Here is a 219,654-nt window from a genome sequence, read left to right as displayed (position 1 = left end):
ATGTTTTTATCAATTAACATCATTCAAAGTTGAGTAAACAGCAGAAACTGAAATCAGTGTTTATTGTGAGCAGCAGCAGTTTCCTCGGTTCTCCTGCCGTCAGTGTTTCAGCTTCTCGGTACGTCGGTTGTTCCTGCATCTCAGAGAAGTTTCCACACTTCTTCTGTTGATTTCTGCTGATGTTTGATGATCCCAGACTGACTCCATGATGTTGAGATCGGGGCTCTGTGGGTAGATAGTTCTCTATGAGTCTGGCTGGATGTTCGTGATGCTGCATGATGGATATGAATGTAAACACAACTAGTGACTGTAGCACTTGAAAATGGACAAAATATTTAAAGAAATATTGGTTGACAAGGTTGCAAATTGTAGGATGGTTTTGGGTTTTTTAAGTGCACCTGCAATTTATTTATTTGTTTTTATAAAGGCTGATCTCTCTTCCCCTGTTTCTCTCTCTCTGGTTGAGAGACACCAGCTACATTAAGAAGAACATGAATGAACAGCTCTCTCTCCTCCTGCAGGTCATCTCTCCTTCACTTCTCACCTCTCTTCCTCCCTCACATCATGATCAACAGACAGCAGGTGGAATAATTATGGGAAGGAGATGAATTGCGTCAACTAAAAAGGAAAAAGCACTGAATGTCCTGAGTGTGGGATGATGATGGTAATATGGACGTGAATGTTGTTGTCACAATCAGCAGAGGAACAGGCTCAGTTGTTTGGAGGCTTTGTATCATCATCACTTGTTGTAAAGAGCAGATGTTTTGAGCTCACATACAATTTCCAGGATTCTTGGAAAATTGCTGAAATTACACCGAGCAGTCATTGCAGCAGCACATCCTGTCAACAACATACAGCCGTGTGCTGGTGAACAGCAGAGCCACACACGGGCTCAATAATGTTGTTTTTGATTCTCATTTTTCCCATCATCGTCATCCTCACTACTAGTGCTACTGAGATGAAACTGTGAGTTCATTAATGCTGAGATATGTCTGCATCTCTGCCACTGACCACCAAAACCTTACAGTCCCAAACAAACATGTTTTTCTTCTTCTTCTTTCAATTGAATGTTTGAGCTTGTCTGTGCAGTGTGTGTGTATATGTGTAGAGTTTGCTGACATGTTTACCTACAAGCAGGATTTGGAAGCTACTCGTGGTTCAGCAGGAGCAGGAGACATCTGGTGTCCAGCAGGAAAACTTTGAAATGTTTGCATATAAACTGATTATTTCATGATGGAGATGGAGAAGATATCATTTTAAGAATTTTTAATTTTTAATTTAACTTTTTTTTGTGGAAAACCCCATGCTACAAATTATGATTATATTTTATTTGATAATACATATCTAAGTATTTTCATGTCTCAGGACATGTGGAGGAGATCTTTAAGTAAAAGTAACAATTTATTACCAGAAAAATGTGCTAAATGTATTAATGGTAAAATGCATCAGAACGGTCATTTAATAGATATATTATTGTAATTGTAATTCTGTAATCTGTGTGTAATTATTAAAACTGCTTCATATCCTGTTGAATAGTTCAACATATAACAACACATTATAGTTTATAAACCAATTATATATGTTGTATGTAGCTTGTAGTGAAAATGGCAGAAAATTGAAATAACAAAGTAAAGTACAAGTGATTCAAAATGCTATTAAAGTGAAGTACTTGAGTAAATGTTGTTGCTACGTGAACGCTGCAGTGACTCTTCATGGCTGCTAGAGGTCAGACTGATGGTGAAGAACACATGCAGTCAGTTAATGAAGGCTGTCAGATACTCACACATTAGAGGTTTGAAACATTTCTCTAATTTCAGTTGTTGTTTCCCTCAAGATATCAAGTTTTTTAACAACTGTTGTTTGTTTTTTTTAGGGTAAAGAACATATTAATGACTGAGGTAACTCCAATTCTCGCTCTTTACATTTTGTAGGACAGACAAGACAAGTGTCCACGGCCGTGAGCATCTTTGATTGAATTACCTTCGTATCTGACTTCAGTTTCAGGAGAAGCTTGACTGAGGACCTGCAGTCAGTTTCACACTAAACGCTGCAGGGCTGCAGGGCTGCGGGCTGCAGGGCTGCAGGGTTGCAGGGCTGCAGGGCTGCAGGGCTGCGGGCTGCAGGGCTGCAGGGCTGTGGGCTAACAGACATATTTAATACTTTTATCAAGGCTGCACATATCTTGCACAGGATGACTCTCATCATATGTTTCCCCGTTGTCTCATCCTCCTGCTTAACCTCCTCATAGATTCACCACTCTTTAAATCTGCACCTCTTCATATCTAAAGTCTCGCTCCATTAGGTTTTAACAGACCTGCTTTAATAACTCATCTCTGGTCGTCTCCGCTCTGTGACTTTCTACAATGTGAGGAGAAGCGGGAGGATTATCATGGACACAGTTAACTCATATAAGCGTTGATTGATTTATTGTTAAGAGACGTTGAGTTTTTGGAAACAGAGTGTGGATGTCATTTATCATTGAGAACTTAAAGGGACCCAACTCTCAGATAGTCACTGTGAATCATCAGTCTTCTGTGTTCAGTTACTTTGTGATGAACTGCTGTTAATTACTTTCCGTCAGCGTGCCCTGCACACCTCCATCTCCGTTACTGACAACAACCTGCAGAGGAGGCTGGGAGTTATCAGTTAAAGATGAGTGTGAGACCATGAGAATATATCTAAAACTATTAGAATATTTGTGATTGTGGAACTAACCAGAATCAGAACACATCATCATTAATTCTGCAATGAAATTTATGGATGATTGCAATAATAAAGGCATCATCCTCCTTTATTAAGAATCTCAAAGCCCCGAGCCCACCAAGAACCAAGATTGCCCAAGTTCCCGTGAGCAAGGCAGTTAAACCCAGAATATGCAGAATCACTACTTCCACTCTTAATAAATTTAGAGATAAATTGATCTTTTCTCATATTCCTTGTGTTTCTACAATAGGGGACACAAAGCATGAGGGTTGAGAGTTGATGAATGGCTGCTCATTTAACAGTCATTAAGGACTCTGTGTGGATGAGATCAGAGACACAATTTAATCCTCGCTGGAGAAATCATCTCAGAGTGCAGCTGAAAAACCCGTTTCCACCACGTCATACATCTTTTAAGCATCTTTAAGCAACAGAACATCAGAGTTCTTCTAATCTGTTAAAAACCAAGACTGATCAAGGGACTGGTGATCCTTTCAATCTGCTGTGTGTTGTTTTACAAGCATGATTTCCTTATTTAGAGCCGTGATGAGTTTGTTGCCTAAGTGCAGGACGTCACCATGTGGCCTTCAGGGTGCTCATTGATGAGGAAGATCAATAATGGTATTTTACCTCCCTGATACTTAGCCATGCAGCTAGTTTGGGTTTTATCTGCTAAAATCTCAAGACATGAACATCACAAGAGTAAATCTACCGGTTACCTTCAGACTGTTTGAAATATTCTGGGAAATATTGTTTGCTTGGTAGTGGACCTCATTCATTGAGAAATGAAGGGTGATAGGAGAGTAAGTGCAAGAGGAGGGAATGCTTATATTCCTTGGCCATTATGGTTCTTATGAATAACAATCATCAGACTTGGTGGCTCCCAGTAGAAGGCTACAGTACCATTATTGATCCACCTCTATGTTCAACCCTCTAGAAATCCTTTTTTCAATAAAAAGAACCTGGAACATGTGTAGTAGCACTCACATGTCTGATGGTGGTATTTATCCTGACAATAAGAATATATGACATGCTTAATGATAATTCCTTAAACCTTGAAATAAAGGCAGTGAAAGATCCAGAGGATGGCAGACTTGGTGGACTGAAAGCTTCGTGTCTTTCTCTGTATATAAACTTTAATGTAGACTGTGAATGCAGACATGAAGGGGATTTGTCTACACCCAGTATACACCAACATCACCAAGCCAGGAAGGTCATCATATACTTTTTAGTCATGCTAGTGATGTGGCTCCATAGATGACAATGTTGGTGTGTACGGTATAAGATGGTTAGATTAGTGATCCCCTGACTTTTCCTGTAGCACCATGACGCCTACAGTGCTCACAAGCAGGTTACTCACCTACCTTCTTGTTCACTACGACCTGCAAATGAACAACGAGGAGTCCTGCTGTCACTAGAAGACATGAAATCTTAATCCAAATTGTTCTCTTATGTGGTCCATCGATGGAACAAATTACCAAACTCAATTTGCTCAATCAACCTTCCTCTTCTGAAAGTACTTACTCACCTAATATGCTTTTTCTCCATCTCTCAATCCTTCTGCTGCACACTTCCATATTATTTCATGCACCTGTAAGCCTTGTGGCACTTGTGTGAGGTGGAACATGGAACTGAATGTTGATTATTCTTGAGGGCTTCTCCTTGATCTGCTCTGGCTTGGATTGTACCTCATTTGTACATCGCTCTGGACAAAATAAATGTCCAAACAATTGTTAAAACAATGTTAAAACAATGTAAATGTAAAACAATGTAAATGTAAATGTCATGTGCTCCTCAGGATGAATTGTAATAACTTTTCACCAGGTCAACATTTAAATTTGTCCACTTCTTTGTTTTAAGACCAAATATCTACAAGGCTAACGACGTTATCATCAGCCTCAGCTGTACTTTGTGTTTAGTGCTGATTAGCAAATGTTAGCATGCTAACACACTAATCTAAGATGGTGAACATGGTAAACATTATGCTGCTAGCATGGCTGTAGACTCTTGGTCTTGTTAGGATATCACAAATAATATCTAAACTATCATTGCTTAGTCTAATCAGATAAAGTCTCTTCTCTCCACCTCCAAATCCATTTTAACCCGCAGAATGTTTTCACAAGCAGCATCCTGTAGCTTCCTATCCTTTATCAATTTTTCCACAATGCTATATATTGACCTGCTGGTTCAGTATATTGCGAGACTTTCTATTGGTGGTTGGTGTCAAGCATATTTTGAAACAACTTCCTGCCTGGAGCTCTGTGCCCAGTCCTAGTTTGCCCGTTATTGAACCAGTCATGAGAGAGAGAGAGACAGAGCGAGCTCCAGTCAGACAGACAGTCAGAGACGAATAGAAAGAAGCTTTTTCCTCTTTGCTGCGTTTGTCCCATTCGATAGTTTGTTAGAGCTTGACTGGCATGTTTTCATTGATGCGACCCTACAAGCAGCAAAGGCCTTTTCTCCTTCCACTCGTTCCAGCTGACAACTAATCCAGGTGAGTTTGACTTTCTGTCTTCTGCTGTTGTTTTGTTTTTGTTTTCCTCTCTGCATCATTGGTTCCTCGCTCCGTATCTCTGTGCTCTCCGGTCTGAACTTTAAACGCTGCCATTTCATTTTCTCAGCTTGTTGAGTCATAGATAACATTTAGTTTTTCAGTTTTACCTCCTTAGCTTAAGGCCTAGCATATGTAAATGACAGCAACACAGTGATGGGTGTGAAAACACTCAGAGACATGCAGCCAATTAGGAGAGTTGTGGATTCTCAAATATCAGCAGCAGACGTACGTTCCACTGATGAAAACCAGTATCGACAAAAACTGTTGCATCTGATATTTTGTGTCAAGTGTTTAAAACTGTTCAAAGTGTGTTTTCATCTGTCAATATTTAATATCTTCAGAAGCTGCAGTATTGAGTCATATTAAGGATGGTGAGCTAGTTTTGAGTTTAAAGTCTGTGGATTGAGTGGAAGGCAGAGAGTTTAACATGTCACACAGTAACATGTGATCATTGACCTGTAAAACATTTTATTACTTGGTTTCAGAAAAACACTCAACCAAGTTCACAGATTCATACGACACCATCGTCTTTATGGAGCAAAAAAAATTATCTTACAAGCATTTAAAAACTTTCAGAGGAATTGATGAGACGTACAGTATTTTCTTTAAACTTACTGAAGCGCTAATGAGCTCCACTTATCCTAACAGCTCTAATCTCCCTCTATCACACACACACACACACACACACACACACACACACACACACACACACACACACACACACACACACACACCAGTCCCTCAAAAGTTTGAGGCTTCGTGCAGCTAGTTAAAACTTGAAGTGCTATTTCTGATGTATATGTAGATATTAAATGTTGTTTATACTTTTCTCACCAGACAGAATGACCTGTTTTGCTTTTTTGCATATCTGTACTATATGCTGCACATTGCTGCCTGTTAGTGTTTGCCAGAGGCTTGTATACATTTGCATGCATACTGGCAGAGCACATGAACACATTATCCCATGTGCACGTGAGCATGTTTATGTGTGTGTGTGTGTGTGTGTGTGTGTGTGTGTGTGTGTGTGTGTGTGTGTGTGTGTGTGTGTGTGTGTTAGTGTGGGGGGTTTGGAGGCAGGGCAAACCCATCGATCAGCTCGTGAGGGGGGCAGTCTGTAGCTCTCGCTCCATCTGCCCACTGGGTGTGAAGGACACTGATGTGACAGCACTAATTACAGAGGCAGGAAGCCAGAACTACAAACATTCACAGCAGCAGCTCAACCGGGCTCTGCTGGGCTAAACTCATCCTCCACCAGCCAATTTACACCTCTCATCCCTCCGGGGTGGATTGTATTTCAGGAGTGACATGCCAAAATGAGATATTATACACAAAGAGTCAAGTTAAAAGAAACACTGCTTTGACTTACGGTATGTAGAAACCAGACATGCTCAGAGAGAAATTAACCTTGCAACATCTAAAACAGTATTTTAATATTAATATAACAGTATTAGAAACAAATACACAATTGATTTTGAATGATTTTGTGCTTCTATCACTTTTATCTATAAACTAGTTAAAATTTGTCTTGAATTTACATCCAAAGTTCAGTTTTGCAGGAGTTGATGCCCTAAACGATGAGACTGAAGGCCTCAGGTATGACAGTAAATCAGTACTGACTGATGTTTGAATTAAAACTTCACTTTCTTCTATGTTGCACAATTAAACATATAGATTTGTGTAAAACCAACCACACTTCTTCATGGGTTGCTTAACATTTTTGTTATTGTCAACAAGAATTTATTTATTATTTATTGCCATTTCATTCTTTTAAACCTGCATTCATTGATTTTTAGTGCAACAAGTTGTAAACGCAACACAGATACATTTTACATGTTAGCAATTAAATTCCTATTCACACATCCAGCAGACAAAGAGTCATGTTTCTTTCTACATGACAAACATTAAGTTCAATATTCACTCAGCTTTCCTCTCTGCACTGGTCTCCACTAACTGCTTCAGGGCCATAAAACCAAAACAATGAGCTGAAAGAAGCTTAAAAGCACCGCAGAGCTGATACATCTGTGTGGGTTTGTCACAATAAATGACACCTTTCACATTAAAAATAGTCATTTGATTAGTCTATCTTCCATTTTGCACAATCCTTTATTGTCAGCAGGAGGCAAACCATTAGTCAATGCCAGGTGGCAGAGGTCTGACATCAAGAGTCTGGGAGATGTAATCAGTGATAGTAAAACAGTCTCATGTAGTGATCTAAAGGAACAGTAAAACCTAAATGATGTCTCCTTCTTGCCTTATCAGCAAATATACTATAATTACATTTAAAATGCATAAAAGGGTGCCAATGGCAAAGAATATGGAATACTTCAATAATAGTGAAATATATCTGATACAGAATCATTCAAAAAACATTTTGCAAAGAGCGTGCAGTATATCACCCCAGTAAAATATAATAAAATGAGATGTTGGCATAGCTGCAGTAAAAGAGGCACTGATACACAAACACCCTCACAGACATCCTCCAGGTTGATGCACCTAAATGTCCTATAATCTGTTTACTAGGAGACTAAATAGATGGGTGATCTGTAAGGATTGTTATGAATTGGAAGATAAGAACTGCAACCTGTTGGTTGGAGGAGTTTATAGACTTAATCGGGGTGGAAGGAGCTGCTTCCACAAGGAGGCATCTTGATCTGAGCCCAGAGGGATTGTGGGATATTATGTGTAATGGTGTATAATATGATGAGCTACAACAAGAAGATTTTCATGGATCTTTTGTTTAAAAAAACAAAAAAACAGCTACATTAATTATTTATTGATGCTTCCACTTTTCCCTCATATTCCTTTGTTTGCTTTTGTGCACATATGTTGTTCTGTGGGTTGTTTTTGACATTTGTGTATTGTGTATGTCCAATCTGTAAAATAAATAAAAAAAGTAATTTGATGCGTTGCTACGATAAAAACATTGATTAGTGCAGCTTTAAGTTTGTCCTTCAGTGTACTTATGGAAATAATACTTTCATAATGTACTGCAGTTTGGTGGTTTGCTGTGTAGAGTCTCAGCTACACAGAAAAGCTCAACATTAATAACTACTGCATTCTGCAGTAAACACATGTCACTTGAATAGAAAGCGGGAGCACTTATACAGTGTAGACTCAGTTCCAGGGTCCAGGTGTTGTGCACCCGCCAAACCCGACCCATACTCTTTAATTTTATCTGTTGCTTCATTTGATCCAACATTACAAACCAACACATTTAACTCACTATGATAATGCAACACTCTGGCTCCACTGTCTCTTTCCCTCCTCTCACTGGGAATTACTGCGTCTACATTCATGGATGCAGATGATTCGCACAGTCGGAGGGAACGAGAAGTTTCTTAATGAAGGCTGTTCCATGTCTGAAGCTGCTTCACTGAGACATCAGTTATAGAAGTTACACCTGTACTTTTCCTGCTATGACACGTCAAAAAGTCTGTAATGCAGAAGTGATGATAGTGGGTTTGTTTCTGGACTACTACAGTAAATATGCAGCACTAAAAAGAAAACTGAGCGCAACCTGAACGGCAGACAAAATAAGCACCTAGTTGGTCAGGAAGTCGACGTTAGCAAGCGAAACAAAACTTACAACGAGACTAAAGGAGCAACAGAATACTGGACTTACATTTATCACCAGAAACACAACGTTCTCTGAATGAATGCTAATGCTGCTCAGTGTTTGCTGGACGTGTGATGCTAACATGTTAGCCATGAATGGCAAAATTCCTCCGGCAGCCAAAAATTGATTGATGCAGCTTTAAATATGTTAGGCTACCAATGCTAACTTAAGGCCAACCTGTTTTCATTTGTTTTTTCTAACATGCATCTTAATGCTGAAATGAACAATATGATCCAGTGTCATGGCAGCTTGATTTTGTGCTGATCTGTGCTTTGTCCACCTCTTATCTATATTTTTGTGTGAATCAATGATGGAACTGAATGTAAAAAATGCTGCTGATGGCTGATGCTTCCCCTGCTGTGCTGTATCTGATCCTGCTGGTGAATCCTGAATGTGACCTCAGTACAGAAGTCAGTTCAGAGTTTGAACATACATATCAGAGCCAGTGATACCGGTTTTTACACAGTCTGACCAGTGATGTCTACATTTTTACCACATGTTGCAATGATTATGTTAATTTGGATAAAACATAAAAATGTAGCCAAGTCTTACATCATGTCACAGGCCTTGTTTGCTTCATCGCCTGTTTTATAATAATTGAGCAAATTTCCTTTTCAAAAACATTGAGGCAAATTCAAATTGAAAGTTGCATCCAGCTTGCAATGACCGTACATGTTACTGCGAGTGTATATACTCTAACTTCTCCCCAGCGGAAACAGGGTGGCCTTAAACTTTGCTGGTGGCGTTCAATGTGTGAATTGGTGCCACGTGCAGTACTTTACCCTCACATTTGTTTTAATTATGCACGTTTCCATCGACTTGGCCTCCCTTTTAATTATTTTCCCATTGATCTGCACTGTAACCCAACATGCAGGTCAGTGAACAAAACCTTCTGCCGCTGCTGCTGAAGTCACATAGTGTATATATATATATATGTGTGTGTGTGTGTGTGTGTGTGTGTGTGTGTGTGTGTGTGTGTGTGTGCAATGACACAAACACACACACACACACATACATACATAAATTAATCACTGAATCACATATGCACATGTGTGTACACAAATGACAACACTAATAAAAATATAAAATTACATATAAACGGACACAACAAGGACATAAGACGACACACACACTCTGCTACATATTCCTGAACTGCCTCTTTTCCTCTTTACCAGGATGGACCATGGAGACAGAGGGATGGGCGTCTCTCACCTTCGCTATGAGGAGGAGGAGGGTGAGTGTGTTAGTGTGCCTATTGTTGTATAGACTGGCTTTCTGCTAAGAGAAACAGGAAATTAAGTCATCACACTCGCTTTGTCTCTTTCTATGCGACAGTAGATTCATCAGACTAATTTATAGTTTCTAATTTGTGATGAGAGTTTGTGTGGGTGAATCTCATTAAAGGGCTGCAAGTGAGGAGCGAAGAGTGACGAGAGAGTTTTTGTGCTTGTGTATTTTACAGTGTGTGTGTCTTAGTGAACGTGTGTGTGTATCTTGGTGAACGTGTGTGTATATCTTAGTGAACGTGTGTGTGTGTGTATATTTTAGTGAACGTGTGTGTGTGTATCTTAGTGAACGCGTGTGTGTATATCTTAGTGAACGTGTGTGTGTATCTTAGTGAATGTGTGTGTGTGTATATTTTAGTGAACGTGTGTGTGTATATCTTAGTGAACGTGTGTGTGTGTGTATATTTTAGTGAACGTGTGTGTGTATATCTTAGTGAACGTGTGTGTGTGTATATTTTAGTGAACGTGTGTGTGTGTGTGAGTATATCTTAGTGAACGTGTGTGTGTATATCTTAGTGAACGTGTGTGTGTGTATATCTTAGTGAACGTGTGTGTACATCTTAGTGAACGCGTGTGTGTGTGTGTATATCTTAGTGAACGTGTGTGTGTATATCTTAGTGAACATGTGTGTGCGTGTATATCTTAGTGAATGTGTGTGTGTGTGTATATCTTAGTGAACGTGTGTGTGTGTGTGTGTATCTTGGTGAACGTGTGTGTGTGTGTATCTTAGTGAACGTGTGTGTGTGTATCTTAGTGAACGTGTGTGTGTGTGTGTATATCTTAGTGAACGTGTGTGTGTGTGTATCTTAGTGAACGTGTGTGTGTGTATATCTTAGTGAACGTGTGTGTGTGTATATCTTAGTGAACGTGTGTGTGTATATCTTAGTGAACGTGTGTGTGTGTGTGTATCTTAGTGAATGTGTGTGTGTGTGAGTATATCTGAGTGAACGTGTGTGTGTATATACCTTAGTGAACGTGTGTGTGTGTATATCTTAGTGAACGTGTGTGTGTGTATATCTTAGTGAACGTGTGTGTGTGTGTATCTTAGTGAACATGTGTGTACATCTTAGTGAACGTGTGTGTGTGTATATCTTAGTGAACGTGTGTGTGTATCTTAGTGAACGTGTGTGTGTGTGTGTATATCTTAGTGAACGTGTGTGTGTGTATCTTGGTGAACGTGTGTGTGTGTGTATATCTTAGTGAACGTGTGTGTGTGTATATCTTAGTGAACGTGTGTGTGTATATCTTAGTGAACATGTGTGTGTGTATATCTTAGTGAACGTGTGTGTGTGTATATCTTAGTGAACGTGTGTGTGTGTGTATATCTTAGTGAACGTGTGTGTGTGTATATCTTAGTGAACGTGTGTGTGTGTGTATATCTTAGTGAACGTGTGTGTGTGTATATCTTAGTGAACGTGTGTGTGTATATCTTAGTGAACATGTGTGTGTGTATATCTTAGTGAACGTGTGTGTGTGTATATCTTACTGAACGTGTGTGTGTGTGTGTGTATCTTAGTGAACGTGTGTGTGTGTATATCTTAGTGAACGTGTGTGTGTGTATATCTTGGTGAACGTGTGTGTGTGTGTATCTTAGTGAACGTGTGTGTGTGTATATCTTAGTGAACGTGTGTGTGTGTGTGTATCTTAGTGAACGTGTGTGTGTGAGTATATATTAGTGAACGTGTGTGTGTGTGTGTGTATATCTTAGTGAACGTGTGTGTGTGTGTGTGTGTGTGTGTATATCTTAGTGAACGTGTGTGTGTGTGTATCTTAGTGAACGTGTGTTTGTGTATATCTTAGTGAACATGTGTGTGTGTGTATCTTAGTGAACGTGTGTGTGTGAGTATATATTAGTGAACGTGTGTGTGTGTGTGTGTATCTTAGTGAACGTGTGTGTGAGTATATATTAGTGAACATGTGTGTGTGTGTATCTTAGTGAACGTGTGTGTGTGAGTATATATTAGTGAACGTGTGTGTGTGTGTATCTTAGTGAACGTGTGTGTGTGTGTGTGTGTGTGTGAGTGTATATTAGTGAACGTGTGTGTGTATATCTTAGTGAACGTGTGTGTGTGTGTGTGTGTGTGTGTATCTTAGTGAACGTGTGTTTGTGAGTATATCTTAGTGAACGTGTGTGTGTGTGTGTATCCTAGTGAACGTGTGTGTGTATATCTTAGTGAACGTGTGTGTGTGTGTGTGTATCTTAGTGAATGTGTGTGTGTGTATATCTTAGTGAACGCGCGTGTGTGTGAGTATATATTAGTGAACGTGTGTGTGAGTATATCTTAGTGAACGTGTGTGTGTGTATCTTAGTGAACGTGTGTGTGTGTGTGTATCTTAGTGAACGTGTGTGTGTATATCTTAGTGAACATGTTTGTGTGTGTATCTTAGTGAACGTGTGTGTGTGTATATCTTAATGAACGTGTGTGTGTGTATCTTAGTGAACGTGTGTGTGTGTGTATCTTAGTGAACGTGTGTGTGTGTGTATATCTTAGTGAACGTGTGTGTGTGTGTGTATCTTAGTGAACGTGTGTGTGGGGGGGTGCATGTGAGTGTGTTCTAGCTTCACAGTGTGCAGCAGGTTAGCAGGTTTTGTTCTGTTCCCAAACATCTAATATTGCTTTCTGTTTCCCTTTTGTTTAGTTATTCCACATGGACTTTTGTGTGCAATTAGTTTTACAGCGACGCCTTAATTGCCAGCAGATGATGAAACTCACATCATCTAGGTTTTTGTTGTAAAATAGGGATTACACACGCCAAACATTAAATCACAGGAAAGCTACAGGACTGAATGATTCTGAATAGACTTGATTTGCTTTTATTCGCGACTGTGCCAACAGAGAACCCTGCTGTTGTCAAAAAGCAGACATGAGCTGTGAAATATAATTTATTCAGAGTTTGTGTAGTAAGTGCTTTAACATTCATGAAAACACTCCTCTGTATGAGGGATTAATGAAAGATCTCATTTAACAATCTGCCAATGTTATTGGTTGTCAGTCATCGAACATTCATTAAACACATTAAGTCACTTGTTTTGGAAAAACTGCGATCTTATTTAAACTTGTTCCTCAAGTAAATTGCCAGAGTTTTCTTCCACAGAAACCAACACTTGAGTGTCAGTTTTGCATTTAAATGAGCCACCGTTTATAAAGTGGGATACATGAATATATACTCATGTTACGATTCAGGAACCGTCCAAATGTTTCCACAGACCATCAGTCCATCTACATCGGCGTTCCAGTGCCTCGAGGATATCGACGCAAACGCAGGCGAAGGCGTTCTAGTCGTGAGGCCACCGACGTGGACAGAGATAGACGCTATAGCCACCACAGACACCCTGAGCACGACCAGTACAGAGACATAGACATGGAGGAAGGACTCATGGATTCAAATGACCAGAGTCTACAAGACATCAACCGTACAAGTAAGTCAGTGGCCAGAAGAACTGTGAACTTCCTTAAACCACTTTGACGGCAGCCTCACAAGGTCCAACCAGTATCAGCATCTCCCTTCCTGTTTCCTTTGTGTTGGATTTCTGGGCTGACATGTTGATTGGCTGCTGGCTCTCTCTCAGTTACTGACCTCTACCGAGGTGTCTGAGTCGAGAGTGGTATTGATCTTCTCATCTAACTCTTTGTAAGAAAGTGAATAAGTGTATTTCCCAGAATGTTGAACTATTTATGAAGAGACCATGGTAGAGGTTGGTCATACATCTGGTTTGTGTCCAACATTACTTCTGTAATACATGTTGTGCTAACTGTATGGAGGAATTTACTCCATTTATACACAGTTTTATGACTGTAAAATAAAGGAAAAACTAGGAACAAGGGTTAGAAAATAAATAATGATATAGACAATAAAGAATATTTTCTTTGTCAATTCTAAAAAAAAAAATTCTTTTCTCAGCTTGCTTTATGTCTGTTGAGGAAAAACACTGTGAACAGCCTCTAACACACTTCTGCCTCTCATTCTAATTAGTGTGCAATGACTGCAGGGAAGTAAGACTGCAAAGGGAAATAACTAGAGAAAGCTCAAGTGAAGTGCGCTTTATAGGAAATGTCTGCTGTGCACAGCTGCCAGGGTGGCTCTTGTTTCAAATACTTAAAAAAAATACAATAAAAATAAAAATCCAAAAAACTGACCCAGACATGAGTCAGACTGTGTCATGTATTACAGTTTTTGCATTTAATTTTGCTTCCCTCCAGCAGTTTTAACAGTGAACAGCAGGAGCCTGAGACACAGGCTGAGAGTGTTTCTGTTTCAGGTCGGAGTAATGAGAAGACCGACACAACACTGCTGCTTTGACTCTCACAGACTTTGGCTGAGAAGGTTGTCCACCTTGATGAATTAGTGTAGTGCAATCAGTAGTAAGGCAGCAGAGGAATGAACCATGTCTGGACTATCTGCACATACACATACGTGAATATCAATAATGCATATGTTGCCAGTGCCAGCAGGAGGATTACAGCAGGAGAAAATGGTGCCCAGCAACTCAGAGAGTACAGGGAGGAAAATAGACTCTGATGATCATCATTCTTTTGGGTTCTTGTCTGTTTAGCAACCACAGTAATTAATAAATATCCACAGGGCTGGGAGGAGTTTGTAAACTACAAGATGTAAATGGTCACAAATGTTTTATTTTAATGGGAACTCTGATTTTGCATGGCTGATTTCAACTTTGCTTTCCCATTCAGAAAAAAACAACACATAAGTGGAATCCACTCTGGGTTTCTGTCAATACAGCCCTTCAATATCATTGATCACTGGTGGCATTAAAAGACACACCCTGTTTACAGTAATTAGCATACAGCTCAGTCCATAGGTCTGCAGCAATGTGGCCAGCTGACAAGTCATTACCCTGCAGCACATCTATGAAGCCCGAGTCCATGTTAGCCTCCATACAGATAATACAACACTGAAATGGATTGTACGTACAGAAGGCACATGATTGAATACCTATAATCAGGTAGTAATCTGGATGTAGGCTTCAATACTGCAATCATTACTGCTGGTACAGCAGAGGAAATACAGCACATGGAACGATACACAACAGCCTACAGCTGGTTAAACAAGATGTCAGTTAAAGGATTTATAATTACAAATTCCACGTCTGTTGATGAGTATCAGTGATGGCTTTCTACATTCATAAATGATAAATGTTGTTTAGGTAAAAGGTCAGTTTGATTTTAACGCCCAGCGCAGGAAAGGGGACATCCTGTTTGTATGGTGGAGATGCTGTAGGCTACAGCGCTGAGCCCCAGGTCACTAATTATTATAATTATTATTAAAGCAGTGAAGCCAAGCTGTTACTGTGACAAACAGATAAAAATGTATTAAAGCTCAGCATTTAGCTTCAGCATACATCTCTGCTCTGTAATTTATTCTGAAACCAAAGGAGAAAAAAAATATTTTATATTTCATGGTTTCATGATGGCGCCCCCTAGTTTTGTATTAATTCATCAGAATACAGATAGTTATCCCCCAACATACGGTAGCTAGAGACCTCGTTCCCATACAGCCGTAAAGCAGTAACGTGGTAGAATCCTGTTACACAACACAAGAGCCATGGACCCTGATCAACCCACATTAGCTTCCCTGCTAATGTCTCCTTCTTATCTAACTTACAAACATGAACACATCTCGTCCTGCGCCATAGTTTGTTGAATGAACCACAAAGGAAAAGTGCACCGCTAACGTCAGTTAGCAGGATAGGTAGCTAATTAGCTGCTCTGCTGCAGCAGCATGTAAACATATCTGCAAATGTCACTTCAGACCCGTTAGATGCTGGTGTGGTTCTTACTCTTCAATACCATTCCTATCAACACACTGTCTGTCCAGGACATGTAGCTACAGCAGCACTCTGCCCGCTACTGTCAATCAAACACAGATACCGACACGCCCCTCCAGCTGGCTGCGGCAAAAGGAGCCTTTCTTTATTTTCCCCAAAGACCCTTTTTCTTCCTTTTAATCATAAAAAACTATTAATTCATTTAAAAACACATGCACATTATTTCTGACTGCAAAAAGAGTAAATATTATTTCAGTTGGACTTTAAAACATCTTCTTTATAACATTATGTTGCAAGTTTTATAATCCTGGAAGCCTGTTAAAACCAAATCATGTAATTTGAAAGTTGTAAAAATATAAACAATATTCTTTCATTTCATCAAGTGTCTCCAGCAGCAGAGAGGCTACGTTACATCCTGAGTGAAGATGATGACATGCCCACGCCAACACTTTTCACTGAGATGGACACTCTGCAGCGAGAAGGGGACGAGCTGGAGTGGAAGGAGTCTGCCAGGTGCACGACTACACTCACAAACTCACACACATCAATTCAGGCACAATCAGTCACACTCCTAGTCCTCAGAAATAGAGTTGCTATTATTTATTATGTTGTTTTGCTTTTGTTTCAAAATTTAAATTTGGAAAATATCCACATGAGAATTGATCAGCCTGGTTAAACCAGTATACCAGTATACCATTTAGGTGTTGTGCATGGTGACTCTGGCATGGATTAATAAGATGATTAAATGCAATGGAGCTTAGTTCCAACTGCGCTTTTCCTGCTATGACAAATCAAAATGTCTACTGTGAAGCGGGTCGATTGCAGATATAAAATGATGCGTGATTCTTCAACTGCATGGCTAATATCTCATTCCAAAAGTATTCACAAACTCATCTTGTTTGATAGATTAGAAGAAATGTGATGTTTCCAGAAGAGATGCCATTTTTTTCTGTGTGAAAACTGGAAGTAAAGACCAAAAACACCAAAAACACCAGAAAACGATGCGTTTGTAAATTCAGGTGTAGGAATAATTTTTAATCCTCTGTTGTATAACCGTTTGAAATTAAATCTGGCTCAAGCAAATTCACCCCTAGATTACAGCTATGTAGTGTAGGAGAGATCACAATGAGTTCAGAACAGTAGAGTTCACACACTATTTGGTGCTGGAAAAAGTCATAAAAGAGATTCACACTGAACAGCACGGGTTTCCTCTGTGGGTGAACTCAACTGACATCTCTGCATCTTTTCACAAACACCTGCTTCACATTCAGATGGCGTCATGCCTGGGAGCTTCCAGGTCCAACCACAGACATTTAATGAGCAGTGGGCATCACCAGCAGAGTTGAGTGGTTTGCTCAAAGAAAGCTTGACATTTGTGTATTCACCACCTGTTCTTTCTCTCTGGGTTCTTCCTGCCTTCAGGTGGGTGAAGTTCGAGGAGAAGGTGGAGGAGGGAGGAGAGAGGTGGAGTAAACCACACGTGTCCACGCTGTCCCTGCACAGTCTTTTCGAGCTCAGGACGTGTCTCCAGACAGGAACGGTTCTGCTGGACCTGGAAGGCTACTCACTGCCTCAGATCGTCGGTGAGATGTTCAGGACTGATTGTATTTCTAATAGTGTGAGTCAGGAATCAAAATTCAGTTGCAATTCTCTGGATTTTTTGGAGGATTTGGCTTGAAGTACTTCCATGTATATATAATGTTAACTTGTAGGTAGCATCTTGTTAGCTAACCGAACCAGTGGTGAACTGCACAGGAAATCATTTGTTTTCTAGCTTTCCCCAAAGTCAAGGAGCACTGGAGCTCCCTACAAAACCCTGAGAATGCAGCATGATATCAGTTAAACACCTGTACCTCATAAAATTAATTACAAGTTTGATTTAGCTTTACCAATTAGCAAGAATGTGCAGTGCCCCCTAACTGACACACCTGCACTGATTAATTTTATTAGCTGCAACTGCATCTACGCAGACACTTTCTATTAATATTTTATTGAGCACAAATTTGAAAGATGACACAACACTTTAGTTACAAATGAAAGTATTGAAGCATTGTTAAAAAATTAAATAGTTAAATAGTTTTACTTTCGAGAGATTTTACACCACAGCCTGATAGATATGTTGCTAATGTGCGCTGTCGTTGTCATGGCTGTCATGGAGTTGTGTGTCATCGGTTAGCATTGCAGTGTCAATTGAACCAATAATCTAATTTGTACCCAAAAAGTAATTTAAAATAGTATTAACTTATGACCATTTTGAGACACATTGTTGAAACACATTGTTGAGAGCTGCATTTAGCCAGCTAGCATGGACGTTAAGATTTCATGGCTCCTTTTACAGCCAGCTGACAAACTAGCTGACTTTAGTAAAAGCAGTTTAGGCTACTGGGTCACTATAGTTAACCTCCATTTTTGAACATTCACTATTTACACGATTGCCATTGCAGGCCTTCACCACTCTCCCCGTACTACTCACCTCACGCCAGAACGGAAGCTGCAGATGCATTAGTATGGAGTAGTCAATAAATCAATTAGACAATCAATTGAAAAAGAATCAATGACAGCATTTACAGTTTCAGCTGCTAAACTACTGCTGGTAGTTTTAAGTGTTGCTCCACACAGTGCAGTATACAGCATATATACATACCAGAATATTATTGATTAACAGCGTAAACCACAATTTCCCACCAGTTGCTCCAGTGATTGGTTAGTTAGTCACTATGGTTAAGATCCTTTCAGACTAAAATCACTAAATTATTTATGCTGGAATTTAAGAATTGCCACAGTGGTCCCAGATGTTTATGAGCATTTTACACAGTATCAACAGTTGGGTTTGTTTGGCTCAGATGCTGATTTTCATGGAAAAAATAACAGCTGACAGCTCTGGTCAGACAAATTAAGACATTCTAGTTACAGAATTGTGTTTTTTTTAAAGTAAGTGCAAAGTTAGTTGGTTCACCAGTCATCTGTTTACACTGCATCACATTATTACGTTTTCACCTTAAAATATGGAGCAAAATATGTTAACTGCACATAATTGATAAATTTGGCTTATAAATATCAAATTAGAATGTAGTGTTTCTTTCAACTGATCATAATTGAAAACACAGGAGACAGAACAGTTTGCATCCAGTCAGCCATGCTCCTGTAGAGCAAAATCTAATTTAGTTGTTTGTTTGTTAAATTGAGCTGTTATCACTATGTAGAGGAATACTTGGCTATTCACTGTTCCTGCAGGGAGTTCTCTAAATTCTCTAAATGAAGTAAGTTTGGCTTATAAATATCAAATTAGCATGTAGTGTGTCTGTCAACTGATCAGAGAGAACAGTTTCCATTGCAGTAGCCAGCACAGTCATTCTTTACACTGAACACCAAACAGTGCTTTACTGCTGCTCACTATAATCTCTTGTTGACTTTAACTTGTAGTCTGGCAACATCACAGGATGTTGTACATACATAGTTAAAGCGCAAACACAATTTAAAAGTTTTCCAAAGAGTGCTCACTATCTCGACGTGACTCTGCATCATATTTAGTTTCTGAACTGGGAAACTGGGAGTGGGAGCTCTGACCCTGCTGTGTGCTCTAAACTGGACTGAACACATCTTTACAAATAAAACTGTGTATTTTTCTAGACGACATCATTGAGAAACAGATCGAGGAAGGCATGATCTCTCCTGAGCTCAGGGAAAAGATCAGCTTCGTCCTGCTGAGGAAACATCGACACCAGACCAAGAAGCCGATCCACCGCTCGCTCGCCGACATGGGCAAGTCCAGCTCCTCTACCAGTGAGTGTTCATATCTGTAGCCACTGAAAATCATCATCTAATTCTATCTAAAAGAAAAAGGTAGTGCGACCTTCTGTACTGATGATAATAATAATCATAATGTGAATCAGTCATCAGACAGAGCTTGAAAGTTATATGTAAAATTAGAGGCATTTGCAACTGGCCACACATGATTAATAATACAACATGCAAGGTTGGACAGCATATATTATAACATACCATCACGTGAAATGACACTGTAATATTGAGATGGAGCCATTTTTCTTTACGATTGGTCCTTTATGTCGTCATGTATAATTTTGCAGCCTCTGATATATTTATTATGCATATATTTGACTCACTTGGTAAATGACTGAATGCACTCCTGGAGTCAACAAGGCTCATATCCTCCACAGGGGATACATTAATGTTTGATGAGCTAATTACCGCTGTAGCATTTCCTCATTTCATTCGTGCACAGCACATACTGCTAGATGAGTCATCAAGCACCACCTCTGACCACTTCGCTGCTGTTTGTGTCTGTTTTCTGCTTCGTCTGCTCGCCAGATCGGACTGCGGGGCCTCGATGTGGACCAGGTCCGGGGCCAGGACCGGGGCAGATGGCCAACTTCAACCGATCCACAGAAGACCTCCGAATGAAACAGCAGCCTACCAGCTACGGCCGCCTGCGTAAGTGACGGTCGATGAGTTCACAGTGTTACAACTCCCAGCCGTAGTTGTAGATTATATTAAACATGTCTCTCTCTCACACTGTTTTCTTAATAAAATATGTTTTCATGAGTATTTTTAGGGAGGTAAAGTGTCTGAAACAGGCTCAGACATCACTTTACACATCCAGACTAAATACATATTTTGTTTTTAGCTTTTATCGACATTCTGGACTTCTACACAATGACTCACAATGAGACCAATATGTAAACTTTCTCTGTGAGATATAACAGATAGAGATATAAAAATCATAAAGACATATTGACTGTCACCACATCCATCCCAACACACACAAGGTATTTTAAGAATGATGGTTGTTGAAGTTTGAGAAGTCACTGCAGTAATCTGTTAGATAAGAGCTCATGAAAATGAAACGTCTTCAGTAAAACACATCTGTGGAGGTCTCTCAATCATTCATTCAATCTCCACAAATTAAACTGTTACCTTCTGATTTTCCCTCTTTCTCATCTTCAACTAGCATCTTGATACTGAGCGAGTGATTCGTGCAGTAACCTGTGTTTCACATTACAAAGACCAATTTCACTCCTATTGCTTTTTTGATGGGTTTTCAAATTTTCATCTGGAAGAATCACTCCCTAACTGATAATTCATACAATCTGTTAAACATCACTGCCAACGTTGTAAAGATGAAAAAAGGGAGAAGTAGTAAAAAAACAACTTTCTATCTTTTTTGCTTTATTGCTTTACCTCACTCTTTATTTGTCATACATGTATTTATTGTTACACATTTGAACATAACACCATAATGTATGAACTGATCTGCAAATAGTTGCTTATTTTACACTTTCATTAAACTCTACATAACGATATCAGAGTAGAAATATCTGGCATGTAATGAACTGTTATTGTTGCTGTTTTCTGGCCTGCAGGTCACGCTCAGAGCAGGAGTATGAATGATATTGCAGATACTCCCAGTTCAGACCAGGTAACTCACTCTGATCTTCTTCACATACTTTTACATAATTACATACTGATACTGAATGAGGATAAAGCTGACATTTCATAATAGCATATATATATATATATATATATATATATATATATATATATATTTATTTGTATGGAAGCATATCTCTGGAGTGTATTCTCATTTTCCACTTTGTTGCTTTCCATCATTGGTGAGATTACCAGCTCATGTCTCAGTAAGACGTTGTGTTGTGTTGAATTGATGTTTCACCAGAGTGGTGAGAGCCAGCTCTGTCTCAAGTGTCATCAATCTCTCATTGCGGTTGCTAGTGAAGGTGACAGCTAGTGATAAAGGAAGCGTGCAAATACATAACTCACTCATTTGTTGGGCTGATGCAATAATGTGGTTTAAACCCGGAGACACATGATTGCACCGATGCAAGGGCGTGCGCTCGTCGCTTGGATTAGGCTACTGGGCTTTCAAACGGACAGGTCAGGATTAAGTGTCATTCACTTTGATGAATACTGTGTAAAAATAAATGAATGACAATTTATGTGGGACTTTGGGATGTGGACTATGACCTTTATTTGTTAGTGCGGCTATGAGGACGAGTACTGGTTGTCCAGTTCTAAGTACCCTAGTTATGAGAGGCTGCCTCAGTGTTCAGATTGTATTTACAGGCCTACAGTAGGTCACATGTGACAATGAACAAGTGATAGTTTGTTACTGTGTGTGTGTTTGTGTGTGTGTGCCACATTGTCTGTCAATATTGAGCTGGCACCGGGGAAACATGGATCTCATTGTGCGGTCCGCGTGCTAGGCTCTCACATGTAGCCGCACACTCGGGCTGTGGGTTATTGGCAAGGCTCTCTATTATTGAGTGTTATTGTGCTGCCGTCCAGTTTCCTGCCACACCTTTACATGCAATCAGACAGGTCAGGTTAGCTTGCTATCCCTCTTTTAGTTACAGCTGTGTCAGCCTACATTTGTTTTGCCTCCCTGGTTGGTGTTTCTTGAGGTTTAATGCTAATAGAACAACACAGTCTTGTTATCTTGCAAATGTCTTCGGACTGAATGACGTCCTTCCAGACTATCCTGCCACGTTTAGGGAGGCTGTTAGTAGCAAATGATGAGAAGAAGAATCTTTAATGACTCCTGTAGGGAGATCAAGTCATCGCAGCAGCAAAGATAATAGATATATATATATATATATAGATATATATATAGATATAGGCTAACACATGAATTAACCAAAACAATGAAATATTTATAGGAATGGGATAAACTCTGCTGTGTCTCTTTCTGATCCTCCACTTTCTGCAGCTGAAAAATAAATTCATGAAGAAGATCCCGAGAGACGCAGAGGCGTCCAATGTGTTGGTGGGTGAAGTGGATTTCCTCAACAAACCCTTCGTAGCGTTTGTCCGCCTGGCCCAAGCTACAACACTAGGAGGTCTGACTGAAGTCCCCGTACCCACCAGGTGAAATGATCTGCAGTGTCTGATGCTTTGTCAGCCTCACCTGCCATCCCTGCACATACCTCACATTTGTCTAATCATTTTACAGATTCCTGTTTATTCTCTTGGGACCTCAAGGAAAGGCCAAGTCGTATAATGAGATCGGGCGAGCCATAGCAACGCTAATGGTGGATGATGTAAGTGCCCGTCCTTGTGTTTTAAAAATCATTTTTATTAGACAGGGCGCAGTGACACTGACTCAGGAAACCCATGGGAAGAGAAAGACTGGAGTTGAAGCTAAAATTGATCTGGCATGTGCTTTATCCCGCTGATCCACTGAGATACCCTGCTATTGTGTTTTAATTACATCTGGAAGTGATGCTGATTGTTAAGCATCAGTTAGGAGCAGGCTTTCTATTGGGATAATTGGTCACCCATTGCTTGCTAATGGGAGTGTTATTCTTGCTCCTGAATACCATTTCAGTTGTTATTGCTTCCTATATCACCGAGCCCAAAGCCAAATGTGCTATTTAGTAGCAGATGCATGTAGCAAAGAAATAATAGGCTGTTATTTTAAATTGAACTTGCTTAAGTTCAAGCAAGCACCAGAAACAGGATGTTCACCAGCCACGATCAAACACTGACAGTAATGTTGGTGGTTAGTAACCTTTAGTTCACCTCCATTATATTCTGGCGGTTTAATAATTAAATAAAAAAATAAAAAACATCACGAATATGTTTTGGTCTGGCAGTGCAGGTAGCACCTGATCAGCCGCGCTCATGGCTCTATGGACGTCAGTCAGTTAACTGTTTTGCTCCAGACTGAAACATCTCAACACTGATTGGATGGAACAGACATTCATAGTAAATAAATCCTAAAGACCTCCGTGATCCTCTGACTTTCCCTGTAGCGCCACCATGAGGTTGATATTTGTGGTTAAGGGTCAAATGTCACCTATTAGATGGATTACTCATGATCTCCGCAGGATAAATTGTAATAAATTTTCATCCAGTGCCATCATTAGGTGAACATTTTAATTTTTCAGTAACCAAATACCTGCAGGAATAACGGCATTCCCATCAGTCTCAGTTGTATTTTTATATTTAGTGCTACTCAGTATGCTAAACTAAGATGGCAAACATTATACCTGCTAAACCTCAGCATGTTAGCATTGTGATTGTGCATATTAGCATGTGGACATTAGCATTTAGCTCTCTGTGCCTAAGCGCCTGACAGAGCTAGCCTGCTAGCAGGGTTGTAGACTTCAATCTTGTTTTAGCACAGCTTCATGCCAATGTTTTCTCATCTATTTTATGACAAAAGGCTCACTCTTATTCTTCTTGTGCTTACTTTGTTATTATTATAATATAATATAATATTATTATTATTCAGTTGGATCTGCAACCTCACTGCTAGATGCCACTAAATCCTTCACCCTGGTCCTTTAAGTGTTCACTATTAAACAGTCAGGCAGCCTGTAACATCCAATTATAAGATAGATTTAAATGAATCTACAAGCTTGGCAGCATATGAGAAAAGCCTCCAATAGTTTCCATTCAGTGATTGTTCTACAGACCAAAACTGAGTTAAGCTGTTTGTGTTGGAGAAAATCAATGATGGTTCTACATACTACTCTTATATCCTCTGCAGGCTGCAGATTCCTGCTGCTTTAAACTTTTAGAAGTTTCACTGTGATGTTCAGTCTGTGTTGTGTTTTACTGGTCCAAGGACCTGAGGTCTGTGCAGCCAACAGCAAACATTTACAAAACCAGACTGGACCAAAGCCCAAGTCACTGCCAGTTACAAATAACCCTTTGTGTTTTTCTGAATTATGCTCCTGTGCACTTGACTCTCAGTGTTTCTAGAGCATGATTAGTTACTGACTGGCAGTTGTTTTTGAATGTAATCCAACTGAGGTCAAAGTGTTGATATATCTTCCACAATTTATGTTTAACAAGTCTCCAGAAGTCATCAGAGAGGAGAGGAAAGAGCCGAATCCTTCTTATCAGACGCAGAACAGTACATACTGATCAATATCACCACGATACGAGCCGAGTTTACTCTCTCTCCCTCTCCTAGCTCTTCAGCGATGTCGCCTACAAGGCCAGAGATCGAGAGGACCTTATCGCAGGCATAGATGAGTTTTTGGACGAGGTGATTGTGCTTCCACCTGGGGAATGGGATCCCAAAATCCGCATTGAGCCACCCAAGAAAGTCCCCTCGGCTGACAAAAGGTTGGAGTTTTACCATCCACCTCATGTGTGATGCACATTAAGCCCTCAGCTGTGGCACAATGAGCAATATGTTTAGTCTCAACCACCCGATGAAGTTAAACCTTCACCAAAAACAACTTCTTTTGTCAAAGATTTAGCTGTACAGCTAAATAATTCTGTCCTGCATGAAACTCAGAGGTAAGAGCTTAACGTCAGCGAGCATCAGCCAGAGCTTGCAGCTCTCACACTTTAATGGATTATTCCTTTAACACACACAAATGAATGAATTGATATTCCCCATATTGACTCCCATCTGTGCTGTATGTATCCTTTCTACAGGAAGTCAGTGTTTTCTTTAAATGAACTCGGGCAGATGAACGGTACAGCTGGAGGAGGAGGAGGCCTGGCTGAGGATGAAGAGATGCCAGCGCAACACGAGCTCGGAGAGGAGCTGGCATTCACTGGACGGTAGGTAGTCACGAGCCACATGGCAGACCGCAGAGAGCTTTGGATCAAACTTAACCCGCATATTGAAAGGAAATTTGAATATGAGTTAATCAATATTTGGCAGAGTAGGAAAATTATTTGTGCAATTATTCAACTCCCCAAAAGATGCAGATTCTCCTTAATGAGCTCTTCAGCTGAGGATCCTGATCAGACGCAGGAACTGAGAGTTGATTTATAGAAAGGAATAATCTATCTTTAAATTGTCAAAAGAACCTTTTTCATGATGTAGAAAAGAAACTTGTCAAATGTCAAACAGTCTCCTGCTCACAGACGTGTTTGGATGGCACTTGAAATCATTGTTAAAGTATCACATCCAGTCAAGGGAAACTCTCCACTCTGCTGCTTTAGAGAAAGTAATATGTATCATGCTGAGAAGTGGAATAGGTGACACATCCTAACCTGTGTGTCCATGTACAACAGCTTCTGTGGTGGTCTGTACCTGGACATAAAGAGGAAATTGCCGTGGGTGCCTAGTGATTTCTACGAGGGTTTCCACATTCAGTCCATCTCTGCTGTGCTTTTCATCTACTTGGGCTGCATCACCAACGCCATCACCTTCGGAGGCCTGCTGGGAGACGCCACGGACAACTACCAGGTAAAACAATGAGCCAAACTCAGGAAGCAGCACAAGTTGGTTATTTTAGTCCATTTACTGCATGTAACCGAGGTTTATTTACTACTGTAGTGTTTCCAGAAGATGTTACAGCTAAAAGTATGAGTGAGTTCTTCATCACTGCATTGCATTTTTATGTACAGTATGTATTTATTTGTTTATTTAGTTAGAAGGTTCTATAGTTATCGAGTATGCAAATATAAAGAATATTTGATTTAAAAAGCTTTAAAGGTTTGTTTTGGATTCAAACATCTTGTGACAGATTTTGCCCAGAATAAATTATTTTTTTGCGAAAATGCACTTTAAAGAAATACAGATCTGGTAATTTATGCTTAATCTAAAACAAAGAAATACATCTACAACAGCTGTTTGAGATGTCACAACAGTGGTTTTAATTCACCTGAAATTTCCAATACATGTATATTTCTCCTCCGATAGGGAGGGCTGGGAACCTGCCTGTCATTCTCTGTCTCTTTCTCAACTCATCTTTCTACTTTTCAAGTATCAAAGGCATAAAAAATGTCATTCGATCAATACGGTTGCCAAGTCACATTTGCTTTAACATGTGTTAAAAACAGAGCACTATAAGCCAAATATAAATGCAGCACTAGATTAAAATCAGCTGGTGTCAGCGCAGGAAGCTGCTGTAATCTGTGTGTCATGTTGATCAGGTTAGATGAGATGTATCGTCAGTCTTTACCTTTGCACAGATAGTTTGTCACATAAGTGACACTGCTTTCCTGTTTTTAATTTCATTTGTCCTCAATCAATAATCTTGAATCAATAATATCTACTTCAGCATGTCAGTCTGTTGTTTGCATATTCAGTCATAAAACAGTGAAGTCTCTTTGATGTGAATTGGTTCCAGTGAGCAAAGTGTCTGGAAGTGACTCTGCAAGTCTGCTTCACCGTGACGTCGCACTATTTTAGGTCATCAGGGTTTTACATCAGATCACGTCTTTCTCTATTATCAGAACCTTTGCACTAACACATGCATGAGTATGTACACACTCGTACACTCGTGCACATAAACACACATCACACACACACTCACACACACTCACACACACACTCACACACACACACACACACTCACACACACACACACACACAAACACACACACACACACACACACACACAAACACTCACACACTCACACAAACACACACACACACACACACACATCACACACACACACACACACACACACACATCACACACACACACACAAACACACTCACACACACTCACACACACACACACACAAACACTCACACACACACTCACACACACACACACAAACACACTCACATACACTCACACAAACACACACACACACACACACATCACACACACACACACACACACACACACACACACTCACACACACACACACACACACACTCACACACACACACACAAACACACTCACACACACAAACACACACACACAAACACACACACACACACATATTTCTGCTGTATATTCGTTGTTTCTCTTTGGTTTGATTTACAGACGTGATCGACGCTGCAGCATCATTTCCTGTCTTTAATCCTTTATTTTCTGGGAAACTGTGAACTCTGAGTGTGTATTAAGTGTCGTCCTCTCCCACCAGGGTGTGATGGAGAGCTTCCTGGGTACGGCTCTGGCTGGCTCTGTGTTCTGTCTCTTCAGCGGCCAGCCCCTCATCATCCTCAGCTCCACTGGACCCATCCTCATCTTTGAAAAGCTCCTGTTTGAATTCAGCAAGTGAGCCTCTTCAGAGCCAAATGACACTGCAGTAGGCAGACATCATGAGAGGACACCCTCGTTAATACCAATTAGAGGATTATTAGATAATCCCATCATGAAGTGAATATCCTGGTCTACAGACTTGATTCTGTTATTGACTCTGGTCACACTCAGAGGTTTAAAGTGCTTTATATGTAGCCATCAAAAATCAGTTTTATTTATTTTTATTTTATTTTATTTATTTTCAAGGTTTAACTAAAACATACACACCAATTAACAGCAGCAACAACAACAATAACAGAAAATCCCCCCCCATCTACATGTGTTATTTATTTACACATTTACATGTGTAAATAAATAACACATGTAGATGAAACAGTCAGCTTTGTCTTCTAGGAACAAGCAAACAGGAAAGAATACAAAGGTTTCCAGACTTTGATTCATGACTGAGGTCAAAGGTCAGTTTCTCCAGATATCTGCATGTCGATCGCAGGAACAACAGACAGAAATGTGGTTTAACAGATAAAAGGAAGAAGACTTTGTAAACTGTATCAGTAACATCTTGGATCACAAAATATCTGAATGTGATCACATGACCAGAACAGAAACGTACCTTTATTTCCTGGAAGCAGACAGATGGAAGAGAAGTCCTGTGAGAACATTTTAAAATGTGTTCATCAGGAAAAATCGTTGCAAATCTTCAGAAGTAAATGTTACCTCCAGGTCCTGCGATGGCATCAAAGAATCATGAGCTGAAGAATCACAGTAGATCTCTGAGAGTCAGTGACCAGTAAAATCTGATCAGTCCACTCCATCAGACCAGTGCTCCCAGTATGTGCCGGAAGAGGAGAACAAACAGAAATAATAGAAGGAATATTTAAATATTTGCTCCAAACCAGCAGTGTGTTATAAATTATTTATTGTGAGAATTTATGTGATCAATATTGTTAATAAAGAGATTTAAGCCAGCGAGGATAACATGCAAGAGATTTAGACTAATCTATAAAGAAACCTTTCTATTCAGAACGTCATATAGTCAGGAACTGTATCTGGTTCAGATCTTTGATCTCAAGGCAGAAACTTTGAGGTTTAAAGACACGACTGAATCTAACGACCTGTCAAACTGCTGAGTAATTCATCTTCCTCGCTGCTGCATAGAGCGCCACCTGCTGGAGGAACGTTTCTTATCGTAACCCCCCCCCCCCAAATGAATCCAGACATTCTGATTAATACTCATTATTTACCGCTGTGCTCCTAATTAAAACAGTCACCACACAGTGAACTGCAGTAAAAACAGAGTCAGTAGTTTCAGTTAATTAGCAGAAATACTAAACGGCACTAATAGAAAATATTACAAGTATGTTATATTTTCTTAATGCAGAGCTACTCAGCTTTAAAACATAAATAAAGTGCTTCACTAATGCTGCCATAAAGATTGGATGATTAAATGTGATCAGGACACTGATAGTGATAAAACCTGCAGCTCAGTGCAGAACCAGAAACCTGCAGAGATATTTATATATACTGTGTATAAACTAACTGACAGATGATGTTGATGACATGACACAGACCATAAGATGAGTGTAGTTGAATAAGTTACATTTACAATAATAAAATATCATAAAATCACTGAAATTGTCATAAAATATTACAATGAAAGATGAATCTCCTCAGGAGTGGATGTCTGGCTCAGAGCACCACAGTCCTGCATATGTTCTTCTTATGAATACAGATAACATATGAAAACATACTGGATATGACCTTTGACCTCTCCCTCCCAAAGGAACAACGGCATCGACTACATGGAGCTGCGTCTGTGGATCGGCATCCACTCCTGCCTGCAGTGTTTCCTCCTGGTGGCCACCGACGCCAGTTACATCATCAAATACATGACACGCTTCACGGAGGAGGGCTTCTCCAGCCTCATCTCCTTCATCTTCATCTCTGACGCCATCAAGAAGATGGTGGGCTCCTTCAAATACTACCCAATCAACACCAACTTCAAGCCCGACTACGTCACTGCGTACAAGTGCGAGTGCCTGGCGCCAGACCCGAGTGAGTTCACGCCTTGGCTCAGGGAGATACGGGAGGATTCTCCACATGGAGGCGGCTCGTTTAGAGTTCAGTAGACTGACGTGACGAGCAGTTTGTGGAGGGCAGTAAACCAACTGCTCTCACTAATGCTGATGGCAATTAAATAGTGATCACATTCACATCACCACCAATCATTTTCTGAAGCATACCATAGTTTTAATGATTGATTTCCTGCTATTGGTTTCAGCTCATTTCACTATACGACTAATCCGTAACATCAGCTGCATTGTTTTCTTTAAACTGTGGACGAGCAGCTGCAAGCAGAAGAAGATGCAGTAAACATGATAACATTGACAAAATAAATGAATTTATGAATTACATAAAGTTAGTGTTAAAAGCCCTGAAAACATATTTTCTCAGTCAGCTTCTCATTATGAGTGATGGCGTCTTACATGAACACCAGTCAGGATTCAGCCACATCTGATTAAAAGTCTGATTACAGTTGAAGTGTTCAAAGTCCTGATGATCAGAATTATTTTAGATTTTTTTAATGTTCATTACAAATAATATTTAAAGATATTTCTGTTTATATTTGACTTTGCAGCTGTTTTAGACATGAAGTTTTCAGGGACTTTAAGATTAATCATCTCAACAAGTAAGTTAATGTTCATAGTGAAATGAATGGAAACCAATAAACACCTGCAGGTGTGTTCATAAACGGTGGTTCATAATGTTTTAGTTGATTGGCTGAACATGTGAAACTGCAGGTTTGTCCTTTAGACGTGAAGTAAAACTATCTCATGTGTAACAGTCGGGATTCAGACCAGATGAATTTGGAGCTCTCGATGTTAAATGTTTTGTCTTTCTTATTCTTTTGGTGTGTTTTATTATAAACCATCGATAACTGCCAAACTGTTAATGTGACTTGTTAGAGTCGTGTATGTGGAACGAGTTTCTCTTGCTGCCATTTCAGGGTGTCAACATGTAATGTTACTCAGTTAAAGATGATCTGTGGAGATTTCCTGTAAACAAACAAAAGTTATATTAAGTGTTAAATGCAGTATGTTCCTTGAGTATCAAGTGCATTTCCTTTTCAAAAAACATGTACAAAGTGGATTTTTTAAACTATGTTAACTCCTGCATAGTTTACATCCTTGTTTGCTAGCTTGCAGTCTTCTTCTTCTTCACTGCACGTTACTGCATACAAACAAGAGCATGATGTGAATCGTTTCAGCACACGCGTGTTCTCAGCAATGCTACCAATAAAACAGAGACCACTGGTCCATAACGCCAACAGTAGTCACATATTTCATAGGGTACCTTTAAGTTGAAAGGAAAACAACATCAATTCATTGTGAAAGTATCATTGTTCTTTGGTTTTATTGGTGTCTGATGATTACCTGCTTGAAGTAGTTTCTGGTTTAATAAAATCCAATTTAAATTCCCTTCCATCATCACACTAATTCTCAAATGTTCACTAATGTGTTTACTACTTTTGAAAATTGCAGTAATTTGTGTTGACATTGATTTCTGTAACTGATTTGTCTCTTGTTTGTTTTCGCCATGCACAAACTATTTGGCTGCCGTCTCTCGGTGAGTACCTCTTTGTTCGTCTGCAGAGTGCTTTCTGCAATGTCCAGGAGCTGGATTCTCATAATGTTTTATGTTTCTTTTTCGTTCCCTTCTGTTTTCCTCCCAACCCCCCTCTTCATTTTCTGTCTCATTAACCTCCCTGTCTGTCTGTCCCTCTCCCGTCTATAAACAGTGGCTGCAATGATCTTCAATGGTTTAGTTCCAATGCCAGATAACAGCTCTAGTGTCTCTGGGGTAAGTGCTTGTTTTAATTCAATTTTCTTTTTTTTTTTGACTCTATTTTGGTGCATTGTATTTTAAGCTGAAAGTTTAAAGGGTTGGTGACATTTCAGCTTTTCCCCAGAATGAATTACAACAGGGGCTGTTTGAAGCCCAAACGGCAGCACTGGTTTGTTTACAGCTAACCCATGTTTCAACTCTGTCTGACGATGAAGTCGCTTCGCTCTCCTCTTTCTGTCCTTTGTTTGTTTCTCACCATCTGTCCCATCATCCTCGCTCACTCTCCTCCGTGGATCATAACTTCACATCTGTGCCGAATATTTTCACTGTCTCTGTTCACTTTTACCTCCATGTCTTTGTCAACATACTTCACTCTTCTTCATCCTCTCCTGTCTCTCCACCACTGCCACCCACCATCCCAGTTGAATGTGACAGCTCTGGACTGGAGCCAGCTGAGTAAGAAGGAGTGTCTGAAGTACGGAGGATCTCTGGTGGGAAACTCCTGCAAGTACGTCCCCGATCTGGCCCTTATGTCCTTCATCCTCTTCTTCGGCACCTACTCTATGACTGTCTCCCTCAAGAAGTTCAAGTTCAGCCGCTACTTCCCCACCAAGGTGACAAAACTACCTATTGATCGATCTGTCTATGTGTCTTATCTTTTAAAATACTCAGAGAGCAGGGTCCAATCGAAGCGTGATGACTAAAAGGGAAATTAAAGGCGGCCTGTTGAGTTTCCTTTAGTTAGTTTACATTCACTGGTTCATCTGAAATCTCTGTTACTTTTTCTGTGAGGCTTGTTCATGTGAGTGTTCCTGATTTACCAAACTCTCTTAACTGCATCAAATTGCTTGTTTCAACTTGATAAATGACACCTGTTCATGAGATTAGATCATTAGAATAATTGGCTACCTGCTCCGCTCCGTTTGTGGGCGCGTTTCATTTCATAAAATATCACCCAAGAGTAAGAAGAACCACGAAGCTTTGAGTTCTGCTTTTGGAAATTAGCACACAGAAACAGAACTAGCAGTCTCAGAGGGTTCAGGGCCTCCCAAAACAATTAGAAAATATGAATACAGCTGCCAACGATATGTAATCAGAGAAATGTTGTATTGTGGCAGAAATAAGAAGGGAGGAGACGTTCCACTGTCAGCTGTTATAACGGCTGCATTAAGACCCTGAGGCAGCTGAACTAGTGAACTGTCTATGTCACCATGCTGAAGGATGTATCAGTAAATATAATGATGATAATGATGATATGATGAACGGATCATTAATGCATTAAGTTTATTTTAGCTACTTATTTTTAGTGAAATTGGTTTCCTTTAGATTAAGTTATAATATAATATTATGTTTTAATATTATAATAAAATATATTATAAGTCAAACAGGTTTGTGTTTTACTGTACATGATTCTTATGACAGGCTTTATAAACTGGTGACTGTGAGGAGTTTTCTAACTTACTGCATTACTTGTTTTTTTGCCATCACTGCCACAGACTGTTGATCAGTGAAACCATACAAGCATAACAGGGACGCACTCTAAAAAACATTGTTCCATATCAGTGGTCATAACCTCCTTATGATACCTTTAAGATTCATTTAAATGCAAATAGTGAACAAAATGCATGAATTCTGATATAAGAAGGGACAGATTATAACATGTGGTGCAATATTCTTTTTCCTTTGAGAAACTGAAACCAAAACAAGATGTAACAAGCAGAAATTAGCTGCAGACGTCTGGTTTATTGATAATTCATGTGGTTTTATCAGCACAGCGACCTGCTGTTGATTGTATAGCTGTGTTGTTACAGCCCCTTGGGCCCAACACCACCGTGCTGCTCACATCTGTCTAGTGTCTGATCTCTAACAGGATCTGGATAGTCAAACATACAAAAAACTGATCCCTTCTTTTTCCAGACACAAGGATTATTGTTGACTCAAGCGAAGCCGGGCACAGCGCAGCTTTTTCAATATTTATGATTTGCCTCCTATCAGACCTCGTCTCTGCTTTCAGTTCTGCAAAGAAATGTCTGTTTCTCATCTGAGCTGTTCTGACACTTTGTCTCTCTGTCTCCACCAGCTGAGGAAACTCATCAGTGACTTCTCCATCTTCATGTCCATCATGACGTTCGTGGGGCTTGACATGCTGATAGGCCTCAAAACACCAAAGTTAATCGTCCCAACAGAGTTTAAGGTAGAGCGAGTAACTCTCAAACTACAGTTTCATTCAGAAATAAGATAGCTATTTGAAACAGAGTTATTGACAGGATGAATTAATGCAAATAGTTATAGTCCCTGACACATCAGTCCTCATGGCTGCTGGTTTAATACGAAAGTAAACGGTCCATGAAAAACAACGCAGCCACCAAACTAACATTTAATAAAGTCCTTTTCACATCATGCCATTAGCAAACACGCTGCACCGCGTTGGGCACAATTAAAGAAGTCGGTTCCCTTCCTGAGAAGATGGAGGTGTGCAGCCGCCTGCAGCTCGCTGCAGTTGATCATTGTTCTGTTTCTCTCTTCAATATTTAAAAGCGATCAGCTGTCAAAATGTCTGGCATCCTCCTGTGACTGCTTTACAATGAAAGATGTGTTTCACCAGTTGAATGCTTTTAAAATGAAGCCGCAGCAGTGGGAAATGTTTAGTTTGCATTAGCAGTAATTGTATCAGTAATTTAATACAGCTGTGATGCGGCTGCAGCAGAGTGAACAGTAAATGCTGAGGCTGATATCAGTGAGATCATATTACAAACAGGAACGTTGGATAACACGCTTAATTGTTTGCTGTGAGTCCTTTGAGAATGTGAAGTTCATTTGAATCCAGTGCAGTGGTCGACCCTGCTACTCACTATGTAAACCACTGAATAAAGAGGTCATTACAGAAGGTAAATGCAGTGACTGGTTACTGATGAGGACCACAACGGGGTTTGGCTTCATGAGAATCTTCAGGAGTATAACTTTAAAGTACTGCTGGTCTTTCCTTTATGTTCTTGGTTTCTCAGACTAGATGAGCTGTGTTTTAAATAAAATGTCCTGTCATTTCCCACCAGCCGACTCGGCCGGGTCGCGGCTGGCTGGTGATGCCGTTCGGTAAGAATCCGTGGTGGGTTTATGTGGCCAGCTTCGTCCCCGCCCTCCTCGTCACCATCCTCATCTTCATGGACCAGCAGATTAGCGCCGTCATTGTCAACCGCAAGGAGAACAAACTGAAAGTAGGTGTGCTGTTGGTGGAAATGGATTGATTATAGCAAAAAAAGTCAAATCCTCTTCAATTTTCACCATATATATGTGGTGGTACATATATATATATATATATATTGATGGCTAGTGTTCATCTCTCCTGATTGTTTTTATTAAATGTTGCTGCTGCTCATATGTTGCACTTTGACAAATGTATTTTGTTGTTATTTTGTTGTTTATTCTTGGTTTACGAGCTGATATTGTTCTTGTATAAATGATTCTGTGTGTCTGTCGTCCCGGACAGAAAGGTTGCGGCTACCATCTGGATCTGTTCTGGGTGGGCGTCCTGATGGCCGCCTGCTCCTTCTTGGGCCTGCCGTGGTACGTCGCCGCCACCGTCATCTCCATCGCCCACATCGACTCTCTGAAGATGGAGAGTGAGTCGAGCGCTCCCGGAGAGCAGCCGCAGTTCCTCGGGGTCAGGTTGGTCCAAGGATAAATTAAATCACAAGACACAGAAATAAAAAGAAAACTGCAACTTGGGAAAAGAATCCCTTCAGGCTGCCAGCGGCAGTATGACAGTATGAGAGAAACACTTTGCTAAGTCCTTTGTTCTGTAGCTGAAGTAGAAAGAGAGCTCGTGAAATTGACTTGACAGTCTCTTGTGTACATTTCATCATTGTCCAATATACAGAGAACAAAGAGTGACCGGTATTTTGGTGTTTGTTCTCACCGGAGTCTCCATCTTCCTCGCTCCAATACTTAAGGTATGAAGGACACTGTGGATGATTGACATGAGTCACATGAATAATTCATGGCTTTGAGCAGGCTGTGAACTCTTTCCTGTTGCTTGTAATCAGGGTTGTAATGGAGGGCAAAGCCATCTGAGTTCAGGTTACTTTACCACTTTAGACTGACACGATTACAACATGAACACATGCTTTCCTGACAATATAATATATATAATTATATAATAATTATAAATATAATATAACTTGTCCATATTAGGTGGTTTTTCTCCTTCTAGTGCTCAAAGTTCTCTGTCTGTTATTATTTTCCACCATATCACTGCCTATAGTTTAGGCAATTTAGCAACTTAAACACATTGCATTGTTGCAATATTAATAATAATATGAATAACAACAATAATAATAATAATAATATGAGTTTCTGTCCTTTCTGTCACGTGCAGTTCATCCCCATGCCTGTGCTGTATGGTGTCTTCCTCTACATGGGCGTAGCTTCCCTCAGTGGGATCCAGGTACGATGTCGCCAGATGGCGATCTTATTTATCATAATAAATTGAGTTATAGGGGCTGGACATCTTTCTTATTACAGTTTGACAGCAAGCAGGAATCAGCTTATTTAAATCTGCCAAGTAAACTAACAAGCAGGCAGGCAGACATGGTTGGTAGTGAAACCCTGGGTTGAATATATAAAGTGTACCTGTGGGTGCCTGGACTGTGTTTCTGATGGCGAGATGTCTCATTATAAGCGATATCTACAGTAACAGAGTGGCATTTTGATGATTTTAACAACCTAAAGCTCAGGGCTGGGTGAGCAGGTGCTCCTACAGAGCATACAAATCCCCCTCCAAATAATTTAGGATTAATCATTCATAGCACTGGTCTGCATGGAATTAACCTGCGCCTTTCAAACCTTTTCCTCCACTTCTGCCACCTGCTTCCATCCACAGTTCTGGGACAGGATTAAGTTGTACATGATGCCGTCCAAGCACCAGCCCGACTTCTCCTTCCTCCGCCATGTTCCTCTGAGGCGGGTACACCTGTTCACGCTGATCCAGATCATATGTCTGGCTGTTCTCTGGGTCCTCAAATCCACCTTCTTGGCTATCATCTTCCCTGTTATGGTACATGATAGAGTAGACTGTTATTTATATGATGCTAAGGGGATTGTAGTGGAATTGCTACTAAAACACAGAAATAAAAGCACAGACACCGGTTGATATGAAGATTAATGAAGTTATTATTAATCAACAAGGAGACAGAACTCATTCCTCCGTCTCGCTATACAAAGTCAAACTGACCTTTTTATAGTCTTCAGAGACAAAGAAATGATCATCGATTGGTCAAATCATACAAACTTATGATAAACATTTACATGCACATGTATGTTAGATAAGAGCCACATATAAGACCCCCAAACTATATGTGGCCTTTGACCCCTTAACATGTTCTGTTTACTCCAAGGTACCTTATTTGGGCCTAAAAGAGAGGAGTTGGCCTCCAAAGACACATTCCTTCTCTCAGAAACATGCACACATGCAAAGCTCTGCACATTAAAATGATAATTCAATCCTTTGATTTCCTTCACAGGCGCTAAAACTTTACTGCCCCGTCCAAAGAGTATCTATGTATATTTATAGATAGATCTATAGATATAGTATCTGTTGTTGAGGGATCCTGTGTTGTTGTGTCTGTGTGGAGGAAGAGAAGCAGCTGTTTTTGCTTTAACATGCATGATGGATGTTAAGAAAGTTGGATATAATTTGATAATAAGAATAAAATCCAGGCTTCATCCAAGGATCAAACAGAGATGTGCTGCTGCTAAACTCTGCATCTCCACTATAGAGCCAGAAATCATCTTTCTTATATTGAACAAACCAACATTTTCAAATGAAACATTCTTATCAAAAGTGATGCTAGTGCATGGCAAGAAATATGACATGAATGAAGGTTTAATGTCAATTTTAAATAGTGTAAATATGAGAGGAGAGGAAGTGATCTGATTTCACTGTGTATATCTACCAGTGATTCATGTTAATGTCATCTGTAAATGCCATGCAGCTAAATCATGTGCAGATCATAACCTGGTTATGACATGAATGTTAATAAGACGTATAAACAAGGCCTGTGTGTCGGTGTATCTCTAACCCTCAGATCCTGGGTCTGATGGTGGTCCGCAAGATGCTGGACATGGTCTTCTCCCAGCATGACCTGGCCTGGCTGGACGACCTGCTGCCGGAGAAAGAGAAGAAGAAGAAGGATGACGACAAGAAGAAGGGGAAGGATAAGGAGAAGAAGAGGCCCAAACCAGACAACAGCGAGGAAGAGGTGAGAAACTTGAGCTTCTGCTGCCCCCTGCAGGAAAAATGAATCATAATGAATCATAAGGGGGATCTGAGTCTTTAATGTGTGTGTGCGTGTGTGCGCGCGTGTGCGTGTGTGCGTGCGTGTGTGTGTGTGTGTGTGTGTGTGTGTGTGTGTGTGTGTGTGTGTTTGTGTGTGTGTGTGTGTGTGTGTGTGTGTGTGTGTGTGTGTGTGTGTGTGTGTGCGTGTGTGTGTGTGTGTGTGTGTGTGTGTGTGTGCGTGTGTGTGTGTGTGTGTGTGTGTGTTTGCTTGCAGGAGAAGTTCCACTCCTACTCAAACCATTCTCCCAGCTCAGAGTCGGACTTGGATCGCAGGTACTGTGTCCTCAAACTGCACATCCCCTACAAAGATCTCATCTATCCTGATGTTGCACAGTCTCACTGGGGAGCTTACTGCCAGCCTGCCGCCACACACGCTGCTCTCTAACACACACACACACCATCCATCACGCAGCCATAAACAAGCACCTGTTGTAAGTGAGTGCATGTGAACATTTACATGCACAGTAAATAAAATCATTTAAAGGGTTGGTTCACCCAAACTACAAACAAAAAAAAAGAAAACAACAAGTCATGTTTGACGAGGACTCACTACGGCAATACAACGGATGTATAATAGAATTTCATTTGTGGTGCTCACAGCATTTAAAACTTATTTATTATACATTATATAAACATATATATATTATTTATTTTTCAATATGTCACTCTGTCATTCTGAAATAGAAAGCAGTTCCAATGAAAACAGTATTTATTCAGAGTGAACGGAAACCCTGTGAGGTCAAAACAAATGTTTTAACCAATATGTCTGACTAAATAAAGGCTTTTAATATAACTCTTCTCTTTGCTCTGTCTGAAAGAGTGCCGGCTTTGCTTTTTTATTTGTTAAATGGTTTGAGCACCACAGACTAAATTCCACTGGTCAGCAGTGTGTATAGACAGGATGCAGAGTCATTTTTACTGTATATACTGTATATAAAGATGGACAACACATCACCACTTCCTCCCACCAACAGCCAGGTGAGTCCAGTAGCTGCAATAGAAAGATAAACCAGTCAAAACCAGTCAGTAACCAGCTAGTTAGAGCCTTAACCATTTTCACATTTTCTTTTGGATTGTGGGCTCTTAAAATGAAGCAGTGTCACAAGAAATGTGAGCTTTTTTTCTTCTATGACTATTAATTGTAAGGATTTTTAGAGCCCTAAACAGCTTAAATATGTATTTCACAAGAAAAAAGCAAATAAATAGAGTTTAATTTAAAGGACCAGTGTGTAAGATTTGGTGGCTTCTAGCAGAAATGGAATATAATATTCATGTTTTAATTAGTGTATAATCACCTGCAAATAAGAATCATGTTTTCATTACCTTAGAATGAGACTTTATATCTGTTTAGGTAGCGGGTCCTCTTTCACGGAGCCGCCATGTTGCACCGCCGTGTTTCTACAGTAGGTTCTCCTCTACACTTGGAAGGGGGGGGTGAGGGGTCGTCAGATGCCACTGAATCTTACATACTGCTCCTTTAAGTGAGAACAAAATAAATATCTTATTCTTTATTTTCCTTTAAATATCCGGGGACCTTCGGGGGGGTTAGAATATATGTTCTGTGTGATTTGGATGAATCAACCCTTTAAAGATCAATAATGTCTCCTCCAATATTTAAATGATGGCTACAAACACTAACTTTATTCTGGTTTGACTATTTGATTTTAAACTTAGCTCTTATTTTGTTGCATGTGTTGCATTATATTTAGTTTCCTCTAATATTTTCCCCCATGAAGAAGAAACTACTAGTTGTGAATGTTGTGTACTGTTTTAGTTTTATGACATGCCCTCTAACGAAGCAGTGCCCTTCAGAACTCTTTTATTCCTTCCTTCACTGTCAGATTTTCAGATTAAATGTAACAACCGATGAACATTTAACTGTGTTTTCATCGTCCCTCGTGTTTGGGCTCAGGTGTTTTTACATTCAGTCTCCTCTCCATGCACTTTAAGGCAATGCAGAACTTTGTAATGCTGTTAACTGTATAATCCTTGCTGCTACTCTTCCTGTGTCATGTGCTAAATGTCTCACAGTATGTGCACTGCGCTGCCCTTTGTACACACAACTGGACATGTTGTAACTCTTCCTTGATGTGTATTAGTTTATTCTGAAAGGCAGTGACTGTGAGCTGAAGGGTGATGAATGAAAATGCATGCTGTATAGTTTGCTCTTTGTTTAGATTAACATACAGTGTGTGGACTTTAAATAGAGAAATAAAAGCTGAGGTGTGTTATGTTAAGTCTCTGGTGCATCTGGTCCATTTGGGAGCAGTAGAATTAGAGGATTTATTGTAGGCCAGTTCAAACACAACTGTATCATCATCCACATGCAACAAGCATCATTGTTTTGGTTGTTTCTTTTTCCTCCATGTGCTGAATCTCTTTAGCAAATCAGCCACACCTGCATGTGAAACGTAGCTTGATCCTGCTGTAGCTTCTCTGAACTCTCCTCCCCCGAACAGCTGATGAAGCCATAATTTATTCAGCACATGCTAAACATTTATCTTCATGGCCTCTGTGTTTTTTTTCTTCCTTTGTGGGAAATTGGGGAATTACTTATCATGTCTGCATTGCTTTGAAAGAGGCATGGTTTGGAATTGATTTAAGTGATTAAAATATTTATGAATTTGTTTTGCTGTCAAAAAAATATACAATGTACTTTTCTTTCTGCCTGCATTGATCATGATGCCTCACAAACTTATTTGTTTGGCAAAGTACAAGAAACTTAACTTAAACTTAACTGAGCTTCCAAATAGAGTTCTGCATGTTTAAGCACAAAGTACCAGAGTAAAAATACAATATTTACCTCTGAAATGTAAATATAAAGTACCTCAAAGTTGTAGTGAAGTAAAGTACTTGAGTTAAAGTACTTTCCTCCATTGTTACTCTTTACAAATTTAACCTGATTCTAAATTTCCAGTGTGATAAAAACAAGCCCAGTCTCTTCCATTATTGTTCAAATAAGACAAACATTTGACAAATTCCAGTCTAAATGATCAAAACCTCATTTTCCAGTTTGGAAAAACTTCATAAATTTCAGACAAGTGATGAAATTGATCATCAGTGTTCTGTTTGTGCAACAAACATGTTCCTTCTTCCCAGCTTCTCCCATCCATCACTGCTTTACTCTGAATCCTTGAGTTACTCTCAGCCATAAGACGAGTTTTCCTTCCAGTCAATCAATGCAGCAGCTTTTCTAACACGTTAGTTAGTTAATTAGTCGTCTCTCATCAGCTGTCATGAGCTGCTAGTTTCTGGCTGTTGTCATCATGCCATGTGGCTGAGCTCCTTTGCCCTCCCCGGCCTCCACCCTCAAACCCTCAGTGTTTTTGGCTGTGGGTGTGTATGGTAATTGGAGCTTGCCCTTCCTCAGCATCACCCTCCACCTGAAGATCTCCTGCCCGTCGTCTCCGGCCGTGCCTATGGGCCGAGGGATAGCCTGCCCCGTGCCCCAGGTCAAGATCGAGATGGAGTCAGACTACGACTCGGACATCGACCACCACCGGCCCCGGGACATGAGCAGCGAGACCACGTTATAAAGCAGAGACTCGATGTCTTGCTGACAGAGCAGCACACAGTGAGGTGTGGGCAGACTACAGGACGCTGCACAGAGCCGCCGCCGCTGAGCCGCAGACGGTACGAGCTGGCACAGACCGCCAGCTGTGTGCAGACTGACACCTGAACAGACTGAAATAGGACTGAACCAGAACATTTAAGCTGCATCTGCTTTGAAACTGGTGCTGTTATGAGAAATCTTTCTTGGAATACAATATTAAATACTGAATTTATTTATTTATTTATGTCTATGATGTAAATGGCCATAACGAGAAAGGAAATATTTATCTGTATGTGTTGTATAGGATCATATTTATACATAATAGGCATCTATTAATATTGTACTGTTGTTGTAATTACTATAAATCCAAACTAAACTTGAAATCAGTACATAAAATCATTTCACATCAGCCTCTGTGTACAGAGTTTGATTTTAAGGCTTTTGATTTAATAACAGAACTAATTTACATGAAACTGTAAAATCAAGTGTACAAAGCCATGACTTTTCATTATGTTATTGTTTGCTGCATATTTGTCTTATGGTGTGTTTGAATATGCTGTAGTGTGCCTCTGATCCCAGAGATCCAGCTCTCCTTTTACAAAAAGAAACAACCAAAAGTCCTGATGTTTATGTTGCAGGTTTATCTTTGTGTTTTTCCTCTCATGGACTCTGTATGAGAATATAATTAACTTCCAGCACAACAATTAAGAAATGCACACACACACATATAGGATATTCTTGAATTGACAGATATAATTTATGTAATTAAAAATATTCTAAATTATGTGTGTTATGTTATATGTGTTGTTTTGTGTTGAACATTGTGATTTTTATGCTGCGACAGTGACAGTAGTAGCAGTAATGACAGTATTACAGCATACGATCACCTGTCTCATATCACCAAAGTAAAGGTTGCCCTCAGTGAAGTCGTTGCCCAGGGAAACATTGAGGGTGACCTCTGCGTTGTCATAGTGGTAGCTCAGATCCACGTCTTCATTTATGTCATATTTGACCACAAAGGCCTTGTGGCTGTCCAGACAGTGCCCCCCACAGTCCGGGTAGAGCAGGGAGGTGAGCGGATGCAGGTACTGCTGGCGAAGAGGCGTGATGAAGCCCTCGTCAAAGCCCAGTTCATTCAGGAGGATCTGGACCGAGAGAGAAAATGAGACGTAGATCATGAATAAAATGATTTATAGATGATGCGGCCCTCATGTTTCATTCTCTGACCTTCTCATGATTATACATATTTCAGTCAGAGCTTTAACATTTTATAGCCTCCTAATTTAAGGTTTTTACTGAAGCTCGGCTTAAAATCACAGAACGCAATGAATGTTTTAAAGAATGCTGTGAAATAACCCGACATTCCCTGACTTTCCTGGAAAAATCATCAAAGTCCCTGCATGTACCTGCCTGGAATACACCTCTCATATTTCATGGACTTCCAGATACTTTATGACTGATGGGACCACAGCAAGCCAAACATTCAAATGTCACGGCACAATGAAGATAAAATCTGAATGACTGAGCAGTGATTAAATGGTGTTTTAAGGGTGTTTCAGCCAGTAGAAATGGAAACTTTACCCCGTAGTGGTTCATGGTGTTGGGTCTTCCTTTAGGGGCTGAAGACTGCTCAAAGTGCTCCAGCTCCTCCACCAGCTCCTTGCAGAAGCTCTTCTCAAACACAGGGAAGCGATACACCCTCGGAGCTTAAAGACGGTGCAATAAATCAAAGATGCAATGCATCATTTTAAGTAACTATGATGTCAATATAAACACACCAGATCCACGACTTCCGTCCTTGCACGATGAAATAATGCATGAAATTACCAACTAAACTCACAACTCAATTGTTTAAGTACATTTTCTGAAATACAGTTGACAGTATTCCAGCTTTCATAACTGAGCTTCAACAAGCAAAGCTCTGAACACAAAACTCGTAATACTCGACTTCACATCTCATATAGCACACAAAATGAAAACTGCTCTCTCAAATGGAAAACTAATTTCATCAAAAGAGAGTCTGCGTTGGTGATTTCATGAGCAAAACTGTGCAATTCATTTTGAAAACTTTCATTTTATAAGTTAAATATGCTGCACTGTAAGATAATAATCAGCGTTTTGACAGCAATCAAAGAGAAAGAAAGATTTTTTCTGCCTTACATATTTAATGTCTGGCGGTGAAGTCATCATGTAGCAGAGCTGCCCACAAGAAAACTGTTGTGAAAACTGATTCAAAGCAGTCAGAAAATTGTGTAATATGCTGAATTTATTTCCATATCAAACAGTGATACTGAGGTTCTAACTCAGCCTTGCGTGGCATAATGGATCCTGTTTGTTGTCAACAAAACTATGAAAAGCAGCTCTTATAACGGCCACTGTGTATTCACAGTGATCTACTTCTCATTGGAACTTCACCCACTGAGAGGATATCAAAGCACTTTGCAGCTCACCTACTTCTTCCTTCAACAAGTCAAAGAGACCTTCTTCACTGGCGTCGCTGCTGCGACACAACTCAACAATCTGCTTGAACTTTGGAGCGAGGTCGGACTCCTGAGGAGAGTCAGAGAGCAGATCTGTCTCAGCGAGGTGTTACTCATACATTATTATTATTTTCAGTCATAAATATGTTTTTACAATGCCAGATGTTCATATTAATCAGATAAGGTATGTAGAAGTAGATGGTTTCCAGTGTTTTTTTCTACTTTCAGCCCGAGCCGATGTCGGCTCGTGACAGATTTCTTTATATGGTCATCTGCTCCACGCACAGTGCACGAGTTCACTGCTCCGCTCCAATAACATTATGGTATTTCTCCATTGTTTTAGGGGTAGTCATGCCAAGCCATGACTCAAGTTGAGCTGACATGCTGTGAATGTTTTTCAAATAACAAATCACTGACTCCTGTCATTAAGTCATTTAAAAGCTTTTAATTTGAAGCAATAAATCAGGTGTGTTGGGTTTGCATCGGCGTTAACTTAACATCAAGCCTCCAGGAACAGCGCAGGGTTTTTGACATGGTGGCCAAACCGTGTAATTACGTGTGATGCTTTTGGGCCCAAAATGACTTTTTCCCGTAGACTTTCATGTTAAAGACATGTCTGTAAATCAGCAGATGCATTTTTTTGAGGGTCACAACCAACATGAAATGGTTCATTTCACATTTTGAAAGTCTAGAAGAGAAACACGATTTAATTTTTTATCCCCATTCAAGTTAGTCAGAAGGCGAAACCGGCGGTTACCCGTCTCGGCCGGCGGAAGTCTAGTGAGCATGCTCCATAGAGTGAGCGCAATATGTTTTCATCCGGGTCATTTTTACAGCAGGAAGTGGCATTTTTGGCTTTGGCCAATCGGAGCAGAGCGGGCTCATCAGGAGGCGGGCCTTAAAGAGACAGGAACTAAGGCTGCCTGTTAGAGACAGAGGCTGAACTGAAGGCCAGTATAAGTTTTTTGAACTATGAATCATGCAAAACTACTGTAGTGGAGTCCCAGAATAAAACTATAGAACTGGAAATGAGCATAATTGGTCCCCTTAAATGAAAGCATCAGTGGTGGCTGCTGCAGTAAAGACCTGCAGACGGTGGACATGAGGATGGAGCGGCTGGTACGTCTTATATAATAGCGGCTCTCTCTGCAGACGTCACAGCACAGTCTGAACAACGACGAGCCAAAGACTGTTACAGTATAACAGCATGTTTATGTTGTGGTTGCATAGAGTCACAAGGCATCATATTTAAACTTCTCTCTGAAAACCAAGCTTGAAAAAACTAAATATGGATTTGGTTTTAAAAGAAGATCCCCTCCAGGCATGTTTTATGATATGTAAATACTCTGCCACAGGAGGGAATATTGTAAACAAACACAACTGAACCATAGCAATTAAATACGGAAAATTATTCATCTTGTTTTCTATGAATGTCCTGAGAATTAATCTTTTGTGTGTTTGTCGGGAAATAAGCAGCAAGGCTCAACAACACCAGGTGTGTAAAACAAAATATAGTCCTATTTTATCTATTTTATTTATTTACAACTTAACAACGTAACAAATTATTTTTTCAAAATACAAAAATAGGAAAACTAGAAAAAAGTACTTTCAAAAACGAGCCTTTAACTCAAACTGAGGTTCACTAAACAAACAGCAACTGAACTCAATAAAACTGACATGAAGGGAGGTTTATATACACAATAAACAATTAACGCTATATCACACATTAACCTTCATCTCAACAAAGATTTAAATCAAGAAACTATTTACAGCTCAACTAACTGTCAAAGCAAGAAAAGTAAAGCAATTAAAGTTAACTGGATCCTGAGAGGCAGACTCCCGTCTGGTGCTTCCTGTTGGCCTCGTCCACTTCCTGTCTGCCGCAGTATCAGAGGCCATCTTCACCGGTAGTAAAGTATGATTTAATGCAAGCAAGACATATTAATGACAGAATGTTAACCAGAATGCGTGCACTCAAATTAGCAAACAAACTGTCAATAATAAAAATAAATCTCTGATTCCTGTTGATCGGGGTCGGGGTTATTGATCTTGGGCGTCAGGGAACAGTAATAGAGATTTTTCACCATGTTCTGACATTTTATAGTCCAAACAACTTCTCTGGTAATTGAGAAAATCAATAATAAAAATCATTATTGCAGATGAAAAACTAGGAAAACTGAGGATAAGAATAAACGGCGGAACAAGAGGAGATGAAGGAGGACGAGAGAAAATACAATACAAGAAAGGAGAAGCTGAGCGAATAGGACGAGACATGGAAAAAGAGATGGGAGGAAGAAAAAACCAGAAAGAGAAGACTGGGAGAAGAGAAAGCAGGAGGAGGAGATGCAGGGAACAGCAGGAAAGGTCGAGAAAGACAAGTAAGATGGAGAAGATGAGGGAAAGAGGGATGAAAAGATGGAAGTGCAAAAGGAATATTCAGGTGAAGAAGGAGGAGAAGAAGAGGAAGAAGTTTGTTGGAGGAAAAAGAGGAAGGAGTAGAAGGAACACGGATAAGGAGTGTAGGACTCCACCTGGTGGCCATGAAGCAAACTGCATGTATATTTAACCTCACTGACTCTAGTTGTACTGAGACTGAGACAGGGGTCAGACTGACCTCTGACCCCTGACTTCTTTTCTGCTGTTTGCATTTGCATTCATAAATCTTAAAACTTAAAAATCCTGTAAATAGATCTGATATAGACAAACATGACAAGTTTACGAAGTTAGGTCTCAACAAATCCAGGGGATTTATGCTCGAAGTTCTGCTGTAGATATAGAGATGATTTATAGTTCATCATCAGATCTGACTCTTGATGGCATCCCTGCAACACTTTACAGATATATCAAGTGATCAGGCCATCGTGTGCTTTAATTATATTCTCTACCAGTGGTGGAAAGTAACTCAGTACATTTACTCAAATACTGCACTTAAGCACAGTTTAGAGGTACTTGTACTTTACTTGAGTATTTCCATGTGATGCTACTTTCTACATTTCAGAGGGAAATATTGTACTTTCTACTCCACTACATTTATTTGACAGCTTTAGTTACTTTTCAGATGAAGATTTGACACAATGGATAATATAACAAGCTTTTAAAATACAACACATTGTTAAAGATGAAACCAGTGGTTTCCAACCTTTTTGGCTTTTGACGTCTTATAAAAAGCAGTGTGTAGTCGGGGTCATATTTCACATGTCTATGAGTTGTTAACAGCTCCACCAAATAGTGATTTTTCCCTCTAAACTTCTCACATGCTTTCATTTCAATAAATGTTCAAATGATCCAATATTTCAGCAAAAATCAAAGATGTTTTTTCTTCTTTCCTCTCCCATTAATCATCTCACCACCCCTCAGATTTATCTGCTGACCCTTTGGAGGGGCCCGACCCCTAGGTTGGGAACCACTGGACTAAACTAGCTAACTGTATATAAAGTAGTGTAAACTAGCTCCACCTCCAGCAGCTACAACAGTAACATGCTGCTCTAACACTGATGCTTCACTATTAATAATCTAATGATGTCATATATAATAATATATCAGTCAGAGGGACCAAACCACTACTTTTACTGCAATACTTTAACTACATCAAGCTCATAATACTTATGTACTTTTACTGCAATACTTTAACTACATCAAGCTCATAATACTTATGTACTTTTACTGCAATACTTTAACTACATCAAGCTCATAATACTTATGTACTTTTACATAAGTAGGACTTTTCATGCAGTACTTTTACTTGTAATGGAGTATTTGTACATTGCTGTATTGGTATTTTTACTGCGGTAAAGGATCTGAATACTTCTTCCACCATTGTTCCACTGTTGTTTACGTTCTCCATTGTTATTTGTGATACAGAGTGATGGTGAGCTACACAAGCACTTCTACAACTGGAGTTACATCCAGGTAACAGTTTCTCCTGAATATGAGTCAACTGTTGTTTGTTGACATGTATTCATTCCCTGTGATAGAGAGCACAAGGTTTGCAGTAAAACTTAACTATAAACAATCTTCTCTGACATCAGAAACTGAAATCCAGCTTTAACGGGTCTCCAGGTCATGAATCTTCAGTCAAAATATAACAACAGCAACAACAGCAACAACAACAACAACAACAACAACAACAACAGGGTACCTGACTGGCTTACTATCACCACGTCCATCATTCTTTGTTTTTATTTAACTAGTTAATCAATATTTAACACACAGAAAATATAAACTTTCAGTAAAGTTGACATGACAGGAAAATGAAATAAATCATAAGACAAACTTTGCTTATGATTCAACCATAAAACACAACATCCACACATTACTGTTGTAGAAGCACCTTTCACAGACTGTAATGATTAACTGCCAGCTATTCAATTAATCACCAACTGTTTGGATAAACGATAAATCATTTAGTCATTTTTTTAAGAAAAAAATCTCCAAATTCTGTGATTCCAGCTTCTCATATGTGAACATGTTCTGGTTTCTTTAGTCTCTGTGACAGTAAACTGAAGATCTTTGAGTTGTGGATAAAACAAGACATCTGAGGACGTCGTCTTGGCTTCAATTTATAGACCAAACAATCAATTAATTGAGAAAATAATCAACAGATTAATCAATAATGAAAATAATCAGTAGGTGCAGTGTTATGTGCCGCACATTAAAATATGTGCAAGACGTCACAGATTTTTCTGATCTCTACATTTAACAGTGAACTAACACCTCGACTCATTTTAATTTAACACATGAAGAATCAGTGACTGTGAGAAGATGAAGCTGCAGCCTGTATGAACCTTCTCTCATGAAACTCGACGGAGCGGTGAAAATAAATCATGAACATACGGCGCTGAAGCTCAGCTGCTGCTTCTGCTGTGTGAGTCGAGCCATGAAAGAGGCCATTAAACCTTTATTGACACCTTGGTATGACTGCAGGGCTGCAGCCTGGAGGAGCAGGAGGGGAAAAGGTGGAGAAGATAGAGCTCAACAAGGTTACAAAGGAGAGCCTCAACTGCCAGAAGGTGTTAAAACATTAAAATTCCTTGTTTATTATACAGTCTGTGGGCTAGAAGACATCTGTTACTGCTACCAACTAACATCGGTGATGAAATATTGACAATGTCTGCAGAGAAACGGTGTAAATCTCACTGAGGAGGCATCTGGACATGAACCAGAGACCAGAGACCAGAGATCTGCAGTGAAATGCTTTACCACCGAACTGTACTGACTGACAGGACCTGACCTCAGTGTGTTTGAGAGAAAATAGCTGAAAAGTATCCTGTTATTGCTTCATGTGGCCACAGCGGCCGCTGTTGAGCAGCTGTTACGTTACGTACTCTCGTTTTACGTAAAGATGACATCAAAGTGTCTGATTCCTGCTGGATTACTCATCAGATCCAGTGGATGTTGAACTTCCTCTCCATCTGCTGTTCCTCGAGCTTCTGAATCTCTGTTACAATTATTTAACATTTTCTAAATTGATTTAATGTCCTCATCCACTCAAAAATGTCTTTTTTCTTCATTCAGACATCATTCAGATCACTGGAGGTAAACGGACAAACTACGTCACTGAAGAGTGAAAATGTTTCACCTTTTATAAACAACATATGACTTCCTTTAGGGGGCATCTGGATTTGAACCAGAGACCTCTTGATCTGCAGTCAAATGCTCTACCACTGAGCTACACCCCCACCTCCTCATAGGAGACAACAGAGTTTCCAGTTTGCTCCAGTTCCCATCATCCTGTCTGTCCTCCACAGAGCAGAGACCCTGTCCCTGACCTCAGCTTCATACCCCGTCCAGGTGGAAACCAACCAAACAGCAGCTGTCCGTCCAGAGCAGCGTCTCAAGTGTGATATGACGTATAATCTCCAGGATTTAGTCCACAGGGGACAGTGTTGAGTCCATTCACTGTTTGACTTATGAATCATAACTCAAACTTCATCCCCTTGTTCATGTGTTCATGTGTTCATTTGATCAAACACTTGATTCACTTACAAGATAAACTGCAAACAAACAAACCTGCCTTCCCTCGTCTTTGTTACAGCGTCAAGTGCTTTGATTATTTTAGGTGACAAGAACACTTTTAATTTGGTAGGTGATGAAATATTGATTTTAAATTGACTAATGTGTCACATACATTTCCTCTTTTTAGCTCAGAGCTCAAAACAAATACTAATAAATAGCTCCTGCAGTTAGCATGCTAACATACTGAACATTATACCTGCTGAACATCAACATGTTAGCTTTGTCACTGTTAGCATGTTAGCATGTTGGCCTCATTCATTTAAACACAGCTGAGTCTGAGCAGAGCCTCTCAGAGTTTATATTCACATATATTAATGCTGTCCGTCCCTCAGAGAACATGAAGCTCTGCAGCTCTCAGCAGGAAGAGACGCCTCCACCTCTGACTGCTCAACTAAATCCACTGATGGAAGTTTTTCTTCTGGCTGCAGAATAGAAGCTCAAACTAGTGTGATCCTGCTGGCTGCTTCTATCCTGACTGATGACCTGTTAGTATTTATTTATACATTTACTGACTGCAAAGTTATTTTACTGTTAGGATTCATCTGTGGAATGATTGCTTTAATTAAGTGATTAATAGTTCAGTCTGTGAAATGTCAGAGGTATTTTAGTTTACAGTAATATAAAACAGAGGAAAACAACACATGCTCACATTAGATGAGCTGGAACCAGAGAAACCAGTAAACCAGTAAAAACCACACAGAGTCGCTGCCCCCGGCCGGCTGCCAGCTGGATATAGCATGGATCTGCACGGGCCCGGCCATGAACCAGTGGCTGCATCTTTAAATGACTTAAACGATAATGTAGTCTAATGTAATACTAATGTGGCCTCAAGTCGATACACTTCGAGCAGAGGTGAGGAGCCACAGAGGTCTAACCTCAATCCTTCCTAACTTCACACCCCAGAGTCATAAAAGGATTTATACTACTCGAGGTTCCATCACCAGAGTTGACAATTCCTCCTGAAGAGGACATGGATGTGAGTATCAAACTCCATGGTGATCCATCCAGTAGTTGTTGAGACATTTCACCGAGTTATTAGGATTCATCCTCTGGCAACCATGAATGTTTGTACCAAAGTTCATGGCGATCCATCCCATAGTTGTAGAGATATTTCAGTCTGGATCAGAAAGGTGGCTGCTGGTTTGGGTCAACAGGAAAACACTAGATTACAGCCCGACATCTGAGAATATGACAGTTTAATATCAGTATTACTGACTTCTGGGTTTATGAACAAAAGAGAGAAAGATGACATCCTGTAAGTATTTTAATTACTCTCTAAATCATCTTTGGCATGATGTGGGCTTTGGGATATTTTTGAATTAAGGCGGATATATTCTGCAAAATATGTGACAGTGGAGTCACAAATATTCACTCACAGTGCAGACTGAAACTAACATTGACAGTTGGAAACCCAGAATTATAATACTGTTACTGTTATTGGTGGTTTAAATAACAACGATAGATTGATCATTCCAAAGTGGAACACAGTCAAAATGCATCATTAAAATAAATTAAATTAAATAAATTTATTCTTACAATCTAAGTGGGAATTGCTTCAGTGTCTGTTTTGATACTACCACTAGAGGGTGCCAACATCACACACATGGTGACTTTAATAAAAGGCTGACAGCTGCAGGATCTGTCACGTCAACGCACACGAAGTGTTCAGCAGGGACGCAGAGTGTTTGGTGAATCCGTCAGCGAAGCCCTCTCCTTCCACCAGCATGGGCCTCCTGTTGCACATGGGGCAGAGACTGTTGCGTTCCTGCGAGGCTCTCATCCAGATAATGAGGTTCCAGCGCTGGCCGGAGGAGATGGGCAGGGCGCCGTGCATGTGTTGGCCCCGGTGGAGGAGACCCTCTGTCACCCTGTGTTCAACCTCGGAGCACTCGGTCTCACTCAAAGGCACCTGCAGGGGAACAAAACTCATCTTTGTTACATAATGTACTAGAGCAGCAGTGACAGTAGTAGCAGTAATGACAGTATTACAGCATATGATCACCTGTCTCATATCACCAAAGTAAAGGTTGCCCTCAGTGAAGTCGTTGCCCAGGGAAACATTGAGGGTGACCTCTGCGTTGTCATAGTGGTAGCTCAGGTCCACGTCTTCATTTATGTCATATTTGACCACAAAGGCCTTGTGGCTGTCCAGACAGCGCCCCCCACAGTCCGGGTAGAGCAGGGAGGTGAGCGGATGCAGGTACTGCTGGCGAAGAGGCGTGATGAAGCCCTCGTCAAAGCCCAGTTCATTCAGGAGGATCTGGACCGAGAGAGAAAATGAGACGTAGATCATGAATAAAATGATTTATAGATGATGCGGCCCTCATGTTTCATTCTCTGACCTTCTCATGATTATACATATTTCAGTCAGAGCTTTAACATTTTATAGCCTCCTAATTTAAGGTTTTTACTGAAGCTCGGCTTAAAATCACAGAACGCAATGAATGTTTTAAAGAATGCTGTGAAATAACCCGACATTCCCTGACTTTCCTGGAAAAATCATCAAAGTCCCTGCATGTACCTGCCTGGAATACACCTCTCATATTTCATGGACTTCCAGATACTTTATGACTGATGGGACCACAGCAAGCCAAACATTCAAATGTCACGGCACAATGAAGATAAAATCTGAATGACTGAGCAGTGATTAAATGGTGTTTTAAGGGTGTTTCAGCCAGTAGAAATGGAAACTTTACCCCGTAGTGGTTCATGGTGTTGGGTCTTCCTTTAGGGGCTGAAGACTGCTCAAAGTGCTCCAGCTCCTCCACCAGCTCCTTGCAGAAGCTCTTCTCAAACACAGGGAAGCGATACACCCTCGGAGCTTAAAGACGGTGCAATAAATCAAAGATGCAATGCATCATTTTAAGTAACTATGATGTCAATATAAACACACCAGATCCACGACTTCCGTCCTTGCACGATGAAATAATGCATGAAATTACCAACTAGACTCACAACTCAATTGTTTAAGCACATTTTCTGAAACACTTCTAAATAATTGTACAGTTGACAGTATTCCAGCTTTGCAGCTCACCTGCTTCTTCCTTCAACAAGTCAAAGAGACCTTCTTCACTGGCGTCGCTGCTGCGACACAACTCAACAATCTGCTTGAACTTTGGAGCGAGGTCGGACTCCTGAGGAGAGTCAGAGAGCAGATCTGTCTCAGCGAGGTGTCACTCATACATTATTAATGAAAGCATTAGTGGTGGCTGCTGCAGTAAAGACCTGCAGATGGTAGACATGAGGATGGAGCGGCTGGTACACGTCTTTTATAACAGCGGCTCTCTCTGCAGACGTCACCGCTAGACGCCTTCGCCTGTCCACTTCCTGGGAAATCTAAACAGAGCAGTTAGACACTTGATGCAGACCCTGTAAACTGAGGATGGTCTGCATAATGAAACTGAGTGAACAATGACGAGCCAAAGACTGTTACAGTATAACAGCATGTTTATGTTGTGATTGCATTGAATCACAATGCATTATATTTACACTTATCTCCAAAAACCAAGCTTAAAAAACTAAATATGGACCCTCGAGGCATGTTTCAGACATGTAAATACTCCAACAAGGTTTTTCCACAAAAGAAGTTCAGCTGCCTCATTAAAAATTCTTTAAATTACATCGACCTCATTGAAATATGTATTGTATGTATTGTATTAATACAGAAATATTTTTCATTTTATAAGTTGGACACAAGATAACTCCTACTTCACTGAGAAGTCCGTTCTCAATATATGTTCACTGAAAGCTTCAAGTTCCCACATCAAACTTTTGTAAACGGCGTACTGGACTAGGATTGGCTCCAGACCAGCTGTGATGTCACAGATCATGCTCGTATAGGTACATGCTGTAAACTCACTTTCAGCTGTGAGAATATGATGTGTGCAGAAATGTATGTATGCATGTTTCAAATGTATGTGTGTGGGTGTCGTATCACTGGAATATTACTTAATGGAGATGATGTTTAATAATATAATAATAACCTCACAGCAGGTCAGTGGTGGAAGAAGAGTTCAGATCCTTTACTACTAATACAGCAATATAAAAATACTCCATTACAAGTAAAAATACTGCATGAAAAATCCTACTTAAGTAAAAGTACATAAGTATTATGAGTTTGATGTAGTTAAAGTATTGCAGTAAAAGTACATAAGTATTATGAGCTTGATGTAGTTAAAGTATTGCAGTAAAAGTACATAAGTATTATGAGTTTGATGTAGTTAAAGTATTGCAGTAAAAGTACATAAGTATTATGAGTTTGATGTAGTTAAAGTATTGCAGTAAAAGTACATAAGTATTATGAGCTTGGTGTAGTTAAAGTATTGCAGTAAAAGTACATAAGTATTATGAGCTTGATGTAGTTAAAGTATTGCAGTAAAAGTACATAAGTATTATGAGTTTGATGTAGTTAAAGTATTGCAGTAAAAGTACATAAGTATTATGAGCTTGGTGTAGTTAAAGTATTGCAGTAAAAGTACATAAGTATTATGAGCTTGATGTAGTTAAAGTATTGCAGTAAAAGTACATAAGTATTATGAGCTTGATGTAGTTAAAGTATTGCAGTAAAAGTACATAAGTATTATGAGCTTGATGTAGTTAAAGTATTGCAGTAAAAGTAGTGGTTTGGTCCCTCTGACTGATATATTATTATATATGACATCGTTAGATTATTAATAGTGAAGCATCAGTGTTAGAGCAGCATGTTACTGTTGTAGCTGCTGGAGGTGGAGCTAGTTTACACTACTTTATATACAATTAGCTAGTTTAGTCCAGTGGTTCCCAACCTAGGGGTCGGGCCCCTCCAAAGGGTCAGCAGATAAATCTGAGGGGTGGTGAGATGATTAATGGGAGAGGAAAGAAGAAAAAACAAAGTTCTGATACACAAATCTGTTTTCAGTTTTTGGACTTTTTCTCTAATCTTTGATTTTTGCTGAAATATTGGATCATTTGAACATTTATTGAAATGAAAGCATGTGAGAAGTTTAGAGGGAAAAATCACTATTTGGTGGAGCTGTTAACAACTCATAGACATGTGAAATGTGACCCCGACTACACACTGCTTTTTATAAGACGTCAAAAGCCAAAAAGGTTGGAAACCACTGGTTTCATCTTTAACAATGTGTTGTATTTTAAAAGCTTGTTATATTATCCATTGTGTCAAATCTTCATCTGAAAAGTAACTAAAGCTGTCAAATAAATGTAGTGGAGTAGAAAGTACAATATTTCCCTCTGAAATGTAGAAAGTAGCATCACATGGAAATACTCAAGTAAAGTACAAGTAGGCCTACCTCTAAACTGTGCTTAAGTGCAGTATTTGAGTAAATGTAACTAAATAAACTTAGTTACTTTCCACCACTGTTTACACACACACACACACACACACACACACACACACACACACACACACACACACACACACACACACAGACTTTCTTGCCTTGTTGAGGACATCCTCAAACTGTCGGTCTGTCACGCAGCCGAGCTTCTCAAGAAGCTGAAACATGAACAGTTTATTCAGGTCAGTAAAGCTCACAGGTCGCTCAGCAGAGTTGAAACACTACAAAACAAAAGAAAGAGTGAAACTGACGGTGTGATATTCCAGTCTGAACTGCTGCTCTGTTACGAAGCGAACATGGAGCTTGTAGTCCTCCAGGAAAATGTTGTCAGTTGTGAAACAGGTACAGAAATAAAACGGTGACTTTCCGTCCTCTTCGTTTTCCATGACTGCCCGCAGGAGGATGATTATACTTTAAATGAGACAGAAAAACAGAATTACGCCACTCAGACTGATGACTGACAAGCTAAACGGCTGCTTCTGTTAGCAGCCATAGCATGAACACTTCCGCCTCACTCTTTACAAAGTAAAAGCTTCGTCTTTACAATTTCAAATAGGCTATGACTCATTCTAAACAAATACAATTAAAAACATCAGTTGTGGAAAGTAACTAAGTACATTTATTCAGGTGCTGTACTTAAGTACAATTTTGAGGGACTTGTGCTTTCCATGTGATGCTACTTTCTACATCTCAGAGGGAAATATTGTACTTTCTACTCCACTACATTTATTTGACAGCTTTAGTTACTTTTCAGATGAAGATTTGACACAATGGATAATATAACAAGCTTTTAAAATACAAAACATTGTTAAAGATGAAACCAGTGGTTTCCAACCTTTTTGGCTTTTGACGTCTTACAAAAAGCAGTGTGTAGTCGGGGTCACATTTCACATGTCTATGAGTTGTTAACAGCTCCACCAAATAGTGATTTTTCCCTCTAAACTTCTCACATGCTTTCATTTCAATAAATGTTCAAGTTTGTCTTATATAATAATACTTTATTTGTGATTTCGACACTTTGTTTGTTTGAAAGACCAACACTGTTTCAACTATTTGACCCAACATCACTCGTAATGTTGGGCGAATTTGATACAAGGGGTGGTGCCATGCATACCGGAAGTGTGTGTATGCTCTTGCGTCTTCCTTGACGCTAGCTAGAGTGACGTCATCACTGTACACTGCCCTCCAGTGGTCATACTGTGTAAGCACACTCCTCTGTTTTAAACAATGTGCCGTTAAGCTACTGATTTGTTTGTACAAATAACATAATTGACAGATGTGACACATTATTATTAATAGTCATAACAATTGTTGAGTCTATAAACATCAAAGCAGAAACAATAGCAAAGTAAAAAATCCAGTGAAAACTTTTGAAGTTTAAGTCCTTATACACGCACTGTGACGACAAATATTCTGTCGACTTTCATGAATGTAGGTGGACAAAACTTCCCCAAATGTTGCATTTATTTCAGAGCTGTTGTGTTTCATTATGTGGTAGAATTATGACATCTATTATGACATTATATTATTCTTAGAGATGTAATACCAACACTGTGACCACTAGAAGACATTAAACATCAAACGTCGAAGGCAAACATGGTAGCATGCAAACCAACGTTCGGAGTAGAAGTTTCAAAACAGAGGTCCCATAGATCTACACAAATGACCTTTACATTTATTTAAAGGTGCAGTGTGTAAAATTTAGTGGCATCTAGCAGAACAGACTTGGCATAAATGGAATATAATATTCATAAGTATGTTTTAATTAGTGTATAATCACCTGAAAATAAGAATTGTTGACATAGAAGCCAAACCATGTAATTACAACGTCACGTGACGCTATTGGGCCCAAAAAGACTTTTCCCCATAGACTTACATTGTGAAAGTCTACATTGTCCATCAATCAGTAGACACATTTTTTTGAGCATCACAACCCACAAAATGACCCGTCTCATTATCAGAATTAAATCTGTTCGGTCTGATCACATTTCAAAAGCCTAGAAGAGCCGCATGATTGAATTGTTTTATCCCCATTCAAGTTAGCCGGAGGGCTAAACCGGAAGTAGCATACTTGGCCAGCGAAAGTCACTAGTGCGCATGCTCTATGGGCCGCACAATGCGGAAGATCCGGGTACTTTATACCCGGAAGTCGATTCTTTTTTTTGCTTCATGCGCCACTGAGGAACTTTCATAGGAATGAACGGGGTCCCGCCTCCGACGCCGTATCCAGTTCTCTTTAAACATCCATGGGAGCGGGACCTCGTCCACAGAGCCCGCCATGTTTCTACAGTAGCCCAGAACGGACAAACCAAACGCTGGGTCTGGAGAGGGCCTTTCACGATTTTGGCGAGTTTCGCGGCCACCATAGGTCCTCCTACACATTCGGAGGGGGGGGGGGGGGGCATTATTTTTTCCCCACCCATATTCTGTGAAGACCCGCCCCGCTCTGCCTCTGATTGGCTCTTATCCTGATGTTCTTACCTTAACCATCTCACTTCTCATGCCTAAACTAACCAACCTAAAGGCAATGAGTACTAGACAATCAGAGACGGGGGGGTTTATTTATATCTATATATGGTTTCAATCTGCAACCTCACGGCTAGATGCCACTAAATCTTACACAGTGTGGTGGAGGGCTGGTGTGGTAGGAGGTGTCATACGTTGGTAAGAAGGGGGCGCTAATGCAAAAACTTGGATGTCAAGTCTAAGTGCAAATACAGAAGAAGAAGAAGGAGCAGCCAGGCGCACGGTTTGCAGCTTCATTTTGTTGTGATTGTGTTGTTTGTGTCTGTGTCAGCTGTAGCAGCTGCTTTATGTTCACTGTCCGGTTGAACTGGTTGTTAAAACCTTGCGGATATGTTAAGTGTGGAGTCGTTGCAAGTGGCGGAGGAGGAGGTGGTTGAATCCAGCACCAATAAACTCGGTGACATTTACACTTTTGTGACCAAAGGCTGCTTTCCTCAGACAATGCACCCTATAAGAAAGAAGAATCTCAAAAGATACGCCCGGAAGTTTATCATTGACGGTAAGACTTATTTTAAAACCTTTAATAAGCTACTGGAAACACGCTGAACATGCCTTTCTTTCCTCTAGCTAACCCTCTGTTGGCATCACGAACTTCATTACAAAACCTGCCAATTTAAAACCAGCTTCCTCTCTTGTAGGACATAACGAGTCAATGATGAATCTGTAGGAGTCTAACTTAGTTCAATATAACCAGCACTGTATATCAGGTACATTTCAACCTCTGACACTGTCTGATAGTGGCCTGAACGTTAAATCATGCTTTTGAAAGTGGATCATTGACAATATGTTATAAAAGTAAAGGTTTTCTGTAAGTAATTGGTGTTTTGTAAATGGATAGTGATGCCAAATTGAAGCATGGAGCTAAAGTGTCTTCAGCAGGTCGGAAGTGATCATTCATCAGCTGTCTGACAACATTAAATGTTTTCAGTGCAGTATGGTGTGATGTTCTCTCCTGAAGTATTCATCGATCTGTTGTGATCTTCTGTTTGGGAGAATGTAAGAACCTTGCTCATGTGAATCCATCTCTGCATTCAAGAGGGGAAGCTGTACTATGTGGGACCCAAGAAAGAAGAGAAGAGGGAGGTGGTGATCGATGCCGAGAGGAAGAGGCAGATCTTCCTCGACTGTCACTTCAATGACATCGGTCATCATTTGGGCCAAAAGAAGACAGTCCACAGGATCCAGAGCAAGTACTACTGGCTGGGTATCATCAAGGATGTAGTGGATTGGGTACAGACAGTTTTATGTGTAGAATATTCAGTTAACATCACTGAGACATAATGATAGAAAAATAATGTCTAACTGATATTCTGATAAGTGTTTGCTGTTGTAGATAAAAGTGTGTGAGACCTGTCAGCACACAGAGAGGAATAAAAACCTGGCGAGGACTGTTCGGCCCATCAAAGTGGACGCACCGTGGGATATAGTCGGGATCGACATCATCGGTTTTTACTTCTCTTCATTTCAACAAATTGTATATTTTACTGCTTTACTGCTTTTTTCCCCAGTTTGAGACTTGTTGTGTGTTTTCTCTTCACCAGGGCCTTTCCCAGAGACGCAGCAAGGCAACACTAATGTTACAGTCCTCATTGATTACTACAGTAAATGGCCTGAAGCGTTTCCAGTGCAGAAGACAGATGCTCTCTCCATTGCCAGATGCATTTCCAAATGTGTATACAGGTAGAAACATTTCACAAGGGTTGAAGGAAGAGTTTGACCAAAATAACCTACTGATATATTTTAATGTTAGTTTTTGTCCTCATTACCATATCCCCCAAACCAATTCTTTAATGTTTTTGATTTAATTCATGGTATGGTTGCCTCTAAATCATAAATAAGAGGCCACTATCGGTTGCTGGCATTTTAGTCTAATTCTGTGGTTCCCTGGTGGTCCTCGGGATCCCACGAGATGATTAAAAGGAATTAGAAAGAAAAATAAACTGTTATACTTTGCTTTAACTTCCTGATCCGTGTGCCTCTTCAGGCTTCTAAAAACCATTCAAATAAAATAATCTAAATCTTAAACCACTGACAACTCTCTCCAAAAGTAAGGCCATAACCCGTGATAGAGACATTTGTTCACTTTAACCACTGGTATTATAACATTGTTAACGTTGCACATTAGATTTTTTTTCTCATTCTGTTCTCCGTTCGATCAGGTTCGGTGCCCCTAAAACAGTCGTGTGCACGCAGAATGGTGACTTCTGTGATGAGGTGAGATGTGAGTCACAGAGTTAATGAAATAAACAAACAGTTAATAGATGAGAGTCAGTTTTGTTAGTACTCATCCAGATGTTTTCCAGGTGACCAAGCTGCTGTGCGACAGGTGGAGCATCGTGCTGAAGGTTTCTCCTCTGGATCAACCTCAGCTCAACCCGCTACACGACTGCACCGGTCCTTTACTGAAGGAAGCCGTGGTGCAGATGGTAACGGAGAAGCAGGCCGAATGGGACGACTTTCTAGACCCTGTGCTGTTTCTGTTCAGAACATCCACCAACCCCACGACCAAGTTCACCCCCTACTCTCTCATGTTTAACAGGAAAGCTAATTTACCCAACGAGGTAAGACGGCAGGAATAAGCCTTTTCTAACAGACTGGTCTGGTTTCTTCTTACTACATTCTTCTTTTCATCCAGACTACACTCAGCCTGCTGAATTATGACGATCAAGAGCAGGATATGTATTCCACCAAGGAGAAGGCCTCTACGTATGTGACCATAATGCAGGAGCAGCAGAACTCTGTTAAACAGCTGGTAATTCATATTATTTTTCCTTCCACAATGAAAACGGATGCTGCAGATCAAACACTGCTGAGGAGATTTTCACCTGGTATCATTTCTTTCTTAAAGGGATGAATAGTGTACAGATAAATGTAACCTGGTACCATCCAACTGTAACAAAATCTGCCTACCAATCAATGATGTCACCTTGAGGTTGCCAGGCAACCAGCGGACACTACTGGAAATTACTAGCCTCAGCTAAGAAACAGTCCCACTGATAAGCTCATGTAAACACAGAGCTAGCTGTTTTCTGCTTTTCCAGTCTTAATGCTAAGCTAAGCTAAGCAGCTGCTGGCTGTAGCTTTAAATGTTTAGAGTGGTATCAATCTTATCATCTAACTCACAGCGTCTCTCCCAAAATGTTGAAATACTACTTGAACTAATTCCTTTAAATTTGTTTTGCCTTCTTTAGTGCAGGATGAGGTCACCGCTGATGATGCAGGTTTCTAGTTATACGGTATCTTAGTTGTTACTATAAAAAGAATTCTAATTTATGGGCAGGAAAACCAAAACAATCAACTCTGTTGTACTAAACAGCAGAGATGCCTTTTACATCACACACAGTTCTTTGATCCATTGTTAATATATGAATATTGATCACTAAGTCTTTGTGTTCATTGCTGATTGGTTGAGTGCATCATTTGGGAAATGACCTTATATGGAGTCCCATTTGGCTCATTCATGAGAGCACATGTTGCTGTGCGTTTTTGTGTCCCTCATACATGGTATGACGGCGTGTAAGACATGATGTCATCAGTGTGATGTTTGTGTTGAGCTCCATGTGACAAAAACTTGATTCTGTCACAGCGAATCTTTAATCAGTGAGTTCACATGATTAATACCCATGTGTTATGTGACAGTAAACATGTTGACAGAAATATTTACAAATGCATTCATTTATGGTCTTAATTGGTTCGTTAGCATGCGTGACACATGGTAGTTATTGGGGAGAAATGATTCAGCTCAGATGGATTTGTTTTGTTCTCCAGACGTCTGTTCATTTTGGTCTCTGAATGTGTGTGTGTGTCATTTCCAGGTGCTAGCCAATATGAACGCAGCCTACAAACAAGAGAAGAAAAAGAACGCCAAACGCAGGGCACATAACATGCCCTCCATGACCTTTAAAATCGCAGATCCCCTGTTTGGTGCGGGAGACTCTCCCTCCCCGAAAAAACTGAAAGAGAGTTTATATTTGTCTTTCCCTGTTGAGACGGTGCTGGCCACCGAGCAAAGCAGCTCAGAAGACATAAAGACTGAGTTAGAATATCACTTGGCCGAGTCTGACGTCCACTGAGGATTCAGAACCGTCTGAAATGAATTTAGTCGTCACGTCAGAGGAGCACTACCACATGTCGTCATGAGCTGCCCGCGGTCTCAGACAGAAGACAGAGATCCAGATGTTGGTGAAACGAGTGTGATGATGATTAGTGCTGCCGTCGTCAGTCAGTTGAACACAATGCAGGCTTGTCATCCAGACATCTGATGTTTCATTTGTAGATGAATCTTACGCTAAGAATCCTCTGGCCAAAGAAACTGCAGATGAATTGTTGTTGTTTTTTCACGATTTCTTCACCAAAAAGCACTGTTTCCCATGAAAATGATGTTAAGTTATTTGTGTCTACTTTGTCACACAATAGAGTTTTAATCTACAGTACTAATAAAGGTATTGTTTGATTTGTGTTGCCTTGCTGTATACTATAGTCATTACAAGATGCTCCAGTTGTTATTCTCTACTAGTTTAGCCTTTATAGTATCTACTCATTTAAAAATGTATAATGACCTCAGTCTTCCTGTCGGCATTGCAAGAGTAGAAACTAAAAGTGAAAGACTGAATGAGTTTATAAACATATAATAAGTGGGTCAGAGCCATTTGCAATAATGGAGTAGAATTGCAACTTCACTTTTTTCCCACATTTTATCTCTTATAGAAAGCAAATTTATCCAGAATGAAAGTTAAAAAGCAGACAGGACTTTCATCAATAGAGTTCTTTTTTCTTTTGTCCACTGGGGGGCAGCAGATGGTTGTAAACAACATCAGACATATTAACACCTGAGAGGGTCGGCAAAATGTTTATATTAACTCCTGCAGACACAGAGTCACATAATTATTATTATTATTAAGGCCTGAACTCCAAAAATCAGGTGTTTCTTTCTTATTATTACTACTGAAACCCTAAACATGTTAAACTCACCAAATTTGGCACGCACATCAGGTCTGGTGAAAATTTGATCAAATGTAAAAATTAAACCCCAAAGTGCCAAAATGTGCTCTCTAGCGCCACCTATGTATGTAAAACGGCCGCCATGGCCCGTAGTAATGTCGTAGAGAGATCGAACCAAAACTCAATTATTTGTCTCATCGAGACCTACAAATCATACACTGACACCCCTGACCCCCTAAATCCAACAGGAAGTCCACAGTAAGCCCATCAAAGTACGACTTTTCTCCAATTTTGGACCCCGAGCAAACGGCTCTCTTCAGAGGGCGTTTATGGTATCAGCTTCAAACTTTTATACATGACTTATGACACTGTGCTGAACAAAAGTTATTAAAAACTTTGTAATAACTCGAACAGTTAAGATTTTATAAGCCCTGAGAGTTGCAGTGCCACATCACCCTTACAATGTAAATCAATCTCTGGGTATGAACTTTGTATCAAACTGATGCTTCTGACGTCTGAACTGTAAGTCTGACCGCTTTCAAACCTGTATCAATGGATTCGCGACAAAATTTCCTTCTATCAGATGTGACTTTTAATATAATATTTGACTAAAGTTATGGGATTTATGAGGATATGTCACAAGAAGAGTACTCGAAAATCCTGCTCTCCAACTGAGAGGGAGAAGGGGGGGGGGGGGGGGTCAGACCTGTCAGCCCGGGTCTGGAGACATCTATAGAAAACACATGTAAATTCAAGATTTGTAGGTCAAAGTCTTGTGACTCATAAAACTATGTGGAAGCAGTAAATGTTCAGAAAGATGTGGGTTCACTAACACTCTCTATTCAAATATATGACTATCAGTTACTTATTGTCTCTACACACCTGACAGGACACATGTCAATCAAACTTTCACCAGGTCATGTGGGTTAAAAGTCTGTACTTTTCTAAAAAATAGACTTCATGAAAATTAGGAATTTAATTTCTTTTACACACAAACTCATCAAGAGTTTTCAATTTATTTATTGAAATTACAGTGAATGGACCCAAAACCTGCATAATTTTGATGACATAGGTGTGAGCGAGACAGACATGTCTCACCCTGCAGAAAACTCATCCTCACACCATTGAGATTTGATGTTTCACCATGACAGAGGAAGTTTCTATAACTTTATTGTACATGCTCCAGTCTGCACCAAACCTTACCTGTTTGTAAAGTCAGACCTGTCAGTCCAGGTCTGGAGACGTCTACATGCCTGTAACAGAAGCGCTTGGACTGCCGTTCAACGCTGCCTGCAGCTTTAAGTCATTTAGAGTCGGGGTTCTGGCCATCCATCTATCCAATATTCACTCTGGTTAGTTCAATTCTGTTTTGGTCCTCAGCTGGTAATCTATCTACATTTGTGGATGTAGTTATGAGTTTACACTGACAAACTATCATTTTTACCTTTTTCTCATTAAAATAAGATTTTTTTTCCTTACATTATGGAGGATAACTAACACATTGTTCAACATAAATGTGTGTTGTTGTTTTTTTGACCCTCATAGTTTGAACACATGAGAATATCTGGTGGGAGGGGCCACACACCGTTCACTTCCGCAACAGCTGTAGTGCGTCAGAGAGAGAGAGGGTAAAAATGAGAAGAGGTATCATTCTGCCTCCTTTGCAGCGCATTAAAACTGCCATTGTGTAGTAGTCTTCATGGTTAAAAAAGTATGTTTGGCAATTTGAATCTAGTCAGGACTTCAAAGAGTCACAAGAGCTTGTTAATTCAACCAGGTACTTTCTAATATCACTGAATGAATGGATGCATATACAACCTGTTACATTAGTTTCAGTGGCTCCTCGGCTGCCTGAGTAAAAGGCCCATGCACAGTATGTACAAAAGAACGCTCATATATTGGATAAAAAGCCTACAAGGTATCATCACTGCGATATAATTACAAAGTACAACCTTTGTCTACTTCTCAAACTCCTGCTTAATGTACAAAATTATCCACAATCTTGCTCCTCCCCCACTGATAGAGTTTGCCTATTATGTTCACATAACATTAGATAACATCAGATAACAGCAGATAACATCAGATAACAGCAGGCAAACAAGAGCATTTACCAGAGTGCAGCACAGGTCCACACACAATACTCTACCCTCCAGTTTTAAATCACAATTGATATTATGGCTGAAACAGAACCAATCATGTGAACATTTTGTATGATGTAATGCTTTAAATGGAAAGTGTCTTTAGCTTTTATGATACAATGTTTATTCTCTGTATGAATAATAACATTTGATGCTGGAAATATTTTGTGGATTTGCCTGCCCGGGGACTGCTGATGAAATTTAGCTATGTAGCTAACTCTGGCACAGTCAGAGTACATATATATATATATATATAATATAATATATGTATAAGAATGTGAAGAGGGTGATTACTTTCAGATCTGACTGGTCATGCACATGTGGGTAGTTGTGATCCTGCGGAGTGTGCATCCTCTCAGACATAGACGATCTTGGATACCGGGGTCCACCTGACGCTTCAGTCTGTTCACTATAATCAAGTTTACTGGCCTCAGTGTGAGAGGAGGACTCCGCCTCTGAGCCGGTACAGTCTTCACGCTGCTGTGTGTTTTATTATGATCAGAGGAAACTGCAGGAAGCTGTTGAACGTGTCGCCGGACAGCTGGACATGAAGGGATTAAATATCATGGCAGCATTTGAAACCTGACGCAACACAGCTCACTTCCTGCTGAAAGCTAACAGCTAACTAAAGCTGGCTCAGACTGTGTGAGACTGATGTTGCAACATTACTGGACATTATTTACAGCGTAGTGACAGTTACATTCAGCTAGTTAGACAAGGACTTCCTCATATTTATTGCATGTAGCCACAGGCCGCAGGAGACCGGAAGTAGTTCCCTTCTAAATAAAAGTAAGTTAAGAAAAATCATTTGGAGTGACAGAAAATGCCCAAAAGATTTTCTTGAGCTACTGCGGTTCAGCTTTCTCATGTAAGGCCTGATGTAAGTGTTTACCAGATGTTTTGCATTTTAATTTAGCTGCTAACCACTTATAAGTGTATTTTGAAAAGCTGGTTATTATTATTATTATTATTATTATTATTATTATTATTATTATTATCTGGGATAGCTGAACACTGTTAGTACTTGTCATAACCCTGATAATCAGTATGGGCATCAAAGCAGGTGTGAGCTGCACTGTGTTATATGTCCTACTGGACATTGTCCTCACCACTGTCCTATATACACATGGATCACACTTGAGCATATTCAAAGAGGATGCCCTACACTTCAACATCCTCCAGTCATCATTGGACCTCTGGGGGATCGTGCTGCTCCGGGCCTCCCTGCTGCTGGGTGCCTCCATAGGGGTGTCATGGAACAGAGAGGATGGCCCCCCCAGGGTCGCTAAACTCACCACCCTGATTCTCCTAATCTGCCTGAGCATCATCACATACACCCTGGCCAAGCTGCTGATGCTGAGCGAGCTGGGGCCTCTGTCCCAGCAGCCCTGGCTCCTGAGCCTGATGTGCTGGACTTGTGTCTCCTCTCTGAGTGTCATGCTGCTCTGGAGGCTGCTCGGGAAGGAGTCCGCCTCGGTGAGCAGTCAAAGCGGCAGCAGGAGCGGTGAACGAGGACCTTCTGGGGACACCGAGAAGCTGGTGGAGACAGCTGGTGAGGAGGAGCGGGAGGTGGGGTGTGAGAGGAAGAATAAGAAAGAGGAAGCAACACGGGAGAAGGAGAAGACCAGCTCAGGAGCTACGCTGGGACGTCTGCTGAACTACTGTAGAAAAGATGGCGGGCTGTTGTCTGTAGCTGTCCTCTTCCTCATCATCTCTGCTGTGTGTGAGTGTCCTTGATGTGGTGATATAGACCACTACTATCACTGTATTTGCACCAACCTTTGCTCAGGTAGCATGATCGTTGTGTTACTCATATGAGATTACACAGTTTACCAAGTTACTGATGAAGGTCGTAAAATTTTAAAATGACCTTGTGACAGCTTATCAGCTAGCTTCAAATAGCGCTCTATAAAGTGTGGACTGAATGCCAAAAATGCCCCACCTGCAAATGACCTTCACTTTATTCAGTGTCTGAAGTTATCCTGAAAAGAAACTAAGTCTTATCATCCACCACTAGTTTTTGCCACAAATGATTCTGACCATGATATTTATGATAAAACAGTTTCTCCTAGAGTTGCTCCTTTTTGCCAAAGATACTTAAACAGTCCTAACATGATATCTTGGTCTCTCTTTGTACCTGCAGGTGAAGCCTTCATACCTCTCTACTACGGGAAGGCCATAGACGGCATCGTGGTTCACCAGAGCATGGAGTACTTTGCTAAACCTGTGATCACACTGTCAGTGCTGGCCTTAGCCAGGTGAGTATCTACACTTCCTCTGATGGTGGAGGAGGGTGGAGGTGCGTGTCATCACTGTGATCCAGTGTTTTTAAAATAAAACTGACTGACTGAAGAGAGACGCTGTAATTAGAGATCAGTGGAAGGAGACACCGGCATTTGTTTGTATGAAAGTGTTGCAGACTATGACTGTAATGTTCCTCTTCTTCTTCTTCTTCTTCTTCTTCTTCTTCTCATTATTATTATTATTATTATTATTATTATTGGGAGAAATCAGTAAAAAGGAGGGTGATGATATTAGATGAAGCATACATACAGTATATGCAAAGCCTGCTTGGCTACAAGACAAACTAATTTAAACCAGATCCAGAATGCAGCGTGTCAATGTTCAAATAACATTAAAAGAAGTCCAATAATAACTTGCATAATCTGATTTTAAGACTTTTATGTGTACAAAATAAACATGTTATTAAAAGTTAGCTAACTTGAACACTTACAGACATTCCAATAAATTAAACAGCTGTTGATGAGATTTGATAAAGGTCTTAGACTGCAGCTGAAGCCAGAACATCAAACCAAAGCTCTTTAAAGCTTCTGACAGCGTTTTCTTCTCCTCAGCTCGATTGCAATGGGAGTTCGTGGAGGAGTCTTCACCCTAACGTTTGCCAGATTAAACGTTCGGCTCAGGAATCACCTCTTCAGAAACCTGATGAAACAGGAAATAGCCTTTTTCGATGAAAACCATACAGGTAATTAACGAATATTTTCATTTTTGATTAATCTGACATTTATATTCTTGATTATCGATTAAACATTTTGTCTATTAAATGTCAGAAAATCATGGAAGATGCCCATCATAATGTCTTAGAGCCCAAGATACAAATGTGTTTTTGGTCCGATCAGGTTACTGTCATGTATGACACAGAAAAAAGAAGCTGCCAGCTACCTGCAAATGACTAACACAATTATTAGATTATCAAAATACTTATTCTCTGTCAATCAGCTCATTAATGAATGGACTAATGGTTGCAGCTCTGCAGGTAAGATAGGAGCACTATCTATCTATCCATCCTGTCTGTATCGCCCTGCAGGTGACATCATCTCACGTCTGTCAGCGGACACCACGCAGGTGAGTGACCTCATCTCCCAGAATGTCAACGTCTTCCTGAGGAGCACCATCAAGGGCGCCGGCTTCTTCATCTTCATGTTTGGGATGTGCTGGAAGCTGACACTGGTGACCATCATGGGATTCCCTTTCATCGCCCTTGTCTCTAAACTTTATGGCGAGTACTACAAGGTAAAGTAGTTTTCTCTATGTGTTGCTTTTTTCATTTGTAGATAAAACTAAACTAACTTCTTTGTGTGTGTGTGTGTTTTTAAAAAAATATTTCCAGAAACTCACCAAAGAGGTGCAAACAACCCTCGCAGAGGCCAATAAAGTTGCAGAAGAAACCATTTCAGCCATGAGGACAGTGCGAAGCTTTGCCAATGAGTGTGGGGAGGCTGACTCCTACTACGCTAAGCTCTTAGTCATGTTCCAGCTCAACAAGAAACAAGCCTTGGCCTATGCCTGCTACATGTGGTCCAGTTGTGTAGGTATCAGCATCAGCCTCTTCAAATTAAGAGCTCCACATTTATTTTTGTTTCATAAAATATCACTAATTCATTGTTTGTTACAGTGTGTGCATCAGTACATCAAAGTTTGTGTGTGTTCTTCAGATCTCAGAGCTTGCTCTAGAGGTGGCTATCCTCTACTATGGCGGTTACCTTGTGGTTACTGGTCAGATGAGTAGCGGTGCCTTGATATCTTTTTTCATATACATGCTCGAGCTGGGAGAATGTCTGGAGGTATTTCATCTGTTATCTCATCTGTTTTGTCTGTTCATCTATTTTGTGTGCATGAGAACATTTGCAAGATTTATCCCCATTAACTGATCTCTCGTGTGATCCGTCGCACAGAGCATTGCATCAGTGTACACGGGCCTCATGCAGGGAGTGGGAGCTGCTGAGAAGGTTTTTGAGTACCTGGACAGGAAACCCAAACATCCAGCTGATGGCACGGAGGCTCCGGATGCATGCAATGGTCTGGTGGAATTTAAAGACGTCACGTTTGCCTACCCGACACGTCCTGAGACTGATATTCTCAAGGTTTGTCCCGAGGGCTCTGCCCGCCACACTGAGCTGATAAACCTTGTAGAACTCTGCACTGCTGAAATATGGGGCCTTGTTTCTTAAAATCTGTGCTACTATATAAGACTTTGCACTCTGCCAGGAATACATTTCTGTGGGAAAACAGGCAGCATTACAGTTTTGTATTTTGTGTTACTTGAACAGGATAATGGCCATATGTGATGATAATTATAAAAATAGTTAGCAATTAAGTTTCTGTCAGTTGTTGCAGCTCTAAATCAAATGATATGCAAATATCTTTGTTTAGTAACATAAATCCTAAACTATCAGTAGCCCCTCGGCCTCCAAACTCCTTCTTTTTTTGCTAAATATATGAACTTTTTATAGTGGCAGAAAAAAGAAAATAATTTCCAAACTTTCACTTATAATAAGTACAATAAGTGTTGGTGTGTTGCAGGGAGTGTCATTCACTCTGCGGCCTGGAGAGGTGACAGCGCTGGTGGGACCTTCAGGCAGTGGAAAGAGCTCCTGTGTGACTCTGCTGGAGAACTTCTACCTGCCTCAGCAAGGCCAAGTGCTGCTGGATGGAAAACCTGTTCACACCTTCCAACATGACTACCTCCACTCCAAGGTCAGGCTATGTCAGAGGTCAAAGGTTGGGACGGGGTATGACGGGGTATTTTATCATAGGTGCTGGCACAAACTGGCAGATTTTGTGACTATGGTCATGCTAGTAGATGAAGGAGGATGACATTGATCTTTAGACCAGTCAGAGGATATGTACATCCTACGAGCGTTACGAGCAGGTCATCAGCGGCATCAGGAAGCAGAAGCCTGCAGCAGGTTATTTTGTTGTTCTGCTGTTGTTATTGCAGGTGTCTCTGGTGGGTCAGGAGCCGGTGCTGTTTGCCCGGACGATCGAGGAGAACATCAGCTACGGTCTGACTGACGTCCCCGTGGAAACCGTGCAGCACGCTGCCACCAAGGCCAACGCTCACGACTTCATCACCAGCCTCCCCAAAGGCTACGAGACCAGTAATTATTATACACCTTCATTTCTTTCTTTCATCATCTTTACATTACTGGAATTTATTTGATCTGTTTCATCATAAAATCTAATAATTTCATAATTTGATTATTCTTATTATTGTTATATAATCAGCCGATAACGTTTTAGGAATGAAACAGGTAAACTACAACACCTGCTCAAGAGACTGTTGGCTGTTAAGAAAGGTTTGAGTTGTGTTTTTTCTTATAAATTCATTGTCATCTGAATTATTGCATTTAGAGCTGCAATTATTAATTGATTAGTTGATTGAGAGCAAAGCTGGTTGCAGCTTCTTAAACATGAATATTGTCTGGTTGCTGGTAGTAAACAAGACAAAACAAGAGGTTGCACCTTTGGCTTTGAGGAACAGTGATTGACATTTGACATTTTTCATTATTTTCTTACATTTTATAGACAAAATAATCGACAAATTAATCTAATGACAATAGTCGTTAGTTGCAGCCCTAATTGCATTATTTGAAAAGTGCTAAAATAAACGGTATCGGTAAAGGACACAACATGAAAAATTCATTGTCAGTTTTCAAAGTTCTTAACAGTCACATCCTACTTATTATAGTGTGTATGAAGTCTTTTATATCAGCCCAAAGCATGATGGGTAGGGCAGCCCGGGGGCTCGCCATATAATCACAACGCCCCTGATTGGAGTCCTTCTAAGAACCTTTGTTCCCCTCATACTGTCCACTATTCAAATAAAGAAACATGATGGGTAACATCACTTCATCATATTGTTTTATAAAATAAAAATGCAGCCGAGGGTCATGTGACTTCACTAAGCTGAAGCCATGCAGTTGAATCATTGCACCTCGTTGTTCAGGTGTCGGAGAGAAGGGCACCCAGCTGTCAGGGGGACAGAAACAAAGGGTGGCCATCGCCAGAGCTCTCATCCGCAACCCTCGTGTTCTTATCCTGGACGAGGCCACCAGTGCCCTGGATGCAGAGAGTGAACACATTGTAAGTCCAAATGACATCTGACATATACAAGAGGCCTTAAAAGCGTAATACAATCCTGTAATATCACCTTACATTAGTGAATGAGTGATCATTCTGTGAACTCATGTCTGCTGCAGGTTCAGCAGGCTTTGAACACCATCATACGGGAGCACACGGTGCTGGTGATCGCACATCGGCTGAGCACAGTGGAGAAGGCAGACAACATCATAGTGATCGACAGGGGCCAGGTGGCTGAACAGGGGTCCCACAGTCAGCTGATGGCCAGCGGGGGGCTCTACTACAAACTGGTGCAGAGGCAGGTCCTGGGCATCGAGACGGGGGCGGAGCTCCTCAACCCGTCCGAAAACCTTCACTGGAAGTCTGATGGAGGACGCCGGCGGAGCAGACAAAGCAGCGGCAGCAGCGAGTCAGAGTGCAGCGCTCGCTACTGAGTTCCAACCAGAGAGTGGAAATGTGATTATTGGACTGCTGGATGTTTTTGAGGGTTGATAGCATTATTTTTCAATTCAAACCACCAAACCATAGCAGATATTTTGTGCAGATATCCAAAGTCTGAGAAGAATTACCTGTGTAGAGTAGAGAAGTCCAGGATTATAGTCAATCTGACCAAATTGTCAACCAGATTATCATTACTAAATTATAAATATAGAGTCAAACCTATCAAAACATATCAGAGGGTTGGCATTTCCCTCTTCAGTAAAACTTGAATGAAGGGCCAGTATGAACACTAACTGACATATTAGCTTTAAGAAGAGGCACAATGTTGCCTCTGGTGTACTGTATACGATTGTGTTTGTTTGTTTATTTTTTTAATACCTCATCATCACACTACGGACACAATCTTATTTTATTAAAGTCTTCCTCAGGATTTAGTTTTGCTTTCATATTGATTTTATGGTGACAGGTTTGGAAATGCTTGATGTTCACTTATATTATTTGTAATTCCACATGTAAGCAGTGTGAACAAAGAATAGACGGGTGCCTTTGTCTGTGGAACTTGAATGCACTAATAGACATCTATGATTGTCTACAATGAGGATCAATCAGCAGCACTGTAAATGAAATATATACAAACAACACTGTAAAAAATGTACTGCATGTGGTCCTTTATGGATACTAATGTTGGATTAATGCCGTATGCTGCATTCACCGTCTCCTGGTAAAATCCTGCTTCACATTTTAGCTGATGAAAACATGGACACACTGGTGACTGTTAGGTGGGTTTATTCTGTAGTATCAGAATATTGTGACTTTCCTATTAATTTATCTTGTATTTTTACATATAATTTGGCTTCAAGTATGCTTATACTTCAAGCCAAAATTTGTGCGGGGTGAGACTTCATTTCCATAGTCAAATTCTTTGGTGACTCTTCAAAAATGTATTTACTCAGTGTCGTCCACACCTGAATGACTTAAACAATGAAGCCATACACATCTTGTCAGCAGAGTTCATGTAACTACAGGCACTCAAATTTATCTTTACTTGCTTGATAATGTAAAGGCCTAAACTGAAATAAGCTGAAACTGGTAGCTTGTTAAAGATTTGGTATATTGGTCCTGACTTGCTCAAACATCTTGACTGATATGGTTCCAAATGACATTTGTGGATGTTTTTTTTTTTTTTGTAGCTTCACTTTCTAATGTTAAATCTAGTGAGAGGCTTCGCTGCATCTTCAGTATTCCTCAGTTGATGCTCATGTTGTGAGGTTCTTCTTTTTCATTGGTTTGTAGAGGCGCTTTGCATCCAAAATGTTGCGTTACCTCCTTCTACTGGATTGAAAATAAGACTCAATTCTTCTTTTTAATCTAAATTATTATATATAAAATAAAATAAATAAAGTTCTTCCCAACCCCTCATCCCATTCTCTAACATAACTTCTCAGTTTAGGCTGTGAGAGGACCTGAAAGCCTCTCTCAACAGCCCAGGCACGTCCTCCAGTAATTTCAGCGATATCCAAAAACTTTCTTGCTGCATCAGCAACTATCTCTACTCTCTCGAATTTCCTGTCTGCCTCAGCGGCACAGTGAATCACCATGGCCAGAAATGCTAAGAACATCATCTTATCCTTACAAAACCAATATTCATCATGCTTCCCACCTGATTTGTTCTCCTTTACTTCTTGAATCTTTCCGTTCCTGGCTGCTTCCTCATGGCTCAGCCTTCTCTTGGACCTGATCCTCATGACTTCCATCTCTTTCTTTCTCTTTGGACCATCTGCTTTCCAGTCTCATGCCTCCCCCGCACTGATTATACTTGGGTTCTTTTTCACAGTTTCTTCTGCTGAACTTCTCAGCTCCACATTTACTGCATAATGTTATGAGACTTACCGGCAGCTGCGACATTTCCGACAGCACCTGAAGGCACCATCGGGCCTGTGTCCTGCCTTACTTCCTGTAGGGGAAGCTCAGTCAGCTGTCACCAACTGAGAGGCGAGAAGAGGGACAGAAACACACAACAAGAGCTAAAATGTCTAGTTTTTCCAACAAGTTCAGCGCTTACACGATGACCGAGCTCAACGAAGTCCTGGAGGACGACGAGAAACTCACACAAATGATACAAGAGATGGACGAGGTATGTCAAAGCCTTTTGTAGTGCAACGTTAGCTGACTGCTTTTTCTCGGTCACTGTTTTTTCCCCCCCCTCACTCCTTTGTTGTGTTTTCCAGCATAGGCTCCGTACAGTGACGGAAATGGTTGCTTTCGGATCACGTTTAGGTTTTTGATAATAAATACGTGTTGTCATTGAAACTTGAAACAGTTCGAAACCCAGAATCGGGTGACGGATTGGTAACCTTGGGACGGAGCCGGGGCGAGCATTGTCTCAAGTTTGAACACGCGAAGATTCTCAGTTTGCGACATTGTTGCTTCACTAGACGCCTCCTGAAACAGCACGAGCTCGTTTAGTCAGTTAAATACTTGAACCAGGATACATTTTAACGGCCACACTGATGCTGAGTCATGTCAGAAAACACGGTAATTCAAGCAGTGGCCTAGCTTCACACTCTTATCAGGGCTCTGGTCGTCACGCCAAACTCCACTCACAATTCTGCCAATTTATGACTGACCGAGGAAACGATACTAAACACCATGATCGACACCAGGCTTTATCCATCAGCTCACTACAGCCATACGTAGTTCTCACAACAGCATAACTAAGGACTTCTGTGCTGTTTTGTGGAATAAAGATGTAATTGGAATTGACCAACTATAATTTCTGAAAATGTGTTAAATTACACTACATGAGACTATGTGTATGAGCCAGTAGGTAAGCCAACATTAATGGACACTTCTGAGTTTCTTCACAGGCCTTTGGCTCATCCGGACTTCGTGGCCTTGCTCCAGTTGCACAAGGAGTCAGCAATTTCTAATTACTGTGTACCTGCTTCGCACTGTATCATAAGCAGCTGATAAGCCTCAGTTTTTCCATTCAGGGAGAGATTACCATAGTCCCTAGAAAGGTTTATACCGCAGACAGAAATTTGGCATGTAACGGGGAAGTGCTAAGATTAGAAGTATTTTTATACCGATTATTCCCCATGCTGCTGCTCCTTCCAAAATAGTCAAGTTCAGTGTGGGCTTAAATTTAACACCCTAGTGTCCTCCTGCTGAATCAGCCCCATTTGATCCTCGGTGTTGGAAGTATTTTCCCACCGTGCTCACTTCCTTATTCTGCTGTCATGTGAAAACTCCTCAGGATACACTTCACACCTCCCTTTCTTACCCAGCACCACACTGTGGGCTCCGATCAGTAATTACAAACCTTTAACACACATTGTCAGGACACAGGAATTTTTCTTGTCTGTTGTCATGGCGCTGTGGCTTTGACTTTGGCAGTGTAAGCTAATTTTACGTAAGAGTGAGGACAGATTGCCTAAAATGTGACAAATGGCCTCTCTTCTCAGACATGAGAAGCTACTGTATGTCAGTTTCAGTGCAGCAGATCTATTTCAGTTTGCAAAAGCAGGAAGAGTACAGTAAGGTATTGTAGTGATTTGTATGAATGTTGTGCTGTGAGCAAGCCTTTTGTGTTGTCAGTTCTTGTTTTTGATCCACACCCTGCCCGATTGTCTCCATGGTTACGTTTTCCACTTCCCATAGGTTACAGAGAGGGAGGGACTTGTTTACTGCAATGACGCTGCAGTTGTTGACTGAAGTTAGTCATAAGATAATAGGAAGGACATGGGAGAATCTGTCTGAAAACAAAGGCAGTGGGTGTCAGAAGGCTTCAGGTGAAGCACTGAGTGTTCAGCTGCACTGTATGAACACAAATCCTTTCCTCACATGTGGACACGTGCTCTGCTGTCGGCAATAATCCTGTCGTTGTACAAAATGCACCCTGACTTTGTTTAAATTTGGTGCATCTTGTTTTTTCTCATGAATTGACCTTAAATGTACCACTTTGTGTTCTGCTTTACACTGAGTGAGACTTGTAGGTAGCAGACTGTCTGTGGTTTGTGGTCTGACGACAGGCCTCGCTGTAATAATCCAAAACGGTATTTAAATTGTGGATTTTATCTTTTCATTTTTGATCAATTACCTCTCTGGTTTCCACTGATATGAATTGATTCTTTGGTGACCCAGTTTTAGAAGGTACCCACATGATGTTTCGGCTCATTTAAGTGCTGAACGCTCAGAAGCAAGTTCAAATAAAGCTTTGCAGTGCCACTTCGCCTTTGCACTCTTATCTTTCTGAGGCCTTAACTACCTCAGGAATGGGTTTTGCAGAGCTGGCACGCTGCACTTCAAGTTCACTTGTAATCATTTATAACTAGTGACTGGCACGTATATATCAAATGTCACCAACTGTTGCTCACCACACAGTTTTATCGGTGTTGCTCAAGGGCTGATTAATGGCTAGATTCAAACATTTGCATGCCTTTATGATGATTGAAATATTAACCTTCTTGAATATTATCTATTAACATTTCTAGTTCAGAGTCCTCAAGCCATTGTGGTGTTTTCAAACCTGCATAATTCAGTTTCACACTTTTGTAACAACTCTCAGTTCCTGTGAGACGTTTGTGTGTGTGGTTGTGATTGTGGTGCACCAAAGAAAGGAAGAAGGAAATGCAGCTGCCATTTCAGAATTATTGAAGCAAATGTGCGACCAGTTTTAGAGGTTTTATCTTTTTGTAGCGACCTCTATCTTATTGTGTGTTATTAAACTAGCTCTCAAATTCAGGTCCGTGGTCCATCCAGAGAAACTCAACCAGCGTTCACCCAGCGTTCACCCAGCGTTCACCCAGCGTTCACCCAGCGTTCACCCAGCGTTCACCCAGAAAACAATTGTGTGTTGGGTTTGACAGAACAAGCCTGCAGTTGCGGATGCTATTTAAAGGTCTGCATCTTCAGCGGGCCATGATGGATGAACGAAGCCTGGTCACCTCAGGATATGATGGTGTGAAGAGCAGTGGTGATAGATGTATTTAGTGTTGTTTTCAATGTTCAACCCAACCACCAAACAAGGCCTGCCTCAGTCACTCCAAGAAATGACTCCATAATCACCTACGCTAAAGTGTATATTTAGAGTTTCCTTACATGGTTTCATCTGTTCCCTGCTATATGTTGGTTTGACGTGTGAAATGAGTCATTTTGGAAGGAACAGGAGAGCTTCTTTATCTGATCATGCACTGTTCAGACACTTCAAACCTGCATTAAGTGATATTTGTGAGGTTTTGTTACAGCAACTTTACACGGCCTTTTACCTCTTTTTAAAACATTTTTTTCGATTATAGTTGGTTCTCCAGATGACACATAGACTGTACAGTTGAGTCTCCATTGTCTCATAACTTCCCCATGTAAAATCATAGATAGGTCAAGCTCACATAATCTGATTGTACCCTACCTGCCGCTGTGAAATGACAGACTGTTGAAGTAAACAAGTTGCTGGTGTACGTTGTAACAGTTGTAATAACGTTTAATTTCACGTCAGATTTGCAGCTACAATATCTCCTGCTCGCTAAAAAGAACTACAGAAGCCGCCGTCACTAAATAAACACCTGTACATGTGAATGCACCAGTACAGGTGTTACTTCTTCATGTAGGTGACAGTGAGCCCGTACGCACAATAGCAGGGCTCAAGTGCTGGCACACCTGAATGGAGCCATGATTCATGTAATTAGATACACCTGTTGTTTCCTGTTGCAACAAAACGACTGTTGTAACACAGCAGCCATTACAACTTGATAAGCCAGTAGTGTCTCAGGTGCTGCGTTTATTATATATATATATATATATATATATATATATATATATATATATATATATATATATATATATATATATATATATATATATATATATATATATATATATATATAATTTATATTTCAGTTATTTAGCCAGTTAGGTAAAAGGCCAGGCTGGTGGTGTAGCTCTGGGACGGCCATGTGGGTCGAGGCTGAATTATCACCACCATTCATTCATGGTTCCCAGAACCAGCTGATGACTCTGGTGATTCAGGCTTTTCCTTTAGTGATAGCACCATGTTGAAATATCTCAGTAACTATCTCATGGATCACTATGAAGTTCGGTACACGTATCAATGACCCCCTCGAGATTCATTGACTTTTCATCTGGTGCTGCCATCTGCTCAAAATGATGAATTAGATTTCTGACCAAATGCCTTCTGAACTAATGACATCCCATCAGCCTCAGCTGTACTTTGTGTTTTGTGATAATTAGCAAGTGTTATATATTAAAATAAGATGATAAACATGAGCATGTTAGCATTTAACTCAAAGCTACTTTACTTACAAGTATGACCTCTCAGCTGCTAGTTTGGCATCGACTGTGTCTGATGGTTTCCATGGTTTCAATATTATTTTATGTTTCAGTGTCATAAGGCATATCACTCTATTGAAACTAGATGATAAACAGTAGTGAGAAAAAGTAGTCTTTTCTTGTTTTAAGGAAAAGGTGCTGATCTTTCTAAATATATGAAGAAGACTGTGGGAGTTTAAGATTCATAGTTAGTATACGACACTACAACATGCTCCTCAAAAAACTATTTCTCTCACGTGGTGAGATTTGTTAGAGTCCAGTTTGTCTCTGTCATGACGTCTGCGTTGAAGAAGTGCCAAGATAATTCCATCAAGACTTAATTGACTTTGTGTGTTTTGTTGTAGATGCAGGAGGTCCAGCAGAGCAAGGAGACCACGCTGGTAAACAACCGAACCCTGGCGGAGCAAAATCTGGCTCTGCAGCCCAGACTGGAGCACAAGAAGGAACAGCTCACCAAGCGTTACAACTGTCTTCAGGAGAGCTTTGAAGCCTATCAGCTTCGCAAGTCCACCCTAGGTACAGCCGGTATACTGCTGCTAATGCAAGAAAGACAAACATCTTTGATTGATTAGTTTATCTCAGTGTCTTTAATTTTGAAATATCCCATCAAAATGTCCCAGAGCACCAGGTGATGTCTTCACATTGCTTGTTTTGTCTGACCAAGAGTTCAAAACCTCAAGAAAGTCAATTTCCTACAATGTCAGAAAAGGAAAAGAGCAAATCTGTGCATCTGAGAAGCATCACGTTTAACAATCAAAATAGTTGCTGATTAATTATCTGCTATTTGACTGATTGACCAATCATTTCAGCTCTACATCAAATGACCACTGTAATAAAACTGATGATGTCAAGATGCGGGTGATTGCAGTCATCTGCTTTTCATACTGTTGGTTATCATCAGGGAAGCTGAGATATTATGTAATGTTCTTTTCTCCACATTGTTTGTTCTTATTCTGCACACATGCTCAACAGACCTGTTTCACCAAAGCCCACAGTTGCCGTTGGAGGCAGTAACAGTCCTGTTGTCATGTTGCTGCAGGAGTCGCTGCAGCTGATCCACAGTTTGGATCTGAATTAGATCTTATGAAGGCTCACGGAGCTGATATCCCTTACTGACAGACAGAGTGACAATACTTGTGAACTTGTTGATGCAGTGGTTTCCAACCATTCACTACTCTACTACGCTGATAAAAGTTTGACTAGACTCTGAAAGCTTTGTGCTACCTCGTATACAACACACATACAGGTCATCAAAGTCTTTGTAACATGTCAAATGTTTCTGTTTTTATTGCTTCATGGGCTGAATTTAAATATTTAAACAGAATTACTGCTCTTGTTAAAGCAAAATGTGCTTTAAATCAGGGCCATGTAGCTGAAAATGTACCATGATAAAATGTTTCATTATTTTTAATAACCACAACCATTAATAATTTAACCACTTAATTCATCAAGGCACACAGGTAATAATATTCATCCACGCTGTTTCTGCTGTGACGTTACGTCGATGGTGCAACCAAACAACACACCTGCTGAATGACTGGCTGTTTGATTGGCTCCGTTAACAAGGGATATGATTGGCTGTTTGATTGGCTCCGTTAACGAGGGATATGATTGGCTGTTTGATTGGCTCCGTTAACAAGGGATATGATTGGCTGTTTGATTGGCTCCGTTAACGAGGGATATGATTGGCTGTTTGATTGGCTCCGTTAACAAGGGATATGATTGGCTGTTTATGAGATAACTGAACTCTGTGTATTCATTATGTGCTTTCATGGCGGTTTGCATTTAAAGCATTTAAGTGAAACTATGGAACAGTTTTCTTATTGATGAAGTGTCTATTGCCTGCCTACTTTAAATGACATATTAGTTGTAATGTGTGGACACATATTGTGATTGTTTCTAGATCTAGTTAGATGGAAGTGGTTTTCATTAAAGGCAGCACTCTAACAGTCCACGTCCTTGTGTCATACAGGAGTCAATACACAGATCCAGCAGCACCATGGATTTGTTTGTTGTCAGCAAGAGATGGCTTTTGTCAAATGTAGGTTAGCCAGTGTACCCCCACCCTCCCACCGTCCTAGTTATGGATTTGCTGTTGAGCAGCTGTGGAAGGACAGCGATGCCCAGAGCTGAGAGGCACACAGCCATTTGACCCAGATGAAAGATTCAACTTACAGTACCTTGCTGTGTGTTCGTTTGCATACAGTTACACTACCAGCACCCTCCCTGCTGCGTCCTTTCTCCAGGAAATGGGTGGCCTCTGCTTTCCCCTCACTGTCCATGTGGCTCTGGAGGCCAAAATGGCAACTACACTGCCTCTGAGGACAACAACCCACAGTGGGCCATTGTGCTGCCGAGCAGGCTGGTGTAAAACAGAGACAGTGGGTGGGAGGGAGTGGTGGATGATGGGTCCAGCAGGCGGGGAAGTCGGGAGGGTGGGACAGGGAGAAAGGCAGCCCCTCAGATTCACAGCAGAGGTCGATGTGGACTCATTTACTAAATGGCTGTCTCATGATCTCCAGGCCCAGACTGTGTGTTGTGCACTCAGCAGGCTGTCCGCCGAGCCAGTGAATCACAGCTTTGTGTTGAGAAGTGCTGCTGATATGCCTGAGAGTCTGCCTTGTTATGGGAGAGAGAGCTAGACAGAAAGAAATGAGAGTTCACCCTGGAAAAAGGCTTTGTGTCAAGAATGAAGCCTCTGTCTTTGAAGGCTTTTCTTTTCAATTGAAACTCTGTCAGTAAAATTTGGCACCTCGACGTGAGGTTTTGGGATCTAGTGCCAACAATTCAGAGATAAAATGACCAAATTTCCAGTAAATTGGCCAATTTGACAGTTTGGCCTCGCCTCTCTTTACTTTCAGAATAAAATCACTTTCTTGGCTTTCGGTTTTTTCTTAGCCAACAAGTACTCGAATTTTACAAGCAGCTCCAGTTTCTCAAACATTGGATTTGCTGCTTGTCTTTGTAATATGTTACTTTATGAAATATCTTTTGATCTTGAAGAAAATTAGAATTAAGTAAAAGGAATTTAGAGACATCACATTGGCTTTGAGAAGCTGTGATGGATGTTTTTCACTACTCTTTGACATTTCATAGCCTGAACGATTAATCAATAATGAAAAGAATCATTAGTTACATCCCTGTTCTTATTTATTTCATATGAATGCTTTAGCTCTCATTGTTGCTTTGTTGTGCTTTTAGTAAAAGGTCTTGTTCTCATGCAGTCTGACATGTTAAACATTACTGAGCCAGTGTGACAACTCCTTAACAAACGGTTACAACATTCTGGCATGCAGACGGTGATTCCAGCATTATGTGATTTCAGCATTCGAGCACTGACAAGTCAAACTGCTGAAGGTTTAGTGATATTTCATTCTCAGCCGAGGTAATAGTTTCCACTGAACAAAGCCTCTCCTGGTGTGTAGTCGTGGAGGCTGTTGACACGGTGTGTCAAACAGGCAGATGGATGGTTTATTGCTAACCTGCCTGAAAACGCCTCCTTCCTGTCACTGGTCTTATGATAAAGAAGAACTGATCATTTCATCAGAGCCTTATTATTGGAACTGCATGTTCTCTTTGTCCCCAATGAATGATTTCATTGCTTCAAGAATACTCCACTGATTTAGCATTACACTGCTATTGTCACAATGGATCACTAAAAAAGAAATCAAAGCAGTAAACTAGAAATATTGTATTTTCTTTTTCCTTGTCAATAGATGGTGCCTACATTACCTATAAAGAACTAACGTTAGACTCCACTGCACAGATTCAGGTGTGTTATGCTAGTAGCGGCTAATGTAGCCTGGAGCTGTTAGCTTCAAGCAGAGATGAGGACTGATAACCTTAATTCTTTCTAACTCCACACCCTCAGATTTATTTCTTTTTCCAATTTGTAGTCTTGAGCCCTAACTGACATTGCAAAGGAGACCAGATTTTGCAACACCTGTAAAAAGAGCAGGAGGTAGCTTGTCCTGAGCCTGTTCTCGTTCTTCTCTTTCTCTGGCCTTTCAAACCTTTCAACCCTTACTTAGAAATTCATAAGTGACAGTATGCAGCAGAGATGACCAACAGTGACACCCGAGAACTGAACTTTGTCCATATTTCAAGTAAAAGAGTGAAAAGACGGATTCACAATAGTTCAAGTGTGTCTTAAAACAACAGTCAGGAGCCCAAATGAAGACGGAAACTTGTTTCTTGCTGTAATCATTCCTCCTGTTCATACTGACCATTAGAAGATCCCTTCATAATGACCTTACAATGGAAGTGATGCAAAAATGTATTTAAGTTTATCTGAAGCTAAATAGTCGTACAAATGAGTCAAATCAAGTAGATATCTTCCAACGCTACAGTCTTTTTAGTGCCAAAGTCCTTCTTTTTGTTACTATACTTCCACCTGCAGCTCAACAGGGAAACACTGTCCGAGGAAACACAAAGATGCTAAAACGACTGTAAATGTGTCAGATATCCACTTGATATGACTAACTCAGACTGATGAACTTTGGCTTCCATCACTTAGATTGAAAGTGTATTTTAATAGTGAGTATGAACAGGAGGAATGATTACAGCGAGGAAAACCTCTTTCACTGTTCACATGGACACCTGACTGTTGTTTACACACTTGGAAAAATTGTGAACCTATCGATGGAAGAGTTTATAGGATTTCAAATATGAAGTCATTTCTAATCTCCCCTGATATGATGGAGGTTATTATTATTTTATACTGGCTCTTATAAATCATTGCAGTAAGGTACGAGAGAACCTTAGAAGCTTTCAGTGGAGTCATGGCGTTGCATCATATCCACATCAAGTTCTGAGGGCTTTTCCTCTGAGAATAACATGTAGGGGCTGAATTACAGTTTTGGTTTGAACATGGTGAAGAAGGAAGCCTAGAACAGCATATCAGGTTAGACCAGGTGTCCCTTATAAGTTAAGAGCCACTATATTGTCTAGGCTTGTTGGAATGTAGGTGACTAATGATGTGTTGCTGATTATATTTCCTGGGTGTGTGTGTGTGTGTGTGTGTGTGTGTGTGTGTGTGTGCGTGCGTGCATGCGTGCGTGTGTGTGTGTGCGTGTGTGTGTGCGTGTGTGTGCGTGCAATCCCAGCTCCAGTCGGTGTTGACTTTCAGTCCTTCTTGGGAACACAAACAAAACAAGCTCCCTCCTTAGAGACACCAAGTCAGTTTCAGTTGACACAACGGGGCTTTGCGAGTTCACAGCAAACACAGAGAGGCGCTCTGGCTGTTGGGACGTGCCAGTCACAGGACCATGACTGGCACATTTCACATATCCTGCCTCAGCTTTGCATGACAGGCTCATTAAATCCTGTTGCTATCAATACATTCAGTTCAGCGTCAGAGCTGAGGGAATACTCTGGCTGTTTGATTCATTTAAGGAATGGGTCTGTGTTGCTTCAAGCGGTGTGTAGACAGTACACAAGAACCTTGTGACTGTTGGAGAGATTGTGTAAAGGAGGTAATGAATTGTAGTATCGTGTCATTTTAGGTGTTCAGGTTCACAGACAAAAGGGTCCTTGTCATAAAAACAGTGTGTTAAAGCTTTATCACAATGAAATCTTTTTAATAAAAAAAGCACATGTAACATCACAGTGTGTCTGAGCAGATTTTCACATGTAAGTTATTACATTGGATTCCATCAGACAGTGTAGCATTCAGTGAGCATCAAGGATAATGTTTAGTGTGTGACTTTGCATGCTAACGCTACACTTATTTACATGTATGGTGGATGGGATGGACTAGCTTTGCATCATGGACACCACATACTGCATACCCAGTTCTTCTGGATCTGCCTTCACTCAGTTCAGGCCCAGCAGTATAATAACATTAGTTTTGTTCTCATGTCTTGTTATTTTATAGACCACAAGTCCGGAAACACCTCCCTGGACATTTTGCTGGCCCTGCTGCAGGCAGAGGGAGCCAAAATAGAAGAGGAGACAGAGGTAAGCATTATACTGCTCTCTCCATGGATGACTTCATGTACTCCCTCAGTGGCACCAGTCAGTGATTCATATACCTGTCCTCCCTGTTGATGATGTCCTCTGCTACAGAGGCTCCATTGTTTCAATCTGTTGGATAGCGTGGGGGCAGCAGGAACTCTGATCACTGTAACAGCTACCTGTCCTCTGTGTTTTTCAGCAATCAATCAAACCACTAAGTTGCTCGCTCAGACATGACTTTGGGTAATGCTGCATTCACACTTGTTGCTAGGACACTACCTGCGTTTTAGTCTCTGGTTTCAACTTCCTGAATTCTGGTGTCACCAACAAAGACACTGATGCCAGAGACCTCATTTATCAAGCTTCAGTCGCCTCGTTTCTACAGGCAGAATTGGGTTTTATCAATTACACATGTACATTTTGAGCTGCTCTTTACCCCCTCTAGTGGTACTCAGGTGTCATCGCAAGTAAACCAACCCTACAATCAACCATGTAAGCATAACTGAAAGATTGTAAACTACCACTCCTGAAGAGGTGCATTTCTGTTTTTACTTTGAAAACCATGTAATAATTTCTTTCAGAGTGAAATGATGCCTTCAATGCTTCTAGTTCATCTTGTTTCTCTGCATCACCGAGCACCTGTAGCTCTATATGAGATATATGTTATGGATCAATCTTTAATAACAGACTTGTGTTTCACTACCATTTATTTTAATGGACAACAATAGAATAGTCATTCAGTCGTAATTACTATTTTATAACAACACATGAAGTGTGGGACCAGTTGTAGAACACTGTAAAATACAACAACACCACAGAGACTGATGTCCATGAATCCTTGGCCCAGTGCATGCTGGAAAGCTAGCAGGAAATACCAATATTTGGCATTCTGTATGTAAATGAGCCTGCACATGCACAAGCAGATGGATGTAGAATAGGTGGTATTTGTCACTGTGCTTTGCATGAAGTTGTGTTTAAAAAGTACTGACTTTATTTTTCACATGGACAGTTCTTATATAACATTTAGATTTAGTTCTACATGTTCTTTGGTAAACAAGGCTTCAGATCATGAATTTGACCACACGAGAGGACTGGGCTGTAAAGTGTTATTAAAATATAACTTCAGATAAACATCACAGTTGTGTAGTGCTTAAATGATTAGAGATATTCATTTGATCCCGTTATGACAGGTATTTATTATTATGTTTCTCATAATTAGATGTTAAGCAGTTTATCTGAGTGACTGATGTTGTTTCTTTGTTATTTCCATCCTCATGACTCATGTTGGGTTTCAACTTGGTGTTGAATAAGATTCAGAAGATGTCTTTACTTGTCTCAACAGAATATGGCTGATTCCTTCCTGGATGGAGACATGACCCTGGATTCCTTCATTGATGCCTACCAGAGCAAGAGGAAGCTGGCTCATTTGAGACGGGTGAAGATCGAGAAGCTGCAGGAAATGGTGCTGAGGGGCCAGCGGCTCCCCCAGGCGTCGGTCCCTACCTCCCGATCTCAGGATGTGTCGGCAGCGGCGAGATGCTCCTCCTCCCTCCTCTGCGAGGACAGCAGCGGCTCGTCCCCTGTCCCTCAGCCCAGGAGAAAACCTCCACCCCCTCCATCCCAGCCTGCCCCGGTTCTAAATCCAGCTCCAAGTGCTAACCCCCAGTCTCCCGTCTTCTACTCAGCAACGCCATATCCCCCGATTCCTCCCAGAACGGGCCAACAATTCCCCAACGTCCCCTCTGGCTACCCCAACCCCTTCTTATCTCAATACCCGCCTGCTCTGCCACAGAGGCCCCCACCTCGCATGGCCCCGCAGCCTGGCTTCATCATGCAGTAAATAAAAGCAGTTGCCACTCAGAGGACACAGTGTGTGTCATGGACTTTTCACCACTTGACCTCCTCTGAGAACTCTTTTCTATGTCGTCTGCCTTCTTGGAATATGACCAATCACAACAGGAGAAGGCAGAGCTGCACTGGCTGGACTGGTCACGTTCAGCTGAAACAGATCTCCAATAATCTCTGTGGATCCGTGCTCACCTCTCACTCCCATCAACGCAACCGACAAAAAAGACGCGACGAGATCGGCCTCGACTCCCGCTCCAGAGGGAGGGCCCGCCGTAGGCTGTAGTGAAACAAGCGTCAGTCTGCGGGTCACTGAGCTACTGGGACTTTTCATTTATCAGCACTTTCTGTCTCCAGGCGGTGCCCTCAGCTCTGCATGCCCATTAGTTTTCAGTCTCTCACCTCCCTGCAGACATGTTCCTTAAGGTGCTGCTTTTACGGAACACTAGAGCAAAAAGGGTTCAATTAGTCATCTTATTTTCCACCTGCAGCATACTAATATTAATGGTAATGTATATGCAAGCAAAGAGAGACCCGTATTACTGTGCAGTTTTATTGAAAATATCAGAATAGAATACATTCAGGCGAAACTGCATCTATGCTGTCTTTTTTTTTTTTTTTTTTTTTAAATGAAAATTCGCAAGGTACATAGAAATATTTGACATCTTTTTATGGTAAAGTACTAATGGAGTTATGTTAATAATATCCAGAATAGACTGATTAACATGCATAAAGGGGGGCTTTGGTTGGTGTCTGAAGAGGGTCCAGACCTGCCTAGTTCTTGATCCATCTCAGGGCAGAAGTCAAAAGGGAGTTGAAAGAGAGGATCAGTAGCTGAACTATTGTAATAAATGACTGGGCCTGTAGAGCCTTGCCTGAAATGAAGGATTTATGTATAGCCATACAGTACACTACTTCTGTGTGTTGTTTTTCTGTGGGTTCCTGTTGTGATGCTACACTCCTTTATGATGTCCATTGTCTTTAACAGCCTCAGTTGGGACTGGAAATGATGCCAAGAGTTCTTTGGATCTCATGTATATGGTTCTGTTCAGTTTTCTGTCACACTGAGCACCAAAGACTTCCCACATCACTCTGTGTTTTTTTAATGTAAGTGAAACTTTTAATGAGAGAATCTACCATTGTTCCCAACATATCTGTGTGTAGTGTTGAGCTAAAACACCCTTTTGTAAACATGCAAGCCAGATTTCTTCAAGAGGAACTTAACTTGCAAAGTCAACCTGGCTTTGGGAGGAGTTTTTTTCTGGTGTGATTGAAAATTCACTTTTTCCTCCCGACTGCTGTCGCTGTGCACTGTTGAACAGCCACGAGTGCCTACACTTGAAGTGACGTTGATCACGTCCTGCTGACTACTGTGTTTCTCTGTACTCAGCTTTTGGACTTGGCCTAACAGCTGTAGAGGTTAGAATCTCTCCCTCAACCCTTCAAAGGTAAACTGGTGTAGCATTTGGTCTTCTCCTCCTGCTAAAGGTTTGATGTTCTGACTGTCAGGTCTGTCAGCCTTCGCTTCCTCGCTGGTAGCAGAAGGCCAGAGAGACAAGAGACGCCCTCAGGCTGTGTGCCTACTGGTGCTTATGCTTCTCTTCCATTCTTCCTACATTGTTTTGAGGTATGCCAAGGGTGATTTCAAAGATTTTTGCATGTGTTGTTGTTTCTGTTTTTTAAATTGGTGAAATAATAGGGCTCTGAAATATTAATATCTTATCTTTGGTGATCATACTTACCTTCAAGGCAGAGAGGTGGACCCCAGGATGGATCAGGCAGCAGGCAAAACTGCAGAAATATCAGAAGCTAAAGCATCAAGGTCTCAGTGAACCAGCATTTCTAACAACTAACAATGGATAATTCTTTGTGCATGGCCTTTGCTCTTTGTGTTCAGTCTGAAGATTCCTCTTTAATACTTTTTTTTTTTAGCTGATGAGCTGCTTTTTCTGTTTGAACTGATCCTCTGTATCCATGGTTTTATATGTGGTTGGTGATATTTTCAGTGTAATGTTGTAGGTATTTACTTATAATGAATGTTTAAGTGGAATTTAATGCTATTTTCAAGTTCAATAAATCTCAAATTTTTGTATCTATTTTTATTCAGTTTCTTTGTTATCACACATTTAACACTTCCACCCTCATGTCTCCAGAGACGCTGGCGTTTTTCTACTGAATAGTATGTTTCTGAAAATGAAACAAGACAGCCATCTAGTGTCCTGGCTTCATAACATTTTTTCAATAACTGGTGAAAAACCTGAAAATCCAGTTTGAGAGTGTCTTGTGTTGTGAAAAGATGTCGGCCAATCTCTCACAATGTAGGAAATGAGTTGTTGAATTAAATATATCTTAATAAATACATCTCCTCTATTAGTATCTAATATTAACATTTCCAAATCACAGACATGCTAGACGTTATAAATTATAACCTTTAGATGGAAAGTACTTGAGTGTCTATGTGTTAGTTTCTCTCCAGTGTGACTGCAAAGCAATAACATCTCAAACTCTTCAAGTTATAATTTAGATATTAATGGTAATGCAGGCGTTATGTCAGTTGCAGTCAAGTTGACTACTGGGATGTGATTTATTTTAAAGCAGATACATTTCGGTTGCTAAACAATGAGTGGAACAGTATACGGCTTTGAATGCACCCCATTAGTCCTTTATGTTGCATTCACGTCCTATCGAAAGGACGTAAAATTTTGTCCATTAACCCATTATGTGACTTGTGATGTCACCAGTAAATCCACTGAATTATAAATAGATTCATATTAAACGGCTGCATTTATTTTCCATCCAATTATCATCATGACTTTCTGGGCAAGGATGAAGACAGGTCAAAGGGCGCGACACCAACACTGGACCCTGTTTTAGAGTGGGCGTGCCTTGTGGTGTGTGTGTGTGTGTGTGTGTGTGTGTGTGTGTGTGTGTGTGTGTGTGTGTGTGTGGTGTATGTGGTGTGTGTGTGTGTGTGTGTGTGTGTGCTGGGCGTCTGCAAGCTTTGGGTAGATCCATTTGCAAAATATTGTTTCGATGCTTTCAGCTATGAATATTAAGTAAAACAGGTCAAATACCTACACAATCGAATCAAGAATAATTATCTTGTATGTTCATGTAGTCTAACTTTCAGATGAACTTTACTGGGTTAAATATGAAACGCTCATGAACTGTTAAAAATACCGGTGTGTCATTTTTATTGTCATTCCAGTAAATTTAATAAATGTTTGTTCACTTTTCTTTGAGCTTTGAGCTGCAGCAAAGAAACAGTCGCTGCTGTAGAAAAGATGTGCGTGTGCGTGCGTGTGTGTGTGTGTGCGTGCGTGCGTGTGTGTGTGTGTGTGTGTGTGGTAGACCCACGTGTGAGTGACGTCACATCAGCTCCACCATGTTGTAGGAAACGCAGCGCTGCTCCTCTCCTCACTCACTGTCAGATTACAGCTTAATCCGAGGAGGAGGAGGAGGAGGAGGAGGAGGATACGCTGTCAGGACGCTGTGTGCATCTTGGAAGGACTCTCTGTGTTTATGCAGACTAAATGAACGAGACTTTACGTGCTGCGGTGCTTTTTCTCCAAAACAACCGGCCTGCACACAGAAGATGAACCGTCAGTCTGCTGCTGTCTCTGCCTATCCGCCGACCTGCCAACACGCTAACATGTTAGCTGGCTAACTAGCTGAAAAAGAGTAACTAAATCGGATTAGCTGCAAACGGCAGCCTCTCTCTAGCTAATATCCAGGTTATTATGTGCTGTACTTGAAAACTATTACGCAGCAAAGTCGCCTTTTATTTATTAGCATTGCATTTCTACATTTAGGTCAACATTATACTACTCTTTGCTGTGAATTATTCGCTAGCATTAATGTTGCAGCAAGCTAGCTAGTCAAAGCCTCAACAAGAGCAGAAGCTCATCCACCAGCTGACCTTTAGTGTTTGTTGGGAACATAAAACTGGTGCCTCCGACCCCAGCCGAGAGTCAGGACGGAGCTGACGGACACACGGATGCGCTAGCTGAGAAGAGAGCTGTACGAGATTTGAACCGAGAAATTAGCCTTCAGACAAAGCAGAGATGTCTGGAAAGGATAAAGACAAACAGGATAAACAGTCCACAACGGAGCGGCTGATAAAAGGTGAGTGTTTTCTGCAATGTTACATGCAAACATTCCTCACATCACGTCTCTCAAATCTGGTAGAAAACACATGAAGTGAAAACCACCTGTAGCTTTTGACATAACTGCGTCTAAACACCTCCCTTTAAAACTCGTGTGAAGTTAAATATATAGTTACTGTTATTATTGACTGGAACAGTGAACTGTTGGGGTAAAATTCACGGTTCAGTCTGTACCTCGGTTTGGGGGTCACGGCTCGGTACGATTCGTACCGCTGATAAAAAGAAAGGTAGAAAATTATGTTTTGGTCCTTTGTTTGGAAAAATGTAAACATCCAGCAATGGCCAAGCGGGTAGTTCTGGGTCTGAAAAGTGAAGCCAATGCTGAAGTGACTTAAACCTGCGTTTTCTCTAACGGCCAGCAGGGAGTACTCCACTGGCTGCAAAAAGAAATCCGATTGTATGGAAGTCTATGAGAAAATTACCCTACTGCTCACTGGATTTATTACCTCAGTAAACAGTTTCCTTATGAGTTTATGGTCTCAATCGCTAGTTTCAAGTCTTCTTCAAAGCGGCATGATGTTCATTTTGTAAATTATGGTCCCATTTAGAGTAAAATAAATGATAAAGCAGGATATGCTTCAGGGCGTGGCTACCATGTGACTGACAAGTCACTGCCACAGCGATAACATTGGTTAGGTAACGTAACCATGTCGTAACCCCAGATTCAGAGTATAGCGTCGCTATTTCAACGTGTTTTTAGTTCATGAAGTTAACTGTAATATTTTGGTCACTTGAATAAGTCTTGTTCAGTGTTTGGTTGAACTAAAAGACCCTCTAAGGAGTTGGATGTTCAGTTTTATCTGGTAAGTACATTTTGTTTTAATGGTTTTAAGCCTGTTTTTCGCCAGTGAAAATTAGCATTAGTATTATCACTGTTAACCATAGACTGTAAATGCACCGTGCTAACCAAGCCAGCAGCTGGTGTTCGGGTCAGCTCCACCCTCTCTTCCAAATATGGTCACTTCTGGCTCCAAAAATCCAAGATGGCGACGGTCAAAATGCCAAACTCGAGGCTTCAAAAAGGGAGTCCACAAACCAACGGGTGACGTCATGGTGGCTACGTACATTATTTTTTCACAGTCTATGACAATGGCTCATTGGTCATAAGTGTTGCTGAAACAGTTTATTCATGCTGCATGGAAAAAGAAAACAGTTTTGTTTCTTGTAAGGACACTTGCCAACAGCTGTTTTATGCTGATTTATGGTCTAACTGTTTTAAAGTGGCTCCACCTCCAGCAGCTACAACAGTAACGTGCATCAGAGGGACCAAACCACCACTTTTAGTTTCATACTTTTTACTACATTTTTCTCTCTCAGAACTGGTTCTTACGTCGTGCTGTCTGATCATATATCCTGTACCGAATGATTGGTGATGAATACACATACCGTTACACCCCCAGTTAACTTACCATCCTATCTGTTAGGAAAAGAGGCTGAATGTTAGTTACAAAGTTGTAATTATCAACTATTGTGTGTATTCCACGGTAGTATAAACTATAGAGGCGTCTACAACATTCACTTTTTCCAGGAGATGCTCTCAGTTGTCTGTAGACGAGGGTGAATCAGGAAATGTTTCTTCTGTGATTGTTTGGGATAAAACTTCATAAAGGCATCATCTCTGTTGTTGTCCTCTGATATATATATATATAATGTGCTACCACATGGCAGAAATCAAAGGTGAGTCCTATATCGGTGCCCAATCTCCTTGACATTTAGGATGGATGAAATCTTAATTGCAGAGGCCGTTGCACGCTCACAAACGGGAATACCCCATGTCTGCTCAGGTTACTAGCAGAGCTTGACAAGATGGATTCCTTCACACTGAGGTTGCCGTGACTCACTGGACAGACAGGACACCATTTGTCGTGTCTGCCCAAGACAAGACAGGCAGAGCCAAGTCTGAGGTAGCTCCCGAGAGAGAGGGAACCCAACCCCACCACTACTACTACTTAATGCCAACTCAGCCCACATCCCCATCTGTCTACAAGGGCACTGGGAGAGTGTCCTGCCAGGGGACTGGAATGCTGAAGTGTGAGCCAGTAGGGAGAGGGTGAGTTAATTGTGGAAAGAATCTCCCCAGTGATGTTCCCAACATGGCCAGCCACATGGTGGAGAGAGAATAGGGACGTGATAGGGAAGAAGAGAGGAAGAAGAAATGTAGACTGGGATGAAGACAACTCTGCTTTAGGGTTGGTCTTGGATTTGAAAAATCCAACGTTAGTTATCAGCGTCAGTGGTTCAGGTTGATCAGTGCTATCTTGTCTATAAAAGCTGTTGTTGGACCATTTTAGTGTCCATATGTACATTTCAAAAATGATGGAATTGGATTATTAATATCAGAATAGTTTCAATTTTAAAATGTGGGCTCCCCAAAGTCCATATCAGTGGTGTATGCTTCCAAGTAGCCCCAGTGGTGTTTCTGGTGTAACTGGTGGCTGTAAGAGGGCTTAACTGGTAGACTGCATAAGACTAATGCTGCTCTGGTTGTGTAAGTCAATAGTTAAGCTCATTCACAGCTGAGTATTGCAGTTGACCTGCTAGCTCAGTAACTTTGTCACTTGATCTGATGTTTTCTGCTCAGGATATGTGTGAATAAACTGTAGACTAACAGGAGTTCAGTGGCTTGAAATGACCAAGATTCTCATCAAACTTGACACAAATTCCGCTGGATTGTCGCTGTGTGTTAAAACTCATCCTGTGTGTCTGAAATCAAATCAAAAAGAGGCCAGAGGGGAATATAAACTAGCACCACAACACATGATTGATTGACAGAGATGACAAATAAAGCCAAGGCTTGGCTATTTAGCCTGCGAGGATAATGGATTCACTGATAATTAGAGCAATCTGAAGTGGACTTCATGATTCATCCAGCCACAGTCTGCTCCATTCATCTCTGCCCAGGCGCATCTTTGTAATTCAATCCTCCTCCATCCTGTTGATTTTGAAACAATAGCCAACATATTCTAGACGCTGGCTCATATCACTGTCCAAAAACATTATCCTCAGCGGGGCAGGATGGTAGATAGTAGCGTCTTTGTTGTCATGCCAGACAGTGTGGGTGTTGATGCAGTGCAGCAGTGGCCCAACGCGTGTGTCATTCTGAAGAGTTCATCAAACATTAATGCTAATTAGACCAGGCTGTGTCTATTAAGAAGCCAGTCTCACAAAACATTTTTCTTCAGTGTGTTGGGAAAACGCTGCACTGTTGTTTTCTGTCAGTGCACGTTGTTTGAACTGAGTGATGCTGTTTGCTTCATGTATATCTGTGTTCATACAGGGAAACACACCTAGAATGTATTAATATTATTATTAGTATTATTATTGTGGGGCTGTTGAGTGTGTAGGTGTGTTCAGTCCTTTGGCATTGAGACCAGCTGATATTGTCCAGTGTGGGTAATTCCTGCCAGCCTCCCGGCGAACGCTGTCGCCTGAGAAGTTTGACGGTCTGGTTATCTCATGCCCACCATGTATCCATCCTGTGTTGCTGTGTTTTCACAGAGCCTGCTTTGTTCCTTATTGGAGCGCTTCCCTCAGTGTGAAAAGGCTTTTAAGTAAACAGCCCCTGAATCTGGAAGCCCTTGCTAATAGAGGCTTTACCTAATCTGTTCTTAAGGCTCGCTATAGCTCTCTTCGCGGCCGTGCCTCGTAGGCCCGGGAGCACTTACTGTTTATTTATACCAAACTGGTCAATGCATGACAGCTTGTCCTCATCTCAGGGCAGCCAAACTGGAACTGTGTTCCAGCTTTTCTACTGCAGGCTAAATAGGCCAAACTCACATCAGTTACCTGCATCCAGTCAGAAACAGCAGAGTAACATTTACTTTATCTCACTAGCAGCAATAAATCTGACAGCATGTATATTTTCTATAGAAAACATCAGTAGAGCCTAAACTCTGATACAGTCGGTGTTCCTCAAGTCCTGAGTGAGAAATGCATCCGGCCACCGCATCACTGATTAGCAAATGCACCCACACTAAAAACTCATTAAGGCTTCTTTCATATTGCACTTTGATTTGCTCTGTGTGGGTGTGACAACATCCTCAGAAAGCCTCTCTCCCTCCCTGTTTCTTGTTCACTGCCGCTGGCACAGCTTATCACACGAGTAGTGCTGATCTCCGCTGATAAAGGTATTTATGTCCCATTCGATGTGCACTGACCTGTGGATGGCTTTGATGATATCAGGGCTCCAGAGTGTTTTCTCTGGTTTTAATGCTCACTTTCTTGGCTTTTTAAAGGCACTCATATTATTTTTGCTTTTTTCTGTATAGTGTAAGAGCAGCCTTGCAGACAGTGTTGAAAAACCTACTTGACAAGCTTTTTCACCACACTTAATTGGTACCATAATGTACTCCACTTTGTGGTTTGCCTGGCCTGTTATGAAGCAGAGCAGCTGTGATCCCTTTTACCTCGCTGGCCATGGATCACACTCTGCTATTGTTTTCAATAAGTGCAGCTTAGTCTGCAACTGTCTGCTGCCAATACTACAGTGATAATCTACGGGATTAGACCACAAAATCTCTCAAGAATGAAACAAAAAAGATGTGAATAAATATCATTTGAAACCAAAAAATGACCTCAAAGGCAAAACTTAGAATAAAACTATATTCTAGAAAGTTAGATTTGATGACAACATCCTCTTCTCTTCATCTTTCTTCTGATTTCACTTCTTTCAGTTTCTCAGTTTCAGTTCTGAAGGTTTTTGAGGGCTGCGTCCTCATTGGCTGTTTTTTTTGGAGGGACAGCTCAGTGGTCACAAATTATTTCCCCCCACCAACTCTTAGGTCATTATTAGTAAATAAAAATAAACATATAGATTTGTTGGCCACTGAATCTACACAGGTCATGTTTTTGTGTGATTCTGCAGAGGACGCCTCGGTCTGAAGTTTCATTTCAACATTTATTAATACTTGCAGTTATATTACTTGGTATAAATCACTGCATTACTGTGCTGTTTAGGTGATATGATTGATGATGCTTTTGTGAGCTGCAGTCCCTCCGCTCTGTATGACGGGGATAACGTCTGCGGTCTCAGTTGTGTTTTGATCATGAAGCTCTCAGGTCTCAGCTTCAAAAGCATTGACCTTTTTGTGATGACGGTAAAAGGATTGTGTAGGTGGTGTGGAGCAGATTACTGAGGGAGGGGGGGGTCAGACGAGGTGTCTATCTTACACGTCTCGTTGCATGGCAGTATGATGTAGGTGTTCCAGTAACTTCATCCTGGCTGAGTCGACGCAAATGTCACCTCTCATGATGATAACTTAAGCAAATGCAGTCTGAGACGCAGTATATTCCTCCTGCTCCACATTTCTATCTACTTCTATGTTGCTGGTATAAAAACTGGCATCTTTTCTTGCAGCTGTGCATGTTGACATTTCCAGTTTGACCAGGCTGTTTGCAGGTCGAGATGCTACTTGAACCTCTAAATGCTAACACAAACTCTCTGTCAGAGTTAGAATCGTCTCTAACCTGTTCATTCTAATAGTTGATGTGTTGATTTTTTCCCAACAGCTGTGCCATACCCTCCACAACATAAGCTGACTATGAAAGAGCTATTTGAAGATGGCAAGCCTAATGCTGAGCTGCTCCGCAATCACCTCGTCAAGGAGGGCAGGGTGGAAGAGGAAGTGGCTCTAAGGATCATCAATGACGGGGCCAACATCCTCCGCCAAGAGAAGTGCATGCTGGAAGTGGAGGCACCTATAACAGGTAGGCTGTCACATGTCCACCAAAAGACCGCAAGGGATGCTGGGATATTGTAGGCGGGTCTGCATTAACTGGAGGTCTTGGGTTCAAGTCTCTTCTAACATCGCTGAAGTGTCTTTGAGCAAAACACTGAATCACTAACAGTAACATAAACATCTGAAGTGTGCATGTACTGCACATCGTATAGTTGAATACTGACGTACTATACTTGTATTGATTAATACGATGGTTCACTAGAGAACCAGTTCACTTCTTCCATTACTACCCAGTTAAAAAGTGTAAAGACAGCATTAATAATAATAATAAAAAGTAAACAGTGCACCACCGTCGGCATTATTCCATTGCAGCAGCGTCTCTGTATGCCGGCAGCTGGTATAAACCCAGTTCTGTTCCAGATCCAAGAGCCTCGCAGGCTGTCAGAGTCCACATCTGCTCACTCTTAGCTGACCTCTGTATGACCTCAGATCCAATCATCTCTGGCTTTTTCTCACGTATAACAAACAGACTCAGCTCCTACAGTTTTGGTATTTTTCAGCTTCCCTCAACACATCAACAGTCATTTGGCTTTACAAACAGTCCTGTATGCATCCTAAGATGTGAGCAGTGGGTGTGTAGCTGTGTGGTGTAACAGAAGAGTCAATCTACTGAAAGAAGAAAAACTCAATATTAAACTGAAACGGCCGTGATTGGTGAACTGAAACAAGCACTTTCCTTCCACTCCTGCTTGTCAGTATAATTGATATTATTGCTTCTACTGCTATAATATTCCCAGTGAGGACGACACTGTTCATCAGGAACATCAGCAAACATCAGTAAAGAGGATATTTAATATCTATTGAAAAACACAGCACACAGTATTACTGTCTCTTATTTCAATATATTTCAAATATATCTGTGCTGTCTATATTTAACCTTGTGTTAGAACATTTATTAAATGGATATATAGTTTTGGCTAGTTGATCTTGAATTAAACTCACTCTGTTGAATGTGGAGGCTTATTTCTCTTAATAAATGATTAAATTAAGAGCAACAATATTATATATCCAGACTGAGTCACATGTTTAAAACAGGATGGGTATAAACCTTGTTATTTGGCAGTAACAGCTGTGTTTGTGTCTTCTGTCAGTGTGCGGTGATGTCCACGGGCAGTTCTTTGACCTGATGAAGCTGTTTGAAGTGGGGGGGTCGCCCAGCACCACGCGGTATCTCTTCCTCGGTGACTACGTAGATCGAGGATACTTCAGTATTGAGGTAAGTTGTTGTTACTTTGTGTGAACCGTTTGGTGTTGAACAGTGTATTATTACAGCACCAGATGGGTTTCTGTCCTCAGTCTCCAGGTTTCAACTAACCTCTCGTTGTGTTGTTGGCTTCTGATCCTCTGCTGCATGTACATGAATGCTGTTGGTTGCAACTCTGATGAAAAGGAGTCGATGTAATGAAGACAAATGTAACCTTAACTGGATGGTTGTGTGTCACAAGACGGTGATGATGACGTTACAATACTTGAAATGTTAGCGGCGCTGCTTTGACCGAATGGCTTTTTGCTGTCTGAAATTCTATTTCAATGACGGCTCCAAAGGGCACAGTTTAAAAATAAGATGAGAGCTTTGGAACAGAGAGCCACAGTCTAGCTGAACAAAGTGGACTCCAGTGGATCCACTGGTGACCCAGTTTCATGGCTACAAAGGTACCAAAAGCTCTGAAAACACTCCTGCAGCATTATCCTCTCCTCTCCCGTCCATCTGTGTTTCTATATTCCAAACAATCATACTTCCGCAATGTTTTGTGTACGTTAGTATTATTTTAATTGTCAAACATTAGTTTTAGCAAAACAAGAGATCAGCTTGTCAAAATGAAAAATCTAGTCTGTGTAAGTTATTGAACTTTGATGACTTTGTCAGCATCATCACTGACAAGACGTTATCAGACAGAAAACATGAGACAGTCACAGATCTAGACGAGTAAAAATGGAGTTCCATGTGGGAGGAGTGCGAATCCCAAGACTCACAGCGAGATACAGTATTAACAGCATATGACTCACCATCAGTATCATTCAGTTGTTCCTGTAATACATCAAAGCACTCACTGTGAAGCTACAGGCTTCACTGTGATCAGGTACACTGGCATCAAGTCTTGTGAGAGAGGGAAATGTGTTCTCTGTTTCCTTCAGGTGTGACTGTTGCAACAGGCAGGTGTGTTTTATTGTCCACCTGTATTATTTTCACTAGTTTGTTATTTGAAGACATGTTTTGTGGGGATGATGTGGAGTTTTGACCAGCCTGAGGGGGTTTTTGATGGCCCAGCTTGGTACATTCAGGTGGGGACTGATAGACTGACTGTGTCCACTGAAGACCTCAAAACAGAACACTGGGATTGTTTCTCATTTATTGAAGTAGAAAAAATGAACGAGAAATGCTTTGACCTCTTCTCCACTTGAAGATAAGTTCAGCTTCTCTGGTCCCGTTCACACCTGCTATTAACATCCGTCTCAGGTGATCCCATCACAAGCGGACAGGTCGGATTGAGACCCGATCACTCAGACCACATTCGGAGGTGGTCATTCATTCAGCAGTGTAAACGCAATGCATCCTGGGCCACACTGAAGGACCGCCTACTCAACTGACGTCCTCTATTTTCCGGCAGATTAGACACAGGAGCCTCCGTCCAAAGCTGGTCAACTGGTTTGATAACAGGATAAACACATCATTTTGTTTTTCATGTGAATTAAAAACGTAATTGTCCTCTGGTTTATTCCTGTTTTTCTCTTCAAATCCACAATTAGAATAGAAATTAAACCACTGATTTTTCGCTTGTCTGTCTAAAAATATATTTCAGAAGCTAAACGTTGCTGGATAGTTTCCGCTGTCCTGTCAAGTTGATAACTACAGTTTTTAGTTTTGCTGCTAAACATAATGAGCTCAGTATTTATGAGGAGGACGCTGCTTTACTCCAAACAGTAAGAACCTGGACTGTGTGTAACAGCTGACCTGTCGGATGTGTAGAAGAACACAGAACATCAACTAACATTAGATCCTGTCGGCGTGTCAGAGATTTAAATAATCAATGAGGAGATCACTGCATATAACTCTCTCTTTCTCTCTCCATTCTGACGTGGAATATTTCTTGAATATTTATCCTATATTCAAAACACCCCCGTTGTTTTCACAACTTTGAACTCGCCCAAGCTGATGGAGCCTGCTGGGTCTGACTATACTCAACGTTTGCTCAACGTTTACTCAACGTTTATTCAACGTTTACTGAATCTGTGTTTCTCCATAATGACACAACAAGAACTCCCGCCAGGCCAAAAAAATACTTTTTAATATTTGACAGCGTTTGGGAGTCTCTGAGCAGCGCTGTTCCGGTACGTGAGTCAACCTCTGTGTCGTTGCCTGGGAAACCACTGGTCGCGCGGCTCCATTAAGGAGCATGTTTGCGTAGCGAGCGGGAAAGAGCGAGGAGCAGAGAAGTGACGGTGGATGCGCGCGGAGCAGAGGAAAAGGTTAGTAGTGAGTTGTCAGTACAGTACAGACTACAGTGTATCAGTTAATAAATGCTAAAAAAGTCACGTCTGTTGTTTCCCTAAATGCTGGAAAAGTAAAAGAGGTTAGCTCCAAAGTTAGCAACAACGGGCTAGCATAACCTGAAGACGCTAAACAGAGAAATACAGAACAGAGTCGACTACAGCCGGACTCCTCCACTCACTGCTGCTGAAGCACAGCTGTTGTGCATCTTGCTGTCAACACTGTCAGAAGTAACATGGAGTAACTCATACAGTACTGTATGTTTACATAATATGCAGTCATGTGACTATCCTAAAATAATGAAAAATAAGGCAGCCTGGAGGGACATATCATTTAACCTGGGTCGTTGGCTGGCCTGCTGTAATACTGCGTCTTAGAGCGTAAGCAGAAGTATTGAGCAAGTTGTCTTGGTTGGTCAAAGCAGCGTTCACCTAGTGATGCCCAGTGCTACCAAGCAGTTCTCTTCTGTCTCTGTTTATGTACCAAGAACATCGAAGTAGGGCTGCAACTATTATTTTTATTAAAGGTTAACCGCTTGGTCTATAAAATGTCAAAAAATTTCCATCACAATTTCCAAGGTGACATCTTCAAATTACTTGGACATACAGTTTACTATCATATAAAACAGATAAAATGAGGAGTTGAAACTTGACAAGGTTTGACATTCTTAAACGATGAACTGATCATCAAAACAATATTTGTTTCAGCTTTACATGGAAGAACAAGTTACATTCACACTGATGCTGGTCTGTTATGTTTTTCCTGGCAGACATAATGATGATTGTCAGGATGAAATGTGGGTCATTCTTCCTACATATCACATGAAGCAGCTTTGACAGTTTCGGATTCTTCGCTGTTTGCTCTCACTGGCAGGGCTGAAAATTCACTTCAGCAACACATAAGACAGATATAGGAAAATGGAAATCAGGATGTGGTTGCCTAGGTAACATAAAGAGTCACGGTAGCCTCTTGAGGTAGCGTATTACCTTTGCAGGCCAGCAATTTGCCAAAGTCTAAATTCAGTGCATGTGAGCAATCCATTTCATTCTTTAAGCTCTTCTTTATCTTCTTTGATCCAAAAGAGTGTTTCTATGAATGAACTCCTCCTTGTCCCCTGCACATGCGAGGGACAGGCTGGAGAGTATGTGTGCATGTATCTACATATGTGTGTGTGTGTGTGTGCATGTATCTACATATGTGTGTGTGTGTGTGTGTGTGTGTCTGGGCTTGAAGTGAAGGTAGTCAGTGTTCACACAAAGCTTTGTGCCATTTCCTTTTGTCTACCTCTCCCACTCCGTGCTCAAACACAGAGTGGCGAGCTAAAAGAGAGCAGAGGGCTCTCATTAAAACCCATGTCAGCTTCCAGCCACTCCAAGCCGCGTCCCTTTCTCCGCCTCCAGCCCCCCTACATTTACCTCCACTTCATTGTTCACTGTTCCTCCCAACAATGGAAGTGAGAAAGACAAAGTCCTGGCTCCCCCACTCCTTTAAAAACAAAAAAAAACAAATTATGTCAGCTACGTGCATACAAACCCGCTGGCTCTGGTTCCAGCGAGTTAATAGCAGGCCGTGGTTGGTGCGTGTTAAGAGAGGGCTGAGAGTGGCAAGTGGCAGCTATCGAGCAGCGCCTTGTCATCTGGATTGTAAATTATGGTCCGCTGTTTATGAGGATGAAACAAGCACACCACAGTTACTTCACCTGTGAGCAGATTTCCATATGACAGGAATTCATTTAGTTTCATCATAATAATCACATGCCGGCTGTCGCTGCAGTATGAAACACAACCGGCAGGTATGCCAACTAGTCTGGATACATATACAAATAAAACACATATTCAGTTTACTCTTATATTTGCATTTGAGAATCTGGAACCAGAACGAAAAATAGTTTCTGATTATTTTTCTGTCGATCAGTTAATCAAGTCAGTGGACTAATTATTGAAGCGCTGAATGTAACCTCAATCAACTGTTGTTCTTCTGCAACAGTGTGCACAGTGCAGCCCTAAAATGACACGTATAGATACCAGAGAGTCTTGGTGCACAGTGCAGCCCTAAAATGACACGTATAGATACCAGAGAGTCTTGGTGGACCAATCAGTCCAGCAACATCTTTGTGAAAAGATGAATCAGTCTGATGCTCTTCGTTAGGTTTGCTGCTGGAATGTGTGTGTGGAGCAGGTTCATACAGCTTAACCACAACTCATAAGTCCATTTTTCCTCCATCTTCAAAGTTTTGACTTTGATTGGCTACATTCTGCCTTTTATACGCTGAGATAAAAGGTTGTGCATGTACATGTTGTGCATGACAAGACAAAAACATCCGCTCATCTCTGACTTTTCCTTCTCCTCCCCTCTTCCCACATTCTCTCCCTCGCTGTCTGTCCTCCCAGTGTGTTCTCTACCTCTGGTCGCTCAAGATCAACCACCCCACCACACTCTTCCTCCTGCGAGGGAACCACGAGTGCCGGCACCTCACAGAGTACTTCACCTTCAAACAGGAATGTAAGTGCAGTGCTTCTCTCAGCTGTATGAAGGCCGGTCTAATGTGTGTGTATCAATCAGGTTTCCCATTTCAAACCAAGCTAGCATGTTACTCACAGCAGAAGTGCAGGGTTGCTCTGGAAGTCACTTTTGCAGGTTCATTGATTGTTCTGCTTTCACGTCAGAGTCTCAAATGAGGCATTAAGAACATGTAATTATGGGAAATATTGGTGATGCACATTGAGCTCTTGCAGGTAACTGTGAGGTGACTGACTGTGTCAGTGAGGTTAGGAAGTCCCGTCAGATGTTACAGTTCATCAGCATCACAGACTCTGCTTTCACCTTTTCATGTTGAAGACAATGAACTGCTGGAGCGAGCAGCCGGGCGTGCTGTTGATGCTTTTCACACACACTCACACTCACACTCACACACACACACACACGAATACACACAGGTGTGTGTGTGTGTGTGTGTGTGTGTGAGTGTGAGTGTGAGTGTGTGTGTGAGAGTGTGTGTGCGTGTGAGTGTGTGTGTGTGAGTGTGTGTGCGTGTGAGTGAGTGTGTGTGTGTGTGTGTGTGTGTGAGAAGCAGGTGTGCAGGCATTAGTATGCAAACTCAGAAACAAAGACACTTTGGCAGACAGCAAAGACAACCTTGCCAGCTGCAAATAGATTTCACTCACTACACACACCCCCCCCCCACACACACACATACCACCTCATCTGCACACACACACACTGTACCAGCCTTTAGTGGTTTCGATGGTGGCGGTTGACAGGGGCAGGGTGTCATATTTTTTATGTCATGAAAGCAGTCAGGAGTATGTGTGAACTAAATAGGCAGGTAAAGTAATAGTGGTAGGAAAATAAATGATATTGGATCATATTGTCCCATGAATACGACTCGTCAGAATACGTGTGTTCACTAACAGACGTGTCACCTCACTCCAAACATTTTAATTAGAGTGTAAACTGTTGCATCAGTGATGTTACAGGCAAAGTGTTCACTCCTGTTTGATGGAGGTTTTCTTTTGTAATGTTTCACACAATAAACCTGAAGTTGCTGAGTCATGTTGATATTATATCACAAATGATATTTCTTAAAATGACCATTTATATGAACTTCTAATAAACAGTTTATAACACACTATAGTGCAGTTATAATCATATACGTGTTTATTAATGTACAGTATTTATCAACAATTATAACTTCTCCCATGAAGACATTTTGTATTGTTACAACTATTTTATTGTATTATCATTCATTTAATCACACTTACATCTGCTTACATTACAGTATATTATAAACTGTATTTAACTGTTAATATAAAGCTCATAATGCTCAAAGTGTTACTGACTGTAGATATTATTTTGCTGTTGGTGACGTCTGGATTACAAACGTTGGGATGAAATCACTCAGTCAGCACGTTTTCACGCTGTGCCGTCCTATAAGGAGCTGACTTCCTCCCGCCCTAATCTGACCTGCGCTGCCGGTGACGCAGCCGAACCGCTGACCACGATAACCACTGAATCAGCACTTTCAACTGAAACTTATCAATCTGTGTATTTCTATTGTGAGGCAGTTGGTTTCAACACACTTTTCTACATCAAGATACATTCATTGATAGCAGCAGCACGACTGTTTCATCATGACATCACCACTGTTTCATCGTGACATCACCACTGTTTCATCGTGACATCACCACTGATTCATCGTGACATCACCACTGATTCATCGTGACATCACCACTGATTCATGGTGACATCACGACTGATTCATGGTGACATCACGACTGTTTCATGGTGACATCACGACTGATTCATCGTGACATCACGACTGTTTCATCGTGACATCACGACTGATTCATCGTGACATCACGACTGATTCATGGTGACATCACGACTCTTTCATCGTGACATCACGACTGATTCATCGTGACATCACAACTGTTTCATCATGACATCGACTGTTTCTTCCAGATTATTGTGAACTGAGCTCGTCTATTAGTGATGCCAGTGTGTGTTTGTGTCCCCGTGTGTGTGCTGCAGGTAAAATTAAATACTCTGAGCGGGTGTATGACTCGTGTATGGAGGCCTTTGACTGCCTGCCCCTCGCCGCGCTGCTCAACCAACAGTTCCTGTGTGTACACGGCGGACTCTCACCAGAAATCAACTGCCTAGACGACATAAGGAAAGTAAGTGATCAGCCGGTGGCACAGGAAGTTGCGCTAACATTTGGAAACAGTTTACTTCACTTTAAACTGTAGATTTTATTTATTTGTTTGTGTGTTGTGTGCTCAACAGTTAGACCGGTTTAAAGAGCCTCCAGCGTTCGGGCCTATGTGTGACCTGATCTGGGCGGATCCTGGTGAGGACTACGGCAGCGAAAAGACAACTGAACACTTCAACCATAACTCCGTCAGAGGCTGCTCCTACTTTTTCAGGTATTCATCACGCCTGCTTTACCTTCGTCTGACGCTACAAGACTTTATTCTAATAGAAACTATTTATTTATTTATAATTCATTAATAGAAACAGTTTTTGTCAGAATGTGGACTGCTTCGTAGGTTAATGGATACAGCTAGTCACTGTTTTTGTAGGTCAAACATCTTATTGAGGTACTTTTTTTAAAAAAAAAACCTCAAAACAGGTTGACAGATAAGGTTAACACATTAAAAATAACTTTTTCAAAAATAGGTTAACAGATAAAAACAGCTTGTTCTGAATATGTGAAATGAAAATGGGCAGAGACGACACTAACATTAATAAAAGTAAACCTGTGGAAAACAGACATGTTTTTCCTTTCTTCCTCCCTAGAATAAAGAATACATTTAATTATTATGTTACTGTCGACTAATTGATACCCGAACAAGTTAATATACTCTCTGGTTACCCTCTAGGGTTAGGGTCCGTGCTCTGGTCCGTGCTCTGGTCCGTGCTCCTGTCCGTGCACCGGTCCGTGCACCGGTCCGTGCTCCGGTCCGTGCTCCGGTCCGTGCACCGGTCCGTGCTCCGGTCCGTGCACCGGTCCGTGCTCCGGTCCGTACACCGGTCCGTGCTCCGGTCCGTGCTCCGGTCCGTGCACCGGTCCGTGCTCTGGTCCGTGCACCGGTCCGTGCTCCGGTCCTTGCACTGGTCCGTGCTCTGGTCCGTGCTCTGGTCCGTGCTCTGGTTCCGTGCACTGGTCCGTGCTCCGGTCCGTGCACTGGTCCGTGCTCTGGTCCGTGCTCCGGTCCTTGCACTGGTCCATGCTCTGGTCCGTGCACTGGTCCGTGCACTGGTCCGTGCTCCGGTCCTTGCACTGGTCCGTGCTCTGGTCCGTGCTCTGGTCCGTGCTCTGGTCCGTGCTCTGGTTCTGTGCACTGGTCCTTGCACCGGTCCGTGCTCCGGTCACACTGCTGTCTGCAGCCCTCGTGCTCACACAGGAGTGGAGATAAAGGTTTCAAGTGGTGTCCCCTAATCTGCAGTCCAGACTCCACATTGGCGGCTGAAATTCTATTATCAGAACAATAACAGTAATTTAATTGACTGATATATTGGCCAATAATATACAAGTTCAACCTGCTTGACTTTTATCTGTTGTCCTACACTGGTTTAACTGGTCTGGTGTTGATGGAGTGAACTGGAGATGACCCACATGTTGTTTTGGGAGCATGAATAAGTGGAATGGGGAAAGAAGGAGGGCTGCATGTCGTTCAGCTGCTCTGCCCTCTCGCCTTCTTCTTCTGGAGAGGCAGAGAGCCCATAAATACCAGAGCATCTTTAAACCCCTCACTAAACATGCCAGAGGGCACGACATGCTGAAAATAAACACGAAAATATTTCCACAAGTCAACAACAGTCAGTGAATCGGTGGCTACTCTCTTGTTAAAGGGTTGAAGTTGTAATAACAGGCCTGTCTGCTTCTCTTTCTCTGCAGTTACTCAGCAGTCTGTGACTTTTTGGTAAATAATAACTTGCTGTCAGTAATAAGAGCCCATGAAGCACAGGATGCAGGGTGAGTAGGCTCACTGTGTTCTGATCCATTTCCAGCATGTTATACTATTAGATGTGTCTAATGAGTCGTCTTCTTTGTGGCCTAACAGGTATCGGATGTACAGAAAAAGCCAGACGACAGGCTTCCCTTCATTAATCACAATCTTCTCAGCTCCAAATTACTTAGATGTCTACAACAACAAAGGTTTCTCTCTCTCTTCATCTTTGTAGTTCTGATTTTCTGGCTCAGTATCGATGCTTTAACTTCATCCATCTCTTCTGCTCTGTGAATCCCAGCTGCTGTATTAAAATATGAGAACAATGTGATGAACATCCGACAGTTCAACTGCTCCCCCCACCCTTACTGGTTGCCCAACTTTATGGATGTCTTCACATGGTCTTTGCCTTTTGTTGGAGAGAAAGGTATGTTGTTATCGACTTTCTGGAGGCTGACCCAGAAACTCTATTAAATCATGTAATAGGAGTGAATTTATGGGCCAGTTTGCAGTAAATAAAGGCTTTCAGTCTGCAGCTACAGCTCAACACAGCTGCTAGAATAAAGATGAACACATTACACGAAACATTAAATGGTAAAATCATGTCTGTTTGTTTGCAGGTGTCTTTTTTACTACATTTGAAAAGTGTGTCAATGTGCACATCCGACACAGAAAACAATGTCAGCCAAACACTAATTCACATCATCAAGCAAAGTGTTTATTTGTTACTGTTGGTTTTGACGTTTGTGGGACTTTCCTCTGTTGGTTTTATAGCTGCCCATCGCACCTCAAGAAATAAGAGAGTTAATATCTGTAGATGACAGTAAGACCTGACGGAGGGATTCTGCTCTAGATTAAAATAAAAATCCAAAGAGAAGTCAGTCATTGTCACACAAAACCTGCCTAAAACACTTCTGCCTTGTCACCAGACTAAACTGTCAGTTGTTCTCTCCTCCACAGTGACGGAGATGTTGGTGAATGTACTGAACATTTGCTCTGATGATGAGCTCATGTCAGAGGGAGACGACCTGTATGAAGGTAAGGTTGAAGCAGAGGATGTCAGCTGATACTGTTGTCAGATAATCCCGTCAGTCTGGTGAACGTGGTGCATTTTGTCAGGTGAACAGTGATGGAAGGTTTTCAGGGAGAGTCTGAATGTACCATGATGATCCAAATACTGATTCACATTTGTGAAAATTTAAAGATTTTACATTTTGAATTGCAAATGAGTCCCGGCACTCACTTAATTGTATTTTGTACAATTAAGTGATTGTAATTGTTTGTATTTTAGGTGATTTGGAGGCATCTGTAAGAGCTTCATCACAGTTCTGTCTCACATGTCTGATGATGATGATGGAGTTCTGCTACGCTTTGAAACACACCATTAAACCCTCCATTTATCCCTCACATGCATCATCTCCTCTTTGTTTTCTTCCCACAGTTATCTTATATCACATACAGCTGTAGTGACTACTGACAGTGGTGTTCTGGTTTCAGGTGGCACCTCAGCGATGCGTAAGGAAGTCATCCGGAACAAGATTCGCGCTGTGGGGAAAATGGCCCGAGTCTTCTCAGTCCTCAGGTGTGATTGGCTCCGTCCTTAATGCTTCCCCTGTCTCATCAGAAAACTCTGCTTCTTTACATGTATATGGGGTCAGTCTGGGGCCAGGAGGAGTCAGATGAGTGCACAATGAAGTTGTGTTTGAAAATTGCCCTGCAAGTGTTAATGAGCTGGCACAAGATGAGTCACGATGCGCCGAGACTGTATAATGACATTAGACATGATTCCAGATTAATGCTGCTGCTGGTAGCAGGAAGTAGAGCAGCCTGTCTATGTGGGTCAGTGGCTTAAAAAAATAAAAATCCAAATGTTAATTTATGACAGAAGTAGTCATAAATTCTTGACAGGTTGGACTCAGTGTTTCTGTGCAGGATGAAAATCATCATGTATATTTTGAAATACATTTTAAAAACCAATTGTTCACCCAGAGAAAAAATTTGAATATACAATGAAAATGCAGACGTGTACGTATAAAAGCATGCTGACACTTGAACCTGATCTGTAGAACGGACGGACTGGTCAATGAGCCGCTTTAAGAACCAGGTGGACTGGAGGCAGGTAGAGCTGACAGTCCGTCGCTCCGTGCAGCAGACGTCTAGTGATGACCGAACATATGAACGGCTCTGTAACCACCTGGTGTAACCACCGAGCTGCTTGTTGAAATGTCATCCAAGTGTGTCTGTGTGTTTTGTTTGTGGACCAGGGAGGAAAGTGAGAGCGTGTTAACACTCAAAGGCCTGACCCCAACTGGAACTCTTCCTGTGGGAGTGCTGTCAGGCGGGAAGCAGACCTTAGAGAACGGTAAGTGTGTTTTATCCTCAGTAACACTGTTCTGTGATTCTTCCTCGCTAGCTGCCATTTAGCAAGACCCGAAACCCCCTCAGGACATCTCCTCACCCCGTGTGTTTTTCCAAACTGCGAGTATTTGTAGTGAGAAAAGAGGTGGTGTTACGTGATCTATTGCTTCTACGAGTACATCGATACAGAGAAGACGAGACACGAGGGAATCTTCTTTTTATAATGAAAGATACATGAATACAGATACAGTCTTTACATTAAACCATCCCCTTTTATGAAGTGATGGACATATGGAAACTGTTCTTCCTTCACTGGCAGAGGTGTTCAGGTGAATGGAACTGTATTTTCTTACTCTTGCAAATAGCTTGCCAATGTCTATTAAACAGTGTTGTTTCCTTCCAGTGCACCTGTAGTAGTGTTTTCATATCTTTGACAGTCCTTCAGTCAATGAGCAAATCCTCCTTTCATGACTCAGCGTTCTTCACAATGTTCATAACTGATGCAGAGAAAACTCCATTACAGAAGAAGTTTCATCACTGACCACATTCCAGTGTTTCCTGGTGCACTGATCCATCAACACTTCACCACCGTCCCACCACCTTGGTACAGGACAGAAGAGTTGAAGTTGATGAAGCAGCTTGATTAGATACCATTAAAGTAATTGGGCAACACTGCACATGTGACTTGTGCATTAATATAATATCACTAGCTCCATCAATCTGTTCATCCTGGTGTCCAGTTCAGGAGACTGGTTTTCCTGCCCTGCCAGTCTCTTTGAAGGGTTCTAGATCAATGCCAGCACAGGAGGCAGCGGCTGGGCTTTGACTGGAGCCCCCCCCCATGCTGGCCTGTCGGGGAGGTCTCCTATGAAAGTGGCCAGTACTGACCCTTTGATCTAAAGGTCAGCGCCTCGCCGCGCCCACCAGAGGACATGCCGGGAGTCCCGCTTTGCCACGCTGGAGGCTTACAGAAGTTGCAGAGGAATAGAAGGAGAAACCACATGTTGTGACCTTTAGGAGAATGTCATTGTCCATGTCCACTCCCTCAGCCACAGCCACAGACAAAGGGAGGGCGACTGATTGTGTATTTTTGTCCGTTCTTCTTAATTCTACTCTTTGTTTTTCCAACCCTGGCTGTAGTTTTTGAAGTTACTGTACAGTTGCTGACATTTTGGGCACACTGCTCACTGATCTTTGAATGCCGGCTCCCTCTGAGAGTATCACGAAATGAGAGGAAACGCCCGACCCATGTATCACATATAAAGTTGGAAGACCTAGCCCTCTCCAAACCGAAACGTATGACATCATCAGGGTTATCTACCGTTCACCTCGCGATCATCACGAGGAAAGATAAAATAACTGATGACAATCCCGTCTCTGAATAGTAGTCAAACTCACAGATCTGTCGCTCTCTGGATTGTATTTCATGTTGATGAGTTCTCAAATGTCAAACATCTGATTTAGAGGAGAAATAATCGTGTAAAGTTCACCACTGAGTATTTTTTTTGTAAATATGTTTCTATCTATTGTGAGTTAATGAGCAGTTTGTGTGTGTTTGTACGTCTGAATGAACATCTTTATGTACAGACGCATCGTCCCGCCTGCTCATGGTTGCACATCTCGGCCGGTCTTAGACTCTTAGCGCTCAGCCAAATCCCCCCTCAGCTCTCCACACCTAAGTCCTCGTGACCCTTTAACACCAGCAGCATCTTAAATCTCCAGCAGGCTCTCTCTAACCTTCCCGCCCACTCACTAACATGTTCTGATGATGTTTTTTACAGCTGCTGTGAATTTTGCATAAATAATGACTGTACCATCTGTTTCCTCTGTTTATCACAACATGTGATATGACTGTTGTATTTGCTGTCTCTTTATTTAACATAGCTACCATTGAGGCAGCTAAAGCACAAGGTACGCATGGCTGTGTGTTCTGTGTGTACTTCGCCCCACTCTTAAGATGTCTACTTATTTTCTTGGTTTTATTGTTTTGTAGTGTCCCCACTGTGTTAATATCACGGATTATTGTATTAGTCTTTATCACTTTATTGCTGGTTGCTCTTGCATTATCGGTGTCTGTTGTTTACGGGCTGGCAGTTAAGCAATAAAAGAAAAACAAATAAGATCTTAAAAGATAAACATGAAGCTTGTGTAAGAATAAAACGAGCACAAGATTTGCTGTAAATTGGTGAAATTTTACGAAAGACAGTATAAAAATGTGTTTTAAACTAAATTAATTTCAGCAGCTTGGTAGTGTCCATCAGACAATGGGCTGGTTATGGTCTGATATATATCAGGTTCAGGACTTGGCTTGTCAGCTCCCGGCTGTGGTCACATGGGCTTTTCTTGCCAAGTGTGGCTCCCCACACAGAGAAAAGCCTGCTAAGACCTGGTTAAGTTAAGACCGGGGACATCCCTCGCTGGGATATTTTCAGAAGCTAATCCTGTTACACGGTTGGCTGTTGCTGCACTGTCGGCCCCTCCTGCTCGATACAAACACACTAAACTGAATCATTCAATTAAGATTCATTCATTTCATTAATGAATTCATTAAAACAGTGGTCCCCAACCTTTTTTGTCAGACGCACCCCCACATCAGATGAGCTCGAGTATCCTTCATAGATCCCACCTAGCATCTTCCACATTTATTCATGTTCAGGCCTCACAAAAGTGTTTGAATTCCAGATGTTCAGGTTGCTTTTGTCAATTTAGCATTAATGCTAATACCACTTGAGTCGCAAGAGCCTTGTATTAAATATTTTTATCTATGTCTCAACTGCTTATCCATTACTTTCAGCTGTTTAGCCATCACTTTAAGCTAATCATTTCAACTGCTTATCCGTTACCTTTAGCTAATTATTTTAGCTGTTTATGCAATTATTAACCCTACATGTATATCCATATATTATTATCCAGACATTATAGTTTATCCAGTGCTTACAGCTAATTATTCAAACTAGTTAGCAATTATTTTTAGCTAAATATCTCATGTTTAATTTAACTAATTCAACTGTTTATCCATTACGTTAAGCTAATTATTTCAAATGTTTAATGATTACTTTTAGCTATTTTAACTGTTTGTTCATTACTTTTATATAATTATTTCAAATGTTTAATGATTACTTTTGACTAATTATTTTAAATGTTCACTCACCTTTAGCTCATTCTTTTAGCTAACTGTTTCAGATGTTTCTCCGTTACAGTTTTATCTAAATATTTAAACTATCTGCTACTTTCAGCTAACTATATCAACGTCTCTGCTCACTTTCTAGCTAGTTTTCTATCACTCTCAATCATAAATGCAGCTTTAAGGTGTTCTAACTGCACAGTCAGTGTAGCCAGTAGCTTACTGGTTATTGGGACAGTAAATGTACTAAAGCATCACACCAATTTTAAATTATTTAATTATCTAAAAACTTTCTTTGATCAATTCATAATTTCTACTGTATGTATTCTGGTTGGGAATCACTGATTTAAAGTTTGGCACAAGTGCTTCATTGTCCCAGATATGTGGTTGTGCAAGAGTAACCTTGAGGAAGCTGTTAGTGTTGCAGTAAATCCACCTATTAAACCTTCACCTCAGAGTCTTCATCTCCTGTTTAACCTGATAACTTAAATGACTCAAGAACATGTCTGAACAAGTTTGCTTTTCATTTGCACACGTTTTCTGTCTGGTTTCCTCGGCTGTTTCGGGACGTTACCGTAAGTCTACAAAAGTGTGAGGTGTTTTATTGTAGCAGTCATTGTTTACCTGTGCATGTGTTGTATTCACTTGTCATCCGTACTGTGCTCGGCTAATACCGTGTTTTGTGCTTATTAAATAAAATTCCACAAGGAATCCAGTTTGATTGAGGCTCATGCAAAAGCTAAAGAACATAGTTTACAGCAACAGAAGGAGGGATGTTAGCTGAGTGTAATTTTCCCTTCTGTCCTTTAGCCATTCAAGGCTTCTCTCCCACGAGGAAGATTCGTAACTTCGAGGAGGCACGCGGCCTGGACAGGATAAACGAGAGGATGCCGCCTCGCAAAGACGGCCAGCAGCCAGACGGCACCACGGTCAACACCAACACCCCCAACAAGAACGGCACTGATGGATAGGCAACAGAAACAGCACCCTGTCATCTTCACATAACCCACACTCCCCTGACTCATACCCCCCCCCCCCCCCCCAACCTTTCTGTCTCTCTCTCTCTGCCTGTCCATCTTCTGCTCGCCCACAGTTGGGCGGGAAAGGAAGCGGACACATTGTTAGATAAAAACAAAAGGAGGCCACAGCGCTGGGAAAACACTTCCAGCTGCTGAAAAAAGACAAAACGTATGATGTGATTATCTGGGGAAAAATCATATCTTATTTATTAAAGGAATTATATTAGATATATTGTGTAATAGCAACAAATCATTGAATGAAGACATTTTGCAGTTGTTCAAATGTATACTGTACACTGAAGTCCTAACTTATACATGTCAAAGTTATTAAAAAAAAAAAGGAGAATTTTATAAATTTGAGTTGATACAAATAGATGAAGCCCTTGTTATCCAAGAGTTTTAGTCACTTTAAGTTTTTTTTAAATTGTTGTTCTCCATGTGTTTGCTAAGGGAAAAACTGAAGTACAAATATCGTAGAAACGCCTCATTTGGATCTTGCAAGATATCTTTGGCAGGTGAGGTTCTACATACAGTGCAGTGTTTGCTTATATATGTGTGTCAGTTGAAAGATAAATTATATATATATATTGAAAGGTGAAAAAAGAATAAGGGAATTAAATTATATCAGACCAATGATTGCAAATTAATATTTTATACCTTAAGCAGAAATTTAATGAAGACTTTATAGTCTTATTTATAAATTTTCCACAAAACTTTGATGAACCCCAAAGATGCTCGATGGATATTTCTTCAGTATTTTGTTCACTTTCAGAGTAACAACTACAATAATTATAATAATAATAATAACTCTTCCTGTATTATAATTTGTGAGTGAAACGGTTAAAATGAAGGATTTATGCTTTGTGTGCAATGATAGTTGCTGTCATACCTGTCTGGTATGACTTGTGTTCACTTGATGGCAGCTAGGATGTTATTGCTCCGCTAAACCAAAAAAAAAAAAGGGATATAGAATACAGCGTGTACTACGACCAGAACCATCAATACTCCCACATCCTGGTGGGAAGCACTGAAGTTGAGCTGACCTCTCTGGGGTTGTGCATGAAGATTACATCATGACAAACCAACCGACACAAAACTACGAAAGACAAATGTTCTCTCTGCGGTTATCCGTATGGACAAGAGAGGACATATTTCCTTACAAAGCAGAGGAACTGCTGGCTTTACTGTCCTCAAAACAGACTGATGTTCATCATTGCTTGGGAGTTTTTAGTATATTTAACAGAATTATGGCGGTTTTATTGTCAAACACTAAAAAAAAACAAAAAAAAAAAACAGGTGTGCTTTCGGGGCTTTACTTTGTTTCTTTACTAAAGCTGTATCAGTGTCTCCATCTACTGTTGGTTATACAGTATGCAGATGATGTTGAATTGTGATGTGATCAAATAAGGGAAACATTTAACATTCAGTTAAATGGCAGAATGGACAGAGTCATTTCGTTCGGCAGGGATGATACTATAAAAGGTACCGCCACCACACTAACAGCTGTTTATCAAGGCCTAACAGTACTGTAATCATCTCAACCATGGCTGACTCATATATACAGGATATTATTTTTACAACTCATGCTCATACCAGGATGGGGACCCTCCTCTTCCCAGGCACCTCCCAACCTTTTAAAACCTGCTTTTTCTAGAACAACTTAACTGGTGCTTTGACACACCCGACTGTAAATCTGTTGTCCTCTTGTCACGGAGGAAAGGAGGGGGAAATAAGCTTTAAGATTTGCTATTCTCTTGTGAATTCGCTTTTTTTTTTTTTTTTTTTTTTAAATTAAAAATGAGGTGTTTGTGCTCATGTGCCATGCCACCTTGGCCACACATGAAGATCTGAATGTGTGTGTGTGTGTGTGGATGGTAAAAGGCGTCAAGCCAAGAGACTTTCAAACACACATGATTACAATTCAAATGTTATTAATATTAATCTTAATATCCCTAAAATTTCCCAAATATTGCTGTTTGCTGGTATGTTCAGTAGACTTCGGGAAAGCTTCCTAAATATTTTGGTTTACATTCATGACATGTTTTAAAATTTGTTTTAAAGGTGAGGCTTTATTGGGTGAGCCATACGGTATACTGACCTCCTGTTAGGTCTGATACATATCTCACAGAATGTAAAAAATATTGTTCATCAAGAATCTTATAATATCTGTAAAAAAAAAAAAAAAAACAACAAAAAACTGTACCGTACTTGTCATGCGAGGCCATGAAATCTTTTACGTAGATGTATCACTTGAAAGAAAAGAATAAAATTCAAATGCAGTGTTTTATTTGACTGGTCTTGGTTGTTGGTTCTTCTTATTTCACTTAAAGGAATGTCAGTTTTACAGTTACATGTTTTTCAGCTTTCTGCAACTCTTCACCACCACCCAATCCCAAGAAAAAAACAATGCAGCTTCAAAATAAGATAAATGTCTTTGTTCCCAAATGCACCAATAAGAGTTTGACATTTTTTGCACACAATGTCTTTGTGCATTGTTCGTATAAAATATTTATTTCCCATCATTAATTTACATAAAAGATTTCTGTTTTAAACTTTATACATTATAGCAGTTATCAACCCTGTCTCCATCATGTGGACAGTCTGGGACTCGAGGACAAACTGTTAAAGCTTAAGATATTCAGTCACTGGCCTTTAAACATGAAGATTAATACCACCAAGGTTATGGCCTCCTTCCAGACAAGACAAGAACATGTATACAGTAATAGTAATGCTGCAGCACATAAGCGTGTGGCTTTAGCCATACAACATAGAAAACATATCTTTGCTCAGTGCCTGGGCATTGCACCCACAAGAGGTTTTTTTTTTATTGTAGTATGTACATATTCACATAGTGATCCCCTTTGAGACAAGCAGCAATATGATAAGTGAGCATTGCAGAAATGTATCTACATAAACCAAATTATTATTAATCATCAAGAAACTGCACAGTTGCTGTTTTTCAATACCTCATTGAATATCCTGTCTGTTGGTTAAATGTCAAGCAATGTGCTGATTGTACATTGAAACATTGGAACATAAAAGTGATAATGACATCTTATATCATGGAAATGATCTTGATCGTATTTGTGGATACTATCATTGTCTACATGTGTCTACCATACTGTATATAACTTCAACTGGTTGACCTTTCCAGTGCACCTGCTTTTTATAAAGCATTTCTAAGAGTCTAGAGTCTGAGGACAGTCGACAGTGCTGCTGCTCGTACTTTCACAAGGTACCAAGAAACTAGAAAGAACTGTGATTTTTAATTTTAAAAAGTCTTAAAAACATTTAAGAACAAGAGTCTGCAACCATGCAAGCAGCTCTGTGAGGCTGTTAGCCACAGTGGTGCTTTTAGCTAAATGCTAACGTCAGCATGCTAGCATACTCACAATGACAATGCTAATATGCTGATTTGTAAGAGTTTGGTCTTGAACCAAACTGACTGTGTACCAGATTTCATAGTAAACATTACAATAGTTGATACATTTCACTCAAAACCATAAATGTCAACTTGCGGAAGATACTAGATAAAGGTCAGGGCATCACCACATCATTAGGATTTTACAATGAGAAAATTAATAGAGGCATTGCTTGAGATTCAACAAAAAAATGTTCATATGTCAAAATCAAAAGTTTTGCGTAGAAGAGTTGTAATAGTCAATGGTTGTTTAATCTGGAGTCTTTCAATAGCTTATGGAGAGTATTATTATTAGTTTGCACTGTGATGCACCACAGCAATAGAAATTTTAGACCATAAGATTGAAGTTCATTAAAGCAAATGTGGATATTTGTTTTGGTTATATTAATATGTAAATGTTACTCCAGTCACTCAGTACTGTTGGACAAATAAATACAGTCATGTGCAATATTATGTAATATTATTCTGTATTTCTGTAACAAAATAAAAGATCAAGAATATAAAATTATATGGTTCACATTTAGGGCCATACCTATGTCTCATTGCATCTCTAAGCCTAAAGTATAAAAAAGTGCTTTAAAAACAAAAAGTTCATCCCTGTAATAACAAGCCCTCAGTGCATGCAAGTAACAATTAAAAGCCCAGTTTTGTCCTCGTGCAGTCTGCACATCACTGGTACAATCACACTTCAGACTGCACAGGAAACAGTTTAATAAAAACGGGGCTCTTCCTCTCTCCAGTCGCCAGCAGCTGCTCGTTGGGAGCAGCAGACAGATGTGAGTTTCCCAAAGTTTACCATTAGGTGGCACTGTGTCAGACATCAGACCTTTTGTGGAGGTACTGGCCTCAGAGCCTAGTGGACAAAAAAGATGCATTAATTCACAAACCATCAAGCTGCAATAATCAATATTCTAATATGAACAATGGATCAAATGACTGTATGTGATGTGAAAGAGGTTACATGTAGCAGAGGTCACTTGAACCTACAGATAATTATCACCCGACTGCAGTTCCCCTTTAGTTCTTTGGAGCTCTTTAGCGTTTTTTAGCTAATTGTGTGATCGCTGAAAGCGATCACACATTGTTCTTCTCAGTCTTTATTCTTATTCCGCCTTCTGTACGTTTTTTGCTGCGTTTCAACTGCTGCATACTTTGTGCTATAAAAACCATTCAACTGTCAATCTGTGCAACTCATTCAGCAGATGTGTGCTTGTATTTTTCTGAGATGTAACATGTTTCAGTGATTTTATATAATTTTTTAAAACATTAAAATTTATAATGGCAGTCTATGGGACGAACCGTCCAACCGACTTGGAACTTTTGTCACTTTGACACTCAACTGCTCGGATGTCCCCTATCCTACAGACGCCATTCAAACTTTAAAATGTTCACAAAACTTTGAATTTTCAAAGTTATCAGATTGTTTAGTGATATCTGTTGTAGTTTTTCAGCAATTTAAGCCCAAAGTCAGGGGTTTGGCAGACTTTGTCAGGTCTCACCAGACTGTCATGTGATCAGGCACAGTGTAGAGCACAGATATTTTTAGACCAGAAATGTTTTTCTAAATTGCTGTCACTCCCACAATTTTAACTCCTCAAGCACATATCTTGCCTCAGTATGTTGCCACAAGCCTCCTCTCTCTCAAAATGTAAATACATTTCACATAGGACTTATAGTTTTTGAGATCTGAACCGTAATTGATAGAGAGTCGCTGTCATGTTCTCATTGACTGCAATACAGTCTGCAGGATGTGTGTCTCCTCTCACTGCAGTTTCTTAAACTTACAGATTCTCTCTTCCTTCAAACACTTTTTACACATATCATTCATTCTCATGTTAAACTAGTCCTGCTTTCACTAATGATGTACAAATCTCTGGGCTTCAAGCTCTAGTTTGAGACAAATACATTTTCCTCATCAAAATGGAGATTTTTTCCTCTCGTTACTGGGAATGTCTGTTGGCTCAGTGGTTTAGAACACTGTTCTTATGATCAGCTTCACCTTAGAGGACAAGGTTGTGTGTTTGATACCTGCTCACTGCAGTGCTTCTCATGATATTGCTCTCACGTACAAAGTTGCTTTACATCTCTATCATGTGTCATAAGTCAATACTTCTTTAGCTTACATTAGCATCATTACCTAAAATGTGGATTGATATGCTTGTTAAAGACATCTTTTCCTCTGCTGCACAGCATGTGTGAGTACTCCAGTGGTTTATGTTCATGTCACTTCTCAACTCCTTTTAGGTCCAAAGGTTGTGAGTTTGAGCCCCGCTTAGGGCAGAACTCAGTAGAGTTGAAGGATGAAGGACTCCACGTGATGTCAATCTGCTTAATGAGCTGAGCTGAACTGCTTTTTTGTCAATTTCATGCAATTGACAGACTAAACACCAAAATCTGGCCTGGTGTTGCTGTGTGACATGTTAGCTCAGTCCATAGCATGTTTGTCTTGCAAACATGAGTATGTAGGTTCAATTCCACCCATTGCTGATTTTCAATACTCTTCAGCTTCCAGTTATGCAATCTAAATTCGCTTTCAGCAATCACATGCAATTTCTACAGAAATTGCATTTTCTAGTTGTTTTTGGTTTTATGGCCCAAAATCGACTGTTTTGGTTCAGTGTCGCTTGTTCCACTCTCACAAGTGTTGTTTCCGACAGCAGCAGGCAGCTGTTTTCTGATTTTTCTGATTTTTTTCTGACTAATCGTATGCTACTATCCCAGCAAACTACAGACAGACAAAGTTAGTGACTATCTGGTGAATATATTGAAGCATTTAACAGATTAAGAGCCATATTGAATATTGGCTTTAGATTCATCAGGTGTCCAAAAACATAACTTCAAATGAACACTAATTTTGCTCCCTGTCTGCTGGATGTGTAAAATAACTGTTTGCTGGTGGTGGTGAAAGAAGTATTCAGATCCTTAACTCAAGTAAAAGTACCAATGTAGCCATATAAAAATACTCCATTACAAGTAAAACTCCTGCATGAAAATCCTACTTATGTAAAAGTATGAGCAGCAAAATGTACTTGTAGTATTGCAGTAAAAGTAGTGGTTTGGTCCCTCTGACTGATATATTATTATATATGACATCATTAGATTATTAATAGTGAAGCATCAGTGTTAGAGCAGCATGTTACTGTTGTAGCTGCTGGAGGTGGAGCTAGTTTACACTACTTTATATACAGTTAGCTAGTTTGATGTGAGAAGTTTAGAGGGAAAAATCACTATTTGGTGGAGCTGTTAACAACTCATAGACATGTGAAATGTGACCCCGACTACACACTGCTTTTTATAAGACATCAAAAGCCAAAAAGGTTGGAAACCACTTGTTTCATCTTTAACAATGTGTTGTATTTTAAAAGCTTGTTATTTTATAATATAAACTATATATATATAATATTTCCCTCTGAGATGTAGTGGAGTGGAAGTATAAAGTAGCATCACATGGAAATACTCAAGTAAAGTACAAGTACCTCAAAACTGTACTTAAGTACAGTACTTGAGTAAATGTACTTTAACACTCCAAAAGGATGAAATCATTATCTTGTCTGCACTCTTCTTCTGAGGCATTAATAGTGGTTATGAAGACATGGAGATGGGCATCATTGCAGTTTACATTTTCTTCTTGCGCTGTAATTTGTTCAGACTTTGTTTGCACTCCTAAACTACCACAATTGTAGTTTTTGTGGATGCACACTAAGATCTAAATTTTCAGGTATCCCAATGCTGGATCTGAACAGCATAGTTCTCACCAGATCAAACAGTTTATATCTAAGAAGTACGCAAGAATCACATCAAAGTTGTGGTATTTAAAACTGTCAGAAGCCTACAAACTGTGTGTAATGTGGCAGGTTAACACTTCAGTTACCTGACGAGCAGCTATGTAGTTCTGGCTCGGGGGTTTTGGTCTGTTCCCTGCCGGAGGTGGTGGAGGTGGGGCTCCTTTGGGTTTTGGCCTTCGAACCTAAAATTATCATTAATTTTATCAGTGATAATTGAATTGTAAGATGATATATCCCAACTCATAATACAATACATTCCAACTCATTACCTGTGTCACTGGCATGGGTTGGCTGGGAACTGGAGCTTTGTCAAGGCGGTAAGCAGAGTTTTCTGCTGCTGGCTGATTCCTTTGGGTGCGTGCACTGTTATAGAAATAGAGCAAAGATGAGTGTACAGTAACATCGCCAGACCATGACCTGCAAGAGGGATGATGCTTATTTACTTACGTTGGCAACTTGGGACTCTGTCGTTTTTTCCAAAAGCACCCCAAAACACCAGCAATGACACCCAGAAGCACCAGCACTGTCATTGCGATGGCAGCAGCCGCTCCTGCAGAAATAGTTTAAATATCAATTTCATCTGCACCTTAATAATACAGTGATTCAAATTCCATATTAGGTATGCTGAAGGTACATATTTATTATACTGTGCTTGCTAATGCATGACTGTAAGTACCAGGAGAAAGAGAACTGAAAGCTTCATCCTGTGAATCGCAGTAAGGAGGAATCCAACCAGGCTCACACTGACACTCACTTCTGTGATTGCAGACCTGAAGAACACAAAGGACATTGTTTTTTTTTCAAAATTATAATATTTCAGTATTTTTAGGGACCGAGCCCAAAAGACAGAGGACTACTGTAAAACAGTAGTCCCTGCCTAAGGGCAAAGACCCTATTGTTTTTCGTGTGTTTGTTTGTTGTTTGTTTCTTTATTATTACGCCACTTAAACCCTAAATTTGACCCCCTAAACATGCTCAAAAACTCACCAAATTTGGCACGCACATCAGGTCTGGTGAAAAATTTGATCAAATGTAAAAATTAACCCCCAAAGTGCCAAAATGTGCTCTATAGCGCCACCTATTTAACTAATATGGCCCCCATGGCCCGTAGGAATGTCGTAGAGAGATCAAACCAAAACTCAATTATTCGTCATATCAAGACCTACAAATCGTATGCTGACACCCCTGACCTAAATCTAACAGGAAATCCGCAATTAGCCTTTCAAAATAACTTTGCCCCAATTTTGACCCCCAAACAAACGCTATCTCCTCCGAGCGCTTTAATGGTATCAGCTTCAAACTTTATTACAAGACTTATGACACTGTGCTGAAAAAAAGTTGTTAAAAACTTTGTAATAACTCAAAAGGTTTGGGTTTTATAAGCCCTCAGAGTTGCAGTGCTACATCACCCTTACAATGTAAACCAATGGGGAGGCATGAACTTTGTGTCAAACAGAGGCTTCTGATGTCTCAACTATAAGTCTGACCACTTTCAAACCTGTATCAATGGATTCGCCATGAAATTTCCTACTAAAATATGATTTTTAATGTTAGATTTGGCCAAAGTCATGGGATTTATGAGGATATTTCACAAGAAGCGTTCTCTAAAATCCTCCTCTCCAACTGCTCCTGGTGATGTCACTCCCTCAGTGCTGTGAAACATTCCGCAATACACACTCATTATAAAATCACAGGAGGAGCAAGAAAAGACTTTAAAACTCACACTCTAATATCTCAAAAACAGTAAAAGATAGAGAAAACATGTAAATTCAAGATTTGTAGGTCAAAATCTTGTGACTCATTTAAAGTTCAAATGAAGTTTGTATCTAAAACTATGTGGAAGCAGTAAATGTTCAAAAAGGTGTGGGTTCGCTCACACTCTCCAATCAAATATATGAGTATTTTTCTGTGTCTAGCTGCAGTTACTTATTGTCTCTACACACCTGACAGTATACATGTCAATCAATATTTCAAAATAAAAGCACACCACACTTGTAAGAAATATCCCTCATTTTTAAAAAGCAAAAGGATCTGATCCGGACGGGCCAAAGTGCGAGGTCCCGACCAACGTTGCTTGCAGCTTTAATTTTCACATGTTGTTCCTCTTGCACTCAGTATGTTTTGTTTAATGAGACTATGCAGCAGGTCCACAAGATTCACTCGTGTATAGTTTCTGCATTTAGTGATGGTGATGTAAGACTGAGTGAGCAGTGTTTGTATGTAGTCTACTTACAGCATGGCCGGGGCATTTTGCTGAACAGTTTGTGTTTTCGTAAGCTGTCTGTAGATCCACACACTCATTCTGGCTACACACCTTTAAAAAAGAAAAGATTTTCAAACAGGTGAACATGATGAACACAAACACTGAATAATGTAACATAGAGGAAACTAATGCAGCCTGCTACCTTTCCGTCCCCACATTTAGTCCCAGTGTCCACTTGGCCGTAGTCACTGGTGTTGTCTTCAAAGAAAGCTGCCTTGCAGTTACCGACCCTGACCATGCGCCCATAGTTTGGGTTTGCATTGCCGTTCTCGCAGTAGAGCTTCCCACAATACACATCTCTGCAAAAGGAAAGACAGGATCAACATGTGTTCATGTTCACTTCAGAGTCAATATTCCAACTTATTCTGCAAAAAAATAATCATTCTAACACAGATATTTTATTTCACTTGATATTGCATATTAAGGTGATGAACTACTACAGTAAGAATACTAATAAGGCCCTGCAGAATAACTATCCCACTGTATGTTTTGCTCAGACTCACTCTCTCTGGCAGGGGATATACTGAGCCTTTGAGGGACGTTTGCAGAAGGCATAGTAGGTTCCTCTGGTGTTCTGTTGGTAGCAGCCAGGACGGGCCTCTATAGCACCTGATGACAGAAATAGATTACATCTTTTTTAATAACAACTTAAATGACTGTTTTTGTGGTATCCCATTAAACTGTTATCTATTTCCTTTAGCACAGTAGTGTAATGTTAAATGACATACTGGAAAGATTACTTAGCCCAGTACAAAGAAACATACATATAAGCACAGGACACTCACTTGATCCGTACAGCTTGATGCACTGGTTTGGTCTCTGTGGACACTGGCCGTTGTAGCAGTATCCCACGCCTTCATCACACGGGAGGCCGTTTACAGCAAAGACGTCCTCAGGGCAGGTGGCCCTATTCCCATCACAGTACTCTGCCAGATCACATTCATCCTGCTTCCTCCGGCACTCCCTGGATCGAGGTAGGATCTGTGGGGAGGTGGGAGGTGAGGGCCAATCGATCAAATTACATGTCATGATGTAGGTTACTTTTTTGTCCATGTAAAGTTTGTAATGCTCTATTTTTCAATGCCGTATGCAAACTGTAAATCTGAGTTTAAGTCGACTATCTACAAGCATGATTTGTGACATCACAACTAGTTTGGAGCCAATCATGGTCCAGTGCACACACACTGAGAATGGACTTCTCAGTAAAGTGAAAAATATTGGCATATTCATAGATCCTGAATTTTGCAATGAGGTAGAAGCAGTATATCTCTTTTTAAGGATGTTTTTTTTTTGCTGGAGCAGTAAAAGTTCAAATATTTGTAATATGTCAAACATCCACTAGAGGGCTGTATCACATTAAATGATCGCTTCACAATCGTCAGTAAACGCGGATTTCATGGAAAGAAATCAACATTTGAAAAAAGGGTAATAAAAGGTAACAGGCAGCAGGTAGAACAGCATCTATTAATTCATATTTACTCACCTTACAGTTCTCACAGCACTCGCCTTCAGCGCACTGTGAACCCTCCTTCAGGGTGCAGGTGGTGGCATTGCAGCACGGGTTGTTGCACTCCTATGAAGACAACATAGAAACTGATTAGGTTGTTATTAATCCCTCCCTTTCTTGTGCTGTTGACACTTGGTAGACACATTGGCAGAATTTGATGTTACTTGACAATCTCTTAGGACTTAAACTTGTTTCTATTCTCTTAAAATAATTAAATTCTAATAAGTATTCTTGTGGTAATTGCTTTTAATTATCTGGAGAAAGTGTCAGACATCTGTACATCTGTACAAAACCATAAAATGCATTTATCCTGTAAATTATGTAATACTTTAGAGTCCTGCAGTGTATGTCTTATAAATAACTTAATATTTGATTGATTGCTTTTCTTGGAAGGGCAGCAAACTTTCCTGCGTGGTGCAGGTGTCTGGTGTAAATAGCAAGCTGCAAACAACAACACCCACCTCACATCCCCAGTTTGAGCTTGTGGTTTGTGCATCTGCTGAATACCAGCAGTGGCAAAGTTAAGGACAATTGGCAAGTTTGAACAAATTCACAGCTCTGCATCATCTTCACCAGAATGTACTTCTCTATGATAAATACAAGTTGTTTTACTGCCTTGCTCTATATTACAAGTGATATCTAGGTGGAGTACAACACTGTCATAGACTTTTGAATTAATTTTGAAGCCCCAAATCAAGGTTTGTAAACTTGTGATGTCCACTGTAAATACTTTAGTTACCAAGAACTGAATGTTAGTTCACATAATGTTCAACATTAATATACTGCCATGAGTAGAAAGATAGACTCTGAATTTTCTAGAAATGTGTTAGTGCATGTCTGACAGCTCCATTCTCTTAATGCCTCTGGGCAAAAAAGCAAACTAAAAGATTCAGGATCAGACAAAGAAAACAAGGTGTTGACGCTTATTCAAACAATAGCCTCAATAGACACATCCTGACTTGAACACAGACAAAGTTTCAAAAATTAGCACCAAGGAAGCAAATTTAGAGTAAGCTTCAAGAGCTTTTTATATTGCTACAATAAGACCTCTGATACCACCTGAATAACCTCTGCATGTTATGTAAGGGATGATGTACAGCGAGTGGTTCATTATTGTGAAATGCACCCTGCATCACCCTGTCAGGGTTCATTTCAAAATAATGACCGCTTGCTGTACATTGTCGCTTACACAATACTGAAGGGCAGGAGCAAAGCTTATTGATAACTGACAAACCTTTGGGAGAGTAAATATTTGTGGAGAGTAGAACAGGGAGAATAGCTGCATAAACTAAAACCTCTTTCAGCTTCTTACTTTCAATTTTATGTAAATTCTATGTAAATCACATTATTTTGAAAGTTTCCAAATTCAATGAAACTTTGCAAGGCAACTTCCCCATGTTTGTTCCTTATTCAGCATGACTTTTCACAATATAATGTTAGTGATGCATGCAAGAAAAAAAAGTCCTTAAAAGGAATTAATGGAATAATAGAAAGTCAAGTCAAAGTCAAATGAGTTCATTTACCTCCACAGTTCCACAGTCGCACTGCTCTCCTCTCTCCACAAAACCGTTCCCACAGACTGAAGGAGCCACCAGACTCAGGTAGTCTGGTTTGTCCAGCAGGCAGCTGGGGCTGCGGCTCATCAGGTATTTTTCATAGTTGTTGCTGCTGCAGCTACTGAAAGAGCGAGGGACGTTCCAGCTGGGGAAAAACATACATTCTCCTTGTCAACTTTGAACAACGAGACAGAGGTGGGACCGTGAATGCCATGATGTCTTGTCTGCCTCCTTTAGCTTTCAAACAAAGCTTCCCAGAAAATGGTTATAACTTTGGGTTTGACAAGTATATGTCAAACAATGGTCAGGTAAAAGCAAGAGAGCAATTTTTTCTAGAGAATTCCTGGTGATTTTTTGAACATCGCTGCTCTTTGGCCTGACCCCATCTGAAGCTTATGATATATTAAAACTCTGTCATTACATATTTCTAAAAATAGAGATTGAGTCTCTGCAATGACTTGTCTTACCTGAGGGCTGCAGCCATGATGCAGCTATCCCCAGAACAAGCACAGGTGCTGGAATCATCATGGTCCATGCCCAGGTTATGGCCCATCTCATGGGCCAGTGTCGCTCCCACTGCAATGGCCCGATTATTGTGATCCTGAGAGGTAACCAATCACCAGTTTAATGAGTGGAACCCTATAAATTATACTTAATGAAGAGGGAGGGGGTCGGGGGGTATTATCAGTGATTTACGTGCTTTTAAAACAAGCATGCACTGTGGTTTCCTTGCTAATACATGATAAGAATATATCTGTTTCCTCAATCTGCTTTGTTTCCCGATATTGTAACCACAGTAATGTTTTTTCGGGCTTCTTTGGATTTTCGGGTTTCCTCTATTTCCATGACAGTGTCTAGGCGTGTGCAACACTACATGAGAAGAGTTTCAGAGGCGTCATGTGAAAAGACGTGACACTTCCTCTTTAAAGTGCAGTGCTCATTCAAAACATGCTTATTTGGAAGGGGCTCATTGACTGGCCTCCCGCTACTAATTATACGCATAGGAAAATGAATACAGTTGGTGTGAGGTGTGAATGAGTGTATACACCAACAACATGAAAGAAACTAACACTCTATTATACACAGATGATATAAATAATAAGTACTCTAATGGCAAATTAATGTTCATTTCTCATTTCAAGTAGCCTAAAATAAGGGCTGCATTTAAAAATAATGTGAATCCTAAAATAAAGTGGATCAAACATATTGGTGGTGATCATCATGGTGACGCTAGATGAAAAGTATGGAGGTCACCATGCCAAGAGCCACGACACTACCATGGCTAAAAATAATAATGGCAGCTAAATATTATGCCCAGTCAAGAGTATGATATACAAGATACATAGCATCCAAATAACAGATGGAACAAGTCTTCTTCTTGTCTCCCTGGACCAGCTTACCTGTATTACCCCAACAGAATGACCTGAGCACAGAGTCCCAATGAAGGCCAGTCCCACAGTTGCTCCTTCAAAGTCAATAGCACTGAAAGACAAGGAATGAAAGGACAAGAAACCCTTTGAATATGAATTGTGAGAAAACCATATCTCTCTCTCTCTCTCAGAGAGGCTTGATTTGGGTATGAAATGACTGGTAACGTAAACATGAAACTGGCTCTACAGGGCTTGGTTCAGTGTCAAACTTTAACCTGTTCCACAATGACCAATATGGTTGTGTGGTTGGAAAGACAGTTTCTTGTGACGATGACGTACACTTATGATTCAGGGTGTCAGCTCTGGTAAGCCAAAAGCACTTTCAAATACATGTTTGTTCGTCTTATCAAGGCCAACCGAGGCCATCGAACCACACTGGCTTTTCCCCTTGTTTGACCTTCACTTCACATGATTCTCTGTACAAGCATGATATGTAAACTTAAAATAAATATAAATATGTAAACTTTTAGGATACGCAACAGAGCTCAAGCTTCCTGCTATTTAAACTATCTAAACTTCCAACTATTTGTCACCAGAGCCACAACACAGTGAAAATGAGTTAGTATGTAAGTAGTTAGTTGGTAGTATGCAAATCTTTTTCTGTGCCACACATTTAATACATGAAACATTAGAGACATCTTGAGACTTTTTGGTTGTACTTAGAAGTGCTCTTCAGACCTGATGAGCTGTGCGTTGTCATGCTTTTTCCTCTTGACCAGGTCAGAGTTCCTCCACTTCATGAAAGCATCGAGGTTGGCCCCAGCTGGGGGAGTCACAGAGATCAAGTCACGATTGGACCAGATCTCCAGCCCCACCAGTGCAATAAAAGTCCTCATGGGTTTGTAAACCTGCGAACAATACCGGCATGAGATCACCAGTAAGGCAGTATCTATTCATGTTTATTTTGTTCAAACACGGAGACCAAGTTATCTGAAAACCTTTAGGTTTATTGCTTGAAAATCTCTGGCTGAAATGTAATAAAAATAAATAAGATCTAGAGACTGAATACCATAACAATAATGACACCTAAATTGCAGCTGAATACGTTTCATTTATGCCTAAAAATTTGCAGAGAATTAGCAACAGAACTGACTCACCATGTTGACAAAGTTGACAACTTCGAAAATCCTTTTTCTCACCTCTGTCTGATCTCGCCCCATTTTCACATACTGTAACACCATGTCATCATGTTAGAGTATGGTCACATCCTGTTTCTCAGCAGTTGAATCATTATGGGATATCCACATGACGTATGATGATACACTGACTTTGACCAAGATAACAATGTGTTATTCTAATCAGACCCAGTCCAAATAGTCAAGAAATTGAGAGCATTTTGTGCTTGCAGTGCCATGCAGGTGAGATTTGCTAACATCATGTGGTCAAGTCAGGTCATGTGTTTCACAGAGTACAAAAACATTTGCAACAAACTTTTTCCTGTTTTCCAACACTTTCTGGCATTCATAGTAAATTTCCATGTTACTACATCTTACCTCACGGTTATCAGCAACAAGGTAGAGCTCGAGGTATTTCTGTCGTTGGACAATAGATATACCCTGAAAGACAAAAAAATAAAGTTGATTAGATAATGCACTCCTTCAGCTTTAAAATGGCCAGATTTGTCTTTTCAGACTACTGAATGATGTGTTATTTTTCTGATGTATTTGTTAATGTCACATTTAGGGTGTACATGTCGGCTATTGGGGTGTCATGGAAGTGATGGGGTTATACCGCCGATCTGGAGCGACTGCGGCTTGTTGGTGGTTCGAAGTCGGTGCTCCAGGAGGTGTTGGTGACACCGCACACTGCAGGTGTGGAACTCTGGTTACCGAATGTCATTATTGCATGATCCCCCTCATCATCACCAGACAGGGGCTCAATCAGGTACCTCTGGGCAGCCGTTCTGAAATAACCCCTAAACCAAGATCATGCCAGTCAGACTAGTTCTACAGACATTGCTTTGAGGTAGAAACCCATTGATGAGCCAAAAGACAGACCTTTTTCTTCTTTTGAGAACAGGTAAGACATCTTACAAACACACAGTGTACAGAAAATATGGAACTCAAAATATGAATACAGTAGACTTGTTAGCTAGCGTATTGTATCTTGTAGCAATAGGCTGGGATGGTAAGTTTGAAGTTGGAATGTCAGCTATGCTGCTCAGCCCAGCTCTACAGAGCATTTTAGTATCTGTTAGGACACTGCTCTCATTAGCGCAAAGTCCTGTGAGTTACACTAACAGTTACCTGCGCGGCACTGAAGATCAGACAAGGTTATTGACTAGCTGGTGAATATCGTGGAGCATTTATCAGCTATAAAAAGCCGGATATTTTTTCTCAGGAGTTGGCGGTGAGCAACGCAGAGCTAAAAGGAGAATGAATATTGGTCTTATGTGTACTTGTGCTTATGTACAGGTGTACAGAAGCATGAGTCCATGCTGTTCCATTTCTTCTGGATGTGTATAATAACGGCTTGCTAACAACTTCAACTTAAATGGTGATTATAGGTCAGTGTTGTGCCTCTGCAGTAGCTTAGCACAGTATTAGCTTGAGCCTCAATACAGACTGAAAAACAGTTTCCTCCCTTGAGGTTTAATTCAATCAATAGGCTTATCTTCAGGTTATCTTCATTAATTCTGTTTGTAATGTGAGTAGGTATTATTACGAGTTACCGTATTTTCTCTAATAGTTAAAAGCCGGGTCTCCAATAATGGCCGGGGGTGTGGTCGACATGAACATGAAAGGCCGGCCCCAAATACAGGCCGGGGAGGGAAAAAACAAGGATGGATTGAGGCTGTATTCAGACCAAATCAGGTGTTGCTGCGCACCACTGCAGGGGTGTGCGGAGGTGTGCGGGGGTGTGGGGGGGTGTGGGTGTGGGTGTGTTTATTTGTACTCTAGAAAGTAACTGTTGTGAAACAACTGAATATTTTTTTTACTGATCTGATTCACTGCTTTCTTACCAGCTCCATCTCTTCATTCACTCTCTAGCCCCCTCCCCCTCTTTTTCTCTCGTCCTTTTTTTTTTAAATGAGTTGGGATACTGACAGCAAAGCCTAACTTTACTTTTATGTTATCAAATGAAAAGAAATGTCTGCCCCACTCTTCTTGGTGCCTGTTATAATGTGACTGTGGTTTGTAGTAATATACAAGTGCCACAAGATGGCGGTAGCTATATTTGAAGTACCATATAGGACCTGTGCAAGTGTCAGTGACTAGATTTTCCATAACACCAATGCCACAACACTGTAGAGAGCGAATATGGCACCAACCAGACGGAAGTTGACGTCAAATTCAAAGAGAGAGTTTTGCAGTTTGCGGAGGAAATTTAAGGAGCGAAAGCTGCAAGACCTTTTGACACTGACCCGATAAGAATCAGATACTGGAAAAGACATAATGCAGTAATAAAAAATTAACAGAGCAAACTGAAGCAGATCAGAAAACAGGGAGGCTTTGTACTAAAATATGAGCAAATATACTTATCAAATAGAGGGAATTAGGAATAAAGGCCTCTCTCTAATATAAGCCTACCTCCAATAAAGGCCTGGTAGTTGAGGTAAATAAAGACCCCGGCCACTATTGAGAAAATACAGTATGAAATTTAAATTTAAAGATGGTTCGAGAGCTCACCTGAGTCCATCACAAGTACTGATGCTAACTGATGATTTGTTGTCATTCACAATCCTGCCATGATAGTAGCAGTGATCCTGGAAAGACATGAGGATGTTATGTCTGTATAATCAAATAGGAAATTCCAATCTATCGTAATCCAGTGTATTTTTCTAGCATTCATTCTCATATGATTGTTCAACAGTTAGGTAAATATTCATGGAACATGGTCTTTGTCACATCCCAGCAGTATATGTGGAACTGAAAGTTGACTACAAATGCAAATACTTACAATGTCATTTGGAGTTGTGGTGATTTGAGTTCCGTCCTCTCGATAGGAAGTCTCAGTGTAGTCTTTGGTGAGTAATTCACTGATGATGAAAAGGTGTAAAAATGAATGTACATCATGCCATGCCATGAAATGTTGAGTTGGTTTTCAATGTGTCCAATGCTTTAAATAAAAACCAATGATGTGAAAACCACACGTTTTGTAAGAACGAACAAGAAAAGTAAAGCCAGGGAGTTGCACTGAAACATTGCTTTCAACACTGGCTACACCTCTTAACATGTTTAGACTTGCTTTTTCTCAGGCATCAGGAAGTTTAGTGAACCAGCAACAGTGCAACTATTCATGTCTCTTTTGAGAGACAGTGTCTACTCTTCATGCTCAAGAGATTAATATTCAAGTAATCCTTTAATACTGGATTACCTTGAAAGTTGGTTATCTTACCATTATGTATATCTTTTATTCCTGGTACTTTACAGAAGTGTGCCTTGAGGGAAGAAAGAACTTACTTATTTTTTTCTAGTTGCATTTCAATGTCTTTTCCTCCCACCGTCATTGCATACTTAATAGTCTCTGGCCTGAGGTGCTGCGGAGACAGATTTAACATTGTGCTTTTAGTAATTCATTCTTTTATTCATTTTATGTTTCCCATAACCAATGTCAACCATAACTTGATTCTGCAGTGTAAGCAAAATCAGCACAAACTTTGCTACATTCAAATGTAGTAAACAATATAACTGTTGGAGAAACATGGTACCTCTGCATGTCTTTTTCTGACTGTGTGAAGTCTGACAGGTCGAACCACCTCATAGTCCTTCACCTCATCAGCCTCAGGACCATGGCTTTCTGTGGAGATACAACACACATCATATTGCTTTGTGAAAAGGAAGAATGTGCTCATTTGACGTTATAGTGTTATAAACAAGAAGTAGTCAAAGTTCTAGCTGCATTGTTTTTTTTTTATTTTGGATATTTTACAAAAAGCCCTTTTCCAGTTTTTCATTTGTTTATTTTTTAGATATTCATATACATATGCACAAAAAGAACAATTTAAAACAGCGGTGCTTGTGGGCCTTAATTTAGTCTTTGAGTAAACTTCTAGTCATCTATCGTCACCTCCAGAAGGAATATATACATCCATATACACACATGTCTGTGTTATATACTACTACACACATACATACATACATATCTGTATTCACCCAAGTGCCCAAACACAGCATACAACATGTACATACACACTCTTCTACTTCACTTCGTCAACAATAGGTATATTTTTCATAGTCAACTCAGCTAGGCTAGCAGTTTCCCTGTGTCCAGTCTTTGCGCCAACTAAGCCATGCTAATAAGGTTCGCCCACCTGTCTGTGTACCATCATTTTTTCTAAACTAAACAACAAAACACAGAGTTTGTCACTTCCTTCCAAACATCATGATTTTGTGGTCATGGTTAAAAGAAGAACTAGTTGTTAGGCTACTACTACTGTACTACTAAGGTTAGGGAAAGATCGTAATTGGTAAAACAAATCAACATGACGCATGTCAAAATCCCATGATTTGTTGGCCCACCCAGAGCTGCTCCCAACAAGCTCTTGCAGTGCAATAACAACAGCATGGTGCAACTGCTGGCGCTTGAGGTCCTTGTCTGGTAAATGTAACCACAGGTTGTATTTGGGCAGCAAATGTGGTTGATTTTCTTGTGAGGACAGTCTCCTCTGTATTTGAGCTGGAAATGAACAGCAGACAAGTGCATTGGTCCATTAAGTTACCCATAGACATTTATTTTCAACTTCAAAAGACTATGTTGAAGGAATAGCTCGACATTTTGGAAAATACGCTTATTCACCTTCTTGCTGAGAGTTAAATGACAGTATCAATACCACTCTCATGTCTGCCGCCTTTGATATTCTTATCAGTAGGAACACAAAAGGTTTACTGAGCAGGGAAATGTGTATGACTTTATATTATACACAGTGCATACTGTATTTTGTTTGTATGATTTTAGTTTATATTGTGTTTGCTATATTGAAAGTGTTATCTCACAGTACCAGTGAGATGAAACCAGAGAATGAGGTAGGAAACAAAACATACATTTTTTTGCTCTCTGTTAATTTTGTCAGTTCCTATTTTACCATCTTTATACAGACAGACAGTGTGCGGGTGTCCTTTCCTCTTTATAGTACCATCTTTTATCAGAAATCGCGACTGATACATTAGAAAGAGTATCACAAGTTTCAGTTTCTACAGTTTCGACTGTACCTGTGTCTTATCTAGATTTGTTTGACTTTCCCCCCATCTTTACATGACGTTGTCTCACCAAAGTAATGACTTTTATTTGCAAGGACGGAACTTCCCACTCAATCTGCTTCAAAGGAAATAAGTCACTCTGAGTCATGGTTACCTGTCAGCCAGGTACGGAGTAGCACCAGAGAGGGTGGTGGCTTTGTTGTGATCTAAAGTCCAGCTTCGACAGTGTGTCACAACATCAACAATGTGTTTACAGTAATTCCTGCTCATTCTGCTTGGCTTATGAAGCATTATTACATTGTACCAAGTGTGGTAATAATTTAAAGAAAGCAATTTTGTGTTAGTGTTCAGCTAGATAACACTAGACATGATGAAGGCATTGTTTTTCTAAGTATATGTTGCACAAGCAAATGCAATAGGTGTAATGTTTTGTCCCAATATGATCCATTATCAATGAAGTAAACTCATAGATATATCCTCTATATTATGATACTTTCAGTAACTGAAACTGAAGTTACATGTGGTTATGGTTTTTAAATCATCATGAACATACGTGTCCATTTAATTTACAATACAATTTATTAGATCTAATTGGATCTAGTGGTTCAGAACACTTCTTACTTTATACGCAGGAACAGAAACCTACATGACACTCTAAACACAAATGAAAGTACTTATGTAAAGTACTAAAGTACTTATTTTGAATAAATTAGAGAGGATAAACTTAGGTTTTAGTTATTAATTAACCATTGCACAGTGGAGGTAACAGTATCCAGTGACTTACCTGAAGGCTTGAGTGAGGCATTTAGGATGAGGGCCCACAGTAGGAGTGCATGCGTCATTATCCAAGTGCAGATAGTCACTGTAACAGAGCAGATCGGTGCTCTGATCAGGCTTTATGCTTTTTACCTGCATACTGTCTTGCTGCTCTTGCGAGGCCACACCTTCGCCAACCCCTCCCACCCCTGAACTTGTCACAGCTACTTCCTTATTGTCGACAGATTTACACCATGCTCACAAGCGGCCTGAACACGCCTTTACTTATCTCCAGGAATGCAGGCAGAAAACTGTGGTGTTGTGGTCACATCTTAACTGATGGTCTCCTACATACAAGCATACTGTTCAGGATTTATCAGCAGTATTTTAGAGAAGGAGATAACATACATTTATTGACAGAAGTTTCAGTTCCTACCTTTTTGTTTGATTGAATTTGACCCACTTCTTTCTTCTTCTTTTTTTATCATAAATGACCTAAATCAGCAGTTTGACTCATCCTGTGTTGTCACGGATTTACTCAATAATTTCCATACACATCACTTGTTACACTTCTGTCACAACATCATTAAGCTTCACAACCTTTGCCAAATAAGGACACTAAAATTGATGCGGTTTTGATGCTCCGTCCCTGCTGCTCTGTCCCTCACCCACTGAACACATGCTTGGAGTCACAGCAGAGACAATGTGTCAGAAGACAATAAGGCCAATGTGCATGCTCCCTCAGCGGCAGACCGGGACAATTCAGGACACGAGGTCTCCATAGGGGTCAGTGTTTGTGGCTCAGTAGGTGGAGCATGTTGCTCGCCCTGCCAGAGTTTAAGCAACACTGTGTGATAACTTAATATTAATCAAATCTGTCCTACCTTTGATAGAGTACAACACTGATTTAACCAACAGTCAGTTCATGTGATTAATTTTTTTACTGTTCTCAGTACCAAGTCTCTTTGGTGGTTTTTCTTTGTAAAAACCACCGACACACAGGACGCAAATGGTGCATGTTTGCAGTTTGATGGGAATAATCAGAATAAGAACTACATTGTAAGCACAGACAGACTCATGGGTCCACAGACAAAAAAAGAGCTCAAACTTCAATAGAAATTCCAAGGGAAAAGGCATCATCACTGAACACACACACTGAATGAAATGACCTACAGTTTTATGAACTCTTGGTGGGTCTGTTGTATCTTGGTAAACATAGTAGGTTGGAATAGTTTATGTAGCTTCATTCATGGTTGTAAACTCTTGTTTATGCAGTTTTATTGATGCCTGTTCATTTCATGATACTCCATTCACAGAGGACATGACCTAACTGAACAATTGCCTCACTGTGACTGTCCACACTGCACTCAAACTAAAAGTCAGAATCTTAGATTTGACTCTGCTTGTCTGGTTGTATTTCATTCTTCCTGGCCGCCAGAGGCAGTGCTTAACACTGAATGTTATCTGTCTCGTGCAGATCGAGTATGTAATGCCAACAAAGTCACATGTGACGTGGGACGACGTGGCGTATATAAGCCCTCGTCATCATGAAAAATTATATTATCTACTTGCGGCAGGTGATACACGGATGCAGGTTGATTTTCAGTGAGACAATAGCCGGTGACTTTTCGCAAGGAGCCCTGCAACCGCATGGTTGGAGCTACAGTTTTTCATCCTCCAAGGGACTAGACAGTCACGGCTGCTGTCTGACTCTTCAGCTGCTGTGACTGGTGCTTTCGCTAGTCTGCTGCGGGTAGGATAACGACAGGTGTCTTTTCTTCTGACTCTGAAGAAGAGCTGAGTGAAGCAAGGTAAGTGTAGCAGCCTCCCTTTGTTAAATTCTTAGCTTTTATTGTCTCTCTCTATTTATTTCTCTCCCATAACCCTAACATGGTTTTCAGGTCTCCTTTGTAGTTTATTGTCGCTGGGCTATGTGCCTGCCCGTGCTGTCTTTTTCCGTTATTGTGCATGACTTCTCAGTTGCAATTTTTTTCTGAACAAGTGCTTTCGTTCATTACAGCAGGTGCCTCCTTGGTTTGGTGAAGAGAGCGACTGCTCCACAGTAAGTGGTTTCAGCTTGTGGGATTTTTTTTGTTGTTGTGATTACTGTGGAGGTAATAAATGAGTTATTCACTCCCTGTTGGTTAGTCACTTGTGTTATTAGTCTAGCAGGGTGCTGCCAGTCAGTTAGTCTGTCTTGTTGCTGTGGGAGATGTTTTGCTTTGAGTGGGGGCACCCACCATATTTTTTAGGATAGAAGCAGGTTGTGTTTTTCCTGTTACTGAGAAAATGTTTTCACTCCTGGTTAACCAGTTCTTTTTACTCTTACCCCATCAGGTTGGGATGAGGATGCCTTGTCTATGAGGGCTACCTGTACCCAGTTCTGTGAGGACAGGCCTGGCTTCCGACCAGCGGTCAGGAAGCGAGTGCAGGGTGGACTCAACGGCTGCCTCAGCGACGGTTAAGCCAGTGGTTGGGGCACTGGTGCACTTAGGCTTGGATGAGGCCCCGACGGCAGGTGCCCCAGGTAGTGCAAGTGCAGTTAGGCGGGTCCCACCACAGGCTATGTTTGCTGTGCCACCCTCTCAGCCTTACATTGAGGAGCTTCACAAATAATGGCCAGACCCCTAATCCCTTTATCACCACACCTCTGATGTCAGGGCCTTGGCTTTCATGCAGGAGGCCAGCACTTATGGCCTGGGTCAGATGCCAGCTGTGGAGCTGCCTATTGCCCCCTTGATTGTGTCACTCGATGAAGTCTTGCAACCTGAGGGTCCCTGTCCCAGGCCCCAGTGTTATTATTATTATTATATATCACATTATGGATGACTTTTTAGTGAAGTGCTATGATACTGCGGCACACATGGGCTGTGTTGGGAACTCTCTTTCCCACCTGATGTTGGAGCACCAACATTGCCATTCATAGAGCCCTGCTGCCAGCATGACTAAAAGATGTAAACATTTTTTCTTTTCATATTGCTTTCTATTATGTTTGAAGAAAGCAGATTCCAGCTCAAAGTGTAAAGTGTATTAAGTAATTTTTGATAATTTGTGTGATATTTTACAGAACACAACATATGTATATTTCAGATGATGCAACCCTGTTGAATGATTATTCTTGTCTCCGTCAGCTGGAGTACCTATCTGTCTCAACAGATTTACTCTTGTGACTTAAAGTATGTTTCTTAATTTCTCCATCAGCAGTACAGACAGTATTAGTCAGTTTTATCTCATACTGCATGTGTTTGCTGACAGTCTGAGTTCTCTTAAGTGATGAAATACTGTAGAATAATACATACTGAAAACAGTGCTAACATCAACTCAAATGTCTTCATACAGAAATGTCTCTGTGACAAATGGGAGACATGCAACTCTGCTACTGAGTGTAGTTAACAGGGTTGAAAGTTGTTTATTGTGAAATCACCTTCAAGATCACAGCTAACATATTTTTGCAGTAAGTAAACCAACTCATATAAGGTCATATAGGTTAGCGATAAAAATTTTAGACCATAAGATTGAGGTTCATTAAAGCAAATGTGGATATTTGTTTTGGTTATATTAATATGTAAATGTTACTCCAGTCACTCAGTACTGTTGGACAAATAAATGCAGTCATGTGCAATATTATGTAATAATATTACTCTGTATTTCTGCGACAAAATAAAAGATAAAGAATATAAAATTATATGGTTCACATTTAGGGCCATACCTATGTCTCATTGCATCTCTAACCCTAAAGTATAAAAAAGTGCTTTAAAAACAAAAAGTTCATCCCTGTAATAACAAGCCCTCAGTGCATGCAAGTAACAATTAAAAGCCCAATTTTGTCCTTGTGCAGTCTGCACATCACTGGTACAATCACACTTCAGACTGCACAGGAAACACTCATGACAGGATCCCTTAATAAAAACGGGGCGCTTCCTCTCTTCAGTCGCCAGCAGCTGCTCGTTGGGAGCAGCAGACAGATGTGAGTTTCCCAAAGTTTACCATTGGGTGGCACTGTGTCAGACATCAGACCTTTTGTGGAGGTACTGGCCTCAGAGCCTAGTGGACAAAAAAGATGCATTAATTCACAAACCATCAAGCTGCAATAATCAATATTCTAATATGAACAATGGATCAAATGACTGTATGTGATGTGAAAGAGGTTACTTGTAGCAGAGGTCACTTGAACCTACAGATAATTATCACCCGACTGCAGTTCCCCTTTAGTTCTTTGGAGCTCTTTAGCATTTTTTAGCTAATTGTTTTGATTTTATGGCCCAAAATCGACTGTTTTGGTTCAGTGTCACTTTTTCCACTCTCACAAGTGTTGTTTCCGACAGCAGCAGGCAGCTGTTTTCTGAGAAAAAGCCCCTAAAAACTAATCGTATGCTACTATCCCAGCAAACTACAGACAGACAAAGTTAGTGAGTATCTGGTGAATATAGTGAAGCATTTAACAGATTAAGAGCCATATTGAATATTGGCTTTAGATTCATCAGGTGTCCAAAAACACAACTTCAAATGAACACTAATTTTGCTCCCTGTCTGCTGGATGTGTAAAATAACTGTTTGCTGCTGGTGGTGAAAGAAGTATTCAGATCAGACCTTAACTCAAGTAAAAGTACCAATGTAGCCATATAAAAATACTCCATTACAAGTAAAACTCCTGCATGAAAATCCTACTTATGTAAAAGTATGAGCAGCAAAATGTACTTGTAGTATTGCAGTTAAAGTAGTGGTTTGGTCCCTCTGACTGATATATTATTATATATGACATCATTAGATTATTAATAGTGAAGCATCCGTGTTAGAGCAGCATGTTAATGTTGTAGCTGCTGGAGGTGGAGCTAGTTTCAACTACTTTATATACAGTTAGCTAGTTTGATGTGAGAAGTTTAGAGGGAAAAATCACTATTTGGTGGAGCTGTTAACAACTCATAGTCATGTGAAATGTGACCCCGACTACACACTGCTTTATATAAGATGTCAAAAGCCAAAAAGGTTGGAAACCACTGGTTTCATCAGCTTGTTATATTATCCATTGTGTCAAATCTTCATCTGAAGAGTAACTAAAGCTGTCAAATAAATGTAGTGGAGTGGAAGTATAAAGTAGCATCACACAGAAATACTCAAGTAAAGTACAAGTACCTCAAAACTGTACTTAAGTACAGTACTTGAGTAAATGTACTTTCACACTCCAAAAGGATGAGATCATTATCTTGTCTGCACTCTTCTTCTGAGGCATTAATAGTAGTTATGAAGACATGGAGATGGGCATCATTGCAGTTTACATTTTCTTCTTACGCTGTAATTTGTTCAGACTTTGTGGGTTGGCTGGGAACTGGAGCTTTGTCAAGGCGGTAAGCAGAGTTTTCTGCTGCTGGCTGATTCCTTTGGGTGCGTGCACTGTTATAGAAATAGAGCAAAGATGAGTGTACAGTAACATCGCCAGACCATGACCTGCAAGAGGGATGATGCTTATTTACTTACGTTGGCAACTTGGGACTCTGTCGTTTTTTCCAAAAGAACCCCAAAACACCAGCAATGACACCCAGAAGCACCAGCACTGTCCTTGCGATGGTAGCAGCCCCTCCTGCAGAAATAGTTTAAATATCAATTTCATCTGCACCTTAATAATACAGTGATTCAAATTCCATATTAGGTATGCTGAAGGTACATATTTATTATACTGTGCTTGCTAATGCATGACTGTAAGTACCAGGAGAAAGAGAACTGAAAGCTTCATCCTGTGAATCGCAGTAAGGAGGAATCCAACCAGGCTCACACTGACACTCACTTCTGTGATTGCAGACCTGAAGAACACAAAGGACATTGTTTTTTTTTCAAAATTATAATATTTCAGTATTTTTAGGGACCGAGCCCAAAAGACAGAGGACTACTGTAAAACAGTAGTCCCTGCCTAAGGGCGAGGACCCTATTGTTTTTCGTGTGTTTGTTTGTTGTTTGTTTCTTTATTATTACGCCACTTAAACCCTAAATTTGACCCCCTAAACATGCTCAAAAACTCACCAAATTTGGCACGCACATCAGGTCTGGTGAAAAATTTGATCAAATGTAAAAATTAACCCCCAAAGAGCCAAAATGTGCTCTATAGCGTCACCTATGTAACTAATATGGCCGCCATGGCCCGTAGGAATGTCGTAGAGAGATCAAACCAAAACTCAATTATTCGTCACATCAAGACCTACAAATCGTATGCTGACACCCCTGACCTAAATCTAACAGGAAATCCGCAATTAGCCTTTCAAAATAAGACTTTGCCCCAATTTTGGCCCCCAAACAAACGCTATCTCCTCTGAGGGCTTTCATGGTATCAGCTTCAAACTTTAATAAATGACTTATGACACTGTGCTGAAAAAAAGTTGTTAAAAACTTTGTAATAACTCGAATGGTTTGGGTTTTATAAGCCCTCAGAGTTGCAGTGCCACATCACCCTTACAATGTAAACCAATGGGGAGGCATGAACTTTGTGTCAAACAGAGGCTTCTGACATCTCAACTGTAAGTCTGACCACTTTCAAACCTGTATCAATGGATTTGCCATGAAATTTCCTACTAAAATAGGATTTTTAATGTTAGATTTGGCCAAAGTCATGGGATTTATGAGGATATTTCACCAGAAGTGTTCTCTAAAATCCTCCTCTCCAACTGCTCCTGGTGATGTCACTCCCTCAGTGCTGTGAAATATCCCGTAATACACACTCATTATAAAATCACAGGAGGAGCAAAATAAAAGCACACCACACTTGTGAGAAATATCCCTCATTTTTAAAAAGCAAAAGGATCTGATCCGGACGGGCCAAAGTGCGAGGTCCCGACCAACGCTGCTTGCAGCTTTAATTTTCACATGTTGTTCCTCTTGCACTCAGTATGTTTTGTTTAATGAGACTATGCAGCAGGTCCACAAGATTCACTCGTGTATAGTTTCTGCATTTAGTGATGGTGATGTAAGACTGAGTGAGCAGTGTTTGTATGTAGTCTACTTACAGCATGGCCGGGGCATTTTGCTGAACAGTTTGTGTTTTTGTAAGCTGTCTGTAGATCCACACACTCATTCTGGCTACACACCTTTAAAAAAGAAAAGATTTTCAAACAGGTGAACATGATGAACACAAACACTGAATAATGTAACATAGAGGAAACTAATGCAGCCTGCTACCTTTCCGTCCCCACATTTAGTCCCAGTGTCCACTTGGCCGTAGTCACTGGTGTTGTCTTCAAAGAAAGCTGCCTTGCAGTTACCGACCCTGACCATGCGCCCATAGTTTGGGTTTGCATTGCCGTTCTCACAGTAGAGCTTCCCACAATACACATCTCTGCAAAAGGAAAGACAGGATCAACATGTGTTCATGTTCACTTCAGAGTCAATATTCCAACTTATTCTGCAAAAAAATAATCATTCTAACACAGATATTTTATTTCACTTGATATTGCATATTAAGGTGATGAACTACTACAGTAAGAATACTAATAAGGCCCTGCAGAATAACTATCCCACTGTATGTTTTGCTCAGACTCACTCTCTCTGGCAGGGGATATACTGAGCCTTTGAGGGACGTTTGCAGAAGGCATAGTAGGTTCCTCTGGTGTTCTGTTGGTAGCAGCCAGGACGGGCCTCTATAGCACCTGATGACAGAAATAGATTACATCTTTTTTAATAACAACTTAAATGACTGTTTTTGTGGTATCCCATTAAACTGTTATCTATTTCCTTTAGCACAGTAGTGTAATGTTAAATGACATACTGGAAAGATTACTTAGCCCAGTACAAAGAAACATACATATAAGCACAGGACACTCACTTGATCCGTACAGCTTGATGCACTGGTTTGGTCTCTGTGGACACTGGCCGTTGTAGCAGTATCCCACGCCTTCATCACACGGGAGGCCGTTTACAGCAAAGACGTCCTCAGGGCAGGTGGCCCTATTCCCATCACAGTACTCTGCCAGATCACATTCATCCTGCTTCCTCCGGCACTCCCTGGATCGAGGTAGGATCTGTGGGGAGGTGGGAGGTGAGGGCCAATCGATCAAATTACATGTCATGATGTAGGTTACTTTTTTGTCCATGTAAAGTTTGTAATGCTCTATTTTTCAATGCCGTATGCAAACTGTAAATCTGAGTTTAAGTCGACTATCTACAAGCATGATTTGTGACATCACAACTAGTTTGGAGCCAATCATGGTCCAGTGCACACACACTGAGAATGGACTTCTCAGTAAAGTGAAAAATATTGGCATATTCATAGATCCTGAATTTTGCAATGAGGTAGAAGCAGTATATCTCTTTTTAAGGATGTTTTTTTTTTTGCTGGAGCAGTAAAAGTTCAAATATTTGTAATATGTCAAACATCCACTAGAGGGCTGTATCACATTAAATGATCGCTTCACAATCGTCAGTAAACGCGGATTTCATGGAAAGAAATCAACATTTGAAAAAAGGGTAATAAAAGGTAACAGGCAGCAGGTAGAACAGCATCTATTAATTCATATTTACTCACCTTACAGTTCTCACAGCACTCGCCTTCAGCGCACTTTGAACCCTCCTTCAGGGTGCAGGTGGTGGCATTGCAGCACGGGTTGTTGCACTCCTATGAAGACAACATAGAAACTGATTAGGTTGTTATTAATCCCTCCCTTTCTTGTGCTGTTGACACTTGGTAGACACATTGGCAGAATTTGATGTTACTTGACAATCTCTTAGGACTTAAACTTGTTTCTATTCTCTTAAAATAATTAAATTCTAATAAGTATTCTTGTGGTAATTGCTTTTAATTATCTGGAGAAAGTGTCAGACATCTGTACATCTGTACAAAACCATAAAATGCATTTATCCATTAAATTATGTAATACTTTAGAGTCCTGCAGTGTATGTCTTATAAATAACTTAATATTTGATTGATTGCTTTTCTTGGAAGGGCAGCAAACTTTCCTGCGTGGTGCAGGTGTCTGGTGTAAATAGCAAGCTGCAAACAACAACACCCACCTCACATCCCCAGTTTGAGCTTGTGGTTTGTGCATCTGCTGAATACCAGCAGTGGCAAAGTTAAGGACAATTGGCAAGTTTGAACAAATTCACAGCTCTGCATCATCTTCACCAGAATGTACTTCTCTATGATAAATACAAGTTGTTTTACTGCCTTGCTCTATATTACAAGTGATATCTAGGTGGAGTAAAACACTGTCATAGACTTTTGAATTAATTTTGAAGCCCCAAATCAAGGTTTGTAAACTTGTGATGTCCACTGTAAATACTTTAGTTACCAAGAACTGAATGTTAGTTCACATAATGTTCAACATTAATATACTGCCATGAGTAGAAAGATAGACTCTGAATTTTCTAGAAATGTGTTAGTGCATGTCTGACAGCTCCATTCTCTTAATGCCTCTGGGCAAAAAAGCAAACTAAAAGATTCAGGATCAGACAAAGAAAACAAGGTGTTGACGCTTATTCAAACAATAGCCTCAATAGACACATCCTGACTTGAACACAGACAAAGTTTCAAAAATTAGCACCAAGGAAGCAAATTTAGAGTAAGCTTCAAGAGCTTTTTATATTGCTACAATAAGACCTCTGATACCACCTGAATAACCTCTGCATGTTATGTAAGGGATGATGTACAGCGAGTGGTTCATTATTGTGAAATGCACCCTGCATCACCCTGTCAGGGTTCATTTCAAAATAATGACCGCTTGCTGTACATTGTCGCTTACACAATACTGAAGGGCAGGAGCAAAGCTTATTGATAACTGACAAACCTTTGGGAGAGTAAATATTTTTGGAGAGTAGAACAGGGAGAATAGCTGCATAAACTAAAACCTCTTTCAGCTTCTTACTTTCAATTTTATGTAAATTCTATGTAAATCACATTATTTTGAAAGTTTCCAAATTCAATGAAACTTTGCAAGGCAGCTTCCCCATGTTTGTTCCTTATTCAGCATGACTTTTCACAATATAATGTTAGTGATGCATGCAAGAAAAAAAAGTCCCTAAAAGGAATCAATGGAATAATAGAAAGTCAAGTCAAAGTCAAATGAGTTCATTTACCTCCACAGTTCCACAGTCGCACTGCTCTCCTCTCTCCACAAAACCGTTCCCACAGACTGAAGGAGCCACCAGACTCAGGTAGTCTGGTTTGTCCAGCAGGCAGCTGGGGCTGCGGCTCATCAGGTATTTTTCATAGTTGTTGCTGCTGCAGCTACTGAAAGAGCGAGGGATGTTCCAGCTGGGGAAAAACATACATTCTCCTTGTCAACTTTGAACAATGAGACAGAGGTGGGACCGTGAATGCCATGATGTCTTGTCTGCCTCCTTTAGCTTTCAAACAAAGCTTCCCAGAAAATGGTTATAACTTTGGGTTTGACAAGTATATGTCAAACAATGGTCAGGTAAAAGCAAGAGAGCAATATTTTCTAGAGAATTCCTGGTGATTTTTTGAACATCGCTGCTCTTTGGCCTGACCCCATCTGAAGCTTATGATATATTAAAACTCTGTCATTACATATTTCTAAAAATAGAGATTGAGTCTCTGCAATGACTTGTCTTACCTGAGGGCTGCAGCCATGATGCAGCTATCCCCAGAACAAGCACAGATGCTGGAATCATCATGGTCCATGCCCAGGTTATGGCCCATCTCATGGGCCAGTGTCGCTCCCACTGCAATGGCCCGATTATTGTGATCCTGAGAGGTAACCAATCACCAGTTTAATGAGTGGAACCCTATAAATTATACTTAATGAAGAGGGAGGGGGTCGGGGGGTATTATCAGTGATTTACGTGCTTTTAAAACAAGCATGCACTGTGGTTTCCTTGCTAATACATGATAAGAATATATCTGTTTCCTCAATCTGCTTTGTTTCCCGATATTGTAACCACAGTAATGTTTTTTCGGGTTTCTTTGGATTTTCGGGTTTCCCCTATTTCCATGACAGTGTCTAGACGTGTGCAACACTACATGAGAAGAGTTTCAGAGGCGTCATGTGAAAAGACGTGACACTTCCTCTTTAAAGTGCAGTGCTCAATCAAAACATGCCTGTTTGGAAGGGGCTCATTGATTGGCCTCCCACTACTACTTATACGCATAGAAAAATGAATACAGTTGGTGTGAGGTGTGAATGAGTATATACACCTACAACATGAAAGAAACTAACATTCTATTATACACAGATGATATAAATAATAAGTACTCTAATCGCAAATAAATGTTCATTTCTCATTTCAAGTAGCCTAAAATAAGGGCTGCATTTAAAAATAATGTGAATCCTAAAATAAAGTGGATCAAACATATTGGTGGTGATCATCATGGTGACGCTAGATGAAAAGTATGGAGATCACCATGCCAAGAGCCACGACACTACCATGGCTAAAAATAATAATGGCAGCTAAATATTATGCCCAGTCAAGAGTATGATGTACAAGATACATAGCATCCAAATAACAGATGGAACAAGTCTTCTTCTTGTCTCCCTGGACCAGCTTACCTGTATTACCCCAACAGAATGACCTGAGCACAGAGTCCCAATGAAGGCCAGTCCCACAGTTGCTCCTTCAAAGTCAATAGCACTGAAAGACAAGGAATGAAAGGACAAGAAACCCTTTGAATATGAATTGTGAGAAAACCATATCTCTCTCTCTCTCAGAGAGGCTTGATTTGGGTATGAAATGACTGGCAACGTAAACATGAAACTGGCTCTACAGGGCTTGGTTCAGTGTCAAACTTTAACATGTTCCACAATGACCAATATGGTTTGTGGTTGGAAAGACAGTTTCTTGTGACGATGACGTACACTTATGATTCAGGGTGTCAGCTCTGGTAAGCCAAAAGCACTTTCAAATACATGTTTGTTCGTCTTATCAAGGCCAACCGAGGCCATCGAACCACACTGGCTTTTCCCCTTGTTTGACCTTCACTTCACATGATTCTCTGTACAAGCATGATATGTAAACTTAAAATAAATATAAATATGTAAACTTTTAGGATACGCAACAGAGCTCAAGCTTCCTGCTATTTAAACTATCTAAACTTCCAACTATTTGTTACCAGAGCCACAACACAGTGAAAATGAGTTAGTATGTAAGTAGTTAGTTGGTAGTATGCAAATCTTTTTCTGTGCCACACATTTAATACATGAAACATTAGAGACATCTTGAGACTTTTTGGTTGTACTTAGAAGTGCTCTTCAGACCTGATGAGCTGTGCGTTGTCATGCTTTTTCCTCTTGACCAGGTCAGAGTTCCTCCACTTCATGAAAGCATCGAGGTTGGCCCCAGCTGGGGGAGTCACAGAGATCAAGTCACGATTGGACCAGATCTCCAGCCCCACCAGTGCAATAAAAGTCCTCATGGGTTTGTAAACCTGCGAACAATACCGGCATGAGATCACCAGTAAGGCAGTATCTATTCATGTTTATTTTGTTCAAACACGGAGACCAAGTTATCTGAAAACCTTTAGGTTTATTGCTTGAAAATCTCTGGCTGAAATGTAATAAAAATAAATAAGATCTAGAGACTGAATACCATAACAATAATGACACCTAAATTGCAGCTGAATACGTTTCATTTATGCCTAAAAATTTGCAGAGAATTAGCAACAGAACTGACTCACCATGTTGACAAAGTTGACAACTTCGAAAATCCTTTTTCTCACCTCTGTCTGATCTCGCCCCATTTTCACATACTGTAACACCATGTCATCATGTTAGAGTATGGTCACATCCTGTTTCTCAGCAGTTGAATCATTATGGGATATCCACATGATGTATGATGATACACTGACTTTGACCAAGATACCAATGTGTTATTCTAATCAGACCCAGTCCAAATAGTCAAGAAATTGAGAGCATTTTGTGCTTGCAGTGCCATGCAGGTGAGATTTGCTAACATCATGTGGTCAAGTCAGGTCATGTGTTTCACAGAGTACAAAAACATTTGCAACAAACTTTTTCCTGTTTTCCAACACTTTCTGGCATTCATAGTAAATTTCCATGTTACTACATCTTACCTCACGGTTATCAGCAACAAGGTAGAGCTCGAGGTATTTCTGTCGTTGGACAACAGATATACCCTGAAAGACAAAAAAATAAAGTTGATTAGATAATGCACTCCTTCAGCTTTAAAATGGCCAGATTTGTCTTTTCAGACTACTGAATGATGTGTTATTTTTCTGATGTATTTGTTAATGTCACATTTAGGGTGTACATGTCGGCTATTGGGGTGTCATGGAAGTGATGGGGTTATACCGCCGATCTGGAGCGACTGCGGCTTGTTGGTGGTTCGAAGTCGGTGCTCCAGGAGGTGTTGGTGACACCGCACACTGCAGGTGTGGAACTCTGGTTACCGAATGTCATTATTGCATGATCCCCCTCATCATCACCAGACAGGGGCTCAATCAGGTACCTCTGGGCAGCCGTTCTGAAATAACCCCTAAACCAAGATCATGCCAGTCAGACTAGTTCTACAGACATTGCTTTGAGGTAGAAACCCATTGATGAGCCAAAAGACAGACCTTTTTCTTCTTTTGAGAACAGGTAAGACATCTTACAAACACACAGTGTACAGAAAATATGGAACTCAAAATATGAATACAGTAGACTTGTTAGCTAGCGTATTGTATCTTGTAGCAATAGGCTGGGATGGTAAGTTTGAAGTTGGAATGTCAGCTATGCTGCTCAGCCCAGCTCTACAGAGCATTTTAGTATCTGTTAGGACACTGCTCTCATTAGCGCAAAGTCCTGTGAGTTACACTAACAGTTACCTGCGCGGCACTGAAGATCAGACAAGGTTACTGACTAGCTGGTGAATATCGTGGAGCATTTATCAGCTATAAAAAGCCGGATATTTTTTCTCAGGAGTTGGCGGTGAGCAACGCAGAGCTAAAAGGAGAATGAATATTGGTCTTATGTGTACTTGTGCTTATGTACAGGTGTACAGAAGCATGAGTCCATGCTGTTCCATTTCTTCTGGATGTGTATAATAACGGCTTGCTAACAACTTCAACTTAAATGGTGATTATAGGTCAGTGTTGTGCCTCTGCAGTAGCTTAGCACAGTATTAGCTTGAGCCTCAATACAGACTGAAAAACAGTTTCCTCCCTTGAGGTTTAATTCAATCAATAGGCTTATCTTCAGGTTATCTTCATTAATTCTGTTTGTAATGTGAGTAGGTATTATTACGAGTTACCGTATTTTCTCTAATAGTTAAAAGCCGGGTCTCCAATAATGGCCGGGGGTGTGGTCGACATGAACATGAAAGGCCGGCCCCAAATACAGGCCGGGGAGGGAAAAAACAAGGATGGATTGAGGCTGTATTCAGACCAAATCAGGTGTTGCTGCGCACCACTGCAGGGGTGTGCGGAGGTGTGCGGGGGTGTGGGGGGGTGTGGGTGTGGGTGTGTTTATTTGTACTCTAGAAAGTAACTGTTGTGAAACAACTGAATATTTTTTTTACTGATCTGATTCACTGCTTTCTTACCAGCTCCATCTCTTCATTCACTCTCTAGCCCCCTCCCCCTCTTTTTCTCTCGTCCTTTTTTTTTTAAATGAGTTGGGATACTGACAGCAAAGCCTAACTTTACTTTTATGTTATCAAATGAAAAGAAATGTCTGCCCCACTCTTCTTGGTGCCTGTTATAATGTGACTGTGGTTTGTAGTAATATACAAGTGCCACAAGATGGCGGTAGCTATATTTGAAGTACCATATAGGACCTGTGCAAGTGTCAGTGACTAGATTTTCCATAACACCAATGCCACAACACTGTAGAGAGCGAATATGGCACCAACCAGACGGAAGTTGACGTCAAATTCAAAGAGAGAGTTTTGCAGTTTGCGGAGGAAATTTAAGGAGCGAAAGCTGCAAGACCTTTTGACACTGACCCGATAAGAATCAGATACTGGAAAAGACATAATGCAGTAATAAAAAATTAACAGAGCAAACTGAAGCAGATCAGAAAACAGGGAGGCTTTGTACTAAAATATGAGCAAATATACTTATCAAATAGAGGGAATTAGGAATAAAGGCCTCTCTCTAATATAAGCCTACCTCCAATAAAGGCCTGGTAGTTGAGGTAAATAAAGACCCCGGCCACTATTGAGAAAATACAGTATGAAATTTAAATTTAAAGATGGTTCGAGAGCTCACCTGAGTCCATCACAAGTACTGATGCTAACTGATGATTTGTTGTCATTCACAATCCTGCCATGATAGTAGCAGTGATCCTGGAAAGACATGAGGATGTTATGTCTGTATAATCAAATAGGAAATTCCAATCTATCGTAATCCAGTGTATTTTTCTAGCATTCATTCTCATATGATTGTTCAACAGTTAGGTAAATATTCATGGAACATGGTCTTTGTCACATCCCAGCAGTATATGTGGAACTGAAAGTTGACTACAAATGCAAATACTTACAATGTCATTTGGAGTTGTGGTGATTTGAGTTCCGTCCTCTCGATAGGAAGTCTCAGTGTAGTCTTTGGTGAGTAATTCACTGATGATGAAAAGGTGTAAAAATGAATGTACATCATGCCATGCCATGAAATGTTGAGTTGGTTTTCAATGTGTCCAATGCTTTAAATAAAAACCAATGATGTGAAAACCACACGTTTTGTAAGAACGAACAAGAAAAGTAAAGCCAGGGAGTTGCACTGAAACATTGCTTTCAACACTGGCTACACCTCTTAACATGTTTAGACTTGCTTTTTCTCAGGCATCAGGAAGTTTAGTGAACCAGCAACAGTGCAACTATTCATGTCTCTTTTGAGAGACAGTGTCTACTCTTCATGCTCAAGAGATTAATATTCAAGTAATCCTTTAATACTGGATTACCTTGAAAGTTGGTTATCTTACCATTATGTATATCTTTTATTCCTGGTACTTTACAGAAGTGTGCCTTGAGGGAAGAAAGAACTTACTTATTTTTTTCTAGTTGCATTTCAATGTCTTTTCCTCCCACCGTCATTGCATACTTAATAGTCTCTGGCCTGAGGTGCTGCGGAGACAGATTTAACATTGTGCTTTTAGTAATTCATTCTTTTATTCATTTTATGTTTCCCATAACCAATGTCAACCATAACTTGATTCTGCAGTGTAAGCAAAATCAGCACAAACTTTGCTACATTCAAATGTAGTAAACAATATAACTGTTGGAGAAACATGGTACCTCTGCATGTCTTTTTCTGACTGTGTGAAGTCTGACAGGTCGAACCACCTCATAGTCCTTCACCTCATCAGCCTCAGGACCATGGCTTTCTGTGGAGATACAACACACATCATATTGCTTTGTGAAAAGGAAGAATGTGCTCATTTGACGTTATAGTGTTATAAACAAGAAGTAGTCAAAGTTCTAGCTGCATTGTTTTTTTTTTTATTTTGGATATTTTACAAAAAGCCCTTTTCCAGTTTTTCATTTGTTTATTTTTTAGATATTCATATACATATGCACAAAAAGAACAATTTAAAACAGCGGTGCTTGTGGGCCTTAATTTAGTCTTTGAGTAAACTTCTAGTCATCTATCGTCACCTCCAGAAGGAATATATACATCCATATACACACATGTCTGTGTTATATACTACTACACACATACATACATATCTGTATTCACCCAAGTGCCCAAACACAGCATACAACATGTACATACACACTCTTCTACTTCACTTCGTCAACAATAGGTATATTTTTCATGGTCAACTCAGCTAGGCTAGCAGTTTCCCTGTGTCCAGTCTTTGCACCAACTAAGCCATGCTAATAAGGTTCGCCCACCTGTCTGTGTACCATCATTTTTTCTAAACTAAACAACAAAACACAGAGTTTGTCACTTCCTTCCAAAGATCATGATTTTGTGGTCATGGTTAAAAGAAGAACTAGTCGTTAGGCTACTACTACCGTACTACTAAGGTTAGGGAAAGATCGTAATTGGTAAAACAAATCAACGTGACGCATGTCAAAATCCCATGATTTGTTGGCCCACCCAGAGCTGCTCCCAACAAGCTCTTGCAGTGCAATAACAACAGCATGCTGCAACTGCTGGCGCTTGAGGTCCTTGTCTGGTAAATGTAACCACAGGTTGTATTTGGGCAGCAAATGTGGTTGATTTTCTTGTGAGGACAGTCTCCTCTGTATTTGAGCTGAAAATGAACAGCAGACAAGTGCATTTGTCCATTAAGTTACCCATAGACATTTATTTTCAACTTCAAAAGACTATGTTAAAGGAATAGTTCGATATTTTGGAAAATACGCTTATTCACCTTCTTGCTGAGAGTTAAATGACAGTATCAATACCACTCTCATGTCTGCTGGTTAGTGTGGCTTAGCGCAACACCTGAAAGCAGAGGGAAATGGCTGGCTCTGTCGAACAGTAACAAAACCTGTCTTTTAGATTGGCAGATTAACAGTAAAGAGTGTGAAACCTATGAACAGAATAGTCATTCTTATACATTCTGTCATTGGGCTAACTTATAGTCAATGAAGGAGGAGCCCTGGGGGTCCCTGGAGGTTCCCAGGTTGGGAACTGCTGCTTTAGAGGGAAGTTAGCTGTAGAATAACTTATTTATACATGCTTCACAGCATATTAGAGGTAGGATCAGGGCAGATTAGACCAAGATTGTTGCCTGCATGGCCTCAGATGTCTCTGGTTATGCTGAAACACTTGGGCAACCAACCTGTCCAGTAATTATGGGGTTTTCTATTGTCTCTGTTTATTAACCAATGACACATTAATATGAGGTATATGCAGTATCAACACAGTGCCTGAAGCTCTGTCGTGGAAACCAGCTATCATTGGAGGGACCCTTTGATATTCTTATCAGTAGGAACACAAAAGGTTTACTGAGCAGGGAAATGTGTATGACTTTATATTATACACAGTGCATACTGTATTTTGTTTGTATGATTTTAGTTTATATTGTGTTTGCTATATTGAAAGTGTTATCTCACAGTACCAGTGAGATGAAACCAGAGAATGAGGTAGGAAACAAAACATACCTCTTTATAGTACCATCTTTTATCAGAAATTGCGACTGATACATTAGAAAGAGTATCACAAGTTTCAGTTTCTACAGTTTCGACTGTACCTGTGTCTTATCTAGATTTGTTTGACTTTCCCCCAGTCATCTTTACATGACGTTGTCTCACCAAATTAATGACTTTTTTTTGCAAGGACAGAACTTCCCACTCAATCTGCTTGAAAGGAAATAAGTCACTCTGAGTCATGGTTACCTGTCAGCCAGGTACGGAGTAGCACCAGAGAGGGTGGTGGCTTTGTTGTGATCTAAAGTCCAGCTTCGACAGTGTGTCACAACATCAACAATGTGTTTAAAGTAATTCCTGCTCATTCTGCTTGGCTTATGAAGCGTTTTGAGCAACGCTTTCAGATTTTTGGTGAACTGGAGAAAGACTTTTTGCTCGCCATTCACCGTGAATGCCTCTGATCTGCTCGTCAACATCCAACTTGAAATAATAGACATGCAGTGTGACTCAGATTTGAAGGGGAAATTTGCTGCAGCTGGCTTGGACACATTTTATCAGTATCTATTGCCAGGTTACCCCAACTTGACAGCTCTTGCTGCAAAAGTGTTGTGCATTTTTGGAACCACATATCTTTGTGAGCAGGTTTTCTCTGCAATGAGCATCAATAAAACAAAGCTGCGCTCAAGGCTCACGCACAAGCACTCGAATAACATCCTGAAATTGGCTGCCACTCAGGATGTGACACCTGTGAAAGCTAAAAGATCCCAGGTTTCAGGAGCAAAATAAACAATAGATGACCCCACTTAAAATGCTGCATGAGACACTGCATCCTGATATAGTTCTGTGAAAATGATTGTCTTCTGTGGAAATTTAAAGAAAATGAACAGTGTGTGATAATATCAGTCACTTCAGTTCATAAGTTTGGTGGTTGAAATTGTTCATGCATTGCACAGCTTTTATTTTTCTATCAATTAATAGTGTAGCCTACAAGGTAGGGAGTAACTCAACCTTCTTGAATAGTTTCTACCTCAGTTTGTATGGTTTGTTCAGTTAGCACAGGATTAATATGTGGAAATGACAAATGAGGTATTTGATACATAGAAGAGTTGTTTTATTTATTTATTTTTATTTATTTAGTATTTTGTTCAATCCCAGATAGGCTGTGACTTAAAGTTGAATGGCTTTGTAAATACACTGAGACAAAGTCTAAGTTCCAATCACTGAGGCATTGTGTTCTTAAAATTGCACCAATTTTTTCCTCAGAATTTTCAACTAAGTGTTTTGTCAAGAGGATTATTTGTGATGTGTACATTTTCAGAATGTGCTTGTTCTATTTTGGACCAAAGTAAAACAAAGAAAACAATCTGAAGTTCTCGTTATTTTTAAGTTATTATGCCATGATTTACCGGTCCGGCACACTTGGGAATAAATTTTCTTCCATGTGGCCCCTGAGCTAAAATGAGTTTGACACCCCTACTCTATATTACGATACTTTCAGTAACTGAAACTGAAGTTACATGTGGTTATGGTTTTTAAATCATGATGAACAGACGTGTCCATTTAATTTACAATACAATTTGTTAGATCTAATCGGATCTAGTGGTTCAGAACACTTCTTACTTTATACGCAGGAACAGAAACCTACATGACACTCTAAACACAAATGAAAGTACTTATGTAAAGTACTAAAGTACTTATTTTGAATAAATTAGAGAGGATAAACTTAGGCTTTAGTTATTAATTAACCATTGCACAGTGGAGGTAACAGTATCCAGCGACTTACCTGAAGGCTTGAGTGAGGCATATAGGATGAGGGCCCACAGTAGGAGTGCATGCGTCATTATCCAAGTGCAGACAGTCACTGTAACAGAGCAGATCGGTGCTCTGATCAGGCTTTATGCTTTCTATCTGCATACTGTCTTGCTGCAAGACAGTATGTCCCCCCCCACCACTTCCTTATTGTCGACAGATTTACACCATGCTCACAAGCGGCCTGAATACACCCTTACTTATCTCCAGGAATGCAGGCAGAAAACTGTGGTGTTGTGGTCACATCTTAACTGATAGTCTCCTACATACAAGCATACTGTTCAGGTTTTATCAGCAGTATTTTAGAGAAGGAGATAATATACATTTATTGACAGAAGTTTAAATGTTCCTACCTTTTTGTTTGATTTAATTTGACCTACTGTATTTTTCATAAATGACCTAAATCAGCAGTTTGACTCATCCTGTGTTGTGACGGATTTACTCAATAATTTCTCTACACATCACTTGTTACACTTCTGTCACAACATCATTAAGCTTCACAACCTTTGCCAAATAAGGACACTAAAATTGATGCGGTTTTGATGCTCCGTCCCTGCTGCTCTGTCCCTCACCCACTGAACACATGCTTGGAGTCACAGCAGAGACAATGTGTCAGAAGACAATAAGGCCAATGTGCATGCTCCCTCAGCGGCAGACCGGGACAATTCAGGACACGAGGTCTCCATAGGGGTCAGTGTTTGTGGCTCAGTAGGTGGAGCATGTTGCTCGCCCTGCCAGAGTTTAAGCAGCACTGTGTGATAGCTTAATATTAATCAAATCTGTCCTACCTTTGATAGAGTACAACACTGATTTAACCAACAGTCAGTTCATGTGATTAATTTTTTTACTGTTCTCAGTACCAAGTCTCTTTGGTGGTTTTTCTTTGTAAAAACCACCGACACACAGGACACAAATGGTGCATGTTTGCAGTTTGATGGGAATAATCAGAATAAGAACTACATTGTAAGCACAGACAGACTCATGGGTCCACAGACAAAAAAAGAGCTCAAACTTCAATAGAAATTCCAAGGGAAAAGGCATCATCACTGAACACACACACTGAATGAAATGATCTACAGTTTTATGAACTCTTGGTGGGTCTGTTGTATCTTAGTAAACATAGTAGGTTGGAATAGTTTATGTAGCTTCATTCATGGTTGTAAACTCTTGTTTATGCAGTTTTATTGATGCCTGTTCATTTCATGATACTCCATTCACAGAGGACATGACCTAACTGAACAATTGCCTCACTGTGACTGTCCACACTGCACTCAAACTAAAAGTCAGAATCTTAGATTTGACTCTGCTTGTCTGGTTGTATTTCATTCTTCCTGGCCGCCAGAGGCAGTGCTTAACACTGAATGTTATCTGTCTCGTGCAGATCGAGTATGTAATGCCAACAAAGTCACATGTGACGTGGGACGACGTGGCGTATATAAGCCCTCGTCATCATGAAAAATTATATTATCTACTTGCGGCAGGTGATACACGGATGCAGGTTGATTTTCAGTGAGACAATAGCCGGTGACTTTTCGCAAGGAGCCCTGCAACCGCATGGTTGGAGCTACAGTTTTTCATCCTCCAAGGGACTAGACAGTCACGGCTGCTGTCTGACTCTTCAGCTGTTGTGACTGGTGCTTTCGCTAGTCTGCTGCGGGTAGGATAACGACAGGTGTCTTTTCTTCTGACTCTGAAGAAGAGCTGAGTGTAGCAAGGTAAGTGTAGCAGCCTCCCTTTGTTAAATTCTTAGCTTTTATTGTCTCTCTCTATTTATTTCTCTCCCATAACCCTAACATGGTTTTCAGGTCTCCTTTGTAGTTTATTGTCGCTGGGCTAGGTGCTTGCCCTTGCTGTCTTTTTCCGTTATTGTGCATGACTTCTCAGTTGCAATTTTTTTCTGAACAAGTGCTTTCGTTCATTACAGCAAGTGCCTCCTTGGTTTGGTGAAGAGAGCGACTGCTCCACAGTAAGTGGTTTCAGCTTGTGGGATTTTTTTTGTTGTTGTGATTGCTGTGGAGGTAATAAATGAGTTATTCACTCCCTGTTGGTTAGTCACTTGTGTTATTAGTCTAGCAGGGTGCTGCCAGTCAGTTAGTCTGTCTTGTTGCTGAGGGAGATGTTTTGCTTTGAGTGGGGGCACCCACCATATTTTTTAGGATAGAAGCAGGTTGTGTTTTTCCTGTTACTGAGAAAATGTTTTCACTCCTGGTTAACCAGTTCTTTTTACTCTTACCCCATCAGGTTGGGATGAGGATGCCTTGTCTATGAGGGCTACCTGTACCCAGTTCTGTGAGGACAGGCCTGGCTTCCGACCAGCGGTCAGGAAGTGAGTGCAGGGTGGACTTAACGGCTGCCTCAGCGTCGGTTAAGCCAGTGGTTGGGGCACTGGTGCACTTAGGCTTGGATGAGGCCCCGACGGCAGGTGCCCCAGGTAGTGCAAGTGCAGTTAGGCGGGTCCCACCACAGGCTATGTTTGCTGTGCACCCCTCTCAGCCTTGCATTGAGGAGCTTCACAAATAATGGCCAGACCGCTAATCTCTTTATCACCACACCTCTGATGTCAGGGCCTTTGCTTTCATGCAGGAGGCCAGCACTTATGGCCTGGGTCAGATGCCAGCTGTGGAGCTGCTTATTGCCCCCTTGATTGTGTCACTCGATGAAGTCTTGCAACCTGAGGCTCGCTGTCCCAGGCCCCAGTGTTATTATTATTATATATCACATTATGGATGACTTTTTATGGAAGTGCTATGATACTGCGGCACACATGGGCTGTGTTGGGAACTCTCTTTCCCACCTGATGTTGGAGCACCAACATTGCCATTCATAGAGCCCTGCTGCCAGCATGACTAAAAGATGTAAACATTTTTTCTTTTCATATTGCCTTCTATTATGTTTGAAGAAAGCAGATTCCAGCTCAAAGTGTAAAGTGTATTAAGTAATTTTTGATAATTTGTGTGATAATTTACAGAACACAACATATGTATATTTCAGATGATGCAACCCCGTTGAATGATTATTCTTGTCTCCGTCAGCTGGAGTACCTATCTGTCTCAACAGATTTACTCTTGTGACTTAAAGTATGTTTCTTAATTTCTCCATCAGCAGAACAGACAGTATTAGTCAGTATTATCTCATACTGCATGTGTTTGCTGACAGTCTGAGTTCTCTTAAGTGATGAAATACTGTAGAATAATACATACTGAAAACAGTGCTAACATCAACTCAAATGTCTTCATACAGAAATGTCTCTGTGACAAATGGGAGACATGCAACTCTGCTACTGTAGAGTGTAGTTAACAGGGTTGAAAGTTGTTTATTGTGAAATCACCTTCAAGATCACAGCTAACATATTTTTGCAATAAGTAAACCAACTCATATAAGGTCATATAAGTTAGCGATAAAAATTTTAGACCATAAGATTGAAGTTCATTAAAGCAAATGTGGATATTTGTTTTGGTTATATTAATATGTAAATGTTACTCCAGTAACTCAGTACTGTTGGACAAATAAATACAGTCATGTGCAATATTATGTAATAATATTATTCTGTATTTCTGCGACAAAATAAAAGATAAAGAATATAAAATTATATGGTTCACATTTAGGGCCATACCTATGTCTCATTGCATCTCTAACCCTAAAGTATAAAAAAGTGCTTTAAAAACAAAAAGTTCATCCCTGTAATAACAAGCCCTCAGTGCATGCAAGTAACAATTAAAAGCCCAATTTTGTCCTTGTGCAGTCTGCACATCACTGGTACAATCACACTTCAGACTGCACAGGAAACACTCATGACAGGATCCCTTAATAAAAACGGGGCGCTTCCTCTCTTCAATCGCCAGCAGCTGCTCGTTGGGAGCAGCAGACAGATGTGAGTTTCCCAAAGTTTACCATTGGGTGGCACTGTGTCAGACATCAGACCTTTTGTGGAGGTACTGGCCTCAGAGCCTAGTGGACAAAAAAGATGCATTAATTCACAAACCATCAAGCTACAATAATCAATATTCTAATATGAACAATGGATCAAATGACTGTATGTGATGTGAAAGAGGTTACTTGTAGCAGAGGTCACTTGAACCTACAGATAATTATCACCCGACTGCAGTTCCCCTTTAGTTCTTTGGAGCTCTTTAGCGTTTTTTAGCTAATTGTTTTGATTTTATGGCCCAAAATCGACTGTTTTGGTTCAGTGTCACTTGTTCCACTCTCACAAGTGTTGTTTCCGACAGCAGCAGGCAGCTGTTTTCTGAGAAAAAGCCCCTAAAAACTAATCATATGCTACTATCCCGGCAAACTACAGACAGACAAAGTTAGTGAGTATCTGGTGAATATAGTGAAGCATTTAACAGATTAAGAGCCATATTGAATATTGGCTTTAGATTCATCAGGTGTCCAAAAACACAACTTCAAATGAACACTAATTTTGCTCCCTGTCTGCTGGATGTGTAAAATAACTGTTTGCTGGTGGTGGTGAAAGAAGTATTCAGATCCTTAACTCAAGTAAAAGTACCAATGTAGCCATATAAAAATACTCCATTACAAGTAAAACTCCTGCATGAAAATCCTACTTATGTAAAAGTATGAGCAGCAAAATGTACTTGTAGTATTGCAGTAAAAGTAGTGGTTTGGTCCCTCTGACTGATATATTATTATATATGACATCATTAGATTATTAATAGTGAAGCATCAGTGTTAGAGCAGCATGTTACTGTTGTAGCTGCTGGAGGTGGAGCTAGTTTACACTACTTTATATACAGTTAGCTAGTTTGATGTGAGAAGTTTAGAGGGAAAAATCACTATTTGGTGGAGCTGTTAACAACTCATAGACATGTGAAATGTGACCCCGACTACACACTGCTTTTTATAAGACATCAAAAGCCAAAAAGGTTGGAAACCACTTGTTTCATCTTTAACAATGTGTTGTATTTTAAAAGCTTGTTATTTTATAATAATATATATATATAATATTTCCCTTTGAAATGTAGTGGAGTGGAAGTATAAAGTAGCAACACATGGAAATACTCAAGTAAAGTACAAGCACCTCAAAACTGTAAGTACAGTACTTGAGTAAATGTACTTTAACACTCCAAAAGGATGAAATCATTATCTTGTCTGCACTCTTCTTCTGAGGCATTAATAGTGGTTATGAAGACATGGAGATGGGCATCATTGCAGTTTACATTTTCTTCTTGCGCTGTAATTTGTTCAGACTTTGTTTGCACGCCTAAACTACCACAATTGTAGTTTTTGTGGATGCACACTAAGATCAAAATTTTCAGGTATCCCAATGCTGGATCTGAACAGCATAGTTCTCACCAGATCAAACAGTTTATATCTAAGAAGTACACAAGAATCACATCAAAGTTGTGGGTTTTAAAACTGTCAGAAGCCTACAAACTGTGTGTAATGTGGCAGGTTAACACTTCAGTTACCTGACGAGCAGCTATGTAGTTCTGGCTCGGGGGTTTTGGTCTGTTCCCTGCCGGAGGTGGTGGAGGTGGGGCTCCTTTGGGTTTTGGCCTTCGAACCTAAAATTATCATTAATTTTATCAGTGATAATTGAATTGTAAGATGATATATCCCAACTCATAATACAATACATTCCAACTCATTACCTGTGTCACTGGCATGGGTTGGCTGGGAACTGGAGCTTTGTCAAGGCGGTAAGCAGAGTTTTCTGCTGCTGGCTGATACCTTTGGGTGTGTGCACTGTTATAGAAATAGAGCAAAGATGAGTGTTCAGTAACATCGCCAGACCATGACCTGCAAGAGGGATGATGCTTATTTACTTACGTTGGCAACTTGGGACTCTGTTGTTTTTTCCAAAAGAACCCCAAAACACCAGCAATGACACCCAGAAGCACCAGCACTGTCATTGCGATGGCAGCAGCCGCTCCTGCAGAAATAGTTTAAATATCAATTTCATCTGCACCTTAATAATACAGTGATTCAAATTCCATATTAGGTACGCTGAAGGTACATATTTATTATACTGTGCTTGCTGATGCATGACTGTAAGTACCAGGAGAAAGAGAACTGAAAGCTTCATCCTGTGAATCGCAGTAAGGAGGAATCCAACCAGGCTCACACTGACACTCACTTCTGTGATTGCAGACCTGAAGAACACAAAGGACATTGTTTTTTTTTCAAAATTATAATATTTCAGTATTTTTAGGGACCGAGCCCAAAAGACAGAGGACTACTGTAAAACAGTAGTCCCTGCCTAAGGGCGAGGACCCTATTGTTTTTCGTGTGTTTGTTTGTTGTTTGTTTCTTTATTATTACGCCACTTAAACCCTAAATTTGACCCCCTAAACATGCTCAAAAACTCACCAAATTTGGCACGCACATCAGGTCTGGTGAAAAATTTGATCAAATTTAAATATTAACCCCCAAAGTGCCAAAATGTGCTCTCTAGCGCCACCTATGTAACTAATATGGCCGCCATGGCCCGTAGGAATGTCGTAGAGAGATCAAACCAAAACTCAATTATTCGTCACATCAAGACGTACAAATTGTACACTGACACCCCTGACCTAAATCTAACAGGAAACCCGCAATTAGCCTTTCAATATAAGACTTTGCCCCAATTTTGGCCCCCAAACAAACGCTATCTCTTCCGAAGGCGTTAATAGTATCAGCTTCAAACCTAAATACATGACTTATGACACTGTGCTGAAAAAAAGTTGTTAAAAACTTTGTAATAACTCGAACGGTTTGGGTTTTATAAGCCCTCAGAGTTGCAGTGCCACATCACCCTTACAATGTAAACCAATGGGGAAGCATGAACTTTGTGTCAAACAGAGGCTTCTGACGTCTCAACTGTAAGTCTGACCACTTTCAAACCTGTATCAATGGATTCACCACAAAATTTCCTACTAAAATATGATTTTTAATGTAAGATTTGGCCAAAGTCATGGGATTTATGAGGATATTTCACCAGAAGTGTTCTCTAAAATCCTCCTCTCCAACTGCTCCTGGTGATGTCACTCCCTCAGTGCTGTGAAACATTCCGCAATACACACTCATTATAAAATCACAGGAGGAGCAAGAAAAGACTTTAAAAGTCAAACTCTAACATCTCAAAAACAGTAAAAGATAGAAAAAACATGTAAATTCCAGATTTGTAGGTCAAAATCTTGTGACTCATTTAAAGTTCAAATGAAGTCTGTATCTAAAACTATGTGGAAGCATTAAATGTTCAAAAAGGTGTGGGTTCGCTCACACTCTCCATTCAAATATATGTGAGTATTTTTCTGTGTCCAGCTGCAGTTACTTATTGTCTCTACACACCTGACAGTATACATGTCAATCAATATTTCAAAATAAAAGCACACCACACTTGTAAGAAATATCCCTCATTTTTAAAAAGCAAAATGATCTGATCCCGACGGGCCAAAATGCGAGGTCCCGACCAACGCTGCTTGCAGCTTTAATTTTCACATGTTGTTCCTCTTGCACTCAGTATGTTTTGTTTAATGAGACTATGCAGCAGGTCCACAAGATTCACTCGTGTATAGTTTCTGCATTTAGTGATGGTGATGTAAGACTGAGTGAGCAGTGTTTGTATGTAGTCTACTTACAGCATGGCCGGGGCATTTTGCTGAACAGTTTGTGTTTTTGTAAGCTGTCTGTAGATCCACACACTCATTCTGGCTACACACCTTTAAAAAAGAAAAGATTTTCAAACAGGTGAACATGATGAACACAAACACTGAATAATGTAACATAGAGGAAACTAATGCAGCCTGCTACCTTTCCGTCCCCACATTTAGTCCCAGTATCCACTTGGCCGTAGTCACTGGTGTTGTCTTCAAAGAAAGGTGCCTTGCAGTTACCGACCCTGACCATGGTCCCATAGTTTGGGTTTGCATTGCCGTTCTCGCAGTAGAGCTTCCCACAATACACATCTCTGCAAAAGGAAAGACAGGATCAACATGTGTTCATGTTCACTTCAGAGTCAATATTCTAACACAGATATTTTACTTCACTTGATATTGCATATTAAGGTGATGAACTACTACAGTAAGAATACTAATAAGGCCCTGCAGAATAACTACCCCACTGTATGTTTTGCTCAGACTCACTTTCCCTGGCAGGGACGTTTGCAGAAGGCATAGTATTTTCCTTCGGTGTTCTTTTGGTAGCAGCGAGGACGGGCCTCTATAGCACCTGATGACAGAAATAGATTACATCTTTTTTAATAACAACTTAAATGACTGTTTTTGTGGTATCCCATTAAACTGTTATGTATTTCCTTTAGCACAGTAGTGTAATGTTAAATGACATACTGGAAAGATTACTTAGCCCAGTACAAAGAAACATACATATAAGCACAGGACACTCACTTGATCCGTACAGCTTGATGCACTGGTTTGGACACTGGCCGTTGTAGCAGTATCCCAGGCCTTCATCACACGGGAGGCCGTTTACAGCAAAGACGTCCTCAGGGCAGGTGGCCCTATTCCCATCACAGTACTCTGCCAGATCACATTCATCCTGCTTCCTCCGGCACTCCCTGGATCGAGGTAGGATCTGTGGGGAGGTGGGAGGTGAGGGCCAATTGATCAAATTACATGTCATGATGTAGGTTACTTTTTTGTCCATGTAAAGTTTGTAATGCTCCATTTTTCAATGCCGTATGCAAACTGTAAATCTGAGTTTAAGTCGACTATCTACAAGCATGATTTGTGACATCACAACTAGTTTGGAGCCAATCATGGTCCAGTGCACACACACTGAGAATGGACTTCTCAGTAAAGTGAAAAATATTGGCATATTCATAGATCCTGAATTTTGCAATGAGGTAGAAGCAGTAGATCTCTTTTTAAGGATGTTTTTTTTTTGCTGGAGCAGTAAAAGTTCAAATATTTGTAATATGTCAAACATCCACTAGAGGGCTGTATCACATTAAATGATCGCTTCACAATAGTCAGTAAAGGCGGATTTCATGGAAAGAAATCAACATTTGAAAAAAGGGTAATAAAAGGTAACAGACAGCAGGTAGAACAGCATCTATTAATTCATATTTACTCACCTTACAGTTCTCACAGCACTCGCCTTCAGTGCACTGTGAACCCTCCTTCAGGGTGCAGGTGGTGGCATTGCAGCACGGGTTGTTGCACTCCTATGAAGACAACATAGAAACTGATTAGGTTGTTATTAATCCCTCCCTTTCTTGTGCTGTTGACACTTGGTAGACACATTGGCAGAATTTGATGTTACTTGACAATCTCTTAGGACTTAAACTTGTTTCTATTCTCTTAAAATAATTAAATTCTAATAAGTATTCTTGTGGTATTTGCTTTTAATTATCTGGAGAAAGTGTCAGACATCTGTACATCTGTACAAAACCATAAAATGCATTTATCCTGTAAAGTATGTAGAGTCCTGCAGTGTATGTCTTATAAATAACTTAATATTTGATTGATTGCTTTTCTTGGAAGGGCAGCAAACTTTCCTGCGTGGTGCAGGTGTCTGGTGTAAATAGCAAGCTGCAAACAACAACACCCACCTCACATCCCCAGTTTGAGCTTGTGGTTTGTGCATCTGCTGAATACCAGCAGTGGCAAAGTTAAGGACAATTGGCAAGTTTGAACAAATTCACAGCTCTGCATCATCTTCACCAGAATGTACTTCTCTATGAAAAATACAAGTTGTTTTACTGCCTTGCTCTATATTACAAGTGATATCTAGGTGGAGTACAACACTGTCATAGACTTTTGAATTAATTTTGAAGCCCCAAATCAAGGTTTGTAAACTTGTGATGTCCACTGTAAATACTTTAGTTACCAAGAACTGAATGTTAGTTCACATAATGTTCAACATTAATATACTGCCATGAGTAGAAAGATAGACTCTGAATTTTCTAGAAATGTGTTAGTGCATGTCTGACAGCTCCATTCTCTTAATGCCAAAAAAGCAAACTAAAAGATTCAGGATCAGACAAAGAAAACAAGATGTTGACGCTTATTCAAACAATAGCCTCAATAGACACATCCTGACTTGAACACAGACAAAGTTTCAAAAATTAGCACCAAGGAAGCAAATTTAGAGTAAGCTTCAAGAGCTTTTTATATTGCTACAATAAGACCTCTGATACTACCTGAACAACCTCTGCATGTTATGTAAGGGATGATGTACAGCGAGTGGTTCATTATTGTGAAATGCATCCTGCATCACCCTGTCAGGGTTCATTTCAAAATAATGACCGCTTGCTGCATTGTCGCTTACACAATACTGAAGGGCAGGAGCAAAGCTTATTGATAACTGACAAACCTTTGGGAGAGTAAATATTTGTGGAGAGTAGAACAGGGAGAATAGCTGCATAAACTAAAACCTCTTTCAGCTTCTTACTTTCAATTTTATGTAAATTCTATGTAAATCACATTATTTTGAAAGTTTCCAAATTCAATGAAACTTTGCAAGGCAACTTCCCCATGTTTGTTCCTTATTCAGCATAACTTTTCACAATATAATGTTAGTGATGCATGCAAGAAAAAAAAGTCCTTAAAAGGAATCAATGGAATAATACAAAGTCAAGTCAAAGTCAAATGAGTTCATTTACCTCCACAGTTCCACAGTCGCACTGCTCTCCTCTCTCCACAAAACCGTTCCCACAGACTGAAGGAGCCACCAGACTCAGGTAGTCTGGTTTGTCCAGTAGGCAGCTGGAGCTGCGGCTCATCAGGTATTTTTCATAGTTGTTGCTGCTGCAGCTACTGAAAGAGCGAGGGATGTTCCAGCTGGGGAAAAACATACATTCTCCTTGTCAACTTTGAACAACGAGACAGAGGTGGGACCGTGAATGCCATGATGTCTTGTCTGCCTCCTTTAGCTGTCAATCAAAGCTTCCCAGAAAATAGTTATAACTTTGGGTTTGACAAGTATATGTCAAACAATGGTCAGGTAAAAGCAAGAGAGCAATTTTTTCTAGAGAATTCCTGGTGATTTTTTGAACATCACTGCTCTTTGGCCTGACCCCATCTGAAGCTTATGATATATTAAAACTCTGTCATTACATATTTCTAAAAATAGAGATTGAGTCTCTGCAATGACTTGTCTTACCTGAGGGCTGCAGCCATGATGCAGCTATCCCCAGAACAAGCACAGGCGCTGGAATCATCATGTTCCATGCCCAGGTTATGGCCCATCTCATGGGCCAGTGTCGCTCCCACTGCAATGGCCCGATCATTGTGATCCTGAGAGGTAACCAATCACGAGTTTAATGAGTGGAACCCTATAAATTATACTTAATGAAGAGGGAGGGGGTCGGGGGGTATTATCAGTGATTTACGTGCTTTTAAAACAAGCATGCACTGTGGTTTCCTTGCTAATACATGATAAGAATATATTTGTTTCCTCAATCTGCTTTGTTTCCCGATATTGTAACCACAGTAATGTTTTTTCAGGTTTCTTTGGATTTTCGGGTTTCCCCTATTTCCATGACAGTGTCTAGACGTGTGCAACACTACATGAGAAGAGTTTCAGAGGCGCCATGTGAAAAGAAGTGACACTTCCTCTTTAAAGTGCAGTGCTCATTCAAAACATGCCTGTTTGGAAGGGGCTCATTGATTGGCCTCCCACTACTACTTATACGCATAGAAATATGAATACAGTTGGTGTGAGGTGTGAATGAGTATATACACCTACAACATGAAAGAAACTAACATTCTATTATACACAGATGATATAAATAATAAGTACTCTAATGGCAAATAAATGTTAATTTCTCATTTCAAGTAGCCTAAAATAAGGGCTGCATTTAAAAATAATGTGAATCCTAAAATAAAGTGGATCAAACATATTGGTGATGATCATCATGGTGACGCTAGATGAAAAGTATGGAGATCACCATGCCAAGAGCCACGACACTACCATGGCTAAAAATAATAATGGCTGCTAAATATTATGCCCAGTCAAGAGTATGATGTACAAGATACATGGCATCCAAATAACAGATGGAACAAGTCTTCTTCTTGTCTCCCTGGACCAGCTTACCTGTACCACCCCAACAGATTGACCTGAGCACAGAGACCCAACGAAGGCCAGTCCCACAGTTGCTCCTTCAAAGTCAATAGCACTGAAAGACAAGGAATGAAAGGACAAGAAACCCTTTGAATATGAATTGTGAGAAAACCATATCTCTCTCTCTCTCTCAGAGAGGCTTGATTTGGGTATGAAATGACCGGCCACATAAAAATGAAACCGGCTCTACAGGGTTTGGTTCAGTGTCAAACTTTAACCTGTTCCACAATGACCAATATGGTTTGTGGTTGGAAAGACAGTTTCTTGTGACGATGACGTACACTTATGATTCAGGGTGTCAGCTCTGGTAAGCCAAAAGCACTTTCAAATACATGTTTGTTCGTCTTATCAAGGCCAACCGAGGCCATCGAACCACACTGGCTTTTCCCCTTGTTTGACCTTCACTTCACATGATTCTCTGTACAAGCATGATATGTAAACTTAAAATAAATATAAATATGTAAACTTTTAGGATACGCAACAGAGCTCAAGCTTCCTGCTATTTAAAGAGCCTGACATCATGCCAACTATTTGTCACCAGAGCCACAACACAGTGTAAATTAGTTAGTATGTAAGTAGTTAGTTGGTAGTATGCAAATCTTTTTCTGTGCAACACATTTAGTACATGAAACATTAGAGACATCTTGAGACTTTTTGGTTGTACTTAGAAATGCTCTTCAGACCTGATGAGCTGTGCGTTGTCATGCTTTTTCCTTTTGACCAGGTCAGAGTTCCTCCACTCCATGAAAGCATCAAGGTTGGCCCTAGCTGGGGGAGTCACAGAGATCAAGTCACCATTGGACCAGATCTCCAGCCCCACCAGTGCAATAAAAGTCCTCATGGGTTTGTAAACCTGCGAACAATACCAGCATGAGATCACCAGTAAGGCAGTATCTATGCATGTTCATTTTGTTCAAACACAGAGACCAAGTTATCTGAAAACCTTTAGGTTTATTGCTTGAAAATAACAATAACAATAATGACACCTAAATTGCAGCTGAATACGTTTCATTTATGCCTAAAAATTTGCAGAGAATTAGCAACAGAACTGACTCACCATGTTGACAAAGTTGACAACTTCGAAAATCCTTTTTCTCACCTCTGTCTGATCTCGCCCCATTTTCACATACTGTAACACCATGTCATCATGTTAGAGTATGGTCACATCCTGTTTCTCAGCAGTTGAATCATTATGAAATATCCACATGATGTATGATGATACACTGACTTTGACCAAGATAACAATATGTTATTCTAATCAGACCCAGTCCAAATAGTCAAGAAATTGAGAGCATTTTGTGCTTGCAATGCCACGCAGGTGAGATTTGCTAACATCACGTGGTCAAGTCAGGTCATGTGTTTCACAGAGTACAAAAACATTTGCAGCAAACTTTTTCCTGTTTTCCAACACTTTCTGGCATTCATAGTAAATTTCCATGTTGCTACATCTTACCTCACGGTTATCAGCAACAAGGTAGAGCTCGAGGTATTTCTGTCGTTGGACAATAGATATACCCTGAAAGACAAAAAAATAAAGTTGATTAGATAATGCACTCCTTCAGCTTTAAAATGGCCAGATTTGTCTTTTCAGACTACTGAATGATGTGTTATTTTTCTGATGTATTTGTTAATGTCACATTTAGGGTGTACATGTCGGCTATTGGGGTGTCATGGAAGTGATGGGGTTATACCGCCGATCTGGAGCGACTGCGGCTTGTTGGTGGTTCGAAGTCGGTGCTCCAGGAGGTGTTGGTGACACCGCACACTGCAGGTGTGGAACTCTGGTTACCGAATGTCATTATTGCATGATCCCCCTCATCATCACCAGACAGGGGCTCAATCAGGTACCTCTGGGCAGCCGTTCTGAAATAACCCCTAAACCAAGATCATGCCAGTCAGACTAGTTCTACAGACATTGCTTTGAGGTAGAAGCCCATTGATGAGCCAAAAGACAGACCTTTTTCTTCTTTTGAACAGGTAAGATATCTTACAAACACACAGTGTACGGAAAATATGGAACTCAAAATATGAATACAGTAGACTTGCTAGCTAGCGTATTGTATCTTGTAGCAATAGGCTAGGATGGTAAGTTTGAAGTTGGAATGTCAGCTATGCTGCTCAGCCCAGCTCTACAGAGCATTTTAGTATCTGTTAGGACACTGCTCTCATTAGCGTAACGTCCTGTGAGTTACACTAACAGTTACCTGCGCGGCACTGAAGATCAGACAAGGTTACTGACTAGCTGGTGAATATCGTGGAGCATTTATCAGCTATAAAAATGTATTTATAAATTATGAGCAACGCAGAGCTAAAAGGAGAATGAATATTGGTCTTATGTGTACTTGTGCTTATGTACAGGTGTACAGAAGCATGAGTCCATGTTGTTCCATATCTTCTGGATGTGTATAATAACGGCTTGCTAACAACTTCAACTTAAATGGTGATTATAGGTCAGTGTTGTGCCTCTGCAGTAGCTTAGCACAGTATTAGCTTGAGCCTCAATACAGACTGAAAAACAGTTTCCTCCCTTGAGGTTTAATTCAATCAATAGGCTTATCTTCAGGTTATCTTCATTAATTCTGTTTGTAATGTGAGTAGGTATTATTACGAGTTACCGTATTTTCTCTAATAGTTAAAAGCCGGGTCTCCAATAATGGCCGGGGGTGTGGTCGACAAGAACAAATAAAGGCCGGCCCCAAATACAGGCCGGGGAGGGAAAAAACAAGGATGGATTGAGGCTGTATTCAGACCAAATCAGGTGTTGTTGCGCACCACTGCAGGGGTGTGCGGAGGGGTGCGGGAGGGGTGTGGGTGTTTTTATTTGTGCTCTAGAAAGTAACTGCTGTGAAACAACTGAATATTTTTTTTTATTGATCTGATTCACTGCTTTCTTACCAGCTCCATCTCTTCATTCACTCTCTAGCCCCTCTCCCTTTTAATTTTATTAATAGTATAATGCAGTAATAAAAAATTAACAGAGCAAACGGAAGCAGATCAGAAAACAGGGAGGCTTTGTACTAAAATGTGAGCAAATATACTTATCAAATAGAGGGAATTAGGAATAAAAGCCTCTCTCTAATATAAGCCTGCTTCCAATAAAGGCCTGGTACCCTCTGCAGTTGAGGTAAATAAAGACCCCGGCCACTATTGAGAAAATACGGTATGAAATTTAAAGTTGAGGACAGGATGGTTCGAGAGCTCACCTGAGTCCATCACAAGTGCTGATGCTAACTGATGATTTGTTGTCATTCACAATCCTGCCATGATAGTAGCAGTGATCCTGGAAAGACATGAGGATGTTATGACTGTATAATCAAATAGGAAATTCCAATCTATCCTAATCCAGTGTATATTTCTAGCATTCATTTTCATATGATTGTTCAACAGTTAGGTAAATATTCATGGAACATGGTCTTTGTCACATCCCAGCAGTATATGTGGAACTGAAAGTTGACTACAAATGCAAATACTTACAATGTCATTTGGAGTTGTGGTGATTTGAGTTCCGTCCTCTCGATAGGAAGTCTCAGTGTAGTCTTTGGTGAGTAATTCACTGATGATGAAAAGGTGTAAAAATGAATGTACATCATGCCATGCCATGAAATGTTGAGTTGGTTTTCAATGTGTCCAATGCTTTAAATAAAAACCAATGATGTGAAAACCACACGTTTTGTAAGAACGAACAAGAAAAGTAAAGCCAGGGAGTTGCACTGAAACATTGCTTTCAACACTGGCTACACCTCTTAACATGTTTAGACTTGCTTTTTCTCAGGCATCAGGAAGTTTAGTGAACCAGCAACAGTGCAACTATTCATGTCTCTTTTGAGAGACAGTGTCTACTCTTCATGCTCAAGAGATTAATATTCAAGTAATCCTTTAATACTGGATTACCTTGAAAGTTGGTTATCTTACCATTATGTATATCTTTTATTCCTGGTACTTTACAGAAGTGTGCCTTGAGGGAAGAAAGAACTTACTTATTTTTTTCTAGTTGCATTTCAATGTCTTTTCCTCCCACCGTCATTGCATACTTAATAGTCTCTGGCCTGAGGTGCTGCGGAGACAGATTTAACATTGTGCTTTTAGTAATTCATTCTTTTATTCATTTTATGTTTCCCATAACCAATGTCAACCATAACTTGATTCTGCAGTGTAAGCAAAATCAGCACAAACTTTGCTACATTCAAATGTAGTAAACAATATAACTGTTGGAGAAACATGGTACCTCTGCATGTCTTTTTCTGACTGTGTGAAGTCTGACAGGGCGAACCACCTCATAGTCCTTCACCTCATCAGCCTCAGGACCATGGCTTTCTGTGGAGATACAACACACATCATATTGCTTTGTGAAAAGGAAGAATGTGCTCATTTGACGTTATAGTGTTATAAACAAGAAGTAGTCAAAGTTCTAGCTGCATTGTTTTTTTTTTATTTTGGATATTTTACAAAAAGCCCTTTTCCAGTTTTTCATTTGTTTATTTTTTAGATATTCATATACATATGCACAAAAAGAACAATTTAAAACAGCGGTGCTTGTGGGCCTTAATTTAGTCTTTGAGTAAACTTCTAGTCATCTATCGTCACCTCCAGAAGGAATATATACATCCATATACACACATGTCTGTGTTATATACTACTACACACATACATACATATCTGTATTCACCCAAGTGCCCAAACACAGCATACAACATGTACATACACACTCTTCTACTTCACTTCGTCAACAATAGGTATATTTTTCATAGTCAACTCAGCTAGGCTAGCAGTTTCCCTGTGTCCAATCTTTGCACCAACTAAGCCATGCTAATAAGGTTCGCCCACCTGTCTGTGTACCATCATTTTTTCTAAACTAAACAACAAAACACAGAGTTTGTCACTTCCTTCCAAACATCATGATTTTGTGGTCATGGTTAAAAGAAGAACTAGTCGTTAGGCTACTACTACCGTACTACTAAGGTTAGGGAAAGATTGTAATTGGTAAAACAAATCAACATGACGCATGTCAAAATCCCATGATTTGTTGGCCCACCCAGAGCTGCTCCCAACAAGCTCTTGCAGTGCAATAACAACAGCATGCTGCAACTGCTGGCGCTTGAGGTCCTTGTCTGGTAAATGTAACCACAGGTTGTATTTGGGCAGCAAATGTGGTTGATTTTCTTGTGAGGACAGTCTCCTCTGTATTTGAGCTGGAAATTAACAGCAGACAAGTGCATTTGTCCATTAAGTTACCCATAGACATTTATTTTCAACTTCAAAAGACTATGTTAAAGGAATAGTTCGATATTTTGGAAAATACGCTTATTCACCTTCTTGCTGAGAGTTAAATGACAGTATCAATACCACTCTCATGTCTGCCGCCTTTGATATTCTTATCAGTAGGAACACAAAAGGTTTACTGAGCAGGGAAATGTGTATGACTTTATATTATACACAGTGCATACTGTATTTTGTTTGTATGATTTTAGTTTATATTGTGTTTGCTATATTGAAAGTGTTATCTCACAGTACCAGTGAGATGAAACCAGAGAATGAGGTAGGAAACAAAACATACATTTTTTTGCTCTCTGTTAATTTTGTCAGTTCCTATTTTACCATCTTTATACAGACAGACAGTGTGCGGGTGTCCTTTCCTCTTTATAGTACCATCTTTTATCAGAAATTGCGACTGATACATTAGAAAGAGTATCACAATGTCAGTTGCAAGGGAGTTTGAGCAACGCTTTCAGATTTTTGGTGAACTGGAGAAAGACTTTTTGCTCGCCATTCACCGTGAATGCCTCTGATCTGCTCGTCAACATCCAACTTGAAATAATAGACATGCAGTGTGACTCAGATTTGAAGGGGAAATTTGCTGCAGCTGGCTTGGACACATTTTATCAGTATCTATTGCCAGGTTACCCCAACTTGACAGCTCTTGCTGCAAAAGTGTTGTGCATTTTTGGAACCACATATCTTTGTGAGCAGGTTTTCTCTGCAATGAGCATCAATAAAACAAAGCTGCGCTCAAGGCTCACGCACAAGCACTCGAATAACATCCTGAAATTGGCTGCCACTCAGGATGTGACACCTGTGAAAGCTAAAAGATCCCAGGTTTCAGGAGCAAAATAAACAATAGATGACCCCACTTAAAATGCTGCATGAGACACTGCATCCTGATATAGTTCTGTGAAAATGATTGTCTTCTGTGGAAATTTAAAGAAAATGAACAGTGTGTGATAATATCAGTCACTTCAGTTCATAAGTTTGGTTGGTTGAAATTGTTCATGCATTGCACAGCTTTTATTTTTCTATCAATTAATAGTGTAGCCTACAAGGTAGGGAGTAACTCAACCTTCTTGAATAGTTTCTACCTCAGTTTGTATGGTTTGTTCAGTTAGCACAGGATTAATATGTGGAAATGACAAATGAGGTATTTGATACATAGAAGAGTTGTTTTATTTATTTATTTTTATTTATTTAGTATTTTGTTCAATCCCAGATAGGCTGTGACTTAAAGTTGAATGGCTTTGTAAATACACTGAGACAAAGTCTAAGTTCCAATCACTGAGGCATTGTGTTCTTAAAATTGCACCAATTTTTTCCTCAGAATTTTCAACTAAGTGTTTTGTCAAGAGGATTATTTGTGATGTGTACATTTTCAGAATGTGCTTGTTCTATTTTGGACCAAAGTAAAACAAAGAAAACAATCTGAAGTTCTCGTTATTTTTAAGTTATTATGCCATGATTTACCGGTCCGGCACACTTGGGAATAAATTTTCTTCCATGTGGCCCCTGAGCTAAAATGAGTTTGACACCCCTACTCTATATTACGATACTTTCAGTAACTGAAACTGAAGTTACATGTGGTTATGGTTTTTAAATCATGATGAACAGACGTGTCCATTTAATTTACAATACAATTTGTTAGATCTAATCGGATCTAGTGGTTCAGAACACTTCTTACTTTATACGCAGGAACAGAAACCTACATGACACTCTAAACACAAATGAAAGTACTTATGTAAAGTACTAAAGTACTTATTTTGAATAAATTAGAGAGGATAAACTTAGGCTTTAGTTATTAATTAACCATTGCACAGTGGAGGTAACAGTATCCAGCGACTTACCTGAAGGCTTGAGTGAGGCATATAGGATGAGGGCCCACAGTAGGAGTGCATGCGTCATTATCCAAGTGCAGACAGTCACTGTAACAGAGCAGATCAGTGCTCTGATCAGGCTTTATGCTTTCTATCTGCATACTGTCTTGCTGCAAGACAGTATGTCCCCCCCACCACTTCCTTATTGTCGACAGATTTACACCATGCTCACAAGCGGCCTGAATACACCCTTACTTATCTCCAGGAATGCAGGCAGAAAACTGTGGTGTTGTGGTTACATCTTAACTGATAGTCTCCTACATACAAGCATACTGTTCAGGATTTATCAGCAGTATTTTAGAGAAGGAGATAATATACATTTATTGACAGAAGTTTAAATGTTCCTACCTTTTCACTTGATTTAATTTGTCCTACTCTACCTTACTTTTTCGTAAATGACATAAATCAGCAGTTTGACTCATCCTGTGTTGTAACTAACTTACTCAATAATTTCCCTACACATCACATGTTGCACTTCCGTCACAACATCATAAGTTTCACAACCTTTGTCAAATAAGGACACTAAAATTGATGCGGTTTTGATGCTCCGTCCCTGCTGCTCTGTCCCTCACCCACTGAACACATGCTTGGAGTCACAGCAGAGACAATGTGTCAGAAGACAATAAGGCCAATGTGCATGCTCCTTCAGCGGCAGACCGGGACAATTCAGGACACGAGGTCTCCATAGGGGTCAGTGTTTGTGGCTCAGTAGGTGGAGCATGTTGCTCGCCCTGTCAGAGTTTAAGCAGCACTGTGTGATAACTTAATATTAATCAAATCTGTCCTACCTTTGATAGAGTACAACACTGATTTAACCAACAGTCAGTTCATGTGAATAATTTTTTTACTGTTCTCAGTACCAAGTCTCTTTGGTGGTTTTTCTTTGTAAAAACCACCGACACACAGGACGCAAATGGTGCATGTTTGCAGTTTGATGGGAATAATCAGAATAAGAACTACATTGTAAGCACAGACAGACTCATGGGTCCACAGACAAAAAAAGAGCTCAAACTTCAATAGAAATTCCAAGGGAACAGAAGAACAACAATCATCAGCAACAGCAACAGCCAGAGAAGGACACCAACAGGACTGTGAAGGACCGCGAAGGCTCGGCCCAGAACCCAGGGTTTCCTGTGAGATGAGAAAGCACAGAAAACTCTGGGAAAGAAGCCAAGGGCAGCCTGATAATAAGGAATTGCAATAATCCAGCCTAGAAGTAACAAATGTGTGAACTAGTTTTTCTGCATCTTTTTGGGACAGGATGTGCCTGATTTTTGTGATATTACGTAAGTGAAAAAAGGCAGTCCTTGAGATTTGATTTATGTGGGAGTTAAAGGACATATCCTGATCAAAGATAACTCCCAGATTCCTTACGGTGGTGCTGGAGGCCAGGGTAATGCCATCCAGAGTAGCTATATCATTAGATAATGTGTTTCTAAGGTGTTTAGGGCCAAGCACAATAACTTCAGTTTTATCTGAGTTTAGTAGCAGAAAATTGCAGGTCATCCAGGTCTTTATGTCCTTAAGGCATGCTTGGAGTCTAGTTAACTGATTGGTTTCATCAGGCTTCATTGATAAATATAATTGGGTATCATCTGCATAGCAATGGAAATTTATGGAGTGTTTCCTAATAATATTACTTGTCAGACTCAGGGAAGCAGGAGTGGACCCAAACGCAGAGGCCGGAATGCAGATATGATGAAAAAACTCTCCTTTAATTGTGGATGGTCATGAACAGGCAAACAGAGCAGAACAGAACTAGCAGATGAAACAACACAAAACGATCCAACAAGGACTGAACAGAAAACCAGAACTTAAAAAGAAACTGAACTAACAAGGAGATGAGGTGCAGGTGGGGAGATGGGTGGAGAACTCAAGAAAGGGGAGTGACCATACAGGGAGCTGATTGGCTGAGGACACACAGGGAGCGGGGCAGGGCTGACGAGGCAAAACACAGGGCAGGTGTGGGGAAAAACAGAGCAGGGCAGGACTAACGAGTCCAAATGCAGGGCAGGTGTGGAGGAGCACATGAACACACAAGGGAAACAGAACAAAAACCCAGAAAACAAACTCAATGCCATCTACACTAACCCATCCAAAACCAACCACAAACACAAACCCAAGCACACAACCCAACAAACCAATGACGCAGTCCTCCAAAACCCACCACCCAAACCATACAAGAAAACCCCCATGAACCGAAGGACCAAACAGAAGTGCAAAACCAGGAGACCCCAAAGAACACAACACAAGAGCAAAAAACACCCAAAGTCCAGGCAAGATGTGACAATTACCTAAAGGAAGCATATACAAGGTGAATAGAATTGGTCCAAGTACAGAACCTTGTGGAACCTTCACGGAGGATTCATCATTAACATGTACAAACTGAAATCAGTCTGATAAATAGGATTTAAACCAGCTTAATGCAGTTCCTTTAATGCCAATTAAATGTTCCAGTCTCTGCAAAAGGATTTGATGGTCAATTGTGTCGAATGCGGCACTAAGATCTAAAGTATAGAGACAAATCCTTTGTCCGATGCAGTCAGGAGGTCATTTGTGACTTTCACCAGTGCTGTCTCTGTGCTATGATGCCTCTAAATCCTGACTGAAAATCCTCAAATAAACTATTGTTATGTAGAGTCACATAACTGATTAGAGACTGTTTTCTCAAGGATCTTAGAGAGAAATGGAAGGTTAGATATAGGTCTATAATTGGCTAAAACACCTGAATCAAGAGTAGGCTTCTTAAGAAGAGGTTTAATTACAGCTACTTTAAAGGACTGTGGTACATAGCCTGTTACTAAAGACAGATTGATCATATCTAGTAAAGAAGTGCTAACTAAGGGTAAGACTTCCTTAAGCAGCCTAGTTGGGATGGGGTCTAAGAGACAGGTGGATGGTTGATTATTCAGTATTATCTCATACTGCATGTGTTTGCTGACAGTCTGAGTTCTCTTAAGTGATGAAATACTGTAGAATAATACGAACTGAAAACAGTGCTAACATCAACTCTGTCTTCATACAGAAATGTCTCTGTGACAAATGGGAGACATGCAACTCTGCTACTGTAGAGTGTAGTTAACAGGGTTATAGTGAAAGTTGTCCATTGTGAAATCACCTTCAAGATCACAGCTAACATATTTTTGCAATAAGTAAAGCAACTCATATAAGGTCATATAGGTTAATAAAGTCAGCCAATGCTAAACATATTTTCAAAATATGACAATTAAAAGGCAAGACTTACTTTTCTTTTGACCTGTTAAAGTGTCCTGAATATGCACTGTCTTGATTGTCACTGTTAATTGGGGTTTCCTCTTCCTGCAGCAGGGTCAGGTGAGTAGGTGTCAGTCAAAGACACCCACAGTGTCACCAGCCCAGCCAACATCATCCATTTCAGTCCAACCTGCACCACCTAATGGCAAGAAAAGCAATATCAGCAGTATATGGCTTTGCACTGTTCATATAGTTTGTAGGATCTTTATATAAAGCTGCTGCATTTTTAACACTGCAGGGAATGAGTACAGTTTTAGTCTTGTTACAGAGAGAGAAAGAGGTTTTGTATTTTATACTTTAAACCTGCAAAATCTTCAAAAAATCTGCATTTTATCAGGATTTCGGGGCTCCATGGTTATGTGCACTGTGCCTGATGGGTAAAAGCAACAGCATACTCAAACAATTTAAAAACGTCAAAAAGTCGACAGCTGCGTTTTTCCCTGGTGTTTGGAGCTTTGTCTTCTGAGCTTATTGGGGGTGTAACTTAAATAAATTGGACTAGGCCCTATTACTAATTCCATTGATCATATAACTTCATTTATTCCATATTGACACCATTAAACAGTGACACCCAAAGGATCAGAGAGTCTGTCAAACAATATTTTTATTAGTTAACAGTGGCATTTCCTGTATTATTTGTGGCATAATATGTATTTTCTCATAATATTCTGTTAAATTTGTGTGGAAAAGTGCTAAAGAAGTCCAAAATGATGTGTGATGCATGCAAAAATCTGATCACACCTTTATCAGGCTGCATTATTTGTAAGCAGGTGTATAATCTATATTTGTCTGGTGTGGCTACAGCTGCATGAATAAACAGACATAATATTCTACTCAGTTCAACAATTGTTCTTCCTTATTCACCCCCCTGTGATATATCAGAGGCTATCCACCCTTTATAAGATGAACTACAATGATTTGGATCTTTTGATTTCTATAAGAAAAAAAATGGGGCAAGACCATATGGATTTGCAATCTGCCCCGTTTTAACGTCCTACTCACAAAAGATTTTGCACTAATGATATGACGCTGCAAACACGCCCATAAAATTTTGCAGCTGAGTGTAATTCGCCCTTGGTTTGCATCTGATTGAGTAAGCGGAGCGGTTTCCAGTGTTTCAGGCTTTTGTCCACATTTCAGCACACAAAGTGATGAAAACTGCAGAGAGCAAAAAGCCTCAAATTGCGTGCCATTAATTAACAGAAAGAAGACAGAAAAGACTGTGTGCATTTAACAGCAGATGGGTCAGGATCTGACGGTAATTAATGTTCTGTGTTCCGCTACATATCGACACAGATTCAGGTTTATGTGGTGGAATTATGTGTAACAGAGCAGCTGTTATTTTAATATTTAAACCCGAGATAAACCCCCAAACCCCATTTGACCTCCCCCCATGTCTGACTGCAGATCAGAAAAAAAAAAAAAAATTCTGTCAATTCAATATCATTCAAGCTTGAATATTTAGAGAGAGAGAGAGAGAGAGAGAGAGAGAGAGAGAGAGAGAGAGAGAGAGAGAGAGAGAGAGAGAGAGCACAGTTAACACCAACTGTCTTTAGACGCTAATGACTCTAACCGTATGGCAATTAGCGCCGGTCTTTGTGAATCAGACTGATTTTCAAAGAGGCTTATTTGCATAGAAAGGGGGCAATTTTGCGCCGAATGTATGAATATTACCTCATTTACATTCGTACGAGATTAGTTTGGCAGCGCAGTTTGCGGTGCTTTGAGAATTACACAGCGCAGAATCCTTTTGTGGATTTGATCCATAAACTTTGTATTTTGCAATGTTTACTGATGTTCATTTTAACATGAAGCCTGTCAAATACTGAGATATTCCAATTTGACAAAAATCTATCATTAGGAGTCATTTTTAAAGGACAGGTTCACAGTTTCTCAAGTGTGTCTTAAAACAGCAGTTCATATGAACAGTGTAATCATTCCTCCTGTTCATACTGACTATTAAAAGATCCTTCAAATGTGCTTTCAATGGAAGTGATGGAGGCCAAAATCCACAGTGTGTCCACACAGTCATTTTATCTGAAGCTTCTATTCAGCTTCATCAGTCTGAGTTAGTCATATCAAGTGGATATCTGACACATTTACAGTCTTTTTAGCATCTTTGTGTTTCCTCGGACAGTGTTTCCCTGTTGAGCTGCAGGTGGAAGTATAGTAACAAAAAGAGGAACTTTGGCACTAAAAAGACTGTAACGTTGAAAGATATCTACTTGATTTGACTCATTTGGACACTGAAGCTTTATATTAGCTTTTTGCACAGAAGGAGGACTGTGGATTTTGTCCTCCATCACTTCCATTGTAAGGTCATTATGAAGGGATCTTCTAATGGTCAGTATGAACAGGAGGAATGATTACAGCAAGAAAAACAGGTTTCAGTGTTCATTTGGGCTCCTGACTGTTGTTTTAAGACACACTTTATAGCCTTTAAATATGGCCAAATGCTACTGTATTGTGGCATTTGATTCCTAATTTTAAATTAGTGGGTGGTGTACGGAGCCTTGGAGTGAGGAAGTGAATTCATTAAGTGCATTTAAAACATTAATGTGTTATCAGCATTTTAGAGATGTAAAATTCTTTGAATCATATGCTGTTGCTCTCTGAGAAGCTCGGATTAATGACAGAGACCCTTAAAACCCTGAAAAAGCAGTTCCACATGTCATAAATGACTGCTCTTTGGAAAATAATATTTTTAGGATTGAGAATCTGCTAGCACTATGAATATCAGGTTGAAAAGATTATATTTTCTTTACTTACCTTTGATTCTTCAGATACAAATAGCAGTGCTGTTGCTGAGCGGACGCATATATGTATATATATATATATATATATATATATATATACACATACATATATATATAATTATTATTATAGTGGACCAGTCTCACACCAGTTCCACTGACATCCAGATTATACTCTGATTAATGATTAGTGACTTTACTTGTGGCCACTAGAAACTGCAACAACATTCAGAGAACCTCCTTCTATCTACAGTCGATGTATGTATATGTTTATATATCTATATATATATACATATAGATATATAGATACACACACACACACACACACACACACACACACATACACACACACACACACATATATATATATATATATATATATATATATATAGATGCAATGTGCAATAGATGCAATGTAATAAGATGTCAGCTACTGTAGTTTTACTAGATTCAGTAACAGACAGCTCTCAGGATGGGGGGGGCTTATTCATCTGGCAGTTTGATCATTCAGATTATTAATATGACCAGTATGACCTGGCCTCTGACTCAGAGATGAATCATCTTCTCATGAACACTGGGTTGCACTTTTTCTCATCACCAGCAGAGAGCGCTGTCTGCATTTTATATGCATGCAGGCTGGATCCTGCAGTGAGCCTGAGCTGCCTGTGGTTGGCTCTCACACAACACACACAGCATCAGCTTCATCACAGCAACATATTTGTCCTCCTAATATAGAATTTCAAACTTTTTAAAAAGTTTCTTAAATTGTTTAAAAAAAAACATTCCATATGATTTTTTCACTACAACATTTTCATAAAACTTAAAGGTTTTTTTTGCTCTACACATGGGACACATTTTATAATTTTTTGTGAAAAACCAAAAGTAGAAGATATGACTTCTTGAGATGGACTTTGTGTACAGTATCTGCTCTGCTGGCCTGGCTGCCAGCTGCCCAGCCTGCGGGCTGATATCCCTGCTGGATGGCCCAGCTGTGGGAGGACAGCTGGCTTGCGTGACCGGGCCTCTGTGGAAAAATGTGACTTTATGGATTGCAAACACAGAAAGTACAACAATGTAAACTGTGTTGCTGATGGAGTCCTGCCAGGGACACTGCAGTTTGTTCCATTGCTGGTCTGACCTTGACAATCATAGATGGATTTGGTTGCAGAGTGGGCTCCGCAGGCCAAGATCCATATCACATCAGCGCAGTGGTCCAGGTTCAGATCCATTTTCAAACTTGACAGATCTTAGTTTACATAAATCCAGATATAGTAATCTTTAGATGTTTTAAAAGAGCCAAACACTCCTTAGATTGTCTAACTTGTACTCACTTTGTGGTGTTAATATTTAGTCATTAAATCTTTATCAGGAAAGCTTTAAAACACATCAGAGCTACTGGTGTCAAAATGAGCCAGGTTTCTATTGATAAAGAGCAAAAGCAATCCACAATGTCCTTACATTTCATTTCTAAAGCATAATTAGTGGAATTAGACATTTCTTCATCTTTCTGGTGTGTCACTGAAACATATGGGTCATTCAAACAACAGATGACATCAGATGAAAATGAATAATGTATGTTTGCCTTGTTCTTAGATCCTTTACTAAAGTAAAAGTGGCAGCAATATCCCAATGTAAAAATGTTCTATTACAAAATTCAAATTTTTACTGAAGTAGAAGTAATACACAAGCATTAACAGAAACAATATGCTAAAGGTAAAGTACTCATTATACAGAATGGCCCTTTTTGGAAAGACTTACTTTATATTTAGTAGAAATTGAATGTTGATTAAGCTGATTTCAAGAACTTTATATATTTGTGGTGGAAGAAAAACAGAAGTATTATCAGCAAAATGTACTCACAGTATCAAAAGTGACACAGTTGAATTACAGAGCCCCCAAATTATTATTATAATTATTACAAAAAATCATAAATCTTCAGGATTTACATGACATAAATGGATTATTATTATCGATGTGTTAAAATGTAAGTAGCATTTTAGATTTTCAGAACTTATGCCTGACCAGGTCTAACCAGGTAGAACCTGTGTGGTTGTGCAGGGAATTCATTTATAATAATAATTAACTTCATCTGTTAAATAGATGCAGTATAAAGTAGCATAAACTGATAATGTTCAAGTAACTAAAAATGTACTTGACTAAATGAAGTACATTTACTTAAATGTAGTTACTTTCAACCACCACTGGTAAGATGCATTCATAAATAATACTTTTCATATGTTTTGTATGTAAACTTGCAAAGAAACATTAGCAGTGACAACTTCAGTATTTATCTCTGAAATATTGTAAAGTAGAATCAAAAAACTGTAAATTTTACATTGTATTGTTCGGTACTTGAGTAAATATACTTAATTACTTTTCACAACATTATCTCGAGCTCATGATACCTGATAATTATTGATCGTTTATCTTAAAATATAATGCAATGTCATTAGTCATTGGTGACCTGATGAAAGCTGCTCTTGAGGGTTTAGCAGCAAATAACATGAAAAGCTGGGACTTTGTTTTACGGCTTAGGGTTTAGTGAAGTAATACTCTGAGTACTTGTCATCCAACATACAATCTTCACTGCAGCAAAGAGCCACCAAAATAAACACAGAAAATACAAAAAAAAAAAAGGGAAAATTGATGGCAACTAATGTGTGAGAAAACTCTCTTAAAATAGCATTGTCTGTTGCCTGGGGATATTGTAATCATGTTAAATATATAACACTCTCGTGCTCTTGTATGAACCATTTCATCTATCAAAACAAATCTACCCCTTAGGATTAACTTCTCCACTGTTTGAAAGTCAGTATATTTACACCATGCCTTTGAGCCATTTTCTGGGTTGTTTTGTATTCATTCCTTGTCTTATGTGTATGACAATATATCTGTCAGAATAAATGTAGAATTCTTGCAGTGTTTTCATTGTATTTTTACTGCAGTAGATCTTGGCTGCAGAAATGTTGCTGACAGCTTGAAGATGAGGGCTCAAGTTGCATTAGCTACACACATGGCTGTTATTTATTTACGCCACGTGCTGCTGCTGCTGCTGCCTCAAACTGGAGCGCAGGGGATGATGATGCCTACCCTGCTGTCCTGTCCACTGCAAAATATGGACTTACAATCAGCAGTCTTTTAGTTTACCGTTAAATTCTGAACCCTATGACTCCAGTAGTATTGCAGTATGCATGCTGAGTGCTTCCCTAATGCTATAGCGATGGAGTGACTGTTGACCTAATTTCAAGTGTTTCACCGTCACTCTCACTCCCTCTTCCCTCTCTGCCTTTCTCCTTTTTGTTGTTGTTGTTGTCAGAGATCTTATGATGCGTTTGACGTCAGCTTAAGGGGCCTGAGCAGACCCGAGTTCAGATAAGAGAACTTATTTTGTTTTCCCCGCTGATATTTGTGCTCTGGTATATGGACACACAAGACCCTGGTGGTGAGTTAAGTCATCCACAAGACTTATTTCTCTTACAGGCGGACCGGTTTGAACCAGCCTGAAGCTGAAACTAGCCGTGGCTCTCAGTTCCACATCCAAGCTACCACACTAAGCACTGTTAAACCTCCCTGAGCTCATAGAATTTCCCAAAAGACCTGCTGATAGACTTCCCCTTAATCTGTCCAGTTTCATGACTATTGTTCAACACTGATTCATTTTACATGGGGTGGCTTCTTTGTTGAATGTTCTACTGTATCACTTATGGAGGAGACATTGATATGGGAGGCATACATCTACACCATATCACACTTTGTTTTTGAGCTATGGTTACTGTTCTGCAGCTCAGGAACTTAGACTGTTTGGCAGGAAGGGACTCTTAAAGCCATACCTAATCTTACAGTCAGTGTGACTGCAGTCTAATAAATGTCTAATGACGGTAAATAAGAGGTGCTTTATTTTGCGTAAGTGATGTTTTCCTCTTTGTCTCAGCAGCAGTCTGACAATGTCTCAGTCAGTCTCGCCTACACTCTTATAGACGATGAGTCATCTTCACATTATTTTAAGGCTCAGACTGTGCAGAGTTACACCGAGACTTAGAGTAGTGTGCTTTACTAAATGCAAACATATATCACATAGTGAGCGTTGTTGCCACTCTTATAAAAAATAAGATACTATTTAGTAAAGCTAATAACTTGAATTTTAAGAAATACGCTTATTCACTTTCTTACCGAGTGTTAGATGAGAAGATCAATTCAACACTCCTGTATGTTCATTCAATATGTATTTGGAGCTAGCAGCACGTTAGCTTAGCTTAGCATAGACTGGAAACAAGGTGAAAAACGTAGCCTGGCTCTGTCAGCTCAACCAGCGCTTCTAAAGATTTTGTGACGTTTGGACAGAGCCGGTCTAGATGTTTTCCATCTGTCTTTATGCTAAGCTAAGCTAACCAGCTGCTTTATTGTACCTTTATGAGAATGGTGTCAATCTTTTTGACTAACTCTCAGAAAGAAAGCAAGTTTGAAAGTTTATTTTAACAACTGTGTATTTTAAAACGTAGTCAAAGACAACCTCTGCTTAAACAGAATATTTTGTGCACTTTCAACCCCACAAATTTCTGTCAGCACTGTCTTCAATTCAATCAAGTGTTTAAAACATGACAGACTCGAGCACACTCAGCTTGACACATCCTAACAAAAGGGTGTATTCTCTCAGATTTATCAGGTCTCCTGCCACAGATGACTTGTTCATCAATTCAGACTTGCGTGTTCCTACCTCCGGTCTCTCCACTATGACCTTGCCCTCCCGCCATGATGAACAATGGGCCTGCAGTCAACCGGCTCCAGCACTTTCCTTCACTTGGCGCTGGACCAAGCCCCATCAATTCATGTGCCTCTCTGCTGTACTGTTACTGTTAATACGGGGTCAGCACATTTGACCACCTCACATCTGTCCATTTATGTAGTGGTGGTACAGTGGGGAGAGAAGACTGCTGAGTAACCCTTGAGTTAACCACTGGTAGAGTTCCTCAGTGGCTTACGGTACAAGGCTGTGGTTGTACTGGGAAACTGCCAGTGACAGTGTGTGAAGCAGCTTGGCAGAGTAAATGAAGTATGAGAGTAGGGGTGAATGGGTTAAAATGCTCTCATAAACTGACAGTTTAGGTTGTTTCCTTTCAATTACTTCTTTTTTCAGTGCAAACCGTGAGAGGAAAAAACTATTTTAAAAAAACCCCTAAGTGACAGCAAACAAATCTCCCACCTGATTCAGAAATATGGGTTGCAAAATGTTTACGCTGTAACAGTTTCCAGTTCACTCAGCAGAGCGTGAGACTCACTCAGGCTCCATAGAGACCGTTTCTGCCTCCAGTATAACAGGACGTTATAGTTCGTCAAACGCACTGAGTCACTGCTTGTTTGCTGGTGCAGTGTTATGGTGACCCTAGCGGTATCCTCCCAGTCTCTCCATCTCCACCCACTGACTCTCTTGTTGCCCTCCACTGTATCGCCATGGAGACAGGAAGGCCTCTGAGCTCCCGCTAAGCTGTCAGCCACAGTGCATCCAGGGTTACGTCACCCTGGGGTAAAATGTGCTTTACTGTGCTACCTCGCTCCACAGCCTCCACCAATGATAAACAGAAACTGTAACAGTATATGTGGGCCTGTGTGTTTTATAGCTGTTTTGGTCTCCATGCTGACTTTTGAGCTTTGAACTGTACTTAGATGAGGGTATCCTGTTGTGCAGATAATACCTGATCCATAACCATCATGCTTACAAAACCAAGCTGTGTTTTGTGTGTGTCCATATCACCAAAATAAAACACACACTGGACTTAAAGGGGTATTCCAGCAATTTACTATTGCACTTCCATAAAGTTATGGACCTCATAAGAGACAGATTAAAAGAAGGAATGGTTAACATTAAAGAAGCAAAGGCTGGAATGCAGACTTTTAGTGCCTAATATGGTTCCTACATTTCCCGTAATGCAGCTGGATAGTATTTTTCATTAGACCTCTTGCCTCCTTAATGCCCACTTCTTTTAAACCCCACACCCCCAATTTATAACACCTGCTCCCTGTTAAAAAAAAAAAAGTCGTATACATACACATGTACAATGTCCAAAAGCTGATTTTTTTTACATTTTACACATTTACAGGTACAGGTTTTAGGGAAGGCATCTGATAAAAGTCTTCCAGTGATGTCACTTGAGTCGGTCTGGAGTCGGGGCTGAAGACAGGTGGGGGGGGGGCAGGCATTAGAAAGACCTCTGTAACCTGCTCCTCATCTCTTCTTGAGTCTAGCAGCTCGAGGCTACGTAACTAGCATGACACCCAGATCTTTGACTCAACTGTAGGTTGTTGAGTTGCATTGTGGGTAAAGTAGATACCAGGTTTTCGACAAGAGAGAAGAATACATTGAATAAAAAGATGACATCTCTGGTTCTATTGCAGTCTGACAATATTTAGAGTGAAATTTCACAATGTTAAATGAAATACTAAGTAGTACTCATCATGACTAATAAACTGATGTGTAATGTCGGTTAATTCTGTTTTACATGCTGCAGGAAATGACTTCCTCTTGCTTCCCACCAGGAGCTTTCAAAATGCTCCGTTTTTAGTTTCATTTTGATGTTCTGAAGACGTCACCTACATATAAAATAATACATGTGCAAGACAACAAAAAGCAGCTATGGGTGAATTAAAGGTAACATAGAGCATTAACTACCCCCCCCCGTCTTTCAACATCCACCCTGTAGACCGGTGACCTTAATATGATCCACCTGATCCAGTGGGGCCACAGTTCAGGATCCTGAGCATCGTGTGGACAGATGTACAGTAGGTTTGGCCTCGGGCCCCTGCGGTGCAGCCAGCCGTGAACCGAGCGGCAGCCGGATTGAGCCGGTTCAGTGTAATGGTGCCTTGCATTGCCTGGGTGTTCATGCGGGCTCAGCGCTCAGTCATTTAATCTGCATGCACAGGCTGGTCCCTGGGGTGGCGAGGGCGGGGGTTGAGGTTGATAAAGTGTGAGAGGGAGGAGCAGAGGAAAGAGGAAACATGAACTCTGCTTTGCGTGCAAGTGTTACCTCCTGCTCTATTGTGGGTCTGATGCTGCTCACCCTGCAGGTTGTGAAACATGTTTCCACTCCTCCCTGCCTCCATTAAAAAAACAAAGGTAGCTGATTCCTGTGAAGCCTTTGTGCAGATTCCAAAAAACTTAACTTGAAGGTGTGCTACTTCCAATGTAAATGCATCATAAGTAAGAAATGAGTAAGACATAAAAGCAAAATAATTAAGAGGTATCCATATCACTCATGCATTATGTTGAATTAAGTCTATTGTTTTAGGTTTGATGATTATATAGTAAAGAAACCGAAAGCACGCTGGGTTTATAGACTGCTTGCAGTGTATCATGATGCACTTCAAGTATTTTACCCTTTTTCTGGGAAATCCAACAGAAATGGGCGTTTTACAACTATTTCCTATTTCCAACCTTATTCTTCATAATTGGCTCAGTTTTTATTGCCACAAGTGCACCCCCTGCCTGCACAGTGCACTCACAGCTGGGTTTTATAACAAGTTCTCCTGAAATACAGCTGCTCTTGGGTAATCAAAGTTCACCTGTATTACCGTCAAACAATCAGACATGAAACCCACAGGGCCAGTTATATCTGAGTAATGTTCACATGCTTCCTCGTCATGTGCCAAACTTTTTAGAATCTTTGTCCTTTGGAGAAACAACATAAAGAAACACACACACACACACACACTAGTCCCCCAGAGACTCCCGCTCTCCCCAGATGTCCTTCCCTTTCTGTCCTAATGTTACATAAGCAGCCACTTGCTAAACAGACACGCCGGGTGTTTGCTGCCAGTCACAGATTCCAGTAAGGTCCCGCAGTCACATATAAACACAGGCCTTCATGAAAACATGCGTTCTCTTACTGTAACAACAAGGCCTGTAAGCATTCATTAGTCATTATTATTCCCGCTGCATGTTATGCTGCTGGTATCTCTAAGATGCCATTTAATTCAGTTTACCGCCGTTGAACTCTGTCTTTTCATCATCTCTAACAGCTGTTAGTTTGTTTTCATGCTGTACTTAACCTGCATATTTATGCTTCATGGACCACATTTCCTTCACATTTAATATGATTTAATCAGTATTTATATCTTTCTCATATTCCTAATAATGGCATATCAATATTGCTTTATTCGTTTTCCATCCTGCTCTAAACACAAAGAAGTGTGTGGTCGACTGTTAACTCGAAGGTCAAAGTCTCACCAGAGCTGATTTCTGATAAAACAGTTTCTGGTTACATGTGTTTAACATTGAAATAGTGTCTGGGACTTGTGCAGATTAAACAAGAGGAACAGGAAACAGTGACTGAGGCATTTCCCAAAACGCTGCTTATCCATTTTAGAGAAAAGCAAACATCATATAACCTGAGATTTGTCATTCAGCTCTGAATTAAAGAGGATTTTATGTGTTCAAATGTTGTAATTTTGTCCTCTTATATCACTGGACTTCGACAAGCATCACTGTTTGTTCAAAGATTTCTCTATCAGGTGATTTTAGTTAGTTGCACGAACGTGTGCAACGCTAAAATCTATAAAAATGTATTATAAAAAATATTCATAATGTTTCTGCTCCCTTTAAATGCAGATTTCAACATTTTGGGAAATACATGTCTAAGCTTTTCTGCTGAGAGTTAAATGAGAAGAAGCACTTTCATATTTGTATGTTTAATATGTAGCTACAGCTAACAGTCAGTTAGCTAAACTTAGCATAAAGACTGGAAACAGTTAACCTGAGTCTGTCCATAGGTTGAAAAAATATGCCAATTAACATGTAATATCTTGTTTGTTTTGTTTTTACAGGGAGTTATGTGCTGAATAACTTCTCAGCCCAAAGCAGTAACTTCCTGAAATCCTGTTGTTGCTCTTCCGGAAATATTTTAGCACATAAGAACATGTTGTTCCAGTCTTCTAGTCTTAATGCTAAGCTAAGCAAATACTGACTGTAGCTATATATTTACTGTACAGACATGACGGTGATATCAATCTTCTTGTCTAACAAAGCAAATAAGTTTTAAGTTCCCCTTTTTAGCATTTATAAGCAGTTTATATACAGTTAATAAATGGTTTATAACACATTATAATGTAGTTGTAAGCTGATATGAAGACATTTTAAGTGTTATAACTTAACTAATGAAGACTCATGGGTGCCCACAGGAGGAGTTAAAGTCATTGACAAATACATCAATAAACACTTATATCTGCATACAACTACATTACACTGTGTTATAAAGCATTTATTAACTATGCTGCTTCTACAGAGTAGCATAGGAGACTGGGCTTTTAAACTTTAAAATGCACCGATCACTGCTGCTGTTTGTGCAGAGAGGGTGAAGAAGTGTCTTGTTTTAATGAATAATGTTATACAAAGAATCAAGAACAAGAAGACAATATCATAGTAACTAAATCAGCCTGATGTGTTGCATTAAACTTACTGTCAAGATATCATTCTGTATCACATGACTTCCACTTTAGATAAAGGATATTGGCTGAATGATGCATGTTGTGCTCCGTATCAAACACCACAGGCTGTAAAAAAACAATCATGACAGGCTACCGTTATGTGAGATTTATGTGGTGTCATAAATCAGAAGGGAGCATTTCAAAATCTATTTTTTAAGCTGGAAAATGTTGTAGCTGAGGATTACTCAGTATCTACAGATGTCCCAGGCTAAGACTGACAAGTAATTCTGGAGGTGGTTTCAGACTGTTAAAGGCATGTCCTATCACATTTTATTGCCTGAAGTACTGTACAGTACAGCCATAAACAAAAAGACAAGGAGGGAAACAACAGAATTAGTCTAGATAGATAAAGCTGAACATTGGCTGTGTTACTTAATCAGACTTGTTGCAAGTCTCAGCAGGCTGCCTCCTTTTCCATGAACACTCTTATCTGTGACCTGAACTCTATTTTCGGTACATTTGGGAGCACGGTTATACAATTTGAACCAAAGTGGGATTTTAAATATCTGTGGAAGGGGTCTTATCTTTAAGGGATACACAAGGGAGTAAACCTACTGTCTCCTGAGAATCTTCCCTCCCATGGGGAGAGAAATGACAGAACCTTTGGCCCTGTTTAAATTTAGTGTCTCTTTTGTTATGATAAAGCGTGAATGCTTGGTGTGGACAGGAGAATAGGGTCAGCAGCTCAAGGCTCCTGTTTCCGTCTACCCACTGAAATCTCATTGTGCATTGCTCGTCCCTTGTGCCTCGAGACAACTTTGGGGTCATAAATATGCCATTTCCAACAGCAGTGACATTCCCTGCCTCCAGTCATAACTGTCATGCCAGCTCCAGACAGACAGGTATCCTGTGGCGGCACATTGTTCAGACAGACCTGGAAAACAAAGCTGTCAGTGAGGATCTGGGTATTGTTTCACCTCAGACTCAGCGAGGATCCTTGGTACATTGTTCAAGTCAGCACACAAAGTCAATGCCACATACTGGGCACGAGCTTCAGTGTTTAGCACTCTGGGGAAAAACACACTTCCTGAGCCACTTATGGCCATTTGCTCCTGACTATCTTTTTCCATATAAGGCACCGGGCTCAAGCGACACATGTATGGGTGACATTTTTGGCTTTGCACCAGCATAGTACTGACACTGTCAACGTTGTTTATGAGGAGAGTTGCCTCTCGAGGGGAAACGCCTCGGAGCGTTATCAGCGCAGATCAGCCAGACTGCGTGGACCACAGGTCAACTGCAGTTGTAAACACAACTCACTAACCCTCCTATCTGACGGCAAGACGCAAGACAAATATTTTTAGCACTGCTAACTGGAAAAGGGAGTAATCTTCTGTAGCACTTCTGGAAACAGCAAAAAAAAAGAAAAATAAAACACTGTTAAAGAACTTTATGACTAAATAATGGTAGAAATACAAGTTAATTATAAACTTCCCTTCTAACAAATAACACTTTAAAAAAGTAACATTAACTTGTTTGTAGACTTAACATACTGTATAACTGTTGGCGTTGTATATAAAAAGACACTATTATAACATTAGAAGCATGATTTCAGTAAACTTTGAGTAAAGACCACATTAACATCAGGCCTCAGTGTGAAGGGGGATTTCCCAAGAGGAAAAACACCGTCAGTAAACACACCTCTCTGTTAGAGAACAAAATAACAACTTTATTTATCTCATTGCTGCTTTATAAACTGGTTCTTCAGCCTCATCGTCCTCCGTAGAATAACAAGTGAAAAAAACAAATGACTCAGATGAACTGAGACATCGTGTCTCCCTTGTTACATCTGTTCATCATAGCATGCATTATACAGATGTAGCACACATCATCATACAGTATACATTAATACTGCATGTTTTCTTCTGGCTATGGATAGGGCTCCATGAACTGTTTATACTGTCTGTTTACATGAAAAACAGATCCTATGCACTCTCTAGTGAATAAAATATCCCAATGCTTTTAACAATTCTATGGGTCTTATATGTTGGTCTATATGATGCATTTAATGATTACAGCACAGTGTTTCAGTAGGCTAGGCTGTTTGGGTTATTTCATTCAAACAGCCAGCAGAGAGATGGAGTGACATTTTGCTCACTGGTTTCATCATTCAGCCGTTAGTATTTGGAGAGTTGTAGTACTTTCCAATGTGCTGCGCTCAGAGGGAGGCGCCGCGGCGCTGTCTCTGCTTCACGACTGCTGATGTCACCGCTGGAAGTGCGTCCTGCCGGAGCAAACCACCCACAGCAGCCCTATAAATACCAGCAGGCTGAGCTCTCCTGCATTCACTCACTCACTCACAGCAGCCTGAAGCCGCTCCGGCGAAGCAGTGCGCACCTAACAACTCATCCTCACCGAGTTGGAGGGCCACACTTGGAGCAGAGAAACACACGACATCCACCGGAGAAACAAAGACAAGATGTCGACCTACGTGTCCTCTGAATGCCGCCGGGTCAGCCCTTCTGTCCACGGCAACAAGTTTGACACGGCGCACCGCAAGAAGGCCGTGGCCAACATCTTCGAGAACGTCAATCAGGACTCCCTGATGAGACTCTTCCAGAAAACCGGCGACATGAAGGCGGAGGAGAGAGTGAGGAGCATCTTCTCCTACACCCAGGACCCGGAGGAGACGGCCCGGGCCCTGATGGCTCTGAAGCAGCGAAAGAAGGACAAGTTCCTCCAGATCGCCGGCATGGTCCGACAGCTGCTCAAACTGCGTTGACTGTCTCTCTCTGTCGGCTCTTGTATGAGCCGAATGTGAAAACACTCCCGTTGTGATTGGGCTGCCGCCGCCGCAGGTACGGCTCACCTGTCGCCTGGAAATGTGAGGTGGTGAATGTGCAGCCGGCCGCCTGGAGGGCAACATGCAGCAGCTGTCACCTCATGGACGGAGGTGACAGTGGAGAGTCCCGCCATGAGCGGATGGAGCAAGAAGAACAGAGTGGGAATATGAAGGGCATACACGTCTTCCCTGAGACTTGAATTCATGAATGCATTCCTGTGGATGCGTGACTGTGAAGCAGCACCTTGTACAAGTGCACACCACCGCGTTGATGCTGGTGTAAAGCTGCAAAATGAGACTTTCTAGTGCCGAAGAACCTACATAAATGCCTGTCCTGAACACATGCCTTGTCTTTCAGCTTAACTGTGTAACATGAACACTGTCATTAGTGGCCACTAATGTGTTTTGTCACTAACATGTTATAACATGATGATTTGCATTTATGATATGTTCCTTTGTTTGTCATTTTTAAAATAAATTATTACATTGTATACTAAAGATGAATGCTTGTTTGTCCTTCTTACACACCTTTTATATGGTTTCATTAGTGTGACATTAGTCCCAGTTATTGTCATATAGGTTGAAATGCATCCTGTCCAGGTATGGGAAATTATATTTCTGGCTGTTTAGGCTTAATTATGGCTCTAATATGTTGTATGTAAGTACAAATGAAATTAGAAGACAGCAGTGGAAGTACAGTGTTGACCATGTTGTCCATCCATGAGGACAGACAACAAAAGAAAAGGAGAGACTGCAGTGAACACAAGAGTAAAATTATATTTCAGCTCTGTTTTCTGTGAAAAAAAGAGAAAAAAAATAAGCCCAGAAACAAGATTAAATGATTGTAAGCATGATTTTTTAAAAAAAAAAAAAAAAACAATTTGACAGATAACACATTTTAACCATCTGCCAACCAACAGCTGTGACCTCTGTGTGGTTCATAAACAGGGAAACCCCTTCAGTAAAACAATCCAAACCATCACAGAAAAGGGAAGCTGATGTGTTTGTAGTAACTGTGACATTAGTTGTAGACAAACACATCACAAAGCAATGCAACAGCTCATGTGTAGAGTGTTGAGTCATGTAATCTGGGATTAGGTTACTGTTTATTTCCCATTAATAAAGGAAGCTCATGGTGTGCACATTTCTGCTTGTATTGTTTTGTATTCTGAAGCAGCAAGGGCATTTCAAGGGAATAGAGTTACACATGAGATAACCTTCATTGGGTTTCCCTAACAGCGCTGTGTGCCTCAGCAGACCGGTGTGAACCAGTTTGGCTCAGGTTGGGCAGGGAGGGAGGGAGGGAGGGGGGGTGGACGGCTTTCTCCGCACAGCGTGTTTGCGTTGGAGTCTATTTAATCATCCCTGCTCTTTAGATAAGAGCCTGTCTAAGTAGCATTACAGGGTTTAGACCTGTAGAGGCTTCGCTCCCTCTGATTCTTCACTCTTAAGAAAATGATATATGACCTGCAACCATAAACCACATTTACCCCCCACTAAACACCCTTTTTGGTGTTTTTTTTTACAGCATTTCATTGGGTTGTGCACAGCAGGCTTTGCTGCAGACACACAGATCACTTGAGTGGATGCCTGCTAATCTGCTTGCTTTGATAGTCCCCGTACCGGTTCAAACCAGTTCCCTGTGTTGTTGTGCATGACGACATCTGACTGTGTGCGCTTCTGGCATGTGCCGAAAGATACGAGCAGCTCAAGCAGGCTATCACTCACCCCGTGTTGGGGAACTCTCAGGTGAATAATCACCTGAGACTGGTTAAAGAAGAGTTTGTGTGCTGACGCCAGAACCTAATTACTTTACGCCATAGAGCAGACAGCCAGATGCTGCTCCCTCTAACTTTAATCCAACTGTCACTATCTGACAACTGCCAGCTTAGAAACAAGACAAATCAAATGTAAGCAAACGGGAAAATGTATCAAATAATGAGAGTAACATTAAATATAAGTTTGTTTAATTCAATAAATTGGGTGTGTCTTGAAGATGTTTGACTCATGTTAAGGTACAAACACCAGAATGATCATTAGTTGAACTATCCTTTTAAAGTAATAATGTCTGGAAACAAGCATTTAACTACTAATTGGTTTCTGAGTGTATGTATGAAGATTTAAATAATGATCTTCAGCTCAGGTTTCTGAGGTCACAGCTTCCACCTTTTAATTTACCACTTTATCACAGTTTGTTAACAATGCCGTCTATTTCTGCTCTTTTATCTCTCAGCTGTGCCTTTTGTTCGGCTCGTGTATCTCACACTAGGCAGCTTTTTTATTGACCCCCTTTTCCCTTTTAGGGCCATCCAATTGTTCAGGAAAAGAAAGCTAAATATTCAAGGCAATTGTCTTGGCTGTCTTAGTGTGTTGGCAGCGGCGAACTGTGTTGGACTGGGGCCTGTCGTCTCCCACCCTCTTCCTGCCTTTCATCAGCCTTAGAAACGGTGAAGCCTTTGATGTCAACAGACACTGTGGCAGACAGCCTTCCAACCTGGAGGACAGTAACCACAGCGAGAGGAAGATACAGGGGACGGGGGTGCAATTAAATTATATAAATGAGAATACAACAAATAACTAACCTTAGTGTTTCAAATATGTACATATTAATTTGTTTGACATGAAAATAAATAAAATCAGTAAGATTTTAAAACACTGACATGTTTACTGTATCCTAATAAGATGCATATTTATTGTTGTCCCTTTGTTGAGATGTTTCAATAAGTGGTGCTTCAGATTTAGATGAAAGACCAGAATGTTCATCCTCCCTGTCTTCTGAAAAACATGCGTATTAATGACAGAATAAACTTTTAGCCTGAAAAAGGGGAACAATTACAGCACCATTTCTCCTTACTTGGGCAGCCAAAACAAGATCTGTAAGGTTGTAAACTAGTGTATTTCTTGTAAATGCAGCCAGCGGGGGTTACATAGAGAGAGAGAAAGAGGGAAGCGAAAGAGAGAGGTGCTGTATCAGTGAGTACAGCGCAGGGAGTGGCAGACAGCTCGATTCCAGTGCAGACCGCTTCAAACAGGTCTGTGATGAGGAACTAAGCATGAGCTGTACACAGGCTTAGGATTAGTCAACGTTCGGCTGCCATAAAATCAACAGCCCACGGCATAAGTCAGTGTGTGATGAAATGGTGTGTGCTCTGACACTTGGCTGATCTCACGCTAACAAAAGGCTCCTCTTGACTCTATATTTAGCTTTTTTTAAAAATCGTAAATCAAGCCAGGCAGCTGGTACTTTCCTGAAAAAGCCATCAGAGAGTGATCCAGAATTGGACAGCCGGTGACTAAAAGGATTAAATTCCCATTTATTAGAACAGACTTTTTTTTCACGCTGCTTATTTTAAGAGGCTTTTTAAAACAAGTGGGGGAGTTTATCGTCAGCGACCGCCACAAGCTGCGCACATTTCCCCGGAAAGATGGTCACACATTGTTTGGATTGTTTAATACTAGCAAGTGTCTGTAATTTATCACTACGAGGTTTAATGAATCGTAGGTGATCCGTGGAAGAGAAACATGTCCTGAAATAGACTCTGAGCTGTTTAATGTTAGCTTAATGCATCAGGATGAGGTTTTGGTTAAGAACTGGGTTTAAATGGGGTCATTGTTTTTAGCCATGCTAGTGTTAATGTTGGTCTGTCAGTCCACCACTGAAAAACCTCAACAAAGGTTTCCTGGATTATCATGATCCCCAGAGGATGAACCTCAGTGTCTTTTCATGTCGTCCCACCATCACGTTGACATTTTCAGTTTTTAGTGACATATCTGAACTGTCAGATGTATTTCCATGTCATGTGGCAGATATCCAGGATGCCCCAAAGGGTGAATCCTCATAACTCTGGTGATCAGCTGACTTTTCATCCACAAAACTAATGATATTCTCATCAGCTTCAGCTGTACTTTAATTATTAAGCTAAACAAAGATGGAGAAAGTGGTAAAACATGTTTTTCTACGGTCTCTTCATGTGAAACTCCACCAGGATGTGAGTAGTGAAGGTAGCCAGACATGTGAGTCATTCAGTTTTCTGGTTAAAACTCAGTGAACTTTGCTGAGCAACACTGCTCACATTTAGATAATTCTGTCTAATCATTAGTTACAGCTTGAAAGTGAAAACAGAGTCTGTCCTGAATGATTGTTTCATGTGTCAGATTCAGATCCATTGTAATCCTCAAGCATCCTTCTCCTTAACTCTGACTGACAAAGTTGTCTCCTGCAGTGTGGAGTGTGTTTGATGCTTCAATCTGAAGCACGGCCCTATTTTCTCCACCACGTGTCAAAAGCAGCTGGTTGGCTGGCTGGTCAGGACAGAGCAAAGGTCAGAGGGTTATGGTGATGTAAGATTCATAAAGGAAGAGGGTCAAATGTGCAAGAAGAAGACCAACGCAGGAAACGAGTAGACAGCGACTGTCCGAGACTTTACCTTGAAGCGCCGGCCTGTCTGACTCACAGCTTTTCCCACAGGGGCCCCATGTGTGTAGAGGCATCATCCGGATTAGCTCATGATGGGAATACAAAAGAGACAGACCGAAAATGAAACACATTCCTTGGCATCAAAGAAGGATTCCTGGAATTTGGCACATTTGCAGTCTCTGATTGTCTATGTGCAGATGTCATTCACTCGGGAGCACATCTGTTGTTTTTGGATGAGTCAGTCTATTGTGCATGTTTGCCCTCACTGGGGTATGTGATTTGCTCACATTAACGCCATACTGCATGTGTTGCGTCAGTGGTCTGCGTCTGAGGTGACCCCTGCCAGCTGGATGGCACCCGCAGAGGGACCACGGTGCTTCAGCCACATCCCGAGCAAAATGTTCAAAACATCATGGCTGCTTAGAGCACGCTGTGGTTTGCGACAGCAATCCTTCCTGTTACTGTCGCTGTTGTCACTCTGGCGAACGCAGGATGGATGGCGATGATGGCCACCTAGTAGTGGATAGAAAATATAGCCATATATGGTAGAAGCGCCGTTGCTCCGGGGAAAAATGAGTTTCCATGTTGTGTATTTATGAGATTAAATTCTTTCCTCTGAAAACTGGTCATTCTCTCTCATTATTTGATTGTACTTGATGTTGTTAAGATTAAACCTCTTTTAAAGCTGCATTACTGTATGTTAACACACACATTTTAATAGCTTGAGAGAAAAAGAATATCACATTATTCCCATTTCCAACATTCCCTGGGAGTTCATCCATGCAGACTGAAAAATCATAGCTCAAGTCTGGCAGTAAACAGAACTACAGTAAACTCTAAACTGGAGTAAAGCTACTCTCACCTGTTCCTCAAAGTGCTGTGAGCTTGTTGAATCTTCAGAGTGAAGTTGGGAGCAACCTGCTGAAAGACACACGATGGAAGTAGATTAAAAACATAAAGGATTTAACATAAAAATGCAACATGACATTGTTACCCAGCTGCAGGAAATGATATATTGGAAGAGGGTGAATGAGGCTTTGACACATTGTGCTGACCAGCCTGCACACACTGACCTGCAGTGACCTGGTCCTGGTCCTGGTCCTGGACCTGGTTGTAAAGCAAGCTCAAGAAAGCTGGCTCACTCGCTTTTGAACTTTCCCTCCCGTCATCCATTTGATATGATATGAAGCATCAAGTGAAGCATGATTCATAACAAAATAGTTAGTTGACAGCTGATAGTGATTCCTTATAATGATCACCAACTGGAGGTCACACTGGCTGCGCTGCTTCATGTTTCAACTCCAACTTGAGATAAACGACAGAAACCGGCCTCATCCGGTATTAATCCTGACCACCTCGGAGAGTAAGTGCTGTGTAAGCAGACAGCGAGGGCTGACTCTTCCACAAAATGTTCTGACCTTTAGTAACCTTTGCCTTTGTAACTCTGTCTCTTTGACAGGACGGTCTGTTCTTTGAGTTTGTGTGAGATGAGTCCCTGGAGTTACAGCAGAGGCATGTCCAGGGTTTGGTCAGGATGGGGGCCTCTATTGTTCGCATTTGTCTGTATCAGTGTGTGTTTGTATGTCGTGTAAGTGTGTGTGTGTGTTTTAGGCAGCTCTGGAGAAAGCTCTTTCCTGTGTGGCGCTGGAGGTTCCTTCTGGGGCTGGGCGGCCCGCAGACATGCTGTCTCGCTCCAGTTCCACCACAAGGCCTTACCATTGTTCTGCGCCTTACTGCCTTTGTCCTGTTCAGTCTGCCAACCCCCCACCTCTCCCACCCTCCTACACCTCCACCCTCTCCTCCTGTCTCTTGCCCTGCAGGTGCAGCTGATCCGTGGCCCAGAGAAGGAGGAAGTGCAGGCCTAGAAACAATAGCAGAGCCCAGCTCCTATTTATATATCAATTCTTTGTGTTATCTATGCGTTTGGCTGCTTATTTGGGGGTTTTGACATCAGTATGTGTAATTTTGTAACCAGACTGGATTGTAAAACCCCCTGTGTCAGCATATAAACATGTTCAGCCTGTTGTGGCCAACAAGATTATGGGATTCCCCCTTTGACCTGAGTTTAAAGTCCATTTTTATGCTACTTGTAGTGTCATTACTCACAGCGGATGCAGTGTATGGTTAACTGCATTAACATAGCTCAGTGCTTTACAACATGTCAACATTCACACATTGATGGCAGAAGCTGCCATGCAACGTGCCAACCTGCTCATCAGGAGCAATATAGCACTTTTACACACACACACGCTCATTTTGGGGTTCAGATTGTTGCCCAATGACACTTTGACATGCAGACTGTAGGAGCCATGGTTCGAACCACCGACCACCGTCATAGCTGCCCAGATACCGACACCTTTTATAGTTGTAATGTATTATTATGTGCTGTGGAATGCACCCATATCCCCCTCAGATATTATTTCATATTTCAAAAGCTTGATCTTATCACGGATGTGGAGGAATTAAACTGATAGCTGTGCTACCAGTTCTACACGTTCACTACAATAAATGTGTGATGTAATGGTGCTGTACAAAGGGTTGACACTATATCTGCCAGTCAAGTGTGATCTGTCAATGATATCTATCCTTACAAGTGTCCCGAGAGTACTTAAGAGTTACTGCAGGTCAACACTTACATTACAACACTGATCAAAGTGCTGGGTCAGTAAAATGTGGCAGACAGATAATGTGTTGTAGGGCAGTGAGTGCATGCCCGGGTGCATTTTGAAGCCTTTCTCAGACTAAATGGACTCTGGAGTGTAAATCACTGAGGGTGGAAAGTGAGATTATTGCCGTGCATTCACAACTGCATTTCTTTAGTACAAAATAGTGAGGACTTTCTCTTGTTTCCCATTTAGAATAATATTAAAGATGTCTTCAGAAGTGATTTAAGTTAAAAATTCATTCCTGTTTGTTTTCTTTCAGAGACTCGAATACGATGCAATCTGCACCAAGAAAAACAATTAATTTGTGTTGAAATATTTTCTGGATTTGCAGATTACATTATTTTAAAAGATGTATGTTACAGAAAAGAATACAATTCTGTTTCAGTGTGAGGGGGCATGATGGTGCAGAGATAAAGTGTTACCAATGTGAAACATGAATCTCTCGAGGGAAACAAAGTGAAATGTGTCTGAATGAAATGTGAGCTGCTCAAAACTACACAGCTGAGGAGGAAAAATATGATCACTATGGAGGAAACAGGCACTGTTCACACAGCGAGCTTGTCTTATGACAACTGGAGCATTAAACTCTGAAAGTATAACAAAGCACTAAAATGTTCTTGTGTACTGTATGGCGTAAGACGTCCTCTGATGAGTCTGCAGTGCCAGCGGCTCTGCTTCAGGCTGAATGCTCACTACTAACATGCTGATGTTTAGCAGGTTTAATGTTTACCATGTTCAGCATCTCAGTTTAATGAGTTAGCATGCTAACATTTGTTAACCAGCACTACACACAGCTGCACACTTTACACATCAGTGTTGCAGGTATTTTAGATTTTCCTCAGGCGAAGACAAACAGGCATCACAAAGTGGAGCGAGTTATACATACACACAAACACATTCATCACTCAGGGATGACTGAGAGTCAGTCTACTCTCAGACTGAACCAATCAGAGCAAAGCTGGATAACACTGTCTGATACTCCAATATAGGGATGAGACATGCCTCTATGTGAAGGGCAAAAATAGAACAAAACATCAGGAAAAATGTTATACAAGAACATAATAAATGTAATACACCTATTAATCATGTTTGTCTGAGATTGAAACGTTGCTCTGTTCAGTTCAATTTGCTGTGTGCTATCAGTACGTTACCAGGTATCTATCTATCTATCTATCTATCTATCTATCTATCTATCTATCTAGCGGTGGACCGACAATGAATACATTAAAAACAGATGTATATGAGATTATGTTTATTGCAATGATAATTAAAGATGAACAAAGAAATACATGCAGCCTCTGTCTGTTTATAACAAAGACCTTTTTAATATTCATTTTTGCAATTCCAAAGTGAAATGTGCACAACAATAGCTGCTTTCAAACACACAGACCTGCCCAACATCCATCAGCTGAGACAGGAACTTGATAAAGAGAAAGGAAACTGATAAGGCTCAATTGCTCTGTAGCTGATCCATATCTGAGAGGCAAACGTCAGGCATTACGCCACTGAGAGAGCGGATATGTAGTCCGCCTGCTATAGTCACGCTTTGGTCCTGGCTGGGTTTACGTCTATGCTCTACATGAGCTACTGATGCGTTAAACAGCTGCTGTGCTCAGTTCATTAGGGCATCCAACATAATACACATGTATTCAAAGATACAATGCACTTTGTTCACTTGTGATATGGTTTGCATCATTTACTCCCTCCAGCTCTCTTTCAATACAATCTTGCAAGAAATGTCCATAAGTGCTCCACAATCTTACACATCTAGTGGTTAATTTCACAAACACAATGGCTCCAGCGGTGGCCTGAGCCTGAACTCTTCCAGCTTAGAATGACAGTCCAGCTGTTATGCTCATAAAAATCTGTCAGTGCTGATTACAGGAGGCAAAGATAAAATCTCCCACCTCTCTTAAATTTTGATCCAATGATTATGACAGGAGAGACAAGATTTGAACAATAGAAATAAATGTTTTCTTACGTATTATTATGTAACAGTGTATCTACAGTACATCCATCACATTACATTAACATGCTAGCACACCATGAGGCTGTAAAACTCCAGAAAACATCCAACAAATGATTTTTGGATGAATGAAAAATGTATAAATTACATCAAAGACTCACAACACTGTAAAATGTTCCAATCAAAATATTTTTCTTTATATCAAAAAGTGTAACAACATTTCCAGCCCAGATTCTTCTTACTGCAAGTTTGACCTGAGAGGAGTCCATGTATCTTCAGTCAGAAGTTGATCATCTGTACAGCAACTATTTTAGACACATCACACTCAATTTATTGGGATTCTGGATAAACACAATGGGTTCATGGGAATCCCACTGCAGATATCTATGGTGTAGGTTTCAATACATAACTCAGCATCACCCCCACAATACTAGATGGATGTATCATGTGATCAGGCTTTAATTTCTATCACCCACAGTAGTGTTTAAATCTTTAATTCACTTTGTGATACGAGCAATGCTGAATGGGAGAGTTTTCTGTAAAGTCGATGTAATTCCTTTCATTCACTGTCTGTTAAATGTGGTGATTGCATTTAGCAGAAGTTTGCAGTGGACATGTCTTTACTAGGTACTGAAAAGCAGCAGATAACTTCCCCCCCCCCCTTGTTTCAAGTTATCTCCACTCTCAGCAGTCTCTTCTGGCATCACACACTTAAAAACATACAGTCCAAGATCCAGCTGGCAGGTAGTTCCACGTGGTTTCTCTGCAGACAGCGTAACCCCTTAATCTACACCATCAGCCTCAGCTACTCTCAAGAAGAGAAGAAGCTGTAGTTTGAGTTTATGTTAGCATGCTAACATGCCAAACTTAGCATGTTATGATCTTTAGTTTTAGAAATATCCTGCTACATATATCATCCTCTGGGGACTATGAATGTCAATATGACTGTCAATATAAAGTTTTCCACGTCATCACAGTTAATGAAAAGGTTGCAATCCTGCATCTCTGCCATGAAAGTAAGGGTGTGGATATTGAGGAAGTGCGTATGCTACAACTCCCTGTGTTGGCGTCGGACATAAACTGGGAAGTGTGTGGAAGTCCTGGTGATACTGGGTTGGACTTACACTGATGGACCGACATTGTTGCGCCCTTGCATACCTAAAAGTCTCATTGTGACCCAAAATGCCAGATACGCCCCTCTGGCTGTCTGATATTACATGTTTGCTGTTAAACAGGAAAGTTTATTACCTTGAAACCAGACTTAACCTTTAGGTCTGTGAAGCTTTTCTCAACAAAGAGAAGAGATCCCAGAACCTGACTGCAATATATACTGCATCTCATCCTCCCTCTGCTGCTGCCAAGATGTGAGAGGCTGTATTTATCTTGGCCTATAATCAACATCACCATGATAATCAGAGCGAGAGAGAGGCAGTCGGTAGTGACGGTGGGCAATGAGGGCTCTTAATCTAGCAGCTGATGTCGGCTCAGAGCAGCACTGAAGATGAAGGCTTTGGCAAACCAGCAGGGCCACATGATAAAAGTATGACTGGTACAGAGAGGGACATTGTTAACAGAGGGGCTTTAATGGGGTCAATACTCTCAACTGCAGGTTTTTATCATGGTCATGATCTGTTTCACTTAGTTAAGAGGTATCTATGAAATCCATGAGATATTTCATGATCAGAAAACAAAGGAATACTTATTAACACATTCCCTTATTTGTAATTTCCTGTCATTTCTCCTCTTAAGCCTTATTTTTCTTGACACAGAACTGACTCATTGAAGTGTTCATGTAACACAGAGAGTTTTTCACACAGTATCAGTGTCAACAATGGGCTGTGAATAGGGGAAGAGATAAAAAAAGCTTTTCAAAGAGTTTGGAATAAATTCCACTGAACATAAACAGTGGAAAAAATAGACTTGTGAGTGTTGGGGGAAGGTTGCTACAATAACAGACCATCTAACATTTATGTTCTTAATAAAGATGAAAACTTTTCAGAAACAAAGGCACTGAAAGATGTTTTCTAAAATTAAATATTTGTATCTTAAAATATATCTAGTACATTAATCTATATCATGTGACCTCTGTCGTCCTGCTAAAGTGAATATGATGCATGTTTTGCACATAATTCATGCAAGTTGAAAAATACAACTGCAAATGTGTTTCCAATACAAGTAATCTCAATGTATATTTGTGTCTATAGTATCTAAATTTAAACATATATTTCCCTCCAATTTCACTTTTTGGATTATTTTGCATAAACAGAATGTGTAACATGAAGTATTCCTATGTGTTTCTAGTTAATAGATGGACATTTGGGCTCCATTATCATTGACTCCCCCAACCTGACAGACAGTAATTGTTTCTTCTTCTTCTTAGTTATCAATAATTTTTACTGGAAAGTGACTTTACGTGACTATTTCCATTATAACCAGTAAATAGCTGGAATGAAGCGTCTCAGTAGTGAAACCCAGCCAGTCCAACAGTGAGCTGAGGACATCAGAGGCTTTTGGGCTGCACACAGAGCATTAACACACTCAACAGCAGTGAGTAAAACCTACGACAGTGAGTATCTGCCTGCATGTGCTTGGACCGCCCTGCCTGCCCCAGAACCGGTTTCAAACCTGTTCAGATTAACCTTGTGGGTCAAGTCAGATGGAGCTGGCGGGAGCATAGCAGAGCACACCGCTCCTTTATCCAGGCAGCCTGGCACCTACGGCAAAGCCTATAAGCAGATCAGCTGTCAGCCGGCCAGAACAGATGTATCACAGCATACACTAAACAGCAACCTCTACTGAGCCGGCAGAATTGAGTGTTTTAGTGACACAATTCTGTGCTTGTCTCCTTGGAGAGCTGAGTTTGGGTTTGTTTTTAGAGCACTGTCCCTTTATTCGGTGCTGTGATCCAGCCAGAAGTGCTTACAAGGACGGGCACATCCCTCTTAGTGTATCTGGTAATGCTCAGAAACCTTGCGAGGGACAGCCAGAGATCAGCGGCGTCCAAATCCTGCTCAGCTTTTTTTTTGTTTGCATCAAAAACCGGGATGACAGATCAGTGGCTCCATACCTGCAGATGATGTATGTTCAGTCAGATTTAGAGCCATGAGAACACACTGGTGCAGCGAGAAGTTACTAACCCTAAGCTTATTATTGCCCACAATCATGAGTCATGCATTTACTCTGGCAGGAGTTATGTCACAACACAGGAGGTCAGCCTCTTCAGGAAGCAGTTCAAAGCTTGTGGGCAGCTTGCAGTTTGCCACGAAGTTAATTTTCGTTAGTTTGCACAAATTATGCTTTCAAGGAGGGAAATTACAGTGTCTCCAAACCCCAAATCTCTCATCATTTTTGGCTCTATGTTAGCTTGATGTTGTGGAATGGGATGCTTTGTCTATAATCTTTCTCCCCTCTGATCCAAGCCACCAGAACCTTCATCTGTTTGGCTGCTGTTTTTAATGATCTGAACCTGTGAGTGTAAATGCAGTGGGGAGCATGGAGAACCACTGGGACAAAAGACTGTTTGCATTGAATCAAAGACAGCAGGTAGAGACGAGTGTGAAGCACGGCGACTTCATGTGCCTGTTGACTCAGCAGGGTTTGTCTACTACCTGGAGCAGGTAAACACTGAGATGAGATGGATGAGATTACTGTTGGCGTCCACGTGGAGCCTTGAAAACTGGTTCAAACCTGCTTTCTTGATTTTGCATGCACAATGGGACACCTTCTTTGTTCTTTGCACTTGCGTTACCTCGCTGATATGTTCTGTTCTCAGTCTCACTGATCTGTGTATGGATGGCAGGATTATGGCCCAGAGGTCATAGGTCAGATCACTGCAGTCTGCTGTGTCTATCATTAGAGCCAGGACCCTTTCTGATACCATCTGAACACAAACGTATTTTAGTATGAATTAAAATTTTGTTAAAAGTGTCATTTTGCATTTAGCATATGCACATCCTCAGCTGCATCGGCAAGAATTTTCTAAAACAGGTCCATGTTATGATTTTTTTCTCTACTATCATTTAAATCATAATGACTGAGTTTCACCTTCAGGCTCGTTTGGGTTCAGAGAGAAAAGACCAGAGAGGATCAAATGTGGAAGCAAAGTGGAGAGCGCCATCTGGTGTTACAACAGTATTACAGTAATATTCTGAAAATCATTCCATTTATTTGGAGGATATTGTAGAAAATATTTAGTATGATACTTTATCTATTTAACTACTTTATTTTACTCTCTATTTATTTGGTTTTGTCCAGCTGCTACACTGAGGATTGCTGCCAAACTGTATTTCTATCTATCTAAATGTTCTCTCCTCCACAGTCACTGGATGCATAAGCTGCTCCTTGTCAAGCCATGTTAGATATCACACAGCAGTAATGTTTCAATCAAATATAAGTGCCTGACTTTTATTTTTCTCTTTATGAATCTCTCATGCAAAACAAATTAACTGACTAATCGTAGCTAATACTGTACCAGACTGAACAGATTGCCATGTTAATTCATGTATGTACAAACAGATATATAAAAAGTCATAAGCTGCCAGGAATTATGCATTTGCATAATTATGCATGCATTTGCTGTATGGTGCATCAGTAGATGGTCACAGAAAAGTGAGATATGTAATTTAACTCACATCCTGTATGTCAGGAGTGTTTCTACAGTAGCTGATGGTCACAGTTTTTACAGCTTAGATAAGATTAGATTCTGACAATATTTAATTGAACTTAACTGCTCTGTTTAGAAAAAGCTCTTTTTCACAGAAGACATACTGACTTATCATAGCAGGAAAAGCACAGGTTTCACTAATAACATTAACGATGTCACTGAATGGTGACATCGTTAGTGAAAAGATGTGACAGTGTGAGCCTGCATGAATCATACTGAAGCAGCTAAATGAAATTCAGCCATCATTAATGTTATTATTCACACCTGCAGTTTTCCTACTGTGACATATCAAAATGTCTTCTGTTAAAAAGGTCTGTTTAGGTTTTCCAGTGAGTTCACATGCATACATCACGGCTCTGGAGCCAGATCACCTAACTAGAATGCACCCTTAATTAAGATTAATTAAGGTTATTATTACACCTGGGGTCTTACTGCTTATCTGCAGATGTGATAAAACCACTGCAAACACTGCTGCAAAGGTGGGTCTAATTATTACTGTAATACAGATTCAGTGTACACTGTCATCAAACTCTCACTTGTTTCTTTAGATAATCACACCATCTATTGGTCAAAGTACGAACTTCAACTGTGCTGCTTCTATAAATCTTTGAGCCCTTGTATCCTAACAAAGCCCTGATCCTACTGCCCAAATATGGGTTTCTGACTTCTTGGCCTGCAGCAAGAAGTCAGAAACACGCTGCTAACCAAACAAGAGCATGATACAAGCATGCATTGCTCTCTGGGTGAAACAATAAACAAAAGAGCTCCAGGCAGGAAAGAATGGCGCTTCCTCTGTTTGCATCCAGCAGCTGGAGCTATTTTCTATCCATTTGCCATGCAGATTCTTTACATTGTGCTTTGTTCAGATTCCAATGGTCATTGTTGCTGCTGCTAATTCCACAATTTGTCACAGCAAGCTAAACAGATAGACACAGGAGGGAAAAAAGCCCAGAACAAACATGAGGCTTATGACTCATTGCGTTTGATGCTTGCCAGGGAAACAATGCTTTGATCTACTCAAAGGAAAAATTACACTATGACTCATTTTCTATTATACTCAGTCCCACTACAAGATGTACAGTAGGACAGTGGGACTTTAAAAGAGTGATAACTGACAACTCATTAACAACATGTAGTATGCAAATGAATCTTTTGAGCAATTCTTCTGCAAAATAATAACCTTTTTAAAAACTATTATCCCAAGAAAGTGAGTCTCAAAGGATACAAAAATGTTTTCTTTAAATCTATTATGCAGTGAAGGGTTTGCTGAAGTGACAACATGAGATTGTTTCTTAGTTCTTCTTATCACAAACCACCTCCTCTCAAATCCCCAGACAGTGAATGAATTGTACTTAATGTGAAAATTAGCTCAAAATGTTCTGAACTATGACTCAGCTGAACAGATTGTGGATCTCAAATCACACATTTAATTTGTAAAACCTTCTAAAGATGTTCCATTTGATTCATTTTCAATTATTTAATATAGACCTGAATAACTATGAAAGTGCAGCAAAATGTTGAAATCAGAGATGTGAAAACATTCTTTACGTAACGCAGGTCTGGATGAACAGATTTCACTTTCTGAGGAAAATAACGATATAAATATTCTCAGACTGTAACGTCTCATTGATGGTATTTAAAATTAATACTTCTGAAACTGACAATTTCTAAAATTCAGAAAAAATTCAATACAGTCTTTCAGAAAATGTATTTTTGTTAGTGTGTAAAACATTTTCATGCACAGTGTTGTGGAACCTGATCCAAGTGTTACATGAAATAAATTAAAGGAATTAAAGGCTCTTTAATTAAATTCATTCATTTAGTTAAATGATCCAAATGATCTTGTCTTGTCATATCAGTCTGCATGTAAACTACATTCCCACACGACAATAAACTGATGGATTACATAATTCAAGAAAGTTTTTAAGAATCAGCTAATTTTCATACCTACGTAAATGAATGTAAAACAGTAGCAGTAATATATCTGAACATCTGAACCTTTACAGCTTCATCTGTAATTAATGAGTTACAAATCAAAATAAAATCAGTGTTACGATCCTTTAAATCCTCTTAATTCCTAAAGGACTGATGTGGTTTTGATCAGTTCTACAACTAATATGTCACCAGACTAAATGCATCAGCATGCTTGTGACTGGAAGTTGACTTATAACACCAGAATATGACTGGTCCTGTGCGCATAGTGAGGAAGTGAAAAAATGTGACCACAAAGAAAAATACGTCATGATTACAGCTCATATTAAAGGTTTATGACACTAAATGATACATGACTCTAACCTAAACCAAAAGTTTAAAAGAGAAGCAACCTTTGTGAAAGCGATTAGGTCATTGTGGTTCTTATAAAACCCTGCAGCGTCGCTGGAGCGTTCAAGGCCAAAGCAAATAACCAGTTGTTCTCAGTGATTGCTGCTGCCAGTTGCCCGGCTCCGCACCGGGCCCCTGAGCTGCTCTGCAGCAATATGTTTCAAAACAATTCAGCTGCGTTTAAGGAATCAAGGGTAAAAAGGTTATAGATTTTATAGTCCGGGCCGCGGGGCTGGCAATACAGGCTAATCTGACAGATATTTCTATTGTTGCTGTTGGTAATCTAATGCTCCGATGGCCCTCTCTCTTCCTCCCTCTGTGTTTTCCTCCTCTGTATTTCCTCTCCCCCACCCACTGTGTCTTCTCCGCCTGAACTGAGCGTCGCCAGGCCACCAAGATGGTTATAATTATCTTGACAAACGGAAATATGGGTGTTGGATTTGACATGGCCATTTTCACTTTAATTGCTGTTTGGATGCCAGCAGCGCCTTTTGTCGCGCGGCACAGTTTAATCATTGCGGGGGAGAGAGCTGGTGTGTGTGCAGCCCCAACCAGAGCTATCAGCATGGAGATGAGCTGAAGTGTCAGCTGTAACACATAAACACAGACTTTCAGCACACAGAGCGCCGCCATAATTACAGAGTCAGAGCCGCCATGCGTCGCTTGAGTAAGACGAATCAGAGAAAAGACCTGAAAGAATTAGTTTGACGTCAAGAGCAAATGATGAAATCTTGGATTCTGAACCCACCTGAGAGGAAGAGATAATAAATAATTGTTGTTCTGCTCAACTGGAAACGTCTTGTGCATTTTAAGGTGGCGGTTTGATACATGACACAGACATGAGTTCAGCTGTATGTTTTTTGTTTCAATAGAAAATAAATTAAAGATTAAAAAGGTCAAAATTGACTCAGTAGCAAAAGAAATATCTTTGACTTTGACTCCCCAGTATGGATCACTGCATTTTCATTTCCTGTAATAACACTAACTTCTCTCTGTTGGACCCTTAAAGGCCCACGTCTTCAAACTCCACAGACCCAGTTTGTAGTGCTGGCGTCCTGAACAATCTGCAAGTTTAAAGTCCACTTCTGCTCTTGTTCCTTCAGTTGGATGTTTGATTTGTCATTCCCTGTCTGGACTTGGTGTGTTTTTTGGTCTTTTTATGTTCTTGTGTTCTTTGGGGTCTCCTGGTTTGCAGTTCTGTTTAGTCCTTCTGGTCATATGGGTCGTGTTATATTTGGACTGCCTTTAGTTGTTTAGCCTGGTGTGTTGTGTACTTTAGGTTCATGGTGGTTCTTGGACAGGTCGGTGTGGGTTGTATTTAGAGTATTGTGTTTTCTGGGTTTTGGTTTTGTTACTGTGTTTCCCTCGTTAGCTCTACTTCCTGTGTTTCCTCAGCCAATCACTCCCAGCCTGCCCGTGTGTCTCGTCACCTGTTCCCCATTCCCTGATTAGTTTAGTCTGTATTTAAGGTCTGGTTTTGAGTTGAGTCTTTGTTGGATCATTCGTTTTGTCTCGTCTGCTGGTTCTGTTGAGCTCTGTTTGCCTGTTCTTGACCATCCATGATTAAAGGAGATTTTCCAGCCTCTGCGTTTGGGTCGACTCCTGCTTCCCCACCCTGACGCAGAATGATGTACGTGCAGAGTTTGACACTAAAAGGTTGTTTTCACAGACTGAGTGGTACATCTCATGACGTGAACTGAACTAGAATCAGTGGAGTGCCCCTTTATGAAAGGTAATCACAGATGTTATCACATCATTTAGATGTTTAAAGCTGTTACTTCATGAAAACCCCAGTGTATCCTCAGTAATGTTCAACCAATAAATTTGTCACAAAGTTTTTGGCCTGTTCCAACAAATCATACAACAGGATTCTTTTTTGCTGAAAACAACTAAAAATTGAAATTTTCACCCCTGATGAAAAGTCAGAGCATCAGCAAAGTTACTACAATTCATCCTGAGGAGGGATTTATTAATCTAATATTATCCCAATCCAGCCGGTAGTTGTATTTATTGTATTTATTTAAGCCATTACACTATAGCACGGCTGAAAATATTTATTACAGCTGCTTTAAGGAAGTACTGACATTAAAGATAATTAAAGATTTCTATGTTCTCCATAGACTGACTGAATAACAGTCTTATGATGAATTAAGTGTTCTTTTAAAGTTGGTGAGGGTATCAGTGCCTCTCAGTTTGTTATTAATATTTAATAATTTTATCCTCAGTTTTCGGGTCAGGTTTTGATTTAAAATTTGTTATTAAAGTATTTGCAGTGTTATATAAATTAGTTCATGGATGCCATTATTTGTGTCATCACTGAGTTTGAATTAAAAACATACATTTGACTTTGTCAGAGTTGTAAACAATTTTAAAATTCATGAGAGAAAGACGGGTGTCACACAGTTCACCAAACTTTCTTCTCTCTTACACTCAGAAGCTGTCATATGCCAGCAGTCAGAGCTGGAGAGGTAATGCTTCGTTAATGCTTTCTGTGTGGCGAGACAGGCATGATCCCTGCCTGCCCTTGATGATGACGCACAGCAGAAAACAGCTGATTCACGCTTCATATGGAAATGAAGGTGATGGCATGTGCGCAAGCCATGATATTGACCTCCCACAACCCCTCACAACGAAGAAGGAACTGGCCAGTGGTTTCAGTTCCTCTTCATCCAGCTGCTTCTGGATGTCATTCCTAGTGACCAGACACCGCAATACCGCAAGATCGTCTGGGACAGGCATCAGACAGGCGAGAGTGTAACAATTAAATATAAATCTCCAAAAGAACAGGAAGCAAAGACTGGTTCAGACACGTTTTTGTAACCTGAGCTAATATCCAAACAGTCTCATTTGTCCTCTAGATTAATTTAAAGGAGACTGTATCTCTCTGACCTCCTACCCAGTGATCCTGTCTAACCCCATTAAGCTGAGCAGGATGTAGCCTTCAGTCACAAGAAGCATAAATGCACACATAAAACCACGTCATCCTGCGAGGGCGCTACGGTATATGTTCACCTTGTAACTTCATTTATTTTGACGTGTAGACTGAAGGATAATGATCCTGCACTACACCTTCCTGCACATGCAGAGTATCAAATTATCCACATCACTCATTAAAAATGTCATATAACAAGTACTAACCCAAGCTTAATGTGTATGACGCCGGGTGACATTGGCTTGCATGACATATGTGACATGTATGAAGTGAAACCAGAGGCGGCGTTTGCACATCAGGGGTAACACACACACACACACACACACACACACACACGTGGTGAAATTGCTCCACATCGAGTCTGGTAATTACACAGACGCCCTTGTTGTTTGCGGCAGCATCTGGCTTAAAATATGGAAGCAGATCTAGATCTGTAGATAGGGTGAGAAAATCTCTTGCCTGCGAGGTGCCTGGAAGCCGCACGCTTTCTCCTCGCCGTTGCTCCCAGTCCTTTGATGGGCTGGAGCCGGAGAGGAAGTGCATGGCTGAGCGTGGTTAATTCCCATCAGGCCTCACGAAACGACAACAACCAGGGGGCACTGAGAACTCATGCAGCCAAGTTAGATGCAGCAACAGTGGTGAGCATGAATGTTTAATGGCCTGCTTTACAAACAGAAGACACACATTTGGCAGTGCGTGAATCAATTAAATAGACGGAGGAGACAGAGGATGTCAAATATACTTGACGCTGTCTATGGAAATGAACAGTATAGCATATACTGCACAGTCTGGTGTGTCCTTGCCTGTGACAACTTAGCCTGATCAGTGTTCAAGGTCCTCCTACTGTATCCTTGTGTCACATCGTACTGTGAGATGATGCACTGTAAATTGTCAAGATGCTTTATCCAATATGGCTCATTAACAGTGCTGGTAGCCCCTTGTGTTTATACTGTTCATTAACAGTTTTAATTATGCCAAGAGGGAAACTGCATTTCCATATAGTAATTGTAAAAACGCCTTTTACATTAGCAATTTCTTTGATTATTTTAATTTATACAGACTAAGAATGAAGGACTTACACACTTCTTAGATCTGTTGGCCCACCGCTTTGATCCACAACTACTGGATGAATTTCCATGAAACTTTGTAGACAGACATTCATGGTCCACAGAGGATGAATCATACTGACTTTTCCTCTTGTGCTACCATGAGGCTAACATCTGTGGTGTCCAATGAAATGTCTAAACAGCTTTAGGATGGTTTGCCATGAAATATAATACAGATATGCATGGTCCCCAGAAGACGATCTCCTGAGCTTCACCAGCAGATGAACATTTACACATATCCAGTGAAATATCCTCAGATCTGACCTTTCCTTTAGCGCCACCAGCAGTTTGATGTTTTGTTTTTTTAGTGAAATATCTTTACAACTACTGGATGCATTGCAATGACATTCATGGTCCCTGCAGATGAGCCCACTGACTTTAACGATGTCATGATGTTTAGCACTAGCGTGTTTGGTGCTGATGTTAGCATGTTAACATGCACACACGGTAAACATTATAGTCGCTAAACATCAGCCTGTTTCACACTGTAACAAATTGTTTGTTTGGATTCATAGAAGAAGGAGGTATACCTGCCATAAGAGGAGGAATGGAGGACATCTCTCTTCCTTTGATAACGTTAAATGTTACGCTATGTTGTTGGCTTCCCGACTCATTTTAAAAAAGACGAGAGAAAAATAGAGAGAGAGGGAGAGCGAGCAACAGAGAGAGAGAGAGAGAGAGAGAGAGAGTGAGAGAGAGCATTGCAGAGTAAGGAGAGGGAGCGGTGGAAAGCTTTCTGCAGTATTTTCATGTCATTGGCTGCTTCCCATGGGCAGTTCAAAACCTGTATGCAAATATACCCACTCAAATGATCCGAACTGAAGCCACAGAAAATAAACAATCTGAGAACCCAATAAGATTGATCCACTTTATTTTAGGAAAGCTCTCTGTTATGTGTATCTTTAAATGCAGCCCTCATTATACTTGAAATGAGAAAAGATTCACTATTACAGTACTTAACATCTTAACAGCTTCTTTCATGTTGTTGGTGTGCAAACTCATTCACAGCCCACATCAACTGTATTAATTTTTCTATGTGTTGAAGTAGCAGCCGGAGGCCGAGCAGTCGGCATGTTTTGCACTTTTTATTCTGAGGGAATAATAATGTTGCTGATTACAGTTGTAAACAGTTACCTCCCTGACCTTGGCTGCACTATTAATCCCTCCAACTGTGACTTTATCCACAAAGTCTTTGCAGGACAGCATCAGCATTGACCTTAATACATCATGTTCTGAATTAGTTATCCGAATCTAATACTTTGGCACCCTCAGGGTGGATCTTATGTCGTTCAACACTGGTAAAAAGATCGCTTAGTTGTAATTTGATGAACATGCTTATGATGAATGGCTGAGATGGAAGATTAGATGTAGTAAATTAATAACTAGGTGTTATATTTGATATCCATATTATATTTGCAATAGTGAAGATGTTCTTTCATAATTCCTGCATGGGAGCTCATGCCAGTCCTGTGAGACAGCGAATAAATTGATGTGATTTTAACCAGAATGAAAAACATTAAATTGCCTGTGGATTAATTATAAAACAAACATAATGAATCTGTTTTTTTAAAGCCAAATAAAAGATTGGATGAGAATCAAAGAATGTTTCTGAAAAATGTGTGGAACTGAAAATCTTTACTGGAAAGTGACAGTATAATCTTGACTTCTCCTGGTCAGATCTTCTTAGCACGGTGACAGTTATCCTTGTGCAGAGTGGAGATAAGAAACTTTTAATTTGCACCTCTCCAGTTGTCACTGCTAATCTGTCAGAGATAATATGCCTCCTCAAGCCCATCAAAAAGACTAATCAGCAGCTAACCTGATATGCTACACTCCAAGCAGCTGGCCAATTTAACACGACACCTATACAGAGGTCACACGAAATAAGATTTGAACACTCTTACTTTGATTTTAGTAATATGTTGAATTCAGACATTGTACATTTAATGGAGTGTTGTGTGTTTTTATTACAACTAGAGGTGATATATATATAGACTTGTTACATCAGCTGTTATTTCCCGTTCCAGCACCTAAAGGTTAGTCTTTGTTAAAAAGCACTACAGTGCACCTTTGAGTGATTTCAACCACAAGAGAAAATACAGAGAAAGTGCATCTTCTCTGCAGCCAAGAGAGGCGGGACTGTGCTTTCAGTTGGTCGATATGATAGTATAGAATTTCCTTCAGAGCTCAATGATGAAGGGTCTGAATAACGGCAATCACTGGTGCAGTAATGTGTTAATTTAATTTGGAGCAGTATCTCACCAGAGGGATCACTTATATTGAACAGGGATAAAGTGCTTCATATGCAAACAGTAATGTGTTCATCTTTAATGTCAAGCAACATTATGTAACCAACATAAGCTCAGTTGACATTTAATAAAACCCTCATTGGAGAGGAAAATGCTTCAGTTGTTTCCTAAATGAGGCCTTTAAGTTGTAGTTTATATAGATGTAAATTAGATGTGTACAATTTGATATATAGTGATAATTTGACAGAACAGTAACACTTCGGCTAAACACACTTACACTCATCAAAAACATTTTTTCGCTTAACATTTAGAAGTTGAGAACAGTTATTCTAAGTACAGAGTAAAGGCCACATTTAAAATGACAAAATTTCACTGCGAAATCGATTTATTCCAGTAGAACTGTCACGATGAGAAGATTGTCTCATGGGAACAAAATAAATTTGAGCACATTTTTCATCTTGAGTTAAACTTTGTGAATTTTTACACACAAATTTGTGCAGCTGACCGTTAGCTGTTAGCTGTTAGCTGTCAGACCACTGAGGCAACAGAGAGTTGGAGAGTCTGACATGGATGCTATCATTAGCATGGTTGCAGCATCCATTTATATCTCTCTGAATATAAACGGCCCCACAAAGAGAAAAGGTTTGCAGACAGTTCTGACAGGAGTCGACATAGTACAAATATGTTTTTGTTAAGGGACTGAGCTAACTAAGTTTGCTAGCTCAGCAAGCCTTTGTCCCCTTCAGTAGCTCTTTATTGAATGACACAATGTAGTGTCTGCTTATCAAAATGCCAAGAGGGAGTAAACTTCACAGTACAGAGAAATTAGAAAGCAGCCCAGAGAGCTACTGTGACCTAAAAATGCTAATCTGACTGGCTAGCTTGCTAGCAGTGAGCTCACCAGCTACAGCAGTTTAGCCTTGAGAGTAACCATGATGAATTTGAGTGAACAAGACATTTCATGAAACACCTTCTCCTAAGAATCACATTTACAGTAACATTTACATCTGTATATGTCTGGATTAAAACCTTCCACTAACTTTGAAATCTATTTCTTATGAAAGTCTGCTGCTTGCAGGTCAATGCCCACGTCCCATCATGCATCTGAAATACGAGAGCCTGCGGACTGACATTTTCTAATGTCAGAGATCACTGTGAAAAATCCCTGAAATATTCCAGGGGTGTCCCCTTGCACACATCTGCCCTCTGCTTCCACATTCTCCCATGCACTATTAACTACTGGCGTTTATACTGATGCCTCTTCAATATTGATATGACAGCATCCTGACAGACTTGTCAATTAACTTGGAAGACTTCAAACAAAAGACCCGGTGAAAAGCTCTCGAATGACCTTCCTCCCACCGGGGGAAATTAATGCTACATGGAATATTTTCTCCAGGATCTGATTACAAAGAGGAGATAGTATTTCAAATAACGCACCTGCCACTCAGGTTTAGTGAACAATACAGGTTTTCCCCAGACTGACACCAAATGTTTTTTAAGGTGATCACAGGGGATTTGTCCTAATCCAGATATTTTCCATGGTATGGGAAATATGGGAGACATCCATTATTGAAAGTGAATTAAAAACAACAATGGAGGCTGTATTTGAGTCTTCAGCCTCTCTGACAGTGTGGGTAGATGCTTCCCTATAGTCTCACTTCTTTACTGAAACACTAGGAAGCCAACGTGACACAATATGGAGAGACGCTACCGGCAACATTAACAATCAGACTATGCAGGTTGAGGTATGTGGAGTGTCTGGATTAACAAATGTGTTTTGTGATAATTAACATTAATATTCTAAACATTAATGTACTGCGCACAATATGCATTAAAATAAAAAGAAACTGATGATGAGAATCTTATGTCAAGGGCCACGTACTACCTTTTTTTCAGAGACTTCATTTACATCTCATGGTCTTCATCAGCAATAATAGTTATTAACTCGTATGCTTATTGTTATTTTTGGGGCATTTCATGCATTTATTAGATAGTGACATTAGTAGAGAGATTGCAGAGAAAAGAGACGGTGGATGACAAGCAACAAAAGTCCTCAAACCTCAAACCAGGGAGGGATTCATGGCCGTAACCCCCTACGCCATGGGGTCAGGTCACAGACACTCTTATGTTAAATGCTTTCTCTATCCAAAGATGGTCTTTGGTGTCAGATGTGAATGTCCTGCTAGATGTTTCTCCAGCAGGTTTCAACCAACCTTAGATCTTTTCCCAGTCAATGCTGTGACATGTTTCGGTCTGGTTTTCACAGACAGCTGATGCTTCCGGTGTTGCTTCTCTTGTCCAGGGTCCACAGATGTGATGCAGCCCAGTATCAGTGCCCGCAGTGTGCTCTTTATGTGCCCTATTTTTGTGGAGGCTGTTTGGTATTTTCCTGACATTGACACTCTCTTTGCCCATCTGTTTGGTATTTAGTGCCCAGCGCAGAGCACATGGTGCACAGGTGGGAGGAGAGGTGCAGACAAGTGGGAGGTTCATTCAAATGAAAGCCAGTTGTTGTATTTTGGTTGAAACTTGGTTCTAGATGTTGTGCTGAAAATAGACGTCTCAGAAACACATCTGTTTCTGGTGCAACATCAGTCTGCTGCCGCTGTGATTTTATCAACAGGATCAAACTAAATACTTGATGCAGACATGCTGCAATAACAGATTAATGCTTAAAATACAAACAGGTTATTTAAATTGAACACTCTCCGACCAAAATCAGCACAGAAAACAACATTTAATGTGGTTAAAGCAGGAAAGTCAGTAAATCAGTCTGCATTGATCTATGAATGAATGTGGGTGATTCTTACAGTATCTGTTGTCCACAGCTGTTCATATTGTATGAAAAGCTTTTCCTTCAGTTCTTTAAATCCCTGCAGCATCTGAAGGCAGCAGGACTGATATGTTGATAAATCCCCAGCCTCTGAGAAGTTTCACGGCCATTCACCGTGTTTACCTTCATTACATTACCTGAAAACGACACCAGGCCACTACAGAATAACAACACACATCAGACTGGTCCGTTATAGGCGTCGGCTCAGCAGCTCATCATAGCCTCTTTCCCAACTTTCTCATGTTTAATTCTTGAAATGCACTGTGGTGCAAACCCTGTTCTGTAACATTAGTTAATGTGATTATTTATAAGTAGAGATACAGCGTCAGTCTGATGCAGTTATATAAATGGCTTCACCAAACATAATTCTTATTATTTATTTCCTGCTTTATTATAGTAACTAACTGATGAAAAAACTCCATTTGCCTGTGTATTAATATGGGAAATAAGGGGCAGTTTATATTCAAAAAGGAGTAGTTTGTATTACGTGTGGTCTGACCTCATCACGAAATCAAATGTTTCTATAGTTGTTATGAACAGCCTCACTTGAAGGTGGAGGGAGCCAACTGTGATATGGGGGAAGATGCGATATCATTACAGGGATAATGACACACATTTTCAGACTCTCCTGGAAGGCATTCACAGTGTTGCACTCAGTTGCTCACTTGAAAATGGGAGGAAATGGTTGTGTAAGAATGAAAAAGAGAGCTTGAGAAAGAAATTCACATCCTGGCTCTTCTCTGCTTTCTCACTTCCACACACCTGGCCAACCACAGTATGAAATGGGTGCATGAATGTTGGATTGTTGGTTTTGGAAAGTTACAGAAACTTAAGTGCTAACAGTTTGTGAAGAGAAGACTCTGACTTGAAGTTCCAGTTCCTTGACAGTCCAGCCTCTTCAGAGAGTCTCACCGGGATGTGGACTGGAGATGGGACTCCTTGTAGACGTTGCCTTGAGAAGCTCCTTGGAGATGCTGTACCTCACTCCCTCTGACATGTTGTTCTGCTGGTCAGAGTTAAAATTAAGATATTGGTCCATGTGAGTTTGTTTCATTTACACTGTGATCTTTATGCTCCTGTCATATTTTTTCTTTAATATATTACATTTTTTCTGGAATATGTGAAGATACTGATAGTGACAAATATCAGTAACTGGGAGCTTAAATCCGTCAATCAGCCCATGCATGCTCACTTTTGTTTTCTCAGCAACACACCACTCACTCCATTGTGACAGGGAAACCAAACAAACAACCACTCTGATGTGTTTGCAGCTCCATTCAAACTCTGATCAGTTTGTTATCTCAGTTTAACATTAATTCAAGCCTGGGATAGATTGACTGCTATTCAGCGGAGTCTGCTCTACTTATCAGGGCTGCCACTGTCCTTCCAAGGAATATGAGAATGCTAAAGTGGAGATGATGAAGCACCTGAAAGAGCTCCATAAATTCAGCTTCTTTAAAAGCGCTTCCATCATTCAGGGAGATTTAGCGCATAAGTAAGAGCCTTGTGTTTTTTACCACTGTTTTCAGCGCTGCCAAAGTCTAAACCGCCTGTTCATAAGACTCATCAAAGAGCTATCGTTCCACACGAGCCTGTGTTTGACTTCATCTCTTAAATCAACAGGAAATGCCTCCCAGTAGTCTATTGATTGCAGAGTCCATTCATTACTTACTTTTTTATAGCAACAAATCAATGATCAAAGTGCTGTAAAGAGAAGCCAAAACAATTTCACTGCCCTCTATTGTCAGATGACTTTGTCATTTTGGAATTTGAAGGATTTAAATTTTATATTGAGACACAGATAGTGTCACCAAATACAAACTAAAAAATAATGGGCCTAAAATTGGTCCCTGGGGAACACCACATGACATTTTTCGAGCTAAAATTGCCAAGACAAACCTTAAAATCATGTCCTTGAAGGTGATAAAAACCAGTCCAGTGCTGACCCAGATGGGCCAACCCACCTCTCAGGTTCTCCATTAAAATATCATGGTTGATAGTGTCAAATGATGCACTTAGATCCAATAATACTAACATAGAAACACTACCATGGTCATTTATTCTTAAGTCATTAATTACTTTGACCAAGGCTGTTTTAGTACTATGGTTGGGGCAAAAACCGGATTGGTAGAGATCCTGTATTTTGTTGGTTGTCAGGTGGTTGATTAACTGCTTGTGGACGACTTTTTCAATAATTTTGCTTTGGAACGAGAGGTTAGAGATCGGTCTGTAGTTATGAATCATAGATGGATCTAGAGTGGGCTTCTTTAAAAGAGGTTTAACAGTTGAAGATTTGAGTGAGCTGGAAATATTCAGTGGTTAAAATATCCTGGAAATATGGAAATAAAATCACTTTGAATTGAAGTTAGATTTTTGTAAATATCAAGATGCTCTAGAAGCTGGGCTTTATGCCATTCATGCTCAGCCCTTTTGCAGTCCCCTCTCTTCCTCCTTATCAATTCACTTTGATTTTAACAGGAGCAATATAATCTAAAACCAGTTCAGTACCTTGATTAAAGGCAATTACCATGATACCAGCTGAGTTAGCATGCAGGTACTGTTTCTATACAGTTCTTACACGATCAAGATTGATTTAGAAAAAGATGCAGTAATGGTCTAATAAAGCAATGTCAAGTGCTGACACGGCGAGGACATTAACTCCTTTAGATATAATTAAGCCTGAGGTATGAATGGATCCAGATACATGCTGAGAGGAACCAAAGGCCTCCAGCAGGTTGTTTAGCTCTCTAGAATAGTAGACTCCATTGTTATTATCTACATGGATATTAAAGTCACCAGAAGCCAATATAGAATCAAAATCTAAGGAAGTTTGGAACAAGAGGTCATTGAATGCATCAATAAAAGGGCTAGTTGTTTTTGCACTATGAATAATAAGACAGGAGTTCTGCATTTCAGTGTCAGTGCAAGATATTCAAATGAATAAAATGAAGTGTACTCACCAAAAGTGAGTTGCCTCTATAAAAACATATCAGCGAAGAGTGCTGCTACACCTCCACCTCCTATCTCTAGACTTGAAAACATTTAAGAAGTTAAAATTCAGTGATGATGCCTCTGTTAGTGTACAACTACCACCCGTCCAGCCAAGTTACAGTCTAAAGTAACATGTCCAGCTTATGACCTGTAATTAGGTCACTAACCAGCACAGCCTTTCCTGTTAAAGATCTCACATAAATAATGAATAAAGCAAGCTTTAAATTAAAGTTGTCATTAATGGCATTAATCTGAATCAGACTTGATGGTTGGCTGACCTGTGTACAGTTTTCTGTGTAATAAAATGGGATCGCCTGCCTTCAACAGCTTGAGTGGGGTGAGGGATATTACTGGTGCTACCTATCCTCCCAACACATCATAGGGACTGAAAATTGAGTTTTTGGTGAGCAGTCTAGTGCCTCTGTGGTTTGGATGAAGGTTATCTTTCTTGTACAGGCCATTGGTGAGCGCTGAAGAGACGACTGAAACTTTTCCTCTGAGAGGCAATCGGGCCTGATAGAACACAGAGCTTTCCAAGGCTCTGAATAGTATCAGTTAGTGTCTCATAGTCCTGTTGGAGCTTAATTGACCGCTTAAGTCTAATATCATTTGTGCCCACATGAACAATAATAGTATGGGCAGTTGGGTGGATGTCAGTAAGAAGAGAGGCCAGCAGTATGTAATTTCCATTTGGAATTTCCACAAACCTAATGACAGAGTCAACTAAGAGAAACTCTGGTTTTCCATCTACATGGCCTCTGCTGTAGATGGCATGGTTCGCAGAAGCCCATCGAGGCTGAGGACATCATTCTTTGTAACACCATTCCCAGTGATGACCACAGTTGTGCCCACTGCGAGCACGGCAGTCTGCCAGTCCAGAACAGAGCAGTGCCATTGGCATCAGGGGTCATTTCTGTGGCTTGTTGTTACAGCAGGTCACATGGTCTCGACAATCTTGTTGATCACTTTGTTACTTTTCAAGGTTGCCTGTAATGTTTGATCTTGTTTATTTGATACAGTACAGTGGTTTCACAGCCAGCTATAAAAT

The 219,654-nt window shown here is 40.4% G+C and overlaps 11 protein-coding genes, 2 long non-coding RNA genes and 1 other non-coding gene across 18 annotated transcripts; 8 read left to right on the top strand and 6 right to left on the bottom strand.

Annotated features, from left to right (window-relative positions):
• Nucleotides 1–4,888: 4,888 nt before the first annotated feature.
• Nucleotides 4,889–42,401, top strand: slc4a5a (solute carrier family 4 member 5a). Its single transcript, XM_067601951.1, has 26 exons — nt 4,889–5,194; nt 10,046–10,104; nt 13,365–13,577; nt 16,325–16,454; nt 17,364–17,524; nt 19,572–19,724; nt 20,271–20,393; nt 21,323–21,378; nt 22,684–22,841; nt 22,927–23,014; nt 24,898–25,052; nt 25,371–25,499; nt 25,959–26,133; nt 27,769–27,902; nt 29,668–29,939; nt 31,711–31,745; nt 32,153–32,344; nt 33,811–33,924; nt 34,784–34,945; nt 35,218–35,396; nt 35,608–35,680; nt 36,106–36,174; nt 36,610–36,783; nt 37,814–37,987; nt 38,279–38,337; nt 41,435–42,401. The coding sequence occupies exons 2-26, from the start codon at nt 10,047–10,049 to the stop codon at nt 41,598–41,600; spliced, it is 3,402 nt and encodes a 1,133-aa protein (XP_067458052.1). The 5' UTR covers nt 4,889–5,194; nt 10,046; the 3' UTR covers nt 41,601–42,401.
• A 46-nt stretch (nt 42,402–42,447) lies between these two features.
• LOC137171406 (2-oxoglutarate and iron-dependent oxygenase domain-containing protein 2-like) lies at nt 42,448–44,206 on the bottom strand (the record flags this gene model as incomplete). The annotated part of the gene is made up of 3 exons (XM_067575403.1): nt 42,448–42,762; nt 43,199–43,323; nt 44,068–44,206. Coding segments are annotated over 3 exons (579 nt in total), but the record flags the coding sequence as incomplete, so codon positions are not given.
• A 5,497-nt stretch (nt 44,207–49,703) lies between these two features.
• On the bottom strand, nt 49,704–49,775 carry trnac-gca (transfer RNA cysteine (anticodon GCA)). The gene has a single exon. It is a non-coding gene; the product is annotated as a tRNA-Cys (tRNA).
• Nucleotides 49,776–51,293: 1,518 nt separating this feature from the next.
• On the bottom strand, nt 51,294–55,955 carry ogfod2 (2-oxoglutarate and iron-dependent oxygenase domain containing 2). The gene is made up of 7 exons (XM_067601940.1): nt 55,700–55,955; nt 55,550–55,606; nt 53,338–53,448; nt 53,147–53,246; nt 52,809–52,933; nt 52,115–52,372; nt 51,294–52,021 (listed from the first exon to the last, which is right to left on the bottom strand). The coding sequence occupies exons 1-7, from the start codon at nt 55,832–55,834 to the stop codon at nt 51,755–51,757; spliced, it is 1,053 nt and encodes a 350-aa protein (XP_067458041.1). The 5' UTR covers nt 55,835–55,955; the 3' UTR covers nt 51,294–51,754.
• Nucleotides 55,956–57,971: 2,016 nt separating this feature from the next.
• zgc:113436 (uncharacterized protein LOC503528 homolog) lies at nt 57,972–62,427 on the top strand. Its single transcript, XM_067601917.1, has 8 exons — nt 57,972–58,473; nt 59,011–59,204; nt 59,308–59,419; nt 59,516–59,654; nt 60,134–60,188; nt 60,278–60,535; nt 60,610–60,726; nt 61,790–62,427. The coding sequence occupies exons 1-8, from the start codon at nt 58,305–58,307 to the stop codon at nt 62,045–62,047; spliced, it is 1,302 nt and encodes a 433-aa protein (XP_067458018.1). The 5' UTR covers nt 57,972–58,304; the 3' UTR covers nt 62,048–62,427.
• A 3,007-nt stretch (nt 62,428–65,434) lies between these two features.
• abcb9 (ATP-binding cassette, sub-family B (MDR/TAP), member 9) lies at nt 65,435–73,297 on the top strand. The gene is made up of 11 exons (XM_067601903.1): nt 65,435–66,776; nt 67,197–67,311; nt 67,909–68,039; nt 68,382–68,587; nt 68,685–68,882; nt 69,010–69,138; nt 69,250–69,438; nt 69,878–70,051; nt 70,296–70,455; nt 71,304–71,440; nt 71,557–73,297. Exons 1-11 carry the CDS (start codon nt 66,101–66,103, stop codon nt 71,869–71,871), a joined length of 2,430 nt encoding a protein of 809 aa, XP_067458004.1. The 5' UTR covers nt 65,435–66,100; the 3' UTR covers nt 71,872–73,297.
• A 491-nt stretch (nt 73,298–73,788) lies between these two features.
• On the top strand, nt 73,789–88,119 carry vps37ba (VPS37B subunit of ESCRT-I a). Its single transcript, XM_067601927.1, has 4 exons — nt 73,789–74,012; nt 78,568–78,739; nt 84,099–84,181; nt 85,521–88,119. Exons 1-4 carry the CDS (start codon nt 73,908–73,910, stop codon nt 86,016–86,018), a joined length of 858 nt encoding a protein of 285 aa, XP_067458028.1. The 5' UTR covers nt 73,789–73,907; the 3' UTR covers nt 86,019–88,119.
• A 1,279-nt stretch (nt 88,120–89,398) lies between these two features.
• ppp3cca (protein phosphatase 3, catalytic subunit, gamma isozyme, a) lies at nt 89,399–114,662 on the top strand. Of its 3 annotated transcripts, none has more exons than XM_067601882.1 (14): nt 89,399–90,148; nt 95,698–95,895; nt 97,019–97,143; nt 101,808–101,919; nt 103,948–104,093; nt 104,203–104,342; nt 105,818–105,895; nt 105,984–106,078; nt 106,171–106,296; nt 106,830–106,907; nt 107,367–107,451; nt 108,134–108,231; nt 110,112–110,138; nt 112,171–114,662. In XM_067601882.1, the coding sequence occupies exons 1-14, from the start codon at nt 90,088–90,090 to the stop codon at nt 112,320–112,322; spliced, it is 1,521 nt and encodes a 506-aa protein (XP_067457983.1). In that variant the 5' UTR covers nt 89,399–90,087; the 3' UTR covers nt 112,323–114,662. The 3 variants fall into 3 exon arrangements, with proteins under 3 accessions (XP_067457983.1, XP_067457974.1, XP_067457992.1); XM_067601873.1 differs by having other exon boundaries at nt 112,162–114,662; XM_067601891.1 differs by lacking the exon at nt 110,112–110,138 and having other exon boundaries at nt 89,400–90,148; nt 112,162–114,662.
• Nucleotides 114,663–116,241: 1,579 nt separating this feature from the next.
• Nucleotides 116,242–133,392, bottom strand: LOC137191609 (zinc metalloproteinase-disintegrin-like VLAIP-A). The gene is made up of 22 exons (XM_067601859.1): nt 133,257–133,392; nt 130,984–131,072; nt 130,736–130,812; nt 130,233–130,311; nt 129,962–130,038; nt 128,064–128,247; nt 127,826–127,888; nt 127,430–127,501; nt 127,011–127,180; nt 126,303–126,384; nt 125,370–125,503; nt 124,870–125,047; nt 123,323–123,412; nt 122,625–122,820; nt 122,343–122,448; nt 121,982–122,138; nt 121,810–121,890; nt 120,253–120,346; nt 120,024–120,126; nt 119,846–119,939; nt 119,663–119,758; nt 116,242–116,644 (listed from the first exon to the last, which is right to left on the bottom strand). The coding sequence occupies exons 1-22, from the start codon at nt 133,312–133,314 to the stop codon at nt 116,612–116,614; spliced, it is 2,313 nt and encodes a 770-aa protein (XP_067457960.1). The 5' UTR covers nt 133,315–133,392; the 3' UTR covers nt 116,242–116,611.
• A 1,349-nt stretch (nt 133,393–134,741) lies between these two features.
• On the top strand, nt 134,742–136,913 carry LOC137191604 (uncharacterized). Its single transcript, XR_010930419.1, has 3 exons — nt 134,742–135,039; nt 135,249–135,290; nt 135,566–136,913. It is a non-coding gene; the product is annotated as an uncharacterized lncRNA (long non-coding RNA).
• LOC137191599 (disintegrin and metalloproteinase domain-containing protein 28-like) lies at nt 136,580–153,331 on the bottom strand. 2 transcript variants are annotated; one of them, XM_067601828.1, is made up of 21 exons: nt 152,982–153,331; nt 149,393–149,481; nt 149,145–149,221; nt 148,642–148,720; nt 148,371–148,447; nt 146,473–146,656; nt 146,235–146,297; nt 145,839–145,910; nt 145,420–145,589; nt 144,715–144,796; nt 143,782–143,915; nt 143,282–143,459; nt 141,735–141,824; nt 141,036–141,231; nt 140,754–140,859; nt 140,393–140,549; nt 140,221–140,301; nt 138,933–139,026; nt 138,704–138,806; nt 138,518–138,619; nt 136,580–137,272 (listed from the first exon to the last, which is right to left on the bottom strand). In XM_067601828.1, exons 1-21 carry the CDS (start codon nt 153,037–153,039, stop codon nt 137,266–137,268), a joined length of 2,199 nt encoding a protein of 732 aa, XP_067457929.1. In that variant the 5' UTR covers nt 153,040–153,331; the 3' UTR covers nt 136,580–137,265. The 2 variants fall into 2 exon arrangements, with proteins under 2 accessions (XP_067457929.1, XP_067457938.1); XM_067601837.1 differs by lacking the exons at nt 138,518–138,619; nt 138,704–138,806; nt 138,933–139,026 and having other exon boundaries at nt 136,587–137,272; nt 152,982–153,330.
• Nucleotides 153,332–154,278: 947 nt separating this feature from the next.
• LOC137191593 (uncharacterized) lies at nt 154,279–156,223 on the top strand. Its single transcript, XR_010930417.1, has 3 exons — nt 154,279–154,722; nt 154,932–154,973; nt 155,249–156,223. It is a non-coding gene; the product is annotated as an uncharacterized lncRNA (long non-coding RNA).
• A 72-nt stretch (nt 156,224–156,295) lies between these two features.
• Nucleotides 156,296–175,517, bottom strand: LOC137191587 (zinc metalloproteinase-disintegrin-like VLAIP-A). Of its 2 annotated transcripts, none has more exons than XM_067601797.1 (23): nt 175,418–175,517; nt 172,144–172,221; nt 169,260–169,348; nt 169,012–169,088; nt 168,509–168,587; nt 168,238–168,314; nt 166,726–166,909; nt 166,488–166,550; nt 166,092–166,163; nt 165,718–165,887; nt 165,008–165,089; nt 164,075–164,208; nt 163,575–163,752; nt 162,045–162,134; nt 161,356–161,542; nt 161,095–161,179; nt 160,763–160,919; nt 160,591–160,671; nt 159,030–159,123; nt 158,801–158,903; nt 158,623–158,716; nt 158,440–158,535; nt 156,296–156,955 (listed from the first exon to the last, which is right to left on the bottom strand). In XM_067601797.1, coding segments are annotated over exons 1-23 (2,304 nt in total). In that variant the 5' UTR covers nt 175,419–175,517; the 3' UTR covers nt 156,296–156,922. The 2 variants fall into 2 exon arrangements, with proteins under 2 accessions (XP_067457898.1, XP_067457909.1); XM_067601808.1 differs by lacking the exon at nt 175,418–175,517 and adding an exon at nt 172,522–172,605.
• Nucleotides 175,518–189,948: 14,431 nt separating this feature from the next.
• Nucleotides 189,949–190,956, top strand: tcima (transcriptional and immune response regulator a). The gene has a single exon (XM_067601764.1). It carries the CDS (start codon nt 190,096–190,098, stop codon nt 190,396–190,398), a length of 303 nt encoding a protein of 100 aa, XP_067457865.1. The 5' UTR covers nt 189,949–190,095; the 3' UTR covers nt 190,399–190,956.
• Nucleotides 190,957–219,654: the final 28,698 nt, after the last annotated feature.

The sequence above is a fragment of the Thunnus thynnus genome, chromosome 2, assembly GCF_963924715.1.
Source record: "Thunnus thynnus chromosome 2, fThuThy2.1, whole genome shotgun sequence".
Taxonomy (NCBI): Eukaryota; Metazoa; Chordata; class Actinopteri; order Scombriformes; family Scombridae; genus Thunnus; species Thunnus thynnus.
Note: the sequence above shows the minus strand (reverse complement) of the source record. Positions and strands in the feature narration are given on the sequence as shown.

Coding starts and splice junctions, on each gene's coding strand:
- slc4a5a (XM_067601951.1), top strand. CDS start 10,047: ATGGACCATGGAGACAGAGGGATGGGCGTCTCTCACCTTCGCTATGAG. Junction 21,379..22,683: donor ATACTCCCAGTTCAGACCAG/GTAACTCACTCT, acceptor CACTTTCTGCAG/CTGAAAAATAAATTCATGAA. Junction 29,940..31,710: donor GTGCCTGGCGCCAGACCCGA/GTGAGTTCACGC, acceptor TCAATGGTTTAG/TTCCAATGCCAGATAACAGC.
- ogfod2 (XM_067601940.1), bottom strand. CDS start 55,834: ATGGAAAACGAAGAGGACGGAAAGTCACCGTTTTATTTCTGTACCTGT. Junction 53,449..55,549: donor TTGAGGATGTCCTCAACAAG/GCAAGAAAGTCT, acceptor TGCTCTGTTTAG/ATTTCCCAGGAAGTGGACAG. Junction 52,934..53,146: donor CTTGTTGAAGGAAGAAGCAG/GTGAGCTGCAAA, acceptor ACCGTCTTTAAG/CTCCGAGGGTGTATCGCTTC.
- zgc:113436 (XM_067601917.1), top strand. CDS start 58,305: ATGTTAAGTGTGGAGTCGTTGCAAGTGGCGGAGGAGGAGGTGGTTGAA. Junction 59,655..60,133: donor ATTTCCAAATGTGTATACAG/GTAGAAACATTT, acceptor CCGTTCGATCAG/GTTCGGTGCCCCTAAAACAG. Junction 60,727..61,789: donor AGAACTCTGTTAAACAGCTG/GTAATTCATATT, acceptor TGTCATTTCCAG/GTGCTAGCCAATATGAACGC.
- abcb9 (XM_067601903.1), top strand. CDS start 66,101: ATGGGCATCAAAGCAGGTGTGAGCTGCACTGTGTTATATGTCCTACTG. Junction 69,139..69,249: donor AGCTGGGAGAATGTCTGGAG/GTATTTCATCTG, acceptor TCCGTCGCACAG/AGCATTGCATCAGTGTACAC. Junction 69,439..69,877: donor CTGAGACTGATATTCTCAAG/GTTTGTCCCGAG, acceptor GGTGTGTTGCAG/GGAGTGTCATTCACTCTGCG.
- vps37ba (XM_067601927.1), top strand. CDS start 73,908: ATGTCTAGTTTTTCCAACAAGTTCAGCGCTTACACGATGACCGAGCTC. Junction 74,013..78,567: donor TGATACAAGAGATGGACGAG/GTATGTCAAAGC, acceptor GTTTTGTTGTAG/ATGCAGGAGGTCCAGCAGAG. Junction 78,740..84,098: donor GCTTCGCAAGTCCACCCTAG/GTACAGCCGGTA, acceptor GTTATTTTATAG/ACCACAAGTCCGGAAACACC.
- ppp3cca (XM_067601873.1), top strand. CDS start 90,088: ATGTCTGGAAAGGATAAAGACAAACAGGATAAACAGTCCACAACGGAG. Junction 105,896..105,983: donor CATGAAGCACAGGATGCAGG/GTGAGTAGGCTC, acceptor GTGGCCTAACAG/GTATCGGATGTACAGAAAAA. Junction 110,139..112,161: donor TGAGGCAGCTAAAGCACAAG/GTACGCATGGCT, acceptor TCTGTCCTTTAG/CCATTCAAGGCTTCTCTCCC.
- LOC137191609 (XM_067601859.1), bottom strand. CDS start 133,314: ATGACGCATGCACTCCTACTGTGGGCCCTCATCCTAAATGCCTCACTC. Junction 127,502..127,825: donor TTGTTGCTGATAACCGTGAG/GTAAGATGTAGT, acceptor ATGGTGTTACAG/TATGTGAAAATGGGGCGAGA. Junction 119,940..120,023: donor CAGAGTCCCAAGTTGCCAAC/GTAAGTAAATAA, acceptor TTTCTATAACAG/TGCACGCACCCAAAGGAATC.
- LOC137191599 (XM_067601828.1), bottom strand. CDS start 153,039: ATGACGCATGCACTCCTACTGTGGGCCCTCATCCTATATGCCTCACTC. Junction 141,825..143,281: donor GCGACTGTGGAACTGTGGAG/GTAAATGAACTC, acceptor TTGTCTTCATAG/GAGTGCAACAACCCGTGCTG. Junction 140,860..141,035: donor CATCAAGCTGTACGGATCAA/GTGAGTGTCCTG, acceptor TTCTGTCATCAG/GTGCTATAGAGGCCCGTCCT.
- LOC137191587 (XM_067601797.1), bottom strand. Junction 165,090..165,717: donor GACAACGCACAGCTCATCAG/GTCTGAAGAGCA, acceptor CTTGTCTTTCAG/TGCTATTGACTTTGAAGGAG. Junction 160,920..161,094: donor AAACGTCCCTGCCAGGGAAA/GTGAGTCTGAGC, acceptor TTCCTTTTGCAG/AGATGTGTATTGTGGGAAGC.
- tcima (XM_067601764.1), top strand. CDS start 190,096: ATGTCGACCTACGTGTCCTCTGAATGCCGCCGGGTCAGCCCTTCTGTC.